Genomic DNA, 288,358 nt, shown 5'->3' on the forward strand with positions numbered 1-288,358 from the left:
TGTGCGCAGTATATATAGTAGGAGTACAGTGCATAATTTTGCTGACCACCAGTATATAATATATAGCAGTACGGTACAGTAGTCCACTGCTCTACCTAACTCTGTGTCGTCAAGTATACTATCCATCCATACCTGTGGTGCATTTTAGCTGTTGTGCGCAGTATATATAGTAGGAGTACAGTGCATAATTTTGCTGACCACCAGTATATAATATATAGCCGTACGGTACAGTAGTCCACTGCTCTACCTACCTCTGTGTCGTCAAGTATACTATCCATCCATACCTGTGGTGCATTTTAGTTGTGCGCAGTATATATAGTAGGAGGACAGTGCAGAATTTTGCTGTCCACCAGTATATAATATATAGCAGTACGGTACAGTAGGCCATTGCTATTGATATATTACTGGCATATAATTCCACACATTTAAAAATGGAGAACAAAAATGTGGAGGGAAAGATCAAGATCCACTTCCACCTCGTGCTGAAGCTGCTGCCACTAGTCATGGCCGAAACGATGAAATGCCATCATTGTCATCTGCCAAGGCCGATGCCCAATGTCATAGTAGAGAGCATGTAAAATCCAAAAAACAAAAGTTCAGTAAAATCACCCAAAAATCAAAATTAAAAGCGTCTGAGGGGAAGCGTAAACTTGCCAATATGCCATTTACGACACGGAGTGGCAAGGAAAGGCTGATGCCCTGGCCTATGTTCATGGCTAGTGGTTCAGATTCACATGAGGATGGAAGCACTCATCCTCTCGCTAGAAAACTGCAGTGCCACTCCTAGATGGGCCAGGTGTTTGTGTCGGCCACTTGGGTCGCTGAGCTTAGTCACACAGCTACCTCATTGCACCTCTTTTTTTCTTTGCATCATGTGCTATTTGGGAACTATTTTTTAAATCTGCCATCCTGTCTGACACTGCAGTGCCACTCCTAGATGGGCCAGGTGTTTGTGTCGGCCACTTGGGTCGCTTAGCTTAGTCACACAGCGACCTTGGTGCACCTGTTTTTTTCTTTGCATCATGTGCTGTTTGGGGACTATTTTTTAAATCTGCCATCCTGTCTGACACTGCAGTGCTACTCCTAGATGGGCCAGGTGTTTGTGTTGGCCTCTTGGGTCGCTTAGCTTAGTCACACAGCGACTTTGGTGCAACTCTTTTTTTCTTTGCATCATGTGCTGTTTGGGGACTATTTTTTTAATCTGCCATCCTGTCTGACACTGCAGTGACACTCCTAGATGGGCCAGGTGTTTGTGTCGGCCACTTGGGTCGCTTAGCTTAGTCACACAGCGACCTTGGTGCACCTCTTTTTTTCTTTGCATCATGTGTTGTTTGGGGACTATTTTTTAAATCTGCCATCCTGTCTGTCACTGCAGTGCCACTCCTAGATGGGCCAGGTGTTTGTGTCGGCCACTTGGGTCGCTTAGCTTAGTCACACAGCGACCTTGGTGCACCTCTTTTTTTCTTTGCATCATGTGCTGTTTGGGGACTATTTTTTAAATCTGCCATCCTATCTGACACTGCAGTGCCACTCCTAGATGGGCCAGGTGTTTGTGTCGGCCACTTGGGTCACTTAGCTTAGTCACACAGTAACCTTGGTGCACCTCAATTTTTCTTTGCATCATGTGCTGTTTGGGGACTATTTTTTAAATCTGCCATCCTGTCTGACAGAGCAGTGCCACTCCTAGATGGGCCAGGTGTTTGTGTCGGCCACTTGGGTCGCTGAGCTTAGTCACACAGCGACCTTGGTGCACCTCTTTTTTTCTTTGCATCATGTGCTGTTTGGGGACTATTTTTTTAATCTGCCATCCTGTCTGACTCTGCAGTGCCACTCCTAGATGGACCAGGTATTTGTGTCGGCCACTTGGGTCGCTTAGCTTAGTCACACAGCGACCTTGGTGCACCTCTTTTTTTCTTTGCATCATGTGCTGTTTGGGGCCTATTTTTTTAAATCTGCCATCCTGTCTGACACTGCAGTGCCACTCCTAGATGGGCCAGGTGTTTGTGTCGGCCACTTGGGTCGCTGAGCTTAGTCACACAGCGACCTTGGTGCACCTCTTTTTTTCTTTGCATCATGTGCTGTTTGGGGACTATTTTTTAAATCTGCCATCCTGTCTGACACTGCAGTGACACTCCTAGATGGGCCAGGTGTTTGTGTCGGCCACTTGGGTCGCTTAGCTTAGTCACACAGTGACCTTAGTGCACCTCTTTTTTTCTTTGCATCATGTGCTGTTTGGGGACTATTTTTTAAATCTGCCATGCTGTCTGACACTACAGTGACACTCCTAGATGGGCCAGGTGTTTGTGTCGGCCACTTGGGTCACTTAGCTTAGTCACACAGCGACCTTGGTGCACCTCTTTTTTTCTTTGCATCATGTGCTGTTTGGGGACTATTTTTTAAATTTGCCATCCTGTCTGACACTGCAGTGCCACTCCTAGATGGGCCAGGTGTTTGTGTCAGCCACTTGGGTCGCTTAGCTTAGTCACACAGCGACCTTGGTGCACCTCTTTTTTTCTTTGCATCATGTGCTGTTTGGGGACTATTTTTTAAATCTGCCATCCTGTCTGACACTGCAGTGCCACTCCTAGATGGGCCAGGTGTTTGTGTCGGCCATTTGGGTCGCTTAGCTTAGTCACACAGCGACCTTGGTGCGTCTCTTTTTTTTCTTTGCATCATGTGCTGCTTGGGGACTATTTTTTTGAAGTGCCATCCTATCTGACACTGCAGTGCCACTCCTAGATGGGCCAGGTGTTAGTGTCGGCCACTTGGGTCGCTTAGCTTAGTCACACAGCTACCTCATTGCGCCTCTTTTTTTCTTTGCATCATGTGCTGTTTGGGGACTATTTTTTTGAAGTGCCATCCTGTCTGACACTGCAGTGCCACTCCTAGATGGGCCAGGTGTTTGTGTCGGCCACTTGGGTCGCTTAGCTTAGTCATCCAGCAACCTCGGTGCACATTTTAGGACTAAAAATAATATTGTGAGGTGTGAGGTGTGCAGAATAGACTGAAAATGAGTGGAAATTATGGTTATTGAGGTTAATAATACTATGGGATCAAAATGACCCCCAAATTCTATGATTTAAGCTGTTTTTTAGGGATTTTTGTAAAAAAACACCCGAATCCAAACACACCCGAATCCGACAAAAAATTTTCAGGGAGGTTTTGCCAAAACGCGTCTGAATCCAAAACACGGCCGTGGAACCAAATCCAAAACCAAAACACAAAACCCGAAAAATTTCCGGTGCACATCTCTAGTTATTATACACATTGCACCAGGTAGAGCACTGAGGCACATTGCAGTAACCACTTATGACCTCCAGTTGCACGAAGGGGCCGTTTGACACATGTGGCTCCGCCCCCAGCAGCGACTCACTGACACCATTTTTTCTGACAGCACAGTGCAGTGAGTGCACTGGTACAAGTAGCCAGCCGGTGCCTGTAGTGGCCGCAGCCTGGAGGAGCTCTATGTGAAATCACAAGCAGAGGCTGTTCTCTGATAAGAACAAGGAGCTCCTCCATTCGCTTCCCCTGACAGGCTGGCCACTGCTAAATATACCGACAATCAGTTACAACTGTGTCAAAGTAGTGGAGCCCCAGGTGCAATGGGAAAGTCAGTGTCACACTGCACAGTTGTACTGATTACTGGTATATTTAGCAGTGGCCAGCCCGCCAGGGGAAGTGATTGGAGGAGCTCCTTCTTGCCAGCCTCTGCTTGCGATTTCACAGGTAGCTCCTTCAGTTTGCACTATGCTGTCAGAAAAATCGTGTCAGTGAGTCGCTGCTGGGGGCGGTGCCACATGTGTCAAAGAGCCCCTTCGTGCAGTCTGCCTCCTGGCCCTGCATACCGGTCATTTACATCTGCCACCCGAGGTCAGGCCCCTGAACCTTACATTCTATCTCCCTGTGTGCCCGGCTCCCGCCGCCCAAGGTCAGACCCTGACACTCTGGGCGGCCTCACATTGCACACACGGAGCTTGCAGCCCCCGGACATCCCGCATCTGCACCAGCTACTCCAGGTAAAGTGGGGCGACGCAGCACTGCCTACTGCTTACCTACAGCGGGAGCTGCGCAGCCCGGGCGGCTCCTGCTGCTTATACTGCCCTCTCAGGGAGCTGGAAGGTGATTGCCGGGTCTCAGTGGGGCGTTGAGCGGGTCCCGGGTAGGGGGGTGGCGGCAGGCAGATCCGGAGCTGTACTCACAGTCGCAGAGGAAGGTGCTGGCGGCAGAGCGGAGGTGGAGCCGGATGAGCGGGGCCAGTCTGTCAGCCCTGCAGCACAGATTCATGTGCTGGCAGGGAGCAGGATTCAAAGCGGGAGATGCTGCAGGCTGTGATTGGATGGAGACTACAGGAGGTGATTGGCTGAGGAAACAGCCAGTCACCTCCTGCATTCCGCTGACTGGCTTAAGACATGCAAACACATATTCAGATGAGAGCGTACTGTGGGACCCGCTCATCTTCTAAATGTGAGTCCCGGGCGGCTGTTTCTGGGTAAAATACGCGCCATAGCGCATTTTTGCGATCACTGGTGTATAAGCTGCACTACTATGTGGTGTAATGTGAATTGACACTATTATGTGGTCATGCCCCTTCCCTATGAAGCCACGCCCCTAACATTTTGCAGTGCGCCTACGCCGCGCACTACCTATACTTTGTGGTCTGAGTGGTGGAGCACCAATTCACTTTCTGCCTAAGGGCACCAAAATGTCTGGTTACAGCTCTGGTGCAGGGTGTCCTGCATGCTGCACAGCCCAGCAGCACTGTCACCTCATCCCCCCATCTTGCAACACTTTTGTAGTTTCCAAACAAGATTAAAATTAATAAGAACCTTCATTCCGATGGGACCCAGAAAAAGACCGGTAGGACCCCAATTTTTAAAAGTGAAGGGTCCCTGGGACCCACTTTTTTTTTGGCTCAGCGCGATCGCTGGCCTATTGTGAGAAATAGGGGAGGTGTTATCAGTGCTGTGGGTGTGACCAGAGCCACGTGGGTGCATACACCGCTACACTGTCAGCTCCAATGTCTCCCTAAATATGTAAAACTATTTTAAAAAATTGCATAATTTTGTGAAAAAATAGAAATGCAGTCTTAATAGTTATGATTTATGGCTGACCATGTGGCCAGCTGGTGACTAGTGATCATCATGCTGCCATGATGATGGGCCTATTTAATGTGGAGGCCTGGAGCTGTAGCTCCATCTGCCACATTGTTAATCTGGCTCTGCCCCTAAACAATGTCAAACATTGCTGGATGCTGCTCCCCTATTTGAATAATGGACTGCTCTGCAACTGCCACTGGCAAGGAAGTCCAGCCTTATGGTTCAGGAGATTTTGTAATGAGTCAGTGGTATTTGCCTTTTAAGTACTTAACCAACCTATTTCCAGTCAGGAAAGGATAGTGTCTCAATTATCAGAGGTTAACCTGTCACTTGAACTAAACATTGCTGAACCTCTCAGAGAGCAATAGGAGGAAAGGAGAGATAGATATTTTGCCTCTTGAATGTATTCAAGGAAAGCTTGATAGTCAGTAACTGCTTATCTGTTGTGTAAAGGGTACCAGCAGCTCTCCCAGTGATCTTAAGTATTGTGCGAAAATATTTTTTACCTCAAAGGAGGAGCCCTAAGGAGAGCGATAAGCTAACCAATGAGACCCAGGGTCCTTTGGAATAGAGTCAGACTATCCCTGCAAATCTTACATATTTAACATACAGTGGGCGGAGCTTGGCCTGTTGTCTCAGCATTTACAGCACTGAGCAGGGCAGCATCAGAGGCGGGCAGGGCAGAAAAGGGGGCAGATTATTCTCCTCAGCGCAAACTATTTGACAGCATCATACCAGGGAAGGCCTGCCCAGAGGTGCGGCCTGACAAAGATTGGCATTATACTTGAAATTCAATAGTGAAGCATGGATATTTAGCTAGCATCCCATATTAAATAATGCACTTTATACATCCCACATTAATGCACTTATGTTACAGATTTATATAATTTTTTTGTAAGTGTATTAGCGTCTGTGACTGTGCTATTCCCTCATACAAATGGAGGCGCACTCATCTAGTGCGGCTCCATCACATACGAGCGCTCTCGGCGTGACTAGGCAATCTGTTCGCCTTGTCACGTCAGGAGCGCACATAGATGCTCACATTCTAGTGAATGGGGCGTGTGTGCGTCACGGACGTGCTCGTGCCACAGACGCGGCAGTAGGCACAGACGGAGCCATGTTTAGCGTGGCTCCATCTGTACCACATATCTTGTTAAACTATTGTCGGGGTTACGGTGACACCCCATTTTGAGGTAACGGCACTCCACACGGGCTGCTTATACACACAGTTTGGGAGTCTTCACATCTTTTTTTTATGTGACTAGACAATGTGTGCAGTAAATCTTCATACAGTATATCCATAAGCTGCCACATCAGTGAATTAGACCCCTTTCACACTGCCATAAATATAACGGGTTATTGCATGTGAATGCGCAGCAACCTATGATATTGTGCAGTGTGAAAGCACCCTGTTGAAATGACTCGGGTCGCATTTTAACCCGGGTAGCGAGCAGGGTTGAACACTGATTCAACCAGGCTCATGGTGCAGTGTGAACGAATATGACAGGTTGATGTGACATAGAACCCGTTCACAGGAAGAGCCGGCTCTTGAAGATGATCTCATCTCCAGGCGCCGGTTCAGGATGCATCAGCAGTGATGTCATCAACCTGAAAATAAGCCGAGTTAGGCCGCCAGTCTGAAAGGGGTCTGGGGCAAAGTCGCACCCAAGAAGGACCTGTATACAAAATCTTGGGTGCGACACGGCTCTGCAGTGTGAGAGGGATATTACATAGATGCAATATTGTGAACTTGTGACTAAAATGTTCTGTTTGACACATTATAATACTTTACCAAAAAAAGCCAGACCACCCCGGCTGCAACTTTGACAAAATAAAATGATTCTGGCGTTACTGTTCTCCAGTTTGATTTCACATGGAAATCCGTTTCTATACCATGTAGCTATTTACGCCTGAACTACCTCAAACATGTCAAATATGGCCGCCTTGCTTAGCCTTAGCTCGCTCTATTCAGTTCATCTGAAGTTTTCGAGATTTACACAAAGAACCACTTTGGAAAAAATATGAGCATCTGTAGCTCGTAGTTACTGAAATGGGGCTGGAAGAAGGATGCATTAGACAAACATAAAGGGTTCTTACTGATCTACCCTGTCACATACTTTAAGGTTTAAGATGTTTTTAGAGAGCACTCAAAACCTTTTTGGTTTGTTACAGGCACTTAAGTCGAAATCTGGATAAAAGAAACTACTGTACTTGAATGTGTATATTAGCTTGTCAGTTGTTGCAAACATTCACCATAGTCACTATTAGCATAACAACAGGAAAGGCATTTATTATATGGTGATAAAGCAAATTGTCATCAATACATATAAATAAAACTGTAACTTTTGTCTGTAATTGTAAAATTTGGTCAAATTTTAAGCAATTTCAATGTAGACGTTTAGGGGTTCATTCTGACCCGTTCGCACGCAGCGGTTGTTCGCTGCGGTGTGAACGGGTCAGAACTGCTCATGCGTGGTGTGCGCATTGCGCACACGTGCCATTGCCCGGCGACGGAACGCCTAGCGAGAAGAAAAGACGCAGCGCTGGATGGAAGAAGATTGACAGCGGAGAGACGTTCCGGGCAGATACTCACTGTTGGAGGCCGTTTTCGGGGAGAGGTAAGAAGAAAGCAGGCATGTCCAGGCGAACGGAAGGCGGATGTCTGACGTCAGGACCGGGACCTTCATCGCTGGATCCGTCGCACTGGGTAAGTAGCTGTAGGGCTAGTCTTGTTTTGCAGGAAAATGTTTACGCATAGCAGGGCTGCACAAGCAATCGCAGCCCTGCTATGCTAAAATACACTCCCCCATAGGCGGGGATTAGTGGATGGCAGCAGCAGCAAAAAGTTGCTGGTTGCGATCAACTCGGAATGACCCCCTTAGTTTATAGTGTGCCTAGACCAAGTTAGCCATTTTTGTCTGTCTACTTGTTTTGGGTTAACTCAAATACTACTGAACCAATTTTAGTATTTACTATTCTATTTGGTATATATCAGGAAATATACTATATATATATATATATATATATATAATCACAGCCATATTCAGGGAGGAGCAAGTAGTAAACAAATGAACTAACAGTGCTCAGGGCCATATGACCCCAGGGCGAGTGACACTGCTGGTCTAATTAAAAAAAAAATGTTGGCAGAAGCGACATTCAGGGTGGTCAACTGATAGTTAAAGAATGTATCTATATATATATATATATATATATATATATATAAAATTAACATTTAATAGAAGATGGCAAGAAAGATTCCATGGACAAATCCTCAAACATATCAATGTATATCATGGATGGCTAGGATGATCACATCTGTACATCTCAATGTGCACCTGCTATTATCTACGTTGATCACTATTTATCTGCAAATGATTATATTCCCACCTTTACAAAATGGTGATCCATTGCCATTTGTGAAAGGAAAGAACCCCTTTTATTTTTTGGTCTCAGCCTCTTGTAAGTGTGTTCAATGCTTTGTGCAGTGGCGAATGACTAAGACAGCAATTCCAGAAGTTAGCAGAGTTCACTTTGCAATTCATGTAAGCTTTATTAAGCAAAGTATGGCATATTCATTCAACCAGGGAGGAGGGGATTAATCCTGCATAAGTAATTTTAAAACAAGTTCTTTCTCTCCCATTTCTGTAAACTATTTGAGTTTCCATTTTCAGGATTACTGAGATTTCCGTCAGTCAGATTTTAATTTTATTTTCATCTGAAATGGCTTATGCATAAGGGTCCAGAGCCTTGCATGGAAGCTCCTTGTGAAAAATGTAATTGGTGTGGAACAGTGACATACATAGAATACATCTGACAAGGTCCAAGAAATGAGTTTTGGTTCCACAGTTCAGCATCTCAGCTGGAGATTAGCAGAATCTTTATTGCAGATACAAAGTAGAGTATTAGCTAAAGAAATATATCCTTTGCATCAATCAGTAACAATGCCACTGTTAGGTTCTGCAGTGTACAAGCAGGTACTTTTATAATAACTCACAGCAAAACTTTGTCAAATTAGCTTCACTTACAGATTTAGAGGCATATTTACTAATTATCTGGGTTTAGACCCTTTAATTAGAATTTCTTATCTCTGCTATTTGCACCAATAAGAAATTAACATTCTCCCAAATGTAATAAATATCACATGCAGGGACAAGGGCTCCGAAAGGAGTCCATCCCTGTGATGTGTAAAGAAGTGACATCCATGACTGCAAAAGTACTCATGTCACTTCTACTGTGGGAGCTGAGGCCATTCTGTGCATTCCCTGTCTGCTAACAACGTGTGGGAGGCGGCCATTGCCAGGGACCCTATCCCGCTGATTTCTGTAGGATGTAGCCTATACGTTTCTATAGTATAATGCCATCTGGAGATGGCGTTACCTCTCAGGGCAAACTCCAGGCTTAGTAGATCTGACAGCCTTGCAGCCCCATAGAAACCTATGAGGGCTGCGGCTGCTGTTGGAAATGGAAGAACTGCAGTAGAAATGAGAGATATGTTTTTGTGTTTTGGGGGAAAATCACGCAAATACAGTTTTATTTTAAATAGGCTCCTTAATGACAGTTTAACATTGTGTGAGCTGAGAAGGCATGATTGAGGAATATATGAATTACAATGTTATGTATATGACATAAAGTAAAGGTCGTTTATGAAAGTGCTTAAGTGCAGCGTAGGTACTGCACTATGCTGTGACTCCTATTTATGCACAGACATACCTATTTATATAGGGAAACAGATGGCTTTATGGACTAAAATGGTGACATACTGGGGTAAATTTACTAAGAATCGTATTTTCCCATTTGAGGTCAAAGTTCAATCACGAATGACATCGAAAGTGTAAATATGCAACTTTTTGAATTGATTACGACTAATTTACTAAGCTGCCGTATTCTGCATTTTCGGGTTTTCCGATGTCGATGTCATTCGTTTTTTTTGGCAGTGTTTTACGTGAGTGACTTGTAAAACACTGCCGACTTTAATACAATGAAACTGGCCCTGGGACACTGGCATATCTATAATGGGTGCAGTGTGTGTGGTGCACACGGGCCCCTGGGTCCAGAGGAGGGCCACACCGCACACACTGCACCCATTTCTTCTATACTTAACTTTCCGGTGTCCATCGCTGACTGTGTGTGGACCCCCTCCTCTCCTGTAGCTGTCACCGCCACTGCTAGCGCACTGAGCGCTAGAGACTCTGGCACAGTGCCAGAGTCTACAATGCATACGCAGGACTCCGGAAAAATGGTGCTGCGGCCATTTTTCAGAGTCCTGCGCATGCGCTGTAGACTCTGGCACTGTGCCAGAGTCTCAGCAATGAGAGCACTAGCAGCGGCGGTGACGGCTACAGGAGAGGAGGGGGTCCACACACCGAGTCTGCACACGGGTCCCCTCCTCTCTAGAAATGCCTCTGCCCTGGGACTATAGTATGTGACTAGACAATGAGGTGTGTGCAGTAAATCTTAATACCGTTTATCCATATGAAGGAGAAGGTGTGGCCAGAGACCCTGACTTATGTAGGGATTAACCCTCATGCCGCTGCACTATTTTTAAAGGCACTTATAAGTGCAAGGCGCCAATCTTAAATGTAATACTAGCCCTAGGTGCCATTTGTTTTAAAATGTATGTTTAAATGTGTTTGATGTGCCATGGCCCCGGACCCTTTCTGGCAGCCACAGTGATGCTTGTTAACCCTGCTCTGATAATTAGTACCCGCCCCCCCACCTCCTCCTCAGCGCCAGGGTTTAGATTAACTGGGAAAAAAATGCCTGTAACAGCCCGATGGCACCTATCCCTGTGCACTAACCCCTTGCTTGCTTCTACCAGATGTAGTAGAGCTCGGCTCTCAGTGTGCATAACCAGTAAGTATTGCTTGTTTTAAAATAGTTTCTCTGCATGAAACTCAACCTAATATTATATTTTTTAGGTTTCAGGGGTGTTATCATGCAATTCTGTCATCTGTTGCTGTGTTCTTACCAAATTCTTATAATTACAACAGCTTAAATGGTGTCTGCCACACAACTCCACGGGTTCTATTCATGAAGTAGTGAAGAGTAGAGAAGTGAGACAAGTGGCAACCAATCAGCTGCTACGTATAATTCTATAGAATGTACTTGATAAATGTTACATCAGTGTTGATTGGTTGCCATGGTCAACTTCTCCACTGGCTCACTTCTCCACTCTTTTCACTGCTTCATGGATAGACCTCCAAATATTGTTTATTTTTTTTGTTCTGTTTTTTAAATGTAACTTACTTAAAATACATCTATTAACATTATGTACTTTATCTGTGCATCAGTCCAGTATTCCCACTTAATGCATAACACCCAGAGCCGGATTAAGAGGGGGGTCCCGGGGATAAGTACCCCGGGCCCCCTTTTTTCAATGGGCCCCCCGTCGCCGCTGCAGATCGGAACAGAGATCCGATCTGTCGTATTGCGCTGCACTCCCGGGAGCCGGCGCCACACGCAGCGGCAGTGACTTCACTCACTGTGATGGAAGGACAGCTGAGCGACGGCTCAGCTGTCCAATAACGTGAAGAGCAGCAGCCTGCGGCTCAGTCATTGGCTGCCGCTGGGCGCGCAGGCTGCAGGGAAGGAGGAGGGAGGACAGCCGCGCGTGGACTCCGTGGAGGCAGCAGCCAGCCCAGCACCCATTCTCAGCCAGCTCTCAGACTCCTACAACACTGGCGCCGCTGAGATCCCTGCAACACTGCCTGTCTCGGCTCCCCACCGGCGCTGCACACAGGACAGCTGAGTGACAGCTGTCCAAAGAAAGTAAGTGTGGCTATAGTTAAAGTTTAGGTTCTGGGAATATATATATAATATATATGTGTATGTATATATATGTATATATATATATATATATATAAAATATATAATATATATAATACATATATAATATATATAATATATATGTATATATGTGCGTGTGAGTCACTCTATGTATGTGTATATATATATATATATATATATATACATACATACACACACACATATATATGTGTGTGTATATTTATATTATACTTTGTAGTGATTACGATTTTAATATTACATTTTAGGCCCCCCCTGTCTTAAGTACCCCAGGCCCCCCAAAGCCTTAATCCAGCTCTGATAACACCATCTTCTGACTTCTTAGAAAAGCGAAGTCTAACCTCAGGAATACTACAGGCTGGCTCTGGCCCTAGGAACTGTGGGTAGACAGGATTGTCCACATATTCACAGTACAAAGAAAAGAGAAAAACACAGATTAATTCTTACATAAAGTTTTATTTAAAGTTTTCTTCCTACAAGCAAGCTCAATTTATACATTCTGATATTGTACAAAATTTACATCCTTTTTATGATTTGTTCAATAATACCGCTTTCCTTGGTCATGCCTTCTTGAAAGATAGAAAGCTTTAAATTACCATGGTAAAAAAGGAACCGTTCAAAGGACAACAAATAGCCTTTTAAAGTTAGAATTCAGAAGATTGCACATTTCATTAGACAAGTCAGGTGACAGCTGCCGTAAATTGTTCCGAAACAAGTCTTCCAACAATTTTAATACTAAGCAGAGATGCCTCACTTTGTGCCGGAGTAAATTGCTTTCGCAGTTTTGTTCCAATGGAAAAAAATAATAATCTATTTTGCCCAATGTCTTATTTTACAAGGAAATTGGAGTCCTTGGGATAAAAAAGTAATTTTTCCCTATCACCACTTAATACAAAAACAACATAGATTGCACTTAACATTAACCTTTTAAGGAGTATTTAAAACACACCAAATATCCAGAGCTTCTTATTAATCTTAAGGGGCTGTTATTGATGGGCAACGTGATGCAGCCTCTCTAGCAATAAAATGGGTAAAAAGAGAATTATTTGCTAATATTATAATGTGCTTCAAACCGGTTAATGACATCAACTGCTAAAACTCCTTGTTCAGTCATTTTATAATTTGACATCAGTTAATTTCAGAATGCATTTTCCACCAATTCAGCTGTGATACTCTTTTTACAATGGAATATGTACTGCATTTTTTACACTGGCTATACATACAGAGAGTGCTCTGGTGAAGAAATTCCATATACCTTCAAGGCTCCAGTAAGCCCACCAGAATATAATGTTATTATTTGGTGTCTGTCATTTACAAGTCAGGATGAAATCTTTATATAAGATCATCGGAGCAGGTCCTAAAAGACCATGTTATCTTATATAATAAAGGTAACAATCTTATATAAAAAGCTATGACTGGAACACACATTATAAACATTTTTTTTAAGTCAAAAGTTTATCTGTGGCCTCTTCCCCCAGTACTGTCACCTTTCTTCTTTAGTGGGTTTAGAATAGTATGAATAGTATGGTAACATAATGTGAGCATGTAAACCTGTTTCTTCACCCATCAACGTTATCAGAAGGTCCGCTAGACCTAAAGTACAGATCATTATATAGTCTGTATTAAATTTAAGGATGCTAAGTGATCTTATATAAATAATAGGCAAAAACATCCCTATCGGCCACAGCTACTTTTTGAATGCAGGTCCCTGGGCATTGGAGATTCTGGTTGTATAAATTTTTAAATGTTCTTCTTCATAATTGGTGTAGAATATACTCTGTGAATGTTTGTTTCTTGTTATCCATACCATGCCCTGGAAAAATGTATATAACAATCACAAAATAAGAATTTTACCAGTAATCTAAAACTTAGGTGGTGATTATTATGGTAAGATAAATTAAAGTATTATATTTATATCTGATGCACTACTGCCAGGGGAGAAGCCACCAGCGGTCACAGACTGGTCTATGGAACGTTCATTGGGGCAGATGTATTAAGCATGGAGAAGTGATAAAGCGGTGATAAGTGCAAGGTGATAATGCACCAGCCAATCAGCTCCAATATGTAAATTGACAGGAGCTGATTGGCTGGTGCATTATCACATTGCACTAGTCACTGCTTTATTACTTCTCCAGGCTTAATACATCTACCCCAATGTCCCTTGTCTAATTCAGAAAGGTAGAGTTGCTGTCAATGGGGCAGATGTATTAACCTGGAGATGGCATAAGGAAGTGATAAACCAGTGATAAGTGCAAGGTGATAAACGCACCATCCAATTAGCTGTTAACTGTTAATTTACATATTGGAGCTGATTGGCTGGTGCGTTTATCACCTTGCACTTATCACTGCTTTATCACTTCCTTATGCCTTCTCCAGGTTAATACATCTGCCCCCATGTTTCTTAGGCAACATTTACAGGGACAGGTAAGTACACAGGAGAAGAGCATACCTAAGCCAGCAACCTGTCTGAATCAGGTGTGTACAGGAGATTGGCGTGGGGAGCTAGGAGGCTTCATGAAATCAGCAGATTGAAAAAAAGGTACACCAATGGACTTATTTTAAGGTCTATCCTTGCGATAATGGGGGAAATAGAATAAAGCACATGGGTAAATAACGATACTGTATTATTCAAAATCAACTACGTGTAAAATTGTATGAAAGTATATCATTTACAGAATGATCAACAAGCGTGTCTAATGTACCTGCACTCTGAGATTTTTTTTATATTATTTTGTGAAAATTGTAATTGTGTCTCAGAATAGAACTGTAAAGAGTAGCAGCATTAGCACTGAGTACATTACTGGGTGTGGCATAACAGCATGATATTGTGAGCGGACAACTTACAGTAAAACTGTGCTACTGAGTGGACAGTTATGAGGCAGAATGGTTCTAGGTTATTCTAAAAGACGTTTCTACACATAAGTGATTGGTTGATCTTGCATTGAACCTGTGTCCTTAAGATAATTCATGATCAGATCCTCTCGGCGCACAGAATGAACACAGAGGTTGATTCAGCAGAATGCACAGCTGACATAGATTACATCCTGATGTTGAACCTATTAATACTTCATGCTTGTCTGCCTATTAAATTATATTTTTACTTCAACCTGTAAAATGTGTGCGCATGTAGAACCCTGTAGGCAAAACTGATTATAGTCTATAATTGTAAAAAAAAGGACCCTTTGCACTTTTATGCACATAATAAAATGCAGTACATCAAGAACAGAGGCCCATAGATCATTGTCTTAGATGAAAGTCAGAGAAAATTCAGTAAGTTAGAAAGTGAACAAGGAATTAGGAACAGTACAACGAGACAAACTCAGGTGATAGGCACCATGTTTCCTCAATGCCAGCGAGACATGAACTCATGACAATGCAGAATATCACAAGCATTTATAAACACTCTTGCAGGATACACTGGTGTCCAAATGCATTTCTACATTATGAACATATTAGGGTTAGGGTTTAGCTGTGGTTAGAGTTAGCATTAGGCTACAGTTAGAGTTAGGCTGTGGGTAGTTAGGCTACAGTTAGGGTTAGGCTACAGTTAGGGTTAGACTACGGATAGGGTTTGGCTGTGATTAGTGTTATACTATGGTTAGGCTACCTTTAGGGTTAGGCTGTAGTTAGGATTAGGCTGCAGTTAGGGTTAGACTATGGTTAGGGTTAGGCTGTGGTTAGTGTTAGACTGTGGTTAGGCTACAGTTAGGGTTAGGCCGTAGTTAGGATTAGACTATGGTTAGGGTTAGGCTGTGGTTAATGTTAGACTATGGTTAGGCTACAGTTAGGGTTAGGCTGTGGTTAGGATTAGGCTGCAGTTAGGGTTAGACTATGGTTAGGCTACAGTTAGGGATAGACTATGTTTAGGCTACATTTAGGGTTAGGCTGTGGTTAGGGTTAGACTATGGGTAGGCTACAGTTAGGGTTAGGCTGCAGTTAGTGTTAGGCTGCAGTTAGGGTTAGGCTGTGGTTAGTGTTAGACTCTGGTTAGGCTACAGTTAGGGTCAGGCTGTAGTTAGGATTAGGCTGCGTCTAGGGTTAGACTATGGGTAGGCTACAGTTAGGGTTAGACTATGGGTAGGCTACAGTTAGGGTTAGGCTGCAGTTAGTGTTAGGCTGCAGTTAGGGTTAGACTATGGTTAGGGTTAGGCTGTGGTTAGTGTTAGACTCTGGTTAGGCTACAGTTAGGGTCAGGCTGTAGTTAGGATTAGGCTGCGTTTAGGGTTAGACTATGGTTAGGCTGTGGTTAGGGATAGACTATGCTTAGGCTACAGTTAGGGTTAGGCTGTGGTTAGGGATAGACTATGCTTAGGCTACAGTTAGGGTTAGGCTGTGGTTAGAGGTAAATAGTACCGTTGACATTCTCACTCTCACTCTCATTATGCATGTTGATATGTTAATATTGTGCATGTCAAATATTGACACTTCGGCCATGCTGACATCCTGAATGTTGTCATTTTAGTGTCAATATCCTGAATGTTGACATTTTGAACATTAACATGGTATACCACACCCGTTACTAAGAATACTTTAATATCCTTATCTGGATTTTGTCATTTAGACTGCAAGTTCCTAGAGTGAGAAACTTGTTTTGCTGATTGCAATGATTGTACAGCACTCTGTAATATGTAGGTAAATAATAATCATACAGTATGTCCATGAATATCACTGTATGTAGTAGTGTAAGGCAGCCCCCTGCTACCTATTTCATGTGCCACATATTCCTCTATCTTGGAAAGGCAGCACTTCAGAGGCCACGCGGATAGCAGATCACAATGTCAGGGTTTTATCTGTCACTGCATGTGTGGTACCACAGTCATGGTCTGGCTAGCACTGCACAGTACATGCCAGCCAACTGCCCACTAGAGGCGTGAGAGAAGCAAAGCGATGTGGAGTAATGTCCAAGTATATCCCCACTTTAAAACAAGCTATTCATTTTACTAATCTTCTCTTTTTTTATTTTACTAATATGCTCTTTGCTTTAACCTTACTTACAGTTTCAATTAGTGATGAAAGTTAGAGGAGAATGGGACTGTTTCTATAACATCTGGCAGTGTATTTATGTGTCAAGCCTTTTATAACATTGCTTGGAGTGTGCCTGTAAATGCTCTTATCGACCAATTACAACAAGACTGTGTTACAGCTGTCCCAAGAAACAGAAAAGACTCAAAGACCTCCAGCTCTAAGTTGGAGCAAAAATAAAATGAAAATATAAATACTACCTCTCAGGTTCTTTCTATCATCATCCTAATTCATTTCACTCTGTAAAATTAAATTCTGTTTGGCATTGCTCTGCAAACATAAGCGCACTATGGGGAAGATTCAAATGTTTGAAAAGTCAGTTGGGTGTCTGTTTTTTCTTATCTAATAGACAGGAAAAAACAGACACCCAACTGACTTTTCAAAAATTTGAATTCCCCCATATGTGCTTACTTCATACTAGGGGATCCCTCAATCTGCCCTTAGCCTGTACAACCTGCTGCCATCTGCCAAATCCGCCATCTTATCATAGACCTCTGTGTTTTTGTGTAAAGCTAGGTGTATTTGAGCAGGCTACTACAGCTGATACTGCGCTGCTACACGGCCATTTTGTACTTCATAAATTACCTTCTCTAAAGGCAAAAAAAGTGTAACAAAATAAGACCAGTACCTTTAGTGTGTCCAAACCATGCCCCAAACTATCCAGAAGCACACCCCATAGTACAGTGAAGCAGCACTTTATCTTATAGACCACATCCTTTTCCTGTCTGACAGTCAGAACATTTCCATTAAAGTTAAGACTACTGAGAGTTATGCTGTTTTCCCACAATCTGCCTAGATCCATATAAAGGGCTGGCTTTAATGCACGTTTGCCATTAATCAAAACGTGATGCAATGTGGAAACAAAGTGACTGATCATTAAGTCCATGGGTGACCTCTAAATAGTTAAACTTGGCCATACTCTGTTGTAATACTGAACAATGTTACAGTGCCCTGCATTTAAAGACCATATAAAGATACCCATAAAATACTCCATGTAAAAATCAATTTTCATGTTGTTATTTCTAATTCACAGGTGCTTGTAATTGTCAACTACCTGTATAAATATAGTTGCATCCCCCAGGCCACATTCTCTCTAATTTTTGTATGTATGGACATTGTAAGTATGGACATTTATTCTTTGTTGCTCTTAGATTCAGAAAGTAACAAGGGAACTGATTTAGGAAAAGTCATAGGTACCCCTAGAGGTTTTGTTGCTAGGGACATTCTATATTTGGAAATGTGCTGGTTGTGTGCTAGTGGTCGGAACAAATGCATCATTAAACACCTACAGGGTAATAACATATACTGGTAGTAAATACTGCAGACCCATGTGTAAAAGAATTGTCCCACACTGGATAACTTCCCACCCCAGGGCACAATGCACACCAGATGTCTTTTGTAGTATTATATTACACCAGTGCAGCAAATAATTGTGCCCATTGGTTTATTATAAATCTCCCTGTTTTGTAAATTACTAGCTTATTACGTAGTACTACCAACATATCGGCAGTTGCTAAATCTTTAAGAACTTTGCATTTCTCTCCTGCTTGTTCAACCTCTTAAAGCAAGAAACTTATTCCCCAACAATAAAGTCTCTGTAATATTACAATGTTGTCCACTGTGCAGCCGCTATTTGTTGTACGGGACACAGGTTGGTAGTATGACAGTGGCACAAGCTGGGCCAGCAAGGGGCTCAGCCACATCTCCTTCCAGTTCCGTCCAGCTAGCCTTATCCGGACTGTAGCAAATAGTTGATGACTTGTAAGCTCCCTAAAAACATAAAACACACTGTTAAAATAGTTTTGTTTTCATTGTGATCATGTTATCATGTAAATGCAGAGTTTGCATCTAAGCAATTGCAGAAAAGCCTTTGAAATCTATATGTGGACAACACGCATCTATATGTGGACAACACGCAGTAGAGCCATACATTTTGTAGCTTACTAAGAACTGGTGATTTCCCAAAAATTGGTTTAGCGCGCAAAAAATGACTGTGGTCAGTGTATCCATGCTATATTATAAACTGCCCCCAGATAATAACACACTACACTACATAAAACATTATGCAGCCCGGAGATGAGGGTCCTGGGTCCTATAAACTATAGGGACCATTGGTTTGAAAGAGGCATCCCTCCATGCAAGGATCTCCCCCATTTTGGCATCCTGCAGATGATGTGGCCCTTTAGTAGTTAATGTCTGATGATCCCATCCAGGCTCCAGGTAACTAATGCATTTGAAATAGGATAGTTCTCTCTTTCAAATGATTTACAGTTAACGAGTCACACCATACACTACAGAAAGTGCTAAGAAGTCCAGAGATGGAAAAGTGGATTATAATGTCAGGGCTTCACCAAAGTGTGTGGGGGCGGGAGGGGGGGCAGTCTCTCCGGGGACTCACACACACACAGTGGGCTAGAGGTTTAAGTCTAGGCGGCAACCTAAGTACCGGTGTGTGTGTCACGCACCAAGGGAACAGTGGGAGGCTGTTATTGGTGGAAGACCCTCTCACTGGCTCCAGGGGTCTCACAAAACTTGTGCTGGAGTTCCCTAACACCATGGAGGGTGAGGTGAGTACTCAGGGGCACTGGGGGCTGGTACTCTATACTAGACAGGGGGGCACTTTGATGAATATTTGGGGGACACACACCATGTGGCATAGAGGGGGGCACTGTGATGCATATTGGGGGTAGGGGCACTGTGCGATAGAGTGTTAATATTATTGGAGGGAGGACCACAACTTAGTTGCTTGGGCCCCCACAAGCCTTGATCCAGCATTGGAAAGATTAATACTGTAACTTCTCATTCGATGCTGTAGGTTTTATTGTTTTCAAAATGAGATACCTTCTTGGGCTATCCATAATATTCATACACATTGTACGCAGGGCTGTTGAGAGACCAGCAGGGCCCGGGCACTGGGTGTGGCGTGGCCAAGTTGAGGAGACATGGTCACACACCCTAAAAAACCTTTAAAACTACTGTTATACAAACTGTCCACCCTGGTAGCAGCTGGCCCAGGGTCCCTCCAACAGGCCTAGGCCTGAGTAAAAAGTACCCACTCCCCCTCTCAGGACCCCTGACTATATGCATTGCTTTCATACAGTGCAATAGGACTTTATTATAATTAGGATTCAGATTTTATTATGAAACCTGTCATTGGTGCAGGGTGAGCAAAGCACATAGGCCCATGGGTCTGAGGGACTTTGCTCCACACAACGTATACCTGACACTGACCAATTCGCCATGCTGCGGCCGTGCACCCCCCTTACCAACTATTCATAAGTCTACCAGGGCCATCTTTCCAGGTATATCTTCAGAAAGATTGTGCCAGACAGAGCTAGTCAAGACTTTGCCACAGTCTTTGTGCTACACAGGGAACCCACAGCACATGTCCCTGTTTATAGACCTATTACAAGCTTGGTCTTTGCTATTTAGAAAGCTGACTGTGCCAAAACAAGCACCACAAAGAATTTATTTATATGAAAAAAAACAACAACCCACACACACATGTGATTCTGGTGCACCTCTTTGTAATTACAACTAAATATCACGCATTCTAGTCATTCTGGGCATTTACTTTGCCTCTTCAGGAGGAATAAGCAAACTAATGTCTTCTGCAAAATACAAGGAATACTTTGTGTAGTTACTGCCAATGATGTTGGGATGTGACCAGCACAAATAAATAATTTCAAAATATATAGTGAGCACAGGGGTTAGAAAAGCGTCAGCAGCGAAGTGCTTAAAAGGGGTTCAATAGAGAAGAAACTCCCTTTAGGCTAGGGCCACACATAGCGGTAAGCAGGTCCCGTTCAGTGGGGTACCAGTTGATAGATAGACAGTGTCTAGTTAGACAGTCAATAGATAGACCTCATATGTTAGACAGACATTAGGTTGACAGGGTCAAAAGGTCGACATGGTCAAAAGGTCGACATGAAAAAGGTAGACAGTACAAAAGGTCGACAGGGTCAAAAGGCCGACATGAAAATGGTCGACATAAAATGATAGACAAATATTCTTTTTAATTTAACATGTTTTTGGATTATTTCATACTTTCTCTATCCATGTCGGCATAGAGCTGGTTATAAACCTTGTGGCGAGCGCAGCGAGCCACCGAGACTGAAGCGCGGCGAGCGAAGCGAGCCCCGCGAGGGTATGCCTTTTTACAATTGGGGGTCCCAGATGACAAAACTATCCACACAAACCACAAAAATGCAAAAAACATGGTGTCTACCTTTTTCATGTCGACCATTTTCATGTCGACCTTTTGAACATGTTGACCTTTTGACCCTGTCGACCTTTTGTACTGTCTACCTTTTTCATGCCCACCTTTTGACCCTGTCGACCTTTTGACCCTGTCGACCTAATGTCTGTCTAACATATGGTGTCTGTCTATTGACTGTCTAACTAGACACTATCTATCTTTTATACCACACCCGTTCAGTGGAGCCCACACATATGTGGTGGTCCTCCCAACTGATCCAACCGCAGCATGCTACGGTTGAGACAGATGGCAGGACGACGGGATTTCAAGGTGAACACAGTGTGGCTGTGCCACACTGTGTTCTATTGAAATCCTGTGTGGCACTGACCGATTCCTGTTCTGCGGCATCCCCTTCCAGCCAAGTGGTTCGCGTTCAGCGGGACCCGCTTGGCCGCTACGTGTGGCCCTAACCTTATTCTGCTGCTGCGTGATCAGATTATGTTTACTTTTGAGGTAAAATAAACAATTTGCAGATGTTGTCTACTTTCCAATGCTAGTGTTCAGATATTTACCATGCTCCAGCTGTAGCCCCCAACAAGATAAAACCGATCATCTAGTACAGTGCATCCTGGGCCACTGCGTCCTTCCAGGATTGGTGTCTGTAGGATATTCCACTGGTCTCCTTTTGGGTCATAACACTCCACAAGCATGACATCCAGATGTGAGAAACCTAAACATTAACAGACACTGACTGAAAAGTTCTTATGACAGTTCCCCAGAATCACCAGTAGATTAAGCAATTAGTATTTGAGTCACTGTCATTGAGGAGTTTTACAATGCGACAAGGGGATGACTTGACAATGCTTAGAAGTTTTCCAGTAAATTCTAAGACATTGCACAGTGCAACCTTTTTTGAAGTTTATTTAAACAAGTTCATATGAATTAAAAATTAACAAAAAAGAATTGCCAATTCAGAGATCCTAAATTAGGGCATAATTCAAAGTTGTTAGCATATGCATTTGCAGATACGATTTTCCTAGTTGTGCAATTGCGAACATATGCTAATCAGGGCCGTATTAACTCATGGCCAGGCCCCTAAGATTTCAGGTATTTTGGGCCCCCACCAGCACTTCAATCTTTCACCCCACTACAGCTGACATTTAGAAAGCGGACCTTTTGCCATCATTTCAGTTTTCCCATGGAAACCAATACCCAGTTGAAATAAATTCTGCTGACCTCTTTTCTTACAGCGCATTCCTTTTTCCTTTTCATTTCTCTTGTGAAATAGTGCTAGTGTGCTATTGGACTGTTGCATCCCCCCCCCACCATTGTTTCTAAACAAACCTCAGCTGACTATGAGTGTGCCTTGCTATGGTGTAGAGTGCAAAATGCCTTTAATCATTGGAGCCCTAGGACACAGGCAACATTACCTCAGCAAACAAAATTGATGGGCCCCTAGTTCCTGCAGGGCCCCTAGGTTTCAGCCTAGTCAGTTTATGGATAATACGGCCCTGATGCTAATGACTCAGGCGTCGTCTTGTGCTAAGAGACGCCCACTGCCGCTTACATACAAAAGCGGAAACATTGCAAATATTGGTCAACCATTGAACTGAGTTAGTCTATTCTGTGTCAGGCAGAGCGGTTCTCCAGCTGCAAGTGTACGACTTTGGCATGCCCAAACAATGGTCAGAAAATGGTCCTGACAACCTTTGTTTCTCTAGCAACCGGTTCCCTCCCCAAATACTGAGTAAATCCTCTGTGCGCTATCGCTAATTAATTGCTGCGACTTTGGAGCATGCACAGTGGCAAATAAACTAATAAACGGTCCATTGCATGCAACTACAACACTGCATCTGAAGCAGGCCCTTAGGATAGTGTCAAAATAAGCTCATTTTATAAACAATATAACAACAAGAAAGAGTTTACAACACTTTATCTTGATAGTAGTAAAAATTAAGTGTAAAACACTTCAATAACCAAAACAAAAGACAGGATGGAGCTCTCCAGAGTATTAGAACAGATGCTTTTTCATCCACAGTAAAATAGACACGCTATTAGAAATAAAATATGTTAAACTGACCTTTTAAATGGTTTCCGCCAATTGCATATAGACGATCATTCATTACGGCTAAGGCATGGATTGCTCTCTTAGTGTTCATATCTTGCTTCCGAGCCCAAACATCCATGACTGGATCATAACAATACAGCCACTGGACGTACTCGCCATTATGAACACCACCTGTGGATTGAACGTTTTATCAACAATTACAATGACATCAATTTAATTGTGCTACTATTACTAAACATCAGAAAATTACATATTTTTTTTAAACAGTTTGCAAACCAGAGGTGGAACTACCATTGGTGCAACAAGTGCATTGCACTGGGGCCCCTGAAGATTAAGGGGCCCACTGCTGCCCATACCAACAATGAGTTATTCCCTGGTCCTCCTGCAGACCATTTTGAGCAATGTTGGATAAATGGCCCAGTGCAGAGAGCAGTTTGGGCCCCACCGTCTAAGGGACCTATCCCTAGCCTTAGATAGGCAGGGCTGACCTTGTGTGTGCCGGACTGATAAAGGAGTCCTGCCACCTATCAGCGCTGATGATCACAGCCACTTACTGCCTCTAATTAACACACAGCTGTACATTATATCTGAGTCACTGCTGTCTGTGAATTAAAGGAGTCTGCCTGGCTGAGTGCCAAACTAAGGGGCCCTTGTCATGAACAGAGCAAAGGCCGCTTTATTCTTGCCCGCATCAAGGTACATACCCCCTGTTCTCCACACCACACAGGACATTGTGCTTGTACCCCTATCACTCATTGTCTCTCGCTGTCACTCACTGCCTCCCCCTGTCACCCTCTACCTCCCCCGGCATTCTGCTGTCACCCTCTGCCTCCCCTTGCCTTCAGTTGTCACCCTCTGCCTCTCCCTGCCATCCACTGCTTTGTGGCATATTGTGAACTTGGGGAGGTGAAGGAGGGGGGCCAAAATTATATTTCTGCACCTGGGCCCACCACTCACAAGTTCTGCCACTGTTGCAAACACACACACTTGAATCCCAAAAACATCTATGCTATGTGGCATACCGCATGGACAAGTTTCCAGTTTATTCTGGTTGCTGGAGGGTTTAATAAAAGGATAAAGGAGATTTTGCCATAAAAGAAAGGAAAAGTGCAGCTGTATAAGATTACCAGTGGTGATCAAATGGTGACACTGCCAAGACAAACTCTACCGTTTTGATTTTTATTTGTTGGTATACAGTCTATTATGAAGCTGAGAAAAGCTCTGTCCCTGGCGTTTTGACCAAAGAACTTTACACAGCTTCTTTAAAGTTCTCAAAAGTGCTGCGTACCTAAGTCCTCATAGATCTGTATGGGGACGGAGGCTTTATGCATTACCTGAAGCAAATTTTAAGATGGTACTGCCCTATATTTGGCAATGGGAGTGCTGATAAGTTGAAAAGACTTTGCTCATACTACTATACTACTGTTGTACGTATGTGTGGCCAGGGGATTTCACTGGCTGCCGACACCAAGGAGAAATCCCACACAGAGGAGCCCCATGATAAAGTGTAACATCAGTCTGTATTGCTGTGGTACCCAGAGTGTTCCTAATTAAGGATAAAATGCCAGGGCACCCTGATGACGATCCTACTCTACTCTTAGGTATATGCACAGTGAGGCTACAGATGGATGCAGCAGAGACCTGGGATGCTTACTGTATGTGCACAGCCTAATTTCACAAACATATGAGCAGACCAATACATCTAACAATTTGATCTGATGCTTTTGCTTCATAATTGTGCTGTAAATGTGATTTAGATTTTCATCCCCTGAACCTTAGACATTTGTTCTAGTATACCTCATACCTGATATGTAAATCTTTCCATTGTGCACTGCTCCTGCATGAGCTGCCAGCGGCTGTGGTAATGAGGACACATAGCACCACTCGTTTGTCTCAAGGTTGTAGCATTCCACGCTTGACAAGTAACCGCTTTCATTTCTTCCCCCAATTACATACAGCTGCTTCTCCAGACGACATGCATAAAAACTGGCCCTCCTGGAGAACATACATGAAACATACCAATAAGCATTGTACAGTACAACACAGTAGAACCAAAAGTTGTGTATTTGTCCCTGATGAATTGTAGTGTGTAAAGGTGCTGTGATCCCAACACACTAAATGCAACTTACTAGAGACCTGAATTGTTTTAATGGCTTAGGGATAATTTGTTCTTTGGAAAGGATTTGCCAACATTTAAATGACAACGCAAAGATAAAGAAGATATCCTAACAATTATAAATGATATTGACATTCACTATCCTTATGGTCCTTCAAGGGTCATTGTTTCCAATTTACTAAAAGAAGCAGATCATCAAAATCCTTCAATTATTTTTTTGTCTTCTAGTTAATTTGCGAAGAACACAACAATGCCTGACTCTCCATGTCATATCTATCATTGTATTACATATTTACCACCCTATGTAATATCTATCTATCTATCTATCTATCTATCTATCTATCTATCTATCTATCTATCTATCTATCTGTCTGTCTGTCTGTCTGTCTGTCTGTCTGTCTGTCTGTCTGTCTGTCTGTCTGTCTGTCTATCTATCTATCTATCTATCTCCCCATCTCTATATGTACTGCTATATGATCACGTAATTTTTACAAAAGTCAATTAACTTACCAGTGTGAGCACTATGAAGATACGCATGCAAATATAGGGATAACAAACGCTTCAAACAGTTCCATGGTCAGAATCGATTACATGTCCCCCGCACTGTAAAGAAGCACTGCTAATCACTGTGTCACAAACTATCTATCTCTCTATCCATATACAGTATCCATCCTTCAATCCATCCATCCATCCATGCTTCTCTTTCTATCTATCTATCTATCTATCTATCTACCTATCTATCTATCTACCTACCCATGTTTATCTATCACCTACTTGCCATGTTTTGAAGGGGTAAGCGAGGTGGAGTGATGACCCGAATCTGTATCATTGCACAGTTTGCAGCTGTTCACTGGTGCAATTGCTAAAATCACATCAATGCGCAGCCTTGGCAGGGCTTGACTTTGAGTCTGATTTAGAGATGGACCCAGGGAGCATCGATGCTGCATCTTTGGATGCAGCAGCGACGCTCACATATTCTAATGCAGCAGGAGGGGTCTGTAGGAAAAGGACGACTCCTGCATGCACAGAAGAGCATGTGCATATGATACAAATGCAGCAAATGTACAGTTAGCGAGAGTACACAGAATGAAGTATGTGAAAGGGTAGACGCAAGGGGAAAGATTTCCTTCCGTACTTGACAGGAAGTGGGTCCCTCTTCCCCGGCCAGCACCATCTTCCCAGTCATATTTGGGAAGATGACGCTAGCCACTAGAGAGAAAAGACTCTGGCACAGTGCCAGAGTCTTTGCTTTCTAAGTGTGGCCCCAACTTTCCAAAGAGATCACGGGAAGATGGCGCCACCAACGCCGGCAACAGTACAGCGGCACAGGTATACTGCCGGTGGGAAGGGAGGGGGGGTGCATCGGACCCGGACCCCCTCCGGGCTCCTACAGCAACCCGGGGCCGGGTTATTTGTAAATCCCCCCCCCCCACCTCTGCCAATACAGTGTGCATGAAGAAAAGCAGTGGTACATGTCAGTGAGCACACACCTACCTTTCCTGCATAGGTGGGAGCTGTATCCAGCTGTTGAATCTTGGGTCATACCGACTCACATAATTTGTACTATGTTTTCCTGCAACAAGAGAACAATGATCAATAATATGCAAATTATGATCATTTCATATCTGCCCCTTAAACATACAATATGATTGACAAGCAAAATACAATATGTATCTATAGAATAAATTAAGACTTTTTAGCAATCTACAATGTGAGCAGACACAATTTGTGACCTAACTCACTACACAGAAGGATAATAATAATAATAATAATAATAATAATAACAACAACAATAATTTTTAAAAAAACCCTCATGTACCAGCCACATAACCTCACAGGGAACTGCATATAATGATATGTATATACCTATTACTACATTGTTTAATATTTATAGTACATTTATATATTAGATATATTTAATATTTAATAAATTTCGACATATTTTTTTTTTTTTATCCCAACAGAAATAAAAAAAAAGTACCACAATAATATAGGTATTTAATGTATAAGACATAGAAATATTTGCGGACATGTTTTGTAATTATAGTGCAATGTGTAAGAAGTATAAGGACAGCTTGTGTGATCACTTAACTTTTGGGTTCGGGACCCAGCCATGATTCTGCGTCTGCTGACGGTGTGTGCTGCCATTGCCAATTAGGAATCTTACGGATCCCTTTCCGAGTTACTTCTGTATCCTATAGGCTACAATGGCCAACTCCATCTGAAGACGACGTTATTACCGGGGTCAAGGAAGAATCCCAGAGTTTGGTAAATTCTGCATTTTAGCAGCCCCACTCTGTGTTTGGAATATCAGATAGCTCTGATATTTGCTGCTGTCCCTTCGTACATACATCCAGGGGATGCTTGGTATTTGTGGGTAGTCTCCAAAAAAACTGTTTTTGGTAATATATCCCACAATTATTTTTTTTATAAATATTCCTATAAATATTATATTATATACATAGAAACTACAGCATCTTATGAACAAGCAGCCAGTACAATGAGGCAGAAACACGGCAAATATTACCAGGGAACGTCCTCACTGCCATGCTCTACTACTACAGTAGCTGTGATCTCTGGAAAATATAGCAGATTAAAGGGCTTTTCCACCTTCGGATTATTTTGATTTATTGGTTTGTACTGTGCACGTCCTCATGTAGCTTTTACAAAATACATCACTTTATCGTTTCCAGAAAATGATAAATCTTTAAAATAAAACAATTAAACCATAGCAGAACGTTTGCCTTGTTATGCTGCACATCCCCTTATATTTGTAATGTTTTTCATGTTAACATTCATTAACAGAAACCATTAATCCATGACATTTGAAAACACATTGCTTTAATAATAACAATGCAAGGTAATGCAGACCCTCAGCTCATGAGATGGAGATTACCATTGTCCGTATTCTTTATTACTTCTGCTTCACAATAAGAAAGTTACCTTTGCAATACATTAGTAAAAAAGACACACAGGTGTTTGTGTAGATATAGCAGGTCCACTTTAATGTTGTGGCTCATATCATAACACAATGGGGCAGATGTATTAAGCCTGCAGAAGTGATAAAGCAGTGATAAGCGGTAGGTGATAACGCACCAGCCAATCAGCTCCTAACTGTCATTTTTCAAACCCATAATGATTGGCTGGGGCGTTATCACCTTCCACTCATCTCTTCTTTATCACTGCTTTATCAATTCTCCAGGCTTAATACATTTGCACCCTTAGGGGTCTATTTACTAAGCCTTGGATGGAGATAAAGTGCCAACCAACCAGCTCCTAACTATAATTTTTCAAACAGAGCCTGTGACATGACAGGTAGTTGCTGATTGGCTGGTACTTTATCTCCATGCACTTTATCTCCATCCAAGGCTTAGTAAATAGAGCCCAATCTGTTACCAGAGTAAATGTCCTATTATGCTGCACACGTGATATGTATGACTGCAGCACAAATACCCTAATGTACCATTTGCATGTACAATGTCATTTTCTCCCCTTAAAGTCAGTTTAAAGTGGTTCTCATTTCTTGCTGCTTTTTTTTTTTCCGAGTCAACACTTTTAAATATTAATGTATTTTGCACTTTCAGAATTACTCAGCCCAGCATTAGGATGCACAGCAATTTTACATGGTCTGATGACTTTTTCATGTCTTTGGACGGATTTCATTTATTAAAGTAAGATTATTTAAATGTAATATCTGGGGCTGATGTTTCCCTGTATTGCCATCATTTCAGATTATCCAAGAAGAATAGATGAATAAAATATCTGTGCATGGTTTAACACTGATGCAACAATACATTTAACCATGAATAATGAACATGAGAGATGAACATGCTAGAGACGGAGCAAGATAAAATGGAAGAAGCGACACGGCAGGTATCCAACCCATCTCTAAATGTGCCACAAGTTACCTTACCCATCACTACCGGGGGTACCTAAGAAGGGGCTGCACAGTTCACATGGGTACGTTTTGGCATTGTAGGAGCACATCAATGTGATTTGCAACACCATAGTTCTGCTACTCCCCTGCAGCAAGTCATGAGGAAAGTAGCCCATAGGCTCTAATGGCTAACACCAAGCTCCAGAATGCATCTCCAATATCTGCTGCCATCCCTCATACATGCATTCGGGAGAACTTATTATTTGTGGGCAAACCCCGAAAACGGGTGGTATCGGGGGATATCCTGTAAATAATTGTTGATTATGAATGTCAATATTGTGTGAATGTCGACATTCAAGTTGTCCACGTGGTTACAATGTCGACATATTGAAATTCACACAATGCCATAATGTCAACATGGTGAACTTGTCAACATTATGCATGTTGACAGCAAGGATGTCGACAGAACTAATCACCATAAACCATAGGCTAAGCCTAACAGCATATCAGTAAACCTAACTGCAGCCCAGTATCAGACTGGGGAATGAAGGGCCCACTGGGGGACTGCCAGGGTAGAGGCCCATGCTTAAGAGACTTGGCCAACCTTTAGAGAGGACATAACCTGCAGACAACATGGATACTACAATGCCTGTGCCCATATAAATACGTTAACACAACCACTACATTTAGTTGCCAAGAGGGTGGATCCTGATGTAGTTTTTACAGAAACAAACCAAACAGCCATGCTCATCCAGGTTCCTGCTCTACCAGGTAACTGACCCTCTAATGGAGTGACAATGCATAATGTGAGTGCACAGTCTGGAACCTGACATTTGAGGAAGCCCACAGGCACTAAGGTTCACCGGGGATTTCCCCTGTTCCCCTATGGGCCAGTCCGGCCCTGCCGCAGTTTAGCCTAGCTTATATGTTCATAACATAGACATGCATAATGAACATGTCGATATTCTTATTGACTACTGTATGTCAAACGTTCTGAACCTCTTGACATTATATTGTCATTATTCTGAAAGTCAATATGGTAACTATACTATTTATAAATGTAATATCTCTCCATTTTTCAGTTAGGTTTCTTAGAGATTGTGTAAAATTACAAAACAAAGTAAAAAAACAATAATCATACAGTTATGAGTAAAGTATTTGTATATGCTACAAACACATTACATATTTATGACATATTCATATTTAATGTTGACATTGTAGGATGTGTCATAGATGTGTCATAGGATGCGCAATGGTATCTTGACGTTCTTACCATTAGGATTCCACTGGTCTTCTCCTCCCAACACAAACAAGAAGTTCTCTACTTCTACCACGCAGTGATGAGCGCTGTTGTATGGCATAACTGAAAAACAACAATAACTATAAGCATACTAGTAATAACTATACGCAAACTTATCACGTAACGTGCCGATCATATACAATAACGTTCATTGTTTCATTTAGCAAGCACAATAAGCAGGTGCTGCTTGGTTTCCAATAGACCTATATGGTCTAACCCCGCAACAGTGATTGCCACAAACCTATTATGTCGTACTCAAAATAATAAAAGGTATCATTTCTACGTACTAGGGTTGCTGTTCACTACTCTATATAAGTAAAAGAAGTTGTAGAAGCTTAATTAAAAATTAGAAATCTCTATTAAAAAAACGGAACATTGTGCTTGAGATTTGGGTACAGCCCGAAGCAGTCACACATCAGCACAGCGCAATAGCTAGCTGGCTGTCAGTACTGGAAATGCATAGATCACAACACTTCTATAGACGTGTTGTTGGAACCGTACATCTAAGCGTGTAGGGGCTGTTTCAGAGGTGAATGCACTGCCAATATCGATGTAGTGCAGCAATTAGTACAGCGATTGTCAGCTACTGCGTAAGCATCTATGTCGCACAGCGCATGCATCACGACTATGGGGGTCATTCAGACCCGATCGCACACCAGCTTTTTTTGTAGCGGTGCGATCAAGTCTGAACTGCGCATGCGTATGCTCTGCAATGCGCAGGCGTGCGGCCGCCGGTGACGGAGTTCGCCGGAGAGCGATGGATCTAATGAAGAAAGCAATCGCACCGGCGATCGCAAGAAGATTGAAAGGAAGTGGCCGTTTGCGGGTGTCAACTGACCCTTTTTAAGGAGTGTCCGGCCAAACGAAGGTGTGTCCAGCCGTTTCAAGGGAGGGTTCCTGACGTCAGCTCCAGGCTGAATCGTTGCAGCGGCTGAGCAAGTCCTGAGCTGTGCAGAGACTGCACAAACTTTTGTTTTTGCAGCTCTCTGCACAAGTGATCGCACCCCTGCACAGCGATTACCCCCTCCCCCTGTAGGCGGCAACTGCCTGATCACAGCACTGCAAAAAACTGCCTGCGTGCGACCAGGTCTGAATCACCCCCTGTATCCATACAGAGTCACAGTTGTGATTTCAGATGCACGGACCAATGGTGCATCTAGATGGTGCACCAATCAGTATTACAGCAGGAATGGACCCTGAAAGTAGACATCTAGGTCCTTACACATTCAGGCGCATGGATGTACACAAGGGAAGGACTTTGTAACGGCATCTGCATAAAGTCGCAGACACTTAATGCCAATAGACGCAGCAGTTGGCGCTTTTACGACCACATCTGAATCAAGTACTTAATGTTTTGTTTTCTTTTCAGAACACCAAGAGGTAATGAGGGGATGTTTTTAAAAGTAAAGCAAAGAAGACCTGAGGGCTATTTACTAAAAGGCAGTTTTGTGTTTTCTGACAATCCACATATTTACTAAATGCCAAACTGATAGGAAATCACAGATAAGCCAAACTTTAGAATACAACATACAGTAGTGATACCAACAATGTTTTTTACATTACAAGTATAGAGGCTCAGGATATACTAAAACCGGGCCAAACTCACCCAGATAAATGAACTGACATAGCCAGGCGTCCCTGTAGGAACTAAGTACTGCACAAATACGGTATCTGGGGGGTCGAGCTTTCAGCTTTTTGGCTCTGACTCTATAGAACTCTTTTCTCCACACAGTTCGAGAAGCCCCCACTCTAGAATCCTTCAAAAACAGACTCAAGACTTGTTCACCCAAGCATTTCACTAATATCTACTGTTAAGCTGGTTTTGTATTTTGTGCTGTAAAGGCAAATATAAAGCACTTTGAGTCCTATTAAGAGAAAAGTGATGTATAAATAACATTATTATTATTATTACCAAAGTGGTAGGCTGTCCCTTATCCCCCACTGGTCCCATACAATCATGCTTTCACTGTTGGGCATATCCGCCACCCATGTAATTGAGACATACAGTACCACCCAACTGCCAGGCAGATAGGTACAATGCTGTCCAGATCATGATGATGGAGCAGAGAGATCATATACTGTAGGGACTGTCCTGACAATTGAGATGGTTGGGAGGTATGCCCTTCCTTGGCCTTGCCTATGGACTTGGATATGATCAGCATATACACATGCTAATATGTTTGTAAATATGTTGGGTATTGGATGCTTTTTAGAAAATTATATCTAATTACACAGCCATAGCTCACTTGTATAATTCATAATAATAATAATAATAATAATAATGATAATTTTATTTATATAGCGCTCTTTCTCCAATAGGACTCAAGGCGCTTAACAGATACATAGCATAATATAGTACAGAAAATAATGAAGTACATTTTCATAAAATACAGAAGCATGAAGATACTAAAAGTGACATTATGGAAATGCTTGAGTAAACAGGAAAGTCTTGAGTCTACTTTTGAAGGATTCTGTAGTTGGGGCCTCTCGCACTGTGCGGGGAAGTGAGTTCCATAGAGTCGGAGCCGCATGACTAAAAGCTCGACCCCCAGATGAATTACGGTAGATTCTAGGTACTGCTAAAAGTCCTTCATCTACAGATCGCAGTAATCGAGTGGGGCAGTATGGGGCCAGAAGCTGTTTCAGGTACCTTGGGCCTTGGTCATAGACACTGTAGATTGAATTTCTTATTTAGCTAGACATCAAGGCACGGCAGCACTGATAGAATCAGACTCTACTAACTGTTAAAGTATATAGTACTATAGCTATAGTAGTGGAGGTTAAGACTGTAAAGGGTTTGCAGAGCCAAGATTCTTGGGTCCTCAGCCAATTCCCCAGCCTAAAGAGATGATGACCACTTACACCAATGTGTGGGGTATATACTGTATAAATGACATTTTGCTAATTGCAGAAAAGTAACAACTGGAATAGTACAGAAACAGAACATTGTTAGGGTTTACATATTGTTTAAGCCTTTATGTTTTTTTTTGTTGTTCTTTTTTAGAATGTAATATCATAAAATAAAAACTCCAGTATGCTACCATAAGAAAGACCAGTTTGTCTTGAGCAAACTGTAAAAATTTGTCTGATTACTAATCCAACCACATCTAAATGTAAAGGATTTTAGGATGTTACAAATGGTCGTGGAGTTCTAACACTTGTAAAATGCATATACAGTCATTACAGATGCTTGAAACTTGTAATCTAGGAGTTAGATACATTTTCACTGATTTGTTGGCCCCAAACATATTCACGTTATAATTGCCCAATGACCCAATTTAAAATTGCAGTTTGAAATTTGAAGCTTAATATTGCTGTTGCAGTCTGTTTTCACGTTTTGACAACGTTGAGGTTTTTCTACCAGGTTTGTTATATAATTTGTCTTTTTAATTTGTTTTAATTAAAACAAACACAATTAAACCACAATCAAAATATTATTTTTTAAAAATATAAAAGTATTTTTAACATTTGAATTAATCAAACTGAAAGCACTACAGCCTTTACAATTCATGGTTCTCTAATAACAATACAAATGCCAAATCTATTCAAATGTTACACAATGGTATACTGGTTTGACTAGTGTCAAACAGACTTGATTTTCTCAATGTTTTAGTTGGTTCTAAAATCAGAGAAACTAGTAACTACAGCACATTTTTGAATTTTCAAACAGATTTGACAAACCAGTCCCGGAATTGAAACACAATGGGTTCAAGCATCCCTACTAGTTATATATTTCCATGGTGACTCTTAATATCCTTTCTGTATTATTATTATTGTTACTGTTACTACTATAATAACAATTTTCCACCTTAGATAAAAAGAATTGGCAAAGTGGACAATTTTTATTATAGTAACACGTAATAATAAGAATAATAATCATAACAACAACAATAATAATAATAATAATAATAATAATAATTATTATTATTATTATTATTATTATTATTAAATGTGATTAAATGAAATTCTATTTTATTATTCTGAATATTCAATTATACTTATTTCTGAAGAGCAAAACTAAGTGAATATCTATGTTTCTAAACAATGGTAATCTAATACTCAGAGAGAAACCCCAGTCCGCAGCTATAAAGCATGTTCTTGTACAATCCCAGTTCCCTGAAACAAAGCATATTCCCTTCCAGCTCTAGTTGTCATGGGAATCTTGTACATACTGATTTCTTTTCAATTCTGCAAACTAATATATGCTTCCATTTATTTGGATTAGTTTAACCATCCTAGAAGTGTAACGTCCTGGGCCGTACGTTATACCTGTCCATAAATGTCATGTCCTATCCTTCAGAAAACATATAAATGTACCGCTATGGTATCATGTAAAGTGGCTGAAGCATTAGTCAGAAAATGATGTCCTTGCTCATCTCATCAAACGGACACCTTACATCTAGGTGAGGACAAAGAGGGAAGTGATGTGCATGTTGAGGCTGGGAATTTATTGCTGGACACGGATCAACAGAGCACTTAGAAAACCAGTGCAGTGGGAAATCAATATGACACAGGGCCAGATCTTTCTCTATAAACTTCTGCCAAAGAGAAAAAACCCAGCAGAACGCACATGTGAATTTTTGCAGTTATACACCTCTCATTTCACGTGATTTACTATCTCCTTCTTACAAAATGCAGTAGTGCAATATGGAATGTGTAATGATAATTTTTATCATTTTGATGCTACAGGCTTTCCAAACTTGGCTAGGTCTTGGGGAAGATTTATCAAACTTTAACTCCCACACAGATCTTCTATTGTATATTATGGCTTTTATCATTACTAACACAAGAGCATTATTGATAACACGTGAAGCTGTGTTTCATTACAAATCAAAGATGAATTTCTATATCATTTCAGGGAGAGAATATCTGCAGTATTTGTTTTAAAGTTGTAGTATATTTTGCCCAAGGTGCTTAATTTCAAATAGTGTTTGTAATAGATGATTTATTGCACCGCTATTGTCACATTTTAATTTGGCATAATTGTAAATTATTTCACCCTGTTGTAGTTTATATATTGTGCATTAAAGGTAATTTCAACCATCAGATTAATTAATGTATTATTTAGTTTATTGATGTCCTCTTTCAGCTTTTACTAAATACATTGCTCTCTGCCTCCTATGCTTTTCTTTCATGTCTTTCATCATTCAGTTGAGATATTTACTTGCGTTGCACTTCCACACAGCACAACACAACACAACACAACACAACACAACACAGTGCCCTCCAGATATAACAGTCTCCAATGCAGAGCTAATAGGAGAGCTATGTTGAGTACAGTGACAACAAAAAATACACAATTCTTCCCTTTGTTATAGAGAATTGTCTGCATAGCACAGAAGAGAAGCACAGATGAGAGGCAATGTACAGTACAGAAGAGAAGCACAGATGAGAGGCAATGTACAGTACAGAAGAGAAGCACAGATGAGAGACAATGTACAGTACAGAAGAGAAGCACAGATGAGAGGCAATGTACAGTACAGAAGAGAAGCACAGATGAGAGGCAATGTACAGTACAGAAGAGAAGCACAGATGAGAGGCAATGTACAGTACAGAAGAGAAGCACAGATGAGAGGCAATGTACAGTACAGAAGAGAAGCACAGATGAGAGGCAATGTACAGTACAAAAGAGAAGCACAGATGAGAGGCAATGTACAGTACAGAAGAGAAGCACAGATGAGAGGCAATGTACAGTACAGAAGAGAAGCACAGATGAGAGGCAATGTACAGTACAGAAGAGAAGCACAGATGAGAGGCAATGTACAGTACAGAAGAGAAGAACAGATGAGAGGCAATGTACAGTACAGAAGAGAAGCACAGATGAGAGGCAATGTACAGTACAGAAGAGAAGCACAGATGAGAGGCAATGTACAGTACAGAAGAGAAGCACAGATGAGAGGCAATGTACAGTACAGAAGAGAAGCACAGATGAGAGGCAATGTACAGTACAGAAGAGAAGCACAGATGAGAGGCAATGTACTGTACAGAAGAGAAGCACAGATGAGAGGCAATGTACAGTACAGAAGAGAAGCACAGATGAGAGGCAATGTACAGTACAGAAGAGAAGCACAGATGAGAGGCAATGTACAGTACAGAAGAGAAGCACAGATGAGAGGCAATGTACTGTACAGAAGAGAAGCACAGATGAGAGGCAATGTACAGTACAGAAGAGAAGCACAGATGAGAGGCAATGTACAGTACAGAAGAGAAGCACAGATGAGAGGCAATGTACAGTACAGAAGAGAAGCACAGATGAGAGGCAATGTACAGTACAGAAGAGAAGCACAGATGAGAGGCAATGTACAGTACAGAAGAGAAGAACAGATGAGAGGCAATGTACAGTACAGAAGAGAAGCACAGATGAGAGGCAATGTACAGTACAGAAGAGAAGCACAGATGAGAGGCAATGTACAGTACAGAAGAGAAGCACAGATGAGAGGCAATGTACAGTACAGAAGAGAAGCACAGATGAGAGGCAATGTACAGTACAGAAGAGAAGCACAGATGAGAGGCAATGTACAGTACAGAAGAGAAGCACAGATGAGAGGCAATGTACAGTACAGAAGAGAAGCACAGATGAGAGGCAATGTACAGTACAGAAGAGAAGCACAGATGAGAGGCAATGTACAGTACAGAAGAGAAGCACAGACGAGAGGCAATGTACAGTACAGAAGAGAAGCACAGACGAGAGGCAATGTACAGTACAGAAGAGAAGCACAGACGAGAGGCAATGTACAGTACAGAAGAGAAGCACAGACGAGAGGCAATGTACAGTACAGAAGAGAAGCACAGACGAGAGGCAATGTACAGTACAGAAGAGAAGCACAGACGAGAGGCAATGTACAGTACAGAAGAGAAGCACAGATGAGAGGCAATGTACAGTACAGAAGAGAAGCACAGATGAGAGGCAATGTACAGTACAGAAGAGAAGCACAGATGAGAGGCAATGTACAGTACAGAAGAGAAGCACAGACGAGAGGCAATGTACAGTACAGAAGAGAAGCACAGATGAGAGGCAATGTACAGTACTGTATATAGTAAAAGCTGTAGGATGGCATGTGTATGCAATAAGTTAATTTCACTTGTCCAAGGTAGTGGTACTTCTTCTTGGGCAAAATTGGCAGCACTAACATACTGTAGCATAGTGGACTCTGTAAGGGAAGGAACTTACGGGAGAAGATGGGGTTTTGATAGGCACTGGGATTGGTATGGTGTCTTTGGGACTGTTGTGTTTTGTGTGATACAGGTTGAGTCTCCCTTATCCAAAATGCTTGGGACCAGAGGTATTTTGGATATCGGATTTTTCCGTATTTTGGAATAATTGCATACCATAATGACATATCATGGCGATGGGACCTAAATCTAAGCACAGAAGGCATTTATGTTTCATATACACCTTATACACACAGCCTGAAGGTCATTTTAGCCAATATTTTTTTATAACTTTGTGCATTAAACAAAGTGTGTGTACATTCACACAATTCATTTATGTTTCATATACACTTTATACACACAGCCTGAAGGTCATTTAATACAATATTTTTAATAACTTTGTGTATTAAACAAAGTTTGTGTACATTGAGCCATCAGAAAACAAAGGTTTCACTATCTCAGTCTCACTCAAAAAAGTCCGTATTTCGGAATATTCCGTATTTCGGAATATTTGGATATGGGATACTCAACCTGTATATGGAAGCGTCTAATGTGTATCAGGGAACAAGTGCAGAGTTTATATTGCCATCATTCTACCTGGGTTATTGTTGGAAGTGTGCAAAGTGATCACCAGTACTGCCACTACCGCTATTACACAGTTGCAACAATTCTCTCTGTCAATATCAGGTTTTGAAGATTTTTCCCTGGAGATTTGATTCCCAGAAATGTCCCTATTCTCCTTGATTGATCAACTGCACAATAAAGTTGCACAGTACATATTATAATGATTACTGCAGCTATTCTCAGCCTGAAGCTTTATGTGGTAATGTTTATTGAAATGGTGTATTTAAAATGCAATATCTTAGAAACAAATTTAGTACACATAAGATCATGGGAATTGTAGTGCTCCAAGATCAATCTAAACTTATTCTGCACATAATGTGCTTAGATGCACTACTCCATGGCTACTAATACTGTACTACTACCACTGATGTAAGTGGATTATTTTCTTCTGACAAATCAATATAACAGCAGTTGCACCTCTCCACAAGTTCCGTTTCAACAGTTGTAAGCAGGTGCAAGCACCACACTCCAAGGGCGTAGCTACCATAGGTGCAGGGATTGCAGCTACTATGGGGCCCAGAGCTGAGAGGGGCCCACCTTCCCTGTCAAAGTTACATATGTTACATAAATTTTTTGCCATTGGGTGGTTCGTAGGAGTCCTTTCAAACTTTTTCCTTGGTCCTGGAAAATATCTAGGTATGCCCTTGGACCTGCTCATTGTAATGTGGTATAAAATGAACTAGGGGGCATTTTAATGTTATATAATATGAACCGGGGCACTGTAATGAGGCACAATATGAACGGGGAGCACTATATATCATAATGTGAATTGGGACTACTGTGCGGTATAATGTGTATTGGCAGCTCTGAAATGTGAAATAGGGTGAACTTAAGCAATACTGCAATTCATAAAAGAAACTAGGGTACTACTATGGGGCATAACATTGAATAAGGCTCTACTATGGTTCAAATGAACTAGGACACTATTATAGGGCATAAGATTAACAGCTGCTGCAGAGAAGTGTCTCTCTAGAAGCATTGGGACAAGGGACCCTTCAAAATGTTGCTATGGGGCCCACAAAATTCTTGCTACGCCCCTGCCAAACTCACACCGGTCTGCATGCATTGGTGCATGTGAACGCATTTTGTTTGTAAGCATGCCCAATTTGCACTATGCAAACTGGCATATGTTCTAGAGGGGTGGCACTTGATATACCGGCTGTTGGGATCCCAGCGCTCACCATACCAACGCCGGTATACGGACAGGTATTCTCCCTCTTGGGGTGTTCACGACACCCCTGGAGGGAGAATAATTAGCATGGTGAGCGTAGCGCGCCACCGTGCCCGCAGTGTGGTGAGTGCAGCAAGCCCGCAAGGGGCTCATTTGCGCTCACCTCGCTGCCAGCATTCCGGCGGTAGGGATCCCAAGCACCGGAGAAACATACTACACCCGTTCTAGAGATCTGCAAAATAAGTCTCTGTTTCCCCTACAATAAGTAGATTACTATAGCCCTCAAGCTGCATTTATTGTTCATTTCTAAAAAAAAAAGTTTGAAATATTTTCACCAATCATTTTTAGTTTTGAAACTTCTTCTTTGCCTACAGTAGATGGGAGTCCCTCCCTTGGGACCCATATAGTTTGCTCATTTTAGCATGGTCTCTGTATAAGCAATTAGTAAAGACAGCTGCTGATATTCTAGTGTAATAAGCTCAGAGTGCCAGAAAAGGGATGGATCTGTTGCACGGTTAGAAAGATGAGTAATGTTTTTGAACTTCACATCTATGACTGCCTGGTCCAATTTATTGGCCTGCAAGATCTGTCCCACTAGAGGTGACTCATCATTATAGGGCCACTCCTGTTAGCCGTATTGTCATAAATGGCTGCTCACACAAAATAATATGACGTGAAGCTCTCTTTCATCTGGAGGAGAGAACCTTCATGAACATTGGTGATGAATCATTGAGCAGACTTGGGTTTCAGCAAGATTGTATTGAATGTGACAGTGTCTCCATGGCTACAGACTTAAGTCTAGCCTTGAAGCTGCATTTTGAGCTTTAGTCCTCTTTAAAGGTGTTTAGTATTTCTTTCTTTCACAGGAAGGATTCTTAGTCACGTGGCTAATTTTTAAGCAGCTATTTGGTAAGTTACAATGAAATGTCTGCTGTTTCGGCCATGTGCACTTGGGATTAAACTAGCTATTGTCATGGTGCTGGTAACATTTTACATTGGCCATTAATATGGGTACTGCAATACAACTAAAATACATGTATATTTTCATATTATATTATAGTCCTATAATTATTAAATTAGAACTGGGACAGCTATGTGATTTGTATTTTCCTTTATTACAGTGTAAACACTGTAATAAAGAAAAAAACTGTTATAGCAACCTAGCATCACTTATCCCCAGATGAAAGCTATACCACATAGCATAACAATTTCCAGAATCAAACATGGGATGAGCGCGCTAATCATTCTCCATGTATTTTGTCACAAACATATATCTTCCAGTTGGAACATTGGGGTAGATGTATTAACCTGGAGAAGGCATAAGGAAGTGATAAAGCAGTGTTAAGTGCAAGGTGATAACGCACCAGCCAATCAGCTCCTAACTGTTAATTTACATATGGGAGCTGATTGGCTGGTGCCTTTATCACCTTGCACATATCACTGGTTTATCACTTCCTTGTGTCTTCTCCAGGTTAATACATCTGCCCCATTAATTGCCCCTTAGCTCAAGTTCGTTTTCTCTCTCCTAGTTGGAACATGCACAGCCACTTACCCCAATTTCACAACTTGTCAATAGGGAAAGTCTTGGATACAAATTAGTCCTTATAATAATACACTTGTATGCAGGGGCAAGAAAGGATGGGGCAATTACAAAGTCCCGATGCCTATATGAGGGCACCGTCAAGCATGCCCCCACAATGGCATGGCCATGCCCCTTCAGTCGGGTACTGCCATGTACAGAGAGACTTAATATTCACAATGGTATTCACCATGGGACATGATCATGTACCAACACCCTTGGCCAGGCAACCGAGAACTTATGCCACCCTGTTATTATGGATCAACTTTACAGCCAGTTCATGTGAGACTTATGCAGAGTCTACAGAATTATGCCGAAAACTATATTCTGATGGCAGAAAAACAAACAAAATCAGGGAATATGGACTAATTCCATATACATTTAAATGACAGGGATGTTTCCCAGTGGCTGCCATCTGGGAGTTAATGAATGATTTGAACGATGTACCTCATATTCCAAATTTTGTTTGCCACTAACAAAGCAGGACATAAAAAACAACTCAAACTCTACTAATATGTATATAATCAGTTTACATCCAGTGCCTGTGACTCTCCAGGTGGGAAGGTGTTAAAGATAAGTTTTGTAATCCGTCCTGAAACATAGCACACTGTATGAGTTTCTAGCGTGTCAGTCAATGAGTTAGAGGGAAAGGGTAAAGAGAAGCTAATCAGGATGAAATGAGATTAAAGGCTGTCTAATTTTACAGCAACTGTGATCCATCAGGCACTGTGAAAATGACAGTGGAAATGAGTGATGGAGACAGACAGGTGGGGCTGTACATTCCACTGATTTATCCTCAAATGCACTGGGCCTTATTTTATTGAGTGAACATGACCGCATTCATCACGACTGTCATCTAGGCCCACTTTCCTCCATTTAAAAAGGTCACTTTACTAGGAAGGAATAAAAGGGTATGGAAGAGCCTCTTCAAAACATATTTAAAATCTCATGACACTTCTTTATAGCAGGTCACTTAGGAATATGTAGTGCTGCATACAAACTCACAGTGAGCTAGTTACCAGCTTGTAGGCCAGCATAGCTGATACTGTCTCTTTGCATAGCCTATCATACTACCTCTATGTTCTTTCCCAAGGGTATTTAATTATCAAAGGAGATCGTCTAATAGGCATTTTTTAAGAATGCACAGATAGTGATAAACATAACAAAAGATCTATACAATTTTAGTGGTGGAGTAATGGAGTTGAACATCAAGAACAAATTGTACAATACCCTTTCATTTATAGCACTGATACAACTGCTGGTAGCTACAGGTACAATGGATAAATAACCTACTACTACTGTATATCCAGTAGCACCAACAGCAACTACGGGCTAGGACGGGACCTCTTTTGAAGCTTATTGGAACTGCATTGGGTCAGGATTCTCTATTTTATGGGACTCCTTTAACATCAACACTGTAAAAGTGAATGATGCAGCTTCATTTCACGGGATCACAACCGAAAAAGAAAGGAAGAAACTTTGACCTAGGTAAGTATATCATCAGTATTTTTGTTAATTATTTTCATTAGAAATATGTTGTTTTTATTTTTAGTATTAAAAAATATCTATTGATAGAGCAACCACTGTTGCAAGGGAGGCAGTGGCAATGGGACCAATCCTTTGAAAATACCCCATACTGTATGTTGGGAATAATTAAAATATACTGTACGTAACATATCACTTATATAAAATGTTACCTATAAATTCCAAGTAATCTTCTTTCAATTACATTTAGTTTCTTCTTATGGTACTTGTAAAGAGACCACTGTAGTTTTCCAAGGATTTCAAAACAGTGGTGGCAGAAGAGACAAAGTGCTGTGGAGCTACAGTGGTGACCATATAACTAACACGTACCTCTCCTTTTTATATAAAAAAATAAAATAAAATAATAATAATAATAATAATAATAATATAATGATAATAATTTAACAGTACTGTATTTCTAATAGTAGCATTTTTTCATGATGTTGTTCTAAAGTTGCCATACTTGGAAGGTATTACCATAACAGGATACAACAACTCAATGGTTGGTAAATAGGCTCTCCCCAGCAATAACGCCTATTGTCTCAAGCATACATAAAGGACTGTTTGCCAATTGATAAATCAGCCCATGGATATTACAGTACACTTAAAACTTTTTAGGAATGGGCTAGGGCGATGGCTTGCCCCCAGGCTGAAATTTTACAGCCAGCCCATGTCAACAATCAACTTATTAAGCCAAAAATTAAGTTCTCGATGACCACTGCATGAATACAGAAAAGGGATATAGGAGCAGATCTTGAGAATAGAATTGGGCAACAATAACAGCTTTTCAGTTATTTGAACATATGCAGTATATTGAAAAGGAAAGGGCAATGACTCTCTGGGTATGAGCACAAGCCTCCATTCGGCTCTCACTCCACACATTCAGTAACTAGGGGACTGTGGCCATGTTAGTCTAAAGTACCATACACACTAGACAAGAAAGTAAAAGATCTCGCTCAGAAAAGCCAATCTGAGCGAGATCTTTTACATTCTAGTGAAGTGTGTACACTCAATGTCGTTAACGATGCGTGCTACCTCGTCGGAACATGTACAGACGAGGGAGCTCCTCGTTAACGACAGCCCCCCCACCCTCGCTCCCTTCCCCGCTGGCATTGGCAAATGCGTATGCATTTGACAATGTCGGTACCCCACTGCAGCCAATATCGGGGACCCGTGTAGTGTGTATGGGGATTTAGCAGCCATTGCAAGCTCTGAGGGGGTCAAGGCCAGTGTGCAATTTCTAGATTGACATTTGGGCTAGTTATATTATAGATGATTACACTGGACCCATCATTCCCTTTTCCCTCCCACTTTCCTCCCACCTCTCCCTATTCTTCCCCCTGTTCCTCATGTTTTCCGTTTTTCCCCTCTTTCCTTCTACCTCCCCATTTTCTTCCCTGAACAATGGTTATATGGGGGACCATGGGGGATGTCTTCCTCTAGTAGAGTGATATTAGGGTAGAGTTCGGAGTGGGGTTCACGGTACATCAGGTGGAGGGGTATGACAGGTGTGCATTCACAAGACCTCTGGTAGACAGAGGGTATGCCAACGGTGCCGATACACACATGGGTGGAGGGCCTGTGTCCTGAAGGGCCGCCTGTGAGAGCTGTGAGGGGGCACCTCCCTCCAGCTCTCTACTTAACTTGCGCTAAGCACATGGTTCTAGCCCGTTATATAATGTTTGGTGGCTGTACTATTAAGCTCAGTAAAATACAACCCTTAATATATATTAATGTTAAAGTAATGCCTTTGCTTGCTCTTAATTCATAAAGTACAGAAATTAAAGAAAGAAGGAAAGTTGTTCAGATACACAAGGAGTGGAGGATGACAATTTTGAAATATTAACCTTAATAACAGTAAGTTACAAGGACTGGAACATCCAAAACAGTACTTGCTACAAAGGATCACTGTCACTGAACAAAAGGGAGAATCTTGATTAAAGAAGACAGAATGTGAAATGTAATTTTGATTTCAAACATATATTTAAATATATGTAGATGTCGGCAGTAATAACAACAACAACAACAACAACAACAACAACAACAACAACAACATGTATTTATCTATTCCACAGAGTTTTACAAATGGGAATAAACACATTAATAAAATTAGACTGGGTAATAGCAGATAAACAAAGACATAAGATGTTCCTGCTCACAAGCTCGTGGTCTATAGGAATAGGGCAATAGCATTTCATACACGAGGTTAAGTGCCACATATTGCATATTGGTCCAACCAGACTGAAGAGTAAAAAAGTATTCACACAGCATTGCTGGTTTGAGGTCTGAGCATTTTTTTGAGTATAGATGCAAATGTTGTGGGAACTGTGTACAGGGGTAATGACTGGGCAGAATATCTTTGGAATTTAGGAGGATAGTTAAGGAATTTGATAAGATAAGGTGAATTTTCAGGGAATGCACATACTGTATGTCTGGAGGCTAGAGGTAAGCCTTGTTGTGTGCGGGAGAGAAATCCACAGATGATGAGCAAAGGTGAGAGACACAGATCTGTGCCTTTGTGTTAAATTCAATGAAGTACACAACAAACTGGCAATTGATAACACAGAAAAAAAACAATTTCAGGTAATTTAATACATTTTTTAGCATATAATGGGCCTAATTCAGACCTGATCGCAAAAGCAAAATCTTTGTCTAATGGACAAAACCATGTGCAGTGCAGGTGGGGCAGATATAACTCTCTCTGCACATGTTTTTGCCCCTTAGAAAATTTTTTTGCTTTTGTGATCAGGACTGAAAAAGGCCCAATATTCTATATGGGGGAATTATATAAAAAAAACTTTTAGATTGGGAATATATTCTTATACAGAGAATACACTTAGTTTAGTAATGCAGTGCAGCAATACTGTATTCATCCACTAGATGACATACCTTACTTTCAACTCTCAATTGTAATAGAATGAACTGAAAAAAGTATTGCTACTGAGTTTGTTTATCAGCACAATATTAATAATAAATGCTGGCATAAGAAGCTACAGTAGCTTTCAGGTGATAAATATACTAATTTCATTTGTCTTGTTACCTGTAAACATTTTCTGATGACTTTACATTGGTTGTTTACTTATTATCATTTACCGTCCACCTGGAGATGGAAAGATATTTCTACAAGAAATTGCAGACACTGTTGCTGGCCTGGTTCTGGAACATCAAAGATGGCTCATCCTCGGGGATTTCAATGCATGGGTGGATGATGAGCTCTCACGCCTTGGCCAAGACCTCCTGTGCACAATGAATGGTCTGGGCTTCACACAGGTCATTCCCTCTGCCACACATAAAAGTGGTCATACTCTTGATCTTGTCTTTCAGATTGGATTAGAAGTCACTGACCTAAAAATAAACCCAGTCATCTGGTCAGACCACTACTCCCTCTGGTTCTCAGTTGCAACCCCTCAAATAAGATCTCTGCCCGTGGAGTTGACCAGGTATCGTCCAAGGAGGGGTATGACTCCCCAGGCTCTTGCAGCAAATCTGGATCTCTCTGCTATACTGGGTGCCTGTGAAGATCCCTGTTCCTTAGTCCGTTATTATAATAGGGATGTTATGGCTGCAATTGATATTATCGCCCCTGTGCGTATAAGACCTCGCAAACCACAACGTCAAGCTCCATGGTTCGACAACAGTGTTAGTGAGCTCAAGAAAAGGGGGCGTAGACTGGAAAGACGATGGAGGAAGACTAACCTAGTGGATGACAAAATAAAACTAATAAAGCATAACGAAGAATATCAATCGACAATCACTCGTAAGAAATCACAGTTCCTGTCAAATGAGATCACAGCAGCAAACAATAGGCCAGCTCAACTTTTCCGCACAGTGGAGATGCTTTGCAAGCCAGCATGCCTGCAGACTGATGAGACCCTTTCCCAGGCAAGATGCAACGAGTTTGCAAACTTCTTTGCAGATAAAATATCCACCATCCGGGCTGGAATCTCCACAGTTCCATCAAAGGAGTGCCAAACTACAAAGCCTGCCAATATAAGCTACCTGCCTTCATGGACCAGCTTTGACCCAGTGGATGTAAAGGACACTGCTGAAATTGCTCGGATTTTGCGTCCCACCACCTGTGGTCTGGACCCAGCCTCAACAAAGCTTCTAATAGGTTGTATGGATATAATTGGTCCTGTCTTTGCAAAAATTGTTCAATGCTCTTTGCAGACAGGCATTTTTCCTGGACCCCTAAAGGAAGCAATTGTTAGACCGCTTCTTAAAAAACCTAATTTAGATCCCGACTGCATGACCAACTACAGACCGGTATCAAACCTTCCTTTCCTAGGAAAGGTTATTGAGAAAGTGGTGGCAAATCAACTGGAAACCCGCCTGACAACCCATGATATTTATGATCCATTTCAATCAGGATTCAGGAGAAGACATAGCACTGAAACAGCCCTGGTGTGTGTGTTAAATGATCTTCTGATGGCAAAAGACAGAGGTGACTGTTCAATATTAATCCTTCTGGATCTCTCGGCAGCATTTGATACCGTGGACCATGGGCTTCTGATTGAGCGACTGATACATTTCTGTGGTTTGGATGGCACAGTCCTAAGCTGGTTCAAATCATTTCTCACAGGCAGGTCACAGAGAGTATCATCTGGATTATACTCATCACCACCAGTGCCATTGCCATGTGGTGTCCCACAAGGTTCTATACTATCCCCCATGCTTTTTGCAGTATACATGCTCCCATTGGGTGAAATAATCAGGCGCCATGGCCTGGTCTACCACTGCTATGCAGATGATACACAATTGTACTTGTCCTTTGCTCCGGGCACTGATAACCCAATAGCAACCCTAAATGGCTGTCTAGCTGAACTACAGGAGTGGATGAGCGCCAGCTGGCTACGACTGAACCCGGATAAAACAGAGGTCCTTATAATACGACCGCAACATCAAAGGACAGGACTGCAGCATAGCCAACCAACTGGACTTACACTCGGGGATTCAGAATTACAGACCAGTGATCGTGTGCGGAATCTTGGCGTTGTCCTGGATGGTGGCTTGACACTTAAACATCAGATATCAGCCACAATCAAATCCTCATTCTTTCACCTGAGGAACATAGCCAGAATCAAGCACTTAATTCCCTCAGATGATCTGCCAAAAGTCATACATGCATTTGTATCATCTCGATTAGACTACTGTAATGCCCTCTACCTTGGTCTACCAGCAAAAGAATTGCAGCGCTTACAGCTGGTGCAAAACACAGCTGCCAGGCTGTTAACCAACCAGCCCCGTTCTAGCCACATAACACCCATCCTCTACTCCCTTCACTGGCTGCCTGTAAGATGGCGAATCATCTTCAAGATTGGCTTACTGAGTTTCAAAGCATTACATGACCAAGGCCCAAGGTACCTGAAACAGCTTCTGACCCCATACTGCCCGACTCGATTACTGCGATCTGTAGATGAAGGACTTTTAGCAGTACCTAGAATCTCCCGTAATTCATCTGGGGGTCGAGCTTTTAGTCATGCGGCTCCGACTCTATGGAACTCACTTCCCCGCACAGTGCGAGAGGCCCCAACTATAGAATCCTTCAAAAGTAGACTCAAGACTTTCCTGTTTACTCAAGCATTTCCATAGTGTCCCTTTTAGTATCTTCGTGCTTCTGTATTTTATGAAAATGTACTTCATTATTTTATGTATTATATCATGCTATATATCTGTTAAGCGCCTTGAGTCCTATTGGAGAAAGAGCGCTATATAAATAAAATTATTATTATTATTATTATTATGGTATTAATTAACAGTGCAAAAGATGTATAAGAATGGTCTTGCGAGACCCCAAATATGTAGCACCATATGCATTACACAACATTAGTGTGACGGAGCCTCTTCCACTTCCTTCAATATGCGCTTTTATGACTAACAAGGGGAAAAGTACATGAGAAGAAACACTGTACAGAAGGGGTCTGGGACTCAGGGTCGACAGCAAAAAGGTCGACACACCTTAGGTCGACGCCAATTGGTCGACACACCTTAGGTCGACATGGACAAAAGGTCGACAGGAACAAGGTCGACATGGAAAAAGGTCGACATGAGTTTTTTATGTTTTTTTGGTGTCGTTTTCTTCGTAGAGTGACCGGGAACCCCAATTAGTGCACAGCGTCCCCTCGCATGGCTCGCTTCGCTCGCCATGCTTCGGGCATGGTGCCTTCGCTCCGCTACCGCTTCGCTCGGCACAGATTACCGTTCCAATCGTAGTCCACGTGGATCGTTAAGTATGAAAAGGTTCCAAAAAAGAAAAAAATTGTGAAAAACGCATGTCGACCTTTTTCCATGTCGACCTTGTTCCTGTCGACCTTTTGTCCATGTCGACTGAAGGTGTGTCGACCAATTGGCGTCGACCTAAGGTGTGTCGACCTTTTTGCTGTCGACCCTGAGTCCGGATACCGTACAGAAGCTCTTTTACATTTTAGTTCAGTTGGTGGTTTTTGAGTGTAAGTCACATCTACAAAGATACATTGGATACATTATGCAGGGGCGTATTGACACCCAATGGGGCCCCGTATGCAGCAGACCCCCATTCTTTGAGCGTTGGTCTCCCCCTCGCCCCCAGTGCCATCTTCCCAGTGATTTTCAGAAAGATGGCGCATGTGCACAAGAGGACAAAGGCTCCGGCACAGTAGCAGAGTCTTTGCTTTCACTGTGCAGCGCCATCTTCCCAAAGATGTCACTGGAAAGATGGTGCCAAGGAGGAGGGAGCCACTGGACGATCCAAGGTAGGTGTATTCTAGGTACAGAGTGTGCAGTGCGGTGCAGCTATGGATATGTGATGAGATAGACCTTATACGGAGGACAGCTCTGTGTTAGGAACGGGAAGTATATACAGCGAAATGGGGGCTGGACAGATCAGGGTAAGGTGACTCAGCATATGCTGGGTTCTTTTACTAAAATATTAATAATAATGTCTTTATTGAATGCAATGGAATTGCAAATTAAATGCAAATTAAAATGAATATATCACCTACATACAGCCAATCCAATATTAATAGCATTACTGTAGTCTGTTTGCAGTAGGAAATAAAACCTGAGTGCCTAGTGATGTAATATGCTGCATTTTCAATTTTTCATGACTAATGGGTCAGGCCAAAAGAAGGATGTCTCACTGTGTATATGTTATGTGGGACTCAGTTGGAGATGTCGACAGTTGTAATTTCGACATTCATTTTGTAGGCAGTAATGAAATGTTGACATGTTAGAATGTCGACAGTTTGTCCTGGTGGCCTAGCGGTAACTTGTCCTTGCAGCTGCAGTGGCATCTTCCGTGTCACGGAAGTCATGTGACCGTCACTTCTAGTTCATAGTTGCGGTCCTCGAGGGTTCTGGGAAGGAAATTTCTCTTATCCCTAAATCCATACCCATAACCCTCCCTCTAGTGTCTTACCCTAAACCCCACCCCCAACAGCCTAAGCCTAAACACCCCTCAGCAGTCTAACCTTAACCTACCCATTTAAAGCCTAACCCTAACTCCCCCCCCCCCCCCCACACTAAAGCTGGGTACATACTAGAGCAATCTCGGCAAGATATGCCGTTTTGTATCAACATAACACCTACCTTGCACAGTGTGTATGGGGGTTTGTGCACTTCCGGCTACGGAAGCTTGGTTTGATGTGCTGCACATCAAACCAAATGATATCGCTAGGTTCCTGTAGTATGCTAATGAGGGACAAAACATAATCGCTCCATCCTTTATTAAAGTCGTTTCAATGTGTACACACAATCTGAATTGACGGGCATGAGTTACGATGTCCCACCTGCAGATTAACCCTAACCATTGGTGCGGACGTACCAATGATTTGTACAGCGGCAGGATTACACTCTCTAACCCTAAGCTTCCCACCTGCAGCCTAACCCTAACCTTCCCACCCGCAGCCTAAGCCTAACCTTCCCATCCTCAGCCTAACCCTAACCTTCCCACCTGCAGCCTAACCCTAACCTTCTCACCCTCACCCGCAGCCTAACCCTAACCTACCCCCACAGCCTAACCTTAACCTTCTCACCCTCACCCACAGATTAACCATAACCCCCCCCCCGCAGCCTAACACTGACCTCCCTCTGCAGCCTAACCCTAACCTTCCCACCCATAGCCTAACCCTAACCTTCCCACCCACAGCCTCTGCCTAACTGTCCCATACGCAGCCTAACCCTACCCTTCCCACATGCAGCCTAACCCTAAATTCCCCCGGCAGCCTAAACCTAACCTTCTCACCCTCAACCGCAGCCTAACCCTAACTTCCCCCCGAATCCTAACCCTAACCTTCTCATCCTCTCCTGCGGCCTAACCCTAACCCCCCCCCCTCCCCCGCAGCCTAACACTAACCTCTCTCTGCAGCCTTACCCTAACCATCCCACCAGCAGCCATTATGAATGTCAATATTGTTATTGTTGACCTATTGACTACATCCCATCAGTAGTATACACGTGAATGCACAAATACATACACTTGTGAGGAATAAAGAATCAACTCTGATCGATTTTGCTCTTTTTTTGTGCTAATGCCACAATTTTGCTGATCGCGAATTTAGTAATGACCGTATAGCTTGTAAAACACATTTATAATTCAACTTTGCACTTCAAATCGCTGCAAATCACCGTCGGAACAAACATCATCAAAATAACATTGGTACCACTGCAAAGTGTAAATTTACTATTGCAATTTGATTAGTAGTGTAAAACGTTCCAGCGATAAGGGGCGATTAGGGATCGCAGACCAAAGCATTTCTCAGTAAGTTTCCGCAGCTGTGAATGTAGATACTGGCCATGTAAAAACATATTGCAAATATGTCATAAAGTCTCTTCTACCATCTAATATATTCACTCCATTGTGTATAGCAATAAACACAGCAAAACTTTCAGAGAACTGTATGGTTTGTTAATCAAATTAGTTTCTGCCCTATAAAGTGGATTGTACATCCTTTTATTAAAAACCATTATGTTTTATACACAAAACGTAACAATTCAACTTGTACAGTTACTTACGCCAAGCAAATCTGATATGATTAGTCTTCACTGCTTAATTTACTAAGTTCAGTCTAAAGCAGAACAAACATATGGGGCGGGATGTAATGTTGTCAGAGTTTGGTCGACGTGTGGGATTCCGGCCGAACTCGGACGTTATTTTAATAGGGGCAGTCAGTTACAAGGCATGGTTTTGCATTACATCCCGCCCATGATATAAGTTTCTCATAAACTTATGCCGTTACTTGATAGGTAATCTAAGCAGGACGTGTCTCTATGATTCTCTCTATGGACTCATTTACATGTGGATGCTCCAAACCTACGTACTGTAGGAACATAGAAAAGTGTTCTTACTATATATGCATATGTTGGTTTGGACATATCGCAAAATGCATCCAGCTCAAAAACATTTCTGCCAGGCATAACAAGTGTGCCTAATTAGTGCCGTAACAGGGTACAAGTGCTCCCTGTGCAAGCCCATGCCCTTTGAGTACACGATGTCATAACATGGAGAGCATGATACCATTATGTTGCAAAGGGGGAGGGGCTTCCAGCAATGGTAAGTGCAGCGCTGACCGGAGAGCACCGAGTAATCTCTGATCAGTTGCACAGACTGAAGTGATCCAGGCTGCAGGGTGCTCTTCCAGAAACAAAGCACGTGGGTAAGAAGGGCTGGATTGCCAATCTGTCACTTCTGGCGAATTCTAGAAGGGCTGATGGGCATGTTTGGTCACACAGAGAGCCGGGAAGGCCGTGCACAGCCCAGCCTCTGCCTCTCTGGTCTGGCCACCCCTCCCCCCCCCCCCCCCGAAGTGTGTGTCTCTATGGAAATGGGGACATGTCATGAGTCCACTCCCCCCTGACTCGCGGAACGCCCCTGTATGCTGTGTCACACGCTCCCCCACCTGAAGCATGCGTCTTCATAGAAATTGGGGGGTGCAGAATTATGTCCCACAGTACCGTAGAGAAAGTATTATAGCAATGTGGCTTCACCGTATTATTAGTGAATACTACAGCACTCTACTTGTACACAAGACAATAAGGTCTAGAAGTGTCAAATGCGCAAGAGAGAATGTGGGTCATTCCGAGTTGATCGCTAGCTGTTGTTGTTAGCAGCACAGCAATCAGGCTAAAAATTGGCATTTCTGCGCATGCGTATGCACCGCAATGCGCATACGTGACATACGGGTACAAAGTCCTTTGTGCATTTGCACAGGTTCTAGCGAAGCTTTCAGTCGCACGGCACAACGCAGGAAGATTGACATGAAGTGGGCGTTTCTGGGTGGCAACCGATCGTTTTTAGGGGGTGCTTAGAAAAATGCAGGCGTGTCGGGGAAAACACAGGTGTGGCTGGGCGTTCGCTGGGCGGGTGTGTGATGTCAAAAGCAGTCCCTCTGTCATTAGAATCAACGCACACGAAGAGTAGCTACAGGGCTGGTCTTGTTTTGCACAAAAAGATTTTGCGGGTGCTCTGCTGCACAAGCGTTCGCACTTCTGCAAAGCGAAAATACACTCCCCAGTGGGCGGCGACAATGCGTTTGCACGGCTGCTAAAAACTGCTAGCGAGCGATCAACTCGGAATGACCCCCAATAGTGTAATAAATAAATGCCAATGAGAAGCAGATATACAGCTGATAGTCACCATCATCATTAGGTAACATTGCACACTGTATAACAAGCCTCAGAAAGGCATATCAGCAGATGCATCCAAATCTAACCGCACTGAAGTTGCAGGAGCAGACCCGTCACTTACTCAGATTATACTCACATGACCCATGCTACCTCAGACAGAAGCAAATGTAAGTCAATCATATACAAAAGTCTACGTAAGAAGGCATGTCTATATTTTTGCTGAGTGTGCACAGAATGAAAGTGGATATCATATGCAAAAATGCCGCATCCAACTGTAAATGTCTAAATTGCATGTGACAGTTATTAATAAAAGTAGCATTTTAATGTAATTAAACAGAAATACAGACTACAAATGAAATACAAATAACACATTTTCAATGTAGACAAGTAAATGGGAAATGTCTTCTATGCAGTAATCTAAACTGAATTATCAATTAGAACTGCAAATATGTAGCCGTGACTTGATACAATATAGTAACAATGCTAATGATTTAAGCACGTACAGTATCAACTGGAAGGGTCAATCTGCAAACTGCCCATCAGTCACAGTGCAGAAAGTCATCATTATCATTGTGTATTGTTGCAACAGCCCCGCAGCCACTGCAAGAGATGCACTTCATAAATCGCATTCCTGCCGATGCGCCCACGACTACACACTTGTGCAACACCCGCCAAATCAGGAGTTAGAAGACACACGTCTACAACAATGTAACATCTATGTACAAAAGTATCCATAAACATGGAGGAAATGCAAAGACGTTGCACAGAGAAGATTTCATCCACTGCCATTACTATTATTCTAGGGAGCACCTCCCGGAGATCTACTTCTGCATCATATAGGTTCTCTTTTTATTCTTTTTTTCAGCGATACACTATGTATTTGTTACTGAATCATAATCTTAGTAATCATAACAAATAACTAAGTCTATCTCAAAAAGAAGATATCTATTAACAATTATTTATGTAGCGCACACATATTATTTCTGCTGCGCTTTATTTAATTCACATCAGTCCCTCTGCCAGGGATCTTACAATGTATATTCCCTATCGGGTTGGGTATCATACCGACACAGGTATCAAGACAATTGCAATCCCGACGGGTAAACTACCTTTGTTCTCCCCTAACCCTCCCCCTTTGGTATCTATCCCTAACCTCCCCCCCTTAGGGCCTAAACCTAATCTCCCCCCTGCAGCCTAACCCTAACCTCCCAGGGTCACGTCTAAACCTAACCTCCCACCCCTGCTGTAAACGTAAGCCTCCGGTCGGGATGCCAGCTGTCAGGATTTTGGCGTCAGTGTTCTGACCTTTTTGTGATTCCGGCATCGGTATTCTGACAGTTGTCAGGATTCCGGCGTCGGGATTCCGGCTGCCAGGATCCCGACAGCAGGCATCTTGACCAGATCCCACCCTACCCAATGGCTACATATACACACAAGAGTTACTTTTTTTGTCAGAAGTCTATTAACCTACCAGTGTGTTTTTGGAGCACCCACACATTTTTTAAATGCTTAAATCGAGTAAACTGATATATAAGATCTACCAGGAACATTCACAAATATATAGATCTGATTATAATGGAAGTATATTTTTGTTTGCACTGCTATTTTGCTTAATTATATAAATACATAGGTTGATCAATAACTGGGCATCAGATGTAATAAATGACACTATATATATATATATATATATATATATATATATAAATATACACATATATATATATATATATATATATATACATTTATTTATTAAAGTGTTGAGGATAAGTGAGCTTACTTGGGTGAATGCTGGGTTCTCTGTTTGTATGTATTTGAGTGATGTGGTCATGGGCTACATGCACCCCACCCTATGAGTGGTAAGCGCAGTTGTGTACCCCGCTTCTGGGGTGGCGAGTGCTGTGTTACATGCACCCCACCCTGTGGGGTAAATTTACTAAGATTCGTAATTCTCCCGATTTGGTGGGAGAATAATCACGAATGACATCGAAAGTGTAAAACTGCAACTTTTTGAATTTGTTACGATGGATTTACTAAGCTGCCGTATTTTGCCTTTTCGGGTTTTCCGATGTCGATGTCATTCGTTTTTTTTTTCAGTTTTTTACGGCAGTGATTAGCAAAACACTGCCGACTTTTTTACAATGAATCTCGGCCGGATCTGTGTGATCCGTGCTGGGGTTCATTTTTTTTTTTTTTTTTAAATTAAACACTGTAAAATCCCCCAAAAAAATTGCGTGGGGTCCCCTCTCCTAAGCATAACCAGCCTCGGGCTCTTTGAGCCGATCCTGGTTGCAGAAATATGGGGAAAAAATTGACAGGGGTTCCCCCATATTTAAGCAACCAGCATCGGGGTCTGCGCCTGGTCCTGGTTCCAAAAATACGGGGGACAAAAAGAGTAGGGGTCCCCCGTATTTTTAAAACCAGCACCGGGCTCCACTAGCTGGACAGATAATGCCACAGCCGGGGGTCACTTTTATATAGTGCCCTGCGGCCGTGGCATCAAAAATCCAACTAGTCACCCCTGGCCGGGGTACCCTGGGGGAGTGGGGACCCCTTCAATCAAGGGGTCCCCCCCAGCCACCCAAGGGCCAGGGGTGAAGCCCGAGGCTGTCCCCCCCATCCAATGGGCTGCGGATGGGGAGGCTGATAGCCTTTTGTGATAATGAAAAGATATTGTTTTTAGTAGCAGTACTACAAGGCCCAGCAAGCCTCCCCCGCATGCTGGTACTTGGAGAACCACAAGTACCAGCATGCGACGGAAAAACGGGCCCGCTGGTACCTGTAGTAGTACTACTACTAAAAAAATACCCAAAAAAAGACAAGACACACACACCTTGAAAGTAAAGATTTATTACATACATCCACACAAACATACATACATACTTACCTTATGTTCACACGAGGGTCTGTCCTCTTCTCCAGTAGAATCCAAGGGGTACCTGTTGAATAAATTCTACTCACCAGATCCCGGGTCCCAGGGTCCTCGGGGCATCCATTTGTAATCCACGTACTTGCATAAAATAAGAAAACGGAAAGCCGAGCCACGAACTGAAAGGGGACCCATGTTTTCACATGGGACTCCTTTCCCCGAATGCCAGAAACCCACTCTGACTTCTGTCTAAGTGGGTTTCTTCAGCCAATCAGGGAGCGCTACGTTGTAGCACCCTCCTGATCGGCTGTGTGCTCCTGTACTGTCTGACAGGCAGCACGCGGCAGTGTTACAATGTAGCGCCTATGCGCTCCATTGTAACCAATGGTGGGAACTTTCTGCTCAGCGGTGACGTCACTTTAGGTCAACCGCAGGGCAGAAAGTTCCCACCATTGGTTACAATGGAGCGCATAGGCGCTACATTGTAACACTGCCGTGTGCCGCCTGTCAGACAGTACAGGAGCACACAGCCGATCAGGAGGGTGCTACAACGTAGCGCTCCCTGATTGGCTGAAGAAACCCACTTAGACATCAGTCAGAGTGGGTTTCTGGCATTCGGGGAAAGGAGTCCCATGTGAAAACATGGGTCCCCTTTCAGTTCGTGGCTCGGCTTTCCGTTTTCTTATTTTATGCCATTACGTGGATTACAAATGGATGCCCCGAGGACCCTGGGACCCGGGATCTGGTGAGTAGAATTTATTCAACAGGTACCCCTTGGATTCTACTGGAGAAGAGGACAGACCATCGTGTGAACATAAGGTAAGTATGTATGTATGTTTGTGTGCATGTATGTAATAAATCTTTACTTTCAAGGTGTGTGTGTCTTGTCTTTTTTTGGGTATTTTTTTAGTAGTAGTACTACAGGTACCAGCGGGCCCGTTTTTCCGTCGCATGCTGGTACTTGTGGTTCTCCAAGTACCAGCATGCGGGGGAGGCTTGCTGGGCCTTGTAGTACTGCTACTAAAAACAATATCTTTTCATTATCACAAAAGGCTATCAGCCTCCCCATCCGCAGCCCATTGGATGGGGGGGGACAGCCTCGGGCTTCACCCCTGGCCCTTGGGTGGCTGGGGGGGGGACCCCTTGATTGAAGGGGTCCCCACTCCCCCAGGGTACCCTGGCCAGGGGTGACTAGTTGGATTTTTGATGCCACGGCCGCAGGGCACTATATCAAAGTGACCCCCGGCTGTGGCATTATCTGTCCAGCTAGTGGAGCCCGGTGCTGGTTTTAAAAATACGGGGGACCCCTACTCTTTTTGTCCCCCGTATTTTTGGAACCAGGACCAGGCGCAGAGCCCGATGCTGGTTGCTTAAATATGGGGGAACCCCTGTCAATTTTTTCCCCATATTTCTGCAACCAGGATCGGCTCAAAGAGCCCGAGGCTGGTTATGCTTAGGAGGGGGGACCCCACGCAATTTTTTTTAAAGAAAATAACCACTTTCCCACCCCTTCCCACTGATATACATGCATGGATCTCATGGATCCCTGCATGCCTATACAATCACGGATTAAAAAAGCAGGTCTGTTTTTTTTTTAGCACTTTTTTACGAGTTGTAATTTTTCACGGCAGTGTTTGTTTGTTTTTTGCTTTGCACTTCTTAGTAAATGACCGAGATTCATACTTAAACAGCCGCGTTTTGACCGATGGTGTATTCATTCGTGATTTTTTTCCTAGGACTTCCAAATATTACGAATGCCCTCATCACTGCCGTGATTTGAGTTTAGTAAATTACCGAGATGACACTTTGAAGAAAAAACGGCATCTCGGTCAAAATCGGGACCTTAGTAAATTTACCCCTATGAGTGGTAAGTGCATTGGTGTGCCCCGTTTCTGGGGTGGTGAGTGCTGTGGTTTTCTTTTTGTGTATATGACAGGGTTAAGCTATGGTTAACTCTTATTAACCGTGGTCACTAGCTTTCTCATGTCCCCCTATGTGGACTCTATTATCCTGAACCTGTCTCAGTTGTTCCTTAGCAGTCTATTAGCCAGTGTAAGGTGACTAGTGTACCTTTAAAAGCCATAAAGTGTGTGGCAGGTGCACATTAAATCTAGCAGGCAGATGATGTGTGAAACAGTAGTCAGGTTTTAAAACTCTGTGATAGTGTGGGACCCACATGAAGGTGGGGTACATTGGCGATCGGTTTGCAGGCTTCTGTGCATTGGCCAATTCACTAACTAAACCCCCATCATTTATTTATTGAAGTGTTGAGGATAAGTGAGCTTACTTGGGTGAGTGCTGGGTTCTCTGTTTGTATAAATATATATATATATACATATATATATAGTGCAAAAGTGTGCAGTGTTGTGCTTGTATATCTTTAAATTGCTATTAAGATATTTTGGGTTTGTATACATGTACTTATAATAGTCTGTTTTTAGTTTATTAGTGTATATGTCTCTAAAAGTTGTGAATTCACTTAGGGGTCATTCAGGTGCGGTTGTTCTTCCTACTTCTGTTGTAATGAGTTGCCGTATGCAATTGCGATTATATGCTAATATGGGCAGAAGCTAACCCATACAAAAGTATGCCCAGTGCGATAGCCTCTTTGCGTATGGCGCCGCATGATTGCAGAAACATTGGTACCATTGTCGCATATGAGGTCACCATGCAGAGCCTGATTACCTCTGAAGACACACAGGCTGAGCTGCTCTTCCGGGACGCACAGCCCTCTCCAGAAGCAGGTGTGATTGCAGCTGCTAATATAATAAATGCACGCCTAGTAAACGCCATCCGAATGGCCATGACACGCCTATGTTCACATAACCACTCCCTGTTAATACCTCCAAACGCTTACTTCCTGTCACTCACTTTGCAACTAGAATCTTCCTGCAGCCGCACTCTCGAATCACTCGCTGCGCGTGCGCACTGCAGCTTGGACGCATGCGCAGTGCAAAAACATCGATTGATATGTGCACAACCGCCGCTTTGCGTCCATCCCTGAAATGACCCCCTTCGGGGGTATCCAATTACCCATGGTCAAGGACTGCGGGTAATTGTATTGCTGGGGGCTAACCTATTAGCACCGATAAGTGGGCTGCCGGAGCCGTGATAACACATGGGATCGGGGACTTATCCCTGATCCCATGTGTTTTAATTCAATTGCGGGTCTATTTTAGTCAGATGAAAATGGCCTGTAATAGGATACCGCGATAATGACCACAGGTCATTAATCGTGGTATCTGGCCATTTTCGCAAAAACGGATCGAGGATAATTGGATACCCCCCTTAGTGTCAAACTTTGCTACTTTTCGCTGAATTCCACTGGTATGGACTACAGTATGCAAATTAAATTTCTACAATAAAGGAAGCATTTTGCTTTTATTCCATAATGGTGCCTTATGGTTTAATGCTGAGCAAGGTATAATTTGATGAATTCTGCTTTATCGCATTTAACAATAGCTAAACAAGTTTACTATCCAATTTGAAGTTTAATTTATTTTTGTACCGTTCTACTATACCAAATGCTTTATTCTATGAAATGCAGTATACAGAATAAAGAATTTTCTGATCAAACCAATGTAGAGGAAATGTACTGTATATCATTAAATACATACTATTCTTAATAAAGACATTCTTATCACTGTTTTATAGAAAGAAGGAAAACAAAATGGCAATCTGGATAAATAACTGTGTTTAAAATACACATTCTTCATATTGAACGGACCTATAAAACTGTATTTTGGACAGTAGTGCAATATTTATAAAACTTTGTTATAATGTAACAAACTTCTTTCATTATTGAACCCTCAACCATTTTTTTAAATTGAAAAATTGTGACTGAAAATTTGACAAATGAATCAATCAACGAATGTTCCAATACTATGCTAAGAAAGGATATAAAAGCAATAGTAAAGTAACATTGCTACTGGTAATGTTCATTATAAACAATTGTAAACACAAAAAAAGTTTTCAAAAACATAAGCAAGTACATAAATACATTTATAAACTGCAATAGTAAGGCCAAAATAATACATAAGAATAGTAAGAAAACAAATAAGCAACTATTGCATATAAGCATAATGTTATGATAAACTAAAAATAATAAATATAACAAAACTAATTATAAAATTTAAAAAAAAACATTACATAGAAACATAGAAACATAGAATTTGTCGGCAGATAAGAACCACTTGGCCCATCTAGTCTGCCCCTTTTTTTTTTTATATATTATTTTTTTTTATCACTAACCTTATTTGATCCTTATTGCTTTGTAAGGATATCCTTATGTCTATCCCATGCATGTTTAAATTGCTCTACTGTCTTAGCCTCTACCACCTCTGATGGGAGGCTATTCCACTTGTCCACTACCCTTTCTGTGAAATAATTTTTCCGCAAATTTCCCCTGAACCTCCCCCCCTCCAGTCTCAGTGCATGTCCTCGTGTCCTATTGCTTCTCTTCATTTGGAGAATGTTTCCCTCCTGGACTTTGTTAAAACCCTTCATATATTTGAAAGTTTCTATCATGTCCCCCCTTTCTCTTCTCTGCTCCAAACTATACATATTGAGATTTCTTAGTCTTTCTGGGTATGTTTTGTGATGTAGGCCATGCACCATTTTAGTTGCCCTCCTTTGTACAGTTTCTAATGTATTAATATCCTTTTGAAGATATGGCCTCCAGAACTGAATACAGTATTCTAGATGAGGCCGTACCAATGACCTATACAGTGGCATTATTACTTCTTTCTTTCTGCTGCTGATTCCTCTCCCAATGCAGCCAAGCATCTGACTAGCCTTCCTCATTGCCTTGTTACATTGCTTACCTGCCTTTAAGTCATCTGAAATAGTGACTCCTAGATCCCTTTCCTCCTCAGTAGTTTCCAGTATAGTGCCATTAATACTGTATTTAGCTTTAGGATTTTTGAGACCCAAGTGCATGATTTTGCATTTTTTGGCATTAAACTGTAATTGCCAGACTCTTGACCATTCCTCTAGTCTACCTAGATCCTCAATCATTTGTTTTACCCCACCTGGTGTGTCTACCCTGTTGCATACCTTTGTGTCATCTGCAAAAAGGCATACTTTCCCTTTAATCCCATTTGCAATGTCACCAATAAAGATATTGAAAAGCACTGGTCCAAGTACAGATCCCTGGGGTACTCCACTGGTAACATTTCCCTCCTGTGAATGCACTCCATTTACCACAACTCTCTGTTTTCTATCCTTCAACCAAGATCTTATCCATTCAATAATCCTAATATCCAATCCCAAACTTTCAAGTTTATTTAGCAGTCTGCGATGTGGAACTGTGTCAAAAGCCTTACTAAAGTCAAGATAAGCTATATCCATGGCTCCACCTTTATCCATCACTTTAGTCACACAATCAAAAAAGTCAATAAGATTTGTTTGACATGATCTTCCCCCAGTGAATCCATGCTGTTTGGGATCCAGTAAATTGCCGGATTTGAGATGATCTACAACTCTTTCTTTTAAGAGTGTTTCCATCAATTTCCCTACTACTGATGTAAGACTCACTGGTCTGTAGTTGTTTGCCTCTTCCTTGCTTCCACTTTTGTGCAGTGGGACTACGTTTGCTCTTTTCCAGTCCCCTGGAATTTCTCCTGTAGCTAATGACTGGTTGAATAATTCTGTCAATGGTGCTACCAGCACCTCTTTAAGTTCTTTTAGTATCCTTGGATGTATCCCATCTGGCCCCATAGATTTGTCCACTTTCAGCTTTGAGAGTTCTGTTAGGACCTTCTCCTCTGTAAATGTACTTGTTTCATTTTCCTGAATATCCCTGCAACTTAACTGTGGCCCCTTCCCCTCTCTTTCAGTAGTAAATACTGAGCAAAAATAATCATTAAGATGATCTGCTATTAAATTGTCTCCCTCAACAAGATTCCCAGTGTCCGTCTTTAGTTTTATAATTCCGCCTTTTGTTTTTCTTTTTTCGCTTATATACCTAAAAAAAGTTTTGCCTCCTTTACCCACTGACTGGGCCATTTTCTCCTCAGCTTGTGCCTTTGCACATCTGATTACCTTCTTTGTCTCCTTCTGTCTAACAAGATATATCTTTTTGTCTTCATTATTTTGTGTCTGCTTATATTTCCTAAAAGCCATCTTTTTTGCTCTCACAATATTTGCTACTTCTTTTGCAAACCACACTGGCTTCCTTTTCCTTGTGTTTTTCCTAACATTGCACTGAGCGACCTCAAGGTAATTCAATGTGGCAGGAAATAAAGCTTACAAATTGGAAAAATATATCTAATAAAATTAAACAGAATTAATAAAATCCCAAAGGTAAAAAATTGCAATAAGACAGCACTTTACTTGGATACATGAAGAAATTAGCATCTGGGAGATGACAGAAACGTGACTACTGAGTAAGATTTCAAAGAAGGAAAGGTACATTTTGGTGTCATCAGTGTAGAGGTGGTACTGGAGGTCAAAGGAGCTGACAAGATCTCCAGACGTAGAGGTATAAAGGGAGAAGAGAAAGGGGAAAAGAACTTCATGGTCAGTTATGTGGTGAGGGACAGGATTCACTTCTCTTTGTCCACATATTTTAGATGGGAAGCCACTAGCACTTGTTTTGCTTATTACACTGACCATAAATAATTTGAATTAGTCCTGGACTACCAACCCAGGGCACCCCTGCAAGTGCACAGAGGCACCCCAGGGTGCCACGGCACAGGAACCACTGACCGAGTCTTTCACTTTTAGTGAATCGACAAATATAAACTATCAACTACTTTGAATTTATGTCATGAGAAGAACGTAGTAGCAGTAAATAGTGGAGAATGTGTGGGAGTATAGCTTGGACCCATCTGATAGCAAGGGAATAGTGCCATTGATTACTGAATTAAAGATGTGATGCTTAGTATCTCTCAGCGGTTCTCAGTTTCTCTCAGTAGTGCTTAGTATCTTTCAGTAATGCTTAACAGTTTCTCAGTAGGCAGGTCTCCCTTTTACAGGTGTACAGTAACTCACCCAGAGCCTCCATGGTTCTCAGCTGAGACTCCCAGTGCTGACACTCAGCCTCACACATACTATATGTGATAGAAGGCAGTACTTTGAAATAACACTTTTCTATTTGCTAACTTTTTACTATAGAGAGTTCCAAAAGGTCCGTACTGACGGGGAGATTTCCCCAGAGATGTATGCTGAACAGTCTAGCACAGACCGCTCAGCACACATCTCCCACCCACTCAGCACAGCGCGATGTGCTGAGCGAGGGGACGGACGGACACGGGGGGCCGCTCATTTCACCCAGCGGCATGCAGGCCAATCTAGCACCGGCAATAGCGGCGCGCGGGACCGCACATCACTGTCGCCGGCACCCCTACACATGGAGCAATGTTCTAAGCAATCTAGTCAGATTGCTTAGAAATTAGCTGAACATCGCTCCGTGTGTACCCCCCTATAGTCTTTACAAATCAATTTCAAAACATGGAAGAGGGTGTGAATAGAGATATATAACAATGGATAGCAAATAGGTGTATGTTATAGGCAAACATAAGGGGGTTTCAAGCCTCCCAGCCCTGCCCATCCCCACGTCCAGTGACTCATATCATGACCACAATATCAGTAGTATATGATACGATTTTACTAGCCCTACAGTCACAACATGCAGTATAAGGAACGGAGCTGCAGTGCATGGCCAGTGGCAGCAGCTTCTACCAAGTCTTCTTTACATGTGGATCTGAGCGCTCAGTGAGCACACTGGAAGAGAGAGATCAGAGAGCAGCTACCAGCAAAAAGAGACTGGCACCTTAACATGTTGTGAGAGAATAATATGTGTTTAGGAAGCTCACTTTTGTACAGGTTATATTATGTATGCACAAATACTATGGGATGTTTAACCTTTTCCTGACCACTGATAAACTTGTTTAATACAGAAAGTAAATTTTTCAGACCTTTTCCCAAACAGCCTATACTTTAGACCACTTATTACTATCAAATTACATACACTTTCCAGTAGTGACCAAAGTGTACATATATGTCCATAGCCAGAGCTAGGTTCCTCTGCCATTCCAGCAGACTTTATTCCTTAGACCAGGGGACTTGGATTACGAAATGGAGTCGGCATCCAGAAGTAAAAAAACATTCAGCTCAGGCAGATTGTCCCTACTTCTGCACCTAATGTCTTACCATGATGATTGGTCCTGTTTATGTCTGAAATATTACATACAGTACATTGCATACAGTGCACTGCACTCTGTATGAGGCCGGCTATAGCTTGTTAAATGCCAGCACTGCCTTACAACACTCTCTCTAAAATCAAGTATTTGGATTCCCCCTGTAGAAATTCTGCATTTGCCCCTGTATGTGTACATAAAGTTACAACTGAAGATGCATATTTTCTTAGTTCATTAATGTTATTTAGCTTGTAGATGGATACTTGTTCAAGTTTTATAAGTACAGATTCACATGCACACACAGGCTTATATATTCAGGAAACAAAGTCCATATCTTGTCATTGCACACTAAAATCATCCCCCTTCAACAAAAAAATAGAGAAGTTGAACATTTCTGAAACATCGCCATATCTTCCAGACAAATACATATTCAAACATTTGTTTTTGTCTCCAAACCTGCAGGCTGGTCAATACTTGTATTATATATTTAATCTTACATGCACACATTACATTAAAAACGAGTAATTACCCATGGGTGGAAGGCATTTTGCTGTTATGCAAGAGTAGAAAGCGTATCGCCAATTCTAAAAGAGAACTATTGGAACCATTAATCACTGAGTAGGAATATAGCAGTTCTGTATGATCATCCTTTGAATGCACAGTACAGCTAAATTAGGTCTTCTCAAGTGATGTACAAGAGTCTAAAAAATTGAGTTCTTTTCTTTCTGTTATAAAAATATGCATAAATAATCCTTAAAGCTGAACTTCAAGACAGACTAGAAAATGTATTATTTAAAAAAATAAATCAAACAAAAACAAGATTATAGTAAAATAATCTAATATGGCAAAATCCTTTAATTCTGTGTAAATAACAATATGGAACCCTTAGTATAAGTGTCTTATTGCACTTGTCTAAACAAAAATAGTCTATTTTGAAATTGAAGAACAGTCCCTGTATTTAAAGAACTTTCCTTGATTTTATTTTTTCTCTTGACCAAGTGTACAGTACCAAATCTCTTGTTCTGTATATGGAATGCATTTTTGAGACTCTACACTCACATCCAATAGAGTTTAATAGGGGTGCACCACTAAGGTAACCAGGCCAGGTTTCAATATATATACAAAAATGTACCAAAAAGTCAAATGAGGACACTCATCAATAGAAGACATTTTTATTTTAATAGTCCATAATCACCATTATTGCAGATCACAGTCGACTTTTTGACCCCCTAAGGGTCATTATCAAGACCACTGCAAAACATGTCAGCACAGCACACCGCAGAAAGTGGAATGCATCTTTTTGTATTATTCTTGATACTACATGATTTTGAGATTTATTTGTCAGTATTAAAATTATTCAAATGCTGTACTGTGCCAAGCGGGGGCAATAGCGTTTAAATGAGGTCTGACTATTTATATCACACACACACACACACACACACACACACACACACACACACACACACACACACACACACACACACACACACACACACACACACACACACACACACACACACACACACACACACACACACACACAAAACACATGTATATATACAGTACCAGTCAAAAGTTTGGACACACTTTCTCATTCAAATGAGAAAGTGTGTCCAAACTTTTGACTGGTACTGTAAATATATATTTGAAACTATGTTTCAAAATCAGATTGCAGCAACCTAGCAGTTTCTTACAAAACACAGGCGTTAGTTTGCACTTTGATGATCAAAACAATTTTAGTAGTTTATGCTACATTGGCTTTAACAGGCATAACATTTTTGATTCAAAGTATGCAAGTTTTTCATAAAATGGAGCGATTTAATTTACTGGTATATCCATAGAAATATATTATTATTTTAAAGGCATTAAATAGAGAATTAGGAAGGAAATCACAAAAAATAAATCTATATTGAATTGTCTCTATAGTTGCTCTTACAACAGCAGATAACTTAGCTATCTATACTTTTTCAAAGTTCCAGTGAATTGTAGGACGATAAGCAATATCATAATTTTATTTTAAATAATGGTTTCATTTTGTTTCTCCATAATTTTTTTTCTTAAATCTCTACATTTACACTAGTGCTGGTTCCCTCTCAAGCCAGCTGCCCTCTCTGTGAGGTGATCCTGCCTGTGCAGCTCCGCTTTCCTATATCGCCTTGGGTGTCCTCTTAACAGCCTGTGGGGGACGGACATTATGTGTATAAGTGACACGACTAATGTGGGTATTATGTATAAGGGGCACAACTGTGGACATCATGTGTAAGGGGCACTACTACTGTGGGCATTATGAGTATAAGTAGCACAATTGCTGTGGGTATTGTTTATAAGGGGCACTACTACTGTGGGTATTATGTGTATAAATGGTGCTATTACTGTGGGCATTATGTTTAAGGGGGACTGCTGTGGATATTATGTATAAGGGGCACTACTGCTGTGGCATTATGTGTATAAGCAGCACTACTGCTGTGGGAATTGTGTAAAAGGGATATAAGGAGCACTACTACTGTAAGCATTATGTATTTAAGGGGCACTGTAGTACTACTACTGTGGGCATTATGTGTATGTGGTACTACTGTGGGCATTGTGTATAAGGGGCACTACTATGTGATGTAATATGAATCAGGGGCACTATGTGCAGTGTAATGTCAATAAGATTGTGCTACTGTGTGGCATAGTTTGAATTGGGAGTACTATTGTGTGACCATGCTCTTTCTTGTAAGACAACACCATTTTTGCTGGAGTATGGGAGGGTACAAATTTATAGTTTGCAGGGGGTGTCAACATCCTAGCACTGGCTTCAACTAATGGGGGGTGGTGGGGTGGGTGGATGGGTAGTTGTCTGAGGAAATTAGTTCCTCCACCTCTTCAGGACCACTTTAAGCCCTGAGCTAATGTATATTTGTTATATCTGGGTACTCAGTCACTGAAGCACACCAACACTTGGGTATCTGTCTAAAAATAAGCTGACCACCACTGCATTAATGCAGTATTAATGTTACATTTGTAAGTGTATAAACTCTCTGAGATTATGAAAAGCAAAAATACAAAAATATTTTGCCCTGGATGTCTGTAACCGGGCACTCCAACAAATGGAGGTGGTAACAGCAAATGATAGAGCGGAAGACAAGGTGAAGAGTAACCAGAGATATCTAACAATGCTATCAGAAACAGCCCTGTTTATATGTTGATAACGTTTTTACAAAAGTGATTGACAGCGGAACTCGCTTTACTATTGGTGCTCTAGCCACTGTCTGACTGTCATGTACAATACATGAAAAATCAAATAAATAGTCTTTTGTTTAACTGATGATTTCCTATTAGTGTTTAGCCATTTCCATTTGTTTTAAAATTCAGACATTAGCAAAAGAAATCATGTGTAAATATTGGTACTGTAAGTGCTCAATCAGATGGTAAGAATCTACGGCCTATTTTACTGTCATTTTAACCACAACAAGACAAACGCATTAAAGAAGAATTAATCATGTCAGAAGATTTTAGCAAAAAAAGTGAGACCAAGCGTAAAGCATCACTTTGTCTAGTGTGAATTCACGCTCTGATTAAAGACGTATAATGAAAGTGAAAGAGATACATCATTGACTTAGCAATAGGGGTTTTACAAGTGATATGCAATTTTAATTAATTCAAAACAAGACTTAAAGGGGTAGGAAGCCCCCTGGCCTCATAATAACACTTATTCAGATGTTTATTGTAATGCAGCTGGGGGATTGGACAGCAGTGTGACGTACCTGACCAAGTAGTTTATCGATGTGACATCACGTAAATGACTCAAATTCTGCTGAGGAACCTCTTCCATCAGGTACTTATTCTGGCGCTCCTGTCCCCCGGCTGCATCGTGATGCGGCTGGAGGTTTCTAATTACTTTCAGTCCACATTTTAACAGAGGCATGAATGACATTGCATAATACGCCAAGAAGGTAGGTAGGGCTCTTGCAAATGGGGAAGGTAGCTCCAGTTCCTTACTATGTTTTTGTTATTAATAACAGTGCTGAGCTCCAGTTCCTTACTATGTTTTTGTTATTAATAACAGTGCTGTATTTAGGGAGATTTCTTGCTATTTACATAGTCCCTTTTAAAGTATACATGTGTAATGAAAGGAAGGATTTGCCCTCCTACATCACCTCTGCCCACTACAAGAGTTCTTGCAAGATAGGAGTGCTACAGGAAAGGGCAGAATGTGAAATGGTTCTCAAGCAGAGTCCCCGCATTTGTTACAGTCAGCAGTATTTTCCTTGGTAGATTGAGCAAAGAAAATTATGATTTCTCAAGATACAGTATAAGTACCATAGAAAGCTCTACTTAGCAATTAGCAAAGACATACTCTTTTCTCTAATTTGTAGTGACAAAACACCTCAAAACGTCAAAAAGATAATTTGTTGCATTGTTAAAAGGGAAGGCTGCTAGAAAGCACCAAACTAAAGGCCCACAGCCCAGAAACAGCCATTATGGCTTTTCTGATTTTACAGCAGGAGTTTACATAAGATTGTGAAGACAGATTTGGTGGCAATATACAGTGTCGAAATGGGGCATGTAGGGCCCACCGGGGAAATGCATTGGTAGGGGCCCATTTTAGGGGTGTGGTCAGTCAGCAGAGGTGGTGTGGCCTGACACTTTATTGGTTTAACTAACCATTAGAGAGTGCAAATTTTGGGCCCTTTCATAAATATATACAGTAAATTCAGCTGATGCATGCATGGTCATGTACCAGATTAATAACAGGTTAATAACAGCAATGCACTGTAGAAAATACACTATAGTCCAGTATCAGGTAACATATGTATAATGTATAATTCAAGTGCACAGTCTGGGACCTGATCCTTAGAGCAGGAGGTGGGCCCCCAGGCAGTGGGGCCCACCGGTGGTTTCCCCTGTACCCCTGTGGGCCAGTCCAAGCCTGGCAATATATAAATAATGAGGGAAAAACAGTGAATAGTATCTACTATTGATAATTACAATTCCAGCTACATCTAGAGATTATAATATGTACTATTATTATCTGTATGACTTTGGAATTCTGTATTCACAATGATTTATCTCATGATAAAAATCTGTTGTTTATTAGTTGAGGAGACCAATGTATAGCATACTTGCCCACTTTTTGCAAACCCTTTCCTGTAGAGTACCTGAGAGGACAACCTTCCACTGCGCCAGTAATTGTTCAAGCATCTGGAGCCGTCTCCTAGCTCCATACAGCAGTGGCTAGCGCATCCCTTCAGATTATATTTCCTTCTATGGATGGTCATTAAGCATCATTGAGCTACAGTATGCCTGAAGGTAAGTGGTTTTTCATCAATGGAGCAGCATGCTGCCACACCATCAATAGTGGCACCTGATGTTGGGAAAACATTGGTGTCAGCGGTCCAATAGCTAAGGACAGCCCATGGTTTTGTGTTGATGGTCTAAAATCATTAATGACCATCACTACTTCCTGCTGATATCATTGCGTCATGTGAATGCTACACATGATACACACTACAAGGCAGGCTCGGTCCTGTGTAGCTTAGGGAGGGCTGATGTGAAATCAAAGTAGGAAAATCAGGTGCAAAAAAGTGTGGGGGCTAATCTGGTGTGCAGGGGGGCATGTTTGAGAAAAGATGGTGTGCAGGGAGTCATATTTGAGAAAAGGTGGTGTGCAGGGGCACATGTTTGAGGAAAGGTGATGTGCAGCGGGTAATATGTTTAAGAAAATTTGGTGGGTAGGGAGGCAGGTTTAAGGAAATGCAGTCTGCAGGGGGCATGTCTGATGAAAGTTGGTGAGATGAGGGCATGTTTGCGGAAAGTTGGTATACAGGTGGTATGTTTGAGGAAGTTTGGTGTAGCCAGGTGCTGCACAGGACAGCAGTGACAGATCAGCCTGCCTCCCCAGACTCCAAAGCCAGATACCTTCCATTAGCTAGCTGACTATCTACCCTCCCCATGGTCTCCTGTGTCTGTAACCGAGCAGGGACTGATGTGAATAGCCAACCATTCTCTATAAAGCACTATACAGGTTGAGTATCCCTTATCCAAAATTCAAAATCCCACATTTTTGGTTCTCCTACTGAGATAATGACATATATATTATATATTATGTGTATATATAGATATATTATATAGATATATTACATAATATACATATATATGTGGCATTATCTCAGTAGGGGAACAAAAAATGTGTGATTTTGAATTTTGTATAAGGGATACTCAACCTGTTAACAATAATGTTATTATTATTTTTTATTTTTTAATTTGGACAAATACATTTTCAATTGCCTGTGTTATATGGGACACATCATATCCAATTTTCACATGCATCCCTTTAAGTACTGTAATAGGCAGTTTTAAGAATCTGTTAAGGAAGGAGGGAAATCCTAACAATGTTTTCAGAAATTGATAAGGTGCACTATACTTGTTAGTGGCTAAGAAGTAATATGGTATATAGGGGCATCTTTATCAAATAATATTTGCAGGATATCCCCTAAAAACACAATTTTTTTTGGAGGTACAATCAAATATTAAGGATCCCCCATATGTAACATGGAGGGACCGCACCAGATAATTACAATATCTGCCACGATTCCTCCATTTGCGTCAGCATAAGCAGCCCCCATAAATTTCTATGAGGGCTGATAGGCTGTTGGATTTACTGAGATTAGGAATGCAAAGCATTTCGAAGCTGGTCCCCAGAGCTAACGCTTTCTTCAGATGGGTTTCACAGGAGCCCTTGTCCCTTTATGTGTATTTTAATACATTTGGGCAGAGCGAACAGCGTTGATAAGAAATTCTAATTATCGGTTCTAAAACATGATAAAGAAGTGCCCTCAGACATTATTGCTGCAGTCACGCCAAACAGCCCCTCTCAGCGTGACAGGTGCCATGAGACTCTGCTAGCACGGGGCATTTTTTTGCATCTTTTTACCCGATAATGCGTCTTATGGCTCTTATAAATCTACAGTATATTGGGGCAATGCCCCAGTCCCCCAACGGCCATGTCAGGGGATCGGGGTTATTAAACATGTTTAAAACTCCCGATCCCCATTCCCGACCACTTTTGGGCAGGATAGGGAATCGGACATTTTTAACATGGTTAATTTCTCAGATCCCCCGATGTCTGCCAATTGATGATCTAGGACTCATCAGGAGACTGTAGTGATTAATTTGATATGCAAGACTTTTAGACAGTTGAGTTACTGAATTTCTATACTGTATATAGCACAATGGAACATGACGCAGAAAAAGCAGCAACCACTACCTCGTAGCACTTCGTATAGAGATTCGGACTCAAGACACCCGTCACAGCAGACGGGACCAGGCGGCTTACTCGCACCAGGTGTTTTGCATCTGGGGTTAGCTGAATAAGGCTGTTCTGATATTTCTAATAGTTGATAGACCAGATGGACCAGATGTATACTTATATATTTTAGGTGTCACAAAAATCCATTTGAAGTCCATTAAAGAAGCTGAAAATAATTAATGTATCAAGGCTTAAGGTAATGTGGGCTGTGTGCTCAGTGGAGCTGAGAAGGGAGGGAGTGGGTACTTATCACTCAGGTTTGGGCTAGTCCGTCGACCCCCTCCAACCTTTGTTGGGAATGTGTGCACAGTTTTTTGGATAAGTACTGTACACACAGGTAGTTATAATGCGGGCAATAACCTGTCCAGGTTTTGTGGTTTATTGGCTCAAGTACAGCAATTGTACAGCCGTACTCACTGTTAAGGGCCCCATACACTAGAGCGATAATGCCCGATTTCAGCCCAATTCGGGCATTCGGCCCGATATATCGGCTGAAATCGGACATTTTAGAGGTGTTCCCGATCCGATGCGCATTCCTGTGAGCATCGGATCGGATCTTCCAGATTGAATGTGCTGCACATTCAATCTGGTCCGACCTGGGGGCATGGATTGGGATCGCCCAGGATCGCCAAGATATAGCGTATGCAAATGGGGAGCATCTGATGTATCTTAGCCGATCCTGCCCCCCGGGAGGCTGCCGGGGTGATCGCCTGCGATCACCTCCGACATGAGATCGTTCTAGTATATGGGGCCCTTTACACTAATTGGTTGAGTGATGGAGAGGAACTTGTAGCGCAGCAAGGGTGTAGGCAGCTCCCCAGCTGGTGACTGTCTTCTCTGTACAAAAGGTAGCAGGTGCAGAGTTCTGAAACAGAAGTAATAGCAGGGTGCACTCTCAGGTCTCATGACACCCTTCCTCCACCATGTCACTCTCACACAGTGGCAAGATGGCACTGCGTATGTGCAAATACAGTACGCTATATGTGGCCATCTTAGTTGGGAATGATGTCTCCGCAGAGGAGCCATTTTGTTGAAGACTGTGCATTAGCGCACTCCACTTCTAAGTCCTCTTATCTGTCTTACCAGCCTCTCTCTCCAGTCCAGCACACGGTGCTGTGTGCTGGGCTGTGCTGGGTTCAGGGAGGCTACTCTGTCTGCTGGGAGGAGGGGGGAGAGGGGGGCAGGAGGGGGAGAGCAATTGCACTGAGGAGTGCGAGGCACCCACCTGTGTGGCATGCAGTGACGCAAAGTTGTGCCACAATTAATATAATTCCACACATTTTTATTGTAGAGGACATGGCCCGTCGCAATAATTTGGTCACGCTCCGTACAGTACCTGGCCCCACGCTGCTCTCTATGACCCTGAGCACGCTCACTCTGTTAACATTATTTGCAATTGGGGCTGCTGCCTGGCCCAATTTAACCAAGGTATACAAAGCTCAGCTTTTCGGAGCTTGACCCCGTTAGCGGCCACTTTATTCTATAGGGCTACAGTATCTTGTGCACATCCCCATACCTATAGATTCATACTTAAGAGCAAAACTAGGTATGGACATTTGTGTTTTTAAAGAGACATCTCATCTCTGTACTGTTTTACTGGACATGAAGTGTTCTATCATGTAGCATAGTCTTCAACCAACCTTTGGCTCTACAGTTGATTTATAAATACAAGCCTCTGGCTGTCAGGTGGGCAAGATGGTACTTGTAGTTTTATACACAACAGGGCTGGCGATAGTGCTTATATAAAATGCTTATTTTTTCTGTCTATATCGAAAAAAAACTCACAAGTCAGCCACAAAATTCTTGCAAAGACATCGCCCTAACCTGACCCAGATTAAGCAATTTAGCAAGGAGAAATGGGTGAATATTCATCCATCTTGATATCCAAAGATAATATTAATTTAATTAAGTTAAACTACTGGCTGTAATAGCGAGGTGGTTCAATTAAGTATTGACCAAGAAGAATGTATACTCATTAAATGATTATATTTCTGTTATTTTTTATTTTTAATACTTTATGGTTTACTATTAACTATCTTACCCTGTGTGAAGATCAATGTGACTCACAAATAAAATTCCTATAAACCCCCCCCTCAAAAAAAACAAACAAACATTCCAGGCTGTGGTAGTCTTAATTATGAAAATAGGAAAAGGGTTTGTTATGAATACAACATGATCATAAGGCCATACATAAATGTAATATGTCAATATGTCAATATTCATGTAAAAATAATCCATTTCATTCCATGAGTTGTGTTTATTTTTGACAAATGTATTCACGACCCTATTAGATAACTTTGTCACCTCATTCAGAGGTGGATGTAAACACAAGTTGTAGATTTTCTTTTTGGACACAACTTGCAGTTTAGTGTGCCAGTGCGTAGCATATGCACATAGCATAATACTGTATGACAATTTATTCAAATATAAAAGCCCCATAAAACAACACTTCCAGTGGGTTAGAATGCATACCAGATGACATGATGGTCTGAACAAAATCAGACAAGAGTATAAATGAGAGTTCCGACTCACTCCCTATGTCCAGCCTAGAGATCGCTCACCAGCCTTTGGAAGGGAAAGTGAAATGCGTTGCTGGCAGGGACCTGGCGGGGCTTGAATGTTTGTAGCTTTGTGAGCAATCTCTAAACTGGACATAGGTAGATAAAATAATGGATCTCTTGGTCCAGATTCTATGCCTTGTGGAGTCTGTTCCATGCGCTGACTAAATAAACCTAGAAACCTAAGAATTGGAAGATTGTCTGGTGACAGTAACAAATGTCAACATTCATAATGTCAACACCACAATGCTGACATATTTGGAATGTCAACAGGTACCATTTCGACATTGTCAGAATGTTGACATTAGATTAGGCTGTGGGGGGGGGGGGGGGATTAAGGTTAGACACTAAAGGGAGGGTTAGGGATTAGGGTTAAACAGCGGTGAAATACTTACCGGAAAGCCAGAGGGTTGAGGTCTGACCCGAAAGTGATGGTCAAGTGACTGCTGGGACTTGGAAGATGGCGCTACAGCCACCAGGAGAAGTTACCACTGGGCCACCAAGTTCAACATTCTAACATATTGACATTTCATCACTGTCTACATGATGACTGTTGATATTTTGTACCCAACTCTAACCCATATTAGGCATAGATCTGATTAACCCTTTCATTGCTAGAAAGACTAGTGTATGTCAGAAAAGGAGATTTATGGTAGACTTACCATAGTTAAATCTCTTTCTGCGAGGTACACTGGATTCCACAGGGAATACATCGGGGTGTAGAGTTAGATCTTGATCCGAGGCACCAACAGGCTAAAGCTTTGACTGTTCCCAGGATGCACTGCACCGCCTCCTCTATAACCCCGCCTCCAGGCACTCAAGCTCTGTTTCGTTAACCAGTTCAATGCAATAGCAGGTAAAAGAGATGGCAAATGTTAGTCACATAGAACCACATTCTCACGACAGGAGGAGAAGGGACCAGCGGCTAATGCCATACAAACCCAAAGAAGCTAAGTGCATCAGGGTGGGCGCCCTGTGGAATCCAGGGTACCTCGCAGAAAGAGATTTAACTATGGTAAGTCTACCATAAATCTCCTTTTCTGCAGCGGGGTACACTGGGATTTCACAGGGAATACATCGAATGTCCTAAAGCAGTTCCTTATGGGAGGGGACGCACCGTAGTGTGCACAAGAACCCTGCGTCCAGAGGAAGTATCAAAAGCATAGAACCTAATGAACATGTTCACGAAGGACCACGTAGTCACCTTGCACAATTGTTCAGCGGACGCGCCACGGCGGGCCGCTTAAGTAGGTCAAACAGACCGAATAGAATGGGCTTTGATAGCAGCAGGAGTCCAGCCTGCAATCACCATTCTAATCCATCTGGCCAAGGTTTGCTTATTTGCAGGCCAGCCACGTTTGTGAAAACCAAAATGTACAAACAGGGCATCTGACCTCCTGACAGAGGCAGTCTTCTCCACGTAGATACGGAGAGCCCATACCACATCCAAACACCGTTCTTTGGAAGACAAACCAGAAGAGATAAAAGCTGGAAACACAATCTCTTGGTGAAGATGGAAAGAAGATACCACTTTAGGCAGATAAAAGGGGTGAGTTTGAAGAACTGCCCGATCACGGTGAAAAATCAAAAAGAGTGGACGACAGGACAAAGCGCCGACACCCTCCTAGCAGAGGCAATAACCAGCAGAAACACGACCTTAAGCGTAAGGAATTTAAGGTCCACAGACTCAAGAGGTTCAAATGGAGACCCTTGTAGGGCATTTAAGACAACAGACAGATCCCATGGAGCCAGAGGAGGGACATCGGGAGGCTGAATCCGTAAAACACAGTGAGTGAAAGTATGAACATCAGGAATAAATGCAACTTTTCTCTGAAACCACACCAACAAGGCAGATATATGAACCTTGAAAGAGGCCAGACGAAGGCCTAAATATAGGCCTTGTTGCAGAAAAGCCAAAAGCCTGGAAGTTCTGAACGAATAGGCATCATAATTCTGAGCAGCACACCAAGTGAAGTAAGAGTTCCAGACCCTGTAATAAATCCATGCAGAAGTCGGTTTGCGCACCTTCAACATAGTTTGAATAACCTCCTCGGCGAATCCTTTGGCCCTCAGGAGTGAGGCTTCAAGAGCCACGCCATCAAAGCCAGTCTGGCCAGGTCCGGATAGACAGAAGGGCCCTGAATGAGGAGGTCTGGGCGTTGAGGAAGCAGAAGAGGATGCTCTATCGATAGACCTTGCATGTCTGAGAACCAATGCCGTCTGGGCCTTGCTGGAGCAACTAGAAGTAATATTTCTCTTTCTTGCTTGAACTTCCATAGCACCTTGGGCAGGAGTGACACTGGAGGGAACACGTATTGCATCCGAAAGTTCCATGGACTTGCCAGTGCATCCACGAATGCTGCTTGAGGATCCCTTGTCCTTGATCCGAAGACCGAAACCTTGTGATTGTGTCAAGATGCCATCAGGTCTACATCTGGTAGGCCCCACTTGTCCACTAGGAGTTGAAAGACTTCTGGATGAAGACTCCACTCTCCGGCATGGACATCCTGACGACTGAGGAAATCTGCTTCCCAGTTGAGGACTCCGGGAATGAACACTACCGATATTGCTGGCAGATGGTGTTCCCCCCAACGGAGTATTTTTGATACTTCCAGGATTGCCATGCGGCTTCGAGCGCCGCCTTGATGATTTATGTACGCCAACATGGTGACGTTGTCTGGTTGTACTTGAAAAGGCCTATTCTGTACCAGAGGCAGGGCAAGCGTCAACGCATTGAACACTGCCCGCAATTCCAGAATGTTTATCGGGAGGAGAGATTCATCCCTGGTCCACCGACCCTGGAGAGAGTGTTGCTCCAACACCACACCCCAACCTCGCATCCTGGCATCCGTTGTCAGGAGAACCCAGTTGGAGTTCCAGAAGGGACGGCCCCTGCTGAACTGTTGGTCCTGTAGCCACCAGCTAGTGACAAACGAATCTCCGGAGTCAGGGAGATCATTTGAGACCTGATCCGATGAGGCAGGCCGTCCCACTTGGAAAGGACAGAAATAATCTCTGGCTGTGTGTGTCCAACAGTGACCTCAGGTGCACCATGTTCCGAGCAGGGACCAGCGAGGACTTTTTCCATTTGATGAGCCACCCGTGGGCTTGTAGGAATTGGACCGCCAGTTCCAAATGACTGAGGAGAACATCTTGGGAGCTCGCCAGGATCAGCAAGTCATCCAGATAGGGCAGGATTCTGATTCCCTGACAGCGCAGAAGGGCCGTCATCATGACCATGACCTTGGTGAAGATCCGAGGGGCCATGGCCAGTCCAAATGGTAGAGCCTGGAATTGATAATGTAGGTTGCCAATAGCAAACTGCAGATATTGCTGATGCGATATGGCATTAGGTATATGTAGGTAAGCATCCTGTATGTCCAGGGATCCCATATAGTCTTCGGGTTCTGTGGCCAGTACAATAGAGCGCAGAGTTTCCATACAGAATTTGGACACTATCACAAATTTGTTCAATGATTTCAGGTTGAGTATAAGCCGGAAGGACCCATTTCGCTTCGGAACTAGAAACAGGGTTAAATAGTATCCCCTGCCTCTCTGAAACAGAGGTACTGGCACTACCACTCCTGTGTCCAGGAGGGATTGCACAACCAAGTGTAGAGCTTGCACTTTCAATGGATCCAAAGGGATAACCGTTGAGCAGAACTGGCGAGGGGGACATCTCTGGAAAAAGATTGCGTACCCGTGAGAGACAACTTCCCACACCCAAGCGTCCGAAGTGGTCTTTAACCAGGCCTGGGCGAACTGAAGAAATCGGCCTCCCACCCTGGGGTCCCCCAGGGGGAGGCCCGCCCCGTCATGCTGCAGACTTGTCTTGTTTGGAAGCAGGCTGACAGGCGGCCCAGGATTGTTTAGGTTTGGACTTAGTGGATTTGCAAGTACGAGCCTGTCTTGGGTACGCCTGACCCTGGCACGTGCCATATCTATGGCTGAGAACCAGCGGGGTTGACACCTAAGGATATACTGATTAAGGGAGGATATCCACGAGACACGGAGGGTGTTGGACTGCCAGCATTGTGGTCAAAAGGATCAAGTGGTAGATAGAAGAGAGATCCCGCTGCCAAGAAAGATACCTTTACATGCACGAACCAAGGGGGTTCTATTGTAAGTGTGTTTTCAATTGAGCATATGAAGTGCACTAGTAAACCCTTGGGAGTCAATTACTAAAGCCCGCACAGATTTAGATTGTTGTGTAGAAGATGATACATTACATTAGATACACAATCCATCGCCGAGCTTACCACTGTGCTATAATATATGTGATCTTGTTTGGTGTGGTGTACACCTGTGGATAAGCAAGGCTGCAGGATTTAACGACGCGCTAGTTTGAGAAGTAATTTTGTTCACATAGTATGTCAGAAATGTACTTTTTAATAACAGTGTAAGTATCTGTGTGTAGCAAAATTGGGGGTTACTATAGCCCTAGAAACAGTATGTGGTGACAGGTTGAATATTGAGAACTGGATCATGTGAGAATCCTGTTATTTTAGCAAAATCTGTACCTGAGTGATAGGAGCCAACAGCCTGGGGGGGGGGGGGGGGGGGGGGCTAATACATGTGTGTAAGGAAATGCAGTTGTAATTGTGATTTTTTTTTTTAAGGCTACAAATGAAAAGAAGATAGACGCCCATTGGAGCCATCACAAACTCATTCACAACTGTATACACAGCCTAAACTCAATAAAGAGGATCATACGGTAGCCCTATGGCCCTATGACTGAACATGGTAGTAGCGATGAATGTGCCATGGTTTTGTACGTACATAGCTGACAGCACATACATGCTCCCGAAAATGGCCAAGACACTCCTGCGAATGTTGCTGCCACTCCTCGTTATTGACACTGCAAACATGACTTAGGCCCTGAGTGCTTAAATATGGAGCGCATCTTACAGTGGCACCCATAGTCCCGAACACAGTGAGTGTTGGTTGAACACTTTTTCAAGGCACTGTAAACCTTCCCATTAAATCTTGAACATATACACCAACAAAGATATTAAAGAAAATGAGGAGAATGTGTTCTAACACACCCCTGGCTCTGTAAACATTATTATCTGTTTCTGTGTTATTCAGTATCCAGAAAAACTCCCACAGTAGTCTATTAGTTATTTTGTGCAGCCAGCCACAGCTGAGAGGGAAGTAACTGCTGTCAGCGGATGTAATGATGTAATATTATGAGACTTTTCTGCCTGATACAGAGGTTTAGGAAATCATTTTGTTGACCTATACTGTATCTTAAAATTGCTTGCTAAAAAACGTTCACATATTTAATGATTCAGAAGTTGATTTGGACTGCATTGGACTCTAAAGTTGCTGGAAAGTCAGAGGTTATCTCTTTATTTACAAATGTCAGTGTTTCAGAAACGCAGTAGACGAGTCTGTGTACAATTGGCTTCTTGTGGAACATGCAGAGGGAACTGTCTCTAAATACCTTCAACAACGCTGCACTGCTTACTTCCAAGTGTTGCAATTATTACCTGTTTATGAATTAAATGTGGGATTGATATTCTTTCATGCAGTATCCATAGGGGCACATTCATTTCTCCCTTGTGATAATTATAATTCTTCACACGTGAAGACACAAGTACATTTAAGATTCACCCACTACGGATAAATAATAAAGTGGTAAATGTGGGTTTGGGGCGTGTTATAGTCATTTGAACTTTATGTGAATATTGTCTCTATGTATTTTTTTGTTGCTATTTTGTTATAATGGGTAGGATGCTATACTGGCAACTAGGGATGAGCGGGTTCGGATTTTGGAAATCCGAACTCCACCGAACACCCCCGATCTGAGTCGGGAACCGAGTCCGTCTCGGGTTCTCCCGCCAGACTGAGTTCCCAGAACAAGGAAAAACATCATCATCCTGGTGTAGGATTCTCGCGAGATCCGGTCTTTGTATATTTCGCGCCTCGCGCCCAGCCATCTTCACTCCAGTCCTGGAGAGTGTAGCGAGAGGACGTGTCTCCTCAGTGTCTGTGCAGGAAAGTGGCATGGCGCGTGGGGTGGCGACCTGCTCTTTTGTATCATTCCAGTGATGCTGTCTTGTGCTGCATCAGTCCAGAGGTGGTGTCCTGTGCTGCCATAAATCCAGTTGTGCTGCTGTATAAGTCCAGTTCAGTGGTGCTGTCTTGTGCTGCATCAGTCCAGTGGTGGTGTCTTGTGCTGCATCAGTCCAGTGGTGCTGTCTTGTGCTGCATCAGTCCAGGTGGTGGTGTCTGGTGCTGCATCAGTCCAGTGGTGGTGTCTTGTGCTGCATCAGTCCAGTGGTGGTGTCCTGTGCTGCCATAAGTCCAGTGGTGCTGCCGTGTAAGTCCAGTCCAGTGGTGCTGCCGTATAAGTCCAGTCCAGTGGTGCTGCCGTATAAGCCCAGTGGTACTGCCGTATAAGTCCAGTGGTACAGCCATATAAGTCCAGCGGTACTGCTGTATAAGTCCAGTGGTACAGCCGTATAAGTCCAGTGGTACAGCCGTATTAGTTCAGCAGTACTGCCGTATAAGTCCAGCGGTACATCCATATAAGTCCAGAGGTACAGCCGTATATGTCCAGCGGTACTGCTGTATAAGTCCAGCGGTTCTGCCATATAAGTCCAGTGGTATAGCCGTATAAGTCCAGCGGTACAGCCGTATAAGTCCAGTGGTACAGACGTATATGTCCAGCGGTACAGCTATATAAGTCCAGCGGTACTGCCGTATAAGTCCAATGGTACAGCTATATAAGTCCAGCTGTACTGCCGTATTAAGTCCAGTGGTACAGCCGTATAAGTCCAGCGGTACAGTCGTATAAGTCCAGCAGTACTGCTGTATAAGTCCAGTGGTACAGCCATATAAGTCCAGTGGTACTGCCGTATAAGTCCAGTGGTGCTGTCCTGTGCTGTATATTATTTACTCCAAATAAAGGGGTTATTAATATTTAATCCAAGTAATTTTTAAAGGGTTTGCCCTGTGTGGTGTAGGGGTACGCTCTCCTGTGCTGCATATTATTATAATAACTCCAAATAAAAGGATTATTATCCAAATAATTTTTACAGGCTTTGCCATGTGTGTGGTTTAGGGGTACACTCTCCTGTGCCGCATATTATTATATAACTCCAGAAATCTAACGGAGAACAAAAATTTGGAGGATAAAATAGGGAAAGATCAAGAACCACTTCCTCCTAGTGCTGAAGCTGCTGCCACTAGTCATAACATAGACGATGAAATGCCATCAACGTCGTCTGCCAAGGCCGATGCCCAATGTCATAGAAGAGGACATGTAAAATCCAAAAAGTCAAAGTTCAGTAAAATTACCCCAAAAAATTAATTTAAATCGTCTGAGAAGAAACTTAAACTTGCCAATATGCCATTTATGACACGGAGTGGCAAGGAACGGCTAAGGCCCTGGCCTATGTTCATGACTTGAGCTTCACATGACGATCGAAGCCCTCATCCTCCCGCTAGAAAAATGAAAAGAGTTAAGATGGCAAAAGCACAGCAAAGAACTGTGCGTTCTAAGGTGGTATCACAAATCCCCAAGGAGAGTCCAAGTGTATTGGTGGTTGCGATGCCTGACCTTCCCAACACTGAATGGGAAGAGATGGCTCCTTTCACCATTTGCACACCCGCTGCAAGTGCTGGAAGGAGCACCCACAGTCCAGTTTCTGATATTCAAATTGAAGATTTCACTGTTGAAGTACACCAGGATGAGGATATGGGTGTAGCTGGCGCTGAGGAGAAAGTTGACGAGGAGGATTCTAATGGTGATGTGGTTTGTTTAAATTAGGCAACGGGAGAGAATAAGCCCATCATCATGCCTGGGCAGAAGACAAAAAAATCCACCTCTTTGGTCTGGAATTATTTCTATCTAAATCCGGACAACTACTGTCTTGCCAAATGTACCTTATGTAAAGGTGTAATAAGTAGGGGTAAGGACGTTAACCACCTAGGATCATCCTCCCTCATATGTCACCTGCAGCGTGTTCATAAAATGTCACTGTCAAGTTCAGACACTGTGGCTAAGACTGTAAGCAGTCCAGGGACACCTAAATCCCTTTGTCCTGTTGTATCCAAGCACCTGCAAACCACACCAGCAGCTCCCTCCTCGTCAATTTCCTCCTCAATCAGGATCGGAAGTAGTCCTGAAGGCCATATCACTGGCATGACTGACTCCTCTCCTATCCGGGATTCCTCCGGAGGATCCTGTATTGCTATGCCTACTGCTACCCCTGCTGCTGATGCTGCTGGGAGTCGTTCGGTATCCCGGAGCGTAAGTTGGAACACCACTACTTCTTTCACTAAGCAACTGACCGTCCAACAGTCCTTTGTGAAGAGGATGAAGTACGACAGCAGTCATCCTGTTGCAAAGTGGATAACTGAGGCCTTGACAGCTATGTTGGTGTTAGACATGCATCCGGTATCCGCCATTAGTGCAGTGGGATTTAGACAATTGATGGAGGTAGTGTGTCCCTGGTACCAAATCCCATCTAGATTCCACTTCACTCGGCAGGCGATACCGAGAATGTACAGAGACGTCAGAAAAAGTGTCCTCAGTGTCCTAATAAATGCAGTTACCCACTGTCCACTTAACCACGGACATGTGGACAATTGGAACAGGGCAGACTAAGGACTATATGACTGTGACAGCCCACTGGCTATATGTATCGCCTTGCGCAGCAGCAACAACAGCAGCAGCACCAGTAGAAGCATCTCAGAAACGCTAGCTCATTCCTAGGCAGGCTACGCTGTGTATCACCGGTTTCAGTAAGAGGCACACCGCTGACAACCTCTTAGAGAAACTGAGGAAAATTATCGCCCAATGGCTTACCCCACTTAGTCTCTCCTGGGGATTTGTGATATCAGACAACGCCACCAATATTGGGCCTAATTCAGATCTGATGGCTAGCAAGCGATTTTTTGCACTGCTGCGATCAGATAGTCACCGCCTACAGAGGGAGTGTATTTTAGCTGTGCAAGTGTGCGAACGCATGCGTAGCAGAGCTGTACAAACAGATTTTGTGCAGTCTCTGCGCAGCCCAGGACTTACTCAGCCGCTGCGATCACAGCCTGTTCGGGACCGGAATTGACGTCAGGAACCCTCCCTGCAAACGTATGGACACGCCTGCGTTTTTCCAGACACTCCCTGAAAACGGTCAGTTGTCACCCACAAACGCCTTCTTCCTGTCAATCTACTTGCTAATGCCCGTGCCAACGGATCCGTCACACAAACCCATCTCTGAGCGGCTATCCGCTTTGTACCCATGCAACGCACCTCCGCACTGCGGTGCATACCCATGTGCAGTTTGGCGAAAACGACAGGACCATGCAGGAGATGCTGTCGGTGGCCAAAAAAAATTCGGGGACACTTTCGCCATTCAGCGACTGCGTGCCGAAGACTGGAGTGCCAGCAAACACTCTTGAACCTGCCCTGCCATCACCTGAAGCAAGAGGTTTTAACGCGATGGAACTCAACACTCTATATGCTTCAGAGGATGGAGGAGCAGCAAAAGGCCATTCAAGCCTATACATCCACCAATGACATAGGCAAAGGAGGGGGTATGCACCTGACTCAAGTGCAGAGGAGATTGCTTTCCGTGTTGTGCAAGGTTGTCCAACCCTTCGAACTTGCCTCACGTGAAGTCAGTTCAGACACTGCCAGCTTGAGTCAGGTCATTCCCCTCATCAGGCTTTTGCAGAAACAGCTGGAGAAAGTGAAGGAGGAGCTAAGACGGAGCGATTCCGCTTGGTATGTGGGACTTGTGGATGAAGCCCTACATTCGCTTTGCCAGGAAATCAGAGCACTACATTTTGGCCACCGTGCTTGATCCTAGGTTTAAAGCCTACGTGGTGTCTCTCTTTCTGGCGGTCACAAGCCTGCAGAGGTGCAAAGACCTGCTGGTGAAAACACTGTCAGCTGAAGCGGAACATGACATAGCAACAGCTCCTTCTTAATTTTCTCCCGCAACTGGGGCTGCCAGGAAACAAGTTAGATATCCGATTCCTAACTAACCCGCTGGCGGTGATGCAGGGCAGGCTGGACCAACTTTGGACATCTGGTCTGGACCTGCCAACAATTTCTGACATGTCTACTGTCACTGCATATGATGCTGTTACCATTGAAAGAATGGTGGAGGATTACATCAGTGACAGCATCCAAATCGACATGTCAGACAGTCCGTACCTGTACTGGCAGGAAAAAGAAGCAATTTGGAGGCCCCTGTCCAAACTGGCTTTATTTTACCTAAGTTGCCCCCCCTCCAGTGTGTATTCTGAATGAGTTTTTAGTGCAGCTGGTAACCTTGTCAGCGATAAGCGTGGGCGGTTACTTCCACACAATGTGAAGAAGATGTTGTTCATCAAAATGAATCATCAATTTTTCCGGGAAGACCAGCCTCCAGAAAGTACAGAGGGACCTGTGGTGGTGGATTCTAGCAGGGACGAATTAATACTCTGTGAGGATGAGGCTGTACACAACACTGAAAGGGGTGAGGAATCGGTCGATGAGGATGAGGACGACATCTTGCCTCTGTAGAGCCAGTTTGTGCAGGGACAGATTAATAGCCAACTTGTTTTGTAGGGGACCAAACAAACCAATCATTTCAGCCACAGTTGTGTGGCAGACCCTGGTGCTGAAATGATTGGTTTGTTAAAGTGTGAGTGTCCTGTTTATACAACATAAGGGTGGGTGGGAGGGCCCAAGGACAATTCCATCTTTTTTTATTCTTTGCATTATGTGCTCTTCGTGGCATAGTTTTTCAAACTGCCATCCTGTCTGACACTGCAGTGCCACTCCTAGATGGGCCAGGTGTTTGTGCCGCCCACTTGTGTCGCTTAGCATAGTCATCCAGCTACCTCGGTGCAACCTTTTGGCCTAAAAACAATATTGTGAGGTTTGAGGTGTTCAGAATAGATTAGAAATGAGTGGAAATTAATGTTATTGAGGTTAATAATAGCATAGGAACAAAAAAAAAAAAACAAACCCTGTGATTTTAGCTGTTTTTATGCTTTTTCCCCAAAAAATACAGATCCAAAACCAAAACCTACAAGGGTGGTTTTGGCAAAACCAATCCAGATCCAAAACATGAAGAAATATCCAGATCCAAAACCAAAACACAAACCACGAAAAGTGGCCGGTGCACACCCCAGTGGCAACATTGATCTCATAAATGGACCAGTTTCAACAAGAATGATATTTTTAACATTTGAACTGTTAGGTGGAGGGACTGACGATAAATGAAACGAGTTTCCAGTTACATAGAGTTAATCCAATGTATAACTCTATATATCTCATGCTAAACTAATAATTCATGTTACAGTATTATCAATTAATGATACAATTTCAGTACACTGGCAAAGTGGTCAGTATTGCTGCCTTATAGATCTTGGGTGAGAAATTTGATTCCAACCAGGCCACTATCTAGATGGAGCGTGTATGATCTTGGATTTCCTTCAGGGTTGCTCCATTTCCTCCTCACTCAAAACAACAGGATTATTTTGTCACAAGAGATGTAAAATATACAGTATGAAGACATGGTGAGAAGTGTATCTGTTATGCACACCAGTGCCTGCAGGAATGTACTGGTGTCTGAACGGATAGGTATGCAAAACAAATGGACTCACAGACAGACTGGGGAATATGACATAACGTACACAGAAGGTGATAGGGTAACAAAATACACACAAAGTGAACAGAGAAGCCCAGAGGCTAAGGAACTGGGTATCTCCCTTGTATTAGAAATGCTCAGATGGGAAAAGCAAGATGTTGTGTTTTAATACGTAGAGAACCCGAAATGCTGTTGCTAAGGGCAACAGCAAAACCCTAAAGGGTTACCAACGGGTGTGGCAGTAAACTCCTTGGTCAGAGATGGAATGATAGACACAAGGAGAGTCTCCACAATCCTAATTCTCACTTGCAGTGCACAGGTTCAGCTTACTGCCACTAAACTGACCCCTGACACCTAGCACAGTGAGACAGGATTAGACAGGCAAGTCTTAGAATACAGCCGCAAACTTGCTAAGTTCACAGAGTAGTAACAGAACCCCAGCAAGCTAAACGACTGACTCCAGTCTTACTGCTAGGTCTGGATTGGCAGAGTGTAATACCAAATCCCCAGGCCTATTTGCAGTAAGCAACAAACAAATACAAAGCTACACAGTACTGGCTAACTTTCAGGAACTGACTAACCAACAAAGATTCAGCAGCATCTGCTTAAACTGAGAAGAGGCCTTATAAAGCAGGTGCTGTCCACGCCCCACTCAGACCTCACAGACTGTGAGCACAAAAACCAGCACCGGATCCCCTGCCGTGCACAGAGCCTATAACCACTGCACAGCAAAAGACCCGAACCGGAGTATCAGCTGCGCTCAGGTTGCTCCGCTAGCACTTGTCTCCCGGTTGCCATGACGACGTGGCAGCACAGGGCAGGAGACCCTAACAGTACCCCCCCTCTGACGAGGGGTCAAAGAACCCCTACCACCGGGTTTATCGGGGAACTGCGAGAAGAAAGAGCGTATCAGTCTGGGGGCATGAAGATCACAACTGCGCACCCACGACCGCTCCTCCGGGCCATACCCCTTCCAGTGCACCAAAAATGACAGCCGACCCCGAACCACCTTGGAGTCAAGAATCCTTTCAACAACAAACTCCCTCTGGCCACGTATCAGAAGAGGGGAAGGTCTTCCACTGGAAGAAGGATTGCTAATCGCCCGTTTTAAAAGGGAACAATGAAATGTTTTATTGATACCCAAAGAACGGGGCAGATCTAACTGAAATGCCACCGGATTGATAACCCTGGTGATCTTATAAGGGCCGATGAACCGGGGGCCTAACTTATGAGATGGCTGTCTCAACTTCAAATTCTTGGTAGACAACCAGACGAAGTCTCCTAATTTGAAGCTGCAGGGTCTTTTCCGCTTATCAAAAACCCTTTTGGTCACTAATGACACAGACACAAGGGCTTTCTTCACTTTCCGCCAAATACCTCTAAGGACCGAAACCACAGAGGAACCACCAGGCGTGGAGTCCAGGGGGTCAAAAGAATTGGCCTTAGGATGATGCCCATACACACAAAGGAAGGGAGAGATCCCTGTAGCAGAGTGAGCCGCGTTGTTATAGGCAAACTCCGCCATGGACAGATGAGCAACCCAGTCAGTCTGACACTTGGAGACATAACACCTGAGGAACTGCTCCAAGGACTGGTTCACCCTTTCAGTCTGCCCATTAGACTGCGGATGGTAGCCTGACGACAAGCTGACAGAAATCTGGAGATCGGAACAAAATGCCCTCCAGAATTTGGCCACAAACTGGGATCCGCGGTCAGAGACCACATCAAGTGGCAACCCGTGGAGACGCACAACATGCAGCATAAATAATTCAGACAGGCGTCTGGCCGATGGCAGCCCAACCAGTGGAACGAAGTGCGCCATCTTCGAAAACCTGTCAACGACAACCCAGATGGCTGTCATCCCCGAGGATTTGGGCAAGTCCACCACAAAATCCATTGAAATGTGGGTCCATGGCTTAGATGGGATAGAGAGTGGATGTAATGGGCCAACAGGAACCCCTCTAGGAGTCTTATTTCGGGCACAGATGTCACATGCCCGAACCCACTGATCCACATCCTTAGCCACCGAGGGCCACCACACCGCCCTAGATAGCAACTCCCGAGTTCTGGCAATACCCGGGTGACCTGCCGACTTCTTGGCATGGAATTCCAGGAACACTCGCTGTCTTAACCTAGGAGGCACAAACAAAAGACCTACCGGAAGGTCTGGAGGAGCCTGCTCCTGTGCTCTAAGGACTAATGATAAGAGGTCCTGGGTAATGCCCACTTTAATACATGATGGGGAAACAATGGGCAACGGCTCCTCGGTGGTCTCCTGGATTGGAGCAAAACTCCGCGAGAGCGCATCAGCCTTGATGTTTTTTGACCCAGGGCGATATGTTATCAAAAAATTAAAGCGAGCAAAAAACAAAGCCCATCGTGCCTGCCTGGCATTGAGACGCTTCGCTGACTCTAAATATGCCAGATTCTTATGGTCAGTGAGAATTGAGACCACAAACTTAGCCCCCTCAAGCCAGTGTCTCCACTCCTCGAGTGCATCCTTAATAGCCAACAATTCCCGGTTACCCACGTCATAATTCATCTCGGCAGGCGAAAATTTACGGGAAAAGTAAGCACAGGGATGAAGGCGATTATCAGACACTCCCATCTGAGAAAGCACTGCCCCAATACCCATCTCAGAGGCATCCACCTCCACCACAAAAGGACGCTCTGGATCTGGGTGTCGCAGCACCTTGGCCGAAACAAATGCCCTTTTGAGACGGGCAAAAGCCGCTTTAGCCTCACAAGACCAGTGAGCAACATCCGCCCCTTTCTTAGTGAGTGCCACCAAGGGTGCCACTATAGACGAAAATCCAGCGATAAATCGTCTATAAAAATTCGCAAAGCCCAGGAAACGCTGAAGCGCCTTCAAACTAGTGGGCTGCACCCAATCCAGGACTGCCTGTACCTTGGAACCCTCCATTTGGAAACCTTCTGGGGAGATAATATATCCTAGAAATGCGATTTGCTGAACTTCAAATTCGCACTTCTCCAGCTTCGCCCCAAGCCGGTGGTCTCTGAGTTTCTGGAGGACTAAGCGTACATGCTTCCGATGTTTCTCCAGGGAATGGGAGAAGATTAGGATGTCATCTAAGTATACAACTAAGAATCTATCCAAATATTCCCTGAGCACATCATTCATGAAATCCTGGAAGACTGCCGGGGCATTACAGAGCCCAAAAGGCATCACCAAATATTCATAATGCCCTGAGTGGGTATTAAAGGCAGTCTTCCATTCATCCCCCTCTCTTATTTGGATTAGATTGTACGCACCGCGTAGGTCAATCTTAGAAAAAATGGTGGCAGTACGAAGCTGGTCAAACAAGACCGAAATGAGAGGCAGTGGGTATGAGTTTTTAATCGTGATACGGTTCAATTCCCTGAAGTCGATGCAGGGTCGCAACGAACCGTCCTTTTTACCCACGAAGAAGAACCCCGACCCAACTGGAGACTGTGAAGGTCTGATAAATCCCTTAGCCAAGTTCTCCTGAATGTACTCTGCCATAGCCTGAGTCTCAGGACGTGACAGGGAGTACAACCTGCTCTTGGGAAGCTTAGCATTTGGCAACAAATCAATGGCACAGTCATAGGGGCGATGGGGAGGTAGTACCTCTGCAACTTTTTTGGAGAACACGTCCGCAAAATCTGCATAACACCCTGGCAATCCTGGCAAACTTAGCTGCGAGAGCCTGACTGGAAGGCTCAAGCAACTCCTGAAACAATCAGTACCCCAACTAAGAATCTCCCCAGAGACCCAGTCAAATTGAGGATTATGGGCCCTTAACCAGGGTAACCCCAACACCAATGGGGCAAAAGTACAGACAGTCACATAAAAGGACAATTTTTCAGAGTGTGTGGCTCCAATAAACAAAGAAATCTGGCTAGTGCAAGAGGTAATTTTACCTTGGGATAATGGTTCCCCGTTTAACCCACAAATCTCAATTTCCGATGCCAAGGGTACTAAGAGAACAGAGTGTTTCAGGGCGAATTGGCGGTCCATAAAAACCCCGTCGGCCCCACTGTCCACAAAGGCCTCAGTCTTGACAGTTTGACCGAGGATCTTCAAGGTCACCGGAATGATAAAAGTCTTCTTGGGAAATTCTGACTTCTGGCCTGACAGGATATTTCCCATCACCCTCAGGCCCTGAAGTTTTCCGGCTTTTCTGGGCATGATACTACCACATGACCTTTATTCCCACAGTACAAACACAACCCCTGCTGTCTCCTCCGCGTCTTCTCACGCGAGGAGAGGCGGGTAGCCCCAATCTGCATAGGCTCCTCGGAAAATTCCTCAGAGTCTGAGGTTCCCTTGGGAAGGAAGGAAATCTCAGTCTCCCTTTCAAGCATAAGCTCTCTCAGCCGTCTATCCACCCGGATGGATAACTGCATGAGCTGATCCAAGCTATCAGGCAAGGGATATTGTACCAGTTGGTCCTTTATCTGGTTAGAAAGACCTCTTCGGTACTGGTGTCTCAGGGCTGGGTCATTCCACTGGGTATCATGGGCCAACCTCCGAAACTCCGTACAGTAAACCTCAACTGGCCTTCGCCCTTGCTTAAGGATCGAAATCTGAGCCTCGGCTGAGGCCGTCTTGTCAGGGTCATCATATAACATGCCCAGTGCCGTAAAAAAAGCATCAACACTTTTAAGCGACGGACAGTCAGGCTGCAACCCATATGCCCAGACCTGTGGGTCTCCTTGTAGCAAGGAAATCACTATGCCCACCCGCTGAATCTCCGACCCAGAAGACTGAGGCCTAAGCCGGAAGTATAGCTTGCAGCTCTCCTTGAAACAAAAGAACTGCGAGCGATCTCCAGAAAAACGATCCGGGAGATTTACTTTCGGCTCCTTAACCCCTGCAGGTGCTGCTGCTGCGGGAGCTCCGCCAGCAGCCTGGGAGGTGTGCATTTTAATGGACAAATCATTAAATTGTCGAGTCAGGACCTGCACCTGATCGACCACCTGTTGCAACGTATTTTGAGGGGTATGCTCCATATTCCCACAAAATTTCAACAGGAGTATTAGGCTGCTGAATATGTTATGCACACCAGTGCCTGCAGGAATGTACTGGTGTCTGAACGGATAGGTATGCAAAACAAATGGACTCACAGACAGACTGGGGAATATGACATAACGTACACAGAAGGTGATAGGGTAACAAAATACACACAAAGTGAACAGAGAAGCCCAGAGGCTAAGGAACTGAGTATCTCCCTTGTATTAGAAATGCTCAGATGGGAAAAGCAAGATGTTGTGTTTTAATACGTAGAGAACCCGAAATGCTGTTGCTAAGGGCAACAGCAAAACCCTAAAGGGTTACCAACGGGTGTGGCAGTAAACTCCTTGGTCAGAGATGGAATGATAGACACAAGGAGAGTCTCCACAATCCTAATTCTCACTTGCAGTGCACAGGTTCAGCTTACTGCCACTAAACTGACCCCTGACACCTAGCACAGTGAGACAGGATTAGACAGGCAAGTCTTAGAATACAGCCGCAAACTTGCTAAGTTCACAGAGTAGTAACAGAACCCCAGCAAGCTAAACGACTGACTCCAGTCTTACTGCTAGGTCTGGATTGGCAGAGTGTAATACCAAATCCCCAGGCCTATTTGCAGTAAGCAACAAACAAATACAAAGCTACACAGTACTGGCTAACTTTCAGGAACTGACTAACCAACAAAGATTCAGCAGCATCTGCTTAAAATGAGAAGAGGCCTTATAAAGCAGGTGCTGTCCACGCCCCACTCAGACCTCACAGACTGTGAGCACAAAAACCAGCACCGGATCCCCTGCCGTGCACAGAGCCTATAACCACTGCACAGCAAAAGACCCGAACCGGAGTATCAGCTGCGCTCAGGTTACTCCGCTAGCACTTGTCTCCCGGTTGCCATGACGACGTGGCAGCACAGGGCAGGAGACCCTAACAGTATCAAGCCTTATAGAGAGATACAGCCAGGAAGCTACTTAAAACAATCAAAAAGTTTATGTCATTTTCATAGACAGTGCTAGACAGGGACGTGCAGCCAGGGGAGGCCGGGGAGGCAGTGCCTCCCCTGTCATTTATGATTGAAATAATACACAGAAGATACTTACAGTATGACACATATTCTGTGTCATAAGTATCTTCTTTAGACTTTATATTATTTTAATCATTATTATCTTTCTAAAAACAGTTTTAAAAGGGTTTCGGAGGCACCGCTCTTGGTGCCTCCCGCTGTTAGTGAGAAAGTGCCGGAAGCGGGGGGCGTGGTCAAGCATTGCGCAGAAAAAAACCATTGAAAAAAGCTCTGTAAGCGGCACCTAGTACAAGTGTCGCTTTGACAGGGGCGTGCTTTTAGCCCATATGAAAGCACGCCCCTGTCACTTACTCAGGTTGCTGATTGGTCAGTGGTCGACTCGGGGAGGGGGGCACCAAGGAACATACCCCCCTGTCATCTAGTAAATATGTGGCTGTTCCCATCCGCCCGACCCCCAGTCCATCCTGCAGCCTGTCCCCCTGCACAGTGGCAAACTCGGTAGAGGCAGTGGCGTCGGAACGGGGGGTTAGCAAGAGGGCAGCGTGCTTTCTCCCCCAAATATGACAGAGGTGCCAGTGGGGGAGCGCTTACTTCCAATACCCACAGTGACCTGACATTTAAACAGTCTGCTGCCGCACAGCCGCAGCGTGCTATGCTGTGAGCTGTCCAAGCCAGCTCTTCTTCACTGATGTATTACTGGGAGAAGGCGGGGATGTTCCAGCAGGCTCAGCATGGCCACGCCTCCTCCCAGTAATGCATCAATGAAGAGCCGGTTTTGACAGCGCACAGTATAGCACGCTGCAGACTGTTTAAAGGTCAAGTCACCGCAGGTCAGTGGCGTGCGGTGAGGTCAGTGACTGGTGAGGCACTGCAGTCATAATGTCCCACCGATGCCCGCTACCGCCGCTGTCCCTGCATGCGCTGAAGATACGCGTGCTCCCGGAAAAGAGGTTATGATCTTGCAATGATGGTGTGGCCTCACAGGCACCAAGAACACACACCCACCCACCCACGCACACCAGCAACACCCCCACCCCTCCATGGAAAGCAAAGATACCAAGATCACCCTCACCCACCCCCTCCAGACAGTGCAGGAACTATTATCACTCTCACCAGCAGCACCCCCCCCCCATCCCCTTCCAGACAGTGCAGGCACTATGATCACTCTCACCAGCAGCACCCCCCCATCCCCTTCCAGACAGTGCAGGCACCATTGTCACTCTCACCAGCAGCACCCCCAATCCCCTTCCAGACAGTGCAGGCACTATTATCACTCTCACCAGCAGCACCCCCCCATCCCCTTCCAGACAGTGCAGGCACCATTGTCACTCTCACCGGCAGCACCCCCCCATCCTCTTCCAGACAGTGCAGGCACTATTATCACTCTCACCAGCAGCCCCCCCCCCCCCGCCCTTCCAGACAGTGCAGGCACTAATAACATACCACCCCCCCTCCTCGTCTCTCACCTTCCCGTCTCTCGGCCCCTGCACTTACTTTACTTTACTGCAATAGTAAATACCGGTGCCGCGTCCACCCGCCGCCTGTCCCCGACACATAGAGAGTGAGACTCCTCGCTGTGCCCTGGCCGGGAGCGACATCAGTGACAGCGCCTCCTACTTGCTCCCTCCTGCGAGCGCGTATGACTCTCCAGGATCCCGGCAGCAGCTCTCCCTCCTCTCAGCACACCTGGCTTCTGGCTTTGCCCTGCGCCCCTCACCATGCCCCCGCCTCAGCTCAGCCTCTCGGCTCCCAACTTGCGGGGATCGGCGGCATGCTGGAAGGTAGGGCCGGTGGGGTCAGCGGCATCCGCCGGGGAGAAGCGGCTGCATGGGTAGACGGGTGAAGCAGGCACCGGGAGAGGAGTAGTGGGGAGGGGATGAGCTGGCTCCTGGAGCTTGTAGGCAGGTACTCGGGAGCAGTGTGTTGGTGACAGGGGCGTGCTTTCATATAGGCTGAAAGCACACCCCTGTCAAAGCGGCACTTCTAGTAAGTGCTGCTTTTGCTGCTTTTTTTAATGGGCTTTCACTGCCCAATGCTTGGCCCCGCCCCCAGCTTCCGGTCCTTTAAGGATTTTTAAATAAGGTAAAAATGATTAAAATAAAGTAAAGGCTAAAGCAGATACTTATGACACAGAATATGTGTCATAAGTATCTTCTTTGTATTATTTTAATCATTAATGATGACAGGGGAGGCACTGCCTCCCCTGACTGCACGTCCCTGCCGCAGGTATCGGAAGTAAGCACTCACCCCGCACTGTTGATGGGGACTGGGGAGAGCGCCAAAATGTATGTTTTTCTGCATGCCCCCCAATATCAAAATATTCTGGCACCCCTAGAGGGGGGTGCCGCCGGACCAGGGAAGTGTATGCAGGGACAGTTCCCTGTGCGTGGGGCACAGCCAGAGAGCGTACCTTGAGCCGACTTCCATCTCACTCCCCCTGTGACACCGCCGCCACTGCCCCTCTCTGGCATACTTCGCCAGACTCCCATATGAATGCAGTCCGGCCAGAGGGGGGAGGAGGGGCCACATTCCCCGCTCCTCTCCTCTTCTCTCACTCTTCCTCCAATCCCGGATTCCTGTTCAGGGCTTCAGGCTGCTCTTTGCCACTGGGGATCCGACGTCACAAAGTAGGAGCCACGCTGCAGTTCTAGGCCCAGGTCCAGGTAAGTAAATAGCACTATAAATGTCGTTCACTGACTATCCCCATTACCCTTTACTTCTTTCTGTCACACTCTCACCCACTGCTATTGCTGTTACCCTTTCCCTGGCATCACTCCCTGTCACCCAGTGCTGTCACCCTCTCCCTGGCGTCACTCCCTGTCACCCGCTGCTGTCACCCTCTCCCTGGTGTCACTCCCTGTCACCCGCTGCTGTCACCCTCTCCCTGGCGTCACTCCCTGTCACCCGCTGCTGTCACCCTCTCCCTGGCGTCACTCTTTGTCACCCGCTGCTGTCACCCTCTCCCTGGCGTCACTCCCTGTCACCCGCTGCTGTCACCCTATGCCTGGCGTCACTCCCTGTCACCCGCTGCTGTCACCCTCTCCCTGGCGTCACTCCCTGTCACCAGCTGCTGTCACTCTCTCCCTGACGTCACTCCATCACCCGCTGCTGTCACCCTCTCCCTGGCGTCACACTCTTCCTGTCACTTTCTCGCTGGTGTCACCCTCTCTCTGTCACCCACTGCTATCACCCTCTCCCTGGTGTCACAGTCTTCCTGTCACCTTCTTGCTGGTGTCTCCCTCTCCCTGTCACCCACTGCTGTCACCCTCTCCCTCTCACCCACTGCTGTCATCTTCTACCTGATGTCACCCTCTCCCTATTTTGTTGTCCAGGACTTCCATTAACTTAATAGCGCCGCACCCACAGCGCTATTAAGTTAATGGAAGCCCTGGACAACAAACTTGCATTCATGTCCTCCTCCCACTCCCTCCCCAGTCCCAAACACTAAAATGTATTTTATAAAAATGTACAATATATTAGCCGCCTGCTCATCACAAGTTTTATGAGCAGGCAGGCTGCGGGCATTGGCAGCGACGGTATTGGACTGAGATGCAAATTATTGGTGGGGGGCCTGGACAGTTGATGGCGGGTGATTTTGTAAGCCACTGGCGGGGGTGGTGGCCACTAGTGGCAGGGGTAGCGGGCATCAGGGATGGCGGCGGTAGTTGGCATTGGCTCAGGGGCAGTAGCGGGCATTGGTTCCGCGGTGGTAGGTGTCGTTGGCAGGACTCGGCGGACATTACGGCTGCAGTGCCTCACGAGTCACTGACCTCACCGCACGCCACTGGTGCTAGATAAATGGCAGCTAGAAGAAGATTGGATCAACTTCTATTCTTTATTTCTCACCAAGACATTTCACCCATAGACTGGCTAAACAAGGATGCATTAGAGTTCATATTGTAAATATGTGTGCTCTAATCTAGTAATTGTGCACTATGCATGGAAATGCCCCTCCACCCAATACTATGGGGGAGATGTACAAAGCAGTGATAAAAGTGGAGAAGTGAGCCAGTGGAGAAGTTGCCCATGACAACCAATCAGGATTGTTGTAACATTTATAATTTGCATAATATAAAAGTATACAGAGTAGCTGATTGGTTGACATGGGCAACTTCTCCACTGGCTCACTTCTCAACTTTTATCACTGCTTAGTACATGTCACCCTATGTTTCAGTCTGGGTAACAGCTGACTGGCACACATCAATCATCGAAAGTAAAAATGTTAATTATTTTATGTAACCGCAATTCCCTGAACCATTATATGAAACAAGTCCTATATACTGTAACTTGTGGCTATATAAATAAACCTGTTCTCACTTACTTGACAGTAGAATAATATGCTAAGATATCTGAGATAAGTTTTCATTTTAAAGGTTGAGAATCCCTGTTATCTGTTATCTTAATATTTTCTTGCCATCAATCCCCTTGGGTTCCTTACTATGCTAAGTGAAAATCTGGATATTCCTTGTCTGGTAACAAGTGTCTTTTGTTCTTAAGAAGTCCCGATGATAGTTCATTACCTCATCACACTGCTCATGACTATTACATGGACCCCTGGGGAGCTGGAAGGGTTTGTGAGCATAGTCAGCAGATGAAGAATTTCTATGGCAGAGAATTACACATACTGTGGTGTAGTTATCTGTCTTCCCCAATTATTTGTATTTAATTTAAGGAGTTTAAAAGGACGCAGTTCTACATGCACATGCCTATATAGCACAGGTTCTCAAACTCGGTCCTCAGGACCCCACACGGTGCATGTTTTGCAGGTCTCCTCACAGAATCACAAGTGACATAATAACTCCACCTGTGGACCTTTTAAAATGTGTCTGTGAGTAATTAATACACCTGTGCACCTGCTGGGTTACCTGCAAAACATGCACTGTGTGGGGTCCTGAGGACTGAGTTTGAGAACCACTGCTATATAGGAAAAGGAAGGGGGCTTATGAAAGGTACAATAGAATACCTCCCAACATGACCCTCTCCAGGAGGGACAAAATGCTCTACTTCTGGACTTTTCTATTACTTTATGATTGCCAGCACCTGTTTTGAACAGGTTACTGGATAAGAAAGGTGTTTCAGCACAGCTGATGGCAATCATAAATTAAGAGGGAAGTCCAGGAGCAGAGCATTCTGTCCCTCCTGGAGAGGGTCGTGTTGGGAGGTATGCAATAGACCAGTCCTGGCCAACCTGTGGCTCTCCAGCTGTTGTAAAACTACAAGTCCCATCATGCTTTGCCACAGTTTTGCTATTAGGGAATGCTAAAACTGTGGCAGGGCATGCAGGGATGTGTAGTTTCACAACATCTGGAGAGCCACAGGTTGGCCAGGCCTGCAATAGACTGTCTACAAGAAAAATAATCTGAATATTGCTCTTATTTTTGAATAAAATTTTATTTTCATAAATATTTTAGAATCACACTAAGGGGAGTATTCAATTAGTGTCAGAATTTCTGGCAGAACGGAAAGACAGCACTTTCCGCCGATAATCGGCACTTTTGGACATTTCAGTATTCAAATTAAGTGCCGTTTCTCCGACCTGCCGAAAATTCCGACATGTCAAAAAACACATAGATGAGCGGAATCTCTGCTCATCCATGTGTTTTCGGCGACGCAGCGGTCAAAAACGGGTCCGTTTTCAACCACTCATTTTCTCCCGTAAAAGAGGACGAAAATGAACAGTCGTAATGAGAGGGGAAATGGGCGGAAATGGTCTGCAATGAATACTGAAGTGTCGGATCCTCACTGTCGGAGAGGATCCGACACTAATTGAATACTCCGCTAAACATACCTTTTTACTGCTATTTCTTTCAGCAGTAGGAAATTTACTTTTTTTGTTTTTTGTTTGCTGAGACATACTGTAAAGTGCAGTTGCCACAATTTTATTTTTATTGACTGACGACATTAGTCAATGGGACTAAGCAAACAAGTCATAAGTAAGTTGCCAGTTCTTGCATAAAACACTAAAAGGCCCTTATCCAATTAGCTGCAGTAATTAACTCCCCTGGGGCTATCCAATTAGCCCTGATTCCAGCAGTTATCTGGGATTTTGTTTTGTGTGCCTCAGGCTCGCAAAACAAAATCCCTGATAACCAGCCTTAAGACTCCCATTTTTTAGGAAAACATATAGGCCCAGGAACTTAGGGAAAAAATTATGCCTGAAAAAAATTAGAAATAATTAGATAGCTTGAAAAAAAGTTAGGGTCAGGTTACGGGAAAGGAGGGATTGGGGGTTAGGGGGAGTTTACTTCCCTAATAGGTGTCAGGATCCTGAGCGTCAGGATGCCACTGTCTGTATTTTGACTGTCGGCATCCCAGACGCTGGGATCCCGATACCATCCCATATTTACAGTTCATCCGGAAAGTATTCGCTTCACTTTTTCCACATTTTGTTATGTTACATCCTTATTCCAAAATGGAATAAATTTATTTTTTCCAGGGCCATGGAATTCTCTGCAGGGCCATGTTTACCTACTATTTCATGTATTTTTATTTAATCTGCTTTTATGTTCTGCTATGTGTTTTTATGATGGTGCTTTATAAGTTAACACAATAATAAAAGATAATAAGTACATTGATATGCTTTTGCTTATCACTAGCACAAATGCTTGTTAGAAGCAGGGAGTCATTATTAGCTCTGCAACAACCCCTATGTGTTTAAGACATGTTGAATTCCTTAAAATGCCATCGAAGACTTGGTACTTGCCCTGCAGGTGCAGACTGATTACTGTCATCAATAAAAACATATTTTTGACAAACATATACAAAAACCTGATATTCAGAACACACTGGGGACATTCATAAACCTGGAGCAAAAACTAATGAAATTGCGAGGTACCAATGGACGGATTCAGAGGTGGATGCTAAGCATTATGCTAATGCTGCAGCCTATGGGCAGTATTGAAATGACCACTGGCTGCAGCTCTAATCCACTGTGGTGCACACAAATAACATATAGAAGTCGGAAGATAGTGCCACTGGCCAAAAGCAGGTGAGGGGTAGCGTTGCACGGAGAATTGGGGAGGCGGCTGCACACGAGTGTGTCCCCAGGGGTCAATACACCTTTATATTAGCAAATATTGTATTACCTGTTGTATTACCTGTTACCTGTATTACCTGTTATATTAGCAAATCATGTAGATTAAGGATCAAAACGATGTTGCTACTTGCAAAGCTGCAAACATTACCTGGAATCTAACCCAGAATGTAAAATACTGATCTGATATAGTAAATGAACAAACAACGTTTGCTCATGTTCTGTATAATACAGTGTAAACAGGTTAGTTAAAAAATATGGTAAAAGAGTTACACATGCTTCAGATGTATGCAAGCTGGATTCTGAGCTGGAGCAAGGCAGATAGGCACTGATTCCAAGCTGGCGCAATGCAGATAGTCACTGATTCTGAGCTGGAGCAATGCCGATAGTCACTGATTCTGGGCTGGAGCAATGCCGATAATCACTGATTCTGAGCTGGAGCAAGGCAGATAGTCACTGATTCTGAGCTGGAGCAAGGCAGATAGTCACTGATTCTGAGCTGGAGCAAGGCAGATAGTCACTGATTCTGAGCTGGCGTAATGCAGATAGTCACTGATTCCGAGCTGGCGTAATGCAGATAGTCACTGATTCTGAGCCGGCACAATGCAGATAGTCATTGAGTATGAGCTGGAGCAATGCCGACAGTCACTGATTCTGGGCTGGAGCAATACCAATAGTCACTGATTCCGAGCTGGCGCAATGCCGATAGTCACTGATTCTGAGCTCGAGCAATGCAGATAGTCACTGATTCCGAGCTGGCGCAATGCCGATAGTCACTGATTCTGAGCTGGCGCAATGCCGATAGTCACTGATTCTGAGCTGGAGTAATGCAGATAGTCACTGATTCTGAGCTGGTGCAATGCAGATAGTCACTGATTCTGAGCTGGAGCAAGGCCGATAGTCACTGATTCTGAGCTGGAGCAATGCAGATAGTCACTGATTCTGAGCTGGAGCAATGCAGATAGTCACTGATTCCGAGCTGGCGCATGAAGATAGTCACTGTCACTGATTCTGAGCTGGCGCAATGCAGATAGTCACTGATTCTGAGCTGGTGCAATGCAGATAGTCACTGATTCTGAGCCGGCACAATGCAGATAGTCATTGATTATGAGCTGGAGCAATGCCGACAGTCACTGATTCTGGGCTGAAGCAATACCAATAGTCACTGATTCCGAGCTGGCGCAATGCCAATAGCCACTGATTCTGAGCTGGCGCAATGCCGATATTCACTGATTCTGGGCTAGAGCAATGCCGATAGTCACTGATTCTGAGATGGCGCAATGCCAATAATCACGGATTTTGAACTGGAGCAATGCCGATAGTCACTGATTCCGAGCTGGTGCAATGCCGATAGTCACTGATTCTGAGCTGCTGCAATGCCAATAGTCACTGATTCCGAGCTGGCACAATGCCGATAGTCACTGATTCCGAGCTGGTGCAATGCCGATAGTCACTGATTCTGAGCTGCTGCAATGCCAATAGTCACTGATTCTGAGCTGGCGCAATGCCAATATTCACTGGTGCTGAGCTGGAGCAATGCCAGTCGTCACTGATGCTGAGCTGGTGCAATGCCAATAGTCACTGATTCTGAGCTGGCGCAATGCCAATAATCACTGGTGCTGAGCTGGAGCAATGCCAATCGTCACTGATGCTGAGCTGGCGCAATGTCCATAATCACTGATTTTGAGCTGGCGCAATGCCAGTAGTCACTGATTTTGAGCTGGCGCAATTCCGAAAGCCACTGATTCTGAGCTGGAGCAATGCCGATAATCACTGATTCTGAGCTGGAGCAATGCCGATAATCACTGATTCTGAGCTGGCGCAATGCCTATAGTCATAGATTCTGGGCTGGAGCAATGGCAATAATCACTGATTCTGTGCTGGCGCTATGAATTTAGTCACTGATTCCGAGCTGGCGCAATGCCGATTATCCCTGATTCTGAGTGGGCTCATTGCCAGTCGTCACACAAAGAGTTCATGCGACCTATGCGCAGAGAGTTGCAGGACAGATTGAGACACATGAAGTCTAAAAGGTACTGGAAATGTATTGGGCATTCCTTGGCAGAGACTGACGCACAGAGATGTACCATCTCATGGGCATTTTATACCCCTTAAACATCGCAGATGCCAGGCCCAACACGGTAATTAGAAACGGGTCCTTACCGGGTGGGACCAGGCATTTGACCCTACACGCTGCCATCCCAACCCAGCAATATGCCGGGACGGGTTGCTATCCGCGGACGAGGACTGTGGCGTCATTGGGGTTGACGGCGGCGCTGGAGATGAGCTTATCTCCCTATGTAGTGAACAGGTTACGTCTAAATACAAAGGGGGCAGTACAGTCTTTACACATTCAGGCGCGCTGATGTACACCAGGGAGGGCTTATACTGGTATTGGCACAAAGTCACAGGCGCAACTGCGGAAAGAGACGCATACACGGACCTCGCTGAGTCCAACTCACAATCAGACCCATAAAGAGGAATATAAAAAATTGCACACAGCTGGAATCTGTTAAGGAGTATAACACATTGATTGGATCTATGCAGACTAATTGGAATCGGAACAATAATATAATAACCCATATATCTGATTTATGCACTTATAACAGGGATCTAGTCCAGAATATAATGCATTAATATGATGCATAAAACCACATTAACCACAGGATATGATGAAGAACATGATACGTTGAAAACATTATACAGTAACTGGAAATGGTTAAGCAACATTTGACTTACTTGTGAGTATTTTCCATGTCTTCTTTTCATCATCATAGTACTGAACCAAGTTGCTGGGCAGTCTGTCTGGTCCAGGAGGCAGTCCTCCGACTAATAACAACATCCTCTTGTTGGATCGAATTCTTCACCCGAAACACAAAAGAAGAAAAATGAACCTTGTCATATTTCAAGCATGCTGGTGCCCAGCTGTAATCTGTTTTATTGGGTCTTGCATCTGCCAATAATCATATCACAATTAGTTTCAGGTAAGAAAGTGCTCATAAAACACTGAAAAGCTCTTTCCAGTAAAAAGAAAAATAAGCTCCTCATATGCCATTTGTTTAAAGTTCCTTTCAGAATTGCATTTTTTCTCGTTTTCTCCCTATAAATCATCACTCTTTACAGCTGAGCACTCATGAAATGCCCTGCAGTTGTGATAAGGTTAGACATTAAAGTTACACATCAAAAATCATATTAGTCAGATCGTTATTATAAGTCGTTTTACACCTACAGAACCTTGAAAAATGATAAAGGTTATATTTGGAGACAGGAGACAAAGCTCTGATGACACTCAGATCATACATGTGATTCTAGGGCAATTAGCTGCCGGGACAGACTATACATCTCTGCACGTTCTTTCTCATTATACATTATAGCTGGTGTCTTGACTTCTTACATTATGGTTTTTGATCATCCCCGTACTGGCTCTCCCCCTGTGCACTAGTGGCTAGAACACTGACTGGTGAATGTGTGATGTAGCTGAGAGCCTCCCAGGAGTGCGGCCCTGCCAGTGTTTTCCACTGATCCAGCGGCAGGAACCTGCTCATCTGTGCTAAAGTCACTCTAATTCCATCCTTCTGCTTCATTTTTTTCTTCCATCTTCCCTAAGGGGCAACTACACAACAGTGTGACTACCCACCCACCGAGCGCAGGAATTTCTCTGCGTTTAACCATTTGGTGATCCTCAATATGCCTTCAAGCGCCAATGTTCAGGACTCTGTGGTCATTTAGTGAATATGTTTGCGCTGCTAGGGTCCACATTTGTTGTTACCACTCTATAACTAATCATTTGTGGATGGAGATTAAGATTCCCCCTCGGTTACTGAAGAGGCTACATATCGAGTCACCTTATTGTATCTTACTATTATTCTATTGAGGGCACATACAGTGCCTAGGTTATTTTTATGTTTTGTTTAATTGATTCATTTACTTTTTTGGGGCATACAATAGTCGAACGTTAATCGAAAGGTCGTCCCCGGAAAACAGTGCATTTCTGCAGTGGTGTCGCATAGGGGCACATGTACTAAGCCTTGGAGAGAGATAAAGTGGAGAGAGATAAACTGCCAACCAATCAGTTCCTGGCTGTCATGTTTAAACACAGCCTGTAACATGACAGGTAGTAGCTGATTGGCTGGTACTTTATCTTTCTCCACTTTATCCCTCCCCAAGGCTTAGTATATCTGCCCCTTAATCTACTACAAGTCATCATCATCATCATCAGTGTGTACTGGCATCTGTCCCATCCTAGATACAATAGATATGCAGGCATATACATGCTTCTGTGCTGGTCTACATGGGACACATTTGTGTAACCATGCTTCCTGTGATGCCGCCACCGTACCAGGATGTAGATAAGAACAGGGCATAGCTGTGCCCTCTGCACTAGCCACGCCCTACCAGTGCCCTGGTCATCCGATGTCTCAGCGGCTCTAAACACGCCATGACTGAACTTTGCCTATGTTAGAAGAACGCCCCTTCACACCCACCTGCCGCCTCTCCGGCCATAAGTGTGGATGAAATCATCCCCCATTTATCTCTGCAGTATCATAGTTGCTTATATTATGAGCATGCGCAGTACGAATTCATGTACAGTGCATCCGGAAAGTATTCACATCGCTTCACTTTTTCCACATTTTGTTATGTTACAGCCTTATTCCAAACTGGAATAAATAAAAAAATGTCCTCAAAATTCTACACACAATACCCCATAATGACAACGTGAAAAAAAAAAAAAGTTTTTTTTATAGATATTTTTGCAAATTTATTAAAAATAAAAAACTAAGAAATCAGATGTACATAAGTATTCACAGCCTTTGCCAAAACTGAGCTCAGGTGCATCCTGTTTCCACTGATCATGCTTCAGATGTTCCTACATCTTAATTAGAGTCCACCTGTGGTAATTCAGTTCATTGGACATGATTTAGAAAGGCACACACCTGTCTATATAAGGTCCCACACTTGACAGTGCATGTCTGAGCACAAACCAAGCATGAAGTCAAAGGAATTGTCTGTAGACCTCCGAGACAGGATTGTCTTGAGGCACAAATCTGGGGAAGGGTACAGAAAAATATCTGCTGCTTTGAAGGTCTCAATGAGCACAGTGGCCTCCATCATCTGTAAATGGAAAGAGTTTGGAACCACCAGGACTCTTCCTAGAGCTGGCTGGCCATCTAAACTGAGTGATCGGGGAGAAGCGCCCTAGTCAGGGAGGTGACCATGAACCCGATGGTCACTCTGTCAGAGCTACAGCATTCCTCTACTGAGAGTGGAGAATCTTCCAGAAGGACAACCATCTCCTGCAGCAATGCACCAATCAGGCCTGTATTGTAGAGTGGCCAGACGGAGACCACTCCTTAGTAAAAATCACATGGCAGTCTGCCCAGAGTTTGCCAAAATGCACCTGAAGGATTCTCAGACCGTGAGAAACAAAATTCTCAGTTCTGATGAGACAAAGATGAACTCTTTGGCGTGAATTCCAGGTGTCATGTTTGGAGGAAACCAGGCACCGCTCATCACCAGGCCAATACCATCCCTACTGTGAAGCATGGTGGTGGCAGCATCATACTTTGGGGATGATTTTCAGCGGCAGGAACTGGGAGACTAGTCAGGATAGAGGGAAAGATGAATGCAGCAATGTACAGAGACATCCTGGATGAAAACCTGCTCCAGAGCGTTCTTGGCCTCAGACTGGGGCGATGGTTCATCTTTCAGCAGGACAACAACCCTAAACACACAGCCAAGATATCAAAGGAGTGGCTTCAGGACAACTCTGTGAATGTCCTTGAGTGGCTCAGCCAGAGCCCAGACTTGAATCCAATTGAACATCTCTGGAGAGATCTGAAAATGGCTGTGCACCGACACTTCCGATCCAACCTGATGGAGCTTGAGAGGTGCTGCAAAGAGGAATGGGCGAAACTGCCCAAAGGTAGGTGTGCCAAGCTTGTGGCATCAAATTCAAAAGGACTTGAGGCTGTAATTGTTGCCAAAGGTGCATCAACAAAGTATTGAGCAAAGGATGTAAGAATACGTATGTACATGTGATTTCTTAGTGTTTTATTTTTAATAAATTTGCAAAAATCTCAAAAACACTTTTTCACATTGTCATTATGGGGTATTGTGTGTAGAATTTTGAGGTTAAAAAAAAAATAATTTATTCCAGTTTGGAATAAGGCTGTAACATAACAAAATGTGGAAAAAGTGAAGCGCTGTGAATACTTTCCGGATGCACTGTATACTATGCAAAATAAATATGTGTTCCACTGTGGATTGGCCCCTTTTGTGCATGCTCATGATGTGAGCTTATTAGTGAATCTGATTAGGAGACTATTTCATACTTGCCTACTCTCCTGGAATGGCCGGGAGGCTCCCGAAAATCGGGTGACCCTCCCGGCCCCACGGAAGAGCAGGCAAGTCTCCCGATTCGCGGGGTCCCCCCTGCCCGTCCGCCCACTTAGTGTGTAAAGTGGGCGGTCCGGGCAGTCGATGACGCGATTCTTGCAGAATCGCGTCATCATAGCCACACCCCCTGCAGTGTAATGCCGGTGATCGTGGCATTACAGAGTGGGGGCGTGGCTTAAAGGAGGTGTCATCGTGACCCCACCCTTGCTCCGCCCCCACCCCACCTCCGGCCCACCCCCTCCTCTTCGTCACAGCCTCCCCTGCCCGCCCTCTGAGCCGACCTGGCTGCTCTCTCCCGCAGAGAGCAGCCAGAATGTCGGTAACTATGGACTATTTCCAGGGTCTTTTGAGAGCCTGGCAATGCCGTGCTCAGTTTGAAGATGGCAGCATAGCAGCAGCGGATGCAGTGACTATGGGCTATGCAGCTTGGGGAGCCCCTGGAAAAGTCCCACATGTAACTAGCTTCAATTTCTGGAAGATCTCATCGGTTTGAAGAATCCGCACGTATAATTTATATATATATATATATATATATATATATATATATATATTTATTTTTCTATTTTATTTTTTATTTAAGCACTTTTTTAATCACACAAAAGTATTTTAACATTTATTAGTTGTAAACTGTGGGCACTACTTCTCTTTCACAGCTCTTATGAGAATTTTTAGATTTAGAGGTAAAAGAAGTCTGGTATAAAAGTTATCATTTTAAGATGAAATATTAGAACAACTAGTTCAGATTTATTTACAATAACACAATTTTTGTTTCCTTTGAAAAAAAGTTTTAGACTTTGTAACGTATCTGTAAATTTCCCAGTATATACTAATACAACTCAGTCTGCCTTTTGCAAAACTGCTCTTGTGTGGGATAGAGACTTGGCTGCTACTGCAATATAAAGCCTTTCAGTTGGAACACATTTGTGTTTTCTGCTCTCAAGCATGTTCATGAGGAAAGGGTAACCTAAGCTGTGAGTCGGAAGACTGGAATAAATTTTGCAATGAACAAGCATGAAAAGCAAAGGGTTGTTCCAAGGCCTCTCATGTCACTATATCACATGGATATGACTCTGGTTGCCGTGGTAATAACATGACATTTGTATGTATGTAAATATCCATAGCAGCTTTTTATTTTTTTCAATTTAATTATATAGGGAACCTCTGGCCCGCGGGCCGTATAAGGCCCGCAAAGCCACTTGTTTCGGCCTGCTGCTGTGTGTCAGGGAGGAGAGCGCAGTGTGCGCCTCTCCTGTCCCTTTGTGCTCAGTTCGACGGCGGCGTGTCTCAGCTGTCAGGGGCCATGCAGGGAGGAGAGTGCAGCTATATCCGGCGGCAGCGGCATGTAGGATCTCAAATCTTTCCGCCGATTCATGAGCCAATCAGAGCTTGCAGACCGGCAGCCAATCAGGAGCCTCCGCTGCTGGTCCACAAGCTCTGATTGGCTCACCAACTGGCAGTTGGTTTGAGGTCCTACACGCTGCTGCCGCCCGAAATAGCTGTTTGTAGAGCGTATGTCACAGCAAAATTAACTTTTCTCAGCTGCCATGACATCACATTTAATATTCATCATATGTAATTGGAAGAATATGAGTATATGCAGTGGTGTGATTCAAATAAATTAACAACAGGTTATATGTCCTAATGACCATTTTAAGTATACCAAAATATATACCGAAAGGTAGTTTAATAATTCATGGCAGAAAAGTGGGACTAGCAGAGGGAGGAGGGTGGGAGAAGTGAGACAAGCAGAGGGGAAAAAGTGTGAATACCAGAAAGGAAAAAGAGGGACTACATACATACCCCCAGCCAGTCAGCCTGCCCCAGAACAGGGCCTGCACTTGACTCCTCGACACAGCCGCACGCTGGTGGTGGGTGGTGGTGGGTGAGTTACCGCTCCTCTCTCGAAAATGGCGCCTGATAGGAACGGGCGTTCCAAACCAGTGACGGAGCCCTCTGTCACCCCTGCTTAGCCTGAGCTGCTGCCCGCACACCCGTCTGCCAGCACAGACCGCAACAGGGCTGAGCGTCTCTGTAAAGCCCTGCAGAGTTCCTCCGCACCCGGCCAACCCTCTCTCAGCGTCTTGACATGCTTACTGCGCATTTCAGGACTCAGGACACTAGGGAGAGGAGGAGTCAGCAGGCCAGGGCCGGAGGAACTCTGCAGTGGTACACAAACAGAGACACTCGGCCCTGTTACGGTCGCCGGTCTGTGCTGGCGGGCGGGTGTGCGGGCGACAGCTCTGGCTATGACAGGGGTCTCCGCCACTGGTTCTGGAACGCCATTCGGAACGGCATTCCAGCGCAAACATAGCCCTGGCAGCGCTCATTAGCAAGTGGTTCACAGAACCATAGCTAACATTAGGTATCAGTTCTGCGGAACTGGTGCGAACCTGCTGAATCCCACCACTGAGTATATGGCTACAAAAGAAATATGCTATAATAAACTGTTATTAAAATAATCTCTGATATTTTAAAAGTAAAATCATTTTCATTTATTCAGCTTTAAGGGACCACTAGTCTGGTTGTCAGAGACTTTGAAGAGAGGGGGAGTAGTGTCCTTTAAGTATGTAACTTAAATATGTATTGCAGATAATGGGTCTGATTCAATACAAGTCAGTTTTGCACACAGATATTGCATCTTTTCACACCGCGCATGCACCAGATACAATCACACATATCTATGGGTGATTCAGAGCTGTATGCAACTTAGGGGTCTAAGTATTAAGCCTTGGAGAGAGATAAAGTGGATGGAAATATAGTCCCGACCAACCAGCTCCTGTCATTTTTCATACACAGCCTTTGACATGGCAGTTAGGAGCTGACTGGCTGGTACTTTATCTCCATGCACTTTATCTTCATCCAAGGCTTAGTAAATAGACCCCAAACACAGCCCTTGACATTGCAGTTAGGAGCTGTTTGTCTGGTACTTTATCTCCGTGCACTTTATCTCCATCCAAGGCCTAGTAAATAGACCCCATAGTACCAGCCAAAGAGCTCCTAACTGCCCTGTTACAGGTTGTGTTTGAAAAATGGCAGTTAGTAGCTGGTTGGTTGGTACTATTTCCATCCACTTTATCTCCGTCCAAAGTTTAGTGCATAGACCCCCTAAGTCACATATCCACACGGGGCTTAAAGTGTAAAACTGTGTGCAGGGCTAGACTTTTATTTACACTAAATCCCCAGCTTAGCTTACCAAGCAGTGGAGTTGAACTCACAACCTCATGTACCATAGTCAAACACTTAACACATGAGTTATGTGCTCCTGCGTAGCAAGCCTATGAATTCTGACTATATGTAAGCTAGTTGTAATTCCTAACTGAGACCACGGCAGCCAGGCAGTGTATGTAATGTGGTTGTAAGTATGGGCGTCTTGCATTCAACTCTGAATCCGCTCCAAAATGGCGAAACATTTTTGAGGCCTTAGTGATATTCAGGGACTCTCACTACTTTGTCATGGGAAAGTCACACAATATAAGGAACACAGTTTGCTAAAGCATATATGACTAACTGAACACTAGATTCACTTTTCACTGACACTCAGCTGACAGTGACACACATCATATGCTTAAGTGGATATTCTACTTTTGTATTACAAATATTCACAATCATTTGCCTACTGTTTCCTGGTATCCCGCATCACTGTTAGGACAGTCGTCTGTATGCTAGCTGATATCAAACTGATGATATATATATATATATATATATATATATATATATCATTATAATTTCTGAGGACAATGTAGTATATTGACATTACAGAGGTCTGGAATTGATATACAGAATACTGTTGTTTACAGTTAATTTATGCTTTCATGTTTACTTTTTTTGAGGTTGTGCTATATAATAGATTTTCTGACATGGATGAGTTATTTTTACTTTTACAGCACTGTTATACTTACTGAGATAACCAACTTGTGCTCATTCTTGCTGCCATTGGTGGTATTTTATTTTTGTAGGCTACAGTATTGAAACAGCACACTCTAACTGAAAGCAATATATTACAGAGCTTGTTACATCTCTAGGTACTTCCACTGGGCTTCTCTAGAGATGTACGGTGGAACTCTCAGCCTCACAGCATCAGATGCTCTATCAGTATTTATGACACTTTGTAGACAAACCTACCTTGACACTAGCTGTCTTGTACATTATCAAATGACACATTACCACCAACATACTTCGTGCCAGTCTACTCTCACATAGCTGACCCATTTGGTGCTTTAGAAATAGAGGTATTACTATTGGCAAATAACAGTAGCTACTGATTCTTGTTGAATAAGCTATTGGGATGTTTGCTGTGGGTGAAGAAACATATTAAATCCAATGTAACCAGACTGTGTGACAAGCATAACAACATCTCCAGACTGCTGGAATTTACCATAAACTAGTTCTGGGATTTCCTCTGAAAACATCTTTTAGATTTAATAGTAAGAACAACAAGATAACTGAGAAATTGACGCATTTTGCCTGCCTGCAGAGTTTTCTTACCACCTGATAAATAAAAGCCATATAGTAATACTCTTAAGTTTTTCCGCTCGATCTGTACATAGACATACAGAAGATTTTGTTTTGTACAGCAAGGAAATAGATGCTATAGATCAAGCAAATAGTTTTAACATGGTAGTTGTGCCTTGCAGCTTAAAGCACTTTCAATCGTTCTCTGTTTTTGTGCTTGTCTTCCATATACCTCATCACTAGACTTCCCCATTGATCATACCTGCTATCCATACTGAACAGACCACAGTCAAGGCCTAAATGTGGTAAAGGGTTGTAAACATCTTTTTAAATAAAGGTGAAATTATGTTTATAAAATGCTAATGATTATTTTTGAGTATACTGCGTGATTTGAATAAGATATATCCTATTTATAATTCAACACACAAATATTATATAGGAGATACGCTTCAGTCCCTTGTTTGAAGGGGAGGGGGGGGGGGGGGGGGACACGTAGCAATTTTTGCCTAATTTATAAGCTATCTGACTAGATTGCTTAGAAATTAAGTACACATTGCTCCGTGTGTATACCCCACAGCGACAGCGATGCGCGGCCCCGCGCGGCGCTATCACCGGCTCGGATCTTGTCTGCATGCAGTCAAGATCTGGCTAGATCTTGCGGTCTAGTTAAGGCCAGTACTCACTGGCAGATGTGGGGAGAGATGTGTGCTGAGCGAACCGCTCAGCACACAACTCTCCCCCCGCTCAGCACAGCGCGATGTGTGCTGAGTGTGCGGGAGGAGCGGGGGGCGCTCAATTCACCCAGCGGGTGAAGTGAGCGACCCGCTAGATTGGCCTGCATGCAGGCCAATCTAGCAGCAGTGATAGCGATGCGTGGGGCTGCGCTTCGCTATCACTGTGAGGGGTAAACACGGAGAGATCACTGCTTAAAATCTAAGCAATCTAGTCAGATTGTTTAGATTTAAAGCAGCCATCGCTCCGTGAGTACCCCCCTTTAGGATCGGGCTAGCACAGCATCTGTTCAGACACACCCTACCCAGCTCTGGGTGCTTGCAGATGTATGGTCATCAGACCGCACATGCACAGTAGCACAGTAGCGCAGCAGGATTCCAGAGGAGAAGTGAAGTGATCGCATTGAGACGCCATGAAAAGAAATTACAAATTGCAGTGATGCAGCAATAGGGAATATAAATTTTCAGGCTGGACCATAATATTAATAAATAAGCCACATGCGAGGGAGATATGGAAAAATAAAATTTGATGGCGGAAAATTACCTGCTGGGCCTTTTAGTCTGACATCTTTTGTGTTCCCTGCCCCATGTGTATTACTGAAAGCTTTTGAGTCCAAAGCACAACAGATTGCTGCTTTCTAAACTAACATATCTCAGCTGTCTGCGCTCAGGTTACTGAAAAGAGGTTTTTCTGCTAGATGGCAAGTGACTTACTCACTGCACTTAATTCTTGACAAGTATATACAATTTATAAACTTAAGTCTCAACTGGACAACATTAGGCCACATAGAATAAACATTACCCTGTGTTCAGGGATTGTCTGGGACGGTATCTGCTATATTTCAAGGCATTCTGGGAACTGATACATGTCTTAAAAAGACAGACCAACACAGGGATACAACCTACAGATATGATGTGCTGCATACACTACAGTATTTTACAGTAGAATAAACTATTCCATAAGCAGCTCTCAAAATCCGGTCAATCAAATTATATTGATTTAAAAGTTTATATTTTCCAGGATGTTTCTTCTACAGTAATGCAACACGTTGAGTTCCCAATCTCTAAGCTTAGGCTTACTCAGATGGCCGATGGCTGCCCATTGCTGATCCGATGCTGCTCATTAAGATGTAGCACTCAGATCTGCATTGTTGGCAGGGGGCGTCTTTTGTTATCAGACACTTCCTACATCATATGCAGAATTTCTTTCCATCTCTCTTCTTGGGATTAATGTGCTGGTATTGCTGTAATGTGGATCTAATACCTTATACGGATCTTCCAAGTGACATTAGATGCATTTACGTATCAGTAGTATCGGAAGCCTGACACAGGTGCTTCTTGCGTGCGACCTGCCTCAGGCCCCTCTATACCGCTGTCCCCAACCCGGCATGTTGTCAGGTTGATGACGCAGTGGGGGTGGTGCTTAGAGATCACATGATTTCCACGCGCTGCCCTCCACACAAAGTGAATGGGAAACGGGTTGCATCGACACGGCTTCCCGTTCACACAGCACAGTAAATCGGGTTGAACACGTGTTCAATGCTGCTCACTACCCGAGTTGGAATACCGGGTCGCTCGGCCTAAATTATTCCTACTGGACCCTTTCAGACCGCACAGCAACAAAGATTATGCACGCTCATGTGCAATAACCCGTGTTCAGGGCCGTCTTTTCATATGGGCTCAATGCGCACTTGTCCAAGGGCCCCAGGAGTATAAGGGCCTAGGGTGCATTCCAAAAGCTCGGACTCTCCCCTTTCGGTGGACACTGGCAGCTTGTCTCTACTATGTCCAGAACCAGAGATATCAGCCTTCCAGCAACTGGACCCTGCCCCAGCTCCAGACGCCTGGTATGTAGTTTTATATTTTCATTGGTAGATTGCGCTGGGTCCTGAACTCTGATCCCCAAGTCCCCAGTACCTCCTGAAAGGTGGGACTCTCTAGTTTATTATCCCATTGAAAGCTAATAAATCTATTTCCAGAAACTGGAGATATCTGCAGTCAAGCAGGCTGCCCTCCCACTGGAAAATTATGAATATTAATCCCACTCCGCTATCCACCCCTCCCCTGCGTATTAAACACCCCCTACCAGCCTGGAAGTCATGGACCAGGGCCCCTTAACTCAGCCCAATGCCTCCTTCTACAGTTTAGTGTTCTCCCTCCCACCTCATCCCCCATCTGTGCAGTAAAGGAGTAATTAGTAGAAATGACTGCTCCAGGTCCTACATGCTGAGCGTAAGATAGAACACCCCCTACCGCCCGCTGGACATCAAAGCTGCCGCTGATAGCACCCACCATCCCTACTGCTGGAGGATGGGTAGGGGCCACAGTGCATTTCTTTGCCCAGGGGCCTACACTGCTGTTAAGACGGACCTGCCCGTGTTAAAAGCTGGCAGTCTAACAGGGGTATTAATTGCCTACTGACTTCCTGGTTGCGTTTGTCTGCTTAGACTGCACCCGTGATTTTGTGTCTAACTTTTGACTGTCTAACTTTTGACTCTGTCTATCGTTTGACCCTGTTGACCTGTTGACTGTTTAACTTTTGACCCTACCTAACTTTCGATTGTCGACCATATGGTGTCGACCTATTGACAGTCTATGTAGACACTGTCTATCTATACAATGGAATCCAATGACATGGTGTTATTACATTATGCATGTAACAATATATTGTGCCATCACATTGCTGCGTTGCTGGTATGCACTTAAGAGCAAGCTGGGTACATTTAAATACTCCTGATAAATGCGCTTAGGCATTGCATCTTCTGCACAGATAATAAGATTAACATTGCATCCATTTAGGAAATCTACCTCAGTAACCAAAATCCATTCATCTATGAAACATTTCAACTGAACTTCGTAAAGATTGGCTAAATAAATACAGCATGTGCAAAATTAAAGATGGATTTCACAATCTTTACTTAAACCTGTACTACAAACTTTTGTGGATCAGCAATTTTATGTCCCAGAGACGGCCTGTGTACAAATTAAAGAAACAGGAGTAGCTACATCCATACACCCCATACCTTGGACTGACATCTCATAGAGGATACGATCACTCAGCCATTAGGCCTGCACTATGAATTTGCGAGGAGTGTGTAGCTAGATTGTGGTGTACTACATTATTCTCACATATATTTTATTAAATAATACAACTTAATATACTGGTTTTCCACTTGCATATTTATAATATGTACAGTGTGTGCGATGCACACGGGCCTCCGGGGTCCAGGGGGCCCACCCTGCATACCCTGCACCCATTTTTTTTTCAATACATACCCTCCAGAATCCCGCATCACAGCAGCAGCACTACAGAAATCACTGGAAAAATGGTGTGGCGGCCATTTTCCCGGTATTTTGCGCATGCACAGTAGAAAAATCACAGGGTAAATAGCCACCGCGACCTGAGCATGCGCAATAGACTCTGGGACAGCACTAGGGTCCCCTAGTGATCCTAGTGTCCATAGTCAAGAGTGCTGCCAGCTATAGACAAGGGCCCCGAAGGAGACTGCACACGGGCCTCCTCTCTGGAGCATACTTGCCTAATTTAAACATCTCCTCTCCGGGAGAAGCCCAGAGAGGAGACGCTGCAGGAGACTTCTTGGGGCTAGGCAGGGCTGTGATTTGCGTCATTTTAACTGCTCCCCCACCCCATGGACCCACGAATACGGGAGATTATCTCTCCATCCTGCCCTCATCACTAGGGAGCGAGCAGGATGCGGGAGGCCTGCCTTCTCTTTCAGGGGTGCGGGGGGCTACCTCAAAAAACGGGAGCCTCCTGCAGCTTCCGGGAGAGTAGGCAAGTATGCTCTGGAGACACCCCTGTGTTTTTCCTTTGTGCTTAGAAATATCTGACTTGAAAAAAATGGGAGTTAGATGTAATGTTTTTTAATCTGTTGAATAATAGCAAAGGCACCTGTACAAGTGTTCAGACAGTACTAGGCAGTCATCTACTGGATTTTGGCAATATAGACAGCATTGCCCCTTATTGTTGTGCACTTTTCAAGATTCTGAAATTGTATTTGTGCTCGAGGTACACTTAAAACAGGAGAACCCAACTACATATCAGTTGGACATGTCCATGGTGGTCATATCTATTGATACTACAGTACTTGTTCCTTTCACAGGCCTGTGATGGAAAAATTGTCTGAAAACAAATAGCTCATGTTTATAGCTTTTTGGGTGCTATTTTCAGAAACATACTAAAAACCTCCATCACATACACTTTTTTTTCCGTAAATTAAAATTTTTGTTTTCAGTATTTCCAGAATTACTGTATTATGATTTAAAACAAAAAAATAATTATAGTGCTTTGAGAAAAATGTTCATGCTGATCAAGTTTTGAAGAAGTGGCATTCTAAGGACAAAGGGGATATGTACTAAGCAGTGAAAAGTGTAGAGAAGTGAGCCAGTGGAGACGTTGCCCATGGCAACCAACCAGCATTGAAGTAACATTTATAATTTGCATACTTTCAAATTGAACAGAGCAGCTGATTGGTTGCCATTAGCAACTTCTCCACTGGCTCATTTCTCCATGCTTATCACTGCTAAGTACATTTCCCACAAAGAGTGGTAATAGGGGGAGGGTTGGGGTTGGCTATTAAGTGATTATAATAGGTGCCATGAGTCGTCATAAGGAGAAGCTTTCAAAGAAGTTGTAAATAAATTTCTAGGGCCAGTAAGGACCCTAGCTTTAAGTGTATAGTGGAATACATGGTGATGAGATACAAAGACTTGGGTAGCTGATGAGTTTAAAGGTGCAATTCTGGAATTCTCATTTATAGTATTCCCAGAAAAATCTTAATGCTGTAAGTGAAGAGCAGGTGGAAAGATTTCATCAAGACAACAAGGAGATGGAGCACAGATACCAGGCTAGGTAGAATGTCACTATGATTGTGGACTACTGTTGTATGCTGAACAGAGAAGAGCCACAAGCTGTCTATAAGAGAAAAAGTACCAAAAGGAGATTTGAGGGTAAAAGGAAAAGGCAATATAAGGATTTGTAAATGAGCATAAAACTAGTTTTAATGTTTTTTGCAACTAAATATCTTTCAACCAGAATACGCGGTATTCTGCTATTTCCCATATTTTCACATTCACTTTGTGAAAAAACCTTGCGTGATTTAGAAATTTGGTGACATATTTGAAATCAGCATGCCAAAATCTAGAAGAATCAGTCATCAAATCGAAGACAATTTTCAATTACCCCAATTTTGCAGGTCTGTGTCTGTGACTAATATGGTTAAACTGATCACCACCCTACAGCTACCCAAAGACCTTTTCACCTATATGTTCTACTGGGAGAAATTATGAATTTCTACTTATACATACTTTATTTTTCATCATATTGTTCATGCAGATTGTGATCTAATTCCATAATTGAAGCCCAAGGTAAAAAAATGTAGACTCATGAAAGGATATACACAAAACATTCTAAGCACTGGACAAATTTGTTGGTACCCTTACAGTTCAATGAAACAACGCTTCAATCCTCCTAAGAAGTGATTAAATTAAAAGCTATTGTCTCATGTATGAAATGGTGAAAACATCTAAATTATTTCTAATTCTCCAAAGATATTCTAAAATGGCCTGGACAGATGTGTTGTTACTCCTAAGAAAATATAATAAACAATTGGATTATAATGATATTTCCAATTAATGTCTTCAATTTTTTTTAATCATTCAAACTATTTAAAAAGGGAAAAGTATTCACTCTGCTGTTTGATATCATCATGTACACCACGCTGAACATGGACCACAGAAAGCAAAAGAGAGAGTTGTCTGAGGAGATCTGAAAGGAAATTACAGACAAGCACGTCAAAGGGAAAGGCTATAAGACCATGTCCAAGCAACTTTATGTTCCTGTGACTACAACTGCAAATATTATTAAGATGTTTAAAATCCATGGGACTGTAGACTCTCTGGACATGTCCACTAAAGGAAAATCCACCACAGATGGATGGTGAAAAAAAAATAACAACAAAAAAGCCAAGAAAAACTTCCAAAGAGATACAAGATGAACTCCAAGGTCAAAGTACATCAGTGTCTGATCACACCATCTGAGGATTTTTGAACGATAGTGGCTCCATGGAAGAAGATTCAGGAGGACTCCAATCCAAAAAAAAAACATGAAAAAGACTGGAATTTTCTAAACTGCATATTGACACAATGCTTCTGGGAGTCATCTTAGCTTTATGTTCACAGATGAAAAAAATTAAGCTTTAAACCAAAAGAACACCATACCTACTGTGAAAGATAAAGAAAGCTTGGTTATGTTTTTGGGGCTGTTTTGCTGTGTCTGGCATGGGATGCCTTGAATCTGTGCAGGACTCAATGAAATCTCAAGACTATGAAGGCATTCTGGAGTGAAACATACTTCCCAGTGTCAAATTAAGCTTTCTTAGTCACAGGTCGTTGCAGAGCTGTAACTAGACTTTTTGGTGCCCTGTGTCAGAAAGAGAAAAGGCACCCCCCCATTTTTCCAATAGAGACAAAAGGCGCATGTCTCGCGGGGAAGGGACATGCTGAAACTGATCCCAGAGAAAGTCCATGCTACGATGCCCCTTCCCACTATATATATATATATATATATATATATATACAGTTGTGCTTATAAGTTTACATACCCTAGCAGAATTTGTGATTTTCTGGCCATTTGTCAGAGATTATGAATGATAACTCACAAACTTTTCTTTCACTCATGATTAGTGGTTGGGTGAAGCCATTTTTTGTCAAACAACTGTGTTTACTCTTTTTAAATCATAATGACAACAGAAACTACGCAAATGACCCTGATCAAAAGTTTACATACCCTGGCAATTTTGGCCTGATGACATGCACACAAGTTGCCACAAACGGGTTTGAATGGCTACTAAAGGTAACCATCCTCACCTGTGATCTGTTTGCCTGTAATCAGTGTGTGTGTATAAATATATATATATATATATATATATATATATATATATATTAATTATACACACACATTTATAGAACACTGCAATAAAATGGATTTGGACACAAATCCTCTTTATACTACATTCATGCACTCAACCCGAGAGTTCGCTGACATTCAGCCACATTACCCCTCATTAAATAACACATTTCAATATACTGCCACACTCAGTACTCAAACCCAGAACCTGGTGCTTTCCAGCCAAGCACCCCAACCACTGAGCCCCTAGATCCCACATTAAACCTATGAGATTTCTAACTATATGAAGCTACCTGTACCCTGTAAAAATATTACCAGCACCATAATCGAGCAGATCCATGCAGTGTACAGCCACACATCCAATCCCTTACAGCCATACACTACATAGACCTGCCCAGCCGCAACGCTGATCACCCCTTTACAAAGTACAAGGTAAGGTTTCTCCAGCTTGGAATTCTCTAGCTTTCTAAGCAAGAACAGATAGCTCAATGAATATAGTGTCCAACTGCAATGCCATAGACAACGGGTTAGAATCCCAGGCACATCAGCAACCTGAAATGTAATAAAGGACAGTGTGACTGAATAACAAAGAGCTATCAAGTCAAGTCCTTGAATGTTGTATAGGTATTAGCAACAGAAAGAGTGGGGTAAGAGACGGGCGGTCAGGAGATGCTGGACTTCAAAAAGGGAGGAAACTGCAAGTAAAAGTGATTAAAACAGATAATTGACAAGTGCCGCCTACCCTGCAGTGCTATGTGCGGTGCACACTCCGCACACACCTAGTTATGGCCCTGGGTCATTGGATCTCCAACGGGATATTAACCCAAAACACACAGCTAACAGCACCAAAGAATGGATACGAACAGAACATTAGACTGTTCTGAAGTGGCTTTCTATGAGCCCTGATCTGAATCCTGTTGGACATCTATGGAAAGAGGTGAAACATACAGTCTGGAGAAGGAACCCATCACACCTCAGACAGATGCAGCAGTTTGCTCAGGAAAAGTGGGACAAATTACCTGTTGACAGGTGCAGATGTCCCATTCAGAGCAACAGAAAATACATGACTGCAGTGAGTGCCTCTAAACATTGTGCAAAAACATTTTGGTTAAGGATTCCATCATATATTTCCATGTCATTATTATTTGTTTCATTATTTAATATAATCTGTTGAATCAAAATCCTAATGTAAAGTCTGATTTTTATTATATATGGAATAAACAATGATGGATGCCAATTCCTTTTGTCTCTTTCAAGTTATTTCAGTGAAAAACATGGGTTCTTCTTTTTTTTTTGTAAAGGTACCAACACATTTGTCCACGTCTGCATCTTAAAATCTGATGTAATATTTCAATTTGTATTTAATGCTATGAAATGAATCTATGCAAGCACAAGACTCCTAGTTGATGTTACAGTATATGAGGTTTTCTTAACTATACATTTTGCCTGTTTGTAACATTGAGCTGTACATTAACTAAAGTGGTGGTTTACAGAAGTGGAGATGTTGCCCATAGCAACCAACCAAATTCTACTTATTTATCTAGCACTTCTACAAGATAATAGCTAGAATCTGATTGGTTGCTATGGGCAACATCTGCACTTCTGTAAATCTGCAATTTAGTAAACATACCCATGAGATTCTTCTAAAGGGTTGTGCCTGTGCCACTAATGAAAAACCCTTGGTGGATAAACATCATATTTACAGGACTTAACTCACTGGCTTTCCTTCTTTTCCTGACATTTCCATAAACTGATGGACTTAAACCTTTCCTTCCTTTATTCATTAACATCTCTCTCTCTCTCTCTCTCTCTCTCTCTTTCATTTCTATTTTCTCTGACGTTATCAACTTTTAAGCTGAGTACACATTAGACGATTTTTGTTAATGATGTGAGCGATTCCAACAAAATGGAATGACACTCTGTTAAAATCGTCCAGTGTGTATGCACACTATGTCAGCAACATTCCCCGTCAGACCTGCATGCAGCTCAATCTAGCAATATCGCTAGTGAAGGCAATGCTTTCGAATGCAGAACGGTCCCGCAGACACCCCCCATCCCTTGTTGCTCGTCGGCACTTGCCAATGCCGGCCACTCCGCTAAGTCCCATCAGTGCCGATGTCATGCTGGGTTCACATCGTCTAATGTGTACCCTGCTTTACTGTCATTTTGTGTGTGCTATTTTCTACGCAATCGGCAGTACACATGATTAATGTGCAGTTTAGTGACACATGTAGGAACTAAAAGTTTTATTCATTTTGCCCCTTGGACCAAGTTGCCAGATTATTTATGGTGTCCTTTAGGCTGATGACCACTCTCAGATTGATTTGAACCTCCTGCAGTCAACTTTTAACCACTTTCAAGAAGTCTTGGGGTAGATTTACTACAGTTTCAGATTCAGTCTATCAGTTTCTGTAATACATTAGAGAAATGATAGCTAAAATCTGATTGGCCGCCTTGGGCAACACCGTTTGTCTGTGTTAGAATGTTTACTGAATATACCAACTTCTCTTAGCAAGCTCATAATCAGGCATTGGTGTTATTTGTATACCTTATATGCTGCTTTATCAGCTGTGATGATGTAGAATGCATGTCTAGCACTGAGATAAGCACAATCATTGTGAATTTAGTTTGAGGCTGTTTTTCACCTAGGTGTGAAGTTCCAGTGATACTGAACGTCCTTTAGTTGTATTTCAGCAGTGCTGGTCTATGGAATGCTATTCTGCACTACTTTAGTGGGATTTATAGTCTAAATGCCCACAGCAACCAATCAGATTCTATATATCATTTGTCTAGCACCTCCTAAAAGATAATAGCTAGAATCTGATTGGTTGCTATAAGCAACATCTCCACTTCTAAAAACCTGCACTTTAGTAAATATACCCCCAGTAGTCTATTAGCACAATATACCAGTAGCGCACGGAGGGGGGGTATCTGGTTGCACAGAACCCTCCCCCCCCCCATCCCCCTGATGCGCTGCAGGGAGCTCTTACCAGCAGTCTCCCTACACAGCGTCAGTCAGTGAGAGGGAGCTGCTCGTGCATAGCAACTCCATATGTTTTCCCCACTGTGTCCTCTACAGCTTCCGGGTACTGTATGTGTGCACTGTGCAGCGCACTGTATTTGTTTGTTTTAAAGTATGTTTAGACCCTACAGGCAGGGTCAGGGTTAGGCTGAATGGAGGGGGGTTGGCACTGGGTGCAGTGTCTGCGGTGCACACGGGCTTCCGGGTCCAGGGGGGCCCACACCACACACCCTGTACCCATTATTTTTAATACTTACCCTTCGAAGTCCCGCAGCACCATTTTCCCAGTGTTTTACGTATACGCAGCAGGAAAATCACTGGGAAAATGTCCACGGCGCCATTTTCCCAGAGATCTGCGCATGGGCTGTAGACTTTGGGTCAGCGCCAGGGTCCCTAGTGCCCAGAAATACAGTGGTGCCAGCTAGATAGGAGGGGGCCCAGACGTACCCTGCACACAGGCCTCCTCGTCTCTCGAAATGCCCCTGGGGGTTGGGGTTAGGTTGCTGGAAGGGAGAGTGAGGGTTAATCACTGAAAAGGGTACTGTTAAAGTTAGGCACTAAGCGGGGAGGGTTAGGCCGTGGGGGGGCTTTTGGCTAGGGTTAGGCTGCGTGTATTGAGGGTTAAGAGGGGTAGAGGGGGGGGGGTTAAATTGCTTACCTAGGAGGCGTCGGGATTCTGCATGTCGGGATGCCACTGCCCCAGGATCCCAATACCTTCCCCTTCAAATGTGTGACTCAATAATTTGTGATTGAGTACAAATTACCAAATATCTTTTATGGTTCACCTCCTACCTCACTGACCATTCCTTTTTTCTTTACTATTAACACCACCATCCCTTGCCTCTACCTATCGGTGTTCTCCAGGGGTCCGTTCTTGGTACCCTTTATTCTCAGACTTGCTCTCAGTCTCACTAGCTTCAAACGCTCACTAAAAATACAACTTTTCAGCAAAGCCTACCATCCATCCTCATAAAATCTACAATTTTTCATCTCCTGTCCTTCTCTTTTCTTTTCCCCAGTTCACACACCAATTGTTACCCCTCTTCTCAGCATACAAGTTCTCATAAGTCCTTTATGCTTGTCCCTTGCACTATCCTTGGTTCCATTGCGCCTTGTCCTTTATTTCCTTTCGCCAACAGTTTGCTCACTCTTTTTTGGGTACAGTCTCAGAGTGCTGAATTGCTATCCCTTAATTGAAACTCACCCCTACATGTCTGTCAAGGTACATATCAGGATATATCAGAAATTGAAATTAGTTATAGGCATTTTTGTATTACTGGTATGCATGAATACTTACCCCCTGGGACAGCTCTTCAGAAGAAGAAAAGTTAAGCTTTCCCTAGCTTGATGATATGGGGACACTGCAACCCTATAGAATTATCTATACTTTTTACAATAAACCTCAGAAAACTGCCATTTTCAGAGGTTTTATCGCATTTAAAGTAATGGGACATCCCAACCACAGTGAGATACCCAATTCTCGCCTCTTGCACGCATCCTATCTAGTTTGTCTGTTTACTGCTCTATGGGGGTCATTCTGAGTTGTTCGCTCGCTGCTATTTTTAGCAGAATTGCTAATAGGGTAAAATCTGGCAGTTCTGCGCATGCGTATGCACCGCAGGGCGCACGCGCTAAGCAATTTCACACAAAACTATGCTATTTTACTCACAGGTGAACAAAGCTTTTCAGTCGCTCTGTTAATCGGAGAATGATTGACAGGAAGTGGGTGTTTCTGGGTGGTAACGGAGCGTTTTCCGGTAGTGTGCTAAAAAACGCAGGCTTGCCAGCAGAAAACGCAGGAGTGGCTGAAAAAACGGGGGAGTGGCTGGCCGGACGCTGGGCGTGTTTGTGACGTCAAACCAAGAACTAAACGGACTGAGGTGATCGCAATCTAGGAGTAGGTCTGGAGCTACTCAGAAACTGCAAGGAAATACTTAATAGCAGAATTGCTAATCTTTCGTTAGCAATTCTGCTATGCTAAGATACACTCCCAGAGGGCGGCGGCTTTGCGTTTGCATTGATGCTAAAAGTAGCTAGCGAGCGAACAACTCGGAATGACCACCTATGTTGTTACAACGATATGTAATTTTACAGTTACTGTACCTTTGATATGTCAAGTTTCACTGTTACTTTGTATATTCCCTTATGTAATTGCAGAAACTCTGTTGCGTCTTAACAATAAAGGATAATAACAATTAGAAAATATGGGCACCACAACTTGAGGTTGAGCACACAGCTAATAAGATTAGCAGATCCCCTCATAAATCAACAGCGTCTTCAGATATGTGCCCTATCCCATTGGGACTGAGCACACATTAGTGTAGATAAAAAGATTAGTGGATTCTCTTATAAATCAGTTTGATTTTAAATATGTGCTTCTGCTTCTACCTCTTGTGGCTGAGTAGGTATTACTGGATGCCCAATTTTTTTTTTTTTCAATTTCTAGTAGAAATAAGAAACATCTTGTGTCTCCACTATCTGTGGCTTATTCTATTCTATTGTGCCACCAAATTAAATCTTGTGTTTACATTTATGTGTCTAACCAAGACCAGGATGATGAGCTATCAAACTCCATACAAGTCTCCTCAGTCTTGACATTTTTCCTGCGTGTCTGGATTCTTAAAAATAGGGGCAACATCTCCTTTGAGCCTTTAAATGACTTCCAAAACTACAGTTTAGTAGCTGCTTTCTTTTTTCTTTTTCTTTTTTCATAATTATGGGAGATTTTAAAAATATGTAACTTATAATTGTTTAGGCAAATATATTATTACACGTGAAACATTATAAAACGTTATTTTTAAAAAGCAAGTCTGCATATTTCAATTAACTGGCAAATAACTGAATACATAGAAAGAAATAGAAAGCATTAATTGCAAGGGTGCTAGTTATCAGCAGTGATAAATGGTGCAGTTAGAAATATGCTAGTCAATGATCTTAAAAGTTATACTGTTATTTCGTTATATAAACAGGTCAGTGATGTAAACTGTATTAACCATTTTACTGCTGGGGACCCAATGCTTTTTAGGTTGAAGGGTCACGATTAATACATTTTGTACAGTAGCTTATCTGTTCATATAAACTCTGAGTTCCGTATGTCTAATACATTACATATTATGGCGTAAACTAAAAAGTAAAATATTACAAAAAGGTAGTCTTATGTATATAAATGCAAATAATCAGTGTCATTCACTGAACTATTACAAGTGTACTAAAGATACTAAAATTTACTAGAATACACATTTTTAGAGGACTGGATAACTATCCCACAGGCTGGTTTTGTTGCATTCACTTTAATCTTAAATATTGGCAATAGAAAAAATACTGGATTATGCTTTATTTTTTGAATTTCAAAATTCAGAGAAATAAAAATGAATAAACAGTACTGGACAGTACACTGAAGTTTTAACACAAGATGAATCTAGTTACTATTTACTGTTGGTGATTAGGGTCAACAGATAGCTGAAATACATTGGACTATCTTACCTGATTATCATATACAACTCATGAAACCTTCTGTATTGTCAGTGCTTCCTGATCAGTGTGTCAGAATATAGTACTTTGCGACATATCAGAGGTTTTGTAAGAGGGTGAAAAACCAGTATGGAGTTTAAGAATAAATTGAATTTCAGCAAAAATATAAACACTTGATTCGGTATAAACTTTGTACAAGAATACATTTTTTAGTCATTCTATTTACAGTACTAACACTTTCTATTGCTCAGGTAATATTATATTATAATTGTGGTTTATAATAATAATAATAACAACAATAATAATAATAATAATAATAATAGAAGAAGAAGAAGAATACAATACCTGCCACATGACTACATAATTACAGCAATGCATGATTTGTTATGATGATATTAATGATCACTAAAGAAATGTGTGGGTTATCTGTAAATGAATCAGAAAAGGGTGAAAATGACATCCCCTTATGAAAGGGATTATGGCAGAATGAAAAGGATACATTGAAATAGCTGGTATGGGCATGCAATAAGAAAGGCCTCACCTGCTGGCCATGCTCTGCCTGCAGTGTTGTCTGAAAGGCATCAGGTGATAGTTCATAGCATCCAGCAGTAACTTTTGGCAAACAGGGTCAGACCTCATAAAGTCCACTGACTGCACCCTCTCTACCAACTCTGGAGCAGGAATGAGAGCAAAGCGTAGCCTCTTCATCAAATCTGGGGCATACTGCATGCGAGTTTCCCTGTCATGCTCCAGCCAAAGTACAGACATCTGAAAGAGGGCAAGCTCAGACTCCACAGGGGGTGGTAAAGAGTCCAGCATGGAACGCATCTCTTCAAAGTTGAGCAGCAACACATCCTCCACCAAATACTTATTGGCCAGCTTCTTGGTCTCCTCTAGGCCATGCAGAGCTGCAATTTTACACACCTGCTTGTAGTTCTGCACTGAGATCTGATCATTGAGAAACTGAATACAAAGCTTTGTCACCTGAGGAATGTGCAATATCTTGCTGACTGATAATACCTCCTCAACTGTATCTAAAGACAAGGTTACGTTGGCCGTGTAAAGGTACTCCAGGACCAAACGTAGACCTATTGAGGAGCACCCTTGCAAAACCAGGTTATTGATAGCCCTAGGGCTAACCAGCAGTTTATCATCTGGAGAAGAGGAAGGCGTCCCAGGCTCTTCTGACTGCTGCTGCTGGTCATTTTGGACAGACGACAGACCATCTTGGCCAGGGTGACTGGAGAAGAGCGATCTAAAGTACTGGGAGCAGGATGCAAGTACAGCTTTATGGCAGTGGAACTGCTGTCCTTGGGCAGTCAAGGTTACGTCGCAAAAGAGCTGCTTCCGCCAAAGGAGGTTCAGGCCATTCAAGAGATTGTCGCTATGGCTCGGGTCAAAGGTGGAAGTCCTGTCCCCCGATCTGGACATGGCGGGCCTCACGTGCAACCTAATAGAAAGAATAACAAAAAACACATTTAGTATTTTTAATTGAGAAGAACAAATTATGATTTTAAACTATAAGAATTTTGGATTCTGCTAGTTTGCTTACAAATCTGAAGCACTTTAAACAAAGGACATGAATAATGACATGGTTATACTTCAGTAATAAGTGTTTATCAAATAACATAAATCCACCAAATTCTACAACTGGGAAACATATCAAGTTCCATTTTACTGTTTCCATAACTCTAATATTATCTCAGTGACATGCCATATGGGGAGAATGATGCCTGCATCTTATAATGACTTTGTGTGCAGCAGCCAAGAGGAAATCAAGACTCAGTTAACACAAAGGTGTGGACATATAGAAGAAAGAGTATAGAGACCGCGGGTCACATAACTACATCCCGTATAAATCTATTAAAGAAGAAGCACTGTGTGGTCATGCTCCACTGATGATCAGCAATCAATTGCTTTGCTTACCTATTTTTAAAAACATCCTGTATAACAGTTGATAGGAAGTCCCACACCTATATTGTACACACACATATATATATATATATATATATATATATAGTACAAAACAATGGCTATGGGGACATAAACAACCTCCTACAGTTTGAGAAAGTTCACCTGCTCAAAGAGAACCTGGCTTCTGGGATAAACAAACTGTGCTTACCTGTGCTGATAATAGATATCCCATTTAAAATATTTATATCAAATATGAAATACCATGACCATTTATTTGGTTTGAATTTAAACCTTGCTTTATTTTAAAAAAAAAATTGTAATAATAACAATAATAAAATAATGTAAAAAATAATAATAATAATTATAACAACAACAACAACAACAACAACAACAACAACAACAACAACAACAACAACACTACAGTATTCCATCCTTGCAAAAGGAAACATGCAAATGAATGTTTGCAGGTATTGCGGAGGTTCTACCCATTACTATGATTAGTAGCATAACTGTCTAGGTCCTAAAATTGGTTTTATAATGAGATTAACTGTCAAAGTTGCTAAAAGTTATGATTTGGACAATGTACAGAATGGAAAATATCAGGACATGCTCAACTGCCAAAAACAAACACTGTATCTAAACATCCATTTGAAGTATACATGTTGTAGGTATAATCACGTGTGTGTGTGTGTGTGTGTGTGTGTGTGTGTGTGTGTGTGTGTGTGTGTGTGTGTGTGTATTTATATATATCTATATAAATATAAAAGAAGTCGGTGCTCTTATGACTTGCCCTTTTGTTTTCCAACTACAGGGAGCCTCTAGAACATATCTATCTATTGACATCCACGTCTCAGGTGCCACCGCTGTCCACCCTGTGATAAGTTCAGGAGTGGGCACTGAGGAGGTCCCTCCCATCCTCCTGGTAACGATGCTGAGCAGCCCAGAGACACACCTGACACCATCATACTGTAGCGGGAACCCCCATCTGCCAGGCAGCGCCCTGTGACACCCCTCCGCTGCCTGACCCTCCAACTCATCGCCAGCCAAAGTGGCCAGTGACTACTGACTAGGAGCCCCAACTATGCTCTTACACCCAGCCACAGATCCTCTGCCAGATGCTCCCAAACTGACCATGTCTCATTGTGAGCAGGTATAGGTGGGAATTCAGCATGCTGCACCTCTGAGAATAAATCTACGAGATACTTTGTATAAATCCCCAGTCTAAGCGCAGTAGTTACAGGTAGAAACATAAAGTAACCCCGATATTTCTGTATAATGTCGGGATTACGGGCGCCACCGGTCTGCTCCTGGGCTATGGGGTCTTTACAAGCCATTGAAGCGGCTGTCAGCTGTGGTAGAACGGCACTGCATAGGGACAGTGCTCAGTGTATCACCCCCCCCCTCCAGTCTCTACTTGTTACACACCAAAAAAAGTGCAGAGGATGTAAGAATGTCCTAGTGGAGGGAAGGGGCTGCCAGGTAAGTAGAGCCCATATACTGGAGCAGCTCACCTGTGTGCTGGGTATGAGAGACCCTGTCGCTGCCATCCTTTGCACCTCTGCTGTATCAACACCTTCCCATAGCACATGCCAGCCTGGTAGCCTAGGGGTTAACGGTGCTGTTAGTATCCCAGGTTACTTTCAGCAGATAGACACTGACTCTCCCCTGCAGCCGGTCACTTTCCCCCTCCCCTCCCCTTCTTTCTGTAATTTAGAGTTTACTGTAAACAATTCCAGCCTCTACCTCTCCAGCCTGCACGGTGTCTGTACACCCAGAGAGCAGCGCTACCACTGGCAGTGGCACACACCATGCACAGACAGGACCTTACCTGCTGTCAACCAGATGCCAAAGTATAGGGTTCACTTCAGCCTCCCACCCCAAATGGGATTATTCCACTCCTTCCCTTTATAGAAGTCTGCAGCGTGATCCAGAGAGGGGAAAGCTTCTTCTTCTTTTTCTTCTTCTTCTTCCCAAACTCCAGCCAGTCACTCTGCTGCACTGTTTGTTCTCCCGCACATCATTTCATCATGGTGAATTACAATAGTAATAATATATATCTATATGTGTGTATGTGTGTGTATAGAAGCATGAGGGGCTAATGTCAGAGGCAGAGAGGAGGAAGGAGAGAGCAGGAAGGAGAGAGGGAGAGTGAGCAGAGCTTTCTGCAAGAGAAGAAGAAGAAGGGGGAAAAAAATGTACGTGTGACAAATTATGCTACCAAGAAACAACACATCATTATCCTTGGGCCTGGGGCTCAGTGAGTCGTAACGAGAGTAATAGGAAATCCACGGTTGGGGAGAGAGACGGTCGTGCATGGCCAGTGGTGAGAGACCATGCAAGGGGGATGGATGCTGAGGAGCCTCGCAAAATTATGGCTCAAGGCTATTGTAAAAATTGCCGAGCGTAAATGACTGCGATTTCCAACATCTTTGGAAGAAAGAAAGGGGGGAAAGCAAGTGCTCCCCCCTCCTCTTCTCCTCCTCCCTTTCCTCATCCCTCTCTCATCTCTCTCTCTATAAAGAACCGTCAAGTTTTAGTGCGCATTGCTAATTAGTCAATTTCTCTCTGCCTTCACAGGCTGGCGACTCTGCTGCTGCTCAGCCGAAACTGCTCATTTCTGCCACCAGGTTTTTTTTATTTTTTATTTTTTTAAATTTTTTTTTAGCTGTGATCTGGATGAATGAGTAGCTGTCTCGGGAAGATGACAAAAAATAAACTCTTATCCCTTTCCTCTCCGCCCGCACAAAGAGAAATTGCCACCACACATCCCTCTCATGCCTGCAGATGTATCATGTGGAAGAGCCACCCCACCTTCCCCATGCAATGGGCAAACTTTCTGTGTGTGTTGGTGTGGTGCTGTGAGGAGTGGTCCTGCCTCCCCCTCTACATCTTCTCCTGCTGGAAGTCTGCTAGACACATCTGATATGTTGCCACTTGTGTCTTTTTGTCAGTGTGGTTTCATGCATAAAAGGCTGTCAGTGTTCCCAATGATCACATGCATGACACTTGTTGGTGCAGCAGCTGTGAGACTGATTTATTATTACTGCAATTCTGCACTTCCTAATCACCTTCTATCAACTTTACTTTTCATTTCTAAGCACTGTCATGGCTAGCTACCTGTCACTGTCAGATTGCTCAGTTGCCCCATGTATGAAGCACATTACCACTGATGAATGTGGAATAATCTATATGACCCCTCTGGCTCAAGATTCATATAGATGCACAAAACCCTGCGGAATGTTTGTGCAATGTAAATATCTTTCCCCAGATTTAGCATGAACATAAAATCTACACATCTTTTAACATTATTACTTTTGTTTTATTTTTGTTTTATTATCCCTTTTTTTCCTAACTGGCAGCACACCGTTTATCTTGCTTTATATATTTAAGTTTGTAAACTGGGTGGGCATTCATGTTATTCATACATTGTGATGAGATTGGCCTGTATACAAGTATTTATACAGTTGTCCCATCACTTGTTCACTCTTACTGCTGATTTGCTCTAGGTCTAAGCTATGTCAATATCTGAAACTTATCAAGCAAGTCGTTTGAAATTGACATGATGCGATGGACAGCAGCAGTCTGCCCTGGAACTGAAGGGTTAAACTTGTCAACAATTGTTATAGGCTATAAATCACACAAAGCGTGTTTCCTTATAAGTGTTCTCAGCAAACTGTCATTGCTGTTTTACACTATGGGCCTAATTCAGGCTGGATCGCAAAACACGATCCAACCGCAAAAATTGCTAAAAGGATGCAGGCGCATGCCCAGCTCCCGTCCGGATTGACAGGCAGAGACATTCGCAGGGTGGCAAGTCTCCATTTCCTAGGCGGAGATGGAGCGTTGTGGGGGCGTGGCCTAAAAATGTGGAGCGTGGGGACGCAAACGGGCGTGAAAGGGATGTGATCGTGGTGGCTGCGTGAAGTCACATGCAGCCGCCACGATCAGAAAGATGGCGGGCCTCCTGCGGGCACAGGAGGCAACCTTAATTTCTATCAAACAGAAATTGCGATGGGATTGCAATTTCTGCTTGATAAAGGGGCGTAGGCGGCGGTCAGCATGCTGGGCGACCTTTCCTTGCGATGGGCGCCCCCAGCTTGAGTTCAAAAGGTCCTTACTGAATTATGCCCTTTGGACCTGACTCAGGTTGGATTGCAGATTCTGCTTTTTATCAGAATCTGCAATCGTTTGTACTGTACTGCATGCTTGGGGCCACCCAGCATGCTGACCATCCCACCCTCCGGCTGTGACTGCAATTTAATTGCGGTCGCAACAACTGTGGATGACCCCCATGCCTTCGCAATCTGGCTGCGAAGGCAGGCACACCACCGCCATTTTTTCCTTTGGAGCGGCTGCATGTGACGTCACGCATCCCCCTCGAAAATGGTGCAGCTCCACCCTCATTTGTTGCATCCCACCCCTGCAACGCTGCGTCCCCGCCCCGTGAACGCCTCTGCCTGTCAATCCCCTGAATAACCCCCTAGGTACTTCAGCAGACACTCCTATTCTCCCACTCTGTCTGAAGTTCTCATTCAATCAAATTAGCGTAGATTAACCCATGATTGTGGTTGGCTAATAATTGTATCGCACCTACTCATTCTTTCTCCAACATGGAAGACCATTTGGTTGAGGCTGTATTATACCAAAGAGGCAAAATAGGCGTGTGTCTATGACAGCAAAGTTCAGAGGGCAACACAGGAGAGATTCAATTGAAGTAGAGATTAATATGCCTATATAACAATCTGTATCGTGGAGTGTATTGAGAGTTTAACATAATTTTCGCAACTGTTTCTTCAGGGATAGCAGTTATGAGAACCAGCTGTCCCTGTGCAATACAGCCTGACACAGTGGAGGAGTCTTCTGCATTTTCAAAAGACTCCACTGAAACTTCTGACACTGTGTATAATGGGGATTGTGGTATGCAGCACTAATTAACCCTTTTCAGGAGATTAATATAATATTTCCTGCAGTAGGATGTTGTTACATAGCCTCAGAATTTAAAATCAATTGGAAAATGTAGTTTTCTGATGATTTAACTAAAACAGGCTTCATGCAGATGCCCCTAAGTTAGCTGAGAGGGTCCATCGGTTACCCACACGCTCACATGACTTTTCTCCCACTATTAATAGGAGCGGTCGCACATCAATGTGCTAGATTGAGTCTTACCCTATGTGCATTTTGCACATTGTGGCTAGTTATGGGAGAAAAAGCTTATTTGTTCTTGCTTGCAATTCTGTAGGGTGTGGGGCTTCCTTTCCTTTTATATATTTCCTTTTACCCCCACTCTCATGACAACTGTACACAAGACACTGCCATCTGCCCCCCAAAGCCACTTGATTTGGGTTCTATATAGAAAATAGCTGAGAGACAGGTCTATTCAACACTACAGTATATTAAATATAAAAATAAAGGTAAAAGACTAAGCCCTGTGAAGTGTGCACACGTGCAGCAGCCGCACTGCGTGTGAGCACACTGGGAGATGCGACGGCATCTCACATCTGCGAACGCCTCTGCCTGACTGGCAGCAAGAGGCATTTGAGGGGCAGGGAGGGGGTGTCGCGAAAGCATTTTCGGGTCATGGTCTGGACAACCCAGGCGTGTCCAGACTGTTTGCTGGGCGGGCCGCTGCAACTGCTTGACATCAGATGCAACCACTGCGACCCAAAACATGGCGGGTAGTTGTCTGCCTTCCCAGCTAGGCTGCGTAGGCAGAGGTCTACCATAAACATACGAAAGTAGTGCGATGCGATCACATGTTTGCGGGGGGGGGGCTGGATCCGGCATACGTGGCGGACTTACCCTGTGCTGGGGGTCCCCCCGCATGTCAGAGAAATGGATGATACATGTGCGTTTTTTGCACATCTACGATCCATGCTGAATTAGGCCCTATGTGCAGATTAAACAAGAAATGAAAACACTGTGGGGCCCATTTAGCAAAAAAATATTTTCGGGGTTAACCACTATTTCTCTAACATCCTAGAGGATGCTGGGGACTCCGTAAGGACCATGGGGATAGACGGGCTCCGCAGGAGACATGGGCACTTTAAGAAAGACTTTGACTCTGGGTGTGCACTGGCTCCTCTCTCTATGCCCCTCCTCCAGACCTCAGTTTGATACTGTGCCCAGTGGAGACTGGGTGCATTTCAGGAGCTCTGCTGAGTTTCCTGTAAAGAAAGCATTTTAGTTAGGTTTTTTATGTTCAGGGAGCCTGCTGGCAACAGACTCCCTGCATCGAGGGACTGAGGAGAGAGAAACAGACCCACTTCTCTGAGTTTCAGGGCTCTGTTTCTTAGGCTACTGGACACCATTAGCTCCAGAGGGATCGGTACGCAGGTCTCACCCTAGCCGTCCGTCCCAGAGCCGCGCTGCCGTCCTCCTCGCAGAGCCGGAAGATTGAAGCCGGGTGAGTATTGAGGAAAAGAACATCAGAGGCGGCAGAAGACACCTTGATCTTCATAGAGGTAACGCACAGCACTGCAGCTGTGCGCCATTGCTCCCATTCACCCCACACACCTCGGTCACTGTAAGGGTGCAGGGCGCAGGGAGGGTACCCTGGGCAGCAATATGGACCTCTCCTGTGGCATATATAGATATATACATGTACAGCTGGGCACTGTACATGTATATAAAGAGCCCCCGCCATGTTATTGAGAAATTTGAGCGGGACAGAAGCCCGCCGCCGAGGGGGCGGGGCTTCTCCCTCAGCACTCACCAGCGCCATTTTTCTCCACAGCACCGCTGAGAGGAAGCTCCCCGGACTCTCCCCTGCTTAACACATGGTGAAAGAATATAGCGCTGGGGTGTGTGCTGGCATACTCTCTCTCTGTCTCTCCAAAGGGCCTGGTGGGGAACCTGTCTTCAGAAAAGAGCTTCCCTGTGTGTGTGTAGTGTGTCGGTACGCATGTGTCGACATGTCTGAGATCGAAGGCTCACCTAAGGAGGAGGGGGAGTGTATGAATGTTAGGTCTCCGTCGGCAGTGCCGACACCTGACTGGATGGATATGTGGAATGTTTTAAGTGCTAATGTTAATTTATTGCACAAAAGATTAGACAAAACTGAAGCTGGGGTACAGTCAGGGAGTCAATCCATGCCTGTCCCAATGTCGCCTGGACCTTCGGGGTCTCAGAAGCGCCCACTATCCCAAATAGTTGACACAGATACTGACACGGATTCAGACTCCAGTGTCGACTACGATGATGCAAAATTACAGCCAAAGGTGGCTAAATGTATTCGATATATGATTATCGCAATAAAAGATGTTTTGCATATCACTGAGGAACCCCCTGTCCCAGACACGAGGGTACACATGTATAAGGGAAAGAAACCTGAGGTCACCTTTCCCTCATCACATGAGCTGAACGAATTATGTGAAAAAGCGTGGGAAACTCCAGACAAAAAACTGCAGATTCCCAAAAGGATTCTGATAGCGTATCCTTTCCTGTCGCAGGACAGAATCCGGTGGAAATCCTCCCCTAGGGTAGACAAAGCTTTGACGCGCTTATCAAAAAAGATAGCGCTTCCATCCCAAGATATGGCTACCCTAAAGGATCCTGCTGACCGCAAGCAGGAGGTTACCTTGAAGTCCATTTACACACATTCTGGTACGTTACTCAGACCGGCTATTGCGTTGGCCTGGGTTTGTAGTGCTGTAGCAGCATGGACAGATTCCTTATCAGTGGATATTGAGACCTTGATAAGGATACCATTTTAATGACCCTAGGGCATATAAAAGATGCTGTCTTATATATGAGGGATGCTCAAAGAGCAGAGGCGTATCTAGGGTAGGGCGAGTGGGGCACATGCCCTGGGCACCTTGGCAGGCCCAGGAGAGGGGGGCGCCGGCGGCGGCCAGGGCATCATGCCCCACTCGCCCCCGTCAACCCTAAATGTGAGGGGAGGAGAGCGCAGCGTCTCTCCCTCCCCTCACCGCCGTTGCCTGCACTAGCAGCGCTGTGCTGTGTCCGGTCTCCGGCGTTAGCCAATCAGAGCTTGCAAACCGACTCCTGATTGGCTGCCGGTCCGCGAGCTCTGATTGGCTAGCGAACCGGCGCCAGACAGCCGCTGGAGACCTGGAGCGGTGAGGGGACGGAGAGGCGCTGCGCTGCGCTCTCCTCACATAACAACAAGGCGGCCGGTGAGTGACTGGGGGGGGGGGGGGGGGGGGTCGGTGGTGGCACAGTGGGGCATGTATCTGGCACCAAATGGGGCATGTAACTGGCACTGAGTGGGGCCTGGCACTGTGGGTCATGTAACTGGCACTGAGTGGGGCCTGGCACTGTGGGGCATGTAACTGCCACTGTGGGGCATGTATCTGGCACTATGGGGCATGTATCTGGCACTGTGGGCAATGTAACTGGCACAGTGGGGCATGTATCTGGCACTGTGGGGCAATGTAACTGGCACTGTGGGGCATGTAACTGGCACTGTGGGGCATGTATCTGGCACTGAGTGGGGCCTGGCACTGTGGGTCATGTAACTGGCACTGAGTGGGGCCTGGCACTGTGGGGCATGTAACTGCCACTGTGGGGCATGTATCTGGCACTATGGGGCATGTATCTGGCACTGTGGGCAATGTAACTGGCACAGTGGGGCATGTATCTGGCACTGTGGGGCAATGTAACTGGCACTGTGGGGCATGTAACTGGCACTGTGGGGCATGTATCTGGCACTGAGTGGGGCCTGGCACTGTGGGGCATGTAATCGGCACTGTGGGGCATGTATCTGGCACTGTGGGGCATGTATCTGGCACTGTGGGGCAATGTAACTAGCACAGTGGGGCATGTAACTGGCACTGTGGGGCATGTATCTGGCACTGTGGGGCAATGTTACTGGCACTGAGTGGGGCATGTATCTGGCACCAAATGGGTCATGTAACTGGCACTGAGTGGGGCCTGGCACTGTGGGGCATGTAACTGGCACTGTGGGACATGTATCTGGCACTGTGGGGCATGTATCTGGCACTGTGGGGCAATGTAACTGGCACAGTGGGGCATGTATCTGGCACTGTGGGGCAATGTAACTGGCACTGTGGGGCAATATAACTGGCACTGTGGGGCATGTATATGGCACTGAGTGGGACATGTATCTGGCACTGTGGGGCAATGTAAATGGCACTGTGGGGCATGTATACGGCACTGTGGGGCATGTATCCGACACTGTGGGGCAATGTAACTGGCACTGTGGGGCACGTATCTGGCACTGTGGGGCAATGTAACTGGCACTGTGGGGCAGTGTAACTGGCACTGTGGGGATATGTTACTGGCACTGTGGGGCATGTATCTGGCACCAAATGGGGCATGTAACTTGCACTGAGTGGGGCCTGGCACCGTGGGGCATGTAACTGGCACTGTGGGGCATTTATCTGGCACTGTGGGGCATGTATCTGGCACTGTGGGGCAATGTAACTGGCACTGTGGGGCAATGTAACTGGCACTGTGGGGCATGTAACTGGCACTGTGGGGCATCTATCTGGCACTGTGGAGCAATGTTACTGGCACTGTGGGGCATGTATCTGGCACCAAATGGGTCATGTAACTGGCACTGAGTGGGGCCTGGCACTGTGGGGCATGTAACTGGCACTGTGGGGCATGTATCTGGCACTGTGGCGCATGTATCTGGCACTGTGGGGCAATCTAACTGGCACAGTGGGGCATGTATCTGGCACTGTGGGGCAATGTAACTGGCACTGTGGGGCATGTAACTGGCACTGTGGGGCATGTATCTGGCACTGAGTGGGGCCTGGCACTGTGGGGCATGTAACTGGCACTGTGGGGCATGTATCTGGCACTGTGGGGCATGTATCTGGCACTGTGGGGCAATGTAACTGGCATTGTGGGGCAATGTAACTGGCACTGTGGGGCAATGTAACTGGCACTGTGGGGCATGTATCCGGCACAGTGGGGCAATGTAACTGGCACTGTGGGGCTATGTAACTGGCACTGTGGGGCAATGTTACTGGCACTGTGGGGCATGTATCTGGCACTGAGTGGGGCATGTATCTGGCACTGAGTGGGGCATGTATCTGGCACTGTGGGGCAATGTATCCGGCACTGTAGGGCAATGTAACTGGCACTGTGGGGCATGTATCCGGCACTGTGGGGCATTGTATGTGGCACTGTGGGGCAATGTAACTGGCTCTGTGGGGCATGTAATTGGCACTGTGGGGCATGTATCTGGCACTGAGTGTGGCCTGGCACTGTGGGACATGTAACTGGCACTGTGGGGCATGTATCTGGCACTGTGGGGCTATGTAACTGGCACTGTGGGGCAATGTAACTGGCACTGGGGGGCATGTATCTGGCACTGAGTGGGGCATGTATCTGGCACTGTGGGGCAATGTATCCGGCACTGTGGGGCAATGTAACTGGCACTGTGGGGCATGTATCCGGCACTGTGGGGCATTGTATGTGGCACTGTGGGGCAATGTAACAGGCACTGTGGGGCATGTAACTGGCACTGTGAGGCATGTATCTGGCACTGTGGGGCAATGTAACTGGCATTGTGGGGCAATGTAACTGGCACTGTGGGGCAATGTAACTGGCACTGTGGGGCATGTATCCGGCACTGTGGGGCAATGTAACTGGCACTGTGGGGCTATGTAACTGGCACTGTGGGGCTATGTAACTGGCACTGTGGGGCAATGTTACTGGCACTGTGGGGCATGTATCTGGCACTGAGTGGGGCAATGTAACTGGCACTGTGGGGCATGTATCTGGCACTATGGGGCATGTATCTGGCACTGTGGGCAATGTAACTGGCACAGTGGGGCATGTATCTGGCACTGTGGGGCAATGTAACTGGCACTGTGGGCAATGTAACTGGCACAGTGGGGCATGTATCTGGCACTGTGGGGCAATGTAACTGGCACTGTGGGGCATGTAACTGGCACTGTGGGGCATGTATCTGGCACTGAGTGGGGCCTGGCACTGTGGGGCATGTAACTGCCACTGTGGGGCATGTATCTGGCACTATGGGGCATGTATCTGGCACTGTGGGCAATGTAACTGGCACAGTGGGGCATGTATCTGGCACTGTGGGGCAATATAACTGGCACTGTGGGGCATGTAACTGGCACTGTGGGGCATGTATCTGGCACTGAGTGGGGCCTGGCACTGTGGGGCATGTAATCGGCACTGTGGGGCATGTATCTGGCACTGTGGGGCATGTATCTGGCACTGTGGGGCAATATAACTAGCACAGTGGGGCATGTAACTGGCACTGTGGGGCATGTATCTGGCACTGTGGGGCAATGTTACTGGCACTGTGGGGCATGTATCTGGCACCAAATGGGTCATGTAACTGGCACTGGGTGGGGCCTGGCACTGTGGGGCATGTAACTGGCACTGTGGGACATGTATCTGGCACTGTGGGGCATGTATCTGGCACTGTGGGGCAATGTAACTGGCACAGTGGGGCATGTATCTGGCACTGTGGGGCAATGTAACTGGCACTGTGGGGCAATATAACTGGCACTGTGGGGCATGTATATGGCACTGAGTGGGGCATGTATCTGGCACTGTGGGGCAATGTAACTGGCACTGTGGGGCATGTATACGGCACTGTGGGGCATGTATCCGACACTGTGGGGCAATGTAACTGGCACTGTGGGGCATGTATCTGGCACTGTGGGGCAATGTAACTGGCACTGTGGGGCAGTATAACTGGCACTGTGGGGATATGTTACTGGCACTGTGGGGCATGTATCTGGCACCAAATGGGGCATGTAACTTGCACTGAGTGGGGCCTGGCACCGTGGGGCATGTAACTGGCACTGTGGGGCATTTATCTGGCACTGTGGGGCATGTATCTGGCACTGTGGGGCAATGTAACTGGCACTGTGGGGCAATGTAACTGGCACTGTGGGGCATGTAACTGGCACTGTGGGACATCTATCTGGCACTGTGGAGCAATGTTACTGGCACTGTGGGGCATGTATCTGGCACCAAATGGGTCATGTAACTGGCACTGAGTGGGGCCTGGCACTGTGGGGCATGTAACTGGCACTGTGGGGCATGTATCTGGCACTGTGGCGCATGTATCTGGCACTGTGGGGCAATCTAACTGGCACAGTGGGGCATGTATCTGGCACTGTGGAGCAATGTAACTGGCACTGTGGGGCATGTAACTGGCACTGTGGGGCATGTATCTGGCACTGAGTGGGGCCTGGCACTGTGGGGCATGTAACTGGCACTGTGGGGCATGTATCTGGCACTGTGGGGCATGTATCTGGCACTGTGGGGCAATGTAACTGGCATTGTGGGGCAATGTAACTGGCACTGTGGGGCAATGTAACTGGCACTGTGGGGCTATGTAACTGGCACTGTGGGGCAATGTTACTGGCACTGTGGGGCATGTATCTGGCACTGAGTGGGGCATGTATCTGGCACTGAGTGGGGCATGTATCTGGCACTGTGGGGCAATGTATCCGGCACTGTAGGGCAATGTAACTGGCACTGTGGGGCATGTATCCGGCACTGTGGGGCATTGTATGTGGCACTGTGGGGCAATGTAACTGGCTCTGTGGGGCATGTAATTGGCACTGTGGGGCATGTATCTGGCACTGAGTGTGGCCTGGCACTGTGGGGCATGTAACTTGCACTGTGGGGCATGTATCTGGCACTGTCGGGCTATGTAACTGGCACTGTGGGGCAATGTAACTGGCACTGGGGGGCATGTATCTGGCACTGAGTGGGGCATGTATCTGGCACTGTGGGGCAATGTATCCGGCACTGTGGGGCAATGTAACTGGCACTGTGGGGCATGTATCCGGCACTGTGGGGCATTGTATGTGGCACTGTGGGGCAATGTAACAGGCACTGTGGGGCATGTAACTGGCACTGTGGGGCATGTATCTGGCACTGTGGGGCAATGTAACTGGCATTGTGGGGCAATGTAACTGGCACTGTGGGGCAATGTAACTGGCACTGTGGGGCATGTATCCGGCACTGTGGGGCAATGTAACTGGCACTGTGGGGCTATGTAACTGGCACTGTGGGGCTATGTAACTGGCACTGTGGGGCAATGTTACTGGCACTGTGGGGCATGTATCTGGCACTGAGTGGGGCATGTATCTGGCACTGAGTGGGGCATGTATCTGGCACTGTGGGGCAATGTATCCGGCACTGTGGGGCAATGTAACTGGCACTGTGGGGCATGTATCCGGCACTGTGGGGCATTGTATGTGGCACTGTGGGGCAATGTAACTGGCACCGTGGGCCATTTTCAGTGACCACACCCCTTCTGGAGTGTGGCCACACCCCTTCTGGTGTGTGGCCATGCCCACTTTTTCAGCACGCGCCTTCGGCGCGCGCACATCCTTCTTTTTGTGCTTTTTTTTTTTGGGGGGGGGGGCATTTTCCATCTTGCCCTGGGCTCCAAAAACCCTAGCTATGCCTCTGTCAAAGAGACATTAGTTTACTGGGTTCCAGGATAAACACTATGTCTATTTCTGCTAGGCGTGTCTTATGGACCCGACAGTGGTCAGGTGATGCCGACTCCAAGAGACATATGGAGTTGTTGCCTTACAAGGGTGAGGAATTGTTTGGAGAGGGCCTCTCGGACCTCGTCTCCACGGCTACGGCAGGTAAATCAAATTTTTTGCCATTTATTCCCTCACAATCTAAGAAAGCGCCTCATTATCAAATGCAGTCCTTTCGTTCCAATAAAAGCAAGAGAGTACGCGGATCGTCCTTTCTTGCCAGAGGTAAGGGCAGAGGGAAAAAGCTGCACAACACAGCTAGTTCCCAGGAACAGAAGTCCTCCCCAGCCTCTGCAAAATCCACCGCATGACGCTGGGGCTCCCCTGAGGGAGTCCGCCTCAGTGGGGGCACGTCTTCGATTGTTCAGCCACATCTGGGTTCACTCACAGGTGGATCCCTGGGCAATAGAAATTGTTTCCCAGGGTTACAAGCTGGAATTCGAAGAGGTGCCTCCTCGCCGGTTTTTCAAAACGGCCCTACCGACTTCCCCCCTGGAAAGGGAGATAGTGTTACATGCGATTCGCAAATTGTGTCTTCAACAAGTGGTGGTAGAGGTTCCCCTGCTTCAAAGAGGGAAGGGGTACTACTCAACTCTGTTTGTGGTCTCGAAACCGGACGGTTCGGTCAGACCCATTTTGAATTTAAAATCCCTGAACCTTTACTTAAAACGGTTCAAGTTCAAGATGGAATCGCTCAGAGCGGTCATCGCCAGCCTGGAAGGGGGAGATTTTATGGTATCTCTGGACATAAAGGATGCATACCTGCATGTTCCCATATATCCTCCTCATCAGGCGTACCTGAGATTTGCGGTACAGGATTGTCATTACCAATTTCAGACGTTGCCGTTTCGGCTTTCCACGGCCCCGAGAATTTTCACCAAGGTAATGGCGGAAATGATGGTGCTCCTGCGCAAACAGGGTGTCACAATTATCCCGTACTTGGACAATCTCCTCATAAAAGTGAGATCACAGGAGAAGTTGCTGAACAGCGTATCACTTTCACTGACTGTGTTACAGCGACACGGCTGGATTATCAATATTCCAAAGTCGCAGCTGAATCCTACAACTCATCTGCCCTTCTTGGGCATGATTCTGGACACTGACCAGAAGAGGGTTTTTCTTCCGACAGAAAAAGCGCAGGAACTCATGACTCTAGTCATGAACCTGTTGAAGCCAAAACAAGTGTCAATACGTCATTGCACTCAAGTCCTGGGAAAGATGGTGGCGACATACGAAGCCATTCCCTACGGCAGATTCCATGCAAGGACCTTCCAATGGGACCTATTGGACAAATGGTACAGGTCACATCTGCAAATGCATCAGCGGATCACCCTGTCCCCCAGGGCCAGAGTATCTCTCCTGTGGTGGCTGAAAAGTGCTCACCTTCTAGAGGGCCGCAGGTTCGGCATTCAGGACTGGATCCTGGTGACCACGGACACGAGCCTCCGAGGTTGGGGAGCAGTCACACAGGGAAGAAATTTCCAAGGCCTTTGGTCAAGTCAAGAGACTTGTCTTCACATCAACATCCTGGAACTAAGGGCCATATACAACGCCCTACGTCAAGCGGAGATCTTACTTCGCGATCGACCAGTTCTGATCCAATCAGACAACGTCACCGCAGTAGCTCATGTAAACTGCCAAGGCGGCACAAGGAGCAGGGTGGCAATGGCGGAAGCCACCAGAATTCTTCGCTGGGTGGAGAATCATGTAAGCGCTCTGTCAGCAGTGTTCATTCCGGGAGTGGACAACTGGGAAGCAGACTTCCTCAGCAGACACGACCTACATCCGGGAGAGTGGGGACTTCATCAAGAAGTCTTCGCGCAGGTTGCAAGTCGGTGAGGACTGCCCCAAATAGACATGATGGCGTCCCGTCTCAACAAAAAGCTACAAAGGTATTGCGCCAGGTCAAGAGACCCTCAGGCGGTAGCTGGGGACGCCCTAGTGACACCGTGGGTGTTCCAGTCGGTTTATGTGTTTCCTCCTCTTCCTCTCATACCCAAGGTGTTGAGGATAATAAGAAAAAGAGGAGTGAGAACAATACTCATTGTTCCAGATTGGCCACGAATGACCTGGTATCCGGATCTGCAGGAAATGCTCACAGAAGATCTGTGGCCTCTTCCTCTAAGGCAGGACCTGTTACAACAAGGTCCCTGTCTGTTCCAAGACTTAGAGCGGTTGCGTTTGACGGCATGGCGGTTGAACGCCGGATCCTAGCGGAAAAAGGTATTCCGGATGAGGTTATTCCTACGTTAATAAAGGCTAGGAAGGACGTGACATCTAAACATTATCACCGAATATGGCGTAAATATGTTTCTTGGTGTGAGGCCAGGAATGCTCCTACGGAAAAATTCCATCTAGGCCGTTTTCTTCACTTCCTACAAACTGGAGTGAAATTGGACCTAAAATTAGGCTCCATTAAAGTTCAGATTTCGGCCTTATCCATTTACTTTCAAAAGGAATTGGCCTCTTTACCTGAAGTACAGACTTTTGTGAAGGGAGTACTACATATTCAGCCTCCTTTTGTACCTCCGGTGGCGCCTTGGGACCTTAACGTGGTGTTAAGTTTCCTTAAGTCACATTGGTTTGAACCACTTAACACAGTGGAGTTGAAATATCTCACTTGGAAGGTGGTCATGTTGTTAGCCTTGGCTTCGGCTAGGCGAGTTCGGAATTGGCGGCTTTATCACATAAAAGCCACTATCTGGTTTTCCATATGGATAGAGTGGAGTTGCGGACCCGTCCTCAATTCCTACCTAAGGTGGTCTCATCCTTTCATATGAACCAACCTATTGTCGTGCCTGTGGCTACACGGGACTTGGAGGATTCCGAGTCCCTGGATGTGGTCAGGGCTTTGAAAATTTACATGGCCAGAACGGCTAGGATCAGAAAAACAGAAGCACTGTTTGTCCTGTATGCAGCCAACAAGGTTGGCGGCCCTGCTTCAAAGCAGACTATTGCTCGCTGGATCTGTAACACGATTCAGCAGGCGCATTCTACGGCAGGATTGCCGTTACCGTAATCGGTTAAGGCCCATTCCACTAGGAAGGTGGGCTCGTCTTGGGCGGCTTCCCGAGGGGTCTCGGCACTACAGCTGTGCCGAGCTGCTACTTGGTCGGGGTCAAACACCTTTGCAAAGTTCTATAAGTTTGATACCCTGGCTGAGGAGGACCTCCTGTTTGCTCAATCGGTGCTGCAGAGTCATCCGCACTCTCCCGCCCGTTTGGGAGCTTTGGTATAATCCCCATGGTCCTTACGGAGTCCCCAGCATCCTCTAGGACGTTAGAGAAAATAAGATTTTAAACTTACCGGTAAATCTTCTTCTCGTAATCCGTAGAGGATGCTGGGCGCCCGTCCCAAGTGCGGACTACTTCTGCAAGACTTGTATATAGTTATTGCTTACATAAGGGTTATGTTATGGTTTCATCGGTTTTGGGCCGATGATATGTTGTTTTTTCATACTGTTAACTAGATAGTATATCACAAGTTATACGGTGTGATTGGTGTGGCTGGTATGAATCTTGCCCTTGGATTAACAAAAATCCTTTCCTCGTACTGTCAGTCTCCTCTGGGCACAGTTTCGCTAACTGAGGTCTGGAGGAGGGGCATAGAGGGAGGAGCCAGTGCACACCCAGAGTCAAAGTCTTTCTTAAAGTGCCCATGTCTCCTGCGGAGCCCGTCTATCCCCATGGTCCTTACGGAGTCCCCAGCATCCTCTACGGACTACGAGAAAAAGATTTACCGGTAGGTTTAAAATCTTATTTTTTTCATATCACCTATATGTATGAATGAGGGATTGCAGCAGATAGCTACAACATCTACTGCAGTCCTTTTGTTCCCGGCTGCAGGTGCAAACCCCATAAGTTTCTATTGGGGATGCGACGCTGCCAGATTTACCAAGCTCTGGAGACTGGCCCCCTGCAGCTAACGTTAGCCCTTTATAACCTATGGGCTACACATCGGAATAATCATCGGGGGAGGAATCCTCAGAACCCTCCACGGCAATGTGCGCCGCACATGCGTGGTCAGCGGGACAGCGTATGCACAGGAGTCCCAGAACTGAAGCAAGCACATGGCAGGGGTCGGGTCCTTTCAGAGCCTCTGTCCCTGCCATTGCCACTTCATACATCTGGCCGATGTATGCACATCCTGTAGTGCGACATCACACCAAGATAAATGATGAGGATAAAGGGCCCCCTATATCAAATACCTGCTGCTCCTAATTAATTTGTTTTATAGAATTACTGAAAAAAGATAAATTAACCGGTAATGGAGATATGATAAACCACCAATAGGCCAACACCATAGCTTCAATTTACCAATTGAAAACCTTTCTTCTACTGTGTATATACTGTATGTAGAATAATTGTCATTTTTCTATTTTGCCTTTCCTCCTATTTATAGTGTAAGCTCTGTCTAGCAAGGCCCTGCTATTATAGAGGCCAATTGGTAGAAGTGGGGCCCCCAAACAGAATTATTTCTTATCAGCATAATTTGCAGCAATCAGGAAGGAACATTTTGCAGTTATTTATCTTCTATTGCCAGGACATTGGCTCCGATAAGTGCCATACCAGCATAGACTAAAATGTAACGTGGCCAGACTGTTGACACAATTCTACTGGAGACCTAGGTCACAGATACAACACCTGATATAGGAATACACACTTGTACAATTTTGCTGAAGATGTCCGATCTGCTGAAAGTAGCGTGCCACTGTATACTCTCTACCATTCTTTGGCAGACCGGATGCCACTGACACACATGCATGGTGCTGCTGAGGGATGAATCAGAAGAATTAGGCAAACCAGTCTCAGGTGCATACATACATCTATATTGGTCAAGTGATTGGAAATTGGCTTTCATGATTTTTCAGCAGCTTTAAATATCTCTCTCTTACGTCCTAGAGGATGCTGGGGTCCATATTAGTACCATGGAGTATAGACGGGTCCACCAGGAGCCATTGGCACTTTAAGAGTTTAACAGTGTGGGCTGGCTTCTCCCTCTATGCCCCTCCTACCAGACTTAGTTTAGAAAATGTGCCCGGAGGAGCCGGTCACAGCTAGGGGAGCTCTACAGAGCTTTCTTAGTAAAAGTTTATTTTAGAGTTTTTATTTTACAGGGAGGCATTGATGGACTAAGGGGGGGAGCAGTGTCCGCCCTGCCGGGTCTGAGCCACTGTCTCCGCTGACTGGACACTGAGCTCCAGAGGGGATAGATCGCTCCCCACCGCAGGGGAACGCTCACCCCAGCAGCATGCCACCACCCCCTTGCAGAGCTGAAGTTTGTGGCGAGTGAGTCACCGACCCCCCTAGCAAGCGGGGGGCCGGTTTGAAGATGGCGGCTACAGGGTAGGAGCGCAGTACTAACCGCTCCGGGGGAGGCTCAGCGGTACTTAGGTGCTGCGCTGTGTGGAGCGCCCTGAGCCGGCGCCTTAACCCTACACTGACCAGAAAGCCTGTCAGGGTCTGCGGATCTCAGCTAGCAAAAAATCCTCAGGCCAGTATAATCTTGGAAGAGCGGGAAGACAGCGCCATTAAGGGGGCGGAGCTTCTCTTCAGAGCGGACCCAGCAGCGTTCAGCGCCATTTTCCTGCCTGCAGACACGCTGCCAGTGGAAGAGCAGTCCCTCCAGAGCACCTCCAGTTATCTGTACGGTACCAGGGGGTTGTAGAAGGGAGGGGAGGCTGTGTAAGACTGTGTCACCTATTAAGGGACACAGTCAGCGCTGGTTAAGGGTCTCCCTATACCTATATAGTGCTGTGTGTGGGTTGGCTCCAATCTCTGTGTCTCTCTGCCTGCCCTGTACCCTGTGTGTATGTGGGGTGTACAAGCAAACATGTCTAGAGACTCTGTCTCATATGCTGCAGAGGATTTATCTTCTCAGGAAGATCCCATCCCATGTAATCAGGATTGCACTGTTGTAGCGCAGATCCCAGCTAGGAGGGCTATTTCTCAGATTTCTGAAAGGGTTGTAAGGACTGAGCATGCAACTCAGGTGTTGCAGTACTCTATGGCAGTACTGTCTGATACTGCTCCCTCAAGGCCCCCTGCGGTACATTCTCACAAACGTGCTCTTGCCCAAATTATGCAGGATGACACAGATACCGATTCTGACACAGCAGACGGTGATGGGGATGTGTCGAGGGGTACGGCATCACTTGCTAAGGGGGGTGCAGTTGATGATTGAGGCCATGCGGGATGTGTTACATATTTCTGACACACCTCCTGAGCAATTTGAGGAGGCCTTTTTCACGGACAGTAAGAAAGCCCCTCTCACCTTCCCGGCATCTAAGGAATTAAATGTTATATTCGAAAAAGCCTGGGAAAACCCGGAGAAAAAATTCCAGATCCCTAAAAAGGTCCTGGTTGCTTTTCCCTTCTCGGAAGACGATAGAAAAAAATGGGAGTCCCCGCCTATAGTTGACGCCTCTGTCTCCAGGTTGTCAAAACAGGTGGTATTGCCAGTCCCGAGATCTACCGCGTTGAAGGACCCGGCTGATCGCAAAGTGGATGCTACGCTCAAATCCATATACATGGCTTCAGGGGCTATACTGCGGCCTACTATTGCCTGCGCATGTATTTTTAAAGCTACAGCCAAGTGGTCAATCACTCTGCAGGATAAAGGTGACTTTGATTTGTTTTTATGTAACATACAGGATTCTGCAGGGTTCTTGGTAGAATCCATGAAGGACCTTGGTTCCATGGCTGTGGGGATCTCCTCCTTGTCCGTCTCGGCTCGCAGGGGTCGCTGGCTGCACCAATGGTCTGCGGATAAGGAATCCAGGAAAAGTGGGGAGAGCCTACCCTATACAGGTCAGGCTCTGGGGAGGCACTGGATGCGTGGATTGCCACGGCTACCGCGGGTAAGTCTCCTTTTCTCCCATCAGCTGCACCGGCTACGAAGAAGCCTTTTACTCCCAACACGTCACAGTCCTTTCGGCCCGCGAGGCCTAGAAAGAACAAGCCTTAACACACCTTCTTTAGAGGTGGTCGTGCCAAATACAAAAAGCCTGCTCCAGCAGGTTCCCAGGACCAGAAGCCGGCTTCTGGTACCTCAAATTCCTCAGCATGATGGTGGACCACACAGCCTGGAGGTAGGTCAGGTGGGAACAAGACTCCGGCATTTCAGCCACGTCTGGGTGTCGTCGGGCCTGGACCCCTGGATACAGGATATTGTGTCCAGGGGGTACAGGCTGGAGTTTCAAACTCTCCCGCCTCACCGTTTCTCCAAATCAGGCTTGCCAGCTTTGCCGGCAGACAGAGCTATTCTTCTGGACGCTATCAGAAAATTGGTAGTGTCCGAGGTCATTGTTCTAGTTTCACCTCACCAGTTGAACAAAGGTTACTATTCGAACCTTTTTGTGGTACCAAAACCGGATGGTTCGGTAAGGCCAATTCTGAACTTGAAATCTCTGAACCCTTATCTCATAGACTTCAAATTCAAGATGGAGTCTCTGAGAGCAGTTATCTCAGGACTGATGGAGGGGGAGTTCCTGGTGTCCCTGGACATCAAGGATGCGTACCTCCACATTCGCACCAGGCTTATCTCAGGTTTGCACTATTAGATGATCACTATCAGTTTCAGGCACTACCGTTCGGTCTCTCCACATCACCGAGGGTCTTCACCAAGGTGATGGCAGAGATGATGGTTCTCCGCAAGCAGGGGTGAACATAATTCCATATCTGGACGATCTGCTGATCAAGGCATCGTCCAGAGAGAAGTGGTTAAGATCCATTGCTCTCACGACACATCTGCTCAAGGAGCACAGTTGGATCCTGAACCTTCCAAAGTCTCATCTGGAGTCGACAAGGTTGCTGTCTTTCCTGGGGATGATCCTCGACACGGAGGTGCAGAGGGTGTTTCTACTGGTGGAGAAAGCGTTGATGATTCAAACAATGGTCCTGGATGTCTTGAAGCCGGCCCGGGTATTGGTTCATCAGTGCATCCGCCTTCTGGGGAACATGGTTGCCTCCTACGAGGCTCTGCCGTACAGAAGGTTTCATGCTCGATCCTTTCAGCTGGATCTCTTGGACCAGTGGTCAGGATCTCACCTACATATGCACCAGAGGATACGTCTGTCGCCAAAACCAGGATTTCGCTCCTCTGGTGGCTTCAACTACCACACCTTCTGGTGGGCTGAAGGTTCGGAGTTCAGGACTGGATCCTTCTAACCACGGATGCAAGTCTAAGAGGTTGGGGAGCAGTCGCTCAGGGGGAAACCTTCGAAGGAAGGTGGTCAAGTCAAGAGTCCCTTCTCCCGATAAACATCCTGTAGCTAAGAGCCGTAAACAACATCCTTCTTCATTCAGCACACCTTCTACCAACAAGGCGGAACGAAGAGCAGGGCTGCAATGTCAGAGGTGACAAGAATCCTCCTCTGGGCAGAAAGGCACGCGGTAGCGATGTCAGCAATCTTCATTCTGGGAGTAGACAACTGGGAAGCGGACTTCCTCTCCATCCAGGAGAGTGGGGCTTCCATTCCGGAGGTGTTTGAGGAGGTGGGGGGTTCCTCACATAGACATGATGGCCTCCCACCTCAACAAGTAGCTGCTGAGATACTGTTCCAGGTCAAGAGACCTACAGGCAGTGGCGGTGGACGCACTAGTAACACCGTGGGCGTTCACGTCAGTGTATGTGTTCCCTCCACTTCCTCTAATTCCAAAAGTTCTACAACTTATATAAAGAACAAAGGTTCTGGCAATCCTCATTGCTCCCGATTGGCCAAGGAGGGCTTGGTACGTGGATCTGCTGGATCTACTGCTGGAAGATCCAAGGCCCCTACCTCTTCGAGAGGATCTTTTACTGCAGGGGCCGTTCGCTTATCAAGACTTACCACGGCTACGTTTGATGGCATGGCGGTTAAACGCCAGATCTTAGCTCGGAAAGGTATACCGAGAGAGGTTATTCCTACCTTGATACAGGCTAGGAAGGGGGTAACGTCTAAACATTACCATCGAATTTGGAAAAAATATGTGTCTTGGTGTGAATCCAAGAAATTTCCTGCGGTGGAGTTTCAACTTAGACGTTTTCTCCTTTTCCTGCAAGCAGGTGGGGATATGGGCCTGAGATTGGGCTCCATCAAGGTCCAGATCTCATCTTTATCCATTTTCTTCCAAAAACAATTGGCTGTCCTCCCTGAGGTTCAGACCTTTTTGAAAGGGGTTCTGCACATCCAGCCTCCCTTTGTGGCGCCAACGGCTCCCTGGGATCTTGATGTGGTGTTGCAGTTCCTGCAATCGGATTGGTTTGAGCCTCTGCAGGAGGCTGAAATAAAATTTCTCACGTGGAAGGCGGTCACTTTGTTGGCCTTAGCTTCTGCTCGACGTGTGTCGGAATTGGGGGCTTTGTCCTGTAAAAGTCCCTATCTGGTCTTCCATGAAGATAGGGCAGAACTCAGGACTCGTCCACAGTTCCTTCCTAAGGTTGTGTCAGCGTTTCATATCAACCAACCTATTGTGGTGCCAGTGGCTACTGACTTCTCAATTGCTTCAAAGGCCTTGGATGTTGTGAGGGCTTTGAGGATTTATGTAAAGAGGACGGCTCGTCATAGAAAATCTGACTCTCTGTTTGTCTTCTATGATCCCAAGAAAATTGGGTGTCCTGCTTCTAGGCAGTCGATTTCACGCTGGATCAGGTTCACCATCCAGCATGCGTATTCTATGGCAGGATTGCTGTGTCCAAAATCTGTTACTCGTAAGGTGGGTTCTTCCTGGGCGGCTGCCCGGGGTGTCTCGGCTATACAGCTTTGCCGAGCAGCTACTTGGTCTGGGTCGAACACGTTTGCTAAGTTTTACAAGTTACATACTTTGGCCTCTGATGACCTCAAGTTTGGCTAAGCAGTTTTGCAGGAGCCTCCGCGCTCTCCCTCCCGTTCTGGGAGCTTTGGTACATCCCCATGGTACTAATGTGGACCCCAGCATCCTCTAGGATGTAAAAGAAAATAGGATTTTGGTTACCTACCGGTAAATCCTTTTCTCATAGTCCGTAGAGGATGCTGGGCGCCCGCCCAGCGCTTCGTTTTCCTGCAGTGGTTATTTAGTTCAGTACTGCCTAGTTTCTTGGTAAGTTCTGCGTTTTTTACTGTTTCAGTACTGTTTCAGCATGTTGGCCGGATTTGCCTTGTTGTGTGAGCTGGTATGAATTTCGCCACTATCTGTGTATAATCCTTCTCTCGAAGTATGTCGTCTCCTCGGGCACAGTTTCTAGACTGAGTCTGGTAGGAGGGGCATAGAGGGAGGAGCCAGCCCACACTGTTAAACTCTTAAAGTGAAAATGGCTCCTGGTGGACCCATCTATACCCCATGGTACTAATATGGACCCCAGCATCCTCTACGGACTACGAGAAAAGGATTTACCGCTAGGTAACCAAAATCCTATTTTTGACACAACCAGACAACCAGGATGTAATGAAACCAAATGTCACGTGAGCATATACACTCTGCCAAAGTCGGATCAACTGGTAGGTTGGAAGTCAGACTAGATGAGAATTGGAAAAGTGTGTAACCAGCTTTATGCTATAACTTTTATGCTGGGTCTGGAGCAATCTTGTCTACTGGGAATGCACGACCAATGGGCCACAGATGAGCAATTATAGGCTCCTGGAGAGGGATACGCTGTAACACTATCACCAAGTTAGAGTAGATCATCGGATCTATCAGGAATACTTAAATCATCTGGAAACTGCTGGTACAGCATGGTTTAAGGGAGTGATACATTTTCTAAATAGTCCCCTATGTATACAGTATGTTCCACTATTGCAATCATTGTCTATTGTATCTGCTGGTTGTATGGTTCTGTAAAGTGTTTTGGCATTATATAGTAAGAGGATAATAAGGCTACAGTAACATTTTTTATTATTGCATGCCATAAAATTATTGCACAAGTTTGTTTAAAAAAAAGTAACTACGTAATTATTTCCGGGTGGTATTCAGTATGCTGGCTGTTGGGATCCTGGCGCTCAGTCCACGACCCCCGTGGAGGGAGAATAAATAGTGTGGCGCACATAGCGTACCACTGTGCCCGCAGCGTGGCGAGCGCAACGAGCGCAACGAGCCCACAAGGGGCTCATTTGCGCTCGCCAAGCTGCCGGCGGTAGGGATCCCGGCGCCGGTATGCTTGGCGCTGGGATTCCTGGCCGCCGGCATAGCATACTACACCCATTATTTCCTTTGGCAAAAAGTAAACAGAATTATAGAACTAATCCTAGGTCATAAGAAAATGTTCTCATGTTAGACTAATAAAGGGGGTCATTCCGAGTTGATCGTAGCTACGATCATGTTCCCAGACATGCGGGGGGACGCCCAGCACAGGGCTAGCCCGCCCCGCATGTCTGTCCGCCCCCCCGCACAAGTACAAAAGCATCGCACCACGGCGATGCTTTTGTACTTGTTGAGTAACTCCCGGCCAGCGCAGCTCCTGCGGCTGGCCGGGAGTTACTCATCGCTGCCCGTGGTCGCAGCGGCTGCATGTGACGTCACGCAGCCGCTGCGGCCCGCCCCCGCACAGTCCGGCCATGCCTGCGTTGGCTGGACCGCGCCCCCAAAACGTCGGCCACATGCCGCCGTGCCGCTCTCTCCTGCCCAGCTACTGCCTCTGCCTGTCAATCAGGCAGAGGCGATCGCTAGGGAACGACGGCCTTTGGTCATCCGGCATGCGCCGGCACACTGCGGTGCCGGCTCATGCGCAGTTCCAACCCGATTGCTGCGATAAACTGCAGCGAGCGATCGGGTCGGAATGACCCCCAAAATACAAAGTAATTGCTTCACTTACAGTATTTTACATAATAAAAGCTTGTCACCAAATGACCATTACTCACCTATTATTTGCCCAACTGCGCTAGACTTTTGCAGAACTATAAAAAAAAAAAAATAGTAAATGATTTGAGCGGTTTCTTGGTTTCCGTCCCCTGCACTACACACGATTTATGATCTTGTTTGAAAGCAGATTTTCTCCATCGTTTTGTCTGGTTAGACAAGCGGCTCGTAACTTCAGTGTCAGCTTTTCTGCGGCCCAGAGTGGTTTGGAAGAAGACACTTTTTTATGGAAAGATTAGCATTTTGTCAGATTTGCTTTTCACTTTCCTAGCTTTGCGTTGCCGAAGTTTGAATCTAATTGTTTGAAACGTCTGTGCATTTCCGTCAGCGTAACCTTTAAACTTTCTATCACATTTGATATTTAAACCTCGTTTACAGAAAACATTGGTGGACAGCTGACATATGATTAATAGCTGCAGTAGCCTTTTAAAAAATATTTCTGCACTTTCATTTTACTAGAATAGTGTTGAAGGTTATTACAGAACGGTGCCCTGCATTACATTGTGTACAGTATGCTCTCTTTACAATAGATCACTGTAAGGGGAAGATTTATCAATTATCAGGTTTTAGACAAGATGATTTTAATTTCTTATCACTGCTATTGGCGGTGATAAGAAATTTGTGGTACATATGCCACAAATTTTGAATGATAAATAAGACCCTAAGGAAGATTTGCAACAACTGTGCACTTTTTGGAAAGGTTGAATGGTGTAACCATTACCCAATCACTAATCTGGTAGAAGAATATCAATCTGTGAGTATTTATGTCGTACGCAAAATCAAGCCTTTTTTTTTGTATTTGTACCATTTGTTTAAAACACTTCTTTGTAGTGAAGTCAGTGTCTGACTGGGGCATGAAGGGCCTGACAGGGAATGCAGTTGTAGGGGCCCACGTTTAGGGGTGTGGCTAGACTCCAGATGGAGGCGTGGCCAGCTGCCACAGAGACTTGGCTAACCATTAGTGAGTGCATAGTCTGGGCCTCTTGATAAATATATCAAGTACAGTATAATTCTAAGCAGTGCTGTAAGTAGACATTTTAGCGCTGTGTGCAGGAAACGGCATTGGCGCCCCCGTTATGTAAAATAGGGCAGTGCACGCCGTAGCTGCACGCAAAAAGTATAGGGGTGTGGCTTCATGGGGAAGGGGTGTGGCAGCAAAATAATACCAATTCTTATTATGGTGCACAGTAGTCTCCATTATTCAAATTACGCCCCACAGTAGCGCCACTACACCAGGTAGAGCTCCATTTACACATTATGGCAGACAGATTCCCCTTTTTACACATTACGGCAGACAGTACCCCTTTTTACACATTACAGCAGACAGTCCCCCTTTTTACACATTACGACAGCCAGTCCACCTTTTTACACATTACGGAAGACAGCGTCCCCTTTTTACACATTACAGCAGACAGAGTCCACTTTTTACACATTACAGCAGACAGCGTCCCCTTTTTACACATTATGGCAGCCAGTCCCTCTTTTTAAACATTACGGCAGCCAGTCCCACTTTTTACACATTATGGCAGCCAGTCCCTCTTTTTAAACATTACGGCAGCCAGTCCCCCTTTTTACACATTATGGCAGACTGCGTCCCCTTTTTACACATTACGGCAGACAGCGTCCCCTTTTTACACATTACTGCAACCAGTCACCCTTTTTACACATTACGGCAGACAGCGTCCCCCTTTTTACACATTGCGGCAGACAGCGTCCCCTTTTTACACAGTAACGCAGACAGCGTCCCCTTTTTATACATTACGGCAGGCAGCGTCCCCTTTTTACACATTACGGCAGACAGCGTCATCTTTTTACACATTACTGCAGCCAGTCCCCCATTTTACACATTACGGCAGACAACGTCCCCCTTTTTACACATTACAGCAGGCAGCGTCCCCTTTTTACACATTACGGCAGACAGCGTCCCCCTTTTTACACATTACGGCAGACAGCATCCCCTGTTTACACAGTACGGTAGACAGCGTCCCCTTTTTACACATTACGGCAGACAGCATCCCCCTTTTTACACATTATGGCAGGCAGCGTCCCCTTTTTACACAGTACGGCAGACAGCGTCCCCTTTTTATACATTATGGCAGACAGCGTCCCCTTTTTACACATTACGGCAGACAGCGTCCCCCTTTTTACACATTACGGCAGACAGTGTCCCCTGTTTACACAGCATGGCAGACAGCGTCCCCTTTTTACACATTACGGCAGACAGCGTCCCCCTTTTTACACATTACGGCAGGCAGCGTCCCCTTATTACACATTACGGCAGACAGCGTCCCCCTTTTTACACATTACGGCAGCCAGCGTCCCCCTTTTTACACATTACGGCAGGATAGATAGATAGATAGATAGATAGACAGACAGACAGACAGACAGACAGACAGAATAGTTGATACCTACCATCTCTCTGCTGGCTCAGGCAGTCAGGCTCCCCAGTGCTGGCAGCTCCAGAGGCAGGAGAGAAGGAGGAGGAGGGAGGGGGGTCTCGGGAGCCGCAGCAGCACAGTGTAATTGCTGGCGGCGCCACATGCAGCAGTCCCTCTCCTTCTGCATTGGCCGCCACCGCTGTGAATGCTGGGATGAGGAAAGCGCATCCCAGCATTCACAGCAGTGCCGGCCAGAAAATGTGGAAGGAGAGGGACAGCTGCAGCGGCGCTGCTACCAAATTCATAGCGCTGCTGCGGCTCCGGAGTCCCCCTCCCTCCTCCTCCTCCCCTGCCCCGGAGCACACAGCACAGGCGGCTTGTAATGAGTCAATTTGACTCATTACAAGCCACTGACATGGAATGCTGGCAGTTGCGCCCTCAGGGCGACTGTGCTGTGTGCCAGGCACACCTTGCACACACGTAGTTACGATTCTAAGTATACAGTAGTATAAGTATCATACATATGTATAATGTATAATTTAAGTGCACAGTCTGTAACTTGATCCCTAGAGGACGTGGAGGACCCCTAGGTAGTGGGGCCCACTGGTGGTTTCCCCATACCTCCCAACATGACCCTCTCCAGGAGGGACACAATGCTCTGCTCCTGGACATCCCTCTTAATGTATGATTGCCATCACCTGTGCTGAAACACCTTTCTTATTCAACACAGGTGCAGACAATCATACATTAAGAGAGAAGTCCAGAAGCAGAGTATTCTGTCCCTCCTGGAGAGGGTCATGTTGGGAGGTATGTTTCCCCTGTACCCCTGTGGGCCAGTCCAACCCTGCATGAAGCTCTCAACTGGAAATAACCATACAAACTGAGTTTTTGGAGCCTGATGCAGAGTTGAAAGTATGCCTGTATATGGAGTATCTTGCGTGTTTTCATACTGTGTTTTCTTTTGTAGCATGGAAGCAGACCATCCTGCCCCCAAGTGCATTTCCCATTCATATTATCTCCCAGAGCGGAAAACATAAAAGTTGGCAAGTACAGGATTTGTCTTGTTACTCACCTGATACCTGTTCCTGGTGTGTAAATACATGGATGGATGAGAAGCTTTCTTGAAAAAGAAAAAAAATCAACTTATGATATAGGAATTGAAACTAAAGATGTTTCAAGTCAACATAATCTCTCTTGGATCTGCTTAAACTACTAAATTGAAGAGAAATTATATCTTTTATGTAGTAGTACCTTTGATAATTTTTCTATACAATGCTCAATAAAGCTCTATTAGTTTCCTTTCATATCTTCAGAATACATACTTTTTATCAACAATCAATACACTCCAGACAGGCACCCTGCAGTCTGTACAGCAGATCGAAGCATCCATAAGATGCTACGGTCAGCTCTGCACTTACCTGTGCTGGTGGTCCCGCACCCTCTGCGCAACGTAATGATACCATGACATCATGCATTCAGGAGAAGGCACAGGGCGCACTTGAGCCTTGTAACTGACCTGGCTCTGCCCCTGCTGTGAGTGCTGCTCTTTCCTGCTCTGTCCACTCTATGCTGCTCTATCCCTTCCTCCCTCCCTTCATCCGAAATCCGTTTCCCATCTCCCACTCTGTTCTGCTCCCATATTTCCCAGTGGGTCCTCCTCCTCTCTGGCTATGGTCTGCCCCCTTGCTGCAATGGGAAGTATTGGCTTCTAAAGCACCTACCTTGGCTCCCACTGTGCATGTCAGAGATGGGACAGACTATAGCAAATTATTATATAGATTATTTTGCTGAACCAAATATATTTATTATTTATTTATTATTGGTGTAGAAAGTACTGATATGGGACTTAGGGGGTGCTGTATTCAGTTACATGGTGGTGAGGAGCAATACCATGATGTGAGGTGCAGGGGATTGTATTCTGCTATGTGGCCGGGTTGCCATATGGTGGGACAGGGCTGCAAGGAGCCCACCAACACTGATGATGCAGGTTGCAAACTGCTTCTCTTTACAACACAGTCCTGCGCATGAGAAGCAGTTTGGGGAGCAGGAGCCTGATTGAGCGATGTTTTGTCACTGAACATGTGTCTGAGTTGCACTGCATGTGCCGCAATGGTTACAGTGAGGACTTATATGCAAAGTGGGTGACAGGCAGGGGGTGTATGTGGGAGGTAATGGGGAGTGATGACTCAAATGCAGGTGTCACGACTATGTCAGGGGCGTGTCACAGCTTGTGTCTGTGATCCCGTATGCAGTTACAATAGCTGCGCAACCAACCAACTGATGTGTGTGCAATATCTGCGTCTTCGTATAGAAGCGGCGGATCTGAGACGCCTTACAGTGTCCGTCCTAATACAACATTTGCATATTTCCACACAGCATATTAAATTGCAGTTGCAACGGCATCAGCGTACATCACTGAATCAGGCCCTTAATACACTGTGCTGTGTTTGGTGAATATCACCATAAGAAGCTCATTGCAGTCGTCCAGTCCAGAGGTAATGGGGTGACGACTTGGTGTTATGTTATAGCCACAGGAGGACCTTGATACCTTGTAATCACTGAGTATACAGGAAAACAGTGACGGCAGATAACTCTGACTGGATAGTGGAACAGGCATATTACCAAATCTTTAACTGAATGGCTGAGAAAAAGGACAGATCAGACCTTTACCCCATTGTGATGCTTTGATGGGACCTTAAGAATGCTGAGCATATACTAATGCTATTAGACTATTAGTGAAACAGAGCAGTACTGCAAGCAAGAGTGGCCAGAATTCCTCAAATACGGTGTAGTTGACTGACAAACTCTTAAAGAAAAATAAGAATTTACTTACCGATAATTCTATTTCTCGGAGTCCGTAGTGGATGCTGGGGTTCCTGAAAGGACCATGGGGAATAGCGGCTCCGCAGGAGACAGGGCACAAAAAGTAAAGCTTTAGGATCAGGTGGTGTGCACTGGCTCCTCCCCCTATGACCCTCCTCCAAGCCTCAGTTAGGATACTGTGCCCGGACGAGCGTACACAATAAGGAAGGATTTATGAATCCCGGGTAAGACTCATACCAGCCACACCAATCACACTGTACAACCTGTGATCTGAACCCAGTTAACAGTATGATAACAGCGGAGCCTCTGAAAGATGGCTCACAACAATAATAACCCGATTTTTGTAACTATGTACAAGTATTGCAGATAATCCGCACTTGGGATGGGCGCCCAGCATCCACTACGGACTCCGAGAAATAGAATTATCGGTAAGTAAATTCTTATTTTCTCTATCGTCCTAGTGGATGCTGGGGTTCCTGAAAGGACCATGGGGATTATACCAAAGCTCCCAAACGGGCGGGAGAGTGCGGATGACTCTGCAGCACCGAATGAGAGAACTCCAGGTCCTCCTTAGCCAGGTTATCAAATTTGTAGGATTTTACAAACGTGTTTGCCCCTGACTAAATAGCCGCTCGGCAAAGTTGTAAAGCCGAGACCCCTCGGGCAGCCGCCCAAGATGAGCCCACCTTCCTTGTGGAATGGGCATTTACATATTTTGGCTGTGGCAGGCCTGCCACAGAATGTGCAAGCTGAATTGTATTACACATCCAACTAGCAAAAGTCTGCTTAGAAGCAAGAGCACCCAGTTTGTTGGGTGCATACAGGATAACAGCAAGTCAGTTTTCCTGACTCCAGCCGTCCTGGAACCTATATTTTCAGGGCCCTGACCACATCTAGCAACTTGGAGTCCTCCAAGTCCCTAGTAGGCGCAAGACACCACAATAAGCTGGTTCAGGTGAAACACTGACACCACCTTAGGGAGAGAACTGGGGACGAGTCCGCAGCTCTGCCCTGTCCGAATGGACAAACAGATATGGGCTTTTTTGAGAAAAAAACCACCAATTTGACACTCGCCTGGTCCAGGCCAGGTCCAAGAGCATGTTCACTTTTCATGTGAGATGCTTCAAATCCACAGATTTGACTGGTTTTAAACCAATGTGTTTTGAGGAATCCCAGAACTACGTTGAGATCCCACAGTGCCACTGGAGGCACAAAGGGGGGTTGTATATGCAATACTCCCTTGACAAACTTCTGGACTTCAGGAACTGAAGCCAATTCTTTCTGGAAGAAAAATCGACCGGGCCGAAATTTGAACCTTAATGGACCCCAATTTGAGGCCCATAGACACTCCTGTTTGCAGGAAATGCAGGAATCGACCGAGTTGAAATTTCTTCGTGGGGCCTTCCTGGCCTCACACCACGCAACATATTTTCGCCACATGTGGTGATAATGTTGTGCGGTCACCTCCTTTCTGGCTTTGACCAGGGTAGGAATGACCTCTTCCTGAATGCCTTTTCCCTTAGGATCCGGCGTTCCACCGCCATGCCGTCAAACGCAGCTGCGGTAAGTCTTGGAACAGACATGGTACTTGCTGAAACAAGTCCCTTCTTAGCGGCAGAGGCCATAAGTCCTCCGTGAGCATCTCTTGAAGTTCCGGGTACCAAGTCCTTCTTGGCCAATCCGGAGCCATGAGTATAGTTCTTACTCCTCTACGTCTTATAATTCTCAGTACCTTAGGTATGAAAAGCAGAGGATGGAACACATACACCGACTGGTACACCCACGGTGTTACCAGAACGTCCACAGCTATTGCCTGAGGGTCTCTTAACCTGGCGCAATACCTGTCCCGTTTTTTGTTCAGACGGGACGCCATCATGTCCACCTTTGGTAATTCCCAACGGTTTACAATCATGTGGAAAACTTCCCCATGAAGTTCCCACTCTGCCGGGTGGAGGTCGTGCCTACTGAGGAAGTCTGCTTCCCAGTTTCCATTCCCGGAATGAAACACTGCTGACAGTGCTATCACATGATTTTCCGCCCAGCGAAAAGTCCTTGCAGTTTTTGCCACTGCCCTCCTGCTTCTTGTGCCGCCCTGTCTATTTACGTGGGCGACTGCCGTGATGTTTTATCCCACTGGATCAATACCGGCTGACCTTGAAGCAGAGGTCTTGCTAAGCTTAGAGCATTATAAATTTACCCTTAGCTATATTTATGTGGAGAAAAGTCTCCAGACTTGATCACACTCCCTGGAAATTTTTTCCTTGTGTGACTGCTCCCCAGCCTCTCGGGCTGGCCTCCGTGGTCACCAACATCCAAAACTGAATGCCGAATCTGCGGCCCTCTAGAAGATGAGCACTCTGTAACCACCACAGGAGAGACACCCTTGTCCTTGGATATAGGGTTATCCGCTGATGCATCTGAAAATGCGATCCGGACCATTTGTCCAGCAGATCCCACTGAAAAGTTCTTGCATGAAATCTGCCGACTGGAATTGCTTCGAAGGAAGTCACCATTTTTTTTACCATGGCCCTTGTGCAATGATGCACTGATTTTAGGAGGTTCCTGACTAGCTCGGATAACTCCCTGGCTTTCTCTTCCGGGAGAAACACCTTTTTCTGGACTGTGTCCAGAATCATCCCTAAGCACAGGAGACTTGTTGTCGGGATCAGCTGCGATTTTGGAATATTTAGAATCCACCCCTGCTGTTGTAACAGTATCCGAGATAGTGCTACTCCGACCTCCAACTGTTCCCTGGACTTTGCCCTTATCAGGAGATCGTCCAAGTAAGGGATAATTAAGACGCCTTTTCTTCTAAGAAGAACCATCATTTCGGCCATTACCTTGGTAAAGACCCGGGGTGCCGTGGACAATCCAAACGGCAGCGTCTGAAACTGATAGTGACAGTTCTGTACCACGAACCTGAGGTACCCTTAGTGATAAGGGCAAATTTGGGACATGGAGGTAAGCATCCCTGATGTCTCGGGACACCATATAGTCCCCTTCTTCCCGGTTCGTTATCACTGCTCTGAGTGACTCCATCTTGATTTGAACATTTGTAAGTGTTCAAATTTTTTTAGATTTAGAATAGGTCTCACCTAGCCTTCTGGCTTCAGTACCACAATATAGTGTGGAATAATACCCCTTTTCTTGTTGTAGGAGGGGTAATTTAATTATCACCTGCTGGGAATACAGCTCGTGAATTGTTTCCCATACTGCCTCCTTGTCGGAGGGAGACCTTGGTAAAGCAGACTTCAGGAGCATGCGCAGGGGAAACGTCTCGACATTCCAATCTGTACCCCTGGGATGCTACTTGTAGGATCCAGGGGTCCTGTACGGTCTCAGCGTCATGCTGAGAGCTTGTCAGAAGCGGTGGAACGCTTCTGTTCCTGGGAATGGGCTGCCTGCTGCAGTCTTCTTCCCTTTCCTCTATCCCTGGGCAGATATGACTCTTATAGGGACGAAAGGACTGAAGCTGAAAAGACGGTGTCTTTTTCTGCAGAGATGTGACTTAGGGTAAAAAACGGTGGATTTTCCAGCAGTTGCCGTGGCCACCAGGTCCGATGGACCGACCCCAAATAACTCCTCTTCCTTTATACGGCAATACACCTTTGTGCCGTTTGGAATCTGCATCACCTGACCACTGTCGTGTCCATAAACATCTTCTGGCAGATATGGACATCGCACTTACTCTTGATGCCAGAGTGCAAATATCCCTCTGTGCATCTCGCATATATAGAAATGCATCCTTTAAATGCTCTATAGTCAATAAAATACTGTCCCTGTCAAGGGTATCAATATTTTTAGTCAGGGAATCCGACCAAGCCACCCCAGCTCTGCACATCCAGGCTGAGGCGATCGCTGGTCGCAGTATAACACCAGTATGTGTGTATATACTTTTTATGATATTTTCCAGCCTCCTGTCAGCTGGCTCCTTGAGGACGGCCCTATCTATAGACGGTACCGCCACTTGTTCTGATAAGCGTGTGAGCGCCTTATCCACCCTAAGGGGTGTTTCCCAACGCGCCCTAACTTCTGGCGGGAAAGGGTATACCGCCCATATTTTCTATCGGGGGGAACCCACGCATCATCACACACTTCATTTAATTTATCTGATTCAGGAAAAACTACGGTAGTTTTTTCACATCCCACATAATACCCTCTTTTGTGGTACTTGTAGTATCAGAAATATGTAACACCTCCTTCATTGCCCTTAACGTGTGGCCCTAATAAGGAATACGTTTGTTTATTCACCGTCGACACTGGATTCAGTGTCCCTGTCTGTGTCTGTGTCGACCGACTAAAGTAAACGGGCGTTTTAAAACCCCTGACGGTGTTTTTGAGACGTCTGGACCGGTACTAATTGTTTGTCGGCCGTCTCATGTCGTCAACCGACCTTGCCGCGTGTTGACATTATCACGTAATTCCCTAAATAAGCCATCCATTCCGGTGTCGACTCCCTAGAGAGTGACATCACCATTACAGGCAATTGCTCCGCCTCCTCACCAACATCGTCCTCATACATGTCGACACACACGTACCGACACACAGCACACACACAGGGAATGCTCTGATAGAGGACAGGACCTACTAGCCCTTTGGAGAGACAGAGGGAGAGTTTGCCAGCACACACCAAAAACGCTATAATTATATAGGGACAACCTTATATAAGTGTTTTCCCTTATAGCATCTTTTTTATATATTTCTAACGCCAAATTAGTGCCCCCCCTCTCTGTTTTAACCCTGTTTCTGTAGTGCAGTGCAGGGGAGAGCCTGGGAACCTTCCCTCCAGCCTTTCTGTGAGGGAAAATGGCGCTGTGTGCTGAGGAGATAGGCCCCGCCCCTTTTTCGGCGGCCTCGTCTCCCGCTCTTAACGGATTCTGGCAGGGGTTAAATATCTCCATATAGCCCCCGGAGGCTATATGTGAGGTATTTTTAGCCAAAATTAGGTTTTCATTGCCTCCCAGGGCGCCCCCCCTTCCAGCGCCCTGCACCCTCAGTGACTGCCGTGTGAAGTGTGCTGAGAGGAAATGGCGCACAGCTGCAGTGCTGTGCGCTACCTTAAGAAGACTGAGGAGTCTTCATGCCGCCGATTCTGGACCTTCTTCTTGTTTCAGCATCTGCAAGGGGGCCGGCGGCGAGGCTCCGGTGACCATCCAGGCTGTACCTGTGATCGTCCCTCTGGAGCTAATGTCCAGTAGCCAAAGAAGCCAATCCATCCTGCACGCAGGTGAGTTCACTTCTTCTCCCCTAAGTCCCTCGTTGCAGTGATCCTGTTGCCAGCAGGACTCACTGTAAAATAAAAAACCTAAGCTAAACTTTTCTAAGCAGCTCTTTAGGAGAGCCACCTAGATTGCACCCTTCTCGGACGGGCACAAAAACCTAACTGAGGCTTGGAGGAGGGTCATAGGGGGAGGAGCCAGTGCACACCACCTGATCCTAAAGCTTTACTTTTTGTGCCCTGTCTCCTGCGGAGCCGCTATTCCCCATGGTCCTTTCAGGAACCCCAGCATCCACTAGGACGATAGAGAAAGTTATTTCTGCTAAAGAAGGTTCTACAAAATACTTAGGGGCAGATGTACTAAGCCTTGGAGAGAGATGAAGTGGAGAGAGATAAACTACCAACCAACCGGCTCCTAACTGCCAATTTTCAAGCACAGCCTGAAACATGGCTGTTAGGAGCAGATTGTTTATTACTTTATCTCTCTGCAAGGCTTAGTAAATAGACCCGTTAGCCTGTAACATTGCAGTTAGAAGCTGATTGGCTGGTATTTTATCTCTCTCCAAGTTTTTGCACATATGCCCCTTAATGATGAGATGCAACATGGCTCCCACATGTTGCCTTATTGTTTGTTGAATAAATAATTACAGTAAAATCATATATGGGTAATTTGTGATATGGGATAGTGTCAACAAGTCGATCCACGTCAACACTAGCATGTCGACAAGCACTCTATTGACATTCTCAGAATGTCGTCATGTTGATAGCTGAAATGTCACCAGTACTAATTAGGTCTAGGGGTCAGGTGTAGGGCTAGGGTTAAAATACTCACCGCCACTACCTCAGGGGTATGAGTCAGAAAGTGCTGGTCACATGACCGCTGGGACCCTGAAGTTGCACTGGAATTGCCAGGACCAGGTAAGTGACCACTAGGCCACAAGGGATGTACGGTCAAGATTTTATCATGTCGACATGTCATCTCTGTATACAAGATGAATGTCAACATGGTGCATTCCATCATGTAAACATTATCATGGTGACCTGATGCAAATCAACATGATAACTGTCAACCTACATGTGCCAGATCCCTGCCATACAGCATGGTAAGAACATATAAACTAAACACAGATGGGGCCCTGGTCAGAACAGAATCCAGTACTGTGAGGCAACATTGTTAACCACTGTGTCACCTTGCCAACATACAAAAGGTTTCAGGATAATCACTATTTTGTTTGCCGTACTGTATGTTTGACCAACAGATTGTTACACATTGGAAGTATAAGAAAAAATAACATTAGTAACAGACATAAAGTAATATTTGTGCTCTGAAATAATAGCGCTGTGTTAGAGCTCAGGCACAGATGGAATGGGAATATAGATACATGTTAATTTATTTGTACATCTCAATAAAAGGTCCTAATTCCTCCACACAGATATTTTTCCTTGGAAAAAAGTAGCCACATCTCTTTTATTTATTAGATGGAGAAAAATCAATGTATTTATTATACATAGGAAACTTTACATTTCTATTGAAGCTGTAGCTATTGAACTGTGGAAATCACTGCAGTGTTCAGTCTGATTGTAAAATGGCAGCTCAGTCTATTCTGTCTTCTTCTGAAGATAAGTGTATTTCAACTAGAAAATGAGAAACTTTTTTCTGTACATTTACTTTTATTTGTCTGTACTTGACCAGCTTCTCTATGGGTTTATTCTTTTCCTATTCTTTTCCTATTACAGGTTGAGTATCCCATATCCAAATATTCCGAAATACGGAATATTCCGAAATACGGACTTTTTTGAGTGAGAGTGAGATAGTGAAACCTTTGTTTTTTGATGACTCAATGTACACAAACTTTGTTTAATACACAGAGTTATTAAAAATATTGTATTAAATGACCTTCAGGCTGTGTGTATAAGGTGTATATGAAACATAAATGAATTGTGTGAATGTAGACACACTTTGTTTAATGTACAAAGTTATTAAAAATATTGGATAAAATGACCTTCAGGCTGTGTGTATAAGGTGTATATGCAACATAAATGCATTCTGTGCTTAGATTTAGGTTCCATCACCATGATATCTCATTATGGTATGCAATTATTCCAAAATACGGACAAATCCGATATCCAAAATACCTCTGGTCCCAAGCGTTTTGGATAAGGGATACTCAACCTGTATACCAATTTCAATGACAAGTTTTTGATGTCAATGTAGTGAGTGAACAAGATACACAAAGATAAAAAAAAAACAAGGAATCCACATGTCAGCCAACAAACCAAATGCTTGTAGTGTGATTGTATGTTTTGGCCACACGATTTTCTTTGTTATGACATGTTAGTGGTTCTGCGGACAAATTCTAAAACAGATCAATTTTACTCAGCGCAGCAGTAGGAAGCAATCACTTTCCCCTGCCCACTTTATGTCAGCGGTAGATGAGGTTGACGCTATCACCGGTCCGCTTCTGCTGGTTGCCCTGAATGCTCTGGCTCTCTCACAAACCCTTAGGGGTATATTTACTTTGACTATCTTTTTAATGCTGCCGCCAACTTTGAGAGCTGGATCCAAAAGGGCATTTGTAACTTACAGTGGGGTAACTTCATCCCAGTCACGCGGATGCAAGATAGATCTTGCCCCCCACTATGCCAACTCATAAAATGACTGACATGCCCATATCCTATGAAAATGAGTTGTGTTGTGTGACCCAGTACTTACCATCCAGTTACAGCCCATTTCCCAGTAACCTGTTATCGTTTACATTTGCCCATGGGTGCAAATCCATGCGACTTTGTACTGCTAATTTGCATGTGTAGAGTAAAATCTCAGCCAATAATGAATGTGCTGTAGTGTAAAAATTGCTGATTCCATCTGTAATCTTTGTGATCGCCAGTCAATAGAGTGGGCATTTTAGTGACCACCAGAGAATACCGAGAGCACTTTAGTGACTGCCAGACAATATTGACAGCAATTTTGTGACCACTAAACAATACTGAGAGCAATTTAATGACCACCAAACAATACTAATGGTATTTTAGTAACTGACATGCACCACTGAAAGCATTATTGTGAACGCCAGACAATATGAGGAGCATTTTTGTGACTGCCATAAAACAGAGACCATCAGTAACCACCATATAATGCAAAGCATTACAGTGCCCTCCATATAATAAAGAGAGTTGCAGTGCCCACCATGTAATGAAAGACTGTTTCAGTGCCTGCCATATAATGCAGTATTGTAGTGCCTGCCATATAATGCAGAGAGTGTCACAGTGACTGCTATACAATGCAGAGAGCACTGCAGTGACTGGAGGTCAGGAATGAACTGCAGCCAACTTGATTAGTAGCATCTGTTAGCTGCCTTTAAGAATGCTGTATGTACACAGGGATAATGCTCCTGATGTTGGACAAGCTGGCCAGGCGATAGGCTGGGGGTTTGGTTTTACGTTAGGAGCCACTTGAGTCTATACCATTGTGGATTGTCAGAACATGGAATGTTATGCTTTAACCTGTAACCTGCTGTGAACAGCTGTTACAACCATGTATATATATAAAACTAAAGTGCCCTATACAGAAAATGTCAGATCTGGAAATATACCTTCCCATAGCTAATAATACTATCAAAAATAGTTTCTACCTGATAAAAGTTGTGTTTAAAGTGTTTTAAAAATATTTTTATGATGCTGCTGAAGAGATGGCACTAATTCTGCCAACACCCTCCCGGGTGGGAACTCAATTGGCAGGATCCACAAAATAAGCACATTGACACAACACCACAAATACCCTACGCATTTAGTTTGTGCAAATGGACTTATTCAGGGGTAAATCCTATATTGCTACAAAAAATTCTCCTTAGTTGCAGATAAAAGGTTTTCAGGTTCTCCTTTGTAGTAAGGCTGTTCAAACAGTACTTTTATTCAACATATCCTGAATCAAAAAATGTGCCCATCAAAGGGGCACATCCAATTAGGGGGCTAGCAATTAGCCCCGAAAGCTGGCACTCACCAGCAATTTTTTTTACACCTGTCCGAGGCAGGAAAAAAAAAACCCTGATATCAGCCCTGTTTTCATGGCCATGATTGTGAAAACACAGATCCATGAACTTATCAAGGATCCTATGTGTTTTAACCCCAAAAATGAAAAAAAAAAATTCAGCCACAAAAAAACAGGGGTTAATTGAATTGGTCAGAAAAAAAATTGGGGGAAAAGTTTCGGGGCTGATTAAATTCCACATAGGTTTCATTTTAAATTGCTAATTCAAATATGCTCAGTCGTCCAATTGACTTGTAGGGGAATTGAAGACACAGTTAAACAGCTAGTGAGTGGTTGTCAGGCATTTGTTTTTAGATTATTTTATTCACACTAGATTACCAAGGAACAATAATTCCATTCTGCTACATCATGAAAGAGGATTATTATTAAAGTGATAAAGGAGGGTGTTTTGGTAAAATTGCTACATCATCATCTAATTTTGTGAGGGTGAGAGTCTCTGAGAGGCATCTCACTCTTATTGTGGTCTTCTTGAAAATATCTCCACTACCAGTGGGCAGTCCAACGAGGACAGATATATTTTATTTGAGCTCCCTGCTGTCCTCCATGTCTCTCCCATCCAGTGTCAGGGACACTCATACCATCCCGAAACCTGCGGGATACAAGAAGGCAAGTGCAGCTACAAGGCCTGGCTCCCTGCACCTATTATAAGCCTCTGAATCATCCGGCCTTACTGCTGCGGGGCACTGCAACAGCCACCATCTTGGATGCAGCCTGGTGTCCTAGTGTGGCTCCCTCATGCCGAAAGCTTTACTGTGCCCTCTCTATTTCCCCTGGATAGAGGTCCCTGGCTCCATACCTACCAGTAGGTTCAGCTTCCTTCTTCTCCACAGCCAGCTGGCCAGCCACAGTGACTCAGACACCCTCTAACTCTAAGCTGGATTTACAGTCTTCTCCCTGTCCTCCTCTCGCACTGGCTGCAGTGCAAAGACCACAGGTGACTGTGGCACCTTCACAACTTGGCATAGTTGTCCCAAATTCACTGGTGCTGCTTTTATTGTACAGGTTGAGTATCCCTTATCCAAATTGCTTGGGACCAGAGGTATTTTGGATATCGGATGTTTCCGTATTTTGGAATAATTGCATACCATAATGAGATATCATGGTGAAGGGACCTAAATCTAAGCACAGAAGGCATTTATGTTTCATATACACCTTGTACACACAGCCTGAAGGAAATTTTAGCCAATATTTTTTATAACTTTGTACATTAAACAAAGTGTGTGTACATTCACACATTTCATTTATGTTTCATATACACCTTTTACCCACAGCCTGAAGGTTATTTAATACAATATTTTTAATAACTTTGTGTATTAAACAAAGTGTGTGTACATTGAGCCATCAAAAAACAAAGGTTTCACTATCTCACTCTCACTCAAAAAAGTCCGTATTTCGGAATATTCCGTATTTCGGAATATTTGGATATGGGATACTCAACCTGTATAATATCCTGGTTGCCTTATCCATGATATTACCCTCTTTTTTTCATAAATATATGTAGCAAAACAATGCAGATGTCCAAGAGGCAGCCAGGCCAATAAGGCAAAGGACAAACAGACCATACCCCCAGATGTACCTAGTTCCAAAACTGCTGTCTCAGATGACAGTTCACTGGGTCACACTCATGACTTTCCTCCTTTGGTGTGTCCTCCCAATTATTAGATAAGAAGCTGGCTCTGTTGAAATACTCTCTGGATTCTGAATTGACTCAGAACAGTTAATCTTTAATTTGGAAGATGATCTCACGGATGCGCAATCACAACTTCACATGCAAGAAACCACTATCATGGCCCTACAGGACAAAATTATAATATGAGAAATAATATATGCATTATTGGTCTTCCTGAAACCATCAAACCCGGGGAACTAATGCAATAAGTTTCCTAATGGCTCCCCCTTTAGCTAGTTTGCACTTTGACTACAAGGTCTTTGCTAGCAGAGAGAGTTCATTGTATTGGCCAAGACCTTAAGAACTCCCATGGGAAGCCCTGTCCTGTCATCATGCACGTTCTCAACTATGTGGACAAGGTTCTGCTCATGGAAGCCTACAGAGAGTATTCTGGACTCTTACAATGAAGATGGTGGAGGTGAAGAGGCAAGAGTTCTCACTAATCTGTAAATGTGGGGTCTAATTCACTTTATTGTATCTAGCTGAGCTCGGAATATTGCATGCTGGGTAACCTTATTCATTTGATTCCTTACTGCAAAGAACTTTCTGGACTCTCCCCCAATGATTTCTACACCTCTGATGGATGAGGCGGACTGAGTGGCAGTGGCTATGGTCACTCTACCCTTCTTCCTACTGTATATTCATGTTATCGTCCCTTGTTATGTTTATATTATTGTCTACTATGATATGTTTCCATGTCCAGTGGGTTCATATCTGTGGCTCTTTCTTCCCTCCATTTACCTATTTGTTGCTCTTGGTTCTGCCGTCTCTCCTCACTTGCCTCCCCTTCTCATCTCTGGATAACAGTATTCAGCTAGTTTTCATTTGGCAGCATGGTTGGCTGCCCTCGTTGGTTCCACAAAAGGTACTGAAAGTAAGAAAGGTCAAACTTTTTCTATTACTCTGTTACTGTTAAACTTTTATTGCATAATTGTTTCAATCAACTTTCATTTTCTCCATATTTATTAGAGTCTTCTGATTTTGGAGCACATTTGGAAAGACACTTTCTCAACTATATTGATGACAACGTATTGCTGATATTCATTTATTTCGGGCGACTTCTAAACTGGTTTTATGGGGACAAATAATTGAGTATGTGGCCAGGTAATGTAAACTTTTAACCTCTATTTATGAGAGGCTTTGTCTGTGGCTTAGGAGCCCGATTCAGACCTGATAGCTCTTGTGCGAAATTGCACAACGGCCGATTATCGAATGACTGCGCATGTGTATGCACCGCAATGCGCAGGCGCGACACAAAACAGCGACAGGATGGTGCGAAAATTTCGATCACAAGGTGATTGATAGGAAGAGGACGTTTGTGGGTGGTAACTGGACATTTTCTGGGAGTGTCAGTGAAAACGCAGGCGTTCCCAAGCATTTTCTGGAAGGGTGTGTGAGGTAAGCTCTGGCCCAAATCAGCCTGTTTCTATCGCACTGTAGGAGTAAGTCCTGGCCTATGCACAGTATGGAAATATCATTCGATTTGCAGATGTCTGCTGCCTTACGAAGTTTTCGCACGTCGTACACATGCATTCGCACACTTGCACGGGGCGGGTTTTCACTCTCCGTGGGCGGCGTCTATCTGATCGCAGACCTCTGCAAATTTGCAGCACAGCGATCAGGTCTGAATTAGGCCCTTAGTCCAGTCCTATTCTGTTCTCTCCCATTGTGTTGAAATTTAAAACTGTCTCCACTATTGACATGCAGTATATGATAATTCTAACACTCTGGTTTCTCTGTTATATTGTGATAGGCCCAGCTTGTCCAGCCTGCTGCTAGGTTACACTTTAGCAAGGGGATCCCATGCTCCTTGTCCAACCTGTTTTATAGGGAATTAGCCCAGACTAGCACTAGTGCTTTGTGTTAAGGTAAAAGAAAATGATTATTTTTATTAACATATGAACTTGTACCAGGTTTACTGACATACAAAAACATGTTTCCTAAAAAGTACATCTTAAATCTGAATAGACTGAATGCCTTTGCAGGTGAGCACAATATATTTGTTGAACATAAAACTTTTCATCACCATGGGACACTTGCAGGGGTGCTCTGGGTTGGTAGTCCAGGAAAAAAATCAAATTATTTATGGTTAATGTAATAGATAAAACCAGAGCTGGTTGTTTCCAATCATAAAATATGTGCACAAACAGACATGAATCCTGTGCCATACCATATAACAGAACCTAAGGATGATATACTGTATAAACACAATGTACTTCATTTAATATTTTTTCCTGAATAAGAAATTTCTGGCCTAGTGGTGCCGTGAAAATAATTTTGATACTCTAGGGTGCCGTGATTTAAAAATGTTTTGGAACCTCTGCTCTACAGGTATCCTCCAAATGCATAACACAAAAGTTTTCAAGAAATGGAATTGGTTCTTATTCTACCATCTTCAGGTGTGGTCAAGACTCCATCATAAACTGACAATGCTTTAACTGGGGAGTGGTCACATTACAGTATACACTTGGCCATACTGTACATAGAGGCATGTCCAGGATTTATGAAGTACAAAGCCACCATTTATTCTCCACCCAGTCCTAAAATCTCCCATTCATGCCACACACATCAGCTGCAGGTGTACATGCCACCCGTGTCATGTCTCCTAACCAGAGGCGGATTGGCCATAGGGTTAACAGGGGAGATGCCCGGTGGGCCGACGCACCCATGGGGCCTGTTTTGTTTGAGGACATGTGGTCCTTTTTAAAGACATAATGAATAAGATGCAAAATAATTTGCATATATGAAAATTACTTTGCCACTTAGCCTGTGATTGCAGATGATCTAGTGTATGCTCTGTCTGCCTGCTTGGCTGACATATAAGATTGAGTGAATAGTGATTGGGATACGGTTGGTGTAATAAGCAAGAAAATATATCTTTCTAAAGAATGATATAGTTTCCTAAAGTCTGAAGGCGTATCATATAATGTGCTCATAATATTTAATTTTATTTCTTTTTAACTTCCCCCTTGATGCTGGACATGCCCACTATCTGGAAAGTCTTGGGGGGAGGGTGCTGCTGCCATGGCCCATGGCTAGACCTTACACCTCTGGTGCTGCCCATGTGGGGCCACTAGTACAAGTTTTTCCAGGGCCGCTTTTTGTTCCCAATCTGCCCATGCTCCTAACATTCCAAGTTTCCAGCCATCCAGACACAGATGCTGGCAGTAGAACAGACCCCTCAAATCTGGACTTTAGCAATTACTGTCAAACCAGTCTATGGTTTCTCTATGCTATCGTGAGCTGGACACATCTTGAAATGCATCTGACTGTGTAACTGTGTGTGTCTTTAACCAAATCATGATTGCAGTGCAAAGGGATGTAGTTATGTGACTGGCGGTCTCACAACACCTCACCCTACATCCCTCCCCCTGAGAATCCCGACAGTCAGCATGCCGACCAAGAGGGACTGTAACCACTGTTGAGTGTCCACGACACCCATAGAGTGGGAATAGAACCTGTGGTGACCCACAGCGAGCCCACATCCCTCATCCCCGGCATTCTGCTGCTGGGATCCCGGTGGACGTATGCTGTCCACCGGTCTCCTGACCGCCGGTCACGCGCACCCAAACCGAATCTCCCAAACTGTAGCTCTAACTGTGTTTTTCCATCCTAGCTCTACTTTCATGTATCTTCCTGCATGGTTCTGGTATGAATGGTCGACCATGTTAAGGTTGACAGTCATTAGGTTGACCACTATTGGTCGACATTGACATGGTCGACCTGGGCAAATAGTTGACACATGGAAATGGTCGACACAGGTCAAGTCGACACATGAAAATGTCGACATGGGTTTTTTAACTGTTTTTGGTGTCATTTTTTCTGTAACATGACCAGGAACCCCAATTAGTGCACTGCGTCCCCATGCATGGCTCGATTCGCTCGTCATGCTGCGGGCAAGGTGCCTCGCTCCGCAACCGCTGTGCTCGGCACAGGCTACTATTCCCAATCGTAGTCCACGTGAATGGTAAAGTATGAAAAAGTTAAAAATAAATAAAAAATGTCAACCTTTTCATGTGTCGACCTGTCCCGAGTTGACCATTTTCACGTGTCGACAATTTGTCCATTTCAACCCTGTCAGTGTCGACCAATAGTGGTTGACCTAGTGACTGTCGACCTAAGTAGGGTCGACCTGCCAAACGTATACCTTCCTGCATACATGAATGTGCTTAGCAGCACATACGTACACCCAATGCTATAAATGCATTCATTACAGAATATCCTGTGCTTATACTGTTTAAACTTATCTATGAAATGTATTGCTTATAGCTTTTATTCGTCAATAGTTGAAAGTCTGACCCGAAATTGTATTTGCTGAGTGCTGCACTTTCAAGGACAGACTGTAAATCTTCTGGATGTTTTCAAAGCAAAATATCTAGGGATTACTCCACAATGAAATCTTAGGAAGTAAGGAGCGACTGAGTGGATAACATTGGCAGAATCATATATTGTACATCTGTGAAAGAATATATGTTTTCAATTAATGAATTATGTATGCCCCTTTGCATACAAACTCATGTGTTACTCACTGAGACAGACTATTCCGTGTAATTTAAAACTGGAATATTCAGGTAAGTGAAAGGACAGGAACATTTGTTTTAAATAAATAAAAACCCTATTAATACATATATAATTAATGTACGCATTCCATAAATAGTATTCAAGGTGTATTTAATGTATGTATTTGCAACATTTGTACAAAAAGCTGATATATTAAGCCATTTGCTTTAAAATTTTCTAATATTACATCCTTTTGTTTGAAGCAGAGAAATGTCATTATGGTTCTGGTTTGCTAGACAATTACTTTGTCAAACCTCAACAAACTGCATAATAAATGGTTGAGATGCATCAAACATGAACAGAAAGAAAAGATATAACAAGTTATATATTTCCATCTGACTTGTTCTTTTCATTTAGACTGTGCAGTAGCCGACATTCTATATTTTTCCTAAGGCTGCCAAATAACCAGGGTACACATTTATCTATCAAACTAAAGAGGAATAATTGAAACACTTAATATACGCAGTGACAAGTAATCCATGAATTGCCTCACTACTTATGTTTATTGATTATTTATATTTAGACACATGAAGCTGTATTAGATTTTATTAGGTGTGTGTGCATATTTATTTAGTTTATTTTACTGACATGTTTATCATCAGTGTGTAAATAATTGATACCTTACCTTTACAGGTTTCTATTACAGCCTGAGGGCCTTGATAAATTAATTTATTATAGTATATTCAGTTATGTAACAATTATATTGCAACAAAATGAATCATTAAAGAGAAAATATGGCTACTTGAAACACATTCAATGAATTGGTATTTGAGAGCAATGTTAAATAAATATATTGGTAATCATTCTCAAAATATCATAGAATTTAACAAATGTGTGGCTTAATCTGCTTTTCAGCCCTTAGCGGGACATAGGATTTGACGTTTCTGTTAGCTTTGCATAAAGGAAGCAGTCATTATGTAATGCGACCCAATAAATATGAGAATGCAGCCTATGCAGGGAAAAAAAGGGATGAGTGATATCACAAGAACTGATAGGCTGCATTCTTTAAACTATTGACATAGCCTACGATATTAAATCAGAAATTATGGACTGCACCAAAGTAATACCCAAGCCTGCAGCCAAAGGAGAATAGGGGTCTCCCAACTTGACACTTGAATGGGGACACTATACAAAGAAGACTTTCTCTGGCGCTGGTAGTTGGGTAATTTATAGTTTAGGGGGACATGTACTGAGCAGTGAAAAGAGTCGAAAAGTGAGCCAGTGGGGAAGTTGCCACATTTGCATACCAAAAAATTATACAAAGCAGCTGACTGGTTGCCATGGCCAACTTCTCCACTTGCTCACTTCTCTACTCTTTTCACTGCTTATTACATCTCCCCCTTAGTCTTGGAAACTGTGTCTGCGATACATACAGATGTAGCAATGCTCATCTTACTGCAATGTGGCATGCTGCATGCATGCGAGGCTGTGACTATTCGCAGCTGGCAATCGCTCCATTAATTCCTTTAGAAATGAATGGATTGATTGCTGGCTACGAATAGTCCCAGCCCGTCATGCCATGCAGCAAGCCGTGTTGCAGCATGGCTGAGGAAGGCAAAACAAAATCCGCAATAAGCATGCATTTTATTGGCAATTACGGCCACGAAAGTACATAGATCTGTGACTTTTCACGTATCATATTTGTTTTTGCTTGAAAAAAAGAATATTTTTCGGGCAAAAAAGACGGGCTAATTGGATAGCATGATATGAAATTGGCGCAAAACAAAAAATTTGCAAACCCCCCCCTTCTTGGATTCCCCCATAGTCTACAGATGAATGCGTGGTAGAACCTATATCTTTACTCACCTTAAACATGATAGTGACAACAGTTTTAGACTATTTACTCTGTCTCACTATGACAGCATGGTTAGATGTCTGAGAAGGTGCACTTTATTACAAATGAATCATACAATTGTTGTTGGACATTTATATATACAGTAGCTCACCTTACAGCTCAAGAAGTGGTCATCAGCTAATGTCTGTATAGCATGCTTCCAAAAGAGAGACACTATAAGGTCCATGCTTCACCCATCATCACACAATTCAGCCTGCACCATGTCTGGCGGGGGAGCGGGGTGCTTTTTGTGTGGCCAACACCATTAACAGTGTGGCTACCGAGAGGACATTCATCTCAGCACGTGGGATCAGTGAGAACAAAAATAACAATAGTGTACGCTAGTTGTAATTGTAACAGATGTTAGCAATGCACATGTCAGAGTGTGATGTAGGGTATTGATACCATAAAAATCAGCTGCGTGCAGTGTGGGCCAGCAATAAGAGCTAAAGCTTAACAGGTCCTGGGGTGGATTCAGTTAGGGTCAGATATGGCATGAGGCAACTCAAACATCAGTTGGGTTAATGCAAGAGTCAATAGCAGTGCAGTGCAGCGCTGCGCAGTGTGATTTTGGCGCAATGTGTGGCATTACTGTAAGAAGACCAGGAAGAAGTTGAAAAATATGGTTTCATAGATATTCTGTATGCAAGCTGATTATTTGGGTATTTTGTTTTTTCCAATGTGCTAGTTTTTTTGTGTGGTGGCCAGTGTATTTTATTTTTTTACTGTGGGTGAGCATGTGTTTTATTTGTTTATTGTGAGGGGTAGTGTGTTTTATTCTTTCTTTACTGTGTGGTCCAGTTTGTTTTATTCTTGTATTGTGGGGGCTAGTGTCATTTATTTTTGTAGTGTGTGTGTGTGTGTGTGTGTGTGTGTGGGGGGGGGGGGGGGTCAGTGTATTTTATTTTTGTACTGTGGGGGGCAGTGTATTTTATTTTTGTACTTTGGGGGCCAGTGTATTTTCTTTTTGTACTGTGGGGGGGCAGTGTATTTTATTTTTGTACTTTGGGGGCCAGTGTTTTTTTTTTTTTTTTTTTACAGTGGGGCCAGTGTACTTTGTTTTTTTCCCTTTAGGGGCCATTGTGCTTGTTTTTTTCTTTTCTTTCAAAGCCAAAGCTACTTGGAATAAGTGTGCCTAGCTACTAGTCCAGTGAACTTGAGCAGGATCCTGGAGTGGATGGCTATGTATCCCAAGTGTAGGGAAGACTATATTTTGCATGTATGTTTTAGGTATGGGATTTGATTTCCAGTGACTATGAGCATCCTACTGGCAGGTATCAGCAGGAACTGGAAGCTGTGAAAATCAGGCTTATCCATCACTTGTCCTTTCTAGAAGGGGCATGGGTCAATAATGATCTATATAGGGAACAGTGGACCCGATTTAGAGACGGGTCCAGAATGCACAGCAGCTGTGGCTTCGCCTAGCAGCTGCTGTGATCCGCTGTTGTGTCTGAAGACACAGCATCTTATTACTATGCATGAACATCAGTCATCTGAATAACCCTCAGGTTACTCAGGGTGACTTGGAAATTCACATTGCTGAAGACAGTAAAGTTTGGTCCTAGGATGCAGCCACTGGCTTCAGCACGCTGAGCAAATGGGCTGACATGGCTATTTCCTACCTCCCTGCTGCTGGAAATCCTACCATGCAGCCCCAGTTGGAGGACAGCAAAGTAGTTTGGTAAACTTACTTCCTGGCTGCTAAAAATCTTACTTGCAGCCTGCAGGGGGGTGGCACAGAGATGTTGCAAAGTTGCTGATTCCAATTTGCTCCTGTGTATTAATGGATGGCATCTGTAAGCTGAGATGGTTTGCAAGAAATCTGGGTTTCTTAATGCATTTCTCCACTTTAGTATCTCAGCAGCTTCCTCAAAAGTCATCCTCCCATGGGCTGCATAATAGGATATCCAGCAACCAGGAGGTAGGAAATACAGCAATTCTAGACTAATCAGTTGGGGAATACTACTTATTTATGTGATACAGATTTGGATTTAAATTGAGCTACAGTTTGAAAAACTAACAGATACAATTTAACTCATTTATAGATATTCATTTAACCAATTTCTGAACACAAACCAAGAGGTTTTTTTTCTGGCTTTTTGTTATTGCACAGACAATTATGTATAGTTTGCTTATTAAGCTTCTGTACATACGGACTGGCTACTTCTTTTAGTGAAAGATATATTACACCTACACTGTATTGCATGATATTGCAAAAGCTTACTAATTTTTTTTCATGGTTGTGGTTTATGAATTTTTATATTTATGTATTATGATTCACTGGCCATGTGTAGACTGTAATTATGTTTAATCACTTAACTGGCATGCCTACAGCAGCTAGCTTGGCTTTAGCTGACATCCCATGCAACAATGCTGCCCCTTTGCTTTCCCCAGCTTTCAAAGAGGATATACATTCTGCACATGGTCAGAAAGGATCTCTGTGACTCCTTGGCCCAACAGGTAGTGAGTGATGTAGTAGTCCATCATTGCCCGCATCATGCCCCAGAATGCAATGCGAACGGCATTCTAGAGAGCATGTGCCAGCGGCTAAATTGCTAGGAGGAGTACTTAGTACAGTGATGGCTAACCTTGACACTCCAGCTGTTGTTGAACTACACATCCCAGCATGCCCTGCATCAGTTTTGTTATTTGGCCATGCTAAAACTGATGCAGGGCATGCTGGGATGTGTAGTTCAACAACAGCTGGAGTGTCAAGGTTAGCCATCGCTGACTTAGTACCACCCCAGGCATTATCTGCAGAGTGCAGAGATCAGCTGCAGAAGGGGGGATTGTTTATAAGTCCCCACAAACACATACTCCTCTGCACATAGGGAAGGGATAAATACCGCAGGGAGTTAGGGATGGACATTTGTCATATCGCGGACTCTTTTTGCACTGGGGGTAGGGTGGCGGGGGGGGGGGGGGGGGGGTTATGAAATGCCCCAAATAAAAAATATGGTTGATGGAGGGATTGTAAATTAGTTAACAAGTTATACATTTGTTCATAGAATGAAGCAGAGGACTTTGCTCTATCTGGAGAGTTGAGTATTTTAAAGTAATGCAATTTTACATCGTACCTTCATTGAGAGCCATCACACATTTTAATTATTGTTTTAAGAGAGAATTAATTATATGTTAAAAATCTTTTAAATCAGGTTGGCAAATAACCATAATTTTGTACAATTATCTGAGGTTGTAAAACTTTGTCTCCGTTATACTGTAGTCCTGTCAGAAAGAAAGTAAGAGGGTTTGAAATTGGAAGTAAGAGACAAAAATAATATGTTTGAAGATGACATTTGGACAGTCAATGAGGCATGGAAATACAGGTAAGCTGTTGCAGATGGCTGGGTATTCAAAGGCAACTTTATAGGGACAGAAAATGAGACATGGAGAGACAGTTGCTAGATGAGATGATTGATTTGTTAAAACATGAATATATACAACACAATTCTGATGGCAACATATTCTGAGGAAAACTCTAGCTATTGTGATTTTATTTTATCATGTACTTAGTAATACAAAACGATATTCAAAGTCCTTCTCAATCTTTCTATAAATTATAAGAGTCTCTTTCAGATTGGTTTTATGTATTTAGCATATTTCAGTGAAGAGTCATGGTCTGGAAAACACAAAACACTAATGCAGCAAAAGATTATCAGAGGGGTGGATGTTTTACATCTAATGGTGGCTGCTGCCGTGGACACATATAGAATGGTGGCAGTGGGGAGTCCAATATGTAATCCTTATAGTACCTTTAATGTTGCTTTCAAAACATGTGAAGACTTCCTGTACCCAGGTATCAGCAGCGCGGTGGATCACAGCCGCTGCACTTGGGACGCAGAACTCAGCTTCTCCTTCCTGTATAAGCCCACCCCCAAGACTCCCATTGGCTAATTACACAGGATCTACCAGTTGCTTCGGATCATAATACAATTTGGGTCGTGGTTGACCGATTCAGCAAATCTGCTAAGTTTACTGCTCTCACCAAGCTTCCCAGTCTTTGGCCTCATTGTTCCTGCAGCATTTTATCAGACTGCATGACTTACCTCTGGATATTGTCTCTGACAGAGAGTTTCAATTCGTTGCTCAGTTTTGGAGATCTTTTTGTGCATTATTAAGCATCAACTTCAGTCTATCCTCTGCATATCATCCACAGTTGAACAGACAGACGGAAAGGGGAACTCAGTCACTGGAACAATTTCTGCACTGCTATGTTTCTATATTTCACAATCACTGGACTGAAGATCTACTACTGCCTGAATTTGCTTACAATAATTCTTACCATTCATCTACCAGCATGTATCCTTTTCTGTGTGTATATGGATTTCATCTAAAAGCCACTTTGTTTTGTTCCTTAGCATCTGGGAATCTTCCTGAAATAATACAGCCACTCACCTTAAAAGAGTCTGGATAAAAATTAATTCTGCCCTTAATAAGACTTAATTTTGCTCCAAATTTTTGGCAGATTGTCATTGCAGGCCTTATGCATTCAAGGTAGGAGATAGAGTGGGGGGTTTTGACCCAAAATACTTTGTTAACCTTCAAAGATGTTTGGTCCTACATTTATTGGCCCATTCCAGATTATCAAGCAAATGAATCCAGATGCCCTTTGATCCTTAAGGATTACCAATACCTTTCTTAGCACTCTATTCAAACCGGTTGCCATTTCTAAGAAAATCCGAACTCTGGAGGTGCTTTAGCAGAGATGCTATGGCCTGATGATGTCACTGCTGTGCTGCCCCTAACTATGGTCACACGTGACCAGATGGAGTGCAGACTGCAAGGGAATCAGCAGCTGCGGCAGCAGGATGACAGGCTCCAAAGACAGGTCTTGGACACAGAATGTGTTAAGGGAAGCTTTGGGCTGGCACTTGTGGGGGGAAACTCTGGGATGGCACCTAAGGGGGAGGGCTCCTCTGGGCTTGCATCTTAGGGGGGACTCTAGTCTGGCATATAAGGAGAGGACTGTGAGCTGGTAGATGTAAGAAAAGGGGGGACTGTGGGCTGGCACCTAGGTGGTGAACTATGGAATGGCACCTTATGGAGGGGAACTCTGGTCTAGCACCTAAGGGGGGGGGGGGGGGTAGCACATATTCAAGTGGGTGCTCTGAGCTAGCATATAAGGACATGAGCTTACATATAAAGACATAATGGGCGGAATTCAAATGTTTGAAAAGTCAGTTGGGTATCTGTTTTTTCCTATTAGATAGGAAAAAACAGACTCCCAACTGACTTTTTAAACATTTGAATCTCCCCCAAAGAATGACTCTGAGTGACATGTAAGGATATGAAGGGGGCTCTGAGTAGGCTTGTAAGTACATGAAGGGGCTCTAAGGACTGAGGCATGTAGAAGGGCACGACTGAGAAGAGCTGTGTTTGGCATATAAAGGGACATGACTGAAGGGTATCTGTATGGCATATTACCAGCTGAGGGCATTACAGTGTGGCATATTATATATTGGGGGTATAATGGTGTGACATATTATAAATTGGGGTTAATACTGTGTGGCATATTATCAATTTGGGCATTACTATGATGCAAAAATCAATTTGGAACACCACTGTGTGGCATTTTATCAACTGGGGTCACTGCTGCGTGGTATATTATCAATTATGAGCACTACTGTGTGGCATATAATCAATTTGGTGCATTACCTTGTAGTACTGTATATAATCAATTTTGGGTATTACTGTGTGATATTTTAATTGGGTCTGGCATGTATATAACAAGCAGGGTCAGAAGTCAGGCAGTGTCATACAACAATGGAACCTTAAGAAGCAGTGCACCCTGGAACTTAAAATTATTTATAGGCCCTCATTCCGAGTTGGTCGCTCGTTAGCTACTTTTAGCAGCCGTGCAAACGCATAGTTGCCGCCCACGGGGGAGTGTATTTTCGCTTTGCAAGTGTTCGAACGCCTGTGCAGCCGACCCGTGCAAAAACATTTTGTGCAGTTTCTGAGTAGGTCTGGACTTACTCAGCCCTTGCGTTCACTTCAGTCTTTTTAGTCCCGGAATTGACGACAGACACCCGCCCTGCAAACGCTTGGACACGCCTGCATTTTTCCAAACACTCCCAGAAAACGGTCAGTTGCCACCCACAAACGCCCTCTTCCTGTCAATCTCCTTGCGATTGCCTGTGCGAATGGATTCTTTGTTAAGTCCATAGCTCAGCAGTGATCCGCTGTGTACCCGTACGACGCGCCTGCGCATTGCGGTGCATACGCATGCGCAGTAGAGACCTGATCGCTGCGCTGCAAAAAACAGCAGCGAGCGATCAACTCGGAATGACCCCCATAGGCAGTGGCACAGCACAGTTTACTCTGGACTTATACAGACAGCAATGGATTGCCAATCCCTCACGGCCTCAAAATTCTCTTACACCAAGAAAGCCCAGTCTGTCCCGGTAAAAAAATTGAAAAAAAATTGCAGTTCACTACGGTAAATAGTTGTTCAAAAATGATTGTCTGTTTAAGTGAAATTGGGATATACAGTATATTGTGGCTCACAAAGTCATAGATTGCGTCTGGCCATGAAGGGGTTAACATATGAAATATGAAAGTTATCCACCAACTGGAGAGAACATATTCTAGGCTGAAAAGAAAAACTGATCCATTGAAAACGGCAAAGATGAAAATAGTTCAAAAGAAAGTTGTCATTGTGGATAAACAGTTATTCTAGTATACTGCATCAGATGGAGGATAATGAATGACCCTTTCAGACTGCGTTCTTGTCTTAATGTTTATCCATGTTCTGTTGCTACACCTCTACTAATCTGTCTGTATTTCCCACCTACACAGTAACATTTACAATTCACAGTCAGGACAACAAAAGAAAATGATTGATAGAGCTTGACACATGTCTACATTGCCTGAAAAATTAATAGCTTTCACTATTTCTATGAGGACATTAAAGCTCAAATTAAACCCCCACTCAGGAGAACTCTGCCAAGTAAAGCTGCCATTACAGGAGTAAAACTTTCCACAGAATTATCCAGCTCATCGCAGTGACCCATTTATCAAGTCATGTCGATGAAAATAATGCTACACATCACATTTGTCCAAACTAAACAGGCTATTATGTGACTTTCTTTGTTTTTAAAGTTTGTCTACTGTATTGCTGTGCATACTGTATGTCTGTACCACTGTTCCCAATAAACCTGCATGCCTGGTAAAGGATCACCATGTGTCTTAAACTCAATTTCTCACAGAGCCGGTGTTAGGCGCCGGGGTCCGCGATGTCCTCGCGGCCCGGCGCCTAGCAACTAGGGATGCCGTGCGTACGTAGCCGCCGGCTCCCTAGCAACACAGGGACGCCGAGCGGCTGAGCTGCCTGGACCCTGGCAACGGGGACGCCATGGACGGACCGCGTTCCCCGTTGCAGGGTCAGATTTCAACATACACGCTGGTCTTGTGGGCGTGCAGCAGGGCAGCTGCACAGCATTTGGGGCAATTAGACTGGGGGCATCTGATTGGAGGACTCTTTGTTAAATGCTTCTCAGTGCTTCACACAGACGCCGGTAATAGCTTCCTGCATGCTGTTTTGGTTTGCTGAACGTTTGTTCCAGTCCTGCTGTGTCCGGTCATTCCTGTCCTCAGAAGTCCTGTATCTTGGAGTTGTCATCTCATCTCAAGAAGTCGTTTGGTCCCCTGTAGTCCTCATCGATCACCAGAGAATATCGAGTGGTGTTCGTGAGTTGCGGCTCTGCCGTGTGTTGCGGCTCAGCTGCTTTACCTTTATATTCTGTTTCGGAGCATTTGCGGAGGGTTCCGCTTCCACAAGTCCTCTCCGGAACTCGGCGGTGCCGGGTAGGAGAGTGGACAAGTGGATATTTTGGTTGTCCTTTTCCCTGGCGGTTTTTCCGCACATATTCTAGTTTCCAGTTAGCTTGTAGCCCCTGGCCTGGTTGTTTAGTCAGAGGGCCCCTTGTTATCACCCTGTCTCGGATTTCCCTTTGTCTCCCATTAAGACCTGAGGGGGCATCGGAGTTGGGCAGACATAATCCGCCCTTCAAACACAGCTGCCATGGGCTCAAGCAACCATAGTCTCGCAGGGGATTTCTGACAGCACGGCGAGACAACGGAGTTAGGGCGCCAGGGGCTATTTTCCATTCCCGCACCCTTCCCCAGCATTACGTTCCAGTGCTCCGGTCATTGCAATAAGATCTCCTCAGACCAGAGTGCTGGAATCATAACATTATTACCGGCCCTACCAAAAACTAAAATTAAACAGGGTTTAATTTTTTCTCATTCAGTTTTTTGGCCTCATGAATCCGACAGGTTTAGGGCCAAATCCTGGCCAGCTCTTAGTCAATCAGATTCAAGAACTTACTCAGATGGTTCAGGATCTTTCTCTTCGGGTGAGGTCGCAGGAAGATCTTTTGCGAGCCTCCCCAAAGGTAGTCCCTGAACCAAAGATGCATTTGCCTGACCGTTTTTCTGGTGATAGAAAATAATTTTTTTAATTTTAAAGAATCCTGTAAACTTTATTTTCGTTTAAGATCTACTTCCTCTGGTACTGAATCTCAGCGGGTTGGGATTATTATTTCTTTACTCCATGGGGATCCTCAGACCTGGGCATTTGGTTTAAGAGCAGAGGATCCTGCGTTGTTGTCAGTAGACGCTTTCTTTAAGTCTTTAGGGCTCTTGTATGATGACCCAGATAGAGAGGCGTCCGCTGAAAGTCAGCTGCGCGCTCTCAAACAAGGTAGAAATCCTGCAGAGGTTTATTGTACTGAGTTTCGCCGTTGGTCGAACGACTGTGGCTGGAATGACCCAGCCCTGCGCAGTCAGTTTCGCCTCGGTTTATCAGAGTTTATTAAAGACAGTCTCCTCCAGTACCCCGCTCCTGAGACTCTCGATAAACTCATGGAGCTTTCTATTAAGATTGATCGTCGTCTCAGAGAGCGGAGGGCTGAAAGAGGAACATCTGTAAGGTCTAGTCCCTGTGTTTATTCCATTCCAGAGGACGTCGAGGAGCCCATGCAGATGGGTCTCTCCCGGCTGTCTCCTGAGGAAAAAACCAGAAGGCAAAATTCCGGTCTTTGTTTGTACTGTGGTGGTAAGGGACATTTTGCTCGTAATTGTCCGAACAAGTCGGGAAACGCTTTGACCAGGTGAATTGTGAGGGGGTTCACCTAGGTCTGCAGCTTATCTCCTCGAATAACTCTCTTTTTGTCCCAGTTAAGGTTTCCTTTGGCAGCCTCAGTTCTTTGGTGTCGGCTTTTGTTGACAGTGGAGCTGCAGGAAACTTTATGGATTTAATTTGGGCTAAGGCCTTAGGCATTCCACAGTTACCATTGGATAGGTGTATCACCATGCACGGCTTAGATGGGAGTCCGCTTTCCAATGGGGTAATTACTCACCGTACACCTCCCGTAGTACTTACAGTAGGAGCCTTACATTCCGAAAATATTGAATTCTACCTAACACATTGCCCAGCAGTTCCAGTTGTTCTGGGTCACCCTTGGCTGGCCTTTCATAATCCCACCATTGATTGGCGGTCCGGGGAGATTTCCCAATGGGGTACATTTTGTGCTAAGGAATGTATTTCGTATCCAGTCAGAGTAGCAGCTATCATTCCAGAGCTCATTCCTGTGGAATACCAGGAGTTTGCCGATGTATTCTCCAAAGGCAATGCGGACATTCTGCCTCCCCATCGGCCTTATGATTGTGCTATTGAGCTAGTTCCAGGTGCCGCATTGCCAAAGGGGAGATTATATGCATTGTCCGGGCCAGAAACTTCGGCCATGAATGATTATGTTCAGGAGAGCTTAGAGAAAGGATTTATTAGACCATCAAAATCTCCTTTAAGTGCAGGTTTTTTCTTTGTGGAGAAAAAGGATGGCTCGCTTAGACCATGCATTGATTTTAGAGCCCTGAATAAGATCTCAGTAAAAAACACCTATCCTTTGCCGTTAATTTCTGTACTTTTTGATCAGTTACGTTCTGCTGTGATTTTTTCTAAAATTGACCTTAGAGGAGCTTACAACCTCATCCGAATTAAATCTGGAGATGAGTGGAAGACGGCTTTCAGCACTCAGTCGGGTCACTACGAATACCTGGTGATGCCGTTCGGCCTGTCTAATGCTCCAGCAGTTTTTCAAGACCTCATTAATGATGTGCTCCGTGACTTCCTAGGGAAATTCGTGGTCGTTTATTTAGACGACATCTTGATTTATTCTGAATCGATGGAACAACATGTTACCCAGGTGCGCCTGGTTCTTCAAAAGTTACGTGAGAATCATTTATATGCCAAGCTGGAGAAGTGTGATTTTCACGTCACGGAAGTATCTTTTTTAGGGTACATAATTTCCCCTCAGGGATTTTCCATGGAACCAAAGAAGCTCCAGGCCATCCTTAATTGGGCGCAACCCACCAATTTAAAAGCAATTCAGCGCTTTTTAGGGTTTGCGAATTATTATAGGAGGTTCATCCATTCTTTTTCTGACCTGGTTGCTCCCATAGTGGCTCTGACAAAGAAAGGAGCGGATCCTACCAACTGGTCGCATGAAGCTGAGTTGTCTTTCCGGGCCTTGAAACAAGCCTCTGTCTCGGCTCCAGTCCTCAGACATCCTAATCCGGAATTGCCCTTTGTTGTGGAGGTTGATGCCTCAGAGGTTGGAGTGGGGGCTGTCCTTTCTCAAAAGGATCCGGAGTCTCTGGAGTTACATCCTTGTGCCTTTATGTCCAGGAAATTCTCCTCCGCTGAATCCAACTATGACGTTGGTAATCGGGAGTTACTGGCGGTAAAGTGGGCTTTCGAGGAGTGGAGGCATTGGCTGGAGGGAGCAAAACATACTATTTCGGTTTTGACTGATCATAAGAACCTGCAATACATTGAATCAGCTAAACGGCTTAATGCCCGGCAAGCACGTTGGGCATTATTTTTTACTCGTTTCAAATTTATAATCACTTTCAGGCCTGTTCCAAGAATACTAAAGCTGATGCCCTGTCACGTAGCTTTCTTCCGGTTCACAATAGCAATCCTGTTGTTACCCCCATACTTCCATCTTCGGTCATCCGGGCAGGCCTCACACAGGATTTATTTACCCAGTTAAACCAGCTTCAACACCAAGCTCCTAGATTTATTCCTGCTGGTCGTCTTTACGTCCCTGAATTTTTGAGAGCCACTGTTTTAACTGAATTTCATGACAACAAAGTTTCAGGGCATCCGGGAGTCACTAAGACATTGGAGTTAGTCTCTCGCTCAGTATGGTGGCCTAGTCTTTCTAAAGACATTAAGGAATTTGTTTATTCATGTCAGGTTTGTGCACAGCATAAGGTTCCCCGTTCCTTGCCTATCGGGCAACTTATGCCCTTAACTGTTCCTCTCAGGCCATGGTCTCATATTTCCATGGATTTTGTGGTTGACCTTCCCCTTTCAGCCGGATTCCGAGTCATATGGGTGGTAGTGGACCGTTTTAGTAAAATGGCTCATTTTATTGCTCTTCCTCGATTGCCTTCTGCTCAAGGGTTGGCAGTTTTGTTCCTCCGCCATGTGTTCAGGCTTCATGGGTTGCCCACTGATATTGTTTCTGATCGGGGTCCACAATTCATCGCACAATTCTGGAAATGTTTTTGTGCCTCATTAAAGATGAAACTGTCGTTAACATCCGGTTACCACCCACAATCCAACGGGCAAACCGAACGAGTCAACCAGTCATTAAAACAATATTTGCGCTTGTATTCAGCCAAACTCCAGAATGATTGGTCCGAGTTTCTCCCTTTGGCTGAATTTGCTTACAATAATTCTTGTCATTCCTCCACTAAAGAGTCTCCATTCTTTTCAGTTTTTGGTTTTCACCCCAGAGCCAATTCTTTTTTTCATCATTCTCCAGTCTCCTCGCTAACCTTAACCTCCCATCTCAGAGCAATTTGGAAAAAAGTGCACCTTGCTCTCAGAAAAGCGGCCTTCCGAGAGAAGAAATTTTCTGACAGGCTCCGACGTCCTTGCACTTTTAAAGTGGGAGATAAGGTGTGGTTGTCAACTCGCAACATCAGGCTTCGACAATCCTCGGCTAGGTTGGGACCCAAATTTATTGGACCGTTTCTTATTATTAAGAAGGTCAACCCAGTTGCCTTTCGGCTACGTTTACCAAGATCCCTTAAGATTGGAAATACTTTTCATTGTTCCCTGTTGAAACAATACGTTTCTTCCAGTAAATTTCCTCGGAGGATCTCTCAGGGTAGATCTCCAGTGGATGTACAGGGACAACAGGAATTCTTGGTAGAGAAAGTTCTTGACTCTAAATTGTCCCGAGGTCGGCTTTATTTTTTAGTGCACTGGAAAGGCTATGGTCCGGAGGAAAGGTCTTGGGTCCTGGATAAGGATCTTCATGCCCCTAGGCTCAAGAGGGCATTTTTTCGAGAATTTCCTCAGAAACCTGGCTTTAGGGGTTCCTTGACCCCTCCTCAAGGGGGGGGGGTACTGTTAGGCGCCGGGGTCCACGATGTCCTCGCGGCCCGGCGCCTAGCAACAAGGGACGCCGTGCGTACGTAGCCGCCGGCTCCCTAGCAACACAGGGACGCCGAGCGGCTGAGCCGCCTGGACCCTGGCAACGGGGACGCCATGGACGGACCGCGTTCCCCGTTGCAGGGTCAGATTTCAACCACTGGCGTGCGCAGCACATTTTATTAGAGGGTGCACCGTTGGAGTGGGTGTGTCTAGCACCGCCTTTTGGGCGTTTCTAGCACCTGCTGGTCAACGCATATAAAATATCCACCTTTGTACCAATACTAATAAAGCAGATACATTGTCATATTTTGTGGTGTGCACCAAACAAACAGCCCTGATGGCACTAACTGCAATTACACTGCTCCTCCTCAGCCTGGTCTGGCTCCCCCTCTCTTTCCCCTACAAGCTGCAGCAGCTTACTTACAAGTCAGTAACTAAACTAAACTGACACTGACAGTCGCAGACTAGTACTGCTGCTGCTGGAAAAACGAGTGACGTGTCAATGCTGCTGCCGGCCGCCTGCCAGTATTGAATTTGTCTTCCTAAGAAAAACGCTGGTTGCATGCTGTTCCTCATCAGTGGCTGGTAATGGCATAGCATAGAAGGAGAGAGGTGTGTATGTGGCGGGTGTGACGGGTGGGCATGCGAGCAGCATGACGTAATCACGTCACATCACACTGTTTTTGTACATGGAGGTGGAGCCAGGAATTTGAAAGCCGGTGTCAGTGGCACCCAAGATTAACCCAGGCGTCCGGTCAGTAATGCAGTCCTGACAGGGTGCAGCGCAGAGGGGACAGTAATCAGCCTGCTTGGCGATCGCTGCATTAGGCATGTGAGACCGGGGTGCCAGACATTAGGGGGTGCCTGTGCGCACCAGGCACCCGCCCTGCGCACACCTATGATTTCAACATACACGCTGGTCTTGTGGGCGTGCAGCAGGACAGCTGCACAGCATTTGGGGCAATTAGACTGGGGGCATCTGATTGGAGGACTCTTTGTTAAATGCTTCTCAGTGCTTCACACAGATGCCGGTAATAGCTTCCTGCATGCTGTTTTGGTTTGCTGAACGTCTGTTCCAGTCCTGCTGTGTCCGGTCATTCCTGTCCTCAGAAGTCCTGTATCTTGGAGTTGTCATCTCATCTCAAGAAGTCGTTTGGTCCCCTGTAGTCCTCATCGATCACCAGAGAATATCGAGTGGTGTTCGTGAGTTGCGGCTCTGCCGTGTGTTGCGGCTCAGCCGTTTTATCTTTATATTCTGTTTCGGAGCATTTGCGGAGGGTTCCGCTTCCACAAGTCCTCCCCGGAACTCGGCGGTGCCGGGTAGAAGAGTGGACAAGTGGATATTTTGGTTGTCCTTTTCCCTGGCGGTTTTTCCGCACATATTCTAGTTTCCAGTTAGCTTGTAGCCCCTGGCCTGGTTGTTTAGTCAGAGGGCCCCTTGTTATCACCCTGTCTCGGATTTCCCTTTGTCCCCCATTAAGACCTGAGGGGGCATCGGAGTTGGGCAGACATAATCCGCCCTTCAAACGCGGCTGCCATGGGCTCAAGCAACCATAGTCTCGCAGGGGATTTCTGACAGCATGGGCGAGACAACGGAGTTAGGGCGCAGGGGCTATTTTCCATTCCCGCACCCTTCCCCAGCATTACGTTCCAGTGCTCCGGTCCTTGCAATAAGATCTCCTCAGACCAGAGTGCTGGAATCATAACAGCCGGCCCTAACCAATATGAGGCCCTAGGCAAGATTTTGGCTGGTGCCCTCTAGCACTACTGCTAGTTCGGCCTCTGACCCTGCACCCCTTTCCCGGCACCATCACCCCTCACCCATAGCAGTCCTTATTTTGGTGCTCCTACCCCCTATATTTTAAGTAGGAACAGTGCGCACATTTAGTGCACAGCCCAAAAAAGGATGTGTTCTTGCTGGTTAGGGACATGGACACACTATAGTACCCCCAATTCAAATTACACCACACAGTAGTGCAACTTTATTCACATTATATCATGTGATAGTGTCCTTTATTCACGTTACATCACACAGTAGTAACACTTTACTTTATATACATTACTTCTCATAGTAGTGCCCCTATTCACATTACAGTACATCACACTGAATTGCTCCTTATTCACATTACACCACACCACATTGCTCTTTATTCACATTAGTCCACACAGTAGTGCCCTTTCTATACGGTACACCACACAATAGAGCACCTTATACACATAATGCCACACATCAGTAATGCCTTTATACACATAATACCACACAGTAATGCCCCTTACACATATTGTATAACACACATTATTGTCCTTATAAACATAATGCGCCTTACACATTATGCCAACCTTTAATAATGCCCTTATACAAGTAATGTACCTAACACTTATGCCGCACATTATTAATGCCCTTATACACATAATGACACATATAGTGCCCCTTACACATATACTGCACATTATTAATGCATTTATACACATGACACACACAATTCCCCTTACTTACACATATGCCGACACTATTGCACAACCAACCCACCTGTACAGAGCACTCACATGGCTGCTAACACTGTGACCTCTGCCTCTGCTTGGATACAGATGTGTCCTCATACATCTTGCCTCAATACGCCATGCAGCAGGAGATGCCTGGCGCGAGTCACCTGGCATCTCCCGGCCAGCTCTGCTAAAGTTGGACACCTTTTTTGACAGAAATTCATCTTATTTGCATTGCTATGAGACTAGGATGCACAAGCAACTTCTGCTGATTAAAATGAAATGTGGTATGCCTATATTCTGTGTGCGACTGTGCTACGTTACAGTGATTTCCAGGAATACACTGTAACATAGCTTTTCATATGAAAGAAACTGCATGTGCTCCTAGGCATTGCAGATGCCCTAGGCATTTGCCTAGTTTACCTATACATAGGGCAGGCTCTGCTGGTGCGGGTATGGGTCATTAGGTCGACCATGGAAGGTCGACATGCATTAGGTCGTCAGGGACAATAGGTCGACAGGTAAAAAGGTTGACATGGGTTTTTGGACTTTTTTTGGTGTCGTTTTCTTCGTAAAGTGACGGTGCACTGTGTCCCCTCACATGGCTCGCTTCGCTCACCATGGTTCGGGCAGGATACCGTTCCCAATTGTAGTCCACGTGGATCATCAAGTATGAAAAAATCCAAAAATTTTTTAAAAAATGTGAAAAACTCATGTCGACCTTTTGACCTGTCGACCTAGTACATGTCGACCTAATGACCATGTCGACCTATTGACCATGTCGACCTAATGCATGTCGACCTTCAGTGGTCGACCTAATAACTGTCGACCTAAGCTGTGTCAACCCAACGACCGTATCCCGCTGGTGCCTATTGCAAATCACCTAGGTTGTACACCAATAGTACATATCTGTTGATATGTGTGTACTATTTTGCGATGTACACAGTTGATAAATTGTACACACCAGCGAAAAAGAAGTGTTGGAGACACACAAGCCGTATAAACTTAACCAGGAGTTTAGGGTATTGCAGTGCACAGGATTTGTACAAACGTACTCACAGTTGTACAGACAGGTAGTGGAGATGTGCAGCAGTAAATAGTGTGTAGCCAATCCTGATATTGGGATCCTCTGTATCCTGGGATTAGCCGAATGAGTGACAGAGTGTCAGCCAAGGAGGTAAGACTCAGGATAATTCTTTGGTGTAGGGCTAAGGTGCCAAGAAAGTTTTTATTTTATTCCTGTGGGAGTGATGAAAATTTTTATATTTTTTCCTTTGGAAAAATAGGCAAAATAGTAATGTTTTCTTTTGTCACCTCGATCCCAAGAATCCCAGGAATCCCGGGATTGAGACTTTTTGAATACCAAATCCTGGGATCAAAAAAATGGGTCACCCGGACAGGGGCGGATTGGGATCGGACACCAGCCTGGGAAATTTATGGAAGCAGCCCTAATGGGGACAGAGTCTGTTGAGGGGGAAGGGTCTGTCAAGAGGGCGGGGCCACTCCTCAAAGGTCCTGATTCTGAGATAGACACAGTTGGGGACTCCTTTGCTTTACGCCAGGGGTAGCCAACCCTCGTCCTCGAGAGCTACCAACAGTGCACGTTTTTCAGGTCTCCTCTTTTAAAATGTGACAGTTAGTAATAACTGCACATGTGCACCTGCCAGGTGAGCTGGAAAATGTGAACTGTTGGTAGCTCTCGAGGACCAGGGTTGGCTACCACTGCTTTACGCTATGCTAATGTTTACCTGCGACTTTATGCATATGCTGCTACAATGCCCTTCCCTGATGTACTGTACATCTGAATATACAAGGACTGATATGCCCACTTTCAGTGTCTACTGACACTGCTGTCATGCCTTTACTCTACTTCTGATTTTATCGATTTTCATTCTACAAACCCCTTATTTTAACCTTATATGTTTCAAAGTACAGGAAGGGGGAGCACACATTACATACAGCACAGAGCACAGTACATGGAGGTAGCACACACTACATACAGCACAGTACAGGGAGGGAGCACACACTACATACAGCACAGTACAGGGAGTGGGAGCACACACTACATACAGCACAGTACAGGGAGTGGGAGCACACACTACATACAGCACAGTACAGGGAGGGAGCACACACTACATACAGCACAGTACAGGGAGTGGGAGCACACACTACATATAGCATAGTACAGTGAGGGAGCACACACTACATACAGCACAGTACAGGGAGTGGGAGCACACACTACATACAGCACAGTACAGGGAGGGAACACACACTACATACAGTACAGTACAGGGAGGGGGCGCACACTACATACAGCACAGTACAGGGAGGGAGCACACACTACATACAGTACAGTACAGGGAGGGAGCACACACTACATACAGCACAGTACAGTACAGGGAGTGGGAGCACACACTATATACAGCACAGTACAGGGAGGGAGCACACACTACATACAGCACAGTACAGGGAGGGAACACACACTACATACAGTACAGTACAGGGAGGGAGCACACACTATATACAGCACAGTACAGGGAGGGCGCACACACTACATACAGCACAGTACAGGGAGGGAGCACACACTACATACAGTACAGTACAGGGAGGGGGAGCACACACTACATACAGCACAGTACAGGGAGGGAACACACACTACATACAGCACAGTACAGGGAGGGAACACACACTACATACAGTACAGTACAGGGAGGGAGCACACACTATACACAGCACAGTACAGGGAGGGGGCACACACTACATACAGCACAGTACAGGGAGGGAACACACACTACATACAGTACAGTACAGGGAGGGAACACACACTACATACAGTACAGTACAGGGAGGGAGCACACACTATATACAGCACAGTACAGGGAGGGAGCACACACTACATACAGCACAGTACAGGGAGGGAGCACACACTACATACAGCACAGTACAGTACAGGGAGTGGGAGCACACACTACATACAGCACAGTACAGGGAGGGAGCACACACTACATACAGCACAGTACAGGGAGGGAACACACACTACATACAGTACAGTACAGGGAGGGAGCACACACTATATACAGCACAGTACAGGGAGGGAGCACACACTACATACAGCACAGTACAGGGAGGGAACACACACTACATACATTACAGTACAGGGAGGGAACACACACTACATACAGCACAGTACAGGGAGGGAACACACACTACATACAGTACAGTACAGGGAGGGAGCACACACTATATACAGTACAGTACAGGGAGGGGGCACACACTACATACAGCACAGTACAGTACAGGGAGTGGGAGCACACACTACATACAGCACAGTACAGGGAGGGAGCACACACTACATACAGCACAGTACAGGGAGGGAACACACACTACATACAGTACAGTACAGGGAGGGAGCGCATACTATATACAGCACAGTACAGGGAGGGCGCACACACTACATACAGCACAGTACAGGGAGGGAGCACACACTACATACAGTACAGTACAGGGAGGGGGAGCACACACTACATACAGCACAGTACAGGGAGGGGGAGCACACACTACATACAGTACAGTACAGTACAGGGAGGGAACACACACTACATACAGTACAGTACAGGGAGGGAGCACACACTATATACAGCACAGTACAGGGAGGGCGCACACACTACATACAGCATAGTACAGGGAGGGAGCACACACTACATACAGCACAGTACAGGGAGGGAACACACACTACATACAGTACAGTACAGGGAGGGGGGCACACACTACATACAGCAGAGTACAGGGATGGAGCACACACTACATACAGCACAGTACAGGGAGGGAGCACACACTACATACAGCACAGTACAGTGAGGGAGCACACACTACATACAGCACAGTACAGGGAGTGGGAGCACACACTACATACAGTACAGTACAGGGAGGAAACACACACTACATACAGTACAGTACAGGGAGGGAGCACACACTACATACAGCACAGTACAGGGAGGGCGCACACACTACATACAGCACAGTACAGGGAGGGAGCACACACTACATACAGCACAGTACAGGGAGGGAGCACACACTACATACAGCACAGTACAGGGAGGGGGAGCACACACTACATACAGCACAGTACAGGGAGGGAGCACACACTACATACAGCACAGTACAAGGAGGGAGCACACACTACATACAGCACAGTACAGGGAGGGAGCACACACTACATACAGCACAGTACAGGGAGGGAGCACACACTACATACAGTACAGTACAGGGAGGGAGCACACACTTCGGAAACCGAACCCGCCCGAACTTCAGTTTTTTTTACACGGGTCCGAGCGACTCGGATCTTCCCGCCTTGCTCGGTTAACCCGAGCGCGCCCGAACGTCATCATCCCGCTGTCGGATTCTCGCGAGGCTCGGATTCTATCGCGAGACTCGGATTCTATATAAGGAGCCGCGCGTCGCCGCCATTTTCACACGTGCATTGAGATTGATAGGGAGAGGACGTGGCTGGCGTCCTCTCCATTTATAGGGAGTGAGACTACTAGAGTAGAGAGAGACACAGTATTATTTACTTTAGTAATTTTGGGGAGCATTAGGAGGAGTACTACTACTTGCTGAAGTGATAGTGTGACTGTATATCTGACTTGTGGGGGAGACAGTGGGGAGCAGTTAGAGTCTGAGAGCAGGAGTACATATTTTAACGTACAGTGCACACTTTTGCTGGCACTCTGCTGCCAGAGTGCCACACTGCCATTGTGACCACACTGACCACCAGTATATATTGTGATTGTCTGCTTAGGAGTACTACTTGCAAGTTGCTGATAGTGTGACCAGTGACCTGACCACCAGTTTAATTAATCACCACCAGTTTAATATATATATATATATATATATATATATAATTGTATATAATATATATATAATTGTATATGTATACCACCTACCCGTGTTTTTTTTTCTTTTCTTTCTTCTTGATACATACTACTATAGTAGCTTACTGTAGCAGTCTGCGGTGCTGCTGAGCTGACAGTGTCCAGCAGGTCCGTCATCAGTCATTACATAATAAATATATATACCTGTCCGGCTGCAGTACTAGTGATATTATATATATATATATATATATATATATTAATTTCATCTCATTATCATCCAGTCTATATTAGCAGCAGACACAGTACGGTAGTCCACGGCTGTAGCTACCTCTGTGTCGGCAGTCGCTGGTCCATCCATAATTGTATACCACCTACCCGTGGTTTTTTTTTTTCTCTTTCTTCTTGATACATACTACTATAGTAGCTTACTGTAGCAGTCTGCGGTGCTGCTGAGCTGACAGTGTCCAGCAGGTCCGTCATCAGTCATTACATAATAAATATATATACCTGTCCGGCTGCAGTACTAGTGATATTATATATATATATATATATTAATTTAATCTCATTATCATCCAGTCTATATTAGCAGCAGACACAGTATGGTAGTCCACGGCTGTAGCTACCTCTGTGTCGGCAGTCGCTGGTCCATCCATAATTGTATACCACCTACCCGTGGTTTTTTTTTTCTCTTTCTTCTTGATACATACTACTATAGTAGCTTACTGTAGCAGTCTGCGGTGCTGCTGAGCTGACAGTGTCCAGCAGGTCCGTCATCAGTCATTACATAATAAATATATATACCTGTCCGGCTGCAGTACTAGTGATATTATATATATATATATATTAATTTCCTCTCAATATCATCCAGTCTATATTAGCAGCAGACACAGTACGGTAGTCCACGGCTGTAGCTACCTCTGTGTCGGCAGTCGCTGGTCCATCCATAATTGTATACCACCTACCCGTGGTTTTTTTTTTCTCTTTCTTCTTGATACATACTACTATAGTAGCTTACTGTAGCAGTCTGCGGTGCTGCTGAGCTGACAGTGTCCAGCAGGTCCGTCATCAGTCATTACATAATAAATATATATACCTGTCCGGCTGCAGTACTAGTGATATTATATATATATATATATATTAATTTCATCTCATTATCATCCAGTCTATATTAGCAGCAGACACAGTACGGTAGTCCACGGCTGTAGCTACCTCTGTGTCGGCAGTCGCTGGTCCATCCATAATTGTATACCACCTACCCGTGGTTTTTTTTTTCTCTTTCTTCTTGATACATACTACTATAGTAGCTTACTGTAGCAGTCTGCGGTGCTGCTGAGCTGACAGTGTCCAGCAGGTCCGTCATCAGTCATTACATAATAATTATATATACCTGTCCGGCTGCAGTACTAGTGATATTATATATATATATTAATTTCATCTCATTATCATCCAGTCTATATTAGCAGCAGACACAGTATGGTAGTCCACGGCTGTAGCTACCTCTGTGTCGGCAGTCGCTGGTCCATCCATAATTGTATACCACCTACCCGTGGTTTTTTTTTTTCTCTTTCTTCTTGATACATACTACTATAGTAGCTTACTGTAGCAGTCTGCGGTGCTGCTGAGCTGACAGTGTCCAGCAGGTCCGTCATCAGTCATTACATAATAAATATATATACCTGTCCGGCTGCAGTACTAGTGATATTATATATATATATATATATATTAATTTCATCTCATTATCATCCAGTCTATATTAGCAGCAGACACAGTACGGTAGTCCACGGCTGTAGCTACCTCTGTGTCGGCAGTCGCTGGTCCATCCATAATTGTATACCACCTACCCGTGGTTTTTTTTTCTCTTTCTTCTTGATACATACTACTATAGTAGCTTACTGTAGCAGTCTGCGGTGCTGCTGAGCTGACAGTGTCCAGCAGGTCCGTCATCAGTCATTACATAATAAATATATATACCTGTCCGGCTGCAGTACTAGTGATATTATATATATATATATATTAATTTCATCTCATTATCATCCAGTCTATATTAGCAGCAGACACAGTACGGTAGTCCACGGCTGTAGCTACCTCTGTGTCGGCAGTCGCTGGTCCATCCATAATTGTATACCACCTACCCGTGTTTTTTTTTTTCTCTTTCTTCTTGATACATACTACTATAGTAGCTTACTGTAGCAGTCTGCGGTGCTGCTGAGCTGACAGTGTCCAGCAGGTCCGTCATCAGTCATTACATAATAAATATATATACCTGTCCGGCTGCAGTACTAGTGATATTATATATATATATATATATATATTAATTTCATCTCATTATCATCCAGTCTATAATAGCAGCAGACACAGTACGGTAGTCCACGGCTGTAGCTACCTCTGTGTCGGCAGTCGCTGGTCCAACCATAATTGTATACCACCTACCCGTGGTTTTTTTTTCTCTTTCTTCTTGATACATACTACTATAGTAGCTTACTGTAGCAGTCTGCGGTGCTGCTGAGCTGACAGTGTCCAGCAGGTCCGTCATCAGTCATTACATAATAAATATATATACCTGTCCGGCTGCAGTACTAGTGATATTATATATATATATATATATATATATTAATTTCATCTCATTTTCATCCAGTCTATATTAGCAGCAGACACAGTACGGTAGTCCATGGCTGTAGCTACCTCTGTGTCGGCAGTCGCTGGTCCATCCATAAGTATACTAGTATCCATCCATCTCCATTGTTTACCTGAGGTGCCTTTTAGTTGTGCCTATTAAAATATGGAGAACAAAAATGTTGAGGTTCCAAAATTAGGGAAAGATCAAGATCCACTTCCACCTCGTGCTGAAGCTGCTGCCACTAGTCATGGCCGAGACGATGAAATGCCAGCAACGTCGTCTGCCAAGGCCGATGCCCAATGTCATAGTACAGAGCATGTAAAATCCAAAACACCAAATATCAGTAAAAAAAGGACTCCAAAATCTAAAATAAAATTGTCGGAGGAGAAGCGTAAACTTGCCAATATGCCATTTACCACACGGAGTGGCAAGGAACGGCTGAGGCCCTGGCCTATGTTCATGGCTAGTGGTTCAGCTTCACATGAGGATGGAAGCACTCAGCCTCTCGCTAGAAAAATGAAAAGACTCAAGCTGGCAAAAGCACTGCAAAGAACTGTGCGTTCTTCCAAATCCCAAATCCACAAGGAGAGTCCAATTGTGTCGGTTGCGATGCCTGACCTTCCCAACACTGGACGTGAAGAGCATGCGCCTTCCACCATTTGCACGCCCCCTGCAAGTGCTGGAAGGAGCACCCGCAGTCCAGTTCCTGATAGTCAGATTGAAGATGTCAGTGTTGAAGTACACCAGGATGAGGAGGATATGGGTGGTGCTGGCGCTGGGGAGGAAATTGACAAGGAGGATTCTGATGGTGAGGTGGTTTGTTTAAGTCAGGCACCCGGGGAGACACCTGTTGTCCGTGGGAGGAATAGGGCCGTTGACATGCCTGGTGAAAATACCAAAAAAATCAGCTCTTCGGTGTGGAAGTATTTCAACAGAAATGCGGACAACATTTGTCAAGCCGTGTGTTGCCTTTGTCAAGCTGTAATAAGTAGGGGTAAGGACGTTAACCACCTCGGAACATCCTCCCTTATACGTCACCTGCAGCGCATTCATAATAAGTCAGTGACAAGTTCAAAAACTTTGGGCGACAGCGGAAGCAGTCCACTGACCAGTAAATCCCTTCCTCTTGTAACCAAGCTCACGCAAACCACCCCACCAACTCCCTCAGTGTCAATTTCCTCCTTCCCCAGGAATGCCAATAGTCCTGCAGGCCATGTCACTGGCAATTCTGACGAGTCCTCTCCTGCCTGGGATTCCTCCGATGCATCCTTGCGTGTAACGCCTACTGCTGCTGGCGCTGCTGTTGTTGCTGCTGGGAGTCGATGGTCATCCCAGAGGGGAAGTCGTAAGCCCACTTTTACTACTTCCACCAAGCAATTGACTGTCCAACAGTCCTTTGCGAGGAAGATGAAATATCACAGCAGTCATCCTGTTGCAAAGCGGATAACTGAGGCCTTGACAACTATGTTGGTGTTAGACGTGCGTCCGGTATCCGCCGTTAGTTCACAGGGAACTAGAAAATTTCTTGAGGTAGTGTGCCCCCGTTACCAAATACCATCTAGGTTCCACTTCTCTAGGCAGGCGATACCGAGAATGTACACGGACGTCAGAAAAAGACTCACCAGTGTCCTAAAAAATGCAGTTGTACCCAATGTCCACTTAACCACGGACATGTGGACAAGTGGAGCAGGGCAGGGTCAGGACTATATGACTGTGACAGCCCACTGGGTAGATGTATGGACTCCCGCCGCAAGAACAGCAGCGGCGGCACCAGTAGCAGCATCTCGCAAACGCCAACTCTTTCCTAGGCAGGCTACGCTTTGTATCACCGCTTTCCAGAATACGCACACAGCTGAAAACCTCTTACGGCAACTGAGGAAGATCATCGCGGAATGGCTTACCCCAATTGGACTCTCCTGTGGATTTGTGGCATCGGACAACGCCAGCAATATTGTGTGTGCATTAAATATGGTCAAATTCCAGCACGTCCCATGTTTTGCACATACCTTGAATTTGGTGGTGCAGAATTTTTAAAAAAACGACAGGGGCGTGCAAGAGATGCTGTCGGTGGCCAGAAGAATTGCGGGACACTTTCGGCGTACAGGCACCACGTACAGAAGACTGGAGCACCACCAAAAACGCCTGAACCTGCCCTGCCATCATCTGAAGCAAGAAGTGGTAACGAGGTGGAATTCAACCCTCTATATGCTTCAGAGGTTGGAGGAGCAGCAAAAGGCCATTCAAGCCTATACAATTGAGCACGATATAGGAGGTGGAATGTACCTGTCTCAAGCGCAGTGGAGAATGATTTCAACGTTGTGCAAGGTTCTGCAACCTTTTGAACTTGCCACACGTGAAGTCAGTTCAGACACTGCCAGCCTGAGTCAGGTCATTCCCCTCATCAGGCTTTTGCAGAAGAAGCTGGAGGCATTGAAGGAGGAGCTAAAAGGGAGCGATTCCGCTAGGCATGTGGGACTTGTGGATGGAGCCCTTAATTTGCTTAACAAGGATTCACGGGTGGTCAATCTGTTGAAATCAGAGCACTACATTTTGGCCACCGTGCTCGATCCTAGATTTAAAACCTACCTTGGATCTCTCTTTCCGGCAGACACAAGTCTGCTGGGGTTCAAAGACCTGCTGGTGACAAAATTGTCAAGTCAAGCGGAACGCGACCTGTCAACATCTCCTCCTTCACATTCTCCCGCAACTGGGGGTGCGAGGAAAAGGCTCAGAATTCCGAGCCCACCCGCTGGCGGTGATGCAGGGCAGTCTGGAGCGACTGCTGATGCTGACATCTGGTCCGGGCTGAAGGACCTGACAACGATTACGGACATGTCGTCTACTGTTACTGCATATGATTCTGTCACCATTGAAAGAATGGTGGAGGATTATATGAGTGACCGCATCCAAGTAGGCACGTCAGACAGTCCGTACTTATACTGGCAGGAAAAAGAGGCAATTTGGAGGCCCTTGCACAAACTGGCTTTATTCTACCTAAGTTGCCCTCCCACAAGTGTGTACTCCGAAAGAGTGTTTAGTGCCGCCGCTCACCTTGTCAGCAATCGGCGTACGAGGTTACTTCCAGAAAATGTGGAGAAGATGATGTTCATTAAAATGAATTATAATCAATTCCTCCGTGGAGACATTGACCAGCAGCAATTGCCTCCACAAAGTACACAGGGAGCTGAGATGGTGGATTCCAGTGGGGACGAATTGATAATCTGTGAGGAGCGGGATGTACACGGTGATATATCGGAGGATGATGATGAGGTGGACATCTTGCCTCTGTAGAGCCAGTTTGTGCAAGGAGAGATTAATTGCTTCTTTTTCGGTGGGGGTCCAAACCAACCCGTCATTTCAGTCACAGTCGTGTGGCAGACCCTGTCACTGAAATGATGGGTTGGTTAAAGTGTGCATGTCCTGTTTATACAACATAAGGGTGGGTGGGAGGGCCCAAGGACAATTCCATCTTGCACCTCTTTTTTCTTTAATTTTTATTTGCGTCATGTGCTGTTTGGGGAGTGTTTTTTGGAAGGGCCATCCTGCGTGACACTGCAGTGACACTCCTAGATGGGCCAGGTGTTTGTGTCGGCCACTAGGGTCGCTTATCTTACTCACACAGCTACCTCATTGCGCCTCTTTTTTTCTTCTTTGCGTCATGTGCTGTTTGGGGAGTGTTTTTTGGAAGGGCCATCCTGCGTGACACTGCAGTGCCACTCCTAGATGGGCCAGGTGTTTGTGTCGGCCACTAGGGTCGCTTATCTTACTCACACAGCTACCTCATTGCGCCTCTTTTTTTCTTCTTTGCGTCATGTGCTGTTTGGGGAGTGTTTTTTGGAAGGGCCATCCTGCGTGACACTGCAGTGCCACTCCTAGATGGGCCAGGTGTTTGTGTCGGCCACTAGGGTCGCTTAGCTTACTCACACAGCTACCTCATTGCGCCTCTTTTTTTCTTCTTTGCGTCATGTGCTGTTTGGGGAGTGTTTTTTGGAAGGGCCATCCTGCGTGACACTGCAGTGCCACTCCTAGATGGGCCAGGTGTTTGTGTCGGCCACTAGGGTCGCTTAGCTTACTCACACAGCTACCTCATTGCGCCTCTTTTTTTCTTCTTTGCGTCATGTGCTGTTTGGGGAGTGTTTTTTGGAAGGGCCATCCTGCGTGACACTGCAGTGCCACTCCTAGATGGGCCAGGTGTTTGTGTCGGCCACTAGGGTCGCTTATCTTACTCACACAGCTACCTCATTGCGCCTCTTTTTTTCTTCTTTGCGTCATGTGCTGTTTGGGGAGTGTTTTTTGGAAGGGCCATTCTGCGTGACACTGCAGTGCCACTCCTAGATGGGCCAGGTGTTTGTGTCGGCCACTAGGGTCGCTTATCTTACTCACACAGCTACCTCATTGCGCCTCTTTTTTTCTTCTTTGCGTCATGTGCTGTTTGGGGAGTGTTTTTTGGAAGGGCCATCCTGCGTGACACTGCAGTGCCACTCCTAGATGGGCCAGGTGTTTGTGTCGGCCATTAGGGTCGCTTAACTTAGTCATCCAGCGACCTCGGTGCAAATTTTAGGACTAAAAATAATATTGTGAGGTGTGAGGTATTCAGAATAGACTGAAAATGAGTGGAAATTATGGTTTTTGAGGTTAATAATACTTTGGGATCAAAATGACCCCCAAATTCTATGATTTAAGCTGTTTTTTAGTGTTTTTTGAAAAAAACTCCCGAATCCAAAACACACCCGAATCCGACAAAAAAAATTCGGTGAGGTTTTGCCAAAACGCGGTCGAACCCAAAACACGGCCGCGGAACCGAACCCAAAACCAAAACACAAAACCCGAAAAATTTCAAGTGCACATCTCTACTATATACAGCACAATACAGGGAGGGGGCACACACTACATACAGCACAGTACAGTACAGGGAGTGGGAGCACACTCTACATACAGCACAGTACAGGGAGGGAGCACACACTACATACAGCACAGTACAGGGAGGGAACACACACTACATACAGTACAGTACAGGGAGGGAGCACACACTATATACAGCACAGTACAGGGAGGGAGCACACACTACATACAGCACAGTACAGGGAGGGAACACACACTACATACAGTACAGTACAGGGAGGGAACACACACTACATACAGCACAGTACAGGGAGAGAACACACACACTACATACAGTACAGTACAGGGAGGGAGCACACACTATATACAGTACAGTACAGGGAGGGGGCACACACTACATACAGCACAGTACAGTACAGGGAGTGGGAGCACACACTACATACAGCACAGTACAGGGAGGGAGCACACACTACATACAGCACAGTACAGGGAGGGAACACACACTACATACAGTACAGTACAGGGAGGGAGCACACACTATATACAGCACAGTACAGGAAGGGCGCACACACTACATACAGCACAGTACAGGGAGGGAGCACACACTACATACAGTACAGTACAGGGAGGGGGAGCACACACTACATACAGCACAGTACAGGGAGGGGGAGCACACACTACATACAGTACAGTACAGGGAGGGAACACACACTACATACAGTACAGTACAGGGAGGGAGCACACACTATATACAGCACAGTACAGGGAGGGCGCACACACTACATACAGCATAGTACAGGGAGGGAGCACACACTACATACAGCACAGTACAGGGAGGGAACACACACTACATACAGTACAGTACAGGGAGGGGGGCACACACTACATACAGCACAGTACAGTACAGGGAGTGGGAGCACACACTACATACAGTACAGTACAGGGAGGAAACACACACTACATACAGTACAGTACAGGGAGGGAGCACACACTACATACAGCACAGTACAGGGAGGACGCACACACTACATACAGCACAGTACAGGGAGGGAGCACACACTACATACAGCACAGTACAGGGAGGGAGCACACACTACATACAGCACAGTACAGGGAGGGGGAGCACACACTACATACAGCACAGTACAGGGAGGGAGCACACACTACATACAGCACAGTACAGGGAGGGAGCACACACTACATACAGCACAGTACAGGGAGGGAGCACACACTACATACAGCACAGTACAGGGAGGGAGCACACACTACATACAGCACAGTACAGGGAGGAAGCACACACTACATACAGCACAGTACAGGGAGGGAGCACACATTACATACAGCACAGTACAGGGAGGGAGCACACACTACATACAGCACAGTACAGGGAGGGGGAGCACACACTACATACAGCACAGTACAGGGAGGGAGCACACACTACATACAGCACAGTACAGTACAGTACAGTACAGGGATGGGGAGCACACACTACATACAGCACAGCATAGGGAGGGAACACACACTACATACAGCACAGTACAGGGAGGGGGAGCACACACTACATACAACACAGTACAGGGAGGGGGAGCACACACTACATACAGCACAGTAGAGATGTGCATTTGAAATTTTTCGGGTTTTGTGTTTTGGGTTCGGTTCCGCGGCCGTGTTTTGGGTTCGACCGCGTTTTGGCAAAACCTCACCGAATTTTTTTTGTCGGATTCGGGTGTGTTTTGGATTCGGGTGTTTTTTTCAAAAAACACTAAAAAACAGCTTAAATCATAGAATTTGGGGGTCCTTTTGATCCCAAAGTATTATTAACCTCAAAATCCATAATTTCCACTCATTTTCAGTCTATTCTGAATACCTCACACCTCACAATATTATTTTTAGTCCTAAAATTTGCACCGAGGTCGCTGGATGACTAAGCTAAGCGACCCTAGTGGCCGACACAAACACCGGGCCCATCTAGGAGTGGCACTGCAGTGTCACGCAGGATGGCCCTTCCAAAAAACACTCCCCAAACAGCACATGACGCAAAGAAAAAAAGAGGCGCAATGAGGTAGCTGTGTGAGTAAGATAAGCGACCCTAGTGGCCGACACAAACACCGGGCCCATCTAGGAGTGGCACTGCAGTGTCACGCAGGATGGCCCTTCCAAAAAACACTCCCCAAACAGCACATGACGCAAAGTAAAAAAGAGGCGCAATGAGGTAGCTGTGTGAGTAAGCTAAGCGACCCTAGTGGCCGACACAAACACCTGGCCCATCTAGGAGTGGCACTGCAGTGTCACGCAGGATGGCCCTTCCAAAAAACACTCCCCAAACAGCACATGACGCAAAGAAGAAAAAAAGAGGCGCAATGAGGTAGCTGTGTGAGTAAGATAAGCGACCCTAGTGGCCGACACAAACACCGGGCCCATCTAGGAGTGGCACTGCAGTGTCACGCAGAATGGCCCTTCCAAAAAACACTCCCCAAACAGCACATGACGCAAATAAAAATGAAAGAAAAAAGAGGTGCAAGATGGAATTGTCCTTGGGCCCTCCCACCCACCCTTATGTTGTATAAACAGGACATGCACACTTTAACCAACCCATCATTTCAGTGACAGGGTCTGCCACACGACTGTGACTGAAATGACGGGTTGGTTTGGACCCCCACCGAAAAAGAAGCAATTAATCTCTCCTTGCACAAACTGGCTCTACAGAGGCAAGATGTCCATCTCATCATCATCCTCCGATATATCACCGTGTACATCCCGCTCCTCACAGATTATCAATTCGTCCCCACTGGAATCCACCATCTCAGCTCCCTGTGTACTTTGTGGAGGCAATTGCTGCTGGTCAATGTCTCCACGGAGGAATTGATTATAATTCATTTTAATGAACATCATCTTCTCCACATTTTCTGGAAGTAACCTCGTACGCCGATTGCTGACAAGGTGAGCGGCGGCACTAAACACTCTTTCGGAGTACACACTTGTGGGAGGGCAACTTAGGTAGAATAAAGCCAGTTTGTGCAAGGGCCTCCAAATTGCCTCTTTTTCCTGCCAGTATAAGTACGGACTGTCTGACGTGCCTACTTGGATGCGGTCACTCATATAATCCTCCACCATTCTTTCAATGGTGAGAGAATCATATGCAGTGACAGTAGACGACATGTCCGTAATCGTTGTCAGGTCCTTCAGTCCGGACCAGATGTCAGCATCAGCAGTCGCTCCAGACTGCCCTGCATCACCGCCAGCGGGTGGGCTCGGAATTCTGAGCCTTTTCCTCGCACCCCCAGTTGCGGGAGAATGTGAAGGAGGAGATGTTGACAGGTCGCGTTCCGCTTGACTTGACAATTTTGTCACCAGCAGGTCTTTGAACCCCAGCAGACTTGTGTCTGCCGGAAAGAGAGATCCAAGGTAGGTTTTAAATCTAGGATCGAGCACGGTGGCCAAAATGTAGTGCTCTGATTTCAACAGATTGACCACCCGTGAATCCTTGTTAAGCGAATTAAGGGCTGCATCCACAAGTCCCACATGCCTAGCGGAATCGCTCCCTTTTAGCTCCTCCTTCAATGCCTCCAGCTTCTTCTGCAAAAGCCTGATGAGGGGAATGACCTGACTCAGGCTGGCAGTGTCTGAACTGACTTCACGTGTGGCAAGTTCAAAAGGTTGCAGAACCTTGCACAACGTTGAAATCATTCTCCACTGCGCTTGAGACAGGTACATTCCACCTCCTATATCGTGCTCAATTGTATAGGCTTGAATGGCCTTTTGCTGCTCCTCCAACCTCTGAAGCATATAGAGGGTTGAATTCCACCTCGTTACCACTTCTTGCTTCAGATGATGGCAGGGCAGGTTCAGGCGTTTTTGGTGGTGCTCCAGTTTTCTGTACGTGGTGCCTGTACGCCGAAAGTGTCCCGCAATTCTTCTGGCCACCGACAGCATCTCTTGCACGCCCCTCTCGTTTTTTAAAAATTCTGCACCACCAAATTCAAGGTATGTGCAAAACATGGGACGTGCTGGAATTTGCCCATATTTAATGCACACACAATATTGCTGGCGTTGTCCGATGCCACAAATCCACAGGAGAGTCCAATTGGGGTAAGCCATTCCGCGATGATCTTCCTCAGTTGCCGTAAGAGGTTTTCAGCTGTGTGCGTATTCTGGAAACCGGTGATACAAAGCGTAGCCTGCCTAGGAAAGAGTTGGCGTTTGCGAGATGCTGCTACTGGTGCCGCCGCTGCTGTTCTTGCGGCGGGAGTCCATACATCTACCCAGTGGGCTGTCACAGTCATATAGTCCTGACCCTGCCCTGCTCCACTTGTCCACATGTCCGTGGTTAAGTGGACATTGGGTACAGCTGCATTTTTTAGGACACTGGTGACTCTTTTTCTGAGGTCTGTGTACATTTTCGGTATCGCCTGCCTAGAGAAATGGAACCTAGATGGTATTTGGTACCGGGGACACAGTACCTCCAACAAGTCTCTAGTTGGCTCTGCAGTAATGATGGATACCGGAACCACGTTTCTCACCACCCAGGATGCCAAGGCCTCAGTTATCCGCTTTGCAGCAGGATGACTGCTGTGATATTTCATCTTCCTCGCAAAGGACTGTTGGACAGTCAATTGCTTGGTGGAAGTAGTAAAAGTGGTCTTACGAGTACGACTTCCCCTCTGGGATGACCATCGACTCCCAGCAGCAACAACAGCAGCGCCAGCAGCAGTAGGCGTTACACGCAAGGATGCATCGGAGGAATCCCAGGCAGGAGAGGACTCGTCAGAATTGCCAGTGACATGGCCTGCAGGACTATTGGCATTCCTGGGGAAGGAGGAAATTGACACTGAGGGAGTTGGTGGGGTGGTTTGCGTGAGCTTGGTTACAAGAGGAAGGGATTTACTGGTCAGTGGACTGCTTCCGCTGTCGCCCAAAGTTTTTGAACTTGTCACTGACTTATTATGAATGCGCTGCAGGTGACGTATAAGGGAGGATGTTCCGAGGTGGTTAACGTCCTTACCCCTACTTATTACAGCTTGACAAAGGCAACACACGGCTTGACAAATGTTGTCCGCATTTCTGTTGAAATACTTCCACACCGAAGAGCTGATTTTTTTGGTATTTTCACCAGGCATGTCAACGGCCCTATTCCTCCCACGGACAACAGGTGTCTCCCCGGGTGCCTGACTTAAACAAACCACCTCACCATCAGAATCCTCCTTGTCAATTTCCTCCCCAGCGCCAGCAACACCCATATCCTCCTCATCCTGGTGTACTTCAACACTGACATCTTCAATCTGACTATCAGGAACTGGACTGCGGGTGCTCCTTCCAGCACTTGCAGGGGGCGTGCAAATGGTGGAAGGCGCATGCTCTTCACGTCCAGTGTTGGGAAGGTCAGGCATCGCAACCGACACAATTGGACTCTCCTTGTGGATTTGGGATTTGGAAGAACGCACAGTTCTTTGCGGTGCTTTTGCCAGCTTGAGTCTTTTCAGTTTTCTAGCGAGAGGCTGAGTGCTTCCATCCTCATGTGAAGCTGAACCACTAGCCATGAACATAGGCCAGGGCCTCAGCCGTTCCTTGCCACTCCGTGTGGTAAATGGCATATTGGCAAGTTTACGCTTCTCCGACGACAATTTTATTTTAGATTTTGGAGTCCTTTTTTTACTGATATTTGGTGTTTTGGATTTTACATGCTCTGTACTATGACATTGGGCATCGGCCTTGGCAGACGACGTTGCTGGCATTTCATCGTCTCGGCCATGACTAGTGGCAGCAGCTTCAGCACGAGGTGGAAGTGGATCTTGATCTTTCCCTAATTTTGGAACCTCAACATTTTTGTTCTCCATATTTTAATAGGCACAACTAAAAGACACAGAGGTAGCTACAGCCGTGGACTACCGTACTGTGTCTGCTGCTAATATAGACTGGATGATAATGAGATGAAATCAATATATATATATATATATATATATATAATATCACACTAGTACTGCAGCCGGACAGGTATATAATATATATTTATTATGTACTAATGACTGATGACGGACCTGCTGGACACTGTCAGCTCAGCAGCACCGCAGACTGCTACAGTAAGCTACTATAGTAGTATGTATCAAGAAGAAAGAAAAAAAAAAAACCACGGGTAGGTGGTATACAATTATGGATGGACCAGCGACTGCCGACACAGAGGTAGCTACAGCCGTGGACTACCGTACTGTGTCTGCTGCTAATATAGACTGGATGATAATGAGATGAAATCAATATATATATATATATAATATCACACTAGTACTGCAGCCGGACAGGTATATAATATATATTTATTATGTAATGACTGATGACGGACCTGCTGGACACTGTCAGCTCAGCAGCACCGCAGACTGCTACAGTAAGCTACTATAGTAGTATGTATCAAGAAGAAAGAAAAGAAAAAAAACCACGGGTAGGTGGTATACAATATTATATATATATTATATACAATTATATATATATATTATATATATTAAACTGGTGGTGATTATTATAAACTGGTGGTCAGGTCACTGGTCACACTATCAGCAACTTGCAAGTAGTACTCCTAAGCAGACAATCACAATATATATTATACTGGTGGTCAGTGTGGTCACAATGGCAGTGTGGCACTCTGGCAGCAAAAGTGTGCACTGTACGTTATATGTACTCCTGAGTCCTGCTCTCAGACTCTAACTGCTCCCCACTGTCAGTGTCTCCCCCACAAGTCAGATATACATTATACAGTCACACTATCTATCTATCACTTCAGCAAGTAGTAGTACTCCTCCTAAAGTACTCCTCCTAATGCTCCCCAAAATTACTACTGTGTCTCTCTCTACTCTAGTCTCACTCTCTATAAACGGAGAGGACGCCAGCCACGTCCTCTCCCTATCAATCTCAATGCACGTGTGAAAATGGCGGCGACGCGCGGCTCCTTATATAGAATCCGAGTCTCGCGATAGAATCCGAGCCTCGCGAGAATCCGACAGCGGGATGATGACGTTCGGGCGCGCTCGGGTTAACCGAGCAAGGCGGGAAGATCCGAGTCGCTCGGACCCGTGTAAAAAAACATGAAGTTCGGGCGGGTTCGGATTCCGAGGAACCGAACCCGCTCATCTCTACAGCACAGTACAGGGAGGGAGCACACACACTACATACAGCTGAGTACAGTACAGTACAGGGAGTGGGAGCACACACTACATACAGCACAGCATAGAGAGGGAACACACACTACATACAGCACAGTACAGGGAGGGAGCACACACTACATACAGCACAGTACAAGGAGGGAGCACACACTACATACAGCACATTACAGGAAGGGAGCACACACTACATACAGCACAGTACAGGGAGGGAGCACACACTACATACAGCACAGTACAGGGAGGGAGCACACACTACATACAGCACATTACAGGAAGGGAGCACACACTATATACAGCACAGTACAGGGAGGGAGCACACACTACATACAGCACAGTACAGGGAGGGAGCACACACTACATACAGCACAGTACAAGGAGGGAGCACACACTACATACAGCACATTACAGGAAGGGAGCACACACTACATACAGCACAGTACAGGGAGGGAGCACACACTACATACAGCACAGTACAGGGAGGGAGCACACACTACATACAGCACAGTACAGGGAGGGAGCACACACTACATACAGCACAGTACAGGAAGGGAGCACACACTACATACAGCACAGTACAGGGAGGGAGCACACACTACATACAGCACAGTACAGGAAGGGAGCACACACTACATACAGCGCAGTACAGGGAGGGAGCACACACTACATACAGCACAGTACAGGGAGGGAGCACACACTACATACAGCACAGTACAGGGAGGGAGCACACACAAGTAGTGAAAGACAGACACAGTGGAACAGCGCAGCGGAATCTGTCCCAGTTGCCAATCTGCCCCAGATTGCATACATAGCCACCACATTATTACAGGAATACCACCACATTACACGAATAACCCCACATTACATGTATAGCACTGCATTACATGTATAGAACCGCACTACACGTATGGTTAAGGCCGGCTCTGTACATACGTAGCCACCGCATTACATAAATATGCCCATCATCATGGACAGACATTGGTCAGCTATAGGGCTGAAGGACTTTGCATTAGAGATTGTCCCAGGGCTGGCTGTGAGTGCTGCCTGATCAGCTGGAATCCTGAAAACAAGGGGGGTCACTTCGAGTTGATCGCTAGCTACCGTTGTTCGCAGCGCAGCGATAAGGCTAAAAATTGGCATTTCTGCGCATGCGTATGGGCTGCAGTGTGCACGCGTGACGTACTTTCACAAAAAACTATGCAGTTTCACACAAGGTCGAGCGACGCTTTTCAGTCGCTCTGCTGATCGGTGAGTGATTGACAGGAATGGGGCGTTTCTGGGAGGTAACTGACCGTTTTCCGGGACTGTGCTAAAAAACGCAGGCGTGTCAGATAAAAACACAGGCGTGCCTGGGGAAACGGGGGAGTGGTTGGCCGAATGCAGGGCGTGTTTGTGACGTCAAAGCAGGAACTAAATAGTCTGAAGTGATCGCAAGGTAGGAGTAGGTCTGGAGCTACTCAGAAACTGCAGGGAAATATTTTAAAGCAGTTCAGCGAACCTTTCGGTCGCACTTCTGCTAAGCTAAGATACACTGCCAGAGGGTGGCGGCTTAGCGTTTGCACTGCTGCTAAAAGCAGCTAGCGAGCGATCAACTCAGAATGAGGGCCAAGGTACATCCTGCTCCTGTCCAGTCCCCAAACCATACACTGTGACCGGGGACGCCCTATCCCTTACACCATCATGATAATGCAAATAATGTAATTAGAAATAACCTCCCTGCCAGGTCCCCTTCAGTGCTTAGTTGCCGCTCTGGCCAGTTCAGTGGAAGTGCAGGAGCTAGGGTGGCGGCGGGTGTTGTGAACCCAGCTTTGACCATCGCTATGCTGCTGCTCCTGGGCCAAGGCCAGGGCCAGGGAGAGGGGATACGGTCATTAGGTCGACACAGCTTAGGTCGACAGTCATTAGGTTGACCACTGAAGATCGACATGCATTAGGTCGACACCAGCGGGATACGGTCGTTGGGTTGACACAGCTTAGGTCGACAGTTATTAGGTCGACCACTGAAGGTCGACATGCATTAGGTCGAAATGGTCAATAGGTCAACATGGTCATTAGGTCGACATGTACTAGGTCGACAGGTCAAAAGGTCGACATGAGTTTTTCCCCAAAAAAATTAATTTTTTGGATTTTTCCATACTTGACGATCCACGTGGACTACAATTGGAACAGTAACCTGTGCCGAGCGAAGCGGTAGTGCGAGGGGACACGGTGCACTAATTCGGGTTACCCGACACTTTACAAAGAAAACCACACCAAAAAACTCCAAAAACTCATGTCGACCTTTTCACCTGTCGACCTAGTACATGTCATCCTCATGCCCTTGTCGACCTTCAGTGGTCGACCTAATGACAGTCGACCCCTAAGTTGAGTCAACCCAACGACCCATACCCAGGGAGAGGATGCTGCTGGGCTGGTTAACTTTCTCCAGGGCTCCCAGCTTCACCACTTTTCACGGCTAGCAGCACCTGGAAGTGCCCGCTAGCATAACTTCCGGATTGCATTCCAATGAACCGCAAGTACTGGAAGCAGTGTGAGCCAGCCCAGCCTGAGTGTGAATCGGCCTGGCTGAGGGGGATATGGGACCAGCCCATCGGAATCTGTCATGGTGTCCTGGTGGGCCAATCCGCCCCTGCACCCGGAATATGCCTGTAGTACTGTGGTGCTAAAACACAGTTGCAAGGTGTACCGCACATATAGAGAAGACATAACGGTGGCCTTCTTGGTAAAGGACAGATGCTTCAAGTAATGGTGCATAATGGAGGTAGCACAGTAGCACACTCCATATACCAACAATTCTACATAATAAAAGGCAAGTGCTGCTCCTCACCTCTATGGTGGGAATTTAAGTGTTGCGCTCCGGCGGCCACTAGATGGTGCCTGACGAAGCAATTCAAGTGTAGCTCTGTTTGGGCACGCATAGCCGCAGGCCCTGATATTACTGTTATGTTGGTCCATCATTTTGACGGGCTGGTAACTAGTATCAACATATTTAGCTACTGTAGCCGCAGTATAGCCTCATCCTCACTGTGTCTCTCCAGTCCCAGCCCTTAATTGTATTAAAAGCCTTAAGCCTCCATGTATCTCTCCAATCTCATGACCATCTATGGGGTATATTCAATAGAGATGAGCGGGTTCGGTTTCTCTGAATCCGAACCCGCACGAACTTCATGTTTTTTTTCACGGGTCCGAGCGACTCGGATCTTCCCGCCTTGCTCGGTTAACCCGAGCGCGCCCGAACGTCATCATGACGCTGTCGGATTCTCGCGAGGCTCGGATTCTATCGCGAGACTCGGATTCTATATAAGGAGCCGCGTGTCGCCGCCATTTTCACACGTGCATTGAGATTGATAGGGAGAGGACGTGGCTGGCGTCCTCTCCGTTTAGAGTGACTAGAGTACTAGAGAGAGACACAAATTTTGGGGAGCATATAGGAGGAGTACTACTTGCTGCTGATAGTGTGACCAGTGACCAGTGCCACCAGTTAGATTAGAAGAGAGAGAGAGAGAGAGAGATTGACCTGATTTACTGGAGCTTAGGAGTACTGTAGAAGTGTAGAGAGTGCAGAGTTTACTAGTGACTGACCACAGTGACCACCAGACAGTGCAGTTTTTATTTAATATATCCGTTCTCTGCCTGAAAAAAACGATACACACAGTGACTCAGTCACATACCATATCTGTGTGCACTGCTCAGCCCAGTGTGCTGCATCATCTATGTATATATATCTGACTGTGCTCAGCTCACACAGCTTATAATTGTGGGGGAGACTGGGGAGCACTGCAGTGCCAGTTATAGGTTATAGCAGGAGCCAGGAGTACATATTATATTAAAATTAAACAGTGCACACTTTTGCTGCAGGAGTGCCACTGCCAGTGTGACTGACCAGTGACCTGACCACACTGACCACCAGTATAGTTAGTAGTATACTATATTGTGTGATTGCCTGAAAAAGTTAAACACTCGTCGTGTGACTTCACTTGTGTGGTGTTTTTTTTTTTATTCTATAAAAAACTCATTCTGCTGACAGACAGTGTCCAGCAGGTCCGTCATTATATAATATATATACCTGTCCGGCTGCAGTAGTGATATATATATATTTTTTATATCATTATTTATCATCCAGTCGCAGCAGACACAGTACGGTAGTTCACGGCTGTAGCTACCTCTGTGTCGGCACTCGGCAGTCCATCCATAATTGTATACCACCTACCCGTGGTTTTTTTTTCTTTCTTCTTTATACATACATACTACTACATCTCTTTATCAACCAGTCTATATTAGCAGCAGACACAGTACAGTACGGTAGTTCACGGCTGTAGCTACCTCTGTGTCGGCACTCGGCAGTCCGTCCATAATTGTATACCACCTACCCGTGGTTTTTTTTTCTTTCTTCTTTATACATACATACTACTACATCTCTTTATCAACCAGTCTATATTAGCAGCAGACACAGTACAGTACGGTAGTTCACGGCTGTAGCTACCTCTGTGTCGGCACTCGGCAGTCCGTCCATAATTGTATACCACCTACCCGTGGTTTTTTTTTCTTTCTTCTTTATACATACATACTACTACATCTCTTTATCAACCAGTCTATATTAGCAGCAGACACAGTACAGTACGGTAGTTCACGGCTGTAGCTACCTCTGTGTCGGCACTCGGCAGTCCGTCCATAATTGTATACCACCTACCCGTGGTTTTTTTTTCTTTCTTCTTTATACATACATACTACTACATCTCTTTATCAACCAGTCTATATTAGCAGCAGACACAGTACAGTACGGTAGTTCACGGCTGTAGCTACCTCTGTGTCGGCACTCGGCAGTCCGTCCATAATTGTATACCACCTACCCGTGGTTTTTTTTTCTTTCTTCTTTATACATACATACTACTACATCTCTTTATCAACCAGTCTATATTAGCAGCAGACACAGTACAGTACGGTAGTTCACGGCTGTAGCTACCTCTGTGTCGGCACTCGGCAGTCCGTCCATAATTGTATACCACCTACCCGTGGTTTTTTTTTCTTTCTTCTTTATACATACATACTACTACATCTCTTTATCAACCAGTCTATATTAGCAGCAGACACAGTACAGTACGGTAGTTCACGGCTGTAGCTACCTCTGTGTCGGCACTCGGCAGTCCGTCCATAATTGTATACTAGTATCCATCCATCTCCATTGTTTACCTGAGGTGCCTTTTAGTTGTGCCTATTAAAATATGGAGAACAAAAATGTTGAGGTTCCAAAATTAGGGAAAGATCAAGATCCACTTCCACCTCGTGCTGAAGCTGCTGCCACTAGTCATGGCCGAGACGATGAAATGCCAGCAACGTCGTCTGCCAAGGCCGATGCCCAATGTCATAGTACAGAGCATGTCAAATCCAAAACACCAAATATCAGTAAAAAAAGGACTCCAAAACCTAAAATAAAATTGTCGGAGGAGAAGCGTAAACTTGCCAATATGCCATTTACCACACGGAGTGGCAAGGAACGGCTGAGGCCCTGGCCTATGTTCATGGCTAGTGGTTCAGCTTCACATGAGGATGGAGGCACTCAGCCTCTCGCTAGAAAAATGAAAAGACTCAAGCTGGCAAAAGCAGTAGCACCGCAAAGAACTGTGCGTTCTTCGAAATCCCAAATCCACAAGGAGAGTCCAATTGTGTCGGTTGCGATGCCTGACCTTCCCAACACTGGACGTGAAGAGCATGCGCCTTCCACCATTTGCACGCCCCCTGCAAGTGCTGGAAGGAGCACCCGCAGTCCAGTTCCTGATAGTCAGATTGAAGATGTCAGTGTTGAAGTACACCAGGATGAGGAGGATATGGGTGTTGCTGGCGCTGGGGAGGAAATTGACCAGGAGGATTCTGATGGTGAGGTGGTTTGTTTAAGTCAGGCACCCGGGGAGACACCTGTTGTCCGTGGGAGGAATAGGGCCGTTGACATGCCTGGTGAAAATACCAAAAAAATCAGCTCTTCGGTGTGGAAGTATTTCACCAGAAATGCGGACAACAGGTGTCAAGCCGTGTGTTCCCTTTGTCAAGCTGTAATAAGTAGGGGTAAGGACGTTAACCACCTCGGAACATCCTCCCTTATACGTCACCTGCAGTGCATTCATAATAAGTCAGTGACAAGTTCAAAAACTTGGGCCGACAGCGGAAGCAGTCCACTGACCAGTAAATCCCTTCCTCTTGTAACCAAGCTCACGCAAACCACCCCACCAACTCCCTCAGTGTCAATTTCCTCCTTCCCCAGGAATGCCAATAGTCCTGCAGGCCATGTCACTGGCAATTCTGACGAGTCCTCTCCTGCCTGGGATTCCTCCGATGCATCCTTGCGTGTAACGCCTACTGCTGCTGGCGCTGCTGTTGTTGCTGCTGGGAGTCGATGGTCATCCCAGAGGGGAAGTCGTAAGCCCACTTGTACTACTTCCAGTAAGCAATTGACTGTCCAACAGTCCTTTGCGAGGAAGATGAAATATCACAGCAGTCATCCTGTTGCAAAGCGGATAACTGAGTCCTTGACAACTATGTTGGTGTTAGACGTGCGTCCGGTATCCGCCGTTAGTTCACAGGGAACTAGACAATTTATTGAGGCAGTGTGCCCCCGTTACCAAATACCATCTAGGTTCCACTTCTGTAGGCAGGCGATACCGAGAATGTACACGGACGTCAGAAAAAGACTCACCAGTGTCCTAAAAAATGCAGTTGTACCCAATGTCCACTTAACCACGGACATGTGGACAAGTGGAGCAGGGCAGGGTCAGGACTATATGACTGTGACAGCCCACTGGGTAGATGTATGGACTCCCGCCGCAAGAACAGCAGCGGCGGCACCAGTAGCAGCATCTCGCAAACGCCAACTCTTTCCTAGGCAGGCTACGCTTTGTATCACCGCTTTCCAGAATACGCACACAGCTGAAAACCTCTTACGGCAACTGAGGAAGATCATCGCAGAATGGCTTACCCCAATTGGACTCTCCTGTGGATTTGTGGCATCGGACAACGCCAGCAATATTGTGTGTGCATTAAATATGGGCAAATTCCAGCACGTCCCATGTTTTGCACATACCTTGAATTTGGTGGTGCAGAATTTTTAAAAAAACGACAGGGGCGTGCAAGAGATGCTGTCGGTGGCCAGAAGAATTGCGGGACACTTTCAGCGTACAGGCACCACGTACAGAAGACTGGAGCACCACCAAAAACTACTGAACCTGCCCTGCCATCATCTGAAGCAAGAAGTGGTAACGAGGTGGAATTCAACCCTCTATATGCTTCAGAGGTTGGAGGAGCAGCAAAAGGCCATTCAAGCCTATACAACTGAGCACGATATAGGAGGTGGAATGCACCTGTCTCAAGTGCAGTGGAGAATGATTTCAACGTTGTGCAAGGTTCTGATGCCCTTTGAACTTGCCACACGTGAAGTCAGTTCAGACACTGCCAGCCTGAGTCAGGTCATTCCCCTCATCAGGCTTTTGCAGAAGAAGCTGGAGGCATTGAAGAAGGAGCTAAAAGGGAGCGATTCCGCTAGGCATGTGGGACTTGTGGATGCAGCCCTTAATTCGCTTAACAAGGATTCACGGGTGGTCAATCTGTTGAAATCAGAGCACTACATTTTGGCCACCGTGCTCGATCCTAGATTTAAAACCTACCTTGGATCTCTCTTTCCGGCAGACACAAGTCTGCTGGGGTGCAAAGACCTGCTGGTGACAAAATTGTCAAGTCAAGCGGAACGCGACCTGTCAACATCTCCTCCTTCACATTCTCCCGCAACTGGGGGTGCGAGGAAAAGGCTCAGAATTCCGAGCCCACCCGCTGGCGGTGATGCAGGGCAGTCTGGAGCGACTGCTGATGCTGACATCTGGTCCGGACTGAAGGACCTGACAACGATTACGGACATGTCGTCTACTGTCACTGCATATGATTCTCTCAACATTGAAAGAATGGTGGAGGATTATATGAGTGACCGCATCCAAGTAGGCACGTCACACAGTCCGTACTTATACTGGCAGGAAAAAGAGGCAATTTGGAGGCCCTTGCACAAACTGGCTTTATTCTACCTAAGTTGCCCTCCCACAAGTGTGTACTCCGAAAGAGTGTTTAGTGCCGCCGCTCACCTTGTCAGCAATCGGCGTACGAGGTTACATCCAGAAAATGTGGAGAAGATGATGTTCATTAAAATGAATTATAATCAATTCCTCCGCGGAGACATTGACCAGCAGCAATTGCCTCCACAAAGTACACAGGGAGCTGAGATGGTGGATTCCAGTGGGGACGAATTGATAATCTGTGAGGAGGGGGATGTACACGGTGATATATCGGAGGATGATGATGAGGTGGACATCTTGCCTCTGTAGAGCCAGTTTGTGCAAGGAGAGATTAATTGCTTCTTTTTTGGTGGGGGTCCAAACCAACCCGTCATATCAGTCACAGTCGTGTGGCAGACCCTGTCACTGAAATGATGGGTTGGTTAAAGTGTGCATGTCCTGTTTATACAACATAAGGGTGGGTGGGAGGGCCCAAGGACAATTCCATCTTGCACCTCTTTTTTCTTTTATTTTTCTTTGCGTCATGTGCTGTTTGGGGAGGGTTTTTTGGAAGGGACATCCTGCGTGACACTGCAGTGCCACTCCTAGATGGGCCCGGTGTTTGTGTCGGCCACTAGGGTCGCTAATCTTACTCACACAGCTACCTCATTGCGCCTCTTTTTTTCTTTGCGTCATGTGCTGTTTGGGGAGTGTTTTTTGGAAGGGCCATCCTGCGTGACACTGCAGTGCCACTCCTAGATGGGCCAGGTGTTTGTGTCGGCCACTAGGGTCGCTTAGCTTAGTCATCCAGCGACCTCGGTGCAAATTTTAGGACTAAAAATAATATTGTGAGGTGTGAGGTATTCAGAATAGACTGAAAATGAGTGGAAATTATGGTTTTTGAGGTTAATAATAATATGGGATCAAAATGACCCCCAAATTCTATGATTTAAGCTGTTTTTTAGGGTTTTTTGAAAAAAAAACACCCGAATCCAAAACACACCCGAATCCGACAAAAAAAATTCGGTGAGGTTTTGCCAAAACGCGGTCGAACCCAAAACACGGCCGCGGAACCGAACCCAAAACCAAAACACAAAACCCGAAAAATTTCAGGCGCTCATCTCTAATATTCAATTGGTGTCGAATCCCGCATTTTGTTGAAAAAAACGGGCCATTCTCGACAAAAAAACACTGTTGAATCGCTTTCGACAATTCAATGAGCCACTTTTCGACAAAATTATTGTCGAATCCATACCGATATTTGACTTTTTGACATTTGAGTTTCTGTAATGGTAAAAAAAACGGGTTTTCCACAAAACCATATTCAATTGAAGATTGTCGAATCAGTGTCAGTGGTTTGCAATGTGATTTTTGCTAATTTCACTCAGACAAGTTTTTCTGGCGTGAGCTTATAAGAATTTTTTTTATACTTTCTTTTTTTCATTTTTTTCATTTCTTCTAGCATATATATTTATATTTTTAGTAATTATATTATTGGGTTTTGTATTTATGACCCACATTGTTATTATTATTTTTTTTACTGAATATTTTTACTGTACTGGGCTGAGGGAAGAAATGTACCCATCATTCCACAGTTTTACTCCTGTGCTTGAGACTTCAGGGAGAAGAGCAGCCATTACAGTCAGCTCTCTTGTGGAATCGTTTTTTTAGGGGAATCTGTGTTTTTAACATATATTTCATATTTGTTTACACTGACTACAATAATGGAGCCTTTTTCTGACCAGATTGTGATGTTCATGATCCAGGCAAGTGTGGAGGAGGAACATGAGCTTGAAGATCAGGATCGTGGTCAGCAAATGTCTGCATTGGGTGAGTCAGTGCATGCATCATTTCCACGTCCACGCCAGTATCGCACTTGGGGGGTAATTCTGAGTTGATCGCAGCAGGATCTTTGTTAGCAGTTGGGCAAAACCATGTGCACTGCAGGGGAGGCAGATATAACATGTGCAGAGAGAGTTAGATTTGGGTGTGGTGTGTTCAATCTGTAATCTAAATTGCAGTGTAAAATAAAGCAGCCAGTATTTACCCTGCACAGAAACAAAATAACCCACCCAAATCTAACTCTCTCTGCATATGTTATATCTGCCTCCCCTGCAGTGCACATGGTTTTGCCCAGCTGCTAACAAAAATCCTGCTGCGATCAACTAAGAATTACCCCCTAGGGGTGTACTGGAGGATCTCTCTGAGTTCGAGGTGATACAAAATCAAAATGATCGCTTATCGGCTCGTGAAATATATTTGCTGTACGATTTGTTGGAGCCAGACCTGGAACCTCAGGCACGTACAAATCAGGCAGTTACTGGTTTCCAGATACTGCTGGCTATGTTAAATTTTTTGGCCTCAGGCACACTCCAGCCTATTTTGTCTCAAACGTGTGGTTTTTCACAGCTGACACTGTCATGGGGAGGGGGGGGGGGGGGGGAGGGGTGTTTCCTCTGTACCCCTGTGGGCCAATCCAACCCTGGGTATGGACAAAGGAGATGAAGTTAGATGCCATTTAATCCAGACATATTTTTCCTCATCCTGTGAGTGTATTTGTAATTTTTGCATTCTCATGTAAAATCAGTGATTCCTGTTTACCAGTTGGGTGTGTTTACCCCTTTTTTGAATCGTGTTCTGTGTAAAGTGGACCTTTACCATTGACGGCCTACTTGTGATGTGGACCTCCCCCACCATCATGTTTCAAAGAGACCCTTCAGGTGAGATGCAGGGGCCCTAGTTCCCTATTGTCGGGGTAACCTGTGTGTTTGTGCAATGTTGCTGGTACCTGCTGTTCTTCTTTTTAAGAAGGGATGAGATGCTTTCAAGTACCTTGAAATTAATCCTTTTTCTCTTCCACAGGTTGCCCCTGGAATGTACCTCCATGAACCTGAACCCTATAAAGTTTACAGTGGCGCCAAGAACCTCACACCCGCTACCATGACGGCCTACCTCAAGACCATCCCAACAACCACACCCCATAAATGCTCACTTTGAAATGACCTTTACAATTTCTCAAAGGAATACACAAAACTTCTCAATTTAACATTTTATTGTAGAAAATTAACAGACGTAATTTAATTGTTCTTAAAAAATAAGATTTTACTTACCGGTAAATCTATTTCTCGTAGTCCGTAGTGGATGCTGGGGACTCCGTAAGGACCATGGGGAATAGACGGGCTCCGCAGGAGACTTGGGCACTTTAAGAAAGAATTTAGATTCTGGTGTGCTCTGGCTCCTCCCTCTATGTCCCTCCTCCAGACCTCAGTTAGAGAAACTGTGCCCGGAAGAGCTGACAGTACAAGGAAAGGATTTTGGGAATCCAGGGTAAGACTCATACCAGCCACACCAATCACACCGTATAACTTGTGATAACTTTACCCAGTTAACAGTATGAACAATCACAGAGCACCAGATAAACTCTGATGCAACTATAACATAACCCTTATTTAAGCAATAACTATATACAAGCATTGCAGAAGAAGTCCGCACTTGGGACGGGCGCCCAGCATCCATTATGGACTACGAGAAATAGATTTACCGGTAAGTAAAATCTTATTTTCTCTAACGTCCTAGTGGATGCTGGGGACTCCGTAAGGACCATGGGGATTATACCAAAGCTCCCAAACGGGCGGGAGAGTGCGGATGACTCTGCAGCACCGAATGAGCAAACACAAGGTCCTCCTCAGCCAGGGTATCAAACTTGTAGAACTTTGCAAAGGTGTTTGAACCTGACCAAGTAGCCGCTCGGCAAAGCTGTAATGCCGAGACCCCTCGGGCAGCCGCCCAAGAGGAGCCCACCTTCCTTGTGGAATGGGCCTTAACTGATTTAGGCAGCGGCAACCCAGCCGCAGAATGAGCCTGCTGAATCGTGTTACAGATCCAGCGAGCAATAGTTTGCTTTGAACCAGGCGCCCCAAGCTTGTTGGAAGCATACAGGATAAACAAAGATTCTGTTTTCCTGACCTTAGCCGTTCTGGCTACATAAACCTTCAAAGCCCCGACTACATCCAGTGACTCGGAATCCTCCAAGTCAGTAGTAGCCACAGGCACCACAATAGGTTGGTTTATATGAAAGGATGAAACCACTTTCGGCAGAAATTGTGGGCGGGTCCGCAATTCTGCTCTATCCGCATGGAAAACCAGATACGGGCTTTTATGTGACAAAGCCGCCAATTCTGACACACGCCTAGCCGAAGCCAAGGCTAATAGCATGACCACCTTCCACGTGAGATATTTTACTTCCACCGTTTCGAGTGGTTCAAACCAGTGTGATTTCAGGAAACTCAACACCACGTTAAGATCCCAAGGTGCCACTGGAGGCACAAAAGGGGGCTGAATATGCAGCACTCCCTTTACAAACGTCTGAACTTCAGGCAGAGAAGCCAGTTCTTTTTGAAAGAAAATGGATAAGGCCGAAATCTGAACCTTAATGGAACCCAATTTAAGGCCCAAAGTCACTCCCGACTGTAGGAAGTGAAGGAAAAGGCCCAGCTGGAATTCCTCCGTAGGGGCATTCCTGGCCTCACACCAAGCCACATATTTTCGCCATATACGGTGATAATGTTGAGCCGTCACATCCTTCCTAGCCTCTATTAGCGTAGGAATGACCTCATCCGGAATGCCTTTTTCTGCTAGGATGCGGCGTTCAACCGCCATGCCGTCAAACGCAGCCGCGGTAAGTCTTGGAACAGACAGGGCCCCTGTTGCACAAGTCCTGTCCTAGAGGCAGAGGCCACGGGTCCTCTGTGAGCATTTCTTGCAGATCTGGATACCAAGTCCTTCTTGGCCAATCCGGAACAAAGAGTATTGTTCTCACTCCTCTTTTCCTTATGATTCTCAGCACCTTGGGTATGAGAGGAAGAGGAGGAAATACATAGACCGACGGGAACACCCACGGTGTCACCAGTGCGTCCACAGCTATCGCCTGAGGGTCTCTTGACCTGGCGCAATATCTCTGCAGCTTTTTGTTGAGGTGGGATGCCATCATGTCCACCTGTGGCAGTTCCCACCGACTTGCAATCTGCATGAAGACTTCTTGATGAAGTCCCCACTCTCCCGGGTGGAGGTCGTGCCTGCTGAGGTCTGCTTTCCAGTTGTCCACTCCCGGAATGAACACTGCTGACAGTGCGCTTACGTGATTCTCCGCCCAGCGAAGAATTCTGGTGGCTTCTACCATCGCCACCCTGCTCCTTGTGCCGCCTTGGCGGTTTATATGAGCCACTGCGGTGATATTGTCTGACTGAATCAGAACCGGTTGGTCGCGAAGCAGGGACTCCACTTGACGTAGGGCGTTGTATATGGCCCTTAGTTCCAGGATGTTGATGTGAAGGCAAGTCTCCTGACTTGACCACAGACCTTGGAAATTTCTTCCCTGTGTGACTGCCCCCCACCCTCGGAGGCTTGCATCCATGGTCACCAGGACCCAGTCCTGAATGCCGAATCTGCGACCTTCGAGAAGGTGAGCACTCTGCAGCCACCACAGGAGAGACACCCTGGCCCTGGGGGATAGGGTGATTAACCGATGCATCTGAAGATGTGATCCGGACCACTTGTCCAGTAAGTCCCATTGGAAGGTCCTCGCATGGAACCTGCCGAAGGGAATGGCCTCGTATGATGCCACCATCCTTCCCAGGACTCGAGTGCAGTGATGCACTGACACCTGTTTTGGTTTTAATAGATTCCTGACCAGTGTCACGAGCTCCTGAGCTCTCTCTATCGGGAGATAAACCCTTTTCTGGTCTGTGTCTAGGATCATGCCTAGGAGAGGCAGATGAGCTGTAGGAACCAACTGCGACTTTGGAATATATAGAATCCAGCCGTGTTGCCGTTACACTTCCAGAGAAAGTGATAAGCTGTTCAGCAACTGCTCTCTTGATCTCGCTTTTATGAGGAGATCGTCCAAGTACGTGATAATAGTGACACCTTGCTTCCGCAGGAGCACCATCATTTCCGCCATTACCTTGGTGAATATTCTCGGGGCCGTGGAGAGACCAAACGGCAACGTCTGAAATTGGTAATGACAATCCCGTACCGCAATTCTGAGGTACGCCTGATGAGGTGGATAAATGGGGACATGAAGGTATGCATCCTTTATGTCCAGAGTCACCATAAAATCTCCCCCTTTCAGGCTTGCAATGACCGCTCTTAGCGATTCCATCTTGAACTTTAACCTTTTCAGGTATATGTTCAGGGATTTTAAATTCAATATGGGTCTGACCGAACCATCTGGTTTCGGGACTACAACATGGTCGAATAATAGCCCCCTCCTTGTTGAAGGAGGGGAACCTTGACCACCACCTGTTGAAGATACAATTTGTGAATTGCAGTTAACACTGTTTCCCTCTCGTGGGGGGAAGCCGGCAGGGCCGTCTTTGAGGAGGCATCTCATCAAAGTCCAGCTTGTATCCCTGAGACACAATATCTATTGCCCAGGGATCTAACAGGGAGTGAACCCACCTGTGGCTGAACTTACGAAGGCGTGCCCCCACCGGGCCTAGCTCTGCCTGTGGAGCCCCAGCGACATGCGGTGGATTTTGTAGAGGCCGGGGAGGACTTCTGTTCCTGGGAACTAGCTGTGTTGTGCAGCTTCTTTCCTCTGCCCCCGCCTATGGCAAGAAAGGACGCACCTCGGACTTTCTTGTTTCTTTGTTCGAAAGGCTGCATTTGATAATGTCGTGCTTTCCTAGGCTGTGCAGGAATATAAGGCAAAATATCAGAATTACCAGCTATAGCTGTGGAGACCGGGTCCGAGAACCCTTCTCCACACAATCCTCAGCCTTCCATATGCCTCTTAAGTCGGCATCATCTGTCCATTGCATATTCTACAGGACACATCAAGCAGAAATCGACATAGCTTTGACTCTAGGACCCAGTATACTCATGTCTCTTTGGGCATGTTTTATATATATATATATATATATATATATATATATATCTCTTAAGACAGCATCTTTAATATATATATATATATCTATATACATATATATATATATACATACTAGGGTCTCAATCTCTGCTGATAAGGTACCTGTCCACGCTGCCACAGCGCTATAAACCCATGCCGTCACAATCGCCGGTCTGAGTAGTGTACCAGAATGTGCACGCTATCTGCAGGATCCCTGAGAATAGCTGTTACGTCAGGGCTACCTTTTGGGCAAACGTGACACCCTAGGGGAAGATTCCCATCATATCCTGGCCCTAGTGGGGAAAGGATACTGCCTGAGAATTCTTTGTGGGAAACTGCAGTCTCTTGTCTGGAGATTCCCGCTCTTTTTCATCATGAGAGGAGGGAAATTTACCTCAGCTTTCTTCCCCTTAAACATGTGTACCCTTGTGTCAGGGACAGATGAGTCATCAGTGATATGCAAATCATCTTTTATTACAATAATCATATATTGAATACTTTTCTGCCATTTTGGCTGTAACTTTGCATTATCGTAGTATACACTGGAGTCAGACTCCGTGTCGATATCAGTGTCTATTATTTTGGATAGTGAGCATTGAGAGACTCTGAAGGTCTCTGCGACATAGGAACAGACATGGGTAGATTTCCTGTCTGTTCTCTAATCTTTTGTGCAATAAATTCACCTTAGCACTTAATTTCACATATCCAAACAGGTGTCGGCGTTGTCGACGGATACACCCTCTCACACACACATTTGCTCCATCTCCTCCTTAGGGGAGCCTTTTACCTCAGACATGTCGACACACACGTACCGACACACCACACACTCAGGGAATGCTCATCCGAAGACAATTCCCCCATAAGGCCCTTTGGAGAGACAGAGAGAGAGTATGCCAGCACACACCCCAGCGCTATTAACCCAGGAATGAATAACACAGTAACTTAATGTTAACCCAGTAGCTGCTGTTTATATTGATTTTTGCGCCTAATTATGTGCCCCCCCTCTTTTTTTACCCTCTTCTACCGTGTAACTGCAGGGGAGAGACTGGGGAGCTTCCTCTCAGCGGTGCTGTGGAAAAAAAACAAGGCGCTGGTGAGTGCTGAGGAGGAAGCCCCGCCCTATCGACGGCGGGCTTCTGTCCCGCTTTCATGGACAATTTTGGCGGGGGCTCATACATATATACAGTGCCCAACTGTATATTATGCAAACTTTTGCCAAAGAGGTCTCAAATTGCTGCCCAGGGCGCCCCCCCATGCGCCCTGCACCCGTACAGTGACCGGAGTATGTGGGTGTAGTGTGGGAGCAATGGCGCACAGCTGCAGTGCTGTGCGCTACCTCATATGAAGACTGGAGTCTTCTGCCGCCGATTTCGAAGTCTTCTTGCTTCTTTCACCCGGCTTCTGTCTTCCGGCTCTGCGAGGTGGACGGCGGCGCGGCTCCGGGATCGGACGACAAAGGGTGAGATCCTGTGTACGATCCCTCTGGAGCTAATGGTGTCCAGTAGCCTAAGAAGCAGGACCTATCTTCAGAGAGTAGGGCTGCTTCTCTCCCCTCAGTCCCACGATGCAGGGAGTCTGTTGCCAGCAGAGCTCCCTGAAAATAAAAAAACCTAACAAAATACTTTCTTATAGCAAGCTCAGGAGAGCTCACTAAGTAGCACCCAGCTCGTCCGGGCACAGATTCAAACTGAGGTCTGGAGGAGGGACATAGAGGGAGGAGCCAGAGCACACCAGAATCTAAATTCTTTCTTAAAGTGCCCATGTCTCCTGCGGAGCCCGTCTATTCCCCATGGTCCTTACGGAGTCCCCAGCATCCACTAGGACGTTAGAGAAATAAAGATTCTTGTAAAAACTGAAAAATTTGGTGTTTGTTCTGCCGGCTACTTGTTCTTGGGTGTAATTCTGAAAATAGAGAAATAGACTTAAGCTTAAGGGCACTGTAATGTCACGTTCAATATTGCATTTTGGCTGAAAATTTGTGGAACCACACAGTCCAGCAATGGTTGTTGCTGGACTGTGTGGTTCCACAAGTGCAGGTTGGGCAAAGTGGAAGAGTCGTGGTGTCAGTGGTATGCACTTTGCCCCACCTGCACTTATGGAACCACACAGTCCAGCAATGGTTCTTGCTGGACTGTGTGGTTCCACAAGTGCAGGTTGGCCAAAGTGGAAGAGTCGTGGTGTCAGTAGTCTGCACTTTGCCCCGCCTGCACTTATGGAACCACACAGTCCAGCAGTGGTTCTTGCTGGACTGTGTGGTTCCACAAGTGCAGGTTGGGCAAAGTGGAAGAGTCGTGGTGTCAGTAGTCTGCACTTTGCCCCGCCTGAACTTGTGGAACCACACAGTCCAGCAATGGTTCTTGCTGGACTGTGTGGTTCCACAAGTGCAGGTTGGGCAAAGTGGAAGACTCGTGGTGTCAGTGGTCTGTACACTGCCCCTCCTGCACTTGTGGAACCACACAGTCCAGCAATGGTTCTTGCTGGACTGTATGGTTCCACAAGTGCAGGTGGAGCAAGGTTTGTGTAAGTGTGTATATAGTGAAACATGCCATTACTTACCTTTGTAAGCACACCATGAACAACACTGTCCACGCCTCTATGTCAACCATCCCTATGAAGAATTTTAAAAAATACTAGTGAATGCTCAAGCTACACAACTTTTAACTTAAGGTGTATTTATTTAAAAAAAAATGGTATTAGATTTGGCCCATTATATATGTAACCACAAGGAGCTTTCATTATTTACCACATTCATACATGCCTGCGCATGTATGACTACACATTGCTCTTGGTAGTACCCGGTCGGGGGTGGGGGGAGGAGAATACATATTAAATGAAAACAATACAAAGAAAAAACAAACTAATGGGAGGGAGAAAAGGGGAAGCAGCAAAATAAACATTTGAAATAATGAACAAATACGGCCACGCTATCGTGTGTGGGGGCTGTCCTGATCCTCTTCCTCCTGAGGTGGCGACTGTGTCCTTGGCGGCTGTTGAGTACGTTGTATTGGCCTTGGTGGCCATGCTGATGTAGATGTTGAGGCCGGTGTTGGTGGTGGAAGCATCTAGTAGATGGGGTACATCCCTGTATACCCTTGGTACTGCTGTGACTGTCCATACCAGGGTTGTGGTGGAGCAAGGGCAGGAGGCGTCAGTGTGGCTGGTGGTGGCGAATGTGGTGGTTGAATGGCATGTTGTTGAGGTGGCTCTGGAAGTCATAGATCATCTGGAGTGTTGTTGCGATGATCTGTGCGCTGGCTACGGAAAGTCAATGGCTCTCTGACATGTTGTGAATGCTTTCTGACTGGCATGCCGTGTTCTCCACCAGCCCGTTGCTGGATGTCACCAGAATGTGGAGGACGTCCAGAGTCTCCTTGTGATCTTCGTGCCTGGTCTTTCTCATTTCAGCCATGCTGTCGGCCATAGCCTTTTGCATTTCAGCCATACCGGTGGCCATCTTCCCCACTGACTTCTCAATGGCCTCCAGTCTGGTATTGACGACATCCTGAAAACTCTCCTGGCGTTGATGCATCTCTGTTGCCAGGTTGTTTACCCTCTGAACTCTTGAGGGATCCTGCCCTTGCTGAACGTCTGTCACCAATTGCATTTGTGCTGCTGAAAAGAAAAGTGGAAATAAATTAGAAGACACATATTCCTACATATGTTTTAAGGTTCACAAACTTTTAATTTTTTACAAAATAGTTTGTTTTATCTAATTACTTACACAGGGTTGTAGAAACTGAGGGCTGCTGCACATCCGCCTCGTCATCCAACTCTCCCTGTAACAGATCCGGCCTGAAGTACGGACCGATCCCCAACGCAAGCCCGCTGCTGGTCTGTGGCACCTCTGTTTGCAAAAGTACACCCAAAAAAAACATAATTTAGTAAACAATAGAAAATGGTGACCAAAAAAACACAATGGATTCATATATTAACTTTCTGCATCCTGTGGTGCAGATGCTCCAGGAGCTTCTCTGGGCCTCAAATCTGGAGACATTTCTTGGCTACGGATTGATGCACAGCTGTCATCAAACCCTGGAAATGTCTCATCGGTTAACCCTGTCAACTCAAACAGGTCGGGTGATGGGTCCACAGTATAAAGGATGTTGTCTGCTTCTTGAGGCTCTTGGGTCAAAGTCTCTAAGCTCCTGGAGGATTGATCACGAGCTGGCGATGCCCTGCACGCAGGTGATCTACTGCGTACTGTTGAAATTTGGCGCGCAGGTGATGTCCTCTGGGCAGGCGTGTCTAGGTGATGTCCTCTGGGCAGGTTTTGTCTAGGGGAAAGAACATACACATTAGTGAAGAAATAAATAATAGTTTAGTACAGCACATTTGAATGTATTTTTACCATCACGCCTCCTTTTGGACTGCTGGGCTCCCTCCGTCTTCCATCTTCTGGGCGGTTCTTCCTCCTCTTGAAATCCAGCAGGATGGGTGGAGTCCACACCTCCTCGAACTCCTTGGACCTCGACAGGGTTCATGCACCTTTTTATAACTTCCTTCCAGGGCAGCCACTTGAAATTCAGAGCTTGACCACCTCCGTTTGTTGTCTCTTGTCGGCGCTGAATCCCCATCTTTTTCTTGGTCTGTCTACAGCAGTCACTGTAACACTTCATGCAGTTTCTGGTGTCCCGACGGTTTCCAGATACTGCAGTGACTTGATCCGCGATGGCCTCCCAGATCTTATTCTTTGTCTTTGCTGCTGTTTCTGTGCCCTTGGTCCATACAGAACGTTGTAGGACCGGTTGACGCCATCCACTAGGACACAGTTTTCCGCCTCGGTGTACCGGGATCCACGCAGATTCTTTCGTCCTGTGTCTCCTCCAGAGGCTTCCTCGTCTGACTGATCCTCTGGCTGGCTTGTTGCATTTTAGGTAAATAAAACATGCAATTAAATAATATCACAGTGATCTGTAGGTGTCCATAGGAGTGTGTCAGGGTCCCTGGCAGTGCGCAAAGATACCTGTAGGTGTGCCTGGCAGTGCGCAAAGTGGCCCATGGCTGTGCCAAGTTGGATGCTAGTGTGGCTGCAGGCTGCTGTCTTGGCCTTTTCTTTTTCCTCCTACAGCTTTGGTCCCTTGATGACCTCGGCTGCTCGCTGGATGACCTTGCCCACCACTTGTTGCTGTCCAGCAATTCTTCTGAGGAGTGGGGGGAGGGGGGGGGGGGCGCTGGTCCCTGGACATTCCTGTTGTAAAAAAAAAAGAAAGACATATGTACCCCAAAAAACACAACCAAAAACCCCAAAAATAAAACACAGAGCCACGCACCTCACATTGTATAATTCATAAAAAAAAATTTAAATTCACATTGCAATAAAAACCCCACCCAAACTCCACTAAATCCACCCCTGCACCCAAACATGTCATGCTGCAATTAAACCAGTGCTCAAGCAAGACCAAAAAAAAACACATTAGCAAATAAATAAAAAGTGAAAAACCACGCCCAAACAACCCAAAAGGCCAGTAAATCCACCCTGCACCCCAACATGTCATGCTGCAATTAAACCAGTGCTCAAGCAAGACCCCAAAAAAAGTTAGCAAATAAAATTAAAAATTAAAAACCACCCCCAAAACAACCCAAAAGGCCAGTAAATCCACCCCTGCACCCGAACATGTCATGCTGCAATTAATCCAGTGCTCAAGCATGACCAAAAAAACACATTAGCACATAAAAAAAACATGGAAAACCACGCCAAAACAAAACAACCCAAAAGCACAGTAAATCCACCCCTGCACCCGAACATGTCATGCTGCAATTAATCCAGTGCTCAAGCATGACCAAAAAAACACATTAGCACATAAAAAAAACATGGAAAACCACGCCCAAACAACCCAAAAGCACAGTAAATCCACACCTGCACCCTAACATGTCAAGGTGCAATTAAACCAGTGCTCAAGCATGACCAAAAAAACACATTAGCACACATAAAAAAAAACATGGAAAACCACACCCAAACAACCCAAAAGGCCAGTAAATCCGCCCCTGCACCCCAACATGTCATACTGCAATTAAACCAGTGCTCAAGCATAACCAAAAAAGACACATAAAAAAAACCCAAGAAAAACCAAACCCAAACACAAAACTCCACTAAAGCCATGCGGCAATAAAAGCAGGACCTTAAAAATACACACCTGTACACATTTTATACATACCCCAAACACACCCAAGAAGCACCACATGTACACCTCATGGCTCCCCCACCACCCAAACATTACATGCTGCACTCATATCTCATACAAAACAGTAGCCAAGCATTCAAAACAACACCCATACACTCAGGGCAGGCCCGACGCATACGCGGGCTACGCAGCCGCGTTGAGTGCCAGGCAGTAGAGGGCGCTGCTGCAGACAGTGAGTCACAGTGACTCACTCTCTACAGCAGCGGTGGACAGCAAGCAGCTTAATCCGCTCCCGGCCACCGCTGCCCGGTGCGCACTGGCGTCTCCGGCGGCAGTGACTATCTTAAATTCGGCGCCAGCCGTGAGCCAATCAGAGCTCGCGGACCGGCAGCCTAGACTCCTAATTGGCTGCCGGACCGCGAGCTCTGATTGGATCACGGGCCGGCGGCGAATTGAAGATAGACACCACCGCTGGAGACGGAGGGTTAGGAGAGGCGCATGCTGCGCTCTCCTCCCCTCACAAAAGCGGTGAGCAGCACTTTTTTTTTCAGGGGGGGAGGCACTGTGGGGGCATGTGTATCAGCACTGGGGGCATATCTGGCACTGTGGGAGGCACTGTGGGAGCATGTGTAGCAGCACTGGGGGCATATCTGGCACTGTAGGAGGCACTGTGGGGGCATGTGTAGCAGCACTGGGGGCATATCTGGCACTGTGGGAGGCACTGTGGGAGCATGTGTAGCAGCACTGGGGGCATATCTGGCACTGTGGGAGGCACTGTGGGAGCATGTGTAGCAGCACTGGGGGCATATCTGGCACTGTGGGGGCATGTGTAGCAGCACTGAGAGCATATCTGGCATTATGGGGGCATGTGTATCAGCACTGGGGGCATATCTGGCACTGGGGTAGGCACTGTGGGGGCATGTGTAGCAGCACTGGGGGCATATCTGGCACTGTAGGAGTCACTGTGGGGGCAGGTGTAGCAGCCCTGGGGACATATCTGACACCGTGGGGGCATGTGTAGCAGCACTGGGGGCATATCTGGCACTGGGAGGCACTGTGGGGGCATGTGTATCTGCACTAGGGGCATATCTAGCACTGTGGGGATATGTGTATCTGCACTGGGGGCATATCTGGCACTGTGGGTATATGTGTATCTGCACTGGGGGCATATCTGGCGCTGTGGGGATATGTGTATCTGCACTGGGGGCATATCTGTCACTGTGGGGATATGTGTATCTGCACTGGGGGTATATCTGGCACTGTGGGGACATGTGTATCTGGCACTGGGGACATCAGTCATCCACTATCTTAATGTCACCCTGCCTCAGTCACCCATTCTCTCCCTGTCACCCCTGCCTCACCAATAACCTATTATCTCCCTGTCACCCACTATCACCCTGTATTATGGGGAGTACAATTGTGTAGCCACACCCCTTTCTTGTAAGACCACACCCCTTTTATCCCATGAAGGGGCGCCAAAATAGATTTTTGCTTACTAAAAAAAAAAGCTTTGGCCAGCCTTGCATACACTACACAAGCACCTACATGCAACGTCAGATCACATGTTGTACTTACATAAAAATGTCGACTCTGGGCAAAAAAACGACTCTCCTCCGGGTTGGCAGGTCTTCTGTCCGTCCTGGATGAAAGTCTGCTGGGTATGTGTACGATACCACAGCAAGCAAAGCCAAATTGATCACTCTGCAGCTCCTCGCTCTGCTCTGCAGGTTAACAAAATGGCTGCTAACCACACAGCAAACAAGCCAATTTATATGATGAGAAGTGCGGGAAGTCGAATACAGTCCACCCACTTTTCGACCATTGGTCCCTTTTCGACCAGAGGCGTGTCAAATCCATTTCCTATTTAATATGTCGAATTCAGTGGCCGTGGTGGAGGGATTCGACAGTCGAATGCTGTTGAATCTGAAAACTGTCGAATCCACTGCGGGATTCGACAGCAATTGAATATACCCCTACGTCTCTACAGTCTCATACTAGCTGTGTGTTTATGCCCCCCCCCCCCCTCACGTGTCTCTTTCACAACTGTCCCCCCCTCAGTCTCTCTCTCTCTCTCTCTCTGTCGTCTGTCACCCCCCCCCCCCCCCCCCCTTGGCTCTCTCAATTCTGTCCCCCACTTCCACATCTCCCTCTCTCTGGGGGATTTTTAATAAACATAAGTATCTCATAAAAGTGAAAATGTGATATTTTTGTTTTCTGGAAGGGGAGATACAGTAAGATGAATGTATCTTCTCCAGTGGCAGTGGCAGTTGCAGCGCAGTTCAAAATTCAAATGGGGGGCCAAACATCCCTGTCCAGGATTCACTTGCAGTTGGTGTGGCTCCCCTATTTGAATTTTGAACTGCACTACAACTGCCACTTGAGAATAGATATTTATCTATTATTTTAAACAAACATCTCCTTCGCCAGAAAACATAAATATCATATTTTCCATCTTAAATTAGATAATTAACTTTATTAAACATACCCCTCTGTAATCTTTGCATCCTGATGAGTGTGTGTGTGTGTGTGAGTTGTGCGTGGGTCACAAGGAGTGTTGCAGTTGGCAGGGCAGTTTGTGGAGGAGTGGTGGGATGTGGGGGGTTGATGATGGTAAATAGCTCCATTAAGCTTTCCCAGTGGAGTGGGATTCTGGTGTTATATGAATGTTAATAATAATCTTTCTCCTATTCTTTCTGTTTGTATACATTAATAGATCAACTGAAACATTGATGTCTGGATCCTCTATGAATAGCAGCAGGGCAGTGGAAGATGACAGGAGGCACCTTATTAGACTTGTTGCCATGTCTGTTTATACGGAGATATAGCATAGAATACCTATTTTGTATGATTCAATTGTGTACACATTAAGGGGTCTATTAATTATTGTTGGTCATTAAGTGTCTAATTTATTGCTGCATATTGCAATAATACAGAGCACATGTTACCTGCATTTTATCAACCTGAAGCTCCGTTCCATCATCACTGGCCCATCATTTGTTGAGTACAGGTCACGCTATTTCAATATGGCGTTACCTAGCGTCAGAAAGCAAGCAGGCTGATAAGGGTACAGGTGAGCCTTTGCTGGTATCCTTGCTGTTATTTAAAATCTGCTTTATGTCATGTCACAGCAGAGCCCCTTATACACTTTATATCACGGTAGAGCCCCCTATAGACATTATGCCACAGTAGAGCCTCTTATACACATTATACCATGCCTATACACATTATGCCCTGGTACAGCTGCTTATATACATTATGCCATGATAGAGCCCCTTATACATGTTATGCCAGGTAGAGCGGCTAATGCACATTATTCCATGGTAGGGCCCCCTATACACATTATGCCATGGTAGAGCTCCCTATACACATTATACCATGGTAAAGCCCCCTATACACATTATGCCACACTAGAGCCCACTGTACACATTATGCCACGGTAGAATCCCTTAGCCACATTATGCTAGGTAGAGCTCATTATACACATTATGCCACGGTAGAGCCCCTTTAAACATTATGTCACGCTAGAGCCTTCTATACACATTATGCCATAGTAGAGCCCCCTATACACATTATGCCAGATAGAGCCCATTATACACATTATGCCATGGTAGAGCACCCTATACACATTATGCTAGGTATGGCCCACTATACACATCACATTACACCAGGTAGAGCCCATTATACACATGCCACAGTAGAGCCCACTACTGTATATATATTATGCCAGGTAGAGCCCCGTATACACATTACGCCAGGTAGAGACCATTACACACATTATGCCACAGTAGAGCCGACTATACACATTATGCCACAGTAGAGCCCCCTATACACATTACGTCAGGTAGAGCACATTATACACATAATGCCATGGTGGAGCCCACTATAAACATGCCATGGTGGAGCCTACTATACACATTATACAAAGCCCCTCCACCTCATTCCTGCTCCTCCCTGAGAGCAGCTATGCTGCTTACCTTTTTTTGTTGTGCAGCTGCAGGCTTGAGGTGAGAGTAGGAAGCAGGCATTGAGGCGGGCTAGAGCTGCGTAGGGAGCAGGCCAGTAATGCATGAGTGATGTCATTGGTGCCATCCCCTAGCAGTGGGATTCTCAAAAACCAGGCTCTCCCTGACTTGTGGCACTGGATACTGCAATGGAAGCCCAATGACAGGAAGCCAGAAGACAGATCATGGAGATACTGCCTGGCTGCTCTGACTAAATTGAAGCAACCCAGGAGCTTTTTCAGCTTCTTATCCAGCCAACACAGGCATGCAATGTAGCATGCAGTCAGCTGGCAACCCTGGATCTTTAAAATTGTAGTGACCCAGGGGGCAGTTTGCACCCTACCCCCGGCACAGCCTGCCATTAGCTCAGGGGAGCACTGGCAAAATGTTGTTGATGTGGGTGATTATGTCTGTATTTTAATAGGCCATTCACATCTCTGCATTGACACATTGACAGTGTTTTCCAATCCATCATGTTGGATTATAACCAGAGGTGGATTTAGACCTCACGGGGCTCTAAGAAAGATACAGATTAAGGGCCCCCTCCCTCAAACAATAAATGGCACTATATTTTCATTCCTGATTCATGACACTTACATTATTTGTTGTTTTTCCTACTTATATTCTATTACAATATATTACTTTCCCCCTTCACTGATTGTACCATGTCCCCTCATCTCTAATTTCCATTATTACACCACTCAGTTACTGCATTTTAGATCTGTGCCCCTCACTGAATGTAGCAGTTCCCCATACCCCATTATGGTAGTATTCAGCCAGCCCAATGCTCCAACATTTTTGACGGTGGTCTCTGTTCACCGGGAATGCCCTCCATACAGCCTTATCGGCGGGCCCCCCTGGGTCCCACAGGGCCCTAAGCAGCCACCTTGGTTGCCTTGTGGTAGAGCCTCCTCTGATTATAATCCTGTCAGTGCCATAACCCTAGGATCTGCACTCATACCTGTATCACACTTCGTAGGCTATTGCCGTAAGTTGCATGTAAGCTTTCAAGGTCTAACCTAGCGTTCAAGGGCAACTTAGAACTTTAGTCAGCAAGGAGGTCTCCTGTTTACCTGGACACTAGATCTATACTTAGATATAAAGGGAAACTTATGTAACAAAAATTTACTATACCAATGAAACACAGCATAAGATGCCGAGAGTTCATGTCACTATTATCCTCAGGTCTATACTTTTCGTTATACTGACTCAGATACCAGTAAGGCAAGAAGAAGAGTTAGGTGGTGAATGAGTTAAATAATATTACACTAATTTCACTCTGGACTGATTTCTAAGCAGGGGGCAAAGCATGAGATCCCAAAGCTTCTGCCGTCATCAGAATCACTTAGTGCTCGGCGTCGTATGCACAATGTCTTTTAAATGCTCGTATTCTCCATTTTCAAATGAGACCAAACACAAGAACACGATACACTGTGTAAAGCAAATATTATCCTATGCAGAAGCATCAAAAACATGCAAAAGATACATTCAGTTAGTTTTCATTATTACTTATATAAATATACTGACTCCTATTCACATGTTCATGTTTTATCTGTTTTACTGAAACATTTATTAGCCTGCTAGGTGTATTTGTCATCTTTACACATGAAAGCTCATAGTAACATATTTTCAGAGTAACTGTGACACCTAGTAAGGTGTATATGCTGTATTCAAAAAGTTTTAAATTATATCCTATACAAAACGCACACTGGGCAATGCAAATGTTTTTATGTGCGTTTTTGAGTGCAAATTGCACCACTGCTCCAATTCACAAGGGCTTTGTGCTCACACTGGGCCCGCCCTATTCAGCATTGGACATGCATCTGTTTTATTACCACAGTGACATTTCTGTGCTACTCCTCTGTATACAAACATTCGTATATAGGGGGGTCATTCAGACCCAGCCGGTTTTGCAGAGCGCTTTGTAGTTTGCCGGTGGTGGCAAACTATACATGCACAGAGGCTGCGATGACTCACACATTGTGATTGCACCCCCGATAAATGTGATCGCAATGTGAATGGCAGCGGTGGGCGTTTTTGGGTCGGTGACGCAGTGTTGGGGGGTGGCGGGGCGAATGAAGCGGGCTGGGACCGTTTTCGGAGCAGCCGCGTGACATCACATGTAGCCGCTCCGATAAAAAAGATGGCTGCTGACCGCCTGACAATTAGATTGCGGATGCATCAGGAGGCAGCCTCACACAGGCTGGGCGGCCTTGCCCTGTACTTGGGCGGCCCCCAGCATGTGCAGAGATGAACGCAGAATGCAGCCATCTGCGTTCATCTCTCAATAAGTTTTTTGCATACAATTAAGATAGCTGAGCTGGAGTGCAGGCAATCACAGACTGAGTACAACAAGGGTGTGGTCACATCATGTTAGGAGCCATATCTGTTGTGGGTGCAGGAGGATTGGTGCAACACTACATAATGATAATCAGAAGTATAGTTTAATAGTTACTTATTGCAATTAGTACTTAAATCATTAGAGGTTATATTTCATGAAATTGTCTTTTCGTGTCAATTGATGTTTCCATTTGGACAACTTCAGGAGAGAAAATAAATATTGGATTACAAAGGAAATTACATCAGATGTTTGAATTTATATTTGTATTTCATTGCATTTTTAGTGCATATAGGGGCTAATTCAGGTTGGATCACAGTGTGCCCAACCGCAAAAATGACAAAACAGATGCGGGCACATGCGCAGCGCCCGTCCTGGGGTGGCGGGCGGCAACGCTTTTTTCCAGGGCGGAGATGGAGCGGTGGGGGGCGGAGCCCGGCAAATAGGGGGGCGGTGCAGTGCAAACGGGGCGTGGCAAGGGCGTGATTGGAAATAGGGCGGCAGGCCTCCTGCAGGCAGGAGGCATCCTTAATTTTTGCTAACAAGCAGAAATTGCAATGCGATCGCAATATCTGCTTGTTGAAGGGGGAGGCGGCAATTCCTTACTGAATTAGGCCCATTATACTGAAAATGCAGCTTTTTCAGTGTTAATAACACTGTTAATACAATATTCTATTTTATAAAACATTTCGGGTTGATTATTATATTGTGTACAAATAGGATATTGTGACATTAGCATTTACTACTAACACTCTCAAACCACATCTCTTTCCTGGTGTGGGGAATCAAAATTGACACTTTTTATGAATACATGCTTGGGACCAATACTACCATTTTTGAGCTGGTTACATATTGAGATGTGGCTAATTGACTATATTTGACTGATCATATGCCAGATCAGGGTCAGTTCTAGACCAAGTGGAGCCCAGTGTGACTTTCCCTTGATGCCAACCTGCCCTCTGCCTGCCTCACACACATTCACTGCCCCAATATCAGGTTCTGGGATCTTACCGTCAGCGTTGTGTTCTGTGGTCTCTCTGTCTGGGTCATTGCAGTGCTGTGGCGGCGAGCAGCCGGTTGCTGCTCTGTGTGAGGGGTGGCGGTGAGACTGATGGAGGCTGCGGGTGTGGGCATTGGAGCTCAGTGAGCAAGGACTCAGAAGGGAAAAGGAGCCTTCTCTTGTATGTCTGCAGTTATGGAAGCTGCCATGTTGGAGACCACTGCACGCAGTGTAGCCCATAGTAGTGCTTCCTGTGTGTTCTCAGCCAACCTCAGTATGCTTCCCCTTTTTAAAGGGTTGATTCTATTTCGGAGTGGGAGAAGGGACCTTCTGACGTATCTAGGGGAGGAGACACGTCACCAGGGGGAGGAGCTACGGCCGAACAGGGTACCCAAAAAGTACCCTCGCGGGCTCGCTTCGCTCGCCACGCTTCGGGCTCGGTGGCTCGCTCCGCTCGCCACCTGATTACTAAAGGTAATAGTTGGTGGCGTGGATAGTAGAGGAACTATCCCGCTGGCTTAGCTCCTCCCCCCTTGTGTCGTAACTCCTCCCCCTTACGGAAAAGGTCCCTTAGCCCACTTGATTCTAGCATCTACCCTTTTTAAAGGGGTTGGATTTGAATCAAACACTGCCAGTGCTTTATGTTGCTTTTCCTAGAAGGTGCTTCTGCTCTGCTCCTGTGGGCGCTCTGGTTGGTTAGTGCTTTGAGTCCCTGGAAGTCTCCTGCCTTGCTCACCTGCATGTTACTCCGCTTCTCTCCACTCTCTGATACAGATTCCGGCACCGCTTCCTATGGCTGCTAGCTTGCCCGGTGGAATCTGCGGGTAATCCGGAGCTGTTGGTGGTGCCTTGGGATCTCTACCCAGTTGCCAAAGTCCAGTTTCCCAAGTCTGAGTTCTTCAGTCATGTCGTCCAAGAATCCAGTTTCAAAGTCTGAGTTCTTCAGTCATGTCTTCCAATAATTCAGTTTCAACGTCTGCGTTCTTCAGTCACATCTTCTGAGAATCTAGTTTCAAAGTCTAAATTCTTCAGTCACATTTACTAAGAATACGGTTTCCAAAGTCTGAGTTCTTCAGTCACAGTTTTAAAAAAAAAACTAGTTTCCAAAGTCCAAGTTCTTCAGTCACCTTTTCCAAGTATCAATTTCTCTTAATTTTTGTCTTTGACCCGCAGCAGCTCAGTCACCAAGCCTCAAAGTTATTGTCTCCAAGTCCCTCCCAGTCATTAAGTACCCAGTCTTCACAGTTATTTTTTTCCAAGTTCCAATCTTCAAGTACCTAGTCTTCACAGTTATAGTCTCCAAGTCCCAGTCATAAAGTACTCAGTGTTCACAGTTATTGTCTAGAAGTCCCAGCCATCAAGTAACCTGTCTTTATAGTTCCAGTCTCCATGCCACAGTCATTCAGTACCCAGTCTTTACAGTTGTTTCCAAGTCATAGTGATTCAGGGTCCAGCCGTCACAATTATAGTCCTCAAGTTACAGTTATCCAACTCTCAATCTTTACAGATATTATCTCCAAGCCACGGTTTACTACCTCTCTGTCTTCAGAGCTATTATCTCCAAAGTTGCAGTGTTCAAGTACCAGTTTTTGTTTAACTTCTTGCTACAGTAACCATGCTCCCTAACTTCAAAGCAGCAGCTGTCATAGTGTGCTTATCCTACTCTGGGAGTCCATGAGAAGGAACTATATCCAGCCTCCACGTCTTGTTTCGTCAGTGGCCTCTGCCACCACCGCTCATACCCATTAGTTGGATACCACATTTCAGCCTGACCTGACAGTAAACACTGGCCCAAATATGGATCTGTCGGGACAAGCCTTGGAGTAGGCATTTCCCTTATGGGAGATGGCTGATCTAATTCTTTCTGACTATACTGAATTTATTGCAACTTTACGGAGAATCTGCAACAAACCTGGCAATTTTATGTGTTTGCCAGGGTGCTCAGTCTGTCAGCCAATATGTGATCCAGTTCCATACTGTACATTGTCATCTGAACTCAAATGGAATAAAGAATTAATTGTGGCTTTTTGGAACAGACTGTCAGACAAAATTAAAGGTGATTTGGCCACTCGGGACATTCCTGCACGCCTTGATGAGTTGATTTCTCTTTGCAATAAAGTCGATCTTCGGTACAAGGAACGAGGCTTAGAGAGAAACAGATTTGAACATCCAAAACCTCGGCCTAATCCATTACCCAGACAGTTGTCACCTTCCAGCGAGGAACCCATGCAAATCAATTGCTCCCAACTCTCCAATGAGGAACGTCAGAGATGTCGACAGGGGAATAGAATCTCTGCATTTATTGTGGCTCGTTTGATCATTTTGTCAAGTCCTGCACTCTGCGGTCAGGAAACTCCTGCTCCTAGCTTATGATTTAGAGGTTAAGTTAGGCATTTCTACAGAATCTACAGGAAGGAATCAGTTCTACCCATATCTTTGGAAATCTTTCCCCGTACCTTCCCTATTTCTGCATTACTCGATTCAGGGGTTGCTGAGCATTTTATCCCTGTAGATCTGATATCTCGCTACAAGATTCAAACAGTCGAGTTGGGTCATAAGGTCTCCCTAATTGCAGTTGATGGTAGTCAAATTCCAGAGGGCATAGTAACCCATCGTACTAAGCCCCTGAAGTTGAGTGTGGGGACGCTGCACTCTGAAGAGATTTCCTTTCTGGTGATTCCCAAAGCCTCTCAAGGTTTAGTTCTAGGATTTCCCTGGTCACAGAGACACAGCTCGCAAATTGTCTGGGATACTATGGAGATTACGGCTTTGAGCTCTTATTGTCACAAGAATTATCTGGCTCAAGTAAAACCAATTCGGTCTGCTAAGCTGCCGGAGTTAGCAGGACTACCTTCAGTTTACCAACAATTCACAGATGTCTCCATTGGGCTATTGGCCATTGTCGATTCCTGAGACACAGGCTATGTCTGAGTACATTCGTGAGAATTTGGATAAGGGATTTATTAGAACTTCTTCTTCCCCAGCAGGGGTGGGATTTTTCTATGTCAAGAAGAAAGATGGTGGGTTATACCCCTGCATAGATTATCGTGGACTTAATGATATTACCATTAAGAAATAACCGGTACCCACTTCCTTTGATTACAGAGTTATTTGACCGAGTGAAGGGTTCCATGGTATTCACCATATTAGATCCGAATTTGTGCTGATGACAAATGGAAGTGGCCTTCAACACTTGCGACGGGCACTATAAATACCTAGTGATGCCCTTTGGTCTCTGTAATGCCCCAGACGTCTTTCAGCGCTATGTCAACAAACTCTTCAGGGATCTGCTTTACAAGTGTTTAGTAGTATATCAAGATCGCAGGGCTGGACTGGATTCCGTTTGGCAGGTCCGGCGTCCCCTCATTGGCTGGCCATAACCCTATTTGCAGGCCACCGCCGCCATCCGCAGACGCGATCGCGGCAGCATTAACTGAAGCTTTTGTGCATGCGCAGAAGCTCAGTGAAGCACTTAAAAAATGTCAGCTGTCGGAGCTGCTGCGCATGCTCAGATACTCCGACAGCGGACATTTTTTAAATGCTTCACAGAGTTTCTGCGCATGCGCAGAAGCTTCAGTTAACGCTGCCGCGATGGCGGCTGCAGATGGCGGCCTGCATAGGGGGTGATGTTAGCAATGAAATGGGACATTTACCCACTCACCTTCTTAACAAGAGCGCTGACTGCTTATTGCCCTAGTTTGCAAAAAAGTCCTGAAATTACTTTCATGTAAACAAGTGTACGCCTTCACCCTGAGGCGCAAGCAGGGCTTTTTCTAGCCAATTTGGCTCCCAGTGTGAGATTTAAAAATGTGGCCCACCCCCCCTTGACATAACAAAAAATGAGTCCACCCCCACCGTAGATCTAAAAAGAAAAAGGTATGTGCGCGCCTTCGGCGCGCTTTCTCCCGGCAAGTGGGGCATGGCCTCAATAGAATGGGCATGGTCTCTGTGAAATGGGTGTGGCCTCATCTGAAAAGACTACCTTACACCCCAGTTTTTGACCTTGCACCAACAGATCATGGCGAGCACAGGAAAAAAATGAAAAAATATATATTATGCCATACACTGCAATGCCCTTGATACATTAAATCCCGATTACGGCAGGCAAGAGTCCCCATTTTCCACAATACGGCAGGCAAGAGTCCCCATTTTCCACAATACGGCAGGCAAGAGTCCCCATTTTCCACAATACGGCAGGCAAGAGTCCCCATTTTCCACAATACGGCAGGAAAGTGTCCCCATTTTCCACAATACGGCAGGCAAGTGTCCCCATTTTCCACAATACAGCAGGTGTCCCCATTTTCCACAATACGGCAGGAAAGAGTCCCCATTTTCCACAATACGGCAGGCAAGTGTCCCCATTTTACACAATACGGCAGGTGTTCCCATTTTCCACATTACAGCAGGCAAGTGTCCCCATTTTCCACAATACGGCAGGCAAGTGTCCCCATTTTCCACAATACGGCAGGTGTCCCCATTTTCCACATTACGGCAGGCAAGAGTCCCCATTTTCCACAATACGGCAGGCAAGTGTTCCCATTTTACACAATACGGCAGGTGTCCCCATTTTCCACATTACAGCAGGCAAGTGTCCCCATTTTCCACATTACGGCAGGCAAGAGTCCCCATTTTACACATGATGGCGAGGGGGGGGAGAGAGGGAGAGGCTAACTTACGTTTGAAGCGGTTCTTCCCGCTCTTCGGCAGCCTCTCCCTCGTCTTCGCGGCGCTTGGCTCCCCCTGCAGCTTGGCTCCCCCTCCTGGCCTCCTCCCGAGTACCCAGCTCGGGGGGTGGAGTTTTGCGGAATGACGTGGTTGCGTCGTGATGTCACGACGCACCTGCATCATTCTGCGAAACTCAACCCCCCGAGCTGGGTACTCGGGAGGAGGGGGACTCAAAGAACACAAGAAGTGCGGTTGCATGTCTTGTCCGCCACAAGAAATGGCACTGGGCGCAGGGGTGCTAATATAAGTGGCACCATTGACGGGCACCATTGACTCTTAGTGCCAATGTCACTAACTCTGTAATAAAGATCACTTCATACTTTTGACACGTTAAATGTATATTATGCCTTTCAGCACACTAGTCTTATTTTCAGTTCTGTTTTATAATTAAACACCCTTCAAGTTAATAAGAGCACAAGCAATAGGTTATTTTTCTTTTACAGTTACACACTAGTCCTATCCAGTCTGCTTTATATTCTATTATATTAGCACGCATCTCGCTAATCTATCGAATTACCTTGATTAACCCAACTTCTACCTTACATGTTTATACAGCAGATACTGTATAAATCTTGAGCTATAAGATCCCATGTAGACTTATTTGGAAAACACTGTGAAAGTAGATGCCTAGAAACTGTGCAGGTTATAGGGCATATTTATCAATCTTATCGACCCCAGGAGTCAAGCGTGAAATAGCAGTTTCCACATAATGTATGTATTTCAGTAATTTACTTTGATTGTAGGTGATATCAAAAATGTCTCCTGTGTCTAGCTAAGTAACATAGGATACCGCAATCCCCATTATTCACTATTGGGACGTAGAGTTTGTCCCTACTAACTAACGCCATGTTCAGATGATGTCAGCTGCTTTTCCCCTTTGGGGGCATTATCGCGGGGCAGGAATCTACTGATAATACCAGGCAGCCAAAATACTGTCAGAAAAATCAGTAAGGTGATAGCAATAGCTATCCATGACTTCACTGCCAACCACTTTGCTGGGCCAGGCTGGCGGCGGCGACCTGTATAGGGGGTGATGGCCAGCCAATGAGGGGCAACATTACTGACGGCTCCGCCTCCCGCCACACTGACACTGTACAAAGGAGCGGCTGCTGATAAAACTTGGACGCGGCAACCAGCTAATTCTGACTGCGTCACACACCAGTTGTGTGACAGTCAGTAAGTACTATCTACTCTACTCTACTCTACCACATTTAATAATTATATAGTGTGCCTGCCTGATGCATCATATATATTTTATAGATTATATATTTATAATATATATACATATATCCTGGCATATAGTGTATAACATGCTTTACTTGGTGCAATGTGTATAACGTGCTCCACCTGGTGCAATATGTATAATGTGCTTTACCTGGGGCAATGTGTATAATGTGCTCTACCTGGTGCAATGTATATATGGTGCTCTACCTGGTGCAATATGCATAACGTGCTCTGCCTGGTGCAATATGTATAATGTGCTTTACCTCGTGCAATGTGTATAATGTGCTCTACCTGGTGCAATGTGTACAATGTACTCCCCCTGGTGCAATGTGCATAATGTGCTCTGCCTGGTGCAATATGTATAATGTGCTTTACCTGGTGTAATATGTATAATGTGCTCTACCTGGTGCAATGTGTACAATGTGCTCCCCCTGGTGCAATATGCATAATGTGCTCTGCCTGGTGCAATATGTATAATGTGCTTTACCTGGTGCACTATGTATCATGTGCTTTACCTGGTGCAATGTGTATAATGTGCTTTACCTGATGCAATGTGTATAATGTGCTTTACCTGATGCAATGTGTATAATGTGATCTACCTAGTGCAATGTGTATAAGGTGCTCTACCTGGTGCAATATGTATAATGTGCTTTACCTGATGCAATGTGTATAATGTGCTTTACCTGATGCAATGTGTATAATGTGCTTTACCTGATGCAATGTGTATAATGTGATCTACCTAGTGCAATGTGTATAAGGTGCTCTACCTGGTGCAATGTGTATAATGTGATCTACCTGGTGCAATGTATATATGGTGCTCTACCTGGTGCAATATGCATAACGTGCTCTGCCTGGTGCAATATGTATAATGTGCTTTACCTGGTGCAATGTGTATAATGTGCTTTACCTGATGCAATGTGTATAATGTGCTTTACCTGGTGCAATATGTATCATGTGCTTTACCTGGTGCAATGTGTATCATGTGCTTTACCTGATGCAATGTGTATAATGTGCTTTACCTGGTGCAATATGTATCATGTGCTTTACCTCGTGCAATGTGTATAATGTGCTTTACCTGATGCAATGTGTATAATGTGCTTGACCTGGTGCAATATGTATCATGTGCTTTACCTGGTGCAATGTGTATAATGTGCTTTACCTGATGCAATGTGTATAATGTGCTTTACCTGATGCAATGTGTATAATATGATCTACCTAGTGCAATGTGTATAAGGTGCTCTACCTGGTGCAATGTGTATAATGTGCTCTACCTGGTGCAATGTGTATAATGTGCTCTGCCTGGTGCAATGTGTACAATGTGTTCTGTCTGGCGCAAATTGTATAGCATGCTCTACCTGGCGTAAAGTGTAGAATGTGCTCTATCTGGCACAATATGTGTAACATGCTATACCTGGCGTAGTGTGTATAGGAGGTTCTACCTGGTGCAATGTGTATAAGCGGCACTACTGTGTGGTGTAATGTGAATTGGCACTATTGTGTGGCCACGTCCTTTCCCCCACGAAGCCATGCCCCTAAAATTTTGCTGCGTGCCTCTGGCGCGCACTTCAAATGCCTGCATTTGGTCAGGCCTTCTGAGCAGTAATCGTGCCCACTTGACAGACTCCACCCCCTCAACAGACCCCACCCCTATTAGGGCTGCTTCCATAAATTTCCCAGGCTGGTTTTTGAGCTCAATCTGCCCCTGTCTAGATGATATTCTAATCCTCTCGAGAGATCTTGTATTCAGGTCAAGGAAGTACTGTCTAGACTGAGAGTGAACTGTTTGTTCTGCAAACTGGATGTCACAACTGAGGGCTGGTGTCGGTAGCAGGAAGCCTCAGTTGTAGGGGCTGACGGGTACCTGAACTTAGGAGGTGCAATGGGACTCCTAGACATGCACGGGAACTGTAGTACCAATGCCCGAAGGCGTGACCACGACAACAGGAAGTGCCTTTAAGGGTTTTTATTAAATAATAAAAGTCATGAAATATACAACGAAACAATAACTGTGAAAGAAAGTCTCTGAGTTCCTACTGGTTTGAGACCAGAATATAGGTTTGAAGTCCTTTAGAATACTTGAGTTCACAGAGAAAGTATTTAAGTGATGCTGGGGATTGTAGGTATAGCATTAAGTGATGCTGGGGATCGCAGGTGTAGCATTAAGTGATGCTGGGGATCGCAGGTATAGCATGAAGTGATGCTGGGGATCGCAGGAATAACACTAAGTGATGCTTGGGATCGCAGGTATAGCATTAGGTGATGCTGGGGATCGCAGGAGTAACTCTCCACTATAATAGTGAGAACTGTTGGTAGTGGAAACAGAGAACTGTTGGAGAGTGGCTACTGGAAGCCGGAGTATGCACTCTGCTACACTGGGTGCGGAAGCAGGGGAAGCAGGCTGCACCACAGAGTATATCCACAGGAGGACTGGAGCTGCACCGCAGAGTGTGACTACAGGAGAGTCAGGCTGTATCACAGAGAGCAATCACAGGAGAGTCTTTAGTGAAGCTAAAGACTGGAATCACTGGGAAGACAATTCAAGCACTGACCGTTTGCTGGGTGCTGGGACAGGATATTTATACCTGCTGGATAGCAGGGATTGGCTGACAATTATGCACAGGCAGCAGTGCTGCGGATTGGTGAGGAGAGTGACATGTGATACTATCCAACATGGCTGCGCCCATGACAGTGTTTGAAGGGGAAATGGTGGTTTGAAGAGCCATGTGCCAAACAGTAATGGCGGCGGAGGCCGCAGCAGCTGAGGCTCCACACACGCACAGTGCCCACAGGGATGGCGGCGGCGGCTGCAGCACACGGAGGATGCCGCACTCAGCTTACATGCAGCAAGGACCACGGGCACGGCAGTGACGGCCGCGAGCGGACTGAGAGCGCCATACCACAGACAAGTGAGTACACTAAGGAGGCCGCTGAACCAGCGCTGCGGGCAATACCAAATGAATTGTAAAACAAAACATAGTTATAACCCGGCCCTGGCACGCTGAGCCAATCTCAGGAGACACCTAACTGGCAGAAAATGGCGTCCAGTTACCCAGATCGTGACACTGGAGAAGTGTATCTTCAAGGTGTCTTCTATTCCCTTTCTTAGATATATTATTTCTGTAGTCGAATTACATATGAATCCTGAGAAAGTTCAAGCCATTCGTGATTGGTCTTTACCCACTACTCTCAAGGGCATCCAGTGTTTCTTGAGTTTCACCAACTTATATAGGAAATTCATTAAGAACTAATCTTCAGTTGCTGTGCCAATTACTGCCTTAACCAAGAAGGGGACGGATCCATCGAATTAGCCAACAAAAGCAATCCATGTTTTATCTGCGCTTAAGCAAGCTTTCATCTTCGTACCTATTCTTCGTCAACCGGACTTAGGTACAGTATACAATTTATTGTGGAGGTGGCTGCATCCACAGAGGGAGTTGGGCTATTCAATTGTTTGTTTGAAAAGTCAGTTTGGTGTCTGTTTTTCCTATCTAATAGACAGGAAAAAACAGACACCCAACCACTTTTCAAACATTTGAATACCCCCGTTCTGTCTCAGTATTTTGAAGATGGTAAAATAAATCCTTGTGGATATTTCTCACATAGATTTCTGCCAGTGGAAAAGAATTATGCTATTGGTGAGCAGGAATTACTTGCCACCAAGCTCACATTCGAGGAATGGAGCTATCTACTCGAGGGTGCTTAGCACCCAATTACTGTATTAATAGATCATAAGATTTGATATGCCTCTGAACAGCTCAATGTCCTATTCCTCGTCAGGCCCGCTCGTCAATGTTCTTTACCCAGTTTCAAGCTTAGCTATGGCCCAGGTCCACTCAATTGCAAGGCTGACACTCTCTCCCGCTCTTGGAATAGTATAAAATCTACTTCCCACTACAAGAAGCAAACCGTGGTGGATCCCGAATCTTTTCTGGCAACTCAAGTTTCTTCAACTTCTTCTTCTGGGAGAACTTTCATAGTTCCTGAACTCCGGAAGAAGCTCCTCACTTGGGCTCACACCTCTTCTTTCATGGGTCACACAGGTATTCTCAAAACTCTTACGTTCCTCTAGCGTGCTTTCTGGTGGCCAAATCTCAAAGTTGATATACAGGACTTCATTGCCTCGTGTCCAAAGTGTGCCCAACATAAAACTCCCAGGGTTCCTCCAATTGGTCAGTTGCATCCTCTGCCTATTCCCAGTCATCTCTGGACCCGCATTTAAATGGATTTTTATCACCGATTTACCTTTGTCCAAGGGACAAAACGCTGTCTGGATTTTGGTAGATTAGTTTTCTAAAATGACTCATTTCATTCCACTGACCGGTATTTCTTCAGCTCCACAACTTTCCAAATTATTTATAACAGAGATCTTTAGGTTACATGGACTGCCTAAAGAAAACACCTCAGATCGTGGCTCTCAGTTAATTGCTAGGGTCTGGAAAGCACTATGTTCATCTCTGAGCATTAAGTTTATTTTTTTCTTCTGCATACCACCCCCAATCCAATGGGCAGACAGAGTAAATCAGGATTTAGGACCTTCCTGCGAATCTTCATGTCCTTTTCCCAGGACGATTGGTTGAAATATCAGCCATGGGCTGAAGTTGCCCACAACAATCACTACTATACTTCCTCCAGGTCTGTTTCATCAACTTTGGTTTCCATCCACGAATTCTGGAATTCCAGTTGCTGCCAGCTTTAGAAGGACCTGCTGCCAAACAAACTCTCCAGCAATTCACAGAAATCAGGAACCAAGTTCATTCTGCAGCGGCGACAGTGTGCATGCATAGGTACAGTCCTGCACATGATTGAGAGGCAGAGGCATTCCAGGGGCGGGGGGTATTGGTGATGGACGGTTGCTGGGGCGGCACATTGAAAACAAAGTCAGGTCAGTGGCGTTTTCAGGGCGGCAGCATGACTTCACATGCAGCCGCTCTGATGTAAAAAATGGCGGCGGACCTCCTGCATACGCAGCCTAGCTGTGGCACGTGTGCAGTACTGTGATACTCTTACACAGTAAGGATGGCTGCAGCCTTCACATTTGCAGCAGCACATCAGGTCGGAGGTTGCACCTCCCGGCAGACTCTGGGTCCTAGTGTCCAGCATGTTGTAATACAATTACAGAAGCAGCAGAGTGCCTGTCCTTCAACATTTAGCTCTCTCCAATGCTTATGTTAAACACTGTAGATATGTTAGACTTTTAAATTACTCACAGCTTGACAGTGTAATGTCAACCGCACGATGCCATCATGGTAGTAATGTGACATAAAGCATGTTAAATGTGTCGGCATTTAAACATGATGGTAAAGGTAAAGCATCATGATGGTAAAGCATCATGTATAAAGTTAGGATGTTGACATTTTGACTGTTGACAGTGTAAATGTCAATAATTCATACCAAACCTCATAGAGAAGTGTGGTGAAATGATTAGTGTAAAGGGGGAAATGTATCAAACCTTTGAGACAAGATAAAGTACTAGCCAATCAGCTCATAGCTGCAATTTTACAGGCTGTGCTTTGAAAAATAACAGGAGCTGATTGATTGGACTTTATCTCTCCATGTTATCCAATGTTTGATGCATCTCCCCCATTGATAGAAGGTAAATTCAGTAGATTCATGCTGGAATAATGTGAGAGGAATATATAGGAGGGTATTGAAAGAGTGGGGTTGTTCCATGAATGCATGTAATACAGACAGTGGGGGAGGTGTAGGCTGCTTTGCTGATCTCTTGATGGATTAAAGGAATAGGCAGAGTTTGCTGCTTGGACATAAAGTCCAGGACACTGATAGTTCGAGTCAGTGAATGCAGCAGTTAAAGAGACATGGTATCATAGGCGGATCCGGGGGGGGGGGGGCGGCACTCGGGCCCGTGCCCCCCCCCCTGTTGTTTCTGACTTCTTTTTTTCAAAAGGAGAACAGCAGCAGCACTACTGCTATTTCCGTCAGTCAGATTTGATAAAAATGTCACTAGGACCCGTCGTGGCTCTAACAGCAAGTCCGTGTGCAGGGCCGGGGCTTCCACTAGGCAGCTTTAGGCAGCTGCCTAGGGGCGTCGGATCCTGAGGGGGCGGCTTGCTACAGCTGCCTGAAAATGATATCGTGGTCCTACCTCACAGTCGCCGCAATCCCCCCGGCACTCGTATCTTAAAGTAGTCGCAACTGGCAAGCTCCCGTATTGCAGCCTCCAGCTCCGCCTCCACCCGGCACAGACAGTAACTTTGACAGCTCCTGGAGTCCTGGCTGGGGGTGACATGTGGCACTGCTCTTCATTCCAGACTCTTTCGCAGACTACTCAGTCCCAAATCTGCATAGCAGGCCGCAGGTAAGGTGGCTGCACAGTGCCCTTTCTGCATCTGATAACGATAGAGGGGGAGAGCAGCAGAGCAGCAGTCTGGGGAAGGGGGGCGGAGATGAGCAGCAGGCATGCACGCAGTCTGGGGGGGGGGGGATGAGCAGTAGCACACACACAGATAGTGGAGGAGATAGAACAGCAGACATTTAACAGAGTGGGGGGGGGGGGGGGGGAGCTGCAGGCACCCAAACAGACTGGGGATATGGGGAGAAGAGAGCAGCCATGCAACAGACTGGGGGTGGGGGAGAGCAGCAGCATGTCTTTCACCTGAAGGGTGGGTAGGGGCAGTAGGCAGAAGTTTTGCCTAGGGTGCCAAGAAACCTTGCACCGGCCCTGTTCGTGTGGTAACCAATGGGGAGGCTGGAGCTGCAACTCCAGCCCCCCCTGCTCACACCGCAACCTACCACCCCCTCTGCCAGCCGGCCAGAGTCCAGCCCAGGCGCGGGGTTCAAATGCCAGCATCGAGTAAGACTGTTACTTATGATGGCGCAGAAGGCTTCATTAGCCCTCACTGCACTGCACAGTATCCCAGCGCTTCCTCCTCCACTTCCTTTACCACCATGCTAGGTGCAGTCAAACTCAGCCTCAGCTTTGAGAAGGCGGCCCGTGTGATTGTGACAGGGCTGTCCTGCAGATGTCTTATGCTGCTTGTTGGAGATCCAGATGGCTGCTTCTGCTTACCAAAGATGGGCAGTTCGTGTCCTGCAGTCTGAGTCTCAGTGCAGTGCCCAAAACAAGGTATGCTGCACCTGCCACCAGCAACTAAAAACTTCAATAGTTATATTGTGCCAGGGTGACTTCCAGGCTCCCATAACTAACGAAACAGGTTACCAACATTTCAAGGCCCAATCAGCCTTTTCATCAGGGTGAAACATTGGCAATAAACCAGTATGCGCTCCTGCAGCCAATCATTACCTGATGGCGTATTCTGTGAGGCTACACCACTTATCTGGAAGCACGCGTGTCTTAGGTGCATGTAAATATAACTATTACCGTTCCCCTATCATGGTGCCTCCCCTTACATTTTCTTCTGGATCCGCCCCTGTATGGTATCAAGGCGTTACAGTGATAAATTGCTGCCTAACAGCACTGAGGTTCCTGGTTTGATCCCCACCAAGGCCATATTGTTTCAGAGTTTGTATGTTCGCTCCGTGATTTTGTGGGTTTCCTCCAGGTACTCCAGTTTCCTCCCATAATACAAGGAAACCCATAATGGTAGGTTAATGGCTTTTGAGAAAGAAAAACACCCTAGTGTACACAATATATTTTATATGTAATAAATTGAGATTTTATAGTTTGTTATCAGCACCTGAGCCATTTATGTGTGTATTTGAAATGTTTGCACACATGGACATTACAGACGTGAAAACTGATCATAGCTGGAACTTAAACTTAATTGTAAAATGTCACCAGTGAAAGCATCGTAATAAGAGCATCGAAGACTAACAACTTAGTAATACCATGAAAATATATTACCTCTGTTCTCTTTTGTAGAAATAATGTCTAATTCCATACATCTAACAATTGTAGTGAGTGTGGTAACTTTTATTGTGATCCCGTTGTACCCGTTGCTTCAAGAGTTACTCGTTGCTTTGTTGAGATCAATGCTGCATGCATGAATGAACAAGAACTGAGGGCACTGAATTTCAAAACCTGCATGACTGAGGAGAAGGGGACATTGATAGATGATTGGATTGTTAATTAGCCCAGCCACAGCAGCCCACATTGTATTACTAATTTTTTTTCATAGCTCACTTGTAGAAAAACATCCCTGTGTTATTTGACAGTGCATAATAATAAACTGCACTCAGTCTTCATCCAAAATGTTCTCTGCAGTGGATTTCATTTTTATATATGTTTTTATTAATATTTTATGTATATTTATTGGACATCACATACAAATAAAATATAAATGTAACAATAGCGAGCCTGATATGTGTAGTTTTGTAGAAAGTGAACCCAAAGCTAAAGCTTTAACATAGGTGGAGGAATTTCAGTGTCTATTTATGAATGATATACAGATCGAGCCGTGCTCATTGGGGCGGCTCCAATGCAAACGAGCACTCCCGGCGTGACTAGGTGATCCGTCCGCCTAATCACACCTGGATTGCACGGAGAAGCTCCCATTCAGAGGGTCTCTGTATGGGCACGTGGACGGAGATGCTCTCCATTCAAGTGACTAGCCATGACTAGCGTGGCTCCATCTGTACTGTAAGGTGCTTAAGAACTTGACAGAATATGGTGGAATATATTTCATCATAAGTTTGATTTTGGGAAAATTAGTTACACGGAAGACAGTTTGGGGAAGATGTACTAAGCCTTGGAGAGTGGTAGAGTTCAGAGAGATAAACTATTAATCAATCAGCTCCTGTCATTTTTCAAACACAGCCTATAACATGTCAGTTAGGAGCTGATTGGCTGTTACTTTATCTCTCTCCTTGGTGGGAATCGAAACCAAGACCTCAGTGCTATGAGTCAGTAATGCTAAACCAACCACGCTGCCCGTGCAGGCTCAATCACTGGTGGGCAGTACTGCTTTGTAGACACACCCTCTATCGCGAGAGGCTGGGGCCTATGGCAACAGTGCCGTTCACTATATCAGGGGCAATACTGCAGTGCAACTGCTTGCTGGTTGGCAAGTAAGCAGTCACATGGCTGTTTTGACTAACCCGGTTGCTGTTGTGGTCTCCATCAGAGTGCAGCAGCACAGATTCCACTATCTGGAATTAGCACAGGAAGAGGCCATCAACAGGTGCTCCCTGTACAGAGGAGGCAGGTTCAGAAGAAAACAACAAGGAGAAGGAAGTGGATCCAGGGAGCTTAATTCGCACTCAGCAAGGTGAAGGGGCACACATGTAATATGGGGGAAAGGTTCAGAGTGTCAGTAAGTACAGAGTATATGTGCAAACTCGTAGTTGCCTTTGTCACATCCTTCTACCTGCCTGCCTGTATCACATCCACCTACCTGTCTGCCTACCTGCGCCCCATCCACCTAGCTGTTTGCCTGCCTGCATCACATTCATCTGTCTGCTTGTGTTACATCCACCTACCTGTCGGTCTGCCTGCGTCACATTCATCTGTCTGCCTGCCCAACTGTGTCTCATCCACCTACCTGTCTAAATCACATCCACCTACCTGTCTGTCTACCTGACGATGTGCCTCGTTTACCCATAGAACCTGTCTTTTGCACATCCATCTACCTCTTTGCCCAACTGTGGGGGTAATTCAGACCTGATCGCTAGGGTGCATTTTTTGCATCCCTGAGATCAGGTAGTCGTCGCCTACAGGCGGAGGGTATTACATTTGTGCAGGTGTACATTCGCTTTTGTTGGATACCTGCACACACATCAGTCTGTCCAGTCTCTGCACTGGCCAGGACTTACTCAGCCGTTGCGTTGATCAGGCCGGAGCTGACGTCAGACACCCTCCTTCAAAACGCCGAGTCCCTCCTGCATTTTCCCTGACACCCCTACAGAATGGTCAGTTGCCACCCACAAACGCCCTCTTCCTGTCAATCACCTTGTGATCACCTGTGCGATTGCTTTTTTCGCACCATCCCGTTGCTATGCACCAATGTCCGGTGCAGTCGTCCAACGCGCCAGCGCATTGCGGTGCATACGCGTGTGCAGTTCTGATCTGAACGCAGACAGTGAGAAAACGCAGCCTAGCGATCAGGTATGAATCGGCCCCCGTGCATAGGTGTGCGCAGGGGGGGTTCCTGGTGCGCACAGACACCCCCTAATGTCTGGCACCCCGATCTCACATTCCTGATGCAGTGATCGCCGAGCAGGCTGATTAATGTCCCCTCTGTGCTGCACCCTGTCAGGACTGCATTACTGACCGGACACCTGGGTTAATCAAGGATGCCACCGCCCACCCGTTACACCCGCCACATGCCCACCTCTCTCCTTCTATGCCATGCCACTGCCAGCCACTGATGAGGATCAGCAGGCAGCCAGCGTTCCTCTTACGAAGACAAATTAAATACTGGCAGGCGGTCGGCAGCAGCATTGACACGTCACTCATTTTTCCAGCAGCAGCACTAGTCTGTGACTGTCAGTGTCAGTGAGTGACTGACTTGTAAGTAAGCTGCTGCAGCTTGCAGGGGAAACAGAGGGGGGGGCAGACCAGGCTGAGGAGGAGCAGTGTAATTGCAGTGAGTGCCATCAGGGGTGTTTGTTTGGTGCACACCACAACATCTGACAATGCATCTGCATTATTAGGATTGGTACAAGGGTGGATATTTTATATTGCGTTGATGTCAATAGATGTGCAAGACACGCCCAAGAGGCGGTGCTAGACACACCCCTCCGACGGTGCACCCCCTAACAAAATGTGCTGCGCACGCCTATGCCCCCGTGTCACATACACCTACCTGTCTACATCACATACACCGACCTGTCTAACTGACTGTGTGTGTCACATTCTCCTATAGTCCCTGTCTGCATCACATCTATCTACTTCTCTTTCCATCTGTGTCATATCCACCTATTGTACCTATCTGCTTAATTCTGTCACATCCACCTACCTGTGTCATATCTGCCTACCTGCTTGTCTGTCTGTATTCCAACCTATCTGTTTGCCCATCTGCGTCACATCTATCTGTCTGCCTGACTGTGTCACATGCACCTACCTGTTTGTAGAGATGTGCACTGGAAATTTTTCGGGTTTTGTGATTTTGTTTTGGATTCGGACGCGTTTTGGCAAAACCTCCCTTAAACATTTTTGTCGGATTCGGGTGTGTTTTGGATTCTGTGTTTTTTTCAAATACCCCTCAAAAACAGCTTAAATCATAGAATTTGGGGGTCATTTTGATCCTATAGTATTATTAACCTCAATAACCATAATTTCCACTCATTTCCAATCTATTCTGAACACCTCACACCTCACAATGCTATTTTTAGTCCTAAAATTTGCACCAAGGTCACTGGATGACTAAGCTAAGCGACCCAAGAGGGTGGCACAAACACCTGGCCCATCTAGGAGTGGCACTGCAGTGTCAGACAGGATGGCACTTAAAAAATTGGCCCCAAACAGCACATGATGCAAAGAAAAGAGAAAAAGAGGTGCATTGTGGTCGCTGGACGGCTAAGCTAAGCGACACCTCAATATCACAGGAATTATTTGTTCTAATCAATGGTATTATTGGTCCAAATCACTGGAAGAAAATGACAAAATCACAGGAATTATTCGTTCTAATCAATGGTATTATTGGTCCAAATCACAGGGAGAAAATGACAAAATCACTGGAATTAAATGGCAGTAATGTCGGGAATTATATCAAATGGCAGTACCACTGAACATATACAGAAGTGTCAGACAGGATGGCACTTAAAACAATAGTCCCCAAACAGCACATGATGCAAAGAAAAGAGAAAAAGAGGTGCACTGTGGTGGCTGGATGGCTAAACTAAGGGACACAAACACCTCAATATCACAGGAATTATTCGTTCTAATCAATGGTATTATTGGTCCAAATCACTGGAAGAAAATGACAAAATCACAGGAATTATTCGTTCTAATCAATGATATTATTGGTCCAAATCACTGGAAGAAAATGACAAAATCACAGGAATTATTTGTTCTAATCAATGGTATTATTGGTCCAAATCACTGGAAGAAAATGACAAAATCACAGGAATTATTCGTTCTAATCAATGGTATTATTGGTCCAAATCACTGGAAGAAAATGACAAAATCACAGGAATTATTCGTTCTAATCAATGGTATTATTGGTCCAAATCACTGGAAGAAAATGACAAAATCACAGGAATTATTCGTTCTAATCAATGGTGTTATTGGTCCAAATCACTGGAAGAAAATGACAAAATCACAGGAATTATTTGTTCTAATCAATGGTATTATTGGTCCAAATCACTGGAAGAAAATGACAAAATCACTGGTATCATTTGGCAAGATCACTGTAATTACTAATTAATTATAAATCACTGATATTAATTGGTAAAATCTCGTTATCGCCAGCCTAGTGAAGTGGAATCTAGATGGGATTTTGTACCGGGGACACAATAACTTCATCAATTGTCTTAATCCCAATGCACTAATGGCGGAAAACGGGCGCACGTCTAACAGCGCACTGATTATACTGAGAACTGATTATACTGATCAATCACTGATAATACTGAGCACTGATTTTACTGAGCACTGATGATACTACGGAGAACTGACACTGAGCAGCGAGAACAGCACTGGACTATTGTACTGTAGTATACTGGTCACCACAATACTGCACTGCACTACTATATACTGCTCACAACAATGCAGCACAGATATGGATACTTGAAGTGACACGGAGCTGCAAGATACAGCAATGGCCTACTGTACTGTACAACTATATACTGTTGGTCACCAAAATGCTACACTGTACTACTATGTATATAATATACTGCTCACAACAATGCAGCACAGATATGGATACTTGAAGTGACACAGAGCTGCAAGATACAGCAATGGCCTACTGTACTGTACTACTATACTGTTGGTCACCAAAATGCTGCACTGTACTATAGATATATATATACTGCTCACAACAATGCAGCACAGACATGGATACTTGAAGCGACACGGAGCTGCAAGATACAGCAATGGCCTACTGTACTACTATACTTGTGGTCACCAAAATGCTGCACTGTACTATATATATATATATATATATATATATATAAAGTCCAGAAGTGAAGCGCACACACTTAATCAAGATATAGGGGTGCCGTGTCGATTCTTAATGATACATTTGTTCCCAATGTTTACCCACGAGGGTCAGACATAAGGAGACCAGCACACCACCAAGTAGAAAAATGAAAAAACATTTAATGAGTGAATAGCATTATCAGGCCTTTTGAAAAAATTGCTTAGTACTCATCATCAATCACTGAGCAGTATTCATGGAATAAACAGCCATCCCAACGGCCCGTTTCGGTTGTCACACCTTCATCATGGGGTCAGCTACATCATAATGCTCAAACAGAGGTCCTTATAAAGCTATGTCATCAGAGTGAATGAAATACACCTGCTCATCCCAATTACCAGTAATTCAAAATCCTCCCAAAAGTATACAGGCGGACCAGAGTGGAACCAAAGAAACAGGACAAAGTTCCCAAAACTGCTGACGCCGGTTCCGTCGTGCCGGAAGTGACGTCACGCGACCGCGATCGTCAACATCCGCCAAAAGCGGAACCCGAGCGCCGGGATACATTTCCAAGGCACTAACAATGGTGCCGCTAGGCCGGAAGTGATGTCGCGTCATCGCGAAAATCAACATCCGCCAGGCCGTGAACCAGCCTCAGATCTCGGGCAATGCCACTGCTTCCAGGTTCAAACACAAAGTTCGTCTCATATAGGAGTATACACCAAAACTAAATTAAATCATACAACATAAACATGTGACTAAAAATTAATAAAATACAAATCATATTAATAATAGTAGGGCAGCCTAGATGCCAACATTTCTCACCCACAAGCAAAAAGGATCATATTAAATGGCAACCACTAGCCCTAAATTCAAATTTATCAAGAACAATCATACAAAAATGCTTGTGTTTGAGTTTGAGAATGTTGACACAAAGGCATACCATCAGCACATATAAGTTTACCAAAAAAAATTTAACTAAATAATAATAGTGACACTGTCATAAACAGTCCTAAATGAAAAAACATTAACTAAAGTATAATAGCTACTAAATAACAATAATGACAGTAGAAAAACTCAAATAAATGGAGTCAGAATTAGTTCTTCATTCAAACCACTGGGAGCAGTTGAATTCAGTTTATAGATCCATTCACATTCACGTTGTAGAAGTATGCGATGTCTATCTCCTCCCCTACGTAATGGGGGGATATGGTCTATTGGCATACATCTAAAATCCGCCATTGTGTGGCCACAAGTGACAAAATGTCTGGCTACTGGTGGTGTGCTGGAGTCTAAGACGTTGAGGGCCTTTTTGATTGAACTCCTGTGCATGGATATGCGTTCTTTTAGCATGCGGATGGTTTTACCCACATAGAGTTTGTTACAAGGACAAAGGATGATATATACCACATAGCGTGATTCACACGTCAATCGATGTCTAAGAGTATAGCTACTGTTGGTAATCGGATGTGTAAAGGTTTTTCCTAATAGAAGGAATCTGCAATTGGCACAGCCCGCACACTTGTAGGCTCCTTTTTGCAGGGAAAGCCAATGCAAATTAGTGTGTATACCAGGACTGATATCAGAAAATGTAATACGTTCCTTTAAGTTGCGACTTCTCTTATAGCTGAAGAGAGGTAAATTCTTGCAACTTGGTCCAAGAATCGGGTCTGCTTGCAGTATGTGCCAATGCTTAGTAATAGTCTTCCTAATTAAACCAGAGGTAATACAATATGTAGTAGGAAAGACCAATCTTGTAGAGGTAACATCGTCACGTTGTGTGAGTAAAAGGTCTTCCTGTTTCAGTAGCAGACATCGATCAATTGCTTCTGCAACTTCATCTTTACTATAGCCCCGCTGGATGAAATTATCACCCATTTTTTGTAGGGCTGTTGAAAGTTTAGAAGGATCTGACGTAGTTCTCACAACTCTGACAAGTTGTGAGTATGGAAGTCCTTTTTTCAAGGGCCGTGGATGAAAGCTGTCTGCCAAAAGCAATGTGTTTTTGTCCGTGGGTTTCTTAAAAAGTTCCGTCTGAAAGGTATTATTGCCAATGGATACTAAAACAACCAGAAATTCAATACTAACGGCACTGCTCCTACAAGTGAAGGAAATATTGTCGACTTTGTGATTTAATTGCTCCACAAACAGTTCTAAATCTACTGCTGTCCCTGACCAAACAAAAAACAAATCATCTATGTAACAAAAATAACAACTAATAAATCTGGAAAAAAGTGGATCTGATATAATGTACGTAGTTTCAAAATCATACATAAAAATGTTAGCATATGACGGCGCCATGTTTGAACCCATAGCGGTTCCTTGAAGCTGTGAATAAAATGCATTGTTAAACAAAAAATAATTTTTATGTAAAATGATCTCCATAAGCAAAATCAAATAATCAACCGGTGGACCTTTATAACTAGAATTGGTCATCACTACTCGGCGTACCGCATTGATGCCTGCAGTATGGGTAATATTCGTATACAGGCTAGTTATGTCTAGAGAGACCAAAAGACAGTTATCTGGAGGAGCCCCAAACTGTTTCAATTTCAACAAAAAATCAGTAGTATCTTTAAGGTGATAAGGATTCTGTAGTACCACGGGTTGTAAAAAATAGTCACAATATTGTGAAAGAGTTTGACACAGAGAACCTCGTGCCGAAATTATAGGTCTGCCAGGCGGGGAACTAAGAGACTTATGTATCTTCGGTAAAATATACAGAAGGGGGATTCTAGGAAAATCTTGAATCAAAAAGTTTTTAGTGTGTTCATCTAACCACCCATTGGAAAAACCAAGTTCAATGATGGAATCAATTTCCCTTTTGTAAAGACCAGTAGGATCAAAGGGCAGTTTTTTATAACAAGTTTGAATAGACAGTTGTCTGTCCACCTCCCTGATGTAATCATCCTTATTAAGGACAACAATACCACCGCCTTTATCGGCGGGACGTATTATGATTTGTTGATTATTTTTTAAAGCCTGTATTGCTTTAATTTCATCAGCGTGTAAATTCTGAAAATGTTTTTTCTTACGTCTGATCTTGGGTATTGTGTCCCTTTTTACTAAACGTATGAAAGTTTCTATAGCAGAATTATTACTCGGTGGATCAAATGTACTCTTTGTTGAAAAAGGTAAATGTCTAGCGTTACTAGTAATATTACCTTGTTTGGAAAAAAAATCTTTTAATCTAAGTTGTCTGTGAAATCTGTATAGTTCAGTCTCCCATTGGAAGTCCGATTGTTGAAAGGTCTGTACAAAAATTAATCCCTTAGATAACACCGTCTGTTCCGGCTCACTAAGGATATAATCTGAAAGATTAAAGACAACTACTTCTTCAGTGTTTTTGGTAATCTGTCTGGGCCCCTTCTTATGTTTGACCCCCCCCCTCGTCTGCAGGGTCTCTTTCTGTATGGTTTTTGGTGCGTGTAGATGTCTGCTCCTTTAAAAAAGACTTTTTAGATGAAGAGGACTGATCTGAGTCACTTTGTGATGTATGTGACTCTATATCTGTAAAAGTCTGATTCTGTCTATATCTGTTCGATTGTGCACCTCTCCAAACCCTTCTGGTACTTTGATTCAAGAGCCAGTGATAGACTCGAGAATCTTTGTAGTCATCCTTGACTTTTCTATATTTGATTTTTTTAAAGGCAATTAGTTCATTTTTAAACTTAAGTACATTATCATTCAGTTTGGTGAACCATTCAGTATTACTGTCCTTTTTCAAAATATCAGATCCACTTTCCTCACAAGCACTAATGTCCAATTTAAGACTATCCATTTCTGTATTCACTTGTTGTATAACTAATATCATTAAATCAAAGCTGCATTGGTTTAAGATCAGGCACCACTGTCGGCAAAATTCCTTGTTGTTGCGACCAATGGTTGGTTGGTTCTTGATACGGAAGCCACGTGGAATCAATTTATCCTTGTGGTATTGTGAAAGTGTCAAACCGTGGAGTTCTAATTCCACGAGACGTTTATTTAATTTAAGCAGATCAGTATAAATATCATTAGGGCTATCCGCATCAAAAGCCAGTTGTTCTGTATCTTTAAATAGTATTTTAGATATATCTTTTTCTAAGAAATGCTTAGTGCCGGTGAGGTCGCCAAAATCTGAATCCATAGCAGCTAGTAAATGGACAAAGTGGTGTATTATCCACTACAGAAATTTAAACAAAAAACAAACAGACATCTAACTGTACAATAAATTAAAGTTTGTGGTGCAATTCATAAAACCAAATCGTATGGTAAATGTAAAGTCCAGAAGTGAAGCGCACACACTTAATCAAGATATAGGGGTGCCGTGTCGATTCTTAATGATACATTTGTTCCCAATGTTTACCCACGGGGGTCAGACATAAGGAGACCAGCACACCACCAAGTAGAAAAATGAAAAAAACATTTAATGAGTGAATAGCATTATCAGGCCTTTTGAAAAAATTGCTTAGTACTCATCATCAATCACTGAGCAGTATTCATGGAATAAACAGCCATCCCAACGGCCCGTTTCGGTTGTCACACCTTCATCATGGGGTCAGCTACATCATAATGCTCAAACAGAGGTCCTTATAAAGCTATGTCATCAGAGTGAATGAAATACACCTGCTCATCCCAATTACCAGTAATTCAAAATCCTCCCAAAAGTATACAGGCGGACCAGAGTGGAACCAAAGAAACAGGACAAAGTTCCCAAAACTGCTGACGCCGGTTCCGTCGTGCCGGAAGTGACGTCACGCAACCGCGATCGTCAACATCCGCCAAAAGCGGAACCCGAGCGCCGGGATACATTTCCAAGGCACTAACAATGGTGCCGCTAGGCCGGAAGTGATGTCGCGTCATCGCGAAAATCAACATCCGCCAGGCCGTGAACCAGCCTCAGATCTCGGGCAATGCCACTGCTTCCAGGTTCAAACACAAAGTTCGTCTCATATAGGAGTATACACCAAAACTAAATTAAATCATGGCGGATTTTAGATGTATGCCAATAGACCATATCCCCCCATTACGTAGGGGAGGAGATAGACATTGCATACTTCTACAACGTGAATGTGAATGGATCTATAAACTGAATTAAACTGCTCCCAGTGGTTTGAATGAAGAACTAATTCTGACTCCATTTATTTGAGTTTTTCTACTGTCATTATTGTTATTTAGTAGCTATTATACTTTAGTTAATGTTTTTTCATTTAGGACTGTTTATGACAGTGTCACTATTATTATTTAGTTCAATTTTTTTTGGTAAACTTATATGTGCTGATAGTATGCCTTTGTGTCAACATTCTCAAACTCAAACACAAGCATTTTTGTATGATTGTTCTTGATAAATTTGAATTTAGGGCTAGTGGTTGCCATTTAATATGATCCTTTTTGCTTGTGGGTGAGAAATGTTGGCATCTAGGCTGCCCTACTATTATTAATATGATTTGTATTTTATTAATTTTTAGTCACATGTTTATGTTGTATGATTTAATTTAGTTTTGGTGTATACTCCTATATGAGATGAACTTTGTGTTTGAACCTGGAAGCAGTGGCATTGCCCGAGATCTGAGGCTGGTTCACGGCCTGGCGGATGTTGATTTTCGCGATGACGCGACATCACTTCCGGCCTAGCAGCACCATTGTTAGTGCCTTGGAAATGTATCCCAGCGCTCGGGTTCCGCTTTTGGCGGATGTTGACGATCGCGGTCGCGTGACATCACTTCCGGCACGACGGAACCGGCGTCAGCAGTTTTGGGAACTTTGTCCTGTTTCTTTGGTTCAACTCTGGTCCGCCTGTATACTTTTGGGAGGATTTTGAATTACTGGTAATTGGGATGAGCAGGTGTATTTCATTCACTCTGATGACATAGTTTTATAAGGACCTCTGTTTAAGCATTATGATGTAGCTGACCCCATGATGAAGGTGTGACAACCGAAACGGGCCGTTGGGATAGCTGTTTATTCCATGAATACTGCTCAGTGATTGATGATGAGTACTAAGCAATTTTTTCAAAAGGCCTGATAATGCTATTCACTCATTAAATGTTTTTTCATTTTTCTACTTGGTGGTGTGCTGGTCTCCTTATGTCTGACCCCCGTGGGTAAACATTGGGAACAAATGTATATATATATATATATATATATATATATATATATACTGCTCACAACAATGCAGCACAGATATGGATTCTTGAAGTGACACGGAGCTGCAAGATACAGCAATGGCCTACTGTACTGTACTACTATACTGGTGGTCACCAAAATGCTGCACTGTACTACTATATATACAGTATATATAGTATACTATATACTGGTCACACAACAATGCAGCAGATATTGAGCACTGATGATCAGGATACTGTCTAGAACTGAGTCTGACACGGAGCTGCAAGATGCAGCAATGGCCTACTGTACTGTACTACTATAATTATATACTGGTGATCCCCACAATGCAGCACACTGAGCACAGATATTTGCAGCACACTGAGCACAGATATGGAGCTTTTCAGGCAGAGAACGTAGATATTTGCAGCACACTGAGCACAGATATTTGCAGCACACTGAGCACAGATTACGGAGCTTTTCAGGCAGAGAACATAGCCACGTCCTCTCCGTTCAATCTCCAATGCACGAGTGAAAATGGCGGCGACGTGCGGCTCTTTTATAGAATACGAATCTCGCGAGAATCCGACAGCGGGATGATGACGTTTGGCCCCGTTCGGGTTAACCGAGCAAGGCGGGAAGATCCAAGGCTGCCTCGGACCCGTGTAAAATATGTGAAGTTCGGGGGGGTTCGGATCTCGACGAACCGAACCCGCTCATCTCTACCTGTTTGCATCACATCCAGCTACCTGTCTACCCATCTGCATCGCATCCCCCTGTCTGTCTGACTGTGTCACATCCACCTGCCCATGTTCCAACCTGTTACATCCACTACCTGTCTGCCTGCATCACATTCATCTACATCTCTGCCGAACTGTATCACATCCGTGAGATGGTCACTCTCATCCCATTGATGACCACACCTGCCAGTGGTTGGTCACACCCCTTCAGCGGGTCTCAGCAGCTACAGTTCTCTGGTGGTCCATTAATGTTCCAGTCTGACGCTGTGCCCGTAGGCATTTCATTTGGATTTATAAAAACAAACAACAGGGTTTATTTATCCCCAATGCACAGTATGGCTCCAGTATGGCTCCAGTGACCATATTTTATGCACATGCTATTGTAGACATCTATGGCATAGCTATTATTATTAGTAACATTTGTTTTACAATACAGGCTATAAAGTACATACAATGGTGAACATAGAAAAGGATTTGATGGCTACATCTACAAAACATAACATCTATGTGGGATCTACAGGTGAAATTGCCCTAACTTTGCTTACTAAAACAATTTATTTTCTTTTTTTACAAATTGATAAGAGGACTTTCCTATTATAAGTGTCACAGAACACAATGTAGATTTTCTTGAGATTATATAAACTGCCAATTTCAATGTAATATCAAGACCTAGGGTTAAAACTATCAGTCGTCCAAATGACATCTGGCTTCTCAGCTACTACAGATTATTGGCTGCAGTGTTTATCAGTGCATTATTCATCAAAACTGATGATGCAAAGTACACCATGCTGTCTGCATCTCCATGTCTGAGTGGGAGATAAGTTGGCAGAAGTGCCTGGTATTCTGTGAGCAGCATGTAATCAATAGTGTGGGTGCTTGTTCGTTTTATGTTGATGTCTGTTCCCTCTGGTGTATCTTTGTGAGACTTTTTTGTCTGCAACATCACCAGCTGTGTATTTTATCTTCTTCCTCATCTTAATACCAAAATCTGTAAATAAACTAGGTGGCATAACCTTTAGTCTGTGGATAGGAAATTGAGGAAGCTAGCGACTGACACCAATCCTGCATCTCATGTCAGTAGGATAATACTACACAGGGGCATTACCATTAAGGGCATTACTACTGGGGGGCCTTCTAATGAGGGCATTGTAAAGGGGGCACTTCATAAGGGGCATCACTCCTGGGGACATAAGGGGCACTACTATTGCAGGCATTGCATTAGGGGCACCACTACTATGGGGCCTAGATAAGGGACACTACCAGCACAGTGGACATTGCATAAGGAGCACTACTACTGTGGGCATTGTATAAGTGGCGCTACTGCTATGGGCATTATGTGTATTATGGGGTGCTACTACTGTGGGCATTATTACTATTCTGCGACCACGCCCCTTTCTCTTTGAGACCACTCCCATACCATACCTTTATTACATAGGCGCCGTCAAAACCGGCCCTAGCCAATTTGATGCCCTAGGCAAAATTTTGTCTGGTGCCCCCTAGCTCCGCCGCTAGTTCTGCATCTGTACCTGCAACGCTCAGGTAGTGGGGCCCACCGGGGGGTTACCCTGTGGGCCAGTTCAACTCTGCACAATGCCACACAGTAATTACCATAATACATATAATTCCACACAGTAAAGGAACCTTACACATATGCCCCACATTAGTAATGCCCATAATACACATAATGCCACACAGTAATGCACCTTACACATATGCCCCACATTAGTAATGCCCATAATACACATATACTGCCACACAGTAATGCACCTTACACATATGCCCCACATTAGTAATGCCCATAATACACATAATGCCACACAGTAATGCACCTTACACATATGCCCCACATTAGTAATGCCCATAATACACATATACTGCCACAGATACTGCTACACTTGCTGGTTATACAAAAAGACCAGTATCAAACATGTAGAAACTGTCCATTCTCTTCACTATTCAGTGTGTTTGCTGGTGTCTGTTACTGCATGCCCTTTACTTTATACTGTGGGAGTGATATGCTCTGCCCTCCAGTCTGATGTGTCCGAAAGTCATGCTGCACTGATGTTTCATATAGAAATAGCACAACGCAACTTACTGACCACGTTACAGTGCTGGGTGGCAGGGGAATTTTACGGCATGGACTGACTAGGAAATAAAGTGTGGGGAGAGCATTTCCCATGTTATGTCCCTGCAGACACCTTGGAATTGCACAGGGATAAGGGACACAGGATAACAGGGTCCCCCTCCCCTATGTGCACAAGCAGTATAGGTGATGTCAGGTTTCTGTGAAGCAGTCTTCCAAAATACACATGTGATATAGAAGCCATCCAGTAATAACCTTATATAGTCAGTGAAAATGTCACAGGTCCAGGAATTGCATTTACTTGGCTTCTGCTGTCTGTCTGAGGTCTCACAAGTCAGGGGCATTCAAGCATGTCAGAGGAAGTTTAAGGCACAGTGTGCATTTTTTTTTACAAATGTAAACAGCAGTGTATACAAGTACTGATTGAATACATTTGGAAAGTACCAGTTAGTTTGCGGACTGTCCCTCCCAGCATGAGATACTGCAGGGACATGCTTGGATGCCCCTAGACATGCTTGGATGCCCTAGGCAAATGCCTAGCCTGCCTATAGCTAAGGCCGGCTCTGGGCGCCGTGGGGTGGGGGGTGAGTTCCACCACCTCTCTAGGACCACTTTAAGCACTAACACTGACCCTCCTAGCAAGCGGGGGGCCGGTGTGAAGATGGCGGCAGCAGGGGGAAAGCGCAGTATTAACTGTGCTCCTGAGAAGGCTCAGCGGCACATGGCGCGGCGCTGTGAGGGGCGCCCTGGGCCAGCGCTTACCCCCCACACTGGTCCAGAAGCCTGTTGGGGTCCTCGGATCTCAGCCAGCACTAAATCCTCAGGCCAGTATAATCCATGAAGAGCGGGAAGACAGCGCCATTAAGGGGCAGAGCTTCTCCTCAGAGCGGACCCAGTAGCGTTTCAGTGCCATTTTCTCTGACGTCCTAGTGGATGCTGGGAACTCCGTAAGGACCATGGGGAATAGACGGGCTCCGCAGGAGACTGGGCACTCTAAAAGAAAGATTAGGTACTATCTGGTGTGCACTGGCTCCTCCCTCTATGCCCCTCCTCCAGACCTCAGTTAGAATCTGTGCCCGGCCAGAGCTGGGTGCTCCTAGTGAGCTCTCCTGAGCTTGCTAGAAAGAAAGTATTTGTTAGGTTTTTTGTTTTCAGTGAGATCTGCTGGCAACAGACTCACTGCTACGAGGGACTGAGGGGAGAGAAGCAAACCTACCTGAGTGCAGCTAGCTTGTGCTTCTTAGGCTACTGGACACCATTAGCTCCAGAGGGTTCGAACACAGGGCCTGACCTCAATCGTCCGTTCCCGGAGCCGCGCCGCCGTCCCCCTTGCAGAGCCAGAAGACAGAAGAGAAGGAGATGAAATCGGCGGCAGAAGACTCCGGTCTTCATTAAGGTAGCGCACAGCACTGCAGCTGTGCGCCATTGCTCCCACTGCACACCACACTCTCCGGTCACTGTAGGGTGCAGGGCGCTGGGGGGGGGGGGGGGGGCGCCCTGGGCAGCAATAAAATACCTTTTGGCATAAAAATACACATAATACAGTCTGTGACTGTATATGTGTAAAACCTCCGCCATTTTTCAGTCAGAATCTGCAGGGAGAAGCCCGCCGCTGAGGGGGCGGGGCCTTCTTCCTCAGCACACCAGCGCCATTTTTCCTTCACAGTTCCGCTGGAAGCAGCTCCCCAGGCTCTCCCCTGCAGTATTCCTGATACAAGAAGGGTAAAAAAGAGAGGGGGGGCACATAAATTTAGGTGCAAATAATATATATTAAGCAGCTATTGGGAAAAATCACTCATTATAGTGAAAATCCCTGTGTTATATAGCGCTGTGGTGTGTGCTGGCATACTCTCTCTCTGTCTCCCCAAAGGACTTTGTGGGGTCCTGTCCTCAGTCAGAGCATTCCCTGTGTGTGTGCGGTGTGTCGGTACGGCTGTGTCGACATGTTTGATGAGGAGGGTTACGTGGAGGCGGAGCAAGGGCAGATAAGTGTGGTGTCGCCCCCGACGGGGCCGACACCGGATTGGATGGATATGTGGAAGGTCTTAACTGACAGTGTCAACTCCTTACATAAAAGGTTAGATGACGCAGCAGCCTTGGGACAGCCGGGATCTCAACCCGCGCCTGCCCAGGCGTCTCAGAGGCCATCAGGGGCTCATAAACGCCCGCTAGCTCAGATGGTAGACACAGATGTCGACACGGAGTCTGACTCCAGTGTAGATGAGGATGAGACAAATGCACAGTCTACTAAAGCCATCCGATGCATGATTACTGCAATGAAAAATGTATTGCACATTTCTGATATTAACCCGGTTACTACCAAGAAGGGTATTATGTTTGGGGAGAAAAAGCAGCCAGTGACTTTTCCCCCATCTGATGAATTAAATGAATTGTGTGAGGAAGCGTGGAGTTCCCCCGATAAGAAACTAGTGATTTCTAAGAGGTTACTGATTGCGTACCCTTTCCCGCCAACGGATAGGTTACGTTGGGAAACATCCCCTAGGGTGGACAAAGCACTCACACATTTATCAAAAAAGGTGGCACTGCCGTCTCAGGATACGGCCGCCTTAAAGGAGCCTGCGGATAGAAAGCAGGAAGCTATCCTGAAGTCTGTGTATACACACTCAGGTACTATACTGAGACCTGCTATTGCTTCAGCATGGATGTGTAGTGCTGCGGCCGCATGGTCTGATACCCTGTCAGACAACATTGATTCCCTCGACAGGGATACTATTTTGCTATAAAAGACACATGGAGGTTTTGCCTTATAAGGGTGAGGAATTGTTTGGGGGCGGTCTCTCGGACCTCGTATCCACGGCAACAGCCGGGAAGTCAACTTTTTTACCTCAGGTTCCCTCACAGCCTAAGAAAGCACCGTATTATCATGTACAGTCCTTTCGGCCTCAGAAAGGCAAGCGGATCAGAGGCGCATCCTTTCTGCCCAGAGGCAGGGGTAGAGGAAAGAATCTGCATCAGGCAGCCAGTTCCCAGGAACAAAAATCCTCCCCCGCTTCCTCTAAGTCCACCGCATGACGCTGGGGCTCCACAGGCGGAGCCGGGTGCGGCGGGGGCGCTTCTCCGAAACTTCAGCAACCAGTGGGTTCGCTCACAAGTGGATCTCTGGGCTGTACAAATTGTATCTCAGGGATACAAGCTGGAGTTCGAGGCGACTCCCCCTCGCCGTTACCTCAAATCAGCCTTGCCAGCTGCTCCCAGGGAAAGGGAGGTAGTACTGGCGGCAATTCACAAGCTGTACCTCCAGCAGGTGATAATCAAGGTTCCCCTCCTTCAACAGAGACGGGGTTACTATTCCACAATGTTTGTGGTACCGAAACCAGACGGTTCGGTGAGACCCATTCTAAATTTTAAATCCTTGAACACTTATATAAGGAAGTTCAAGTTCAAAATGGAATCGCTCAGGGCGGTTATTGCAAGCCTGGAAGAGGGGGATTTTATGGTGTCGCTGGACATCAAGGATGCTTACTTGCATGTCCCCATTTACCCACCTCACAAGGAGTACCTCAGGTTTGTGGTACAGGATTGTCATTACCAATTCCAGACGTTGCCGTTTGGTCTGTCCACCAAGGTAATGGCCGAAATGATGATACTCCTTCGAAAGAAGGGAGTTATAATTATCCCGTACTTGGACGATCTCCTTATAAAGGCGAGGTCCAGAGAGCAGTTGTTAGTCAGCGTAGCACTTTCTCGGGAAGTGTTGCTACAGCACGGCTGGATTCTGAGTATCCCAAAGTCGCAGCTGATTCCTGCGACGCGTCTGCTCTTCCTGGGCATGATTCTGGACACAGAACAGAAGAAGGTCTTTCTCCCGGTGGAGAAGGCCCAGGAATTGTCATCTCTGGTCAGGGATCTCCTGAAACCAAAACAGGTGTCGGTGCATCACTGCACGCGAGTCCTGGTAAAGATGGTGGCTTCTTACGAAGCAATTCCCTTCGGCAGGTTCCATGCAAGGATCTTTCAGTGGGATCTGTTAGACAAAAGGTCCGGATCGCATCTTCAGATGCATCGGTTGATCACCCTGTCCCCAAGGGCCAGGGTGTCTCTGCTGTGGTAGCTGCAAAGTGCTCATCTTCTCGAGGGCCGCAGATTCGGCATACAGGACTGGGTCCTAGTGACCACGGACGCAAGCCTCCGAGGATGGGGGGCAGTCACTCAGGGAAGGAACTTCCAGGGACTGTGGTCAAGTCAGGAGACTTCACTACACATAAATATACTGGAACTAAGGGCCATTTACAACGCCCTGAGTCAAGCAGAGCCCCTGCTTCAGAACCAACCAGTGCTGATTCAATCAGACAACATCACGGCGGTCGCCCATGTAAACCGACAGGGCGGCACAAGAAGCAGGATGGCGATAGCAGAAGCCACAAGGATTCTCCGATGGGCGGAAAATCACGTGCTAGCACTGTCAGCAGTGTTCATTCCGGGAGTGGACAACTGGGAAGCAGACTTCCTCAGCAGGCACGACCTACACCCGGGAGAGTGGGGACTTCATCCAGAAGTCTTCCCACAGATTGTAAACCGTTGGGAACGGCCACAGGTGGACATGATGGCGTCCCGCCTCAACAAAAAGCTAAAAAAATATTGCGCCAGGTCAAGGGACCCTCAGGCGATAGCTGTGGACGCACTAGTGACACCGTGGGTGTACCAGTCGGTTTATGTGTTCCCTCCTCTTCCTCTCATACCCAAGGTACTGAGGATAGTAAGAAAGAGAGGAGTAAGAACTATACTCATCGTTCCGGATTGGCCAAGAGGAACTTGGTACCCAGAACTACAAGAAATGATCTCAGAGGAACCATGGCCTCTGCCTCTCAGACAGGACCTGTTACAGCAGGGGCCCTGTCTGTTCCAAGACTTACCACGGCTGCGTTTGACGGCATGGCGGTTGAACGCCGGATCCTAACGGAAAAGGGCATTCCAGATGAAGTGATTCCTACGCTGATAAAGGCTAGGAAAGACGTGACAGCACAACATTATCACCGTATATGGCGAAAATATGTTGCTTGGTGTGAGGCCAGGAAGGCCCCTACAGAGGAATTCCAGCTGGGTCGATTCCTGCACTTCCTACAGTCAGGAGTGACTATGGGCCTAAAATTAGGATCCATAAAGGTCCAGATTTCGGCCCTATCTATTTTCTTTAAAAAATAACTGGCTTCACTGCCTGAAGTTCAGACGTTTGTTAAGGGAGTGCTGCATATTCAGCCCCCTTTTGTGCCTCCAGTGGCACCTTGGGATCTTAACGCTGTGTTGGGTTTCCTGAAATCCCACTGGTTTGAGCCACTTAAGACCGTGGAGCTAAAATATCTCACGTGGAAAGTGGTCATGCTATTGACCTTAGCTTCGGCTAGGCGTGTGTCAGAATTGGCCGCTTTGTCTTGTAAAAGCCCTTATCTGATCTTCCATATGGACAGGGCAGAATTGAGGACCCGTCCCCAATTTCTCCCTAAGGTGGTATCAGCGTTTCATTTGAACCAACCTATTGTGGTGCCTGCGGCTACTCGGGACTTGGAGGACTTCAAGTTACTAGATGTAGTCAGGGCTTTGAAAATCTATGTAGCCAGGACGGCTGGAGTCAGGAAAACTGACTCGCTGTTTATCCTGCATGCACCCAACAAGCTGGGTGCTCCTGCTTCTAAGCAAACTATTGCACGCTGGATCTGTAACACGAATCAGCAAGCTCATTCTGCGGCAGGATTGCCGCATCCTAAATCAGTGAAAGCCCATTCCACAAGGAAGGTGGGCTCTTCTTGGGCGGCTGCCCGAGGGGTCTCGGCTTTACAGCTTTGCCGAGCTGCTACTTGGTCGGGTTCAAACACATTTGCTAAGTTCTACAAGTTTGATACCCTGGCTGAGGAGGACATTGCCTTTGCTCATTCGGTGCTGCAGAGTCATCCGCACTCTCCCGCCCGTTTGGGAGCTTTGGTATAATCCCCATCATGGTCCTTACGGAGTTCCCAGCATCCACTAGGACGTCAGAGAAAATAAGAATTTACTCACCGGTAATTCTATTTCTCGTAGTCCGTAGTGGATGCTGGGCGCCCGTCCCAAGTGCGGACTCTCTGCAATACATATATATAGTTATTGCTTAACTAAAGGGTTATTGTTATGAGCCATCTGTTACTGAGGCTCAGTTGTTGTTCATACTGTTAACTGGGTATGGTTATCACGAGTTGTATGGTGTGATTGGTGTGGCTGGTATGAGTCTTACCCTGGATTCCAAATCCTTTCCTTGTTGTGTCAGCTCTTCCGGGCACAGTTTCCTTAACTGAGGTCTGGAGGAGGTGCATAGAGGGAGGAGCCAGTGCACACCAGATAGTACCTAATCTTTCTTTTAGAGTGCCCAGTCTCCTGCGGAGCCCGTCTATTCCCCATGGTCCTTACGGAGTTCCCAGCATCCACTACGGACTACGAGAAATAGAATTACCGGTGAGTAAATTCTTATTTTCCTGCCTGCACAGCGCTGAGAGGAAGAACAGGTCCCTCCACAGCAACTCCGGCTATCTTTATATGGTACCAGGGGGTTGTAGAAGGGAGGGGAGGCTGTAATACGGCTGTGTATCCTATTAAGGTGCACAGTCAGTGCTGACAAGGGGTCTCCCTTTGCTAAAAGCGCTGTGTGTGGGTTGGCTCCAATCTCTGTATCTCTCTTGCCATTCTTGGGGGGGAAACTCTGCCCTCACCTGTGTGTGTGTGGAGTGTTTGGTGGTCTCCTTTAGCTATGTCCAGGGACACTGTGTCATATGCTGCAGAGGATTTGTCCTCCCAGGATGATCCCATTCCATGTAATCAGGATAGCACTGGTTTAGCACAGATACCAGCAAGGGAGCCTGAGTGGGTTTTCTCTATCAAATCTTTGATTTCTCAGATTTCTGACAGGGTTGCAAGTAATGAGTCTGCAACCCAGGTATTACAGAGCTCTATGGCAGTGTGGCCGGTTTCTGGTACCTCAGGACGCTCCGCTATATACCCCCACAAACGTGCGCTTTTGCATGTCACCCAGGAAGACACGGATACCGATTCTGACACCACAGACGGTGATGGCGATGTGTTGCGGGGCTCCGCATCTCTCGCAAAGGGAGTGCAATTGTTGATAGAAGCTATCAGGGATGTGTTGAATGTTAATGATACCACACCTGAGCAGATTGAGGAGGCTTTTTTCACTGAAAATAAAAAAGCCTTGCTAACCTTCCCTGCGTCAAAGGAATTGAATTCTATATTTGAAAAAGCATGGGTAAATCCTGAGAAAAAATTCCAGGTCCCTAAAAGGGTACAGGTGGAGTTTCTTTTCCCTGAGGAGGATAGGAAAAATGGGAAAACCCATCGATTGTTGACGCATCTGTGTCCAGACTCTCAAAAAAGGTGGTTTTGCCTGTTCCAGGATCTACCGCCTTAAAGGATCCGGCTAATAGAAAAATGTATAACACGCTTAAATCAATGTACACTGCTTCAGGGACCATATTAAGTCCCACTATTGCTACTGCATGGATTGCAAAGGCTATAGTAAAGTGGTCGGCTACCTTACTTGAGGATTTGGATACGATGGATAGGGATGACATTGCATTATATTTACGCAACATACTGTACATGATTCAGCAGGTTTTATGGTAGAATCCATGAAAGACCTGGGTTCCATGGCTGCGGGAATATCTTCCATGTCTGTTTCAGCTCGTCAGGGACTGTGGCTGTGCCAGTGGTTGGCCGACGCGGAATCCAGGAAAAGTGTGGAGTCCCTACCCTATATAGGTCAGGCTCTCTTTGGGGAAGCTCTAGACGCGTGGATGTCCACGGCTACAGTGGGTAAGTCTCCGTTTCTTCCCTCAGCAGCACCTGCTCTGAAGAAATCCTTCTCTTCATCTGCAACGCAGTCCTTTCGGCCTAACAAGCCTAGAAAGGCCAGAAAGTCTAATACCTTCTTTAGTGGAGGTCGAATTAAGTCCAAGAAACCTGCCGCTGCAGGTTCCCTGGAACAAAAGCCTGCTTCAGGTACGCCAAAGTCCTCCACATGATGGTGGACCACGCGGCCTGGAGGTGGGGCCAGTGGGAGCGAGACTCAGACACTTCGGTCACATCTGGGTATCGTCCGGCCTGGATCCTAGGGTGATAGATATTGTATCCCAGGGATACAGGCTGGAATTTCAAAGTCTCCCTCCTCATCGGTTTTTCAAATCAGGCTTACCAACTCTGTTGGCAGACAGCACTGTACTACAAGACGTTGTCCAAAAACTGGTAGAGGCACAGGTCATTGTGCCAGTGCCACCTCACGTGCAGAACAAGGGTTATTATTCGAACCTTTTCGTGGTACCAAAACCGGATGGTTCGGTCAGGCCCATTCTGAACCTAAAATCATTGAACCCCTTTCTAAAGGAGTTCAAGTTCAAGATGGAGTCTCTGAGGGCGGTGATATCAGGTCTGCAAGAGGGGGAATTCCTGGTATCACTGGATCTGGCTGCCGTATCAAGCTTATCTCCGTTTCGCATTGCTGGACTGTCATTTCCAGTTTCAGGCCCTGCTGTTTTGCCTCTCCACAGCACCGAGGGTGTTTACCATGGTGATGGCAGAAATGATGGTTCTCCTCCGCAATCAGAGTGTGAACATCATTCCATATCTGGACGATCTGCTGATAAAGGCATCGTCCAAGGAGAAGCTGCTGCAGTCCATTGTTCTCACAATACGCCTCCTCAGGAGTCATGGTTGGAATCTGAACCTTCCAAAGTCACATTTGGAACCAACCCAGAGGTTGTCCTTTTTGGGAATGATCCTGGACACAGAAGTGCAGAAGGTGTTTCTTCCACAGGAAAAGGCATTGGTGATACAAACTATGGTCCGGGATGTCCTGAAGCCAGCCCAGGTGTCGGTTCATCAGTGCATTCGCCTTTTGGGAAAGATGGTGGCCTCTTACGAGGCTTTCCAGTACAGGAGGTTCCACGCTTGGACCTTCCAACTGGATCTTCTGGACAAGTGGTCGGGATCTCATCTCCACATGCACCAGAGAATTCGTCTGTTGCTGAAGGCCAGGATTTTACTCCTCTGGGGGCTCCAATTGCCTCACCTTCTGGAGGGCTGCAGGTTCGGGATTCAGGACAGGGTCCTTCTAACCACGGATGCGAGCCTTCGGGGCTGGGGAGCAGTTACTCAAGGAGTAACCTTCCAAGGATGGTGGTCAAGCCTGGAAGCCGGCCTGCCCATCAACATCCTGGAACTAAGAGCCGTCTACAACGGGCTTCTTCAGGCGGCCCCTCTTCTAAGAAATTGGGCCATTCAAGTGCAGTTGGACAACGTAACAACAGTGGCTTACATAAACTGACAGGGTGGAACGAAGAGCAGAGCGGCAATGTCAGAGGTGAGAAATATACTCCTCTGGACAGAAAAACACCACGCGTTGGAGCTGTCAGCCATCTTCATTCCGGGAGTAGACAACTGGGAAGCAGACTTCCTCAGCAGGCACGATCTCCGTCCAGGGGAGTGGGATCTCCATCTGCAAGGAAATAACAGATCTTTGGGGTTTACCCCAAATAGACATGATGGCCTCTCATCTCAACAATAAGCTTTGTCGTTATAGTTTCAGGTCGAGGGACCCACAAGCAGTGGCAGTGGATGCCCTGGTGTCTCCGTGGGTGTTCCAGTCAGTGTACGTATTTCCACCACTCCCACTCATCCAAAGAATCCTAAAGCTCATAAGGAGAACAAGGGTTCAAGTGATCCTCATTGCTCCAGACTGGCCGAGAAGGGCTTGGTACGCGGACCTTCAGAATCTACTGCAAGTAGAACTGAGGCCTCTTCCTCTTCGGGAGGACCTGCTGCAGCAGGGGCCGTTCGCCTATCAAGACTTACCGCGGCTATGTTTGACGGCATGGAAGTTGAGCGCCTGATACTTGTTCGGAAGGGCGCCAGAAATCAGACAGTACCATATTTTAAAAGAAACCTTTATACGTTTTAAACCTCGCTCACTTTTTGTAAGTGAGGTATGATCACATATGTTGATATAACCTATCTTGATCCATTATCAGAAGTATAAATCATATATATATATTCTTTGAGGAACCTTAACTCAAAATATTGTTATGTTTTTTATATCATTTTGGTGCACGAATCTATTTATTCTGGAGGGAAACATCTTCCTAGTAATGATAAGAATCCCATCGGATCCATTATCCAGATAAGTATTCACTCAGTTTTTCTTACCCAACAATAAATACCCCTGGCTGAATCATCAGCCACCAGTTTGGTTTTTTCCCATTCCAGCGCCCATTTCCCACACCCATCCATTTTGTATAGTTCAGTTTTTGGATTTCTCTTGGGATTAATCCAGGTGTGTTGGGGGTAGGCAGCAGGAAGTCCATATTCCAAGGAGCGCCTCATATATTCTACCAAACCCTTCTTGTTCAGGCTAGGAAAGGGGTAACGTCTAAACATTATCATCGTATTTGGAAGAAATATGTCTCTAGGTGTGAATCCAAGAAGTTTCCTATGGTGGAGTTTCAACTCGGACGTTTTCTCCTGCAAGCAGGTGTGGATATGGGCCTGAGGTTAGGATCTGTGAAGGTCCAGATTTCGGCCCTGTCCATTTTCTTTCAGAAACAATTGGCTGCCCTCCCTGAGGTTCAGACTTTTTTGAAGGGAGTTCTGCACATCCAACCTCCCTTTATACCGCCTACGGCGCCTTGGGACCTTAACGTGGTGTTGCAGTTCCTCCAGTCAGATTGGTTTGAGCCTCTACAGGAGATTGAGGTCAAATTTCTTACATGGAAGGTGGTCACGTTTTTGGCCTTAGCTTCTGCTAGACGCGTGTCTGAATTGGGGGCTTTATCCTGTAAAAGCCCTTACTTGATCTTCCACGAAGAAAGAGCTGAGCTCCGGACATGTCAGCAGTTTCTTCCGAAGGTTGTGTCGGCTTTTCATATCAACCAACCTATTGTGGTGCCAGTGGCTACTGACTCCTCAATTACATCAAAGTCCTTGGATGGTGTAAGGGCTCTGAAGATATATGTGAAGAGAACTTCTCGTCACAGAAAGTCGGACTCTCTGTTTGTCCTGTATGATCCCCAAAAAATTGGTTGTCCTGCTTCTAAGCAGACTATTTCTCGCTGGATTAGGTTAACTATCCAGCACGCTTATTCTACAGCTGGACTGCCGTGTCCTAAATCTGTTAAGGCCCACTCTACTCGTAAGGTGGGATCTTCTTGGGCGGCTGGCTGGGGTGTCTCGGCAGTGCAACTTTGCCGAGCTGCAACTTGGTCTGGGTCAAACACGTTTGCAAAGTTTTACAAGTTCAATACTTTGGCCTCTGATGATCTGAAGTTCAGTCAATCAGTTCTGCAGGAGCCTCCGCGCTCTCCCTCCTGTTCTGGGAGCTTTGGTACATCCCCATGGTACTAATGTGGACCCCAGCATCCTCTAGGACGTAAGAGAAAATAGGATTTTATTTACCTACCGGTAAATCCTTTTCTCGTAGTCCGTAGAGGATGCTGGGCGCACGCCTAGCGCTTCGTTTTCCTGCAGATGTTGTTTGGTTCAGTACAACTTCATTTTAGTTGAGTACTGCATTGTTACTTGGTAAGTAATGTTTCAACGGTTGCTGAGTGTTCAAGCTACGTTGGCTTGACGTGTCTGGTATGTGTGAGCTGGTATGTATCTCACCACTATCTGTGTATAATCCTTCTCTCAAAGATGTCCATCTCCTTGTGCACAGTTTCTAGACTGGTAGGAGGGGCATAGAGGGAGGAGCCAGCCCACACTGTCAAACTCTTAAAGTGCCAATGGCTCCTGGTGGACCCATCTATACCCCATAGTACTAATGTGGACCCCAGCATCCTCTACGGACTACAAGAAAAGGATCCTATTTTCTTATGTCTTTTCACCTGCGTAAGTGCAGGTGCAATGTTGGATGCAGTCACAGGCATTCAGGTTGGTTTGCTCTGGGCCGGTGCAAGGTTACTCAGCACCCTGGGCAAAACTTCAGCAGCACCCCTCCCCCCCCCCCCCCCCCCATCCAACTGCCTTTTCCCAGTCCCTCAGTTGAAATTATGGAGGCAGCGTCTTATAACTTCCGGTCCCTGCCACATAACCTTCAATTCCTCCTCTCTGTACAGTTCACAGATATCCTCACATATTTTTTCTTATTTCACTTTCACATCCTTCTGACCCTTGGCCAATAACACTAGGTGACCATAGTCTCACCCCCACACTATAAAATATATTTAATGATTTTCTCACCCTCACTGACATCAGTGCTGGGGTCCCAGCGAGGTCAGGCAGATTCAGAATCCGACTCCAGTCTCCCGAGTCCCACTCATCGTCGCCTTCTTGCCAGTAGCACAGGGCCATCTTCTAATCACTGGTCCCGCCAGAGAGGGAGAACAAGCAGAACTGCGGGTATATAGACACAGGTGCAGGAGATGATTCTACTTCTTTCCCAGCCAGTGCCAGTTTAAGGCTTGTATGGGCCCAGGGCAACCAAGTTGTGCGAGACCCCACTAATAACATTGATGTGAAACCACATTACCCCCAAACCGCATAATAGTTAGAGGTACATTGGGGAAGTGGGTGCCACAGATCCATACCGGGCACACTGCCAGCCAGAGACAGAGCAGGGAGCCACCGGGTGAGGGCGCTGAATCCCCTTCATGCTTCTTCACAGTGGCTGCGGGTGGCTCTGGGACAGTCTCTCATGTTTATCTATGCACTCACACTATATATATCTATATATATATATATATATATATATATATATAGACTGAAGAATCCTCCCCAAGTCCTGTATGGAACTTTGTGGAAGGAAACACAGGCGGCACTCCAAGGTCTTTTTTAAATAGTTTTGTATTGAAAAATTACACTTGTATTACTTTTCAAGATGCACAGCCTGATGAAAAGACCGTAATGGTCTTGACACGTGGCTGCTTCTGCACCATGCTGTAATTTTTCAATACAAACCTATTTAAAAAAGACCTTGGAGTGCCGCCTGTGTTTCCTTCCACAAAGTTCCATACAGGACTTGGGGAGGATTCTTCAGTCTACATGCCGATAGAGGAGGGCACCCAGGCATAAACAACTCCTTTCATCCAGAGTGCCGGATAACATACACCTAATATATATATATATATATATATATATATATATATCTATGTGTGTTAATATATATATATATATATATATATATATATCGAACCCAGACCCTAATGTTAAAATTCAAGTGGTAACAGAAAAGAAATAATACAGCCTGTCTATTGCTTTGCTGTCAGCAAAGACAGGCTGTGATGAGGACACATGTACAGGACAGAGAGAGCTTACTCTCTGTGCTGCAAACAAACCCAACGTCAAGACTTACATGGATCTTCCATGCAGCCTGCGTGCCCAGCCAGTCACAGAGCCACAAGCTGCATGCACTGCTAAAGTTACTTCTGGACAGCTGGTCCGTTGCTTGGCAGCCGCAGACAATCAGTGCCTGCGAAGCCAGCGGCTGTGAGTGGTGAGCAGGGGGCACTGTACCGCAGATCCAAGGGCGTAGCTACCATAGGTGCAGGCAGTGCAGCTGCTATGGGGCCCAGAGCTGAGAGGGGCCCACATTCCCTGTCAAAGTTGCATGTGATATAGGGGCTCTTACAAACTTTTGACTTGGGACCTACAATGTATCTAGTTATGCCCCCGGACCTGCTCTTTGTAATGTGTTATAAAATTAACTGAAGGGCACTATAATGTTACATAATATGACCTGGGACACTGATGTGGCACAATATTAAGCACTATAGTGTGGCGTAATATGAATGGGGGGCGCTGTAATGTGACATAATATGAACTGGGGACACTATGTCATAATGTGAATTGGGAGGTACTATGTGGCATATTGCGTACTGGGACAGCCCTACAATGTGACATAATGTTATTTAGGGCACTTTTATGGTTCAAAAATAAGCTAGGCACTACTATGGTTTATAAAATAAACTAGGGCACTATTATGGAGCATAAAATTAATAATTGCTGCAGAGAGGTGTCTTTCTAGGATCATTGGGACAGGGGGCCCTTTAAAATGTTGCTATGGGGCCCACTAAGTTCTAGCTACGCCCCTGCGCAGATCGGATGAGTTTAGAGATCAGATCCGATCTGTGGTGGGTGGCCCACTCAGATGGGGTGTGGCAGCAAGCATGAATGGCACGTGGGGGGTGGTGGGGTGGCTAAGAATATGGGGTGTAGCAATCGCAGGGTGGGCCAGGGGGATGCAATTGCAGGGGGTGAGAAGGTTGGAGAGAGCATAGTATGCCGAGTATACAAGGGTGCCGTTGTGGTGCGGGGTGGGAAGATGGCGGGTGCTATTGCGCGGGGGGGGGGGGGAGGGGTACAGAGACTCGGGGAGGATTGCAGAAGGAGTGGCAGTGCTGTGCAATCCAGAACAAGAGTTGGCCTATTACCAGCACGCATGCTGCTTACTTATTTTGGTTAGAGCAGATGGGTTACACTGACTGTCTCACACTATCATTGCCGGCAGATAAGTGATGGGCGGCTGCGGCATCCTTGCTTCTTAGGGAAGAGGAGGAGCACACAGCAAACGGCATAATAAAGATAGCAGCACGCAGGGCCGCACTCTAGTGGCCGGCACCCATAGGCAGCTTCCTAGGCCCTGGGTTTGCTGCTTATATTACTAGTTATACTTTATTAATTTATTTTGTCTAATCAGTGCTTGAATTTGTTTGTTTTGTGGCTTATAAAGCTGTGATTGTTTGAATTCTAGGTATACGTCGCATAGTGCCACCCTTCTTCCCCGTCCCCCTTCTGCCACCATTGCTTTTGTCTTCTGTTTTTGGGTTTTGATTTCTTTTATTTTTCTCTTCTGCTTACAGTTGAGTCCATGCTATGTCCTAAGCTATAACCCCTTTATAGATTTCTGTATATGTATACAAGCTCAAAATTGTGTTGTTCCCGGACCTTCGTCTGCTGTTTGTTGTATGTTTGTTTAAAGGGCCTGTTTCAGAGAAAGACAAAAAAATGCAATGCTGCATGCAAGCAGCATTGTATTTCCGTTCGATCTTCAGGAGGGGAATGCCGGAGATGTCTCGGTAGCAGAGACGTCTCCTGCATGTAGCTGTCATCCCAGCACTGCGACCGATGTACACTTGGTGAACATGCCAATTCCCCGGCGAAATACGTGTCCTAGGTTGGAGGTTCCAGGTCACGTGCGCAGGACCAGAACCAGCATATTACACAAGTCTCTGACAAGTATTACTTTACTGTTTATCTGCGAATTACCATGTTTACTGTTTATCCATCTTATTTGTAGTGATGAGCGGGTTCGGATCCTCGGGATCCGACCCGCCCGAACTTCACCTTTTTTTTACACGGGTCCGAGCGACTCGGATCCTCCCGCCTTGCTCGGTTAACCCGAGCGCGTCCGAACGTCATCATCCCGCTGTCGGATTCTCGCGAGACTCGGATTCTATATAAGGAGCCGTGCGTCGCCGCCATTTTCACACGTGCATTGAGATTGATAGGGAGAGGACGTGGCTGGCGTCCTCTCCGTTATAGTAGAACACAGAGTGACTTAGTTAGTTATAATTGTGGGGAGGATTGGGGACGGGGAGCAGCTGTTAGGGAGTACAGTGCAGGGTTTTGATTATACCACACCAGTGAGTTTAATCCTTTGTTTCTCTGCCTGAAAAAAACGCTCCACCATATCTGTGCTCACTCAGTGTGCTGCACTGCTGCATGATATATCTGTGCTGAGTGCACTGCTCTGCTCACACTGCCTAATTGTGGGGACTGGGGAGCAGTTATAGCAGGAGTACAGTGCACAGTTTTGCTGACAGTGACCACCAGTCCAGTATACGTTTGTCTGCCTGAAAAACACTCCTGTGTTTTTTTTTTCTTCATACTAGTTTAGCAGTCTGCTGACAGTGTCCACCAGGTCCGTTATACAGTATATTATATATATAAGCAGCAGTACGGTAGGCCACGGCTGTACCTACCTCTGTGTCGTCAGTGCACTCGTCGTCCATAAGTAATATAATACTATACTATCCATCCATCTACATTGTATACCTGTGGTGTTTTTTTTTTTTTCTTCATCCTAGTTTAGCAGTCTGCTGACAGTGTCCACCAGGTCCGTTATACAGTATAATATATATATAAGCAGCAGTACGGTAGGCCACGGCTGTACCTACCTCTGTGTCGTCAGTGCACTCGTCGTCCATAAGTAATATAATACTATACTATCCATCCATCTACATTGTATACCTGTGGTGGTTTTTTTTTCTTTATACTAGTTTAGCAGTCTGCTGACAGTGTCCACCAGGTCCGTTATACAGTATATTATATATATAAGCAGCAGTACGGTAGGCCACGGCTGTACCTACCTCTGTGTCGTCAGTGCACTCGTCGTCCATAAGTAATATAATACTATACTATCCATCCATCTACATTGTATACCTGTGGTGTTTTTTTTTTTTCTTCATACTAGTTTAGCAGTCTGCTGACAGTGTCCACCAGGTCCGTTATACAGTATATTATATATATAAGCAGCAGTACGGTAGGCCACGGCTGTACCTACCTCTGTGTCGTCAGTGCACTCGTCGTCCATAAGTAATATAATACTATACTATCCATCCATCTACATTGTATACCTGTGGTGGCTTTTAGTTGTGCGCAAAATATGGAGAACAAAAATGTGGAGGTAAAAAAAATAGGGAAAGATCAAGATCCACTTCCACCTCGTGCTGAAGCTGCTGCCACTAGTCATGGCCGAGACGATGAAATGCCATCAACGTCGTCTGCCAAGGCCGATGCCCAATGTCATAGTACAGAGCATGTAAAATCCAAAACACAAAAGATCAGTAAAAAAATGACCCAAAAATCAAAATTAAAAGCGTCTGAGGAGAAGCGTAAACTTGCCAATATGCCATTTACGACACTGAGTGGCAAGGAACTGCTGAGGCCCTGGCCTATGTTCATGGCTAGTGGTTCAGCTTCACATGAGGATGGAAGCACTCATCCTCTCGCTAGAAAAAAGAAAAGACTTGCGGCAAAAGCACAGCAAAGAACTGTGCGTTCTTCGAAATCACAAATCCCAAAGGAGAGTCCAATTGTGTCGGTTGCGATGCCTGACCTTCCCAACACTGGACGGGAAGAGCTTGCGCCTTCCACCATTTGCACGCCCCCTGCAAGTGTTGAAAGGAGCACCCGCAGTCCAGTTCCTGATAGTGAAATTGAAGATGTCAGTGTTGAAGTACACCAGGATGAGGATATGGGTGTTGCTGGCGCTGGGGAGGAAATTGACAAGGAGGATTCTGATGGTGAGGTGGTTTGTTTAAGTCAGGCACCCGGGGAGACACCTGTTGTCCGTGGGAGGAATATGGCCATTGACATGCCTGGTCAAAATACAAAAAAAATCAGCTCTTCAGTGTGGAATTATTTCAACAGAAATGCGGACAACTGGTGTCAAGCCGTGTGTTGCCTTTGTCAAGCTGTAATAAGTAGGGGTAAGGACGTTAACCACCTCGGAACATCCTCCCTTATACGTCACCTGCAGCGCATTCATCATAAGTCAGTGACAAGTTCAAAAACTTTGGGCGACAGCGGAAGCAGTCCACTGACCAGTAAATCCCTTCCTCTTGTAACCAAGCTCGCGCAAACCACACCACCAACTCCCTCAGCGTCAATTTCCTCCTTACCCAGGAAAGCCAATAGTCCTGCAGGCCATGTCACTGGCAAGTCTGACGAGTCCTCTCCTGCCTGGGATTCCTCCGATGCATCCTTGAGTGTAACGCCTACTGCTGCTGGCGCTGCTGTTGTTGCTGCTGGGAGTCGATCGTCATCCCAGAGGGGAAGTCGGAAGACCACTTGTACTACTTCCAGTAAGCAATTGACTGTCCAACAGTCCTTTGCGAGGAAGATGAAATATCACAGCAGTCATCCTGTTGCAAAGCGGATAACTGAGGCCTTGACAACTATGTTGGTGTTAGACGTGCGTCCAGTATCCGCCGTTAGTTCACGGGGAACTAGACAATTGCTTGAGGTAGTGTGCCCCCGTTACCAAATACCATCTAGGTTCCACTTCTCTAGGCAGGCAATACCGAGAATGTACACGGACATCAGAAAAAGACTCACCAGTGTCCTAAAAAATGCAGTTGTACCCAATGTCCACTTAACCACGGACATGTGGACAAGTGGAGCAGGGCAGTCTCAGGACTACATAACTGTGACAGCCCACTGGGTAGATGTATTGCCTCCCGCTGCAAGAACAGCAGCGGCGGCACCAGTAGCAGCATCTCGCAAATGCCAACTCGTTCCTAGGCAGGCTACGCTTTGTATCACCGCTTTCCAGAATACGCACACAGCTGAAAACCTCTTACAGCAACTGAGGAAGATCATCGCAGAATGGCTTACCCCAATTGGACTCTCCTGGGGATTTGTGGCATCGGACAACGCCAGCAATATTGTGTGTGCATTACATGTGGGCAAATTCCAGCACGTCCCATGTTTTGAACATACCTTGAATTTGGTGGTGCAGAATTATTTAAAAAACGACAGGGGCGTGCAAGAGATGCTGTCGGTGGCCAGAAGAATTGCGGGCCACTTTCGGCGTACAGGCACCGCGTACAGAAGACTGGAGCACCACCAAAAACACCTGAACCTGCCCTGCCATCATCTGAAGCAAGAGGTGGTAACGAGGTGGAATTCAACCCTCTATATGCTTCAGAGGATGGAGGAGCAGCAAAAGGCCATTCAAGCCTATACATCTGGCCACGATATAGGCAAAGGAGGTGGAATGCACCTGTCTCAAGCGCAGTGGAGAATGATTTCAACGTTGTGCAAGGTTCTGCAACCTTTTGAACTTGCCACACGTGAAGTCAGTTCAGACACTGCCAGCCTGAGTCAGGTCATTCCCCTCATCAGGCTTTTGCAGAAGAAGCTGGAGGCATTGAAGGAGGAGCTAAAACAGAGCGATTCCGCTAGGCATGTGGGACTTGTGGATGGAGCCCTTCATTCGCTTAACCAGGATTCACGGGTGGTCAATCTGTTGAAATCAGAGCACTACATTTTGGCCACCGTGCTCGATCCTAGATTTAAAACCTACGTTGGATCTCTCTTTCCGGCAGACACAAGTCTGCAGAGGTTCAAAGAACTGCTGGTGAGAAAATTGTCAAGTCAAGCGGAACGCGACCCGTCAACATCTCCTCGTTCACATTCTCCCGCAACTGGGGGTGCGAGGAAAAGGCTCAGAATTCCGAGCCCACCCGCTGGCGGTGATGCAGGGCAGTCTGGAGCGACTGCTGATGCTGACATCTGGTCCGGACTGAAGGACCTGCCAACGATTACTGACATGTCGTCTACTGTCACTGCATATGATTCTCTCACCATTGAAAGAATGGTGGAGGATTATATGAGTGACCGCATCCAAGTAGGCACGTCAGACAGTCCGTACGTATACTGGCAGGAAAAAGAGGCAATTTGGAGGCCCTTGCACAAACTGGATTTATTCTACCTAAGTTGCCCTCCCTCCAGTGTGTACTCCGAAAGAGTGTTTAGTGCCGCCGCTCACCTTGTCAGCAATCGGTGTACGAGGTTACTTCCAGAAAATGTGGAGAACATGATGTTCATTAAAATGAATTATAATCAATTCCTCCATGGAGACATTCACAGCAGCAATTGCCTCCAGAAAGTACACGGGGACCTGAGATGGTGGTTTCCAGTGGGGACGAATTAATAATCTGTGAGGAGGGGGATGTACACAGTGAAAGGGGTGATGAATCGGACGATGATGATGAGGTGGACATCTTGCCTCTGTAGAGCCAGTTTGTGCAAGGAGAGATTGATTGCTTCTTTTTTGGTGGGGGCCCAAACCAACCAGTCATTTCAGTCACAGTCGTGTGGCAGACCCTGTGGCTGAAATGATGGGTTCGTTAAAGTGTGCATGTCCTGTTTTTACAACATAAGGGTGGGTGGGAGGTCCCAAGGACAATTCCATCTTGCACCTCTTTTTTCTTTCATTTTTCTTTGCGTCATGTGCTGTTTGGGGAGTATTTTTTGGAAGGGCCATCCTGCGTGACACTGCAGTGCCACTCCTAGATGGGCCAGGTGTTTGTGTCGGCCACTAGGTTCGCTTAGCATAGTCGTCACACAGCTACCTCATTGCGCCTCTTTTTTTCTTTGCGTCATGTGCTGTTTGGGGAGTATTTTTTGGAAGGGCCATCCTGCGTGACACTGCAGTGCCACTCCTAGATGGGCCAGGTGTTTGTGTCGGCCAGTTGGGTCGCTTAGCTTAGTCACACAACGACTTTGGTGCAGCTCTTTTTTTCTTTGCGTCATGTGCTGTTTGGGGAGTATTTTTTGGAAGGGCCATCCTGCGTGACACTGCAGTGCCACTCCTAGATGGGCCAGGTGTTTGTGTCGGCCACTAGGGTCGCTTAGCTTAGTCGTCACACAGCTACCTCATTGCGCCTCTTTTTTTCTTTGCGTCATGTGCTGTTTGGGGAGTATTTTTTGGAAGGGCCATCCTGCGTGACACTGGAGTGCCACTCCTAGATGGGCCAGGTGTTTGTGTCGGCCACTTGGGTCGCTTAGCTTAGTCACACAACGACTTTGGTGCAGCTCTTTTTTTCTTTGCATCATGTGCTGTTTGGGGACTATTTTTTTAAGTGCCATCCTGTCTGACACTGCAGTGCCACTCCTAGATGGGCCAGGTGTTTGTGTCGGCCACTAGGGTCGCTTAGCTTAGTCGTCACACAGCTACCTCATTGCGCCTCTTTTTTTCTTTGCGTCATGTGCTGTTTGGGGAGTATTTTTTGGAAGGGCCATCCTGCGTGACACTGCAGTGCCACTCCTAGATGGGCCAGGTGTTTGTGTCGGCCACTAGGGTCGCTTAGCTTAGTCGTCACACAGCTATCTCATTGCGCCTCTTTTTTTCTTTGCGTCATGTGCTGTTTGGGGAGTATTTTTTGGAAGGGCCATCCTGCGTGACACTGCAGTGACACTCCTAGATGGGCCAGGTGTTTGTGTCGGCCACTTGGGTCGCTTAGCTTAGTCACACAACGACTTTGGTGCAGCTCTTTTTTTCTTTGCATCATGTGCTGTTTGGGGACTATTTTTTTAAGTGCCATCCTGTCTGACACTGCAGTGCCACTCCTAGATGGGCCAGGTGTTTGTGTCGGCCACTAGGGTCGCTTAGCTTAGTCGTCACACAGCTACCTCATTGCGCCTCTTTTTTTCTTTGCGTCATGTGCTGTTTGGGGAGTATTTTTTGGAAGGGCCATCCTGCGTGACACAGCAGTGCCACTCCTAGATGGGCCAGGTGTTTGTGTCGGCCACTTGGGTCGCTTAGCTTAGTCACACAACGACTTTGGTGCAGCTCTTTTTTTCTTTGCATCATGTGCTGTTTGGGGACTATTTTTTTAAGTGCCATCCTGTCTGACACTGCAGTGCCACTCCTAGATGGGCCAGGTGTTTGTGTCGGCCACTAGGGTCGCTTAGCTTAGTCGTCACACAGCTACCTCATTGCGCCTCTTTTTTTCTTTGCGTCATGTGCTGTTTGGGGAGTATTTTTTGGAAGGGCCATCCTGCGTGACACTGCAGTGCCACTCCTAGATGGGCCAGGTGTTTGTGTCGGCCACTAGGGTCGCTTAGCTTAGTCGTCACACAGCTACCTCATTGCGCCTCTTTTTTTCTTTGCGTCATGTGCTGTTTGGGGAGTATTTTTTGGAAGGGCCATCCTGCGTGACACTGCAGTGCCACTCCTAGATGGGCCAGGTGTTTGTGTCGGCCACTTGGGTCGCTTAGCTTAGTCACACAACGACTTTGGTGCAGCTCTTTTTTTCTTTGCATCATGTGCTGTTTGGGGACTATTTTTTTAAGTGCCATCCTGTCTGACACTGCAGTGCCACACCTAGATGGGCCAGGTGTTTGTGTCGGCCACTTGTGTCGCTTAGCTTAGTCACACAGCGACCTCGGTGCAAATTTTAGGACTAAAAATAATATTGTGAGGTGTGAGGTGTTCAGAATAGACTGAAAATGAGTGGAAATTATGGTTATTGAGGTTAATAATACTATGGGATCAAAATGACCCCCAAATTCTATGATTTAAGCTATTTTTTAGGGTTTTTTGTAAAAAGCACCCGAATCCAAAACACACCCGAATCCGACAAAAAAAATTCGGTGAGGTTTTGCCAAAACGCGTTCGAACCCAAAACACGGCCACGGAACCGAACCCAAAACCAAAACCCGAAAAATTTCAGGTGCACATCACTACTTATTTGTACCTCATAACTTCAAACTCCATTTCAGGGGGACTCTCATTGGGACTGTGCTGGGACACACCCCCTGCACTGGTTTCTCCACCAGTGGGGGGTGACTGGTTTTAGGTCTCAAAAGCAGATCCTCCGCAGTTCATCTATCTTTCACTCTTCCCAGGCACTGTCCTCTTGTAATTTCACCCACTCGTTCACTGTTCATTTGTAACACACGAATGGGCAGTAGATGCAGAGACAATTGGGAGAGAGTCTTTCATATTTACTACCCACTTAAGGGAAAACTATACTCAAATATTAACTATACACTAAAAGAAGATATGGTATAATACTTGTATCTATAAGTTACTATCAGATCACTGTTTATCAGTAATCGAGATTTGCCTGTGCAATATAAATATTATATTTGGGATACCGTATATATCTAGGAATTATATAATAATTATTAAAACTACTCAGGTATCCAAAACCAAAAGATATTTTGCCTCATTTTAAAAGTTTATGTAATTTTGTCCATTGTTACTATATGTTTTTTCTCCACGTGACCAATAAATACAGTAGAGATGTGCACTTGAAATTTTTCGGGTTTTGTGTTTTGGTTTTGGGTTCGGTTCCGCGGCCGTGTTTTGGGTTCGACCGCGTTTTGGCAAAACCTCACCGAATATTTTTTGTTGGATTCGGGTGTGTTTTGGATTCGGGTGTTTTTTTCAAAAAACCCTAAAAAACAGCTTAAATCATAGAATTTGGGGGTCATTTTGATCCCAAAGTATTATTAACCTCAAAAACCATAATTTCCACTCATTTTCAGTCTATTCTGAATACCTCACACCTCACAATATTATTTTTAGTCCTAAAATTTGCACCGAGGTCGCTGGATGACTAAGCTAAGCGACCCTAGTGGCCGACACAAACACCTGGCCCATCTAGGAGTGGCACTGCAGTGTCACGCAGGATGGCCCTTCCAAAAAACACTCCCCAAACAGCACATGACGCAAAGAAGAAAAAAAGAGGCGCAATGAGGTAGCTGTGTGAGTAAGATAAGCGACCCTAGTGGCCGACACAAACACCTGGCCCATCTAGGAGTGGCACTGCAGTGTCACGCAGGATGGCCCTTCCAAAAAACACTCCCCAAACAGCACATGACGCAAAGAAGAAAAAAAGAGGCGCAATGAGGTAGCTGTGTGAGTAAGATAAGCGACCCTAGTGGGCGACACAAACACCTGGCCCATCTAGGAGTGGCACTGCAGTGTCACGCAGGATGGCCCTTCCAAAAAACACTCCCCAAACAGCACATGACGCAAAGAAAAATGAAAGAAAAAAGAGGTGCAAGATGGAATTGTCCTTGGGCCCTCCCACCCACCCTTATGTTGTATAAACAGGACATGCACACTTTAACCAACCCATCATTTCAGTGACAGGGTCTGCCACACGACTGTGACTGAAATGACTGGTTGGTTTGGACCCCCACCGAAAAAGAAGCAATTAATCTCTCCTTGCACAAACTGGCTCTACAGAGGCAAGATGTCCACCTCATCATCATCCTCCGATATATCACCGTGTACATCCCGCTCCTCACAGATTATCAATTCGTCCCCACTGGAATCCACCATCTCAGCTCCCTGTGTACTTTGTGGAGGCAATTGCTGCTGGTCAATGTCTCCACGGAGGAATTGATTATAATTCATTTTAATGAACATCATCTTCTCCACATTTTCTGGAAGTAACCTCGTACGCCGATTGCTGACAAGGTGAGCGGCGGCACTAAACACTCTTTCGGAGTACACACTTGTGGGAGGGCAACTTAGGTAGAATAAAGCCAGTTTGTGCAAGGGCCTCCAAATTGCCTCTTTTTCCTGCCAGTATAAGTACGGACTGTCTGACGTGCCTACTTGGATGCGGTCACTCATATAATCCTCCACCATTCTTTCAATGGTGAGAGAATCATATGCAGTGACAGTAGACGACATGTCCGTAATCGTTGTCAGGTCCTTCAGTCCGGACCAGATGTCAGCATCAGCAGTCGCTCCAGACTGCCCTGCATCACCGCCAGCGGGTGGGCTCGGAATTCTGAGCCTTTTCCTCGCACCCCCAGTTGC

General features: G+C 45.2%; 1 protein-coding gene across 1 annotated transcript; it reads right to left on the reverse strand.

The window, feature by feature from the left end:
• Nucleotides 1–14,271: 14,271 nt before the first annotated feature.
• Nucleotides 14,272–128,050, reverse strand: KLHL14 (kelch like family member 14). The gene is made up of 9 exons (XM_063923666.1): nucleotides 127,376–128,050; nucleotides 124,175–125,083; nucleotides 101,373–101,494; nucleotides 30,455–30,544; nucleotides 26,799–26,877; nucleotides 24,993–25,183; nucleotides 23,201–23,359; nucleotides 21,693–21,850; nucleotides 14,272–18,692 (listed from the first exon to the last, which is right to left on the reverse strand). The coding sequence occupies exons 2-9, from the start codon at nucleotides 125,062–125,064 to the stop codon at nucleotides 18,552–18,554; spliced, it is 1,830 nt and encodes a 609-aa protein (XP_063779736.1). The 5' UTR covers nucleotides 125,065–125,083; nucleotides 127,376–128,050; the 3' UTR covers nucleotides 14,272–18,551.
• Nucleotides 128,051–288,358: the final 160,308 nt, after the last annotated feature.

This window comes from Pseudophryne corroboree, chromosome 5 (assembly GCF_028390025.1).
Source record: "Pseudophryne corroboree isolate aPseCor3 chromosome 5, aPseCor3.hap2, whole genome shotgun sequence".
Taxonomy (NCBI): Eukaryota; Metazoa; Chordata; class Amphibia; order Anura; family Myobatrachidae; genus Pseudophryne; species Pseudophryne corroboree.

Coding starts and splice junctions, on each gene's coding strand:
- KLHL14 (XM_063923666.1), bottom strand. CDS start 125,064: ATGTCCAGATCGGGGGACAGGACTTCCACCTTTGACCCGAGCCATAGC. Junction 30,545..101,372: donor GACATGGAAAATACTCACAA/GTAAGTCAAATG, acceptor GTTGTTTTTCAG/TTATGCCATACAACAGCGCT. Junction 25,184..26,798: donor CTCCCACCTATGCAGGAAAG/GTAGGTGTGTGC, acceptor TATGTTCTCCAG/GAGGGCCAGTTTTTATGCAT.